The sequence below is a fragment of the Musa acuminata genome, chromosome BXJ2-8 (assembly GCF_036884655.1).
Source record: "Musa acuminata AAA Group cultivar baxijiao chromosome BXJ2-8, Cavendish_Baxijiao_AAA, whole genome shotgun sequence".
NCBI lineage: Eukaryota > Viridiplantae > Streptophyta > Magnoliopsida > Zingiberales > Musaceae > Musa > Musa acuminata.
In genome coordinates this window covers 49,710,247-49,941,814 of record NC_088345.1, presented here as the reverse complement: position 1 = coordinate 49,941,814, position 231,568 = coordinate 49,710,247, and the positions used below count along the sequence as shown (strand labels likewise).

The following is a 231,568-nucleotide window of genomic DNA, read 5'->3' as shown; positions in this document are numbered from 1 at the left end:
CCAACTCATTTGAACGATTCAGAGACAAGTAGCAGTTTTGCTTCAAATAAGAAAATTTGTGTAAAAGCAGATCCAGTTGTTGTGCCAGATCACCCACCAACCGTGCTGCAAACAGTGAAAAGCCCAGTTGTCTGCACTTCCGGAGTTACACATTCACGACACCACAATAGTAGCATAAAAAACTGTCAGTTCCAAGGTTGTGTAAAAAGAGCAAGAGGCGCTTCTGGTCTATGCATAGCCCATGGTGGGGGAAGGAGGTGCCAGAAACCTGGATGTCAAAAGGGTGCTGAAGGAAGGACAATCTTTTGCAAAGCGCATGGAGGCGGTCGTCGGTGTGAACATCTTGGCTGCACAAAGAGTGCAGAAGGGCGCACTGATTACTGCATTGCCCATGGTGGTGGCAAACGTTGCAGCCATGAATGTTGCGGCCGTGCTGCAAGAGGTAAATCAGGTTTATGCATCAAGCATGGAGGTGGTAAGAGGTGCCGGAGAGAGAATTGCACAAAAAGTGCAGAAGGTCATTCTGGATTTTGTATCTCTCATGGTGGTGGACGACGCTGTCAATTTCCAGCATGCTCAAAGGGTGCACAGGGTAGCACAATGTTTTGCAAGGCACATGGTGGGGGGAAAAGATGTACATTTTTGGGGTGCACCAAGGGAGCTGAAGGGAGCACTCCTTACTGCAAGGGTCATGGAGGAGGGAAGCGCTGCTTGTTTCAGGGGGGAGGTGTTTGCCCAAAGAGTGTGCATGGTGGGACCTTATTCTGTGTAGCTCATGGTGGTGGGAAGAGGTGTGCTGTTCCTGGGTGCACTAAGAGTGCTAGAGGTCGGACTAATTACTGTGTGCGCCATGGTGGAGGCAAACGATGCAAATCTGTGGGTTGTGGGAAAAGCGCTCAAGGGAGTACTGATTTTTGCAAGGCACATGGTGGAGGCAACCGGTGTGCCTGGGGTCATGTGGGGTCAAAGTTTGGCACAGGCGATCCACCTTGTGAGAGGTTTGCCAGGACCAAAGCTGGTCTTTGTGCTGCACATGATGCCTTGGTGCAAGATCACTGTGTTCGTGGTGGGGGTACCCTTGCAATATCCACTACCCTGTTTCCAACATCAATTAAGTCTGGGAAGATGAAAGAGGTTGCTATTGGAGGGAAGGGCATGTCATACTGGAGTGGATCTGATACGAAAGCACATCCTCAGGTTACTCAGTGTGGGTTGGTTTCGCTTCCAGAAGGGAGGGTTCATGGAGGAAGTCTAATGACGATGCTTGCCACCAGTTCAGGCACGGGGAACAATGCATAAGTCAAGGTATGCTGGTATTCTTGAGCAGGGTTCTTCCTATGATACGATGCAGTAGTGTGTGCAAAGGCTGGACGTGCCTTTCTTAACTATCATTTGTGCGCTTTCTGACTTGGTATATGTATTTTCCATGTGTGTTTGCGAGTTGCTAGTTCCAATTGTTGAAAAAGGTATCTGATTTACCACATATATTTGCTAGATCGTGTTTGTCACCTACATAAATGGGATTTAGGTGGGCAGAATTATAGTATTGTTTGGTGGTGTTTCTTTCTTTTTATCTCAAGACTCTAAACTTGCCTCTATGTATACATGGTTAGTATCAGGTAACTGATTGCTGTTAAGAAATTTCTGTTTTGTTTATTATATTTGATAAATCCCATAATAATCTTTCTATATGGGATGGAGGTTCCTGCAATTATCTCTTCTCTTTTTTTGTCTGATATAAATGTTCTTGTTTAGTTTACACGCTGTTACATGTGGTGCCTAGTCACCTATTAACTAACGGGTATGCGGCTTTAAGCATGTCTTGCAACTTATGATGCTGTAAGTGTAATACAGCAGAGTTATGCTACCTTGATATCATGATCATATGACATATCTTCTTTGGTGGCTTTTTTTATTTATTAGATCGCAAAGTGCAGTGCTCTCATCATGAGACACAAATCAACCAATATAGCTTGTTTTTGTGCGTTATATTATTTTTTTGTGGTAATCTTCTACCGAAAACAGATCTTCTATTTGTGAGATTCATATCCATCCAATGATGTTCTTTTATTGGTTATTACTGTTGCATCCTCTCTCTGCTCATTCTACTGAAAACATTTAGTATACCCAGTGTTCTTTCCTTGGTTGTTACTGTTGTTTCTTTGTCTGTAGTCATTCTACTGAAAACAGATGGTATTACCACTTTTTGCTTGTGAGCTGTTTGACTGTGATCGAACACTACAGCTTCGAAGCATTTGGGCCGATTGTAATAGAAGCGGTGTAGTTTATTTGAAAGAAACGACAGCTTGTGATTTATGCATCAGAGTGAGGATGATGATGAAATCATAAAAATGGAGTTGTTGACTCGATTTCTGTTTCAAAAGATTTCCTGTCTGAAGTCATGCTGCAACACCAGAAGATAAAAAAAAAAAAAAAAAACACACACACACACACACACACATATATATATATATATATATATATATATATATATATATATATATATATATATATATATATTGTTTTAGTTTCAGAATAATTATATGTTGTGAGTTCACTAAATAATTGAAGGGTAATCCTAAGAAGAAGTTACTTGCAAGCTTATGAGTGCACAAAATAAGCTTGTACATGAGTTTACGAGTTTGTTTGCCACTCTTAACTGATTAGTTTTGAGAATTTGATTCAAACATAGCTCATTAATTCAACCCTGCATCCATCCCCCCAACCGTAGGTAGCATCGCAGCACACCACACCACACCATTTGTGCGAGGATGATAAGTTAGCATCGCGTCCGGTAAGTGTCAAAAATAGATGGGTTCTCGCTGGACCAACCCATTATGTTATAGATCGATAACATAATGCGTTGGTTGTCATGTCAATCGCCCCCCACCTGTAAAGCATACTTATTCACCCGTTTGGTTTCATGCCACCGCTTTTGTTTTATTCCTTGGTAAAAGCCTCGGTGACAAGAGGGTGGGGGGGATTGGGGGGTGCGGTACAGTGGCGTCTAAGCCTAGCAGATACAGCAACCATTACGACGAGTCTTCCAGGGATGTTACTCAGAAGAAAAGGAGGAGCAATAGCAGCACCACCACCAACATCAATCTTCCTTATAAAGCATGTCAACCTAGTGGAAAGATTTAAGAGAAGACCAGTCGATGACTTGTATGACTGCAGCTCCTGCTTAAACCATCCATCAGAGCAGCTTGGCCCACCACATAAGCCAAATGCTATTACTGACATGCAAAAATGGAGGTTTACATGCAGAACCCCAGCATGGGAGCTTGATGATGCACCTCCTCCACCTAATTTCCTAGTTTTTGCTATAATAATACTCTTAAGGTACAAAGAAGAGTCAAGAGAAACTTGAATATGTAGTAGTTCAGAAACCATCTCATTCTTTTTCTTTCTGGTATTCTGTAATCAATATATGCAGTCAGCTAAATCTGCACTGATTGATGAGGAAAAGTAGAATACTCAGGAAAAAAAAATTCATGAACTATATATAGCCATGATGAAACAAACCATTGGTCTAAATGTGCAACTTCAAGTTAACGACATAATTTAATCAAAAGTAAGCAAGAAAACTATAACTCTGGGTTCTAAAATCATCTCTAGTCAATGTTATAAAACAAGTGGTCAGTTGGATATTTCAAATACATGACTATGAGATGTTGGAGAGGGGAAAGATCAAGATCTGACAATATGATTGACAAAAATACTCTTAAGATGTGGACCGAGCTCCATCAATGGTTTCTGAAGCAACCCACAAGCTCAGATGTGATGCCTCAAGTGCAGCATGACAAATTGGTGAGAGGTCTTGTCTTGATCTAGCCACAGAGACCAATAGCATGAAAAATCTAATGTGTCTGACGAAAGATTGCCAGTTGAAAATTCAGATCAGTGCCTGAGAGATTCAGCAAATACTGATTTTGAGATGCAAAATTTAATAGATCAATGGACTGATTGCTGAGGAAAATAGAAATTGATTCCACTGTGAATGTACTTAGGAGGGAGCTGATAGACTAGCCTGAGGGATGATACTAAAGAAATCAGATTATTCACAAGGAACTCATGAAATATGTCCTGCTTGTACAAAAGAAAAAGAAAACCACCTACTGCCTCAAAGGTGACAGCAAGCTGCTTTCCTCTGCAGAGCTGTCTGCCATGTTCATGCATAGCAGTGAAGCAGCATATGACAGGGTGCTCCTAGATGTTTGTTGGCATGCACAAGGCTTCGAGTGGAGGAAACATGGTTATGGCATTTCATCAAAACAAGGCATGCATGGATTGAGACAGGGAACAACTCTGCAAGGAAGAGGAACACTACTGGCATTCATTATCTAGAGCAGGAAATATATATATAATCAAACAGGTAGACAAACATCAGCTAGGAAGAATTATGACAAAGCAAAAATGCTTGCTCATAATGCCTCATGAAATCCAGTCCCCTTGCAGAACTATTGCTACTTCTTCCTAAGTGGACATGTTGCTGGCTATTCATCATAACCAAAACTTCTTTACTAGAACAAAGGTTTGCAGGTGCCATAATTAAAGGAAAGAACACGACCAACACTAATATGCAAGAGAAAATAGGAAGATTTAGACCTCGACTGCCAGCAACCAGCTCATACCATCAGTCATGAAGATTGATGCCCGTAGTGGGAACTGTAGCAGAGGGAGTCCAGAACTAGTAAGCTTTCAGCCATGGGTGTTGACAGCCTCCCACACCAAATTCTTCGGAACTGGGTTCTCAAAGTCCCGAGCTCGCAATGCAGCAGCTCTAAGAGTCCGAATGGTCATCGCATTGGCCTCCCAGAACGTGGCGATGTTGTAGGGCAGCTTATGCTTCTTGCAGAGCTCCCTCACGAAAGGAGAGACCTTTCTGAGATGGCACCGCGGCAATCGGGGGAACAGATGGTGCGCCACCTGGAACTGCAACCCGCCATGGAACCAATCCATCCACGGGGAGCAAGAGATGTCAAGGGTCCCCATGGTCTGCTTCTCGAACCAGTCATTCCCCTGAGGCGGCCCGACGTAAACGCTCGAAGAGAAGTGGTTCAAGCAGAACTGGACGTGCTGAATCCCGGTGACCGCGAAGCTGGCGACGACGAACATAACCCTTTCTCCCCAATTCGGCAAACAGGAGACGAGCAAAGGGTACCAGATCCAGAAGACGGCAACCCCGAGGATCTCCTGCCATCTATTGGGCACCTTCTTCGCTGAGAGAAGAAGCAAAATGGATTGGGCGAACAGGTTGATCCTCGCGAAGCACATCACGGGGTAGAACGTCCAATGCTGGTAGCTGACGAGGAACCTCGCGACGGCGTCGAAGTTCATCTTCCTCTCGTAGAAATACGATTTCATCGAGGCGAAGAGCTTCGATGACACCGCGAAGAAGGGCATGTGCTGGAGGTCCGGGTCGAAGTCGAGGCTGTTGCAGGCTATGTGGTGGGCGTTGTGATTCCGCTTCCACCACGCGATGCTGACGCCGGCGAGGCAATTCCCAGCGACGATCTGCGCCAGCCGGTTGAGGCGCGGATGCCCGACGATCCGGTAGTGTCCGGAGTCGTGCCCCATCCAGCCGGTCTGGATCCAGAGGAAGCCCATCATGCCGCCGCAGAGGGCGTGGACGAGAGCACTCTCCGAGAGGAGGACGCCGGAGACGGCGGCGACGAGTAGGACGAGAATGGAGCAGATGGTGAGCGGGGCGACGAGGCCCTTCTGGTCGAAGAGCCCGGACTTGGAGAACTCGGCGACGAGGCGGCGGTAGTCGCTGGAGGCGGCGGAGACGCGGTAGTCAGCGAGATGGCCGACGAAGAAGCGGCCAAGGTGGGCCCAGGCGGAGGCGGGGTGGTAGGCGACGAAGGCATTGGTGGCGTCCTGGCCGGCGAGGCTGAGGAGGGGGAGGTCGCCGCCTGGGTGGTCCTCGACCCAGGAGGTGACGTCGTACACCTTTCCCTGGATGCAGATCCAGAGATCGGAAGCGGTATTGCGCTTGCGGAGCTCTTCCGCCGTGATGTACCTCTTCGCCTCCTCGCCTTGCACGGCCATTGCGCCCTTTGTTGGTGACGCCTCTCTCGGCCTCGCTACTTCCCTGACACAGTCCGTGCGCGTAACTGAAGCGACAGAACTCAGAGACGAGGATAGGAATAGAGACCCTAAATGAAGCGCTCTTCTACAAAGAAGCTTAAATCACAGATGAAGTAATATATATATATATATATATATATATATATATATATATATATATATATATATATTTATGGATTTTTTGTTATATATATTCCTCTAAAAATCGTCTCTTAAGAATTTGATAATGAAAATATGAATGATATTTTTATTGTTTCTGAATTGAATTAAAACTATTGATAAGTAATCTAAGTATCTTTGGACAAATTATCACACACACACACACACACACACACACACACACACACACACACACACACATATATATATATATATATATATATATATATATATATATAAGATGTACATTAAAATTTATAAGGGGCAAATCCTACTTTATCATTAAAATTTTGGATAATGGATTTGAGGAAATCCCACTTAATTTTTTTTAGATTTTTCGTATTTATTGGAAGAAAGAATTTTATTTGGAGATAAGGAAAGGTTTTGTGATGGAATAAGCATATCCTTCTAACTTTTTTCCTTGCCATATTTTCGTTTTTTATTTTTAGATGTCATTTATTTTGTGGCAGGATTTTTTTTTTTGATTTACCAGTGGGGATCGCTCCACCGTTGATTTCGAAGCACAAAACGCCAAAGAGACCAGCTGTCACGAAACACTACCACTGCACTCATTTCCATTGACCGACGTACGACGCTGCCCGCTTCATGATTGGATGGCGTCATGGTCCGGCATGCGGGTCCCGCTAGGGGCTTCGCTCTCATCTCGAGTAAGGTGGCTGGTGGCGGTAGCAGATGGTCCAGAGAAGGTGGGTTCCACATCAGCTCCACTGTCCTCACCAACTACGTGGCGGGTAAGCGGACCGTCTTTTATTCCAACACTGCGAGGGAACCGCGGGCGGGGTAGGCGACGCTCGATGGCAGCTGGATGATCCAAGTGGAAGGAGCACGAGAGCCAGCTTGGCATTGCAGAGACTTGTCTACTCCGAACTGAGAGGGGAGTGCAAGACTCAAAACAGAGCCCACCCGATTCAAACGACACATCATCATGCCCAATGACACGCGTCACATATGTGGTAGGCCCGTGAGAGATCCATGTGACAAATGGACCGTCTATAAGTCCTTCGCAGGCCGGGCTGGATTACAAGTCAAGATTGGATTTGGACGTCCCTCCTTTTTCTCGGGCATTGCAGAGCTGGAACAGTCGTGAATTTAGACCATGAATTCGATGGCATGCATCATCGTTGATGGATGGATGGATGGATGTTTTATGATCGAATTCGATTGTAGTTCAGATCTGCAAAGCATTGCAGCGGATGATCCACTTGTCTAATGATCCAACCTACCACCTCCAAATATGATATTGGGAACGCTGTTCTTTTATCGATCACCTGCAAAAATGATCCACTTGTACTTTGCGGTCAGCACAGATTACACGTAAATGCATCTGTTTGCTTAGCGAGCCTTTTTATCCAGTGGTTAAGGCATTAGCATCGAGTACAGTGCCAAAACAGTCAGCCAGGCTGCTTAGTTTAAGCATATACACATCGAAGAATCATGTGATGATACATTCAGAATTCTCTTCTTTGTCTGCTTGGTTGAATCCAGATATGCATATCAAGGCAACTATTATATGAATCTTCTACCAAAGAAAGAAAAGCTTAAAGAATTATAAAGATCCATTGGATTTTTCCCATGAACTGCTTCGAGTGGCTGCTCCCAAAGATTAATAGCTAAGCAATTTGCATGTCATAAATAATCTCTTGTTGATGTTTGCTTTAATGAATGATGATTTGGATCTTTTCAGACATTATTTGATGTCATCGTCTTTAACAACCATTCAATTCGATGCATCCTCTCCTTCTTGACAATATAGAGAGATCAGAAAAGATGACCAAAAGAATAGTTTTGCATTGATAAAATCAACAAGTTTGAAGTTTTTGGGTTGAATCAGTGATATGTCAAACTCATCCCCAATGGATTTTTAACCATCTGAATTATCCGAAGAATTCTTGATGTCATCAGGAGATTCCCGATCTAGTTGATGGAGGCACTTTGTAGGTATTCATCAGACCATGCTATTTCTTCATGTCTTCCCCCACTCGCATGTCATCTCCAACCCTGAAGCTAAAAGCCTTGGAGCTATAGAGATTCCATGGAGATCCCACAGCACTCCACCAATGACAGCTTCTCTTATAGCTGGTTGATGAACGTCGTCAAGTCCCCCCTCGACTCCGCCCAGGAGGACGGCAGCTCCTTCATCGAAGTGGATCCCAAAGTGTTCTCCAGGCGTTGGAAGACCGACTCCCTCGATTTCGACTTCCATCTCCCTACACCTCAGTCTTCTGCGCTGGTTCATGCAGATCAGATCATCTCCGACGGCCTACTTCTGCCGCTCCACCTCGTCCACCCACCCACGGCCGCAGCCATCTCCGAGTCTCCTGTGGACCCGGTTCTACTGAGATCACTCTCGGTGGACTCATCCAAAACGTTGCTCTCCCGAAGCAACCGGTTCCGGTCATGCTACGACTGTGCAGCACCGAGACGGCCTATGTCGTCCACTTCTTCGCCACTCTGCGGGCCACTGCAAAGCCTTCCTGCTTCTTCGAGCTCCGGCTCATCGAAGAGCGAGTTCTCGACGAGCACCAAGCGGAATTTACCTCTCTTTGGTGCCTCTGCAGGGTCTTCCAAGAGGTTCCTCGGGAAGTACTTACCCTTCCTGCTGCCTTTCTGTCGGAAGGTCAAGGGATTGGTATCGATCAGGAAGACAAGGCGCTCCAGGTTGAGCTCGGCAGCAAGTTGCATGGAGTCGATCGGATCATCTTCGAGGCACAGTGATGCGTTCTCGAGCTGTGAGTCGTATCGCGGCAAGACGACGGTTGATGCGGGCACTGAAACAGCTATACACGACGCCGTCCTCCATTGCAAGAATTCTTTCAACTTGTCACGGTGAAGAAGGTTTAGTGAGTATAGTTGTCTGTGCAACGCTTCTGTATATTACCAGACTCTCTATATGTTGGTGAAGGATGGGAAGAGAAGAACAGCCGAGGAGGGCATCTTGTTCCTGTGATTTTTGTGCTTCCTGTCGTTTGTCAGATGATGATCATCTACTGATGGAGATGAATGGCATATCTGATGCAAGACTCAGCAACCTCTCCACCTCACTCCTGCAGGAAGACTAATTCCATCAGAAAAAACCCGGAGGTTCAACAGTGATCAAAAGCACTCCTTTTACACGACTTCCAGGACACAAACCGCGGTCTGCAGAATCTAACATGAAGCATAAGGCACAACAACAAGAAGCAATGTGGATCTCAACAAGAAGCAGGACCTATTGTTATTAATATTGTAGCTTAAAATAGGATCAAGTAGTAAAGGTTTGCCAAACACAGAATTCATGTTAATCACTACTTGATCATTCGGGCATCAGACTGAAGCGTGCAGATGCATTGTCTATGGTCCCAAGAATTTGGAATGTTCCTCAAGCTCACAACATCCTCACCGACCTGAGAAAAGAAAGTTATAGACAACAGCCGTTTTCCCTTCTTCTTCTTCTTCTTCTTCGGATGTAAAGAACAAGATCAGCATTACACACGTCATCGGCTTTATATGCTCCAAAGAAAAGATCATTGGCCGTAAAGAAATCATACGGTAGGACATCAATTCTGTCAGCCCCAGGTGGCTTTACAGCTACCAAACGAGCAGGAAAGTGACGGGCAACCAAAGCTAGGTGTGCAAGTAAGCTCACATGTCTGGGGGACAAAACTGAGAAGCTTTCATCCATTCTATATGCGAAAGCGAGCTATGTCCTGTAGAATATCCGTTCGAGTTATCGAAGTAAAGACATGAAAGTGATGGGGAATAAACCCCAAAATTTCCATGAGTCAGATCAGTATCATCTCTTGGAGCCAATAGGATTAGCTCTCATTTCTTTTTCTTCTACTAAGGAATCGTACCATATATATGATACACCTGAGTGGTTCTTCCTTGAGTTCTATCTCTAGATTTCTCTTCTTCGAACAGTGTGGGGATGGGGTCATCACCCTGATATTAATGGGGTGGATGAACTTGCGTCTGATACGCAGTATGTGTTCTACTCGAGACAATAAAGTGGTCCTTGTAAATGTGAGGCCAGAAGCAGCATGATTTGATACAATAGACCAAAAGCTAGGAAAAGGAGGAGAAAAGAACGACTCACAGAGTGCCATGGGTGGGTCAGATGGCATGAATGATTTGCGTGTCGTCAAGGCTCAGCGCATTCACTGTCACGGACTCCATCATGCAGGGTGGGAGTCCGAGGACCAGCTGCTTGTCCTCGGAAAACTATGGGAACATCCCTTTGCAGCATCTGCGTCAACCCCTCCAAAAACCAGAGGCTGGAAGAACGAGTGCAGCGGCAAGTGGGTCACATGGGAGGTGATGGCGGAAGGGATGTGCTGTTTCCATGCTCCACTCTGCTTCCTCCTGTTGCTCCGTCGTCGTTGGCTCCTCCTTATCTTCGCCAACGCGCGTCGCACAAATTTCCATCAGGTAATCTACCTTCCACTTTGAGAACGAGTGGCTTGCTGCTGTCGTGTGGACCAGAAGAGCCTCGTTACGCGCTGCCGGTCGGGAGCTGCCTCGCTGTGGTCGGACTTGGAACCAACAGTGAAGAACACACAAATGCTCGATGTAGAGATGTCGGATTTTGGACCGCGCCGCCGCCTCGAAGCCGAAAGGGTTGGTTTTCACGTAAACCTTATCAGCCTAAAGATACGATGACGATAGATTGAAGTTAGAGAGGTTTATCCATCCTGCGATGAGACCTTTAAAACCCAAACAGCTGAATCATTATTCATATACTTGATATATATTTTTTAATACATGTTTGTAGATTTTGATCTGATGATGACATGATAAATGAGTTTATTGAGCAGAGACAGATTTGCCTGACATTTATTTCATGACTCTACAAAAAATCAACGTTCTTTTGAAGATAATCTTACCTCAAGCAAATCTAAATAAAAAGATACAATTGACATGTGGAGTAATTGTTCAAAAACAAACTTGCAAAAAACCCAACCTCTCAGGTAAGATTTTAATTACAGATTTTGTGCAAGAGCAAATCCATGCAACTCCAAACTTGATGACTTCACCGAGAAGTTGAAGGTTTTGAGCAATGGCCCAATTTTCAAATTCAGGAACCAACAAATTGCATCAGAACTCACGTAATATACAAAGCTTACAAATGGTTTCCCATCTAGCAATAATCAAATTACATGGAAGAATAATTAGCTACAAGATTGTTACCTGTTTGATACTCCATACAAAATATGATGGAAGGGGGAACCTTAAAGAATAAAAAATTAATGGATCATGTCTCATTTTCGGTTTAAGATCGTACAAGAAATGTTAGATTGATGGATTAGCAGAGGGGTGCGTATCTGTAGACAGATTGATTCATCTTCCTTGCAAAGAGGGCTGCAGAGTTCACAGCATCTGGTGAGTGACCAAAAACCCAGAGTTGCTTGTGCAGCATAACACACCAGGGGATTGAATAGAGTCCTCAGAGTGCAAATGCTGGGCCATTGTTGCAACAGCAATTACAAGCATCTGGAAACATTCAACCAGTAGGTTCACATAAGCATATTCCAAAAGCCAACAAGGAAAATGAAAATGCAAAGAAAAGAACTTGTTAAACATCAGTAATAACACATGACCATAATAAACATAATCTATGATAAGGTCCCACAAGTGGTCTGATTACAGGTTTTGCTCTTCATGATGCCTGATATGCTGCAGAACATGAAAGGCTTTGACATTCGAAATCTCTACATTAGGGAATTGTCATGTCAAATTCTACACACTTGCCACCGAAATCTCTACATAAGGAGGCATTAGCAAGGGGTTATCCAGGAAATATGGGAAGAACTTGTTGCAGGGCACTGTAAACTTAAAAGAACTAGTTTACTTCCTAAGAGAAGGGACAAAGCAATAAATGATGTACACCTAGTTTACTTCCTAAGAGAAACATGAAGATGCTTGATGGTGAATCATATGATTGCTGCATAGATGGAAACTTTAAGTGAAGGTACAGTAAGGTTGACAATAATCTTTCCCTAAACCAAATGCCATTCAAGATTAGTTAAGCAAAAAAAAATTGTTCAAGCTTTAGTACGAGGAAATCATAGAAGTTCGATTCTACATAAATGGACAGGAAATGGATTCTTTACCTGCTAAGTCAAGCACCACTCTTCAGCAAATTAAATTTTTGAAGCCACTTCTATAATGTACAGTGACAAAATCTAATACACGTTAGATCCACCAATCAAACTAAACTGCATGAAGATACCATGAAGCTCATTTTATATTTTAGAGGAAGCACAGAAATCTCGATATGGCTTATAATTTTCCTGCCATTTGGAGAACTGTTTCTTCAAACACTTGAAAATTTTCTGCTCTGCTGGCTGAAGTGCCACTTGGGTTATATCAAAATCCAGCCTGACTGGGCTTATATCAAACAATTCATCCACAAATTGGTCAGTTTTAGAATCTGGCTTGGATGCTTTGTCTGCAGCTCCACAAATAAATGTAGTAAAAGTTTCATCTTTATAAGACGCAGAGCAGGCTTGCATCATTTGTTGCATCCCTATTGGTTCTTGTTTTACCTTGGAAGCAGCATCAATGTTGGTTCGTTCGCTTGCAGAACTAGTATGGGCTTGTGTAGGTTCATAAAGAAAGTAAGATTTCTCAGCTTGCAGCTCATCTGTGGCACCCCATCCATTGCAGTTTCTAGTGTCTGTGATAGAAATTTCTGGTAAAACATCTTTGAGAACAGTTCTGCACTGATAATCCAGTAAGTCATCATCTGGATTGTCTTTGAAGGTGAAAGACCCATCCTTTTTATCATTCTGTTGCAATGCAAGAAGAACAGGAACAGGAAGTACTGGACCAACAAGAGCATCTCCAAACAATGTTTTGCTCGACCATTTCTCGCTTCTTCTTGAAGGTTTCCCAGCAAAGAAAGGTAATGATCTTTTCTGAGACAATGACCAAGGGATTTCTAAGAATTCAAAAGTGGAGGCCCAATCAAGTCGGAACAGATCTGAGTATTTTGAAAAAGCCAATGGCAAAATATCCGATCGAAGACAATTTAGTGTCCTCCTGCATGCGACTTCAAAGATGCTGGTCGGGATGCTAACTTCATTCGCAAAAGCTGACAGAGAGAGATTCGAAGACTTCAGGATGTGGCTAATAAGTTCATTCATATCATGACCCAAAGAAATTTGGCAAGTTTCTTTGTAATTAGCTTGGGGGCCACGCATGGCCAAAGCATTGGAAAGATTGCCATTCATATATTCAGAAAGATACCACAGCCTATAAAATTCACATCTGCTGGACAGTCTACATTCACGTCCCTCAGAATTGATAACTGAATCATCGACCTCCTTTAATTGGTCTGCTTCTGTAAAGTTAGTCTCCTGACAATATAATTTTGATGATGCATGGTATCTCTGCATTTCCAACTTTCCAGACAAGGTAAGTCTAATTAGGGAAAATCCACCACCCGACTCTGAATCAACAGGGAAGATATCATTTGGGACAATGCACAGACCCGCAACCTTCTTTTCCCTTTGTCGCCACACCGAACCATATGCAGGGTTCTCTGCTGAAAAAATCTCTCTCACAAAGCTGTCACCAGATTCACATCCGTTATCAGACAAAGGCAGACTCGAAGGAAGCTCCCAGGCAAAAAGTGAAGAATTTCCTAAGCATCCAGCCTTTCGAGGCCCATAGCAAAACAAAGTGAACTCATTATTCCAAAAGGAACCAATCAAGATGACATAACCAGATTCCGAGGCCCATTTGAACTCATTTGATGGCCTCAACTCCGACAATCTAAGCATGGAAATAAAATGTGGGGAATCCATTCTGTGGTTCCATGTCAATAGAGGAGCCAACGGTTTCCTCACATCGAACAGAAGCAATCGATGTTCTGTCACCAATGCAATGTGGAAATCATTGTAGCTCGCCTTACCAAAAGCAATGAACCGATCGTTCATTTCTATCAAAGGAGAAACATATAGAGAACTTGACATCTTGATGTGAGCCAAAACCTTGTGTTCAGTGCCTTTTGTGGATCTCAGATCAACCAAGACAACAGCTTTAGAACAGGCAACAATCACAGTCCATGGCTGCCCGCCAAACTCGCAGCTCAACCATTCTCCGGGATTGACCTCACCAGGCAAAGCAACCCTCATGGTGCCCCCGCGCTTGGTCTGCAGATTAAACCAGCAAAGGTCACCGCTTTCCAGCAAAGCGGCACTCTCCTCGACAAAATGTGGACTCCAGCAAGCGTGCACCACAGCGCTTTCAAACCCCTGCTTCGCCATCGGAACCAAGAACGGCCTCTCCTGACCCGTACCTGTAACCCTGGTCTCAATGCCAAACCAATTCACGGAATACAAAGTGGTGGCGATCAAGAACCCCTCGATGAGGGGATTGCCTGGGGACGCCGAAGCCACCTCCGGCGCCCAGGATGACTGGGTCGCGGCCACCGCCGACATCATCACTATCCGATGAAATGGGTGTTTATACCCTTCCCTCAGCTTGAATACGTGACCGTCCCGATCGAGACCTAGCTCCGGCGGCGCCAACCCACGGAAGGAGAGACCGACGTACCCGATCAAGTTGGCGTTTGAGCCAGTGGGAAAGAAAAGGACCATGGAAGAGCCGTTGCGGCAGCGGAGGGCGGCGAGGTTGTTGCAGGGGAGGGGGTCGGAGGCGGAGGCGGAGGCGGACGGGCCAGGGACGGAGACCGCGGCTTCGATGGCCAGGGCGTCGACGGCGGCAGAGGGGAGGAAGGCTTCGTTGGCGGGGCAGTGGAAGAAGGAGCGCAGGCCTTCGACGAAGGAGGAGGCAGGGAGCGGGGCGGGGATGTCGAGGGCGAGAGAAGGGGAGGAGAGAAGAGGGAGAGGGGGGAGCGGAGAGGGGGAAAAGAGGAGCGGACCGACGGGATCAGCGGCGGCGGCGGCCGAGGGGCGGAGGATGGGGGCAGCGAAGACGGAGGAGACCGGCCATAGGGACCGCCACTCGTCGGAGAACTCCATGGTTAGGGTCCGCGGGGGTGGGTGGGTTTTGGGGTTTAAGTAGTTTACGGCACGCGTCCTCCGTCTACGGGCTTTAATGAGCCAACCCATTCTGCATATATGGGCTTATAATGAGCCATAAATGGATTTGGGCTTGAACTAACCGACGAATTATGCATATATGGGCTTATAATGGGCCTTAACTAGACTACTTGACTATTTCTTAAATATGGGCCGAGAAACTGCATTCGAATCCCCATAGAGACACGAATCGATTCCCGTTTCTACGCGGTAACAAAACCCTTTTCCCTTTTCCCTCCTCGTTGCTTTCCGATCCACCCAAGTTTGTTCGATCGAAACCCTCTTTCGAGTTCCCTCGATCGCAGTTCTGCGGACGTCCTTGGATCCAAGAAGGAGCGGGTGAAACCGGGTACGATCGCCACCGCGGATCCACTGGTCATGCCGCGCAAGGGGGGGCGGGGGATGTCGGTTCTCTCGCAGGCAGATGTCTCGGGTTTCTCCCCCCACCATGCGGCTCCCCGTCGCCAATGGGTCGATCCGGACACCTGGACGAGGTACGCCCAATCTTCCATGCTATGTGGTCATATTCTTGATTCTTGTTATTTCTTGGAGTTTATTCTCTTCTGCCATGACGATGTATTCCCAGTTTATAAATCTGTACGACGCTTTTTTTTTTTAATCGATTCGTGTAGTTTCTTGATTCTTCTGTGCCAATCTGATCAAGGAATATGGGTCTAACCATATGCTATGTCATGATCTTGAGAAATGCGGAAATCTATCGTTGAATGCGATTCAAGAACTATAGATCCAGGAGTTTAGGCCGGTGCTGAACATTTGACAGAAGAACCTAAGGATCTTGTGAACGATGGACCACCTTGAGTCTTTTCTCTGTTACGACTTGGCTTTTCTGGTTGGGTAAATTGATCATTTAGTTAAGATGCAACTACATATCTATTGTTAACAAATTTGAGCCTCCGAAAGTCAATGGTTGGAACTATTCTCCCAGTTTGTGAATCTGTATAACGTTGTTTGTTTCTTTGAATCTTGTGTCCAATCTGGTGAAAAGAATAAGGGCCTAAGTATATGTTACGTCATGATCTTGAGAGCCGGGGAAATCTATTACTAGTTGGGGTTCAAGAACTATAGATCTAAGATTTTAAGCTGGTGCTGAACACTTACTGAGAAGAACCTAAGGATCTTAAAATTAGGCTAATATTTGCACCATCCACCATATTTATTTCATGTTTTCCCAATGCCTTAAAATTAAATACAGTGTGTAGATAATTACCCAGATCAACGTTCACACTTCGTCATTCATATATACTGTATTCAGGAGGGGTTTTGAGGGGGAGATTTATGCGGTGCAACTAGGTTGATGCTAAGATTGTACTAGTTATTATATTGCAGACAATTGGTCTTGGCTAAGGTAGACTAGGATTTTTAATGTGGTCCGAGGAAGAATTAGATTGAGAAGATCAGAGTCATGATTGATTTTGTTCCTAACAACATGCATGAATGCTAAATTTCTGGTGTCACTCTTCCATGTTACAGTGGAGTTTAACAGTAGAGTGTGGTTTTGCTGTAATCTGAGTTGCATCTTCTATTTTAAATTCTGAGGTTGTTGCTTGATGTCTTAAGTGTCAAAATGTGTTATTGATAGTATGGTGGTGCATGGAAAGAGAGACCACCCACATTGTTGGGTAAATGTCAGATTCCTAAATGGTTTACATACCTAAACGCGGTAGTACCGAGAATTGATACCTAAGTTGTTGGCTGAAGCAATATTTTGTGAAAATACAAAATTTTGTAAGAAACAAGTGTATGCATCTCTCTCTTCTGCTCTGTTATTAGTTGTGTTCTTCCGTTAAGTTGGCCTATATTGTGGTCAGGTATGGATTTTTGTATGAGTAGGCTGCAGGCTGGGTTTGATTACAGGACAATCTGAGGCTGAGCAAGTGCATGAGGCAAGCACCTTCCTCTTTTTCAGGATTAGGACTAGTGAATCACTTCTTAAAGTTTTAGGGTTGGGAGTTGTCTGGAGATACTTCTATTTGAGAGGATATAATTTGTTGTAAGGAGAAATAATTTGTCTGTGTTTTAGCTAAGCTTATATTGTCATGTTAGTAGGCTATGGGCTAGGTAGTTGTGAGCCGAAACGTGGGACAAAACCGGTTCAAAGGACATTGTTTGAATAATGCTGGAAACAATGACATTAGCTATGCTTCACCAATTAGAATCTTCTACAGGCAGATGATTGAAACATCATTGGCTTCTTATTGTAGTCTTTTGTCTTATTATGATCTGTCTGTTAAGGTGCATCTTCAAAATATGTCAAATTAGAAGGTACGATTAAGTGACTTCAAGAATGCCAATTATGAAAATTTAAAACTTCAACGAAAAGGTGAATGATTAGTGATTTAGATTCTTTGTTTGAACAAAAAATGATTGAGAATTCCACTGATTGAAAGCCAATGTTGACTGGAAAAAAAAATGGAAGTTATGACCTGAAGAACCTTTAAGAAAGCTGAAAATGTAGGATGCAACACTGATCCATTGTGAGAATGCCAAGCATGCACTGGATGAGAGAAATTTATCTTGCATATTTTTCTTAATGGAGGACAAAAAGTGAAACCGTATTTGCTAAAGATGGGCTAAACCACCTAAAAATGGGGTATGAAACTTGTGGTATATTATCTTTTTCGAAATGAATGAAACATGTGCATCATTAAACTGGTTTCGGTGTGACCAGGAATCAAAGAAAACATGTTTGGATGATTGACACCAAAATGACATTTTGGTAAGTGATGTCAAGATCTGGATTTCGTTGAGACCAATGCATCAGTTATTTCAGTAGTGTATAACTAGAGCTGCTTTATGTTGGACAAGGGTGCCGTGATCTTCTTCCTTACAGAAGAACCTCTCATGGCTTAAATACTATGACAAGTTTGTCTTTTTGGCTTATAATTTGTGTGTTGGAGTCCGACATAATTGATGGATGGCATTTTTTTCTTTTGTTTATACTAACATTATCCTCTTTAGGTAAAATTGCTAGTCATTCAACTTCCTAGCTTAGTTCTTGCATGTCATAGTTAGATCCACTGTTCCAAATATATAAAAATTCCTCAAACTCTCTTATCTCACCTTGATTCACAGGCTTGGCTTAAGAATAAGGTGTGTTGGCTCTTGAGAAGAGCGTTTATGGTTTTCTGTGCCCTCACATGCCATGTACACACAGGACAAGGTGTGATTCTGTTAATACTAATGGAATACTTCTCTGAGGGCAAATAATAGTAGACTCTTAAGGTATTATGCATCTGGTATAGGAGGAGGGTATGTGTATGAGACAATGGTTTCATCCACTTTTCGTCTAGGTTTCTCCATTGTTATTCCTTTTTCTTTTGCAAAATAAGTGAAAAAGGAAAGAAGAAGAGCCAGTAATCAATCATCATAAAGAGGAGGGGACAAAAAAGAAAAAAAAAGAAGAGAAAGCTTCAAGTTGTCTGCGACATCACCACATGGGCACCCGCCTTGCTTCCTAGGCTCTTTATCGGATGCTCTTTTAGACATCTTGAGAAGTTTGTGACCCTCTGTGACCATCGCCAGCTATGGCAATGACTCATCCTCCATGGAATTGTCCCACTCATGGTCATGTTTGATCAAGGAGCTATCGACAAGGAAATGAACTCAGGGAAAGGGTAGGAAATGAATGCTTAAGGTGCTACTTGATGGACAATGATCGTGGACAAGGAAGGACCTATAGTTGAGCAAGGCCTGATTGAGATAACCTTGGAATTAGGGGTGACTTTATTTCTGCTCTGGGTTGATTTGAGTCAAGCTCAGCGAACATATTCTGAACTCATATTTAGTAGTTACCCCGCCCAAAAGACTCAAACCAGGCTCTGACCCATAAGTGGCCTAGCTCAATGGGCCCAGGGAGACTTTGATTCATTCCGTGCACCACTCTTTATATTATCATCGGCTATAAATTGACCTGCTTGATTGATTATGCATGCTTTCTCCATCACAAATTGCCCTGATTCCACATCTTCGGAATTTTTTTATTCCCCTCTCTACATGAGTGTGCTCGTTTTCTGAATATCTGTTTGGCATATGGATCCTTGTCTATTTTATAAAACATTAATTATAGAAATAATAGAGAAGGAAGATGATTTTATTTATTTGCTTTGTTACTTTTTTTTGTGTTCTATTCTTGTGGGAGCTGTGGGAGGGGGAAAACAATGCAATCATCAAGATGGATGGATGGTGTGCATGTTCTATTCAATGAATAAGGTGAAGGAAATAAAAGGAGGGAAGAAATGAACGATAACAGTGGATCTTTTTTTTTTCTTTTTTTTTTTCCTTCAAAGAATTAAGTTACAAAACTGTTATAATGCCTTTTCTTTATAAATTTTATTGCTTAAATTTGGAAGAAGCGGCTTTTGGTAGGATTATTTTTTTATCTTTTGTTGTGCATATGTTTTTCTGATAGAGATTTTTTTTCTCTTGCATTACTCCCTCTGGTGAGTGGTTTTGTCTTTCCGTGGGCTCTATTTAGAAGGGTATTTTTTACGTATCAATGGTCATTCGATTCCACATCGACAGAAGCCCACTGGGGTCCCAAGGCTTGAAGCACCTTGTCAATAGCAAGAGAGGCACTGCACCGAAGTCACTGTTTCTACTTGCGCCCGAAACTAACTAACAGGATTGTTTCTTTCAACTTATTGTTCCGTTGCTTGTTCAATACAATAAGAATACTTGTTTGCCCATGTTAGCACAACGGTAAACTCATAACTTATTGCCTGGTCTACTTAACCTAACAGGGTAAAGTGCAGAAAAGGGACAAATATGTATTATGAAAATTTTAAAAGTATTTTTGCTACAAGTGTTGGTTGGGATTTTATTTTTATTTTTATTATTTTCCAGAGAATTCTGATCGGTTACTTAGCAGACTACAAATATATATATCTCAATATAAAGAGATGAAATATGTAAATTATTTTGGTAATGAAAGGAAAACTAGCCAACCAAAAGGCTTGTCTTTTAATGTTTGTTGTCTTCCCGGTCGAATATACAAATGGTTCTCTCAGTGAAAGGTTTTCGTTCTCAACGAACCAAAAGTCTTTTCTTCTAATGTTCCCCCGTAGAGTTACGACGAGCTTGTCAAATTTGTTTTCCGTCTTCACAAAGTTGCAGAACAGATATAGCACTTTCTATTCATATGCAACACATTTTTCTAGGCACTTTTGATATTACAAGGCATAAGGACGGACACTCTTAGACTGAATAACAGAAATCAGTAAAAATTTAATTCTTGGGGCTCCCATCCATGTTCATAGAAACTTCACAACTTCAAATGATATTTTTGACTATAAAAGTCAGGTTATCATCCTAAAACTATCTAAACCTTTATTTGTTTACTGAACAAACAATGTGGTACAGTAAATCAAACTTGCATGGACAATAAATATTTTGCTAAAGAGGACAAGAACTATGCGCGAGATTAAAATACCATAGAAATCAAGCATGGAGTAGACCAGAAAATCATCAAGTTACTATAATTTCTATGTTTACGCAGAACTTGCTCAAATACACAAGCAAATTCAAATACAACAGTAACATTCACTTCAGGCTGCTAGAAAGGACCATCTAAAGTTACCGCAACAGAAATTGAACCAATCACATAAATCTTCATCTTTGAACAATATGAAGAATGATTATACATTTGAAATCATCACTCCAAAAAGGCAAACAGATCATGCAATTAGCCAAAAGTCCTCTCATCAGGATTCCAAATGTGACAAAAAATGCAACCCTACTAAGAATCCAGTATCATCTAATGATCAGTGCATCATAACTTTTAAGTCATTAATGAAGAACAAGACTATCATACTTATTTGTTGATAAAATGTTTTCTTGTTCTTGCTAAGTAAATATATTAGTCAAATGGCATCTAGCTTTTCTAGAAGATGCACAAATATTTTCATTACACAGAGTAACCATTGTTCATGAAAAAAAATTCTAATTCTCATTGAAGATTATTCTAACTGTCAGAAGTAGATCAGGAAATTCGCAGTCCATAAAAGGAATTAACAATGAAAATATTTGAACTGCAAAGACATGCACAGTAATGTTTGACCAACCTTCAAGCTTGGACCAATTCTTGTGACATCTGGTTGGTTACAGAATCCTCCAAGAAGGCATGCAAAACATGATTAACAAACCAATGAAAATCCTTATACTAACAAACCCACACATTACAAATATTACATGTATAACATAGATTCCACAGAATCAAATCATTAGTAGACATGAGATACAATGCAATGATCATGCTTGGTCAAATTATGCCCAACACAAGTATGACCCACTTTAGAAAACCCGGAATCGCTCCCATGTACCACACCAGAAACTGTCACAGATCAGACAAATTCAGGGCTAAGGAGACGAGAGTTTTTCAACGAAAAATAAAATGGTAAAACCACGGAACTCAAATAACTTTCAGGATCAACAAAATACCTTATTTGCCTACTGGACCTTTTTGTCTTTCAGTGGCCCTCTGGGAATCTTGCTTAAATACTTGGCATGAATAACTGCATAGTGCTTCTTGAATTCCACTGTTGCCTTCTCCGCAAACGAGTCAACTTGGTCTTCATACTTATCATATAGAAATGGTACGGTATGCAGGGTAACAAATGCTTCACACAGAAATCAAATAAAATTTTTTTAGACACAATATAAAGCCAATGGCAAGTCTAGAAGGATTTTGATGATCGCATTACCTATATAAAACAAGGTCAAAAAGTTGCAGCAGTTCCCAATGACCGAAAGAACCCACAATCCAACAATAACCTGTACCCGAAACACTATATCAATTATCAATACCAAGTCAAAGATATTCATAGTTTCAAAATCTCATTTAGGAGCATTCGGTTGCATGCAAATGGAAATACAGACAAATAGCAGTAGTTTTTGGCAAAAGCAAGTAGCAGTTGCAGGAGCAATTGTTTGCATGCCCACATGTATATTTGCTAATTGCAACTATAACTAAGGTAGAACAGGCAACTCCAAGAGGAAGGAGGCAGAGGTGGTAATGTGGACTAATATAAAGGAGGAGAGGGACACAATGTAGATGGAGAAGGCATCAAAATCCAATTCTGAATTGCAACCTAGCTTGCAAGTGCGACATGTGAAATTTTAAATCGCAAGTCCAGTTGCGGCATGTAAGAGTCCAATGTACGTATGATGCAATGCAAACAAGCAAACACTTGCAATTCGGTTATTTTCTGCAAAATTGATTTAGGGACAGTCCACATGAAGGCGACCAAACACCCCCTTAAAGAAAATGTCAAGTGTCATACGGCGAGGAACTTCTTCACATCACGTCCAGCTGCAATTTCCCTCAAAACAGCAAAACCCCTATTGATCTCGTATCTGAGAGAAAGCGCAATGTTCACTGACAAATCTTCAGGAATAATCACCTCAGGTATGTGAGGTGGAGACCTGCCATAGAAAACATAAGGTAAGCAATCAGACGGTTGCATCCTATTCAAAGACATACCAGAGGACACAAATCTTGCAGTGACGATCTTACTTGTTAATGAAGGTGGTGGCATTGGACCAGAGGAAAAGGATCGCAAGGGACAATATGAGGCAGTGGCAGACCAGAGTAAGTAAATGGTATTCCATCAGCTCAAACAAGACCCAGATGGCGGTAGCTCCACCAAGTACAATGGCCGAGGCTTTCTTGTTCTTCCACAGGAAAACATCAGCAGCTGCGCAAAACAATCAGCAGAGTTTCTTTAATTCATATTAACAGCACGATCCTGGATACATAGATCATTCAACCATTATTACAAACTAAGCAGTATCGTATAAACCCTTAATGAGACCCACTTTATACGGAGGTTGCATATCTAATTACCCAAGACGAAAAAGGAACTACAATCTTCCTAAATAAATAGTTTAAGAATTCAGATGAACTCATCTGATGAAATCTTCCAGAACGATCAACCAGTGTTCCCGATCTGGACCTTCACTGGTATGAAAAACACAGATGAGGGCTCTACGTTCCATCAAAACATTTGCTACTAGCCCGGACCTGAATCGTCAGTGACATCAAGAAACCTAGTTAGGGCTTCATGTTCCTTCAAACCAGTACCAAGACAAAAAGATCGGATTGGGGTTGCCCGTTCTTGATAACCATTTAATTTTAAAGGCGAAAGTTGACCATCGATTTCTTTTCCTCTTCAAGAAAATAGACGCAAACCCTAAGTAAACCACAGCCGGAGTAGGCAACATAGCGAGAGATCCGACAGATCACATTAGAGCCCCGCAAACCTCTAAGAACTCCATGATCTCGGGTAGTATCAACTCATCGATCAAACCACCCAAGACCCGGTTCAAACCGATACAAAGAAACCACAAAGGAAAGACGGGAAAAGAAAATTTAAAGGCGTTAAGAGGTGGGGAAGGAAGGCAGAAAGAGATGATACGCTTTCCGCCACCCAAGATCCGGTGGACGGGCTTCTCCCGGCCGAAGAGGCGGAAGATCTTGGACTTGACAGCCTCCGCCACCTCCGACGCCTTCGACTTCTCGTCATCGGAGTCCGAGGAGGAGGAATCCCCGCCGTGGATCTTCTCCTTTATCTTCTCGATGAGCGTCTCCCCCGGCTGCTCCGTCGCCATGGCCAGAATCGCCTCCTCAAAACCCCTTTTCTCTCTCCGGATTCTTCCGCGAGGTGTGGGAATCACGAAAGGTGCGTGGGCGAATGAGAGCGGTCTTTATCACCGGAAGATGCTATCAGGACCGTCTGATCAATCAAGGGCAAAGTCGTCCGAAAGAGAAAAGATCTCTAACGTCCAGCCGACGGCGCTTCCTTTGTAACGTCCACCGTTACTCTCCCTGGTCGAACAACCATTCAATTTATCTCGTGGCACTTAACGATTGGTCATATTACGAGTTCCACTTAGTGGCTACACGACTGACGACAAACTCCAAATGCGATGCGGACACGTAAACACAAGGTGGTGGCTGAAACTGACTACAAACCTGCAATGCCGTGTGGACACGTAACATAAGATAGAGGAAAGGAGAGGAGACACGTAGACGATAGAAGATTTTGGAAACCTTGGGGGTGGGTCCCAGCCTCCCGCACCTGAGAGGTTTGAAAGCTACCAAGTCGCCACCAATTTGACGATCCCCAGGTGACCACCCGTCTGGTGATTGGCTAGGAAGAAGGGCCCCGCAACCGATTGAGAGACAATAAGTGAGACCCTGAGATCAATTGGCGAGCCGAAGGCACGTGCACCGCACGTTGGACAGTCGTATGGAATTCCAAACACACATCGATCGGCTTAGGAACAGTATAATTAAATGATAATTTCTAAGTCCCACAGGCCATTGGAATTGGAACGCTTCTAATGTTGCGAAATAGGCAAAAAGGTTTGTCGGCAAGATATCGACATTGCAACAGAAGCTATCAGCAATCGAAGGGGGGGGCTTTCATTTTTGGTTGAGCCGATTAAAATAAGAAGTGGACATGAGAAATCCATGCTTCACTGTCCAGCTTTCAATTTCAAGCCACGACACAGTGAGTTGCTAATAGTTAATGGCTATGCATACAAACAATGCAATGGACCATGTTTACGTATATCTAACTCGGAGATCACCGATGCTGGATTGGTAGGCCACATTGATGTCATCTCTCGGGCCGGTCAAACTGTTTAAGCCTTCATGGTGATGCGTTGGTTGCTGATAGGGAGCTCTGCTGTCCTGTGCTATCTACAGAATACTTGGGCACCAAGTCATGCACCGAGCAGCACAGTGCTCCCAGGACATGATGATGATGATGATGATGATAGGGTAGCATATTTCAACAGGTTGTTTGCAATGCTCTTGGGGGTAATAATGGGTTGGTCTTCATCCCCTCTCTCTCTCTCTCTCTCTATCTCTCTCAGATGCCAGTCAGTAAAAATGGTCTGTAAAACCTTCATCCCGATCCTGAGCAGAAGTTACAAGTTTCAAGTAGCTATATAAGTAGGATGGAAGCAGACAAGCAATGGGTTGAGCTCCATATCCATTGGCTTCATCTTCTTTTTCCTTCGAGTCAGCAACAGCCAAGGATTCATGTGATGATAGCATCACCGGAGATCGGAACCTTAGAGATTGGAACCTTAGAGATCGGAACGAATGTTACGGATTCATGTACACTTCCATCGAATCCTTATGAGTAGAGTACATGAGAGCTATCGTTTCCGGCCTCCCTTAGATCATGAGGCCAAGCCAGCTCTCGTTACTATAGATTATGAGGAAACTAATGTTACTCAAAGCTTAAGTTAGTAACATAGGAATCATATTCAACATATATCAACTTTTTCAAAAACAATACCTGATTTTTTTTAATCTTTCTCTCATAATTTTTCAATAATTTGTAAGTTTGACCTATGCATTAAATTTATTAGAACTAACTCACATATATGAGATAAATCACCATTTAGACCCAAAATAATAAGCTATTAATTAATATATGTCATTCCATTTTTTTTTAATGTTTAGTAATATCAATTTTCTTTTTGTCCTTTCTCAAAACATACATATTTTTCTAACAGTTTTAAAGAATACCAGTCCATAACTTGTTCATGGACCCACCCTAATCAAGCCTTTATTCATAATCAAATAGTAAAATTATCACTATATATATTTTTTCTTAAAAATAATTATTTTTTTTGCACCCTCGCTCTATGAAATATTTTGATCTGATAGTCGCTTATAAGGTGAATCGATCTAATTATAATATTTTTACGATGCTTTAGTAATAATACGTGTTAAAATTAATACAGTGTTTTTGTATAATTTAATAAAAATATTTTAAAAGGATAGGTAGCTGAGGATATTCAGATATTAGGGAAAAAAAAAAAGAATGCCGTAAAGAATAAAATATAAAAAGTGAATTTTTTGGTGGGACCAGTACAATCCGACTGATGTTATGGAGATGGATTTGAGTCATGACCTTATGAGAGGGGAACTGTTCCTTGTCTCATGCGAGACAGGTGAATTCTATCTACCCTTGATATCCATGGAGAACATAAAGAGGAGCAGTTGGTTCTCCATCGACGACAGAGAGACTCTAAACTGCCCCTCTTCCCCACCAGTCCGGCAATCAACAGTGATTGGGCTTTTCATGGCTTTTAAGTAAGCAAGCATAGCCCAGAGAGAGAGAGAGAGAGAGAGAGAGAGAGAGAGGAGGAGAAGGTCTGAGAGTCTACAGATTGAAATCATAGAGTAGATTAGGATGGAAGAGAAGAGCAGAGCTTGCACTGGAAGCCAAGAACAAGTAGCGCCATTCGTAGCAAAGACGTATGAGATGGTGGAGGATCCAAGCTCCGACTTCTTGATCCGGTGGGGGAAGAAGAACAACAGCTTTGTTGTGGTCGACCCCAACGACTTCTCGTGCTTCCTCCTCCCCTCCTTCTTCAAGCACCGCAACTTCTCCAGCTTCATCCGCCAGCTGAACACCTACGTCGCGTCGGCCGCCCTAATCTTTCCTTCGCCGCAACGCTTCCGACGTCGTCTCACGTCAAACTGATGCGTGCGTGTTTCAACGTTTGCTTTGTGTACAGGGGTTTCGGAAGGTGGAACCCGATCGATGGGAGTTCGCGCACGAGTCGTTCCTCAAAGGGCAGACTCACCTCCTCCCTCTCGTCACGAGGAGGGGGAAAAGCGAAGGCGGGTTGCATGGGAGCAGCAGCAAGGACGGCGTGGAGGGGGAGGAAGAGCGGGTGTTACTGCAAGAGCTTCATAGGCTGCGGCAGGAGCAGAAGGCACTGGATGAGGAGGTCACGGTGATGAGCAGGCGACTGCAGGCCACCGAGAGGAGGCCGCAGCAACTGATGTCCTTCCTCGTTAAAGCAGCCCAGGATCCCAACCTCCTGCAAAGACTCGTGCAATCCAAGCAGCAGCAGGCGTCCATGAAGAAGAAGAAGATGCGTCTATCAGCTGCTCTTCCTCTTCCGAAAGATCATGGAATCTTGCTGCCCTTCGGTGAGGTTTCAGCGATGGAACCAACGACGTTTGACCCTTTAGGGATTAGCAGTTTTGATTACGGTGGTCTTTCTGTGAGATCCCAACCCGAGTGTAATCTGAGGGGGACGACGAGCTCAGGGGCAGCATCATCACTTGCCTTCCCGTACTCCTCGCTCGACCGAGGATTTCTCTAGCTAAAAAATCTATGGTTAGATCTTCCTCCTGTGCCTGAGGAAGATTTGCTTTTTTCCTATATCTCCCATTAAATTATATTAGTGTACCACTACATCGATCTTTGCTGATCTTATAGAAGATGCCGTGAATCTATCTATGTAATGCGAGTCCCACAGTGTCTGATGGCGTCATTTGATCTTTCCATGGGAATGCAGAGCTCGAACCCACTAAACGAAATTTCACATTTAGCCGCGGTGACTGATGGGAGGAGCGGACGCAGAGCGACGGCAGGGCTTGAAAGAGACGAAGAAGAGGAACAGGAGGATTCCGGGGCTTCGCTTGGCGGGCGGAAGAAAAGGGTGGCACGGGACGCGCGGCAGTCTGAGAGAGGCCGGGAGGAAGACTGGGAGCACGGGACCGTTGACCGAAGAGTAATAATAATACTTCACTTACCCGTTCACACCACACCCTACATTGAACCTTCGACTTCTTGCCGGTCCGCTCACGCCGTTGTTGCTATTGCTGCTGGAGAGAAGGAAAAGGGCCGGTCTTGTGCTGTGGGGCCCTGTGAGAGTAAGAGTGTGTATAGTGTTTATTAATTACTCCGATCATAAAATAGAGAGTTTTTTTTTTTCATTTTTTTATTCAAAGATAAGTAAAGAAAATAAGATTTTAACTTAAAAAAAAATAAAAAACATGTATTACATCTGTCTTCACTCAAACCCTGAGATCTGAGACCTATCACTTATGTAATATTATACTAATCAAAAGCTTATTATCACAGCAGAATCCGATTAGATTAAGTCTAATTCATGTATACAAAATACTTAAATTTAAACTAATAAGAATTTAATTCATTTTATTGAGATTGATGAGTGGATAATTAATAATATAACATCATTATTTCTTAAACAGACTGAACAACTGCAAAAGAATACTTCATTTAATAATAATAATAATAATAATAATAATAATAATTCATAGGAGAAATACCTGACGGTCTTTGATGGCTCACGAAGCGGCGGCCGCCTCTCCCGTGCAGCCTCCCCAAAACCATGTGTGGCATCCACGGGATCCGCAATTCCGCCGTGACTCCCGTTGCCAATCTTCCCGCACTAGCAGCTGTTTTCTCCCATGCCATGCCATGCCATGCCATGCGAGTCCAAAACACTCTTGACGCCATCCCACCAGCCCACAAGAAATAACAACTCCCACAGCAGCACGAGGACGATGCGCCTTGCATGTCCAGCCAAGCAAGAGAGAGAGAGAGAGAGGGGTATCTTCTGGTTGCTCAATGCCATTGTTTCAGCAGATAAGAGCAGATCCAACCACGTCTGATGTGTCGATGTCTTATTAACGTTTAGCTGACTTGGGTGTGTGTTGATTAGCATATGGAGTTTGATGGATCTCTTCATTTCTTTGGATATTTCTCGTACCATAAGAACATAGATGTGATTGCTACGCCAACTCTTTCGAACAGAACCGTAACAAAAAATTTCAATAACAGACATCGAAGAACAATGGCAGAGATGTTTATCGATCGATCTGCAGCCTTGCCGGAACATCACCAACATTACATGCATTGCTCAGCCAACATCGCTTCCCATACGTCGACAAACGCCTCTAGGATCACAGGGTGGTGGAGAGGTGAATTCAAGGAAAGGTAGGAGTGGAGGAGGTCCTCCATGTCGCTTGCGCCGCTCATCCCCCGCTCCACGATCATCTCCACCATCGAGCTCCGGAAGTCCATGTATGGATCTCTGGAGTTCTTCACGACGGCAAATCCGGCCTTCTTCTCCGTCGAGGAACTGCGGGCCGCTAATGGCCATGGCTTACTGCTTCCGCGGTCGCCTCTTCTTGGTGGGCGTCGGGTGGACTTGAAGCTCTTGCTCCTTCTCTTCTTCTTTTTCGTCGTCGTCGTCGTCGCCTTGTTCCTCGTCCCCCTGTTGCTGCAGTAGAATTCGGATGAGTCCGAGGAGAAGCTCTTCGACGACAACAGAGTGCCTGACCCTTCCTCTTCTTCGTCATCATCGCTGAAGAGACCAAGCTCGTCGTTGCAATCCAACGAAGAAGAGCTACTAAATCCATCACCAGTCGGCAGCAGCTTCCTCGTTTCGGTTCGTCTACTGCTTCCCTTCGTCCCATGAGCTTTCTGCTTCCCGTCTTTGTCGCGAGAGCAGTAATACCAGTTCCTCATGGGAGAAGACGGCGACGCGGGAGGGCACTTCCTCCCCTCTCTTGCTCCGGTATCGTAAAGATCTCCGTTCTCGGTCACTCTCCTCTCCTTCTTCTTGGCCTTCATCTCCATGGATACCTGCACGACGGGAGCGATGCGATGCGTGCAGCGGCGGCTGTAGGAGCGGCACCGGGCGCAGGACTCTGGCTCTTGGCGTGGAGGAGCGTCGGTTGAGAGCTTGATTAGATCGGAAGCAGTTGTGGTCGCCGTGGTGGTGCAAGAGGAACGGAGAAGAGCCCGAGCGAAGCGATGCTTCAGACCTGGATTGCCTGCCTTGCTCATCGCTCGGCTCTTCGTGTCACTTCCCGCCGCTCTCCTCCTTCCTGCCACTTCGATGGAATAGAAAGGAAGAGGGGGGAAAGGCCGGTATATAGCTGAATCTTTGGAGGTGGACTGTGTCACTCGTGACTCGGTCCCTCATTGGCTCACGAACTCTTTCACAGGTCATAGACTTTTTGTTGGGAGTAATATTGGTTTGTAATGACACTGAAGTCATCATGAGTCCCATGTACTTCGACAACTGAGCCACATCAACAACTATTTCGCCACCAATCTTATAACTTGCATTGCAGCAAAAATGTATATAAAGATTTTAATGTGTATTTATCTCATTGACCTCCAGAAAAAAGTAGGTTAATCATAATTAGTTAAAGTTAATATCTGAATGTTTTTATTATCATAATAAGGTTTCGAAGAATATTAATGTTATTTAGAGAAATAACTAATGATCAAATGATAAGCAACCAGCGAATAATTAACCACAACGATATACATTAATTAAAAATAAGAAAATACAATAAATATTTTACAATTTTATCTTAAAAAGCAAATAAAGCATTGGCACAGTATCCTCAACCTCTGTTTTCAATTTATGTGGGTCTCCACCAAGAGATTGAAGACAAATCACAGAGATCTGCCTTTCTGTCGTCTTTATCGCGATGGTACGAAGCAAGTAGCAGTGCCTTTGTCTTGCCCCATGGCCCGTAGCCCTGTTAAGAGAGCAAAACAAAGCTAAAGGTGAGTCACTGCATGCCTGTGTAGTCACACTCTGTTCGATTCTCATAACAGGTTAACGCCCCAAAAGAGATCAAGCTGGAGCACGGGAAAGAAATGCCAAATCTTCCTCTCCATTACATGACGAAATGATTCGATGTTACACGAGGAAGCAATCACATTGTTTGACTGAAGGGGTGGAGAAAAGCTTGGGGAGACGGGGGTGGGGGAAGCTGCCTCTGCTGTTGGCTTGTGATATGGCTACTTGTGTCACAGGCACATTGGTTCGCTTGTGAGCAACTCTGGTGTGTGTCGTTGTCATCTCAGGTGGTCCATCCCCATTGGTACGGAGCTGACAGGCGGGCATGGGTGACTGGATGCTGAGGTCACACACAATAAGGCGCGTCTCCCGGAAAAGCATTTGCCACGAAGACCTGCAGTCTAAGAGTAAGAAGCTTTTGTTATATGAGGAGTCATCTGAACCCGATTGGGTGTTGAGCCCATCAACCCTTGAAGCACTGGATTACTAATGAAGTTACTGGATCAACTTATTGGATCATAAGTTCAAGCACAAATAATTTTAAACATATATATATATATATATATATATATATATCATAAATCATTCTAACTTAAAACAAATATGTTTGAAAATAATTTAATTTTATGGCAAAAAATAATCATAAAAAATATGTATTTATTAAGATAATTAATGAAAATATATAAGAAGAAAAAAAATTTAAACATAGCTTTAATTGACTTAGAGAAAATCTATAATAAGATTCCTAGAGATTTATTATGATGAAATTTAGAAAAGAAATATGTATTCACTAATTATATTGATATTATTAAAGATATGTATGATAATATAACTATTAGTGTTATAAGAATGTATATAGTGAATTTTCTATTAGCATAAGATTATATCAAAGATCCATATTAAGTTCCTATGTTTTCATATTGATAATAGATAAATTTATTAGTCAATTCGTGTATATTATTTACTAATGACATTATCTTATTTGATAAAAGTTTAAATGAAATTAATTATAAACTTAATTATAGAGGCTATCATTAGAAATTAAGATTTTTAGATTAAGTATGATTAAAACTCTTAGAATAATATATAAAATATAATTTTAGTAATTATAGAACTAGACATGAGAATATAATTAGTTAGATGGATAAGAACTCCATTTAAGTAAAAGTTTTAAGTATCTTGGATCAACTATTCAACAAGATTGAAAGATTAATGAGGATATTAGTTATAGAATAAAAATAGAATAGTTAAAATAACGAAGGATATAGTCTTGTATAATCATCAAAGGTAATTAAAAAAATTATAAAATAATTGTAAGACCAATAATACTTAATGAATCTAAGTGTTGGACAATTAACAAACAACATATACAAAAGGTTTGTATTGTTGAGATAACAATGTTGAGATGAATGTGTAGAGTTACCATGAAAGATAAAAAAAGATATTTTCACTTGTGAACAACTAAGATCTTCATGGTGTCATTTTGGTTAAAACAATCGTACTATGTATATCAAACAAAAAAAAAGGCAAGTTCATCGGCCCTAATTGTGACCATAGATGTATTTCATACTATTGTGTTTTTCCTTGTCCAACACCTGCTAAGGGATCAATAATACCTTTAAAAAGTTCCTTTCACTGGGTTTAGGTGTGCAGCAAACCACTAAATTTATCCTTTTATTCAGCTTTCATGTAAGCACACAAATGAGAGTTCATAAATAAAAATTCAAATATACTTTTATGCATATTCTATATTTACAAGTAAACCATCGACTAACAGTGTTATGTTTAAGCTTAAAAATGCTTACTCTTCGAGGGTTGCAGCAGACAAAGCGCACGCGATCGAGGGCGGGAGAAGACAAGCTGCGGTCGAAGAAATGAACGTGTCATACTCGTCGGTGAAATGGATTAGCCGGGGAAATTTAGGGTCTGAAAGGGAAGAGAAAGGGTATTAGACTTAAACATGTACATCTACATTTGAGTTCAAGCTCGACAAAAGAAGCATGCATCTCTATTGAAATAGTTACAAGAACAATTATATGATCACCAAAATCTAAAAAAAAGGGTACTCATATGAATCATTAACTGCGCCAACATACCTCCAGAGAGCTAATATTAGAACAAGTGACAAGCACACATGGATTCTTCACCATAAGTATGATTAAAATTCACTCACAACAATGCAAATTTAGAAAGAGGTCTTTATTCTCTAAACCTTACAACCCGAATGGATTCACGATACCACCAGAAGATAAATGCAATGTCTAGTATGATCCTCCACGTCCATCGGAAACCATCAATTGCAAAAGTTCAAACGGAGTGGGAGATCAATACACTATAATTCATTAGAATCAAGTTTTATTCTCTGCCTTTCAACAGAGTACTTCCAAGATCCGGCCAAAGCTCAGGATTCGATGGAGATCAACACCTCAACAGTATATACAAACCTAAATGCACTACTATACCATCCAAGAGAGAGAAATGGAGCGAATCATACCATGATTACGGGGCCGAGGAACTGGTAGAGTTGGGGTTTGGGCTCGGAGTTCACGCCGATGAGGATGAGGAGGGATGAAGCCGTAGTGGGTGATCGCCAAGGCCTTCTGCATCGTCGAGGTGCTCCACTCATTGAGGCACTTGGCCATCGACGCTCCTCCGGCCCCTCTGAGACCTTCCCTCTTTCTTGTTGAGAGAAACCCTGGGAGCCATCGATCTCTCCTCGACCGACCCGCTTTTTCTTTCGCCCATCACTCAAACCCCTGCAGGGTCTATCAAGGAACGACTCGCGCGTGCGATCACCGCACCAGCACGAGACGGCCCAATAATGGCCCATACAATTACCAGGTATACTTCCTTTATTTTATATTTTATTTATTTGTTTGATTCAACAATATTTTTTACTTCGTTCCTCTCTTCCTCTCGATTCAGCCTGTTCAGGAAAGTATACTTCATTACTTTATATTTCTTCCTCTTCCTCATATGGAGGAGGGCCAAAAGATTGCTAAACCTTCGAACTTTTCTTTAACCCGTCAGGAAAAAAATAATGCAATGGCCGAAGAAGAATCAAAGATAGATGACTAACTAAAGAAAATAGGATTATACCAAAAATACTTGTACGATCCATAATGCGGGAACTATATATTACCTAACAATTACAACACGATGAGGAACTTAAAAGAGTAAAATATGGAACATCATCATGTAGAATACTACCAAATTTCTTATAACCTATTTACAAGACAGATATATAGACCGAGTCAAAAGGAGGACGCTAAGAGGCATCCAAAGTTGCCAGCCCACTCAGAAAAATGGGAGAAAAGTCTTCCACAGCCTAAAGCCAAGAGAAATTATACCCTGCATGTATCTGATATCTCAAACTAAGGGTAGGTTCTGGTTCTCTCAGGTACTGTATGCGGATCCAGTGTTGAGAGAATCTGAGGCATTGACATACCCCCAGAAACAACAATCTCTGCAATTAAAGACAAACTCAAGATTCATAAAAAAGCATATACTGAAAATTAATTGACTAATATTGTAGTTTTCTTTCAGGATAGTTGACATAGGCAAAGTGCATCAAACAACATGAGGATAGCAACCTACCGATTCCTTCCCGAACAGAGAGATTTGGTCTAATAACATCATTTGAGTTGACCAGAAAGATGTCACCGATGTAAAGATGGTTGGTTGGAACGTAGACGCAGAAGAGTTCATCCTCACCAGAATAACTCTGTTATAAAATCAAGTGACATACTAGACATGAGACCATAGACAAGTAACAATAGCAGAATTTCAAAATATAGAAAGCACAACATGATCACAAATAGTGTCTAGTTAGTCCTAGACACTAGGCCGAAAAATATGTGCAAATGGATGCTTGATGCTTGTGTGAAGACATAAGAATTATTTACTTTTTTTTAATTCCTTGATCTCCATTGATAGTATAGATTGTGATCTCATATAGCAGTCAGCGTTTGGCATGTAGTGCCGCCATATTACCAAACATCGACTTCATAATCTTCTGCATTTGGATCCATCCCCCAAAAAAGAACTTATCTAAATTATATTATTTCAAGAACACAAAAGAGGCTCATGGAACCAATCAGATCACAGAAATTGCAGCTACCTAGAGTTGAAGACTTGAATCTTCAGTGTGTCCAAAAACATTTTTGCAGCTTCCAGGTTTTCCTTAGCTTTTTAAGGATGAACTGAAAGTGCATGTAACAAGCAATATTTCCTCTAAAGTGTAACATGGCAGAGACCAGTGCATGAACAAAATGCTTAAGCACATAAACATGAATTTGTGCTACAAAAACAAGCATGAATTATTATGCAACACATAATACCACCAACAGTTAATTATAATAGATGATTAGGACCTGAAGAATGACAGTGGAAGTGATGAATCCAAATGCATATTCGCCAACCCGAGGGTGCCTAATAATCACAACTTCCTTGAAGGCTTGTTTATTCTGGTCTGTATTGAAAAGAGAAAAAAAATCAGTGATGTATAAATAGGTTAAAAGATAAAGCAATTAGAGAACATTTACCAGGTGACACAGCAGAGCTAATTTGCTTGGAGGCATTGTAGATGTGACGTACAAATGGCATCCGCTTGATAAACCATTCACCAAGATTGAGGACAGATGTCCCAAGCCAGGATGACATGAACACTCCAACCAAGAAGATGAACAATATGGAAGTTACAAAGCCGAGTCCTGTGAAAGCAAGGATTCAACTATTCAACATACAAGCATGGAAGAAATGGCAAACAAATTAAAAGGATCAACTGCAAAACCTTTTCTTTTGACTTGGGTATCTTACACCATGTTTGCTCCAAAATCAGTAAAAACCACGTGCTACTAAAATGATAATATCTCAAGCAGAAGAAATGACGAATCAAGAAATGATCACATATGGACTAGGGTGCATGTGCATTTCTTGAGTGCACACGATTAGTGAAGAATGTGTGCCTGCCAAGGCATGCAGATGAACATACAGATGGACACCTAAATACATCTGATGCAAGCATAAAAAATAAAGACAAAAGTGAGCCATGAAAGAAGCAAAAAAACTGATATATTGCTCTGTCTCGCCAAAATAAGACGAATGACCCAGCAGCCGGATTAAAAATCATGCCAATCTACATAAAAACAGAACTAGAATAATAGCTCCTATTCTTTTCAGATGTATTAATTATGTAATATAAATCTTCAAACTTGTACATCTGTGATCAATCAGAGAGCAAACCCAAAGCCTTGTAATACAGTTTCCATATACAAGCCTTTGGATACAATTAAATGTGCGATCAGCATAGGAACATAAAGATAGCTTGAGCAATTAAAAGTTGACTACCTTAGTCATCAGATTTTCCAATGAAAAATAGTGAATTGCAATTAAACGTGAACAACAATGTTAGCCGTTGGTTTTGCAGCATAACGGATGAAGCTAAACAAAGGCTTTAACATGGAAGGTCCAAAAATGCTCTAATAATATTGCTATTATGAAAAAATGAAATAGATACAGCTTAAAAAGAAAGCCAATAAAGGAAAAATCAACAATGACAGTGTGGAAACATATACTTTCAAACAGAAACTAGTTACAGAAAAATCAACTATAATAGTCAAGAAAGCATAGCCAACACTTACCTTTTGAAGAAAACACTTCTATGTAATAAATCTAATGCATTTTTAGAATGTCTCTTGAACTACAAAGGAAAATTAAAAAGAAAAATGTGCATACCAAATATGTTTATCCCAAGCTGAGCAAAGATTGGAGAAAAGAATCCATCAACAAAACGAATAAACCACCAGGTGATATAGAAGGTGATCGCAATTGGAAAAAGAATCACACTGCAAAATGCAGAAAAAGGAACATACACCAGTAGTTAATAAGATTAGACCTACATACAGCTGACAGCTCATGGTGACTTATTAAAAGTACCCAAAAAACAAAGAAATGTGATGCCTTACGTAGACCAGAAACAAATAAGAAATGTGATGCTGTCTAACCAAGGCTATTAGAACATGCTGATATCGAGGAATCGCCAAAGACAACTCTACAACATATGTACGTTGTTTCTGTCAACTGCTTGAATAGTCATCAAATTGTATGAATCAGAAGAAAACTAAAAATGACTGGAAGTTCAAACTTATTTTGTTCTTCTGATTCTCCAAGAACAGTAGAGCAATCCCTGAGCTAAGCAACCATAAAGTTTTATTCCAGTCATCCCTAGTCTGGCATATTGACAAACAACAAAGCAGTTGTGGATATCTAAAAGCAGAACTCAAGGACCTGAATTGACACTTCCAGCAAACACAAAACCGTTTGCTTGGTATCTTTCAACATCAAATTTTATTCTTAGTAACCTTGTAAAAGTCATTAAAACTCTTGTGTGGTCTCATATTTTTCACTCATATCAGTCGGTACAGGGTGTTTATGATTTGCAATATTGGTTGATTCTGATACCACATTGCTGATCCATACTGGCTTCATCTAAGGCCAAATTAATTTTTTAATTTCTCAATTTCTAAAGTTAGAAATTGCAAGCATTGATCAAACTATATCCAAGTGGATTGATTATAGGAGCATAGATACCTAAAAAGAGTGGAGACAAGTTCACTCATACGCTAAAGGAAAAAAGTGCCTTCCCGATAAGATATAGATGATGGGAAATCCAGTTTCTGTTGCCATTTGACCAATTATATCTGATAATAGCCTTAAACTGAAAAAAGGAAAGAATAGAAGCATAACAAAGAAAATAAGAAGTGAAATGTTAAGTCAAAGGAGACACAATGCCTTTGACTGAGAGTGAAACTGAGGAGACGCTACCACTATTGTGTTTGTTATTTGTTGCAACTATTGAATTTATCATCTACCAACATCATTGCACTATATAACAGCAGTCAACACCAATGTTGCAAGGCCATAAAGAGATGAAGGAAAAGGCTAAAAAGAAGCTTCCATTCTCTTACATTATATAATATTAACAAAAGGAACAAGTGAAACCAAAAGAGAAATTAATTGATTGCTGCCCTTGTGACTGGGTTACAGTGACCATTGGGGGTCCATAGTACCATGAGTAATGGCTATTAGAAACGTTAACAGGCCGTTCCCTAGGTTCTTCATATAAGTTTGTCAATATTTTTGAACTGAAACCACATTGGACAAGGAAAAATGGCTAATCAAGGAACTCCAAAGCACAATGCCCTAGCAAGATGCCTGGAAATTAAAATTAAAGAAAAGGTAAAATATAAATCATGCTGAACACTGATGAGAGAAGCTTACCACCCAGTCATGAACTTTTTTGAAACCCAACTACGGATGACTTTATAGCATGCCTGCAATCAAAGTAGCGGATAATTTATCGAGACCACTTCTTCACAAAAGCAGCATCAATAAGCATAAAATCTTACACACATCAATGCAACCTTTGACAAGATTTTCAATATAACAGAAGCAAGCGCGTTAAAGTAAAGCCACATATCCTCTTTCCAGCATTTAACTAAAGTATCATGCTTTGCAAAACATAGGCAAATGCGTCCATATATACAGACATAGGGAGTCATGATCTCTACATTGAAGACTTTGATTGTGAGTGCACGAATGTGGCGTAAGGATGAAGACTATATGTCATAGTGACATAGCATGGGAAAGAATACCAAGGGATTTAGGCACATCAATGTACAAGGTATCTCAATCAATTAAATGGCCCAAACTAATTAAAGAAGCTAGCTACATGCTGCACCTAAACTTGAGTTGCCGTAGCAAACAAGATGTATAATCAACATATTTCTTTGCAGATAAATGGCCACGGCAAGCAAATAGCAGAAGAAAAAGAATTTTTCTGCAATGGTGAGTCCTTGGTGCGCAATAACACCAAATTTGAGAAGGAGCTGCGAATATCCATTTGAAGTTCAAGCCTAATTAGGTCAAATAAACAGCATCACTTTCCAGGAGACTGGTCGACTCACGAACGAACCCTGGCGACCAGGAAGCCAAACCCAGGCTTAAATCCATCAACATCAACATGGGAGAAGCTAAATTGCTTCCAATCACCACAGAAATGAAGGGGGAGGAAACATGAAACTAAATCGAAAAGGGAGAAGAACAAATCGAAGAGAAACGCGACGAGGGACGAAGAGATCGCGGTGGGTAGGTCACCTCTCGACCGGAGTGGGAGGTGGGATGGGGATGGTGGTGGTGGTGGTGGGCAGGGGAGGCAGAGGAGGAGGAGGCCCTGGAATCGGGGTCGTCGGCGGCGGTGGCGACGGGGATGAGCAGCTCGCGATCCCTTTCCCTGTTCCCCATCGGGCTCGACGACTTCACGTCGCCCATCATCGGCTCTCTTATTTCGGGAAGGGAAATAGAAATCCGTTTACTTTCCGAAGACGCTCGACGAAGCGCTCGAGCATACCAAATGGGAAGGGGAAAGGGCTGGCAGGAGGAGTCACGAAGGTGGGGAGGAAATATACTGGACGCCACCCACAAACGGCACCCTCGACGGCACCACTGTCGGTGGGCTCACGGTTGTGGTGTAGATTGATTCGATGGACGGTCGTCTTATGCCAGATGAACGGCTAGATTTAGACTGGCCTCTTGATCTTGATGAGGTATCGAGATCACGAAGTTGGGCCCATTGGATGGCTGAGATGAAGTAGGGAATAAAAATCATCGTCTGATGACACACAAAATAGTTCCCTTTCTTTTTCTTTTTCTTTCGTTTTTTTCTCGGAAAATAAGATAAAGTCGTTCTAATGTTGGTCACCAAAAATTACAAGAGTGAGGTAGAAATTAACGTCTGTACTGTTCATAAAAGTGATCATAAAGCTGATGAATTCACTTCTCTTTGCCTCGTAGAAAAGGATTTGAAGGAGAGATTAAACCATGTGTTAAGATAAAAATGAATATTTATAAATATTTTAAATAAGATATTTTAATTTTAATTTTTAATGAATAAAGAAATCTATTATCATTGTCTGAAATAACTGAACTAAGAATATATCGAATCTTGCGATATCGTGTTATGAATCTTGCGATATCGTGTTGTATCGAATATTTATAAACTTTGATGCTTAAATTAGTTTAAAAATTATAGTGTCGATGAAATATAAAAAAATAAAATCTTAGGAGTGCTTTTATAGTGTTGGCTTGGGGCTATGATGATTGCATAGTTGCATTGATATCAATGCCATATTTCTCATCTAAAATAGAATTGTGTTATGTTAAATATAAACATGTGATAGTCATAATATGGTCAGTAACATTTAAGATATGATTTGATGTTAGATGCAGAAGATGATGATGATGATGATGATGATGATGATGATGATGATAAAAATGTTAGGGTGTGATACTAAAGTATTGATCACCTAACATTGTGACATTAATCATCTAAAATTAAGCTATTAGTTACTTCGTATTGAAGTATAGATTATGTAATATTGAAGTGTTGGATAGTTAACTTGAGTTTATTGTGTGATAGCAAAAGATGCTTAAATTTTTTTAATATTTAAATAAATATATTTATGGATTTTTTTTAGAAAATATTTAAGGATTTCACACTCCCTTTTCCAAACAGTACATTTAATTAAAAAAAACTAAACTATCTCTTAAATTTTTTTTTAACTTATTATAATACTTTGATTTGTTACTATCTTCGCTACCACAATAAAGTCTATTTAAAAGCATTATAAATGATCTTAATCTCAATTAAATTAATTAAAAATTTAAAAAAATATAATATTGCAATGTTCTACGATGACAATCAAAGAGGTATGATATGATATCGTTTATAGTATTTTTAGTATATCAATAAAATATCCTAAATATTATTAAAAATATAAATAAGCTAAAAGAAACAATGAAAAAGAGCGAAAATTTTTTTTGAGGGTTATTTTAGATATTTTTAAATTAAGAGTATTATTTTGTAAAAAATAAGAGAGTATTCGTTTTGAGAAATATTTTATATATATATATATATATATATATTATACAATTGAAAAATAATTTTGGAGTGGATATTTACGTGACATTAAAATGGTTGCTTGTGATGCTGGAGTTTGTACGTCGAACGCGTGGGTCCCATTGCCACCGTGTCGCCACCATGCGTGGATGCGATGCTTTGGTCCCGTTGATCTCACCACCGTTGATGTGATGGGATGGGTCCATCGCCAGCCCTACGAAGCCCGGCGTTTGGACCAACGTAGCGTGCCTATCTAGAAAGCCCGAGGGCCGCGGTGGATGCCGCGTGCCGATGCCGTTGACTTTTGCTTCCTCTCGTCAAAGGACCGCCGGCTTGCGAGGGCAAATCCACCGTCCTCGTTAAGCAAACCACGTGAAGTCATCAACGTAGATCAATATAATTTTCGAATATATGATAAATGACGTGATCGGAAAGAAAACTCTTCGATTATTAGATCCAAAATATTAAAACATGATAATTTACAGACCGATCTTGAAATAACGTAATCACCACATGGGGGTCCCATTCATCCAAATCTCATTAATTATAATTACAAGTAAGCAAATTGGTGTTAGGTCATGAGGCTAATGTTGGTTCTCATATTTATCTACTATAAACTTTCACATCTTATACTCGACCAAATATCAAACATATTCGATGAAATAATGTCGAATCACAAAGCCCAATAAATTAATATTCGATGAAATAATGTCGAATCACAAAGCCTAATAAATTATGTGAATATATCTTGATTAGGTTCGATGGACTCCTATCAATTTCGTTTGATCTAAACTACTCATCAAAAAGCTTAAGTTGAAATTGATAATAGTACATTTATTAGATCTTTATAAGTCAATCTTAATCTTATCCACGTGGGACTAATCAGAGTTGTTATAATATAATTTTTTTATGTCTCATATATATATAATTCTTAAAATTATTATTTTAAAATTTTATCATCAAAATAAGTTTCTTAAAGTAATGATTAATTAACAAAACGTATATAAATTCATAAGGGGGGAAGAGAGAGAGAGAGAGAGCGAGAGACGCTTTAAGATAAAAACCATGTACACTTGGTCGATAAAACTTATTAGAATATATCGAAGTCTTTAGCTATGATCGTAAGACATTAAAATCAAAATCTAATTTCGTGGCTTATCATTAATTAAAAACAAAAATAAATAAATAAATAAAATAAATAATAAGAAAAGCCATGAAATGATCCGTTAATTTGGGTAGGAAGGCCAGCCGAATGCCTTGGATGATTGACGTTGGAGATGCTGCATCATCGACTTCCCGGCCATGAATCGAGCCACCTCCGTATGAGCACGCAGCATCGTTCCCACCAATTCACCGCGTTTATCGACAGCTCGTGCCACATCACTGGTTGACCGTCGCAATTAAAAGATCTTATAACTCGTTGACTCTTCCTCGACGGAGGACGCGTTCATATGCCTCTGGCTGTGACGGCGATTCTTCCGCTGGCTGCTTCCCAAAAATTAAATAGGGATTAAAGAAGAGATCCAACTCGAACAAGTCGTTTGACCAAACCGCATTACAGCGAGCTGTGATCCCATTAATATATTGCAAACGTAGATAGATACACGAATAGTCTAATTGAAATTATTGGTTGATCCGTTCCTTTTTCCTAACTAAACAGCCAGCAAGAGCTGTTCAATTATGATATATATGTTTATAAGGTTGGGCATGTTAGTCTATGGAAACATTATGGGCTAAATTATCCTTTCAAGGATAAACCTTGCCACCACAGGAAGATTATTTCTTAATGGTTATTGGCTCTCCAATATCAATAGTATTTTGAAATCAATAGTTCAAGCTCATCGAATGAAATCATGATTAATGATCTCAGTACTCTCATGCATCAAATGAACTCCCTCCTTGTTCTCATGAATACTACTGCAAATCTGGTTAGCGAAAGGAAACTAAATTAACATACTTCAAGTATTCATGATGGAGTTTGCTCGGAGGGCTTGGAAATGAAGGAGAGAATTTGACTTGCTCGTATATGGATTGAAAGAGAGAGAGAGAGTGTGTGTGTGTGTGTGTGTGTGACTTCCAATGAAGGTAAGACAATTGGCTTTGGATGTCAGATTCAGGCGGATCCGAAGAATGGAGAGAAGGTGACACTTCCTGTCACGGAAGAACCAGCAAGCATTCACATCCTTCTTGATAGTTTATTTGTGCTACTTGCCCTCGCATTGCTTCGTTCCTTTTGGATAGAGACATGGAGAGCAGCTTCGTATAATATAAATAAGAACCCACACAACCGGCAGCAGTTTTATACTCTCCCAGCATGCAAATGGAAACCATGGAGATATCGTCTTGAGCTCCTCGCTTCATCTTATCTGCTCTATTCAATCAAACAAGCTCGTGAGACCTTAACATGGATGCATGGGAAGCGGAGGAGACGTCGAGACATGGCGGAGGTGACCGTGACCTGAAACCCAACCACCCCTTGGTTGCTCCTCCTTGCACGAAGAGAAGGTAGGCTTGCGGTTCGTCGTTGGGATATAGACAGATCGAGGTTCATATGTTCTCCTTTGGTGTTGTGGTCGGGCAGCCGGCGGTCGATCCAGAAGCGAGTGGTGTCGATCCCCATCGGCGACGCCGAGGGAGTCGGGTCGAGGAACGGCGGTGGCGAGGCGTTCCCACCGTCGGATTCATGGGCGTGGAGGAAGTACGGCCAGAAGCCCATCAAAGGCTCCCCTCATCCCAGGTGCGTAGAGAGAGAGAGAGAGAGAGAGAGAGAGAGAGCGAGCTTGGTTCTGATACGTACATGGACATGCAGGGGTTACTACAGGTGCAGTAGCTGGAAGGGTTGCCCGGCGAGGAAGCAGGTGGAGCGCAGCCGGCTGGACCCCGCCACGCTCGTCGTCAGCTACTCTTTCGAGCACAACCACCCCTGGCCGCTCCCCAAGAACGGCCGACACCACCAGAATCGCCCGACTCCGGCAGCGGAGCTCCCAGTGGAGGAGCCAGCGCCGTCGCCTCCGCCGTCGACCCAACCCTGCCCCCCCGAGCCGGAGGAGAAGTGCCCCGTGGTGATCGGTGAGGACGAGCCGCTGCTGTTGATCGACGACGGCGGCTTCCGGTGGTTCTCAGACGTGGCTTCCCCATGCTCCACCTCCGCGGGCTCCGACGAGCTGCTCTACGGCTCGGTCCACTTCGGCGGCGCCGACGCGGCAGTGGTGCCGATGCTGGAGGAAAGGGAGGCAGCAACGGCGGCGGGAGAGGAGGACTCGCTGTTCGCGGGGCTGGAGGAGCTGCCGGAGTCCTCGGTGGTACTACGCCGGGGGCTGGCGTCGGCGATGGGGACCAACGGATGATCGACGGCCGTCGATTAGACCGCGGGAGTGTCTTACGGCGTGTGATGGGCTAATCTGTCGTGGTTTCTGACGCGTACATGGCTTTTTACTTTGACTTTCTTATTAGTTTTTGGTTGACTTCTTCAATAATGACTTCACACACACATACATATACACACCCACTAGTTTGCAAAGTCATACACACGACAAAGCAGATTAAATCCAAAATAGACTCAATTCTTCGTAGCAGTTGGTAAATGTCTCTCTCACAAACCCATCTTCTATCTTGCCATTACTGAAGGCTAGCCACTTTCTCATCACTGATCTCGTAACGTAGAAGCAGAAATATATGAGCTATGTTACGTGCAGGCAAAACACAAATCAGTTCGTTCCATAGCAACATGGATAACAAGCAAAAGCAACAGGAGAATGAAGACAATGTAGGATTAGCTGAAGGCCAGATTTGTGGGTGAAGAAGTTCTAGAGAAACGTAAAAGGCGTACTAGTTCTTTCTCAGCCAATGCATTGTTGGTAGTGTGAAAAAACCATGTTTTGATGATGGTTAGCAAAAACATCCGTAAAATAGTTGGAGTGGGCATAAGTAATATTTTTGTGCCCTATGTCCCATCTTCGAGGTAATAGTATATTTTTTCTCAACCCATTCTATAGAGGACAACAGTCTCAAATACTGATGAGCAATATCAAACACAGACATACGTATCCCAGTAAGACTTTTATCATTCTCATACTAAGATTCCCAACTAAAATAAATCATGTACAGCGGCAAAGATAGATAGCATTTAAATTTATGCATGGACTTTTTATATTATAAAGATGTGGTAAGAACATGAGAGGCAGCCTTGTCGCTTGTAATCAGAATCAGATTGTTCTTATCCTGATTTTGGTCAAAGAGTACACTGCTCCCTACAATGGCTATCACAAGAGATTTTGAAGCACTGTATAGAGTTTCTTGAATATCTTTAGAAAAGGCAGGCATAAGAAACCATCATCTATCATGTAAAAAAAGATAATAAAAAGTTTGACATTAGTACATCTATCAGATTCATATAAATCAATCTTAATCTTAAGATATTATCATTAATCAGGATGTTAAAAAAAAAATTATTCTGTGTCAAGGCGTAAGCCACCTCAAGACGTATCGAAGAAGTCAAAGACGACAAACTAGTTAGACACAAATCTGGCAACAATCTTTGGGAGATTACCAAAACCCTAGATTTGCGCTTCAACATCTTATTGGCTACTTCTTCCCTTTCAAATGCATATTGCCCTTTCATAGTCAAGCCAACAACTTTCAGTCTACCTATTCCTAATTGATTTCACCTCGATATTGTAGTCTCATGCTTGTTGCAAATTGTGAAATCTGCACACGTCTGAACTTATCGAAGTTGAGCTTCATTTTTTTTCCTAAAAAGAAAAATATTTCCAAGAATAAGGAATATAGCTTCTTACAGAATAATTCCTTGTAAAATGTAACTTCCATTGGTGTTACCATACTCAAGGCTTGACCATTTTAATGCTTCTACCAGTTAACCGACAGATAAGAAAAATATAATTGTCAAGAAGTTCTCAGTCCCATCAGTTAATGGCACTTTTAAATTTATCATGTGTATAAACAACCAAGAACTAGCTGTGGAGAAATTTTTAATTCCATGACTTACAGATATTTCAAAATTTATCATGCATACGTAAACCAGGAATTCGGTGCAAGACCGAAAAAGAGGAATTCCACTATCAAAAATAGTGGTTACATATAAATCCCATCCCTACGATAAAACACATGTATGCATGTTTGGTGAATTCTAATTTTCACCACAGCAAATCCCGGTCTCAGCAATCGGAATATTTAAGTACGAAGATTTTCAGGTACAAACATTAAGATAACAAAATCTCAGTCTATTCACGTTCAAATGAATTGTCAATTTCAAAAGAAAAGAAGACAACTCAAATAATATAAAAAATAGGACATGCATCACAAAGAGAAAGCAAGCATTGAGCAACATCAATGTTACCTAACTTGAACAGCAGCCAAGTTTCTTCAGCGTAGAAGCATCATCCTTCACGTTTATTCTTTCACCTTTACTTGGTACAGTAGGCACCGCATCATCAGCTGCTTCAACTGCCTTCTTGCTGACAATGCGGTAAATATGAGTCAGGACCTCTTGAAATGCATTGTCCACATTTGTTGCTTCTAGTGCAGATGTTTCCATAAAATATAAAGATTCCTTCTCAGCAAAAGCTTTGCAATCTTCAGTAGGAACAGCAACAAGGTGTCGGAGGTCTAATTTATTCCCAATGAGCATGACAACAATGTTAGGATCTGTGTGGTTCCTCAACTCCTTCAACCAACGTGCAGCATTCTCAAATGTAGCATGTCTCGTAACATCATACACGAGCAATGCACCAACTGCTCCCCGATAGTAAGCACTAGTTATGGCACGATACCTACATTAGTGGGTCAAAGCAATCTATTAGAACTTGAAAAGATTTCAGCTTATGCAAGATCTGACAATTTTAAGTTCTATTGTATTATTCACAAATTATACTATAACATCCTTCTAGAGCATTTCTGCATGTTTTCTCTACCCCAGTTGTGACAAGTGGTAGTTTATTTGTTTCCAGCTGCATGTTATCTGTGCAAATTTTAGACTATAAAGAAGAAACTACAGAACAATTACTTAGTCTCCACAAGAATGATGATCTTGTCAAATTATCATGTAAGAATATTCAGATTAGGTTCACAGTGAACTCAGATGCATCTAACTGTTTCTGTATCAAATATCTACCAAAGAGACCACTCGTAGGAGTAGCTAAACAACAGGATAGTTAAATGACCAACAGATATCAGAACGGTGTAAAGCATGGCCTTGACCTCCCAGGCTGATGCGATGATTCAAAGGCAATTCCTCCCAGGAGGTGTAAAAATACAGTCGATAAAGAGAAGCTGATGTGATGAATAAAAGGAACTTGCTCGAGGACTGCAAGTTTGCAACATCCTGACAAAGGGCTGTAATGCAGAAGTATACAACTGCATGCCATACGAGTAAATTATAGAGAGCTTATGATGAGAAAATATACCCTTCTAGGCAAAGTCCATGAATTTAGATGATGGTAGACTTAATTTAGCATATTCTGAGATCCTGACATAATATTTTCAGATACACTACCAACACATTTAGATCTAACCTGAGACTTAAGGCTTCGAGCACTAGAAAAAAGGCAGCTCAATGTTCAAAACCAAAGACAAAGGTTGAAGCAACTTGCTTAAAACCAGAACCTTGATGTCCTTGAAGTAAACCAATCATATAATAAATATCATATTAAGGATCAGCAACTTTATGATGCCACACACTGGAAATCGACCATGGAGATTTCCACTGAAGTGAACATGGAGCTCAATATGACCAGGCACACTCATCCGGATTTTACAGATAAACATGTTCCCACCCTTATTACATTAAGGGTTGAGGACATAAGTAACTGGCAGAGTGTATAACTAATTTTATGAAAATTGTGTAAAAGGTTTAATAGGTGCAGGTCTAACTTGATGACCTACTGTAACTTAGCCACAATGCAATCCAACAATAAGGAAGTAACATAAAAGGCTAAGCGTAGAATGTCCACTGATAGGAAATCGACCATGGAGATTTCCACTGAAGTGAACATGGAGCTCAATATGACCAGGCACACTCATCCGGATTTTACAGATAAACATGTTCCCACCCTTATTACATTAAGGGTTGAGGACATAAGCAACTGGCAGAGTGTATAAATAATTTTATGAAAATTGTGTAAAAGGTTTAATAGGTGCAGGTCTAACTTGATGACCTACTGTAACTTAGCCACAATGCAATCCAACAATAAGAAAGTAACATAAAAGGCGAAGCGTAGAATGTCCACGGATAGGAACCCACGCAATCACATCTGAAATTTACTTTGAATGTACCCAATGATAGCACGGTAACAACGCAAGTGAATGGATTTGGAACAAGATTGCCCTTTTGAAACCAAAACGATCAGGATTGGGTCACGGGCGCAGTTTCCTTGCGAGCAGGAATTAGAATGAGCACATTGGAACTCCCGGACCCATATTGGAGGGAGCCTTGTGCTAGGCAGCCCTTTGTAATCGGCTCTATATGATGTGATGGTTAATTGAGTGAGATATCTTTGGGGTTGAACTGTCAAATAACAAACATGTTAAGATATCAGTTCATTTAATTTGACTCCAAATAGGCTAATCTGCGACTAACTTCAACTAAATTCTGTTCTTATCAGATGAAATCTTCATCTACAAACTGTGGGTTCACTGATTCTACTCCAGAATCAGAGATCTTAGATCTCTAGAGGCCCTTCCACAACCGAAGAGTAGATCGGCATTTGAAGCATGATCAAGTTCAAGAAAGGGGAACCGAGGTTCAAGAAAAGAAAGCGGGACCTCTCTTGGCCGGCAGTGTCCCAGATCTGGGCCTTGAGCACCTTGGCGTCGACGGTGATGCTGCGGGTAGCGAATTCCACGCCGATGGTGGACTTGGACTCGAGGTTGAACTCGTTGCGGGTGAACCGGGAGAGGAGGTTGGACTTGCCTACCCCAGAGTCCCCGATCAGCACCAGCTTGAACAAGTAGTCGTAGTCGTCCTCCGCCCGGTACCCCGCCATCTCTCTCTCTCTCTCTCTCTCTCTGATCTAGGTTTTTGGCAGATGGATTCGATGAATGAGCTCGGCGGAGAGCAATATGGCGAGAGAGAGAGAGAGAGAGAGAGACGAGAGAGCGAGAGAGAGAAAGAGAGACAGACGAGCGGGTTTCGAACAGGGTTCGTCGTAAACGAAGCAAATTCTTCTTACTATTTACCGATTACCCGAAAATTACCTGCTGTCTAATTGGACAGAGGGCGTGCCTACGCTAGTGATACAACAGGTCGGGTTCGTTGGCAATCGCATCCACCCGAACCGCTATAACTGGATTCGGGTAAAAAAGTTGGTAATCGGGTCGGATTTCAAATGTTGGAGACCCTACCCGTCGCTATTATGTCGTTAAATAATACTAGGATTGTTATTTTATGGTATCTCGTTGATGTTAGACTTGTTAATTGATTCGGATCCAAGTGAAATTAACGGGTACCGACCCGGTTGTGGGCGGAGAGCGAGTGGGACGACTGTCGCTTTTGATGCGTTGTTACGGAGATTTGGGGATTCCTCGTGTCGTTTTGTCGGTAGCGTGTCGCCATGCGTCGGCCGGCTGTTGTCCCCTGCGTGTTGGTCATGGACATGGATGGAACCAAAACCTGGGAAAGCTCTGGGCCAATGCTTCATCAAGAATCAAGCAGCGGTTCTTTGGATGATCCATCAACCTACGATGATCCCTACATGCAAACAGTAGATTAGTTTCTAGCATTGGGATGAGCAAAATTGATAGGATCGATCTGATCGGTGAAAGGATCAAGTTTGAGTTCAGGTACTCAAACTTGAGATTGCTACATTCGTTCCTCCGCAAGGCCAACCAGTGCCTGCCATCATCACCATTCAAGACGGAGCATATGAGAAGGTTGTCATCTGATCAAACATCAAATTCACAAGCAGAGACACAATTTCATGGCTGTTCTTCACAATCCCCAAAAACTAAGAAATCGCATGGGCATGGCACGAACACAAAAGGGCTGGCATCAGTTCTTCTCAAGTGAGAACAACTCTTGATCATCTCATCCAAGCAGCAGCCTGCTTGGGGAGCTTCCATTTTTCCTTTTAGTTTTCATTCCCTTTCCATTGCTTCACCACAGTAGAGAACATCAATGACAAAGACTCATACATACGCAAATAGCAACTGATGTACATGAATAAGAGAAGATAGAAAAAAAAAATCTATGTTATCAGTAATAGTCACATCGGGTTAACATGTCAAATCATCAGAAAAATTCGGATCTTCTACAGCAAGGGTTCGATGTCAAAAAAATGAGACAAATAGTAAACACCTAACTTCCTAAACAGCTTTCCAATCAATCCAGTAAAAGAACACCCCTGGGGAGTTGAATGGCCTCCCTCGTCACCTTACTTCATGTTTGAATATGCCTTTTTCTCCCAGTAAATCTCTCAAATGGTCGGGGGATTGCCCATCAAGCAGTCTGATCAAATGCAATACGCAATTTGTCCTTGATCAGATCTACCTCAGATTCGATACCAATCAGAAGATTTTACTTTTACCCTGCCGATGGAATATGAGGAAGTCGATCACAAGCACACTTATCATTTGTGAATGGTCATTTTTAATCTAAGTGGACAAGGGTGGTTCAAATCTCTCCTCGAAAGAGGACTCCTCAGAGGCATCTGCAAGTGCTCCAAGCATGTTTCTGACCTCAGCTGTGTCATCCAGATAATACCTGGCCTTGCTCGGTTTCTGTCCGACGGTGCAGCCAAATATTGATGTGTCTGGAGCCACTAGGTTCCTCGTCACTATGCCAGCAATGTCTTCAAACATTTCCTCATCTGACCTATCATCACCGATACACAACACAAAATCCGCTTGTCTTCCATTCTCTGCCATCGCAGAGAGAATCTTCTCAGCCACTAGACCTTTGCTAACTCCCTGTAAAAGCAATTATTGAATAATGAGATACATAAAATTAAACACACTTGCTAACCAGGCAGGGTTTGCAAAATGGTAAATTTGCAGTTTCCCCAGTGCTGGATGTATGTTATACAGAAAATAGTAAGCCAGGCATGATCGGTAGTTTATCCACTACAACCACAGATGACAATAGATATGATTTTGCGACTGTGTGATTGAGAAGCAGTTGCCAGAGAATTCTAAATCCAACTGCCACTCGAGGTGCAAGCTGTTCATCCAAGGTAACATGGCATAGAGAATGATGCATTGTGAGATTGGTGATGATTAGGAAGACGGTACAATTAACAAATGCATACCTGAGGCTTGACTTCAACGATAAACTTCCCACTCTTCACTGAGACCGGTTCATTCGCAAGTACACTTTCTAGATGATCAAGCATTTCCTTTGCCTGAGAAGAACCGAAGCCAGGGTCAGCATCACGATGATGCCAAACTAAAGCACTTTCTTTGGGCTCAATGGAAGATCCATCAGTAGACTCTGTATATAGTTTCATCACTGGCTCCGCAATCTGCATCCACCCGAAATCAGTGCTCTGGCTATAGGTTTCCCATTCTTCATCCTGAGACCACCTGCAAATATTGAGGACCAAACAACAGCATATTATCATCCCCAATTCAATTTTTTCCTTCTTCTACTTATTCAACGGTCCACCTTGAAAGTGTGTGCACCGTGTCAACTTCTGATAATGAGAATAATTTTTAGCTATAACTAATGGCATATCAGCCAAAATTCTTCTCTGTCTTTCTCTTCCATCATCTTTGATGAATTATGATTGATGCTTGCTACCATACATGAGTAAGCAAGCAAAGTTAACCAAATTGCCTCATCTATAATCCAAATAGCTCAAGCAATAAACATTATGAATTAATGACATGACCAAATCCGTTCAATTGTTTATGCTACTGATTCCAAGCATGTCCCCTACATTCAGAGCAAATTTATGCAATTTGTTTTATCTCCATACTACTGAAAATAAACAAGAAAAATAAACATACCTAACAAAGTATCCATGCTCAGCAGCAATTCCAAGCTTCTCGCATGGCAAAAACCAGTCCCCTAAATGATTCCGACCTCTTCCACTAACAATAAAAACTACATTCTTCTTATCTGCACAAAGAGTATTAATTATCCTAATAATTTCTGCAGTGGGCTGCTTGTTAATGGATGCGAGTGGGACCAATGTTCCATCGTAATCCATCAAGATAGCCCTGCTCTTAGCCTTCATGTAAGCCGAAACAATTCCATCAACATGAAGCTTCCGGAAATTAGGTTCGACAGCCACCACCCTGAAACCGAATCCCAGACCAATTCCCCAGCAATTCCTCCTAAAATGGTCCTTGCAAGTCCTCTCCATGTCCTGCTGGAAGCTCTTTGACCAATAAGCAACGTCATGTGTGCTGACGTACCGATAGTGTTTCTCATGCCGCAGCTGTTTCTCCCCATCAGCAAGAGAGATGGCCTCATTCATCGCCTCCCCTGTGGTCTCTATGTTCCATGGATTGATCCTAATCGCACCGCTGAGAGAGGGAGAGCATCCGATGAACTCCGAGACCACCAGCATGCTCTTCTTCTGGCCATCGGCCTCAGAATCTTTGGAATCAGAGATTCCCTGTCTGCAGACGATATACTCATACGGCGTGAGGTTCATCCCATCCCTGACCGCTGTGACAACCACGCACTCTGCAATGGTATAGTAAGCGATCTTCTCCACGGCCGAAATGGTGCGGTCGATGAGAACCACCGGGCTGTAACCCGCATGCCCAAACGCTTTGTTGATCCGCTCGCAGCTCTCCTCTATCTCGTTCTGGATCTCTTTCAGGTCCTTCCCCTGGGCCCTCGCTGGATTGGCGATCTGCACGAGGACCGCCCTCCCCTGCCACTTGGGGTGCAGCTTCAACATATGCTCGAAGGCGAGAAGCTTAAGATTGATCCCCTTGAAGATGTCCATGTCGTCGACGCCGAGGAGCACGGTCTTGCCCTCGAACTGCTGGCGCAGCTCGTTGACCCGCCACTCCTTGTCCGGCAGGCGGAGCACGGACTGGAGCTGGCCCATGTGGATGCCGACAGGCAGGATCTTGATTCCGATGGTTCGGCCGAAGTAGTCGAGGCCGATGTAGCCGCGCTTGGACTGGTACTCGATGCCGAGCATCCGGCTACAGCAGGAGAGGAAGTGGCGGGCGTAATCAAAGGTGTGGAAGCCGATAAGGTCGCAGTTGAGGAGGGCCTTGAGGATCTCCTCGCGGAAAGGGAGGGTGCGGTAGATCTCGGAGGAGGGGAAGGGGACGTGAAGGAAGAAGCCCATACGGAGGCGGTTGAAGCGGCGGCGGAGGAAGGTGGGGAGGGCCATCAGGTGGTAGTCGTGGATCCAGACGTAGTCGTCCTCTGGGTTGATCACCTCGATGACCTTCTGGGAGAAGAGCTTGTTAGCGAGGACGTAGGCCTCCCACAAGGAGCGGTCGTAGCGGCCGCCTGAGCCTCGGGCGGCGCCGGCGCCGCCACTGCTGCCGTGGTCGGAAGTCGAGGAGGCAGAGAAGGGGAGCATGTAGTGGAAGAGGGGCCACAGCCGGCGCTTGCAGAAGCCGTGGTAGAAGCGTTCGTGGAGGTCCGGGGAGAGAAAGGCCGGGACGCACTTGAACCGCTCGAGGAGGGCCTGAGCGACGTCGTCCTGCTCGTGGGGCTCGACGTCAACGTTGAGGGATCCGACGTAGAGGACCTCCATGTCGTCGGGGAGGCCATCCTTGAGCTGCAGGAGCAGCGAGTCCTCATCCCAGGCGAAGGTCCACCCGCGTCCGTCGGGTCGGCGCCGGGCTCTCACCGGCAGCTGGTTGGCCACGATGATGATACGGTCCTGCGCCTGCGACGACTGCACGTCCGACGCCACGCTGTTGGCGCGCTCCTCCTCCTCCTGCAGGTCCGCCAGCGTGCCCGGCACAGTCATCACCCGAGGCATCCGCCGGAGCCCCCGTCCCCCGCCGCCGCCTGCCCCCAGGCTAAGCGCCGCGAAGTTCCCGGAGGCCAGATCGAGCAGGTTGGTATACGATCTGGACATCATCTTGCCTTTACTTTCTTTCTGCTTTTTGGACAACCTCGATCCAATCAGAAAGAAAACCCTAGAAGATGTGGAATAGGATAAGGAGTGATTACGGCAAGGATGGAAAGAAATGAATAAGGCGGGAGGAGAGAGAGATCACTAGATCCGGGGAGCAATCAATGTAGGAAGGAGAAGAAGGGGGCAAAAAGATCTCGAAGCTGTTCTTTTCCTCTCCCTTCGCTCGCTCCGTAGCAGCTTAGCTGTAATAGGCGGTGATACAGGGAGGAAAATAGAAAATAAAGGAAGCATGCAAAGGAAGGAGAGAGGACAGCGGTGGGTGTAGTGGAGGTATATACTTTAGAATTTGGTAATGTAGTAATGGCGTGGGGAGAGGGAGAGGGAAGGAGGTGGATAAGGTCGGCCAGCCGACTCGCCCGCGTCGTGCCAGATGGAGTCGACCCGTCCTCACCCGTCGAGCCCCACCACGTGTTGACCAACAAACCGCGCTCGATCCCACCGCCCCCGCGGGCCCAGCGGGGTCCCGACTCGATTGCATCCATCAATCCAAGTGTTCTATCCGTTAAAAGCACGGCCTCGCCGGCTTCTGATTGGAGAAGCCGCGGTGGACCCCACACTGCCCGCTGCATGCCCTAACCGGGGAGCGGAAGACGGGCCAACGGATCGGGTTCTGTCGGATCCATTTGCCTCTCCCGATTAGAATACTCGATCAAATTTGGACGACCAATCGAGTCAAAATTTGGGAACGGGTTTGAATAACGGGATGGAATTTTTGGACCCCCAACAGTAGTTTTCATTACTGCGGGGAGGTTTTTTCTTTTGATGATTCATCCTTATCTGGTTAACAAGATCAAGACATTTTTCTTCATTCGATTTGAGTAACAACTTCGCGTGATAATAACATCACAAACTCATGAGGAATAAATATGATCATGTCATCGTCGGCATCGGAGTGATGATCCACGTCTCTTAATAGAAAATTAATATATTATCCAATAAATAGATCCATCAACAAATATAATTGATGTAATTATTTTTGTACTCGTTCTCTTTCGAACTAATTAAAAATATAATAATAATAATAATAATAATAATAATAATAATAATAATAATAATAATAATAATAATAATAATAAACGAAGGGACGGAGTGAGTGCCGGCGGGGACCACCGCTTCCACCACCAACGAGACGGCAGTCTCCTCCGCCTCATCTTTGACGGGTAGCCCCTCCAGCCGTGGACCACGTGGCCACGTCACCCGTGACGGTGTCTCGTCCACCTCGTCCCCACCCCCTCGTTCCGGCCGAGTTGAGTCCAACTCGGCGGCCGGCTCCCACCTAATGCCCGACTCGTTCCCTGCCCTACACCCCGGCCCAGCCCGTGGCCACTTAGTACGTTCGGTCATTGGATTTGACTCCGCACACCTCCGTAAGCCGCCTCGTAACAGTAATACCAGTGGATTCGTCTCGGCGTCCGTTGACCAGCTTACGCCGCGTCGGTTTACCCACTAATCCAACGGTGATTAGTATAGCACTCGGGAAACATCAGTGCCTTTTCTGAGATCAGTACCGACCGGTTGACTTTATGGTCGGTTGACTCAGTCGACCCTTCCCATACTCGCAGCTCATGAGATGTTAATCTCGAACCGAATCTTAAATTAATCCACGTTGGATCCGGCAACCTAATCGCTATCAGCGTAGAATTCCATGTAGGTTAGGAAGAAATCTTTTAGTGTGTTAAGACACGAGCAATCCAATTGAGATGCCGGTTGGATCGGATGATGGGGACTGCTTTTGGGTGTGGTGTACTCCGACCTGTGCGTATGCGTCATCTCGACCGGCGACAACCACCTCACAGCGCATACCATCAAACTCGACCGAACTCGATAGACTAAATAATAAGCCGCAATGGCGTCAAGATTTCACAGGCGGAGGACATACCTGCAGGAATCGGTGCGGCTCTCGTTGGCTTATCCGATGGATGGAGACGCCGTTTGGGTATATCCCTTTGATTGGACCTCGATTCGGAGAGTTTGACCCAAACGAACGACTCGATGGACCCTCGCGGCGGCTTCCCCGCACCTACTGATGTCATCTCCGCCGTCCGTATAAAATAGATTAATTAGGTTTTTAGTCCATTCAAGCGGCGTTGAGTCGGGTGATACGATGAATGATTCCATGTGTTATCATCCATCATAGAGATGATTTGGAGTCCAATGGCGTTTGAGGGGAGAGGGATCGGAAGAAGATGATTCCTAAAACGTGTGGGATGGAAGGAGGATATAATAAATTGGCGATAATATTTAGAAATAGAGAGGGAGGTGGATGTCACATCGGTCGGATAAGAAGGAATCGTACTTTTATATGATGTACAACACATGCTGCGTTTGCAGCCTCCACTATTTTGCAGGTAAAAGAAAAGAAGAATACTATTCTAAGCCACGAATCTTAATCGGATTGTAATTATCTTAAGTAGATTGCCAAGCCGTATCTAATATTACTGGACCCGACCTACCTGTAGACGGAGACCATCATCCTATTTCATCTTAATGAATTGTAGTAGTGAAATTGAATTATAGGAGTGATGCATCTATATCTACATAGTCATCGATGGAGGTGGAGATAGTGCTTAGATGGGGTTTCCTACTTACGACTTCTCAGAGGCAATCAAGCAAACACCTTGATGGCGTCCAGAATTTGGGTTCTGAAATCGTGCTTGCTCTCGTGATGTAGACGTGACTGGGGGAGGGCAGGGCAGGGCATCAGTCGGTGTAAGTCTTCAGCCCATCCCCATCCTTCAAAAGGTGGGAAGAAGAAATGAGAGAGGAGTGCATCGCGTTGCTCGGGATAAGAGGTCTGACTCCGACATATTCCAAGGATGCCCTACGGGAACACCGTGAAGGCGAGAGATGGAGGCAGCATCCGCAGGTCTTGTTCACGCATGTGGAGACACTTCGACATGGATGATAACATGATTTCTTTGTGATTCGGACGTCAGGATTGTGATTGCTCTAATGAATGGCATACTATGAGTACTAATAAGCCCAATTTAGCCCAATACTGTGAGAAATGTTGACAGGATTGGCGGATCTGCTGACGGACAGCCCAAGCTTCTTGAGCTATCCATGGATGGATTCTGCTGCCATTTGGTTGCTAGTTTGCTGCGTACTTTTCGTGCATGTCGATTTGAGTATTGCGGAAGCCAATCTGAAGAGTAAAGTTGACTTATTTTGGAATTCAAGTCGACCAAAGTCAACTTGAGAGCTGGTTTTCACTTCCGTCATGGCCATGGCAAGACGAAGAACCCCATGATTGAAAGGCGAAGCAATACCCTGTCACTCTTATCTGTAGGACACTCCTCGCTGAGGCCTCCCGCCGTTGACGTTGCCGTGCGGGTCGTACTCGCAAGCGACGTAGGTGTCGCCGCCTGCTGCAGCAGGTCTTGCCGCAGCCGACGCGCTGCGTCGTCCTCCACACCAGCCGGGTGTAGTGGTAGCACTCGGTGTTGCTTCCGTAGTCGTAGTCGCGCTGCTCCGCTACCCAGGCGGCGACGGCGTCCCCGGTCTTCCAGCTCTTCCCCTGCTCCCCCATAAGATGTTCTCGCCGTAGCTCAAGGTGGAGTGGACCAGCGCGCAGTCCCGCTTCCTCTGGTTGGCGTACCACAGCGCCACGTCCGCCGACTGGGAGAGGAGCTCCGTAGCAGAGGTGGGAGCCCCATGCGTTGCCTCGGAGCGTTGCGGGGATTCAAGATCTCCGCACCGAACCGAAGCGAGCTCGGCGATGGCTGCAAGCATAAGATTGCAGGGCACAGATGCTCCCATGCGCAAGCATGAGGATTTCAACTGTGTCTCTCGCAACCATTGTTGGTCTGCTTACAACAGCAGCAATAAATCATAATATTCCAACTATTTTGGATCGATTAAATCATCCATAAATCTCGTTATTCACACCAACTTAAATTGAGTATCTTTTATTCTATCTCTGTTGCGATTATATCTAATTCTTAAAAAAAAAAATCATAATTTAATGAATCTCTTCCAAAAGCAACACATATACGATCCGAGAGACCACAAAAACATACGATCGAACTGGATGAGACGACCCGGAAAACAGAGGAGCTATGAAGCATCACAAACACAAAGCTGATCTAAACATGTATCAGACCTGTTTACAAGATCGAACACAGTGTGTGTCGAATTGGATCTTCGAACAACATGCATCGGAGAAGTGAGTCGATCCGCTAGATCAGTAAAATCAAGTCAAGAAACTGAGGGGGCATATTAACTTATCATACATGACTACCATGAACTATACTGCACTAGCAAATCAGATATTAACATACCAAACAGAGGCAATCAGGTTTTCCCTACCGCAAGGTGATCGACATTTTTCCTATTCAACCATGTGTTCCCCCACTTGCTTTTCTTTTTGCGTTTGCCATCTGAATATTTTCTTTTGAACTGGACTTTTTGCACATCATCAGAACCTGGCGTCTCTGTAAAGAACTGTTCCCAGAACACATCATTTACTCCTTCAAGCATAGTAGATGCTGTGCCAGTAGTTAGATCTCTTGATGAATCGACACGGGTAGCAGTGGGTTCTGCATTCATATCTATCTCAGAAACCTTGCTACGTGAATCTGTCGGATGAATTGCGACATGACCTGTGCGCTCAGCTGTGTCTAGAGATGTATAGATTTCTCCGGGACAAGGTGAAGAAGGTTGTAGTTTTGCGTCGGTATCCTCCGACGATGCATTCATCTCGGAAAGATATAAATCAAAGGAGGGGCAGGACACGATACTGTCATAGAACATGCCACCACCGGACGCTTGACCGAAACCTCTGAAGAAATTCTCCAATGAATTCAAGGATGATTCCAGCGTCTCAAAAGGCTCCGTGTCAAGTGCTTGCACGGAAGGAATGTCTGGCTGGAAAATTGCAATTTGATTGTCATCGATGTTAGCATCCTCATCGAAGCAATCAAAATGAGGCAACCTCCTCTTCCTTGTGCTGTGAAGATCAAAGTGTTGCACGAGGTTAGATAGTCCCCGAGGTTCCTTTACGATTCGCTTCAAGAAGGCTATCAAACCTCTGAGTCGGTTCCCCAGAGCCTGTAATCTTCCTTCCAAGGACCGCATTTGGTGCTGCACCTGCGTGTGCTGCTTCTGAAGCTCATTCACAAGCACAACCTTTTCTTGCTTAAGCCTCTCGATCTCCTCTTCGAGCTCCTGCTTTTCAGCGTCCGATAATGGCGCTGAAGAGTTGAGTTGGCCGTGCAGCGAATGGCTGTGTACCGGCTTGCGTCTGTGTATGTTGTTCAAGAGGTGCCTTTGTCCCCGTTTGAAACCCTCATTTGCGAACTCCCATTGATCCGGTTCTATCTTCCTGAAACCCTGCAAGGAACAACATGAACGCTTAAGAATTCTTGGAACCGCTTATGGAGAAACAGGTGAAGTTCAAGCCACTGCAAGAAGAAGAATCGAGGAAGGGAAACACGGGAAGAACTCCTCGAAAGTCCATCGAACCTATGGTAAATCAACAGATATGCCGCTTGAATCTTGGAATAGTGCAAAACAGTTCACCAGCTCAATCATTTGATTTCTAACCAAGAATTCAGTGAAGAACAGTAGGTTGTTTAGCAGAAGCAATTAAGACAAACAGGAGGCCCAAAAACTTGTTGATTTCTGTCAGAAAAGGAGACCTTTGAGTGGAATAGCTCTACTTACGTAAGTATTGAGCTGCCTCACGAAGCTGGAGAAGTTGTTGTGCTTGAAGTACCTGGGGAGCAAATCCCTAGCAAACTCCAGCTGGTTCCACACCACGAAGCTCGCGTTGGTGGGGCTCCACGACACAATGGAGTTGGTCGTCGGGTCGTCCACCATCTCGTACGTCTTGGTGAGGAACGGGGGAGGCGAATTGGTACTCGCCAGAGAGCTCTCCATTCCTACGAATCAATCTAACACCGCCGGAGAATTAGGGCAAACCGCATCCGCTCACGGAAGCACCAATCGATCGGGCAGCGAAGGTCTGCGCATCTGACGAAAGAATCGACAGAGACCGCGTCGTGCCAAGATCAGAACACCAAAAGAATAATCTTTTCCCGGCTCTGATCTCCAGGAAGGCGACACCGGCGGGAATACTGCGGAAAGGTCCGGCCTTTACGATGAGGAGGAACACGGAGAAGCAACGAAGAGCAAGATCGCTCTTCCTTCCTTCGCCCTTTTCCTTTGATGGTGGAACCCAATGGATATGCATAATATATAGAGGGCGATTTTTTGGAAAATATTCTTTAATTTTGAATTTTTTTCAGAAAGCGTCTTAATTTTTTAATTATAAAAATAATATTTTTATAAATAATTATTTTACTCTTAGCTCTCGTCCCGTTGGTGAGTTGAAGATAATAATGTCTCTTGTACCATCTTTTTTTCCTTATATAATAGTTAAGATGAAGAAGTGTAACACCACACGGGTTTAGGATTGCAAGCGATAATAAATCGTCGCTCCGATGGATATGAGTGATGATGATAATTTTGGAGTCTCTTCTTCTTCGTATAAAAGTCTAGGTTAAGAGTACAAAGTCATCAGGGTCAACTAATGTCATGACGGGTTTAATAGAGATAGGGCCAAAATGATCTTTTAAAATAATAAGAGGTTCTCTGACCATGACACATGGTTTTTTTTTCAAAAATCATCAAAATTATATATTTTTTTAAAGTATATATATATATATATATATATATATATATATATATATAATCTCTATTATTTTATTATTTTGGAAAAAAAAATCTTTGAGAATTTTCTCTAGCATTTTGGTTTTGAAAAATTTTAATTCTTACATAATATTTTTTTAATAAATAATTATTTTATTCTTGAGCCTCACTATTGCTTTCATCACGTGCTTAAAAGGTCATAGCGATCCACGTCCTCTCTCTAACAAGGATTGACGCATGAGATGAAGGGGGTATCCTTATATAAGATTAGGATTGCGAGCAACGATAAACCCTCGTTCGATAGTTGCTAGCGACGATGACTATTATTACTTCTCCTTATTCCTCACGTGAGGGTCACTGACAAAGCATATAAGGGTACGATCAATAAAGTAGCAGAGACGACGACGACGAGTTAGAGAAATGTAAGAGTAGAATGTTCTTTTTCCGCGTAGTAAAAGATTCTTTGTTGAAATTTTTAAAGTTGAGATGCTCTAGAAAAAAAACATCAAATCAAACTCGAGATTTTATTTTTTCAAGAATTCACCTCTATCTCTATATATAAAACTATATATTTGGGTAAAATTCTTACTCTTATCCATCCTGTCGACTGCTGCGATGGCCATGTCAGGTGATGAGGTGTTACGGTAATCTGTGGCCCTGCGGAGGATATGTCCGAGTATCGGCAAAAGTTGGAAAGAGGAGAAGTTCCAATAACATATAGAATTGATGTGGGGGTGAACTCAATTACCACGAAATAATTGGCCATAATTTTAGAGGATTTAAAGTTGACTTTGGGTGTGTGTCTTTATGGTACTACAAATGGTGAACCGTCACATCCTAATGCATGGGATATATGCTTTTCTTACTTTGGGATCGGCCGGAGTCAACAGTAAAGATCGTAGCATCGATGCTCTTCCACCTCCCCCCCTAACCAAATCTAGATTGCTACTACATTATTCTTCTTCTTCTTTTTCTTTATTATATGTTGGCTTAGAAATCTTTTGCTCTACCCGTATGTCATGTTTATCGCTTCTCTAAATGTATGTTGTTGTTGATGTCGATGTCGATTCTAATCGTATATGGTAAGGAAAATATCTAATCTCGGTTGAAATTCGATGCTTATACGAATATTTCAATCAAATCTCCTATCATATCCAATTTATCTATCTTTTAAGAATCGAATTTGTAATACGGTTGTGGTGTCTTATGATAAAGTGTTTCGACTTCAATAAAATAATAATAATAATAATAATAATAATAATCTATCTATCTATCTACTTATCACTCCATAGCCAAATTCTACATACTAGTCGAAGCTCGGGTGAGAAATGTCATTACGAGGCCATCCGACCGATCTAGAGATGTTGGGGTGGGAGTGGACAAGACCCCCTCGCCGATCACATGTGACCTCTCATTGCCCACTTTAATTTAGGCGACATCATTGGTATGTCGATGTCTCGCTAGTCGTCCCCGAGCTATGGAACCCATCATGGCTTTCTTTTGTGAGAAGTGGGAGTTGGTGATGTGCCTTGTTGGAGTGCACCACACAAAAAGGAAGCATCGCGACCTTTCTCCACTGGCCTTTTGTGTCTCGGGATGTTCAAACAATGCGAAGATAAAAAGGGAGATGACAAGTAGTGATGTGCATGCAACCCTTCCTTTATTTGCTTCTTTCGATTGTTCTTACAGTGATTTAACCATTTTTAACACCAACGTACTATTCTCATGGTTTTTATCTAAAACAAGTAACATCAACTAAATTTTACGCGTAAATGTCACTCTATATCTTCACCTCCTATAATCCATCAAGATGTTGATAATATATCATGAAGAGTATGTTGTAAATTTTGACAGTATATTATAAGAACTTCACTTTGAATTTACTATTTAAGCACACATAAAAGAAGGTATGAAAAATAGGTATAGACCTAATGTTCATTTAATATTTTCGTCGAAAAAAAACAACCAGAAGATATCATACTATGATGATTTAAAATTATGAGTAATTATAAATATATAAAATAAACGTTTGAGTAATGATAATATATCATATATAAAGTTCTCGAATTGAATTTCATTTTCGTTACTTACTATTTGGGTGCGGATAATTTTTTTTTTAAAAAAAATAGGTGTAGACCCAAAATTTATTTAATATTTTTGTTGAAAAAAAAAAAAACAAACACACTGAAGATATCATACATATTATTATGATGATATAAAAATATGAATAATTATAAATATATAAAATAAATATTCAAGTAAGTAATGATCCCTAAATCTTTGTGTAGTTCGTCATTCACGAAAGCGACTAGATAGTTTGTTTGTATATTCAGTATTACCTATACAAAATCAATAAAATTCATGACGAATGAGAAGATAAAATAGAATCTTAGGTCTTCTTCCACCCCTTTTTTTTTTTTTGGTTCTTGGAAGAAGCTTCCTCCTGGATTTAGTTCTGGTTTCTTGGGTGTTTTCCTTTCTTCCTTTCCTCTCTAAGGCTGCGTTGACTTCTTCTCTCCGGACTACGTCATCAGGGTCGTCATGTTCTAGAACTCAGCTATTCTTCCCTCGTCGTTAAGGTCGTCAGTTGAGATCGACTGAGCTTGACGATTAGATGCGACGTAGCAAATTAGAGGCCACCAGGTGACGAAGTTATCATCGGAGGAAGACATCACCATACAGCAATAGATGGGCTGAGTCCATGGTGTTCTAGAACTAAGACTTTTGCTCCTTTTTTTTACTTGATTATGGAGTCGTCGAGGTCAATAAATATAAACGATCAGTTTGAATTGGGCTGGATTGGATTATGCTATTTATGTTAGGCAACATTTTTTGAAGCATGATGGATCGTCGGACATTCAAGCTAAAGTTAGCTTCGCTATCGATTTTCTATTCAATCGAATTGATCTTCTACGATTCGATTTTAATTTTTAATTTTAAAAAATCAAAACCTATAATTTTAATTCCAAACAATAATAAGATTTATGGAGTAGTGGTTAAATTATTATGTTTAAAGCCAATTATTGATTTAGTTTGATTAAAAATTTCATAATTTTATAATTATTTATTTATATTAAAAAAATTAGGTCATTACACTCATTATGGTTATACTTATATTTGTTTTTTTTTTAAATTTAAAAATAAATTTATATATTTATTATATTATATTATGAAATTTAAATTAAAAAGAAAAAAAATATATAATTGCGATGAGGGCTACAATTCTCCACATTTCATTTGCTAATCAATAGAGAGATGCAATCGTGGATTGATTAGTCTCGCAAGCCTCGAGTCTCCTTCAGCTCTTCTCCGCCTATTTTGCAGAGGAAGAAGACACACAACGCTCGTTGACGTGCCACAATAATTGGGAGTCCGCGTGCGGAGGGAAGCCGCGTAACTTTTGTCCTGCAATTGGGCTCTGCATGCACGTGGGGACTCACCGCGGCGTTTCAACTCGCCACGCGCCACCAAAAAGGAGACCATCGAGCCCATGCCGAGTGTAATCGACAGGCTAATATATATATATATATATATATATATATATATATATATATATAATGCGGCAATTTAATATGACGAGAGAGAGAGAGAGAGGAGGGAACGAATGCGTGAGCACCCCGCGAATCATGCCGCGTACTGACACGGACGTGCGTGGTCCCACACACACTTTTCTAATGCAGCCTGATGTCGGCCGCCAGGGTCCCACCCCCCACGTGCGTCGAGTGGGTTTCGCGTAAGGGAACCCTTCGTCACGTGGAATCGGTCCGCTTGCCTCCTCGCTGCTATCTTTTCTAATCTGAAATGCTTTTACCTTTCTGTCCTTGCAAACTCCGAAAATTATCATATTTACTCCTACTACTTATATATGTATATATATATATATATATATATATATATAATTCAGAATAATCATGATTAGTCATGATCGCCGATAAATAAATACACATCAATTAAGATCGCTATTCTGCGTCGAAATCTAATCGCATGTGATGATACATATACACGCTGATCAAGTCAGGAATCGAGTCACCCGATTCGGTGGAGCGCTCATCTTAAAGCACATCCCAAGTGTCACGGCATCGTACGAGACGCCCCACGCTTTCCCTCCCTCGGTTCACGCGCGTCGCGCGCGGTGGCATCGCCGTAGTTATCTCATCTCTCACGGGCGGTTTAGTAAGGCTCCACATCGCCTCCCCTCTAATTTATTCTAGCCTTGTTCCTCAGAGTCCAAGCAACCCCCTCTCTCTCTCTCTCCGATCGCTCTCGGCCAATTCGTTTCCTTCGGGCGATTCTTGCCCTGGAGATCCGGGCAGGTGTACGCGTTCCATTGGAGTGATTTAGTCTCCGGCGTTTTGGTACGGGGGAAGGGATTGATCTGGTGGTGCTGCGGTGGGGAGCAGGGCGAAGGGAAGGGGAGGTGGCGGAGATGACGTCGGGAACGAGGACGCCGACGTGGAGAGAACGGGAGAACAACAAGCGGCGGGAGCGGCGGCGGCGGGCCATCGCCGCGAAGATGTACTCCGGCCTCCGGTTGTACGGCAACTACAAGCTCCCCAAGCACTGCGACAACAACGCCGTCCTCAGGGCCCTCTGCGAGGAGGCCGGATGGACCGTCGAAGAGGACGGCACCACCTACCGCAAGGTATAATCCTCGCCACCGCTATCCTCCTCTCCATCGTTTGGTTCCAAGCCCAGCTACAGCGTCCGGTAGTTCCCGTGGGCCTGTTAGGCGCCAACCGCCGGTTCGGTGGCGCACTGGAGCGACTTGCTCCTGGAGCAGCTAACATGGGCTTTCCATGTGACGTTGCAGGCGGTGGTGTTTCTTTTTGTTCCTTTTCGCAATCGACGGTTGAGATCGATTGAATCGGTCTCGGGACGTGGTCGGCGCACGATTGATCTGAATGCGCCCTCATCTATCGGGCGGCGGATTTTGGGGGGTTGAATAATTTTCGGACGACAATGCCCTCATTCATTAGCTTAAATTCCCCATGCGAGCCTTTTTAATGCATTGGCGCTGAGGGCATAATGGTCCTCTCGGTTCGAAATTTCCCGTCCTGACCTTTATCCGGTTCCGTTCACGCGGCCCGCGTGCGCACGTTATCTGATCTGGCGAAAACGCCCCGCGGCGGTGGCGGAACGGGGTGCGTTTTCCGGCTGGTCAAAGTCAAAGCCTCCATTGGATTCCCCTGCGCCCGCGTTTCTAGGCGCAACAGTCGGGGAAGTGCGCCGAAAGAGAGGTATGCGCGTCGTGGAGGGAACTTTAGGACCTTTGAGATCTGTCTTGCAGCAGGACTCCTTTTTCCCGTCCCACACCCATTCAAACACTAATGGGAAGGACGACGGGTCGTGAGCGCCATTAAGGAAGATGAGAGCTTTTGTTAAGTCATGAGAAGAGGAGACACAGAGACAACGGGAGCTTTCCTTCTCTGTTTAATGAGTTGTGTTGCTTTGAAGAATCGTAGCGTACTGGAACATCGGAAGGACGGGTGGCCGGTGGGTTCAAATGTGGAAGAGCAGGTGGTGCTCACTGTAACTGAGGTCACCACTCTGGTCCACGTAGTTGTCATCTGGGAGAACCTGGCAAACAACTCTTTGTTTTGCCATCAAGTTGGGCGGCCTATATAGGAAACAAAAATTAAGTGCAGCCAGAAAATTCTAAGAACAGATGGATGGATAAGAATTTTCAATTATGTTAGGTGACCAATGATCACAGTTTGTCTAAGAAGAGAGTACTGACATCTGTATGGTGAGATGTCCATTGTTTGTTTAAGCATCAAATATTTAATAGCCGCATGATAAGTTTCTACTCTGCTTAGTCATCTAGTCATTGGAAACATGTATGGACTAATATTTTTCTGTAAGTTGGAAATGACAATGAAGTTTGCTGCATTAATGAGGTAAAACATGGTTAGCATAGTAATGAAAACTCATATTAGGCATGATTTGACATATTTAACTGCAAAGAAAGCTATGAAAGCAAGTGCTGGACTCCTAAGAAAACTAGTTGATTTAAAAGACATCTCGATGGCACTAGACTTCTTTAAGTTGCCATCTAGTCAAGTTCAGTGGCTGTGTCCAAAAATTTCAGGATTGCAACCTTAGAAGAATTCTGACTGGTATTTTGTCCACTAATTGACAAATGAAAGTTGAAGTCTCAGTCAAAGTTGTGTAAATGTCAGAGAATTGTTAAAGAAACTAAAAAAATGTGCTGTGTCACTCTCATCTGCGATCAATGCAATAATACATCCAAGATTATTGCTTCGATCATTTATTTTTTAGTCAGCCTCTGGTTGTTAATAGACTTAAAAGTTTTTTGCTATCTTATTTGTATATGCAGTACATTCAGCCTAATAGGCAGGAGATGGCCCATTTTGGTGGCAATGAATCATGGACGATTTATTAGGAAAACCTAAGTTATCACTTTTTACTATGAAGCAACCATATATTTTTTCCTTAAAGGTATTAGCTAACTTAAATAGGAAATAGTTCAATAGTATATCGTAAGGTTCTGGCTCGAATCCCATCTTCGTCACTTACCCTTTGCCTATATATATATATATATATATATATATATATATCATGGAGCATCCCACGTTTTCTAAAGGATAATTTTGCCCTTGAAAAAAAAATCCTTGATCGATTCGTGCTTTGCTGGCATTGATGCTCACATTCAGGTGTGAATTTAACTGCCTCTGTGGCATGTTCTGATAATTGGGGTTCTCTAGGACAAAAAATTGAAAATTTGAGGTTTCCTTCAGCATATCTCCCATTAAGTGTTACTACTTTATGGTGTAAAATGTGAGCTAGTCCACCAAATAGTTCTTTCCTTGTACTGACTGCCAAAGTATATAACTAGGTTGATGCTTAGATCAACATCCTCTCTCTTAAGTCCTTTTGCAGACAATTCAAATGGCAATTGTACTGAAACATCTGCCTTCCATCTGTGAACGTGCAGGGATGCAAGCCAGCAGAAGGCAGAGATGTTGTTGGACCCTCAGCTTCGCCAAGCCCTCGTTCATCATCCCACCAGCCAAGTCCTTGTATCTCATACAACCCAAGCCCGGCCTCGTCGACCTTGGCAAGTCCTGAGTCCTCGACCTTGGTCACAAACACCAAGAATACAGCTAGCGGCACCGAAGGCAATTCTCTTGTTCCATGGTTAAAGAGCCTCTCACCGGCCTCATCCTCCACCTCTTCCAAAATACCGAACATCCACCATCTCTACATTCATGGAGGATCGATAAGTGCCCCGGTAACGCCTCCACTGAGCTCCCCCACTGCTCGTTCCCCACGTATCAAGACTGTTTGGGATGATCCAAACTTCCAGCCACCTTGGGCTGGCTCCAACCACAATTTCTTCCCTTCTTCCATGCCACCAAGCCCTGGTCGTCAGGTGACTCCTGATGCTGCATGGCTTGCTGGCTTACGGCTTCCATCTGGTGGTCCTTCATCACCCACCTTCAGCCTTGTATCACCAAATCCTTTTGGCTTGTACAAGGAAGCCAGTGGCTCCAGAATGTGGACTACAGGGCAGAGCGGGACATGCTCTCCTGTGCCCGGTGGCCACAGCCATGGTAATGTTCAGATGTCTGATGTTGGTTCAGATGAATTTGCATTTGGCAGCAGCAGTAACCACATTCCTACAACAGTTGGGTTGGTGAAGCCATGGGAGGGGGAGAGGATTCATGAGGAATGTGTATCGGATGAGCTGGAGCTCACTCTTGGAAGTTCAAACACCAGATCTGTTGCCTGATGGATGGCTCAATGAATCACCACCACTCTACTTCCTGTTTTTGTTTTTGTTTTATTAATCTGATCGGGGTTCTTATGTTGGTTCGAGGAGTTAGGTTTTAATTTCTAGTTTTCAGCCTTAAGCCTCTCTTAAGAAACCAGCACATTTGATCTTTCTTTCAAGTTGTGTCTTGGTCATGTTATATAGAGTTTGTGCAGGAAGCAAAAAAAAAGGAAAAAAAGGGCTAAACATATATGTAATAGAACTGATTAGTAAAATGCTCATCATTTGTTTCTTCAAAATGTGTATTAGATGATATATCTCTTGCTTAGTTTGAATCAGTGGTACTGTATTTATAACTTTATATGAGCTTCTGCTGATTATTTTTTGGCTATCTGCAAATGAATACCGGAAATTGTTGAGATGAATGTACCCGGTATTTTCATTATAAAATGAGTTGAAATTATTTAAGATTATATGAATATGTTTTAGGATATATATATATATATATATATAACTATTATAGTTAGAAAATATGAAATAATTATTCTTAGTGGCATATATAGAGAGAAAATTATAAATATAAATATAAGTATTTTTAATTGATTGGCTCTAAATAGTTGGATCCAGTAAAGAAAAAAAGAACTAAATACCTAATGTCGGTAAACTCATGCGTCATGGTCGAGGAGTCGGCACGACTTGGTCCGTAGGTCGATGTCCGAAGTCGTTGACGTTCGAGAGCGTGTTTCTCGATCGATTGGAGGCGATATTGAGGTTGGGGTGGCTGCTGCTCCAATGCGGGGATTGAGCTGGCTCGGGAGTTGTCATATCCCTGCATACAGATTCGGGTCGGGGAATTCCCGACTTGGAACCATCGTAGATCAAGTCAATAGTTTTTCCATTGTTTTTTCCTCCTTTAGCTAGATGTCGGTCAGGGGCTTTTATACCGGTGTCCGAGGGTCGGTCGTACGCGGATTTGGCGTGGCGGTCGCTTCCCCCTAGAGTGGCGAGTATGTACCTTTGTACAACCGTCGCCCGATATGCGTGGAACGGCGCCATGTGGTGCCATCCCGAGTTTTCCGGAACGGGACTTGTCGAGAGGATGCCTCCCTATACAGGCTTCGGCTCAGCGTGAGAGGAAGGCGGCCCTTATGCTGAATCTGCAGGAGTGTATCTATCGTGACGCTTGGTCCATATCCCAAGGGCCCGTGTTCGTGTTGACGTTGGAGGTGGATCGTGACGTGGATCATGACGCGACCGATATGTGAAATATACCTTATCACCTAAGTAAACTATGAATCTCTCCTTTTCTAAATAGTTTAATACATGGTTAACTAGAGGGGTGCTTTAAACAAATTAAAAATTAAAATAAATGATTTCGATTCAAAATCGAAATCGAAATTGTTGATTTCTGAATCAGAACCGAATCTATCTAAAATCTATGCAGCAGATCCGATTTCAAATTTGATAGAATCAAATTGTGCGTTTTAAAATCAAGACCTTATGATTGTAGTATTAAATAAGGCCACCTGTTTTATATCCGAACAGCGGGCTTCAAACACTCGACATTTTTGCGTCGTCAACATCTGATCGAATTAAATGCCTTTCTCCTGTGCGATGATCGAGTCTTGCGTCTCTCTCAAGGCGGTGAGATGTCTCTTTTCGCATGAGACATTTCTTGATCATTTCTTTTCTCCTTTTTTTAGACGAACGGAGGGCGACGGCCCACCAAATTGTCATAAATAAAGAAGAAGAAGAAGAAGAAGGAATCAGGAGCGCAGGGAAAATGGCAGACAGAGTGTTACGTGCATGAATCCACCAAACAATGCACGTCAGGCTGGATTTGAAGTTATCAATCACCGTTGTTCCATCTAAAAGCTTGATAAGCCACCATCTGCTGAGATTTATATTCTCAACAATCTTGGAATTGAGATTAAATATCCATGAAAACTCTTAAGGTTTGTATTATATAAGAAAGTCCACATGGAATTTGTATTACCCAATCCATACTTTATTCAGTATAATACAGATCAATTTCAATTATCCAGAATGCCAGGACTAGGTGAAGAAAAATATGGCCATCTATCATACATTTCCATCTCGAGTTACCTGGAAATTGTAGTGAAAGTGTCAGTGGCCATGTCTTGTATGATCTAATAATGTTCATGGCTGGCTTCCCTTGACCTCTCCCAACTTATATACATTAGAGCTTGCTGAGCTATAAGGAGAAATCAACTAGCACGCGGAGATAGCCGGAGCAGGGACTGAAGGCTGCACCTACTTCTCTCTGCTCAAGCATCCTACCTCTGCTTACCAGAAATAATATGAACTTATCTATGTTCTATGTAATCTACTGAAGTAAAGACCGGCATTGTATGTTTACCAGCCTGTCTCTCTCTCTCTCTCTCTCTCTATCTCTTTCTGTGTCATCACTCACACAACCATACAGCTGCTTATGAGTTCATCGTTGTGGTTTAAGTGGCTTCGCCAAATTTTTCGTAGTTCTGGATGCCCGGTCTCAAGCCATGGCTTCCCCGGTCCGCTAAAATGAATGACCGCAGCAGAGTGTAGCAGTTCGGGATCGGGCATTGGCCAACCTAGCCCTGACAAAAGCCATGAACGATTGAGTGGCAGCACTTGTCCATGGAACGCTAGTAGCGCAGGCGGCAATGACCCCATGGGCCACAATGCAAATCCAGATTCTCGATTCTGCATAACAAGAAATATGTTTTTGGTTAAGACTGTTCTCAGCTTAGCGCCTTGCGGTTGCAAAAGAAGAACAAGTTTTGGGTTTGGAAGAGCTTGCCAGTTTAAGCCAGAGCTGGTATTTCCTGGTGATGTTGTGCTCTCTCCATGCTTGCAGATCAAATATGTTGATGCCCTCCAACCATGCACATTGATCTCTCTGTAATACATATGATGATGGTGATGCTGTCAGCATAGGATTTGAGAAATTTATGTAGTCCCCAAATGTCTTCCCGATACAAAGGCCATCACCCGATCCTTCATCATCACTTTCTTGTGCACTAACTGCGCCCATGACGAGCCCATGCAGATCTAAGTACCATAGTGATGTCAAGTCTCTCTGCACCACCACGTCGTCATGCATAAAAATCACTCTTTCCAGCTTTGGAAACAGCTGCACAGGCAAAACCGCTGGTTAGGCTTCTAATTTCACAACTTCTCCTTTGGAAAATATAGGCACATATATCATTTGAAATCTGGCTCACCTCTGGAAGATGTATCCTCATATAATTCAAGAGCGAAAATGTGCTTGGTTTTAAAGCTAAAAGTCTTCTGGAGTCTTCATCTGCTCCCCTGTAGTAGCGATAAGCAGATGAGCTTCGATGGAGTTCCTCTACGGTGTCCATGATCACAGCATTCACATCAGGAGGAAAGTCGAACTGGTGAAGTCCCCTTACCTCCAGAATGGCAGGAAAGACAGGGTGGATAGCAAACCAAGCATGCATCGAGGTGTAAGTTTTCTTGTCAGTGATAATGTGGAACACTACCTTCTCAGGATCAGCAGCACTTGTCATGGTGGACGACACCATGACAGCAGCAGCAAGTATGTTGTCAGTTATCAGGGCAACGTGAACGTAAGAGTTATCTGTCAGGCACGAGGCATATTCAGGTGGTGGCAAAGAAGATCGAGCAGCAGCATTCACTAGGTACTGCTCCGCCAACCTCAAGCTGAGGCAATGCATGCTTTTAGGAATTCCAGTTGAAGCCAAGTGCTGAAAGATTAATGCTCGAAGCTTGGCAGACTGGACTTTCTGGTCCATCTTCAGGAGCTGATAAGAGATTATGACTCAGATAGTATGAAATTAATGATAGTTGGAAGTGTAAATGATCTATCAGATCCAATGAATTTTATGATAGTAGAACACATTAATGATTCGTCATCATATTATAATAAACGAAAACGACAAAAGGGCAAAAAAGAAAAAGAAAAAAAGAAAGACATAATTTGAACTCACTCTAATTACTCACTCCAGATGCATCTCATGCCTGAATGCTGAAATTACATCATCGAAACAAAAAATGAAGATGACCTCACAGCATTCATCCATATTATTTAGAACGACAAAATATATTTATTCAATTAATTTGGTTAAAAATCTTTTCCCTCTTATATAAATCCTTTTTGTGACTCCCCAAGATGCTAAAACTCATGAGCTAAGGTAATTATGCGTGGTTGGAGACTGAACATCCAGTCTGTACTTTTCAGACAACATCTGATGATGCACAACAGTCGGCTGTACACCATCAACCAACCGAGGCCCATTCAACTAGCAACATATCACATGCAAATAATACCATCAACCTAACGAGTTGCCACTCTTGTGTCTTCAGATCATATGTGACATTGTTCTGTTTCAAACCCAAGTTGCCAAAATGAACAGCTCATAGACACGATAAATACTGGACCATGCTTTCTGCACCTCTACTTTTATGGCTAAAGTATGGTCCTTCATTCTTTGCCATGAAGCCCATGTTTAGTTCACACAATGGGTTTGCAGCAGCCGGTTAATAACAGAATGGCACGATCTAATTCTCACTGTTGCAACTCTGCAATTTTTTGCCATCGACAATGACATGGTACCACCTTCATGCAACTCATGATCCTAACCATGCATCCCAATTTAGGTGGACCCATCAGAAGCTACAAGTTACTGCAACATTTATGAAACCCCATCCTTGAAACAAGGTTAATAGTCTCCTCCCTCCCTCTAAGGTGCTTTGGCAGTTGATTCACTCCTGATGGCAATTTCAGTTGAATTTTTGTTGACTGCATGAAACCAATGAATAAATTCAAATACACAATGGTATGGGGTGAGAGTTTTATCTTCTAATGTGCAACTCAGCCTTTACCACAGCTTTAAAGTGACCTGTGACCCAGGACATGTATCATCATCATCATGATGGTCCCCCATGTGCCACCAGGCGACCTGTGTCCAAGTTGCCTCAGTTCTTGGCACATCCTAATTGTTCTTTTGCAAGGTTAAATGCCCCAAGCTCATAATGAGTTTGGATGCTCTCACACTACCACCACTCTATGAACATATGCAGATCAGAAATAAAGCCCAGGAAGAGGATTCATGGGGGAGGGGGGAGGGGCAAACCTACCATGGCTTTGGTCTTCAACAAGAGTGTTCTGAGGTCAAGGTGTTGATAGGAAGAGGGAGAGCTCATTTCCGACATCAGATCATCCAAAGAATCCGGCGCGGCATTCACCGACCGTGGATCTAAATTGGTGTGTCCCCCTTCCTCCGCCTCCTCCAAGTAAACTCTCCTCAACTCCTTCCCGAAATCCTGCAAACAAATATAACCAGCTTAACGAGAGCTAATCACGATAACCACAGAGTTGTTCTTTTACAGCCTTACACAAGCATTGAAAAGACGACATGTTTCTGAATCCCATCAGCGCACGATCAGGGAACAGAATTGCACATGCATTGTGGGATGCTGCATATGCTGTTGCATCGTTCTGACACCACAGCGCTCCATACCACAAAGATTAAACCCAAAGAAAAAGCCATTTCACGTGCACTGTGGAATACTGCATTTGTTATTGCATCATTCTGACACTTTCATACTCCAAAAAAAAAAGCTCTTTTTTTGGGTTTGTGCGTCTGAGAGAGAACTAGTGGAAGGCTGCCCAGAAACCGCGTGGCTGCAGCAATTTTGGGCTGGATTCCAGTAAATCTAAATCTATCCACATGGTGGATTGCATTCTACGACATTTTTGTTCCCCAAATCAGACATATTCTGAGAAATTAGAAGCAAACTGACCAAAATGCCCTGCACCGGAGCATCACGTGCCAACACAGTCGGCTCGCGGAGCAGTAAAAGAAGAGAAACAGAGCGGAGGAAAGAAGCAGAATGTGGCGAGGGAGCGATTACCCACCTGAGATGAATCGAGCAACAACCGAGGCCTAAGCGTCCACCCTAAGCAACCTGAATCCAATCCACTCATCACCGTGAGCATTTGCAACAATCCGATCGGTACCGGCGACCGAAGAAGGGAGAGAAAACAGGGGGTGAGAGAAGAGTACTGATGGAAGGGCAGATGGAGGCAGCGCGGGCGTCGAGCGCAAGGAAGGCGGCCCTGATGAAGACGAAGGGGAGGAGCAGCCCGGCGACGAGGACGGCGGGAACAACCAAGCGGTGAGAGAACCGCCGATTCGGTCCCTTCGGCTTCATAACCTCCCGCCGCGATACGGTCCGTCGCCTCGCGTCTGAGCTCGGGCCAGCACCAGTCTTACCACTGCCACCTCCGCATCATTCTCTTCGGCATTGATTCGAACGCCTTCGAACGGATAGGGAGCCGAACGAGATCCGAGTTGGAGACCCGGGGGAAGCGAGGGAAGGCGGAAGAGGAAGAGGCGAATGCCGCGTTCCAAGCGGCACGGGTAGAGGGCGGAGAGAGAGAGAGAGAGAGAGAGAGAGAGGGAGAGGGGGGTTGTATAAGCGAGGGGGAGAGGCTCGCACGCACACAGAGGAGAGGAAGGATGAGATTCCCAAATTACCCCTCGGGAAGTCTTGAAATCGAGGGCGAGTCCACCGACACAATATTTTTTATCCCGCTTTCTTTGTTATTAATATTACTAATAATTTTCCCATCTGAATTTTAATTTAAAAATGAAAATTTTAATTAAAAAACTCAGTAATTATTTTTTTATCAGCTACATTAATCATCCAATATCAAAAACACCAATTTTTTTTTAGCTAATAAGGATTGCCTACATTTGTTAATAACCTAATGTAATTCATCATCATTGTGTATCTGTGTTAGATTTTATATGAAAATATTAAAGTGAAAATATGGGATTAATAGAAAAATAATTTGATACATAAATATTTAGGTACAACTTTTAATATAAGAAAAATTCACTTAATATGATATAAATATATACTAAAAATATTTGTAAATAATGTAGGTACAAGGAATAAGATAATTATCATACTCTTATTGGTAAAAAATACATCATGACTTAAGCTACCAAGAAATACTCAAAAATAATTTTTTTTTAATCTTTTTAATTTGTTGCCTATGGCAACTTGTCAACTTAGCTACAAATCCAGCATCATCTTTTTCTTCATGAAAGGACATGGGAGTGGCTACTAAATTGCTATGATCGTGATGCTTTACCTACATGGAAATGCTTTCAAATCCACCCACTCATCCTGGGGCCCCATCTCAGGGGACGGTTGGATGAGGGATTCGAAGAGATCCACTTGCAAGCCTCATTGGAAGGGATCCTTCATGAACTTTGGTGATGGTGATCCAAAGCTACAATCATGTCTGTCTTGGCATGAATGAAGCAAAGAAGGGGAGGAAGACAAGCTTTTATGGCAGAGGAAGACTGCTCATTTTTGAGTCCATCAAAACATGAGATGAGTTTGGTTCCTCAGACAAACAAATCATGTACAGTTTTTTTTTCCAATATATTCTTTGAAAGGGTTCAGCATAAATGAACAATCCAAATGTGTTTCTTTTTGACATATCTCACAACACTCTTTGGCAATCTAAATGCATTATGACATGCAACATTCAGCATCTTCTTTGATTCAGAATCTTCTATAGTGAGATCTTCAACCTAAGAGTAGATGATAGATAAATGCAGGCTACTGTCAGTGTGATGCTGACTTCTGGATAAGCATCTACCGAATGGCTCCATTGGCTCATCTCTATGTGCTCTGTGATGGCTGATCAAGCAGTGCATCTGAAACAGGCAAAAGAAATGGAAGGGTTTCTGTTTCCCGAGCAATTCCAAGCAGCCATAGAATACAGCTTTATGCCGAGCAAGTCCAAGAAATAGTGTTCGATCTTGGGAAGGAAAAATTGGCACATATGATGGATGAGCAGAGATAAATGGCTGACATGACTTGATCTCAATCTCCATTCTTTTCAGATCGAGTTCTCAGACTGCCAGCTGCGGATGAATAAGACCGCCATTCAAGTCCTCAACACAATCATCAGAAAGCTAATTGGAACAGAGGATTCAAACTAGTGGAGTCCAACTAAGGAGGGAGATAAGATGATGATGTGCCCCCAGGAGTCATATGATTGAAGAAAGAGCCAGTGGTCCTATCTGTAATTCTTTTTATTTTTTTTAAAATATTATTATTTAAAACTATAGCATATTCTATTTCATGCTCCTCGAAAAACAAAAATCCTAAATTCATCGATCCGTCAATCATCCGACGATGAAGAAAGATTTTAAAAGAAACTATAAAACATACAAGTCTAAAGAAATTTTATAACCATCAGATTCAATCTTTGTTCCTATAGCCTTTGCACTAACCCTTCATGGATTCATAATTTTGATTTATTTTTATCGAATCAAAATTGAGTAATTTTGATGAAGAACACTAGTATATTTTTCGAAAAACTGATCGGGTTTGAGCATCTGCTTTAAAGCTTGTCTTTCTTTGCTTGTTAAAACAGCATATGAGTAGTGTTCTTTCTATTATTCTTACTAATATCATTAATTTCTGTATTAATATCATTAAATTCTCATAAAAATAATTAATTCGATGATGTATCAGACTGACCGAATCTGCGTTGGATTCGATCACTCCATCCTGTAAGAAGTTGGGCAGAGGATGTTGGGCCCATTTATAGGAGGTTGGGCAGAGGCCCAATCCGCTGGTTTTGGTTGTCACCCGTAAGCGAGTGGACTCGAGTCGGCCTTCTTCTCGGCAACTTCTCTCGATCTTGCTCTCTAGGCAACTCCGTTGGAGCAAAAGGATTCAGTTTCCCTGCTCTTCCTGTGGGATTTCTCGTCCTTGGTGACTTCTTTTGGGTTAGGTATCTCTCGCTTGCTCTGTGCGTTGGATGGCAATGGGGTCGGTCTCCTTGTTTTCTTGATCGATCGGCATCAAATCCTGTTCGCGTGATGCTGTCTTCGAGGCCCTTCGATTCGGTCCCGTTCGAATTGCTCTTCTTCTCGCATGCAGATTCTGTAGCGTGGCGGAAAGCTTCGATCTTGCGCTGAATCATGCCGCCTCTCCTACCAAGTCGCGTACTAAGAGCGAAGAAACCACCACCTGTGCCGCACAGACATGGGAGGATTCTTCTCGCTTTGCTACTTGTTCTTCTCCTCGGCATGATCATTCTAGAAATCACGACAAATGGTAAAAGGTTCGGTATACCAATTCCCCGTTCTGATCCATCGACGCTCAAAAGGAATGATTTTGTTGGAACATCAGCTCCGTCACAGGTCACCGTGGACTTCACGAATGGGACGGATGTGATATGGCAAATCCCCGAGTCGCCGAAGGCCGTCCTCTTCGTAGCTCACGGCTGCAGCTGCCGGGCTGCCAACTTCTGGGACCGATCCGCCGCGTGCCCGCACTGTGTCGGGCTGCCCGAGGACAGGCTCATCGTCCTCGGTGCCCTCGACCGCAAATTCGCTGTCCTCACCATCTCCAGCTCCGGGAGATGCTGGTCGAAGGAGAAGGACACTGGCATTGTTAAATGGGTAATCGAATGGTGGATCGAGAAGAACAAGCTACAAGAGCTTCCGCTCGTGGCTTTAGGAGCTTCCTCGGGTGGCTATTTCACTTCTGCGCTGGCAAAGGAGATGAGGTTTAGTAGCGTAGCGCTTATGATTGCAGAAGGGGTGTTTGGTTCTATGGGTGTACCAGTTGGCTATCCTCCCACCCTCTTTGTCCATATGCCTAAAGACCAGCACAGGATGAGGCTGATAGAGAGGAATATGATAGCGCTGCAGAAGAGGGGTGTTCATGTTAAGGAGGTCAGGTGCATGGAGTTCCCGTTGACTCCTACTCTTTTGTCGGATAGGATACCAGGTCTGGATCAGGCATTCTCTGTTAAGCTATTTGAGCTGTTTCAGGAGAAGGGATTCATTGATGAGCGTGGGTATTTGAGGAATGATGGGCGGGCAACTCCCTGGAAGCAAGCTCTCAGGGAAAGGGAACCTTCACTGGATAAATTTGAATGGATCGATCATATTCGGGAGGAGTTAAATCTTGCATTTGGATACCATGAGATGACCAGTCTACAGATAGATGATATCCTTGACTGGTTTGAATCTCACATGGGCTCATCGTCTGTCTCATAAACTGAAAAATATATGCTTCACTAGCTATCCACAATGCCCGATTTGATTGCCTAGTGGCATGGTACAAGATGACTATCATCTGGAAGTTTTATCGATAAAACCAGAATATTTTTGGAATGGACTGGTGACCTGAGATATTGAGAATTGCAGAATTCTTTTTGAGGATCTTTGCTAATTTCATCTGCAGTAAACAAGTCTCCAGACTTTTTCTTTATGCATGACAAGTCGGCCCATAAAGCTCAGGGATCTAACATATCCACTGTTGTGAAATCGTTGTCTGACTTTGTGTTACTGCCAGAGATCACCTTTTAATGCTATTCTTCTTTTCTGCAATTAAAATGAGAGGCAATGATCCGATCTGCAGGCTAGTCTTCAATTTAATTATGTGCATGTTTATCTTTGGTTTCTTCATACAAAGAGGCTGTATATAAGGGAAGAACTCTTCATTCAGTGTTTGTTGCATAAATTTATCTATCTGTTACTGCTCAGAATTAAGTCAATCTCTTGTGATATGGTCTGTGTTTGTAATATCATACTCGTGGCATACATAAGCAGTTGTTTAAACTAATCCTTAGTGGTTCTGGAACATTTCATTTTGCAGAATCTTGTACTTTTAAATTGTGTATGACTATCTTGATGAACAGTATTAAGGTTAAAATTTTCAGTAAAATAATATCCCACGTATAATTCTGAAATACACAATGATGAATTGCAATGACCATATTCATGTGTAGAGTGGACTGTGGAGAATAAAGGGGCTTCTGTCAGAATCAATTATTCCAACTTCTGTAGCCTCTCATCTAGTTGTTTATCTCTTTGCTGGTTCAGACACTAATAGCTATACCAATCACCGTAGCTTCCAAGATCATCAAGCCAGTCATTTTTTCCCAAATTACCTGTCTGTGATGGACTGACAATGTTCAGATGGCAGAGATCGTAAGGGGCAACAAGCTCAATGAGGATGGCTTTCGTTGGCTCTTGAGATCTTTGCACCCATCAACGTCAGTTGGTTTACTGCTTTTCTAATTATATAACATCTGTTATGTATAAATTTTTGTTACTTTCCTTCTCATCAGCCCTTTTGAGTTCTTATGCATACATTGAGATACCCACTAATGCCTACATTAAGGGCATTGCAAAGAGAAATAGATATATGTTTTCTTTTTTCCAAGATATGTTTTCTCTGGAGGTCAGCACACAAAAAACTGTAAAAAGTGGGGCCATAGTTCCCCTCCAAACAAAAGAAGAACAATTGGACCTAGCATGAGCAGCTAGCCAATTTGCATATTTGTTACCCTCCCTAAACAGATGGGAGATTCTAAAAAGAGAAAATTCAGTCAATAACTGCAAAAATATCATCTACAAGATTTTTTACGTGCCATGGATGGCTTGCTCTGAAATAGAGATATGCTTGAGAAATTACGTTTCCTATCAAACAAGAGCAATTTTGTGCAAATTAAGTTGCTATATTGTTAGTGACTTTTTCATTTGTGCTATCATTACTCTTTTCTGGACTCTGGAGTACGTCCATTGTTTTTCTACCCATTTATGGAGACCATACTACATGAATTTAAATAACTTGGTCCAAGGGAGCTTGCCTTATAAGCTGTGTGTCACTTCCCTTGTTATATTAGTGCCAAAGCTGCAAAATGACTTGTTGATTGCAGCGATTTGTTGATCAATTCTGCAGGGGAGGCTGTATAATTAGTTCAACTTTGTAGATATTTGATGTTTCCTATTGCAGCGATGATCTTTCATTTTCCCTCAAAATTCACAATCAAGTTGTGTTTTTTATAATTCTCTTCCTAAAATTCATGATGAGATTATACTTCCGTACATAGTTTGATTCTCAGCTTCTAGTCAAACTGCATTCACTTTTCTTAAGTTGCCGTAAGTTGCAGAACTAGTCTTAATGCTCTCTTTTCCACATTCATGTAATCAACTTCGACTATTTTCCCCCTTCTGTAGCCATAATCTACATTGATGGCTTATTTGGATTGGAGCATATTGCTCTTTGCCAAATGTTCATCATTTTTGGGTATTCTTTCCTATGCCAAGATTCTTATATACTCGTGTTTTTATTACATTCATTTCATTCTTTGAGTACAAAAGAATTTCTTGTTTGCTATAGGATCTTCTTCCTCTTAATATTTCTTTCACCTTCTTCTCTTTGGTACACTGTTTCACATCTTGATCACTAAATAAATATACAACTCTTTGCAGAATATACATGTATTTACCCTCATATACTGTTGAACATGCCAAAATCATGTTGTCACTTCTCTAAGATGTTCCTTGATATTGACCTTTACATGATCTAACCATGAGACTGTAGAAGGTCTATAGGTTCTCGTTTTGATTTTGGTTTGGTCGAAGAATTCGGAATCATGGTTGACCTAGATCAGCTGACTTGGATAAATAGGATTATATATTAGTGACTGAATATACTGGGATTAGCAGTGCTCTATCAACCAGTAGGTAATTAGCTAGACTTCCAGGATATGCCTGGCAATCCCTTGAAAAATCAAGGGTTTCAGGATTCTGATTGAATCAATCTAATTGTTCTTTAGTATTTCTTGCTCGAGTTGCTGATCAAGTGATTGTAGAGAACTGCCATTATACCACAATGTGAATCTGTCACATAATTGCATTAAATTTTATATATTTGCTTGAGTTACTCTTATATGGAACATGCAAAAGATATGAAGTTTGAATTTTTTTTAGTGATAACCATGAACCTGATAATGCATATGAAAAATGTTTTTAGGTGGTCGACAATCCTTTACTAAGCATGTTATAAACATGTTTACCATTTATCCTACTCTGCACACTCTATATATGATATCCATTTAACAGTCAGTTATTCTTGGAAGGCTCTTGAGAATATTAATTGTTCTTTTTGCAAATACTTGGTCGAATTTTTTGGTGAGGCACATTTTCCTTGAAACTGAATTTCTGAAAAAAATTGATGTTTGATCTTTAACTTTTTAAGCAAACTTTTTTGTGGCACCTTCTCTAACCTGTTTTACTTTTATTGACTTTCACAAACTAGGACTGTTCCGATATTCTTGTTTCCTTGAAGGCACCCTCTTAAATCTTACTGGCAAATTTAACTGTCCTTCGACAACTTTGGGTTCTTTCCCATCAACACCTATTTGCTTAGTCCTCATCAATTCTCTCTCTTTTATGACTGAAACTCTTTTACAAGCTGGGTGTTTTTTACCTTAAATTTTATGATTGGTTTATTCTGAAGAATCTTTTTCTATCTGATGTAAATATGGAAGATGACTGTGTTTGACCTATGTCTTTTACAGATAGAATCTTTTTCTATCTGAATCCTGTCAACAACACCGTCCTATGTTTCAGTCATTTATTGAGCTCTTAAATCCATACCTGCCATGTTGTAGGAGTTCCCCTTAAATAGTAATTTCAAATTCGTATTTTGATCTCACGATAACATTCCTTTTTACACATAGAGGTAGACAAGAAATCCTTTTTCTCCTGAAACATATTGGTGAGTAATTCACTAGTAAAAGTTCATCTTTGCAACTCTATCTAAATCGAGTTTTCTGCTTCCTGAAAGCTAAATCTTTGTATTCTCAAAATGAACTTTCAGATACTATTTGGAAGATAATGAGCCTGTAAAGACGCTCTTTGAACACTAACTCTGTCTCAAAAGATTGTGCATCACTTTGGACAATAACTTATTTCTTTTTTTCCTCCAGTCCAGTTTTTATATGTCATGGAGGCATACGTGAGAATTTTGGTCTTGTCTATCCTTGGGGATAGAAAGATTTAACAGAAATCACTTGATAGCAGGACTGTTGATGTGACTGACTCTTTTCCTCACACTAGTTCTTCAACAAATTAAGTTTGAGTTCTCCTGCCAAATTTGATTGGCAAAAGAATGTTTTTTTATATGGTTAGATATGCTTCCTTGTTGAGCTTCTTTATTGCTAAAACCTGTTGGAATAACACAGTTGTTGGTCTGATTAGATTGAAGAGGTGATGATCCTGGAGAAGATTCCTGAAGCCAAGACCAAGAGTATTCATTGTGTTTTTTGCAACTTTGAGACTCCACTGACTTCACTTATTTTTCACTCGCTGTCTATTGAAAATAGAAACAGGTTCATGAATCGAATTAATGGTATGATATCAATCTATTCTGGAGTTGAATTCAAGACTTGTACTGATCCGTGATGGAGTAACATTATTATGGAGCTGTGACTCAAACCAGGACAACTCATTATTACTTTGATCTTGTTATTAATGTTCAGCTTTGGTCCTGATTCAATTTTAATTATTTCAGGCAAATGTTGCAGGCTATGTTCTTCAACGAGACAATGTGCATTACCGATAAGCTAGCTCAAAGTAGAGTTCCTACATCACCAGGTGGGAAGCACAAACATGACACAGAAACCTGAAGAACATGAGCAACAACAAAAAGCAAAGGGACTCTGCAGAAAGACAAAGGAGAGAAGCACATTGATACAACCTAATGGTGCTTGAGGTGGCCCTCATTGGCCTTCTTGAAGAGCTGTGCTTGGGTTGCAGCTGCCTTATCGGAGATAACCGCAGCATTGAACTCTTCCCTGACTTTCTGGGTGGTCAAGGCAAAGTTCCTGTTCACCAATGAGTTGAGGAGCGACGCCGTCCCTTCCCGGTACAGAGCTCCAATCCCGTCAGAGCGGGTGTTCGACAATGCCTCCAACAAACTGGGGTCCCTCCCGAAAGCTGAAACCGCAGGCAAACCGAAGAATTCGCCCAAGGTGCACCAGTACCCCAACAAAGCCAATATTGCTTCAGGGTGTGCTCTCCAGTAGCTGAAGAGGGGGAAACCAAAGCATGAACAGGGCCCGAAAACAATATGTTGAGATTGAGATGTGCTTACTCGCAGCTGAACGGTGAGGAGTTGGGATTTGTTGGAGCAGGCGGGACGAGTGTAGGAGATGGAGGGTTGGTGATCACTGGAGCAGAAGGTGGTGTCAATGGTGCACTCTGAGACGGCACACCACTACCGCTTCTGCCTCCATGCGATGGCGTCGTGTGTGGGGTGCCATGTGAAGCTGCACCATGCAAGACATACATGTGTTACAACTTTTTGCAAGTCCTCCATCAATATCAATGGCATAGGAGACATTTTTCAATGGGGATTACCTTCAGGTGATTCCGTAGTGGAGTAGTTCTCCTCAGCTAAACCACTATCAACGCTCCTACTCATGGCTGGAGTGACTGTCACCTGCTGAGAAACCAACCATATCAGTAGAGAACACATGAGAACAGACTTCCCATTCTTGCGACTCCCCATGCTCTACAGAAACAAGCTCAGAGAAACACAGATGGAATGAGGGCGTGAAGGGTGAATGCCCATTTATACACATGAAAATGAAGGGAGCAGCTTGGATTAATGGCACTGTACATGAACATAAATACAGTCAGACAGAGATAGTAAATGGTTAGGATGCAGCAGCAGAGTGCATTTAAATGTCTTAATACCTTGTTGCACATAGCTTTGGAGCAACATTTTCTGGTGGAGCTTCCATCATCTGAGATGAACATCATACAGTTAAGTGCACAGAATCCTGTCTCCTTTTGATTTAGATGTATCTATATATCCCATCAACTAAGAATAGCAGTACTAATTGATTCAGAGAAATGTTTGATTCTAGTGCTTGCAGACAGTGGACGATGATGCGTTTGGAGAGATGAAACAGGCTCCAACCGAACCATCTTGAAGTGGCCGACTAATCGAGCCCGATCCATTGGTGCAGAATAAGATCCAATAAGGTCCATGGATCAAGCTTTTATAATCTCTAGCCAGCAAAAGGTGTCAAAGGTCAGGAGTGTCATCTGTGTACTCAGTAAATGGCTTCCTTGAGAATCTGTGCACATGAGGATGGAATGGATGTTGCAAAGCCTTAAAATAACATATTTATGCTTACAAATATTAGTATAATGTATATATGTATACAAATATTAAAATCCTTCGCTTGTGTGTATCCTCTACACCTTTGGTCACTGTAATGTTTGTGTGTAATCAAGTGGAGAATTACCAGCTGTTGTCTTTAATGATCAAGGACTTTTGGGAAGAGTAGTGAAGAAAAGCAGATGTAAGGTGGCTCAGCAGTAGCTCAGATGGAGGAATTTTTTTCTTCTGTTAATAATGTCTTCTATTATCTTCCTATGTTTTTATGTTTCTGGTGAGGTTTATGATTGGCCAGAACTGTATGTTTTCATTTGATCTAAAATGATACTATTGGATCTTTGTTATATAGAATGAATCTATTTGTCACTATCAGCATCAACTTCCAAAATGGAGAACCTCATTCTCCACTTCTTAGTAGCCTGCAATGATGGATTGGTGAGGCAGCAAGTTGAATTATACTCGAGGAAAAGGAAAAGATCTATCTACACTGCAGAAAGTAATATAGTATTAAGAGTATATAACTCATCTCATTCTTTCTTCATTGGTGCATTGAATTGGAAAGGAATAATGCTGAAGCTATCTTAAGAAAAACCAAAACCCTTAATCATCATGGTTGTAGGACATACATTCTATGAAAACAATACATCTGCATCTGAAATAAATACAATTGAATCTGCTCATGCTGGGCTGGAAAGAGCTCTGGACTCCATTATTGCCACATAATTATCAAGGAAGTGAATTTTCACCCTCTTTTTTCCTCTTTTCATTGTTGTGATTTGGGCAAAAAAACAGTTTTGCCTATTGGAAGAAAGCTTTCTCTAGGGAGGAGATCACAATGTCTGTATGTGAGAGAAAGAAAGAGATGTAATGTTCAAGTAGGATTGAAAACAAAAAAGAAAAAAATCGGGATATTGACGTGTAATCGGTAAGGATTAAAATACATATTGATTAAATTTTAAACGAATATGGATATAAAAAAAATTAGTAGATAAACAGATCATAATATGAATTTAGATAGATTCCAAAATGACTAGATGAGTCTTTATTGAATGACAATAAACAAACAGATGGGTCCAACCAAGTAGGACTTAGGGCAACCCCACAGTGGTGGGTGGCTGCTTGTTTGACCCATTCCTTAAGCTTCCACAGGAACCCCACATTTCATTGACCACATGAGCCATTGCCCTTCAATGTTGAATCTGAATCAGAAAGAGATGAAGAAAGGAATCACTACCTAATTGACCCATTTATTTGTCCCCACTTACAGATGGGCAACTATTCTGAGCCCAGCTGACAAGAAAGGACTATTTATAGGTCTCCATCACCTCATTGTGCTTGCTGTGTCTGCTTAATCTCATCAGTTTCATCCCACAACTTCTTTAACTCTCAACTTTTCTGTGTCAAACAGAATCATTTGGCTTGATCTAAATGTTATATAGTTATATTCTTTTTTTTGTTTTGGTCTAAATTCTTCATGTGCATCTCTTGGTAGGGAGGTTGGCTATTCTGATTCAAGATTTCAAGAGAAGAAGTAATTTCTCATGCACTACCTTCTCAAACCAATTCCTCTTGTCCTCAAACTTGAATTACCAGTTGATCATATATATATATATATATGTACAGAAATGCAACTCAAGTGCACAGTGACTCTGCTATTGAGTGGACTGAATCATTTGTTCTTCCTGCACTGGTATCTCATATATGGATTCTTCCACTGGTAAAAAAGGGAACCAGTGGTGGCAACAAGGATGTAAGGAAAGGGACAGCACCATTTTACTGCAAGAAACATGAGTCAAATGTCTGCCAACTCCAGCTTGTCCACATCTCATCTAGAACCAGGAGGACCACAGCCACCTCACAACACTTTTCCTTGCTCGATGAATTGTGACAACCATTGGGATAGTGGAAAGAAGGTTTTACTTCCTTCTCTTCTTCCATATTTGCTTCATGTTTCTAGAGAGAGAAGCATGGAGGAGACAGAGAGGAGTGCAAGGTCAGGAGAGGGACTCCTATTGACCCAAGTACTGCACCTCCCAGATTCTGTCAACGCACCCATGATGATGAAGCTAAGACTCTACTTGATTTGGCATCCCAACACAGTGTCTCCAAACACTGTTCCTGCCATTGTCACATAGCGTCGAGCCTGTAGTCTTTCCTTGTCCTTTTCTGCTTCATCTTCCCTTCTCTGTAACACCTCATTGCTTGGTCAAGAGAAACGAAGATGAATCAATGCATTTATGCGTCGATGGAGGCTGCTCCAGCAATCATCCATTCTCCACTCGCACTTCCACAGGTGTCCATGGATGTGGTTGACGAGTATCTTTCTATTGCCACTGTCAGGCCTTGCACGGTGGTCCCTCTGCTTAGGCTTGATGTAATGAGCATTGGATGCTCTTAAGCTGTTCTTCTTCCTCCCTTGTTGGCACTGATTCTCAAGTCTTTCCCAAGAAACAGTGCTGCAGTTACTGTGACACTCCAGCGGCTAATCCACCACCCACCATTGTTGTCACCTCAAGACCCACCTGATCATTCTCACGAGGGAGAAGGCCGACGCCACTGTGTTACTTCAAAGCAGGTCCAGCGATCAGCTCTGAAGTCAATGTGGCTCAACTCTTTTTCTGGATGGGCCATCATGTGTGGCACGGAATTTGTGGCATGCCAATTTACCTCCAAGCCCTTTGTTCACCACAACATAACGGAGCTTTTAGTGTGTGTGTGCGTGTGTGTGTGTGTGAGAGAGAGAGAGAGAGAGAGAGAGAGAGAGAGATTTCCGTTCAACATATCATCTATATCATCACCCTTCTTCACACCCTCCTCCCTCCCAAATCCAACTACAGCCCCAACACAATCTCTCCTTTCAGATCCACCTCTTCCTCCATCTGTGTCATCACTGCAGCTGTCCACGAAATAAGAGATTTTTCTTCCTCTCTCTTCAGGCACATCCGTCAGATGGAAAACTGCCACCATGGGCACCAGGAGAAGGAAGTCCAGTCTCCCAATCCCACCTCCCCCAACTCCACCTCCAGCAGCAGTAGCAGCAGCAGCAGCAGCAACGGGGTGGCCGCAGCGGCAGCCCCTTCGTCCGCGGCCCTCGCTCCCGCGTCCATGCCCAGATCCATCGACACCAATCCTTACCCCACCACCTTCATCCAGGCCGACGCTGGTTCCTTCAAGCAGGTAGTCCAGATGCTGACGGGCTCCGCCGAGACGGTCGCCAAGCACGCGACCGGCGCCGCGGCGCCGACGACCAAGAACGCGATCCCACCCTCCGCGAGGGCCACCGGCCCCAAGAAGCCGGCTTTCAAGCTCTACGAGCGCCGCGGCAGCCTCAAGAACCTGAAGATGATAAGTCCACTGATCCCCGCCTTCGTCGGTTCCAACCCCAACTCCCCGATGGGCACGGCGGCCTTCTCCCCGCGGAGGCAGCCGGAGATCCTCTCCCCCAGCATGCTGGACCTGCCGTCGTTGACCCTTAGCCCGGTCACGCCGTTGATCCCAGATCCCTTCAACCGGTCGCCGCAGCCAAATTCGGCGGCGGCGGCGGCCACCGCGCCGATGTCGGCCGAGGACCGGGCGATCGCCGAGAGGGGGTTCTACCTGCATCCTTCCCCGAGGAGCACGCCAAGGGACGCGGAGCCGCCAAGGCTTCTGCCGCTCTTCCCGGTGACATCCCCAAGAGTGCCATCTGCTTCTGCGGCCGGCTCTTCTTCCTGAGAGGCATAACCGGTGGTACGACCATGGTTCAACTGTACAATTCGAGCTCTTCTTTCCGATGGCTTTCTGCCTTCTAATCCTTCCTAGCTAGTATGCATCTCTGCAACTCCCCCCATGTTTTTCCTCCATGTATTGTCTTTTTCATCACGATCTTTCTCTTGTTCTCTCTCCATTTCTCGGCCATCTGATGCTGCTAATCGTGGACCGAGTGAAAATTTGCTCTCCTCATGCATGCTGAGTGGTTGATTTGTATCAGATTTTATGTTAGCAGATCAGTGTTTGTGCACAAGCCACATCAAATTCATTCTGTGATCAAGAGAAGAGAAAGAAATGAATGCTTGCTGCTTTAGATTCCCACTTGCTCACAGGCAATAAACAACACACAAAAAGTGTGCTTTCCAACCTGTTTCTTCAACCCCCACTGGTTGCTTTCTTTGATTGACAACCTGTTTCACCTATGTGCAGACTCTAAATGAAGAATACTATGCTGTGCTTTGGAGTAAAACATGAGAATCACACGACATATGTCTTCCCCTCTTCTTGAAAAGATTAGAAACAGCTGTTGAGAGTCGATTGGTTTGAGTGCAAAAATAATACTACTAATAACAACAAACTGATCATGAGACATGGGATGGAGGCTGGGATTCAGAGTGAGCAATGGAGTGCAGCAAATATGCTTTCAGGAACAGCTAGGGATGGATGGTGTTTATTGGTAGGATGGTAAAGATGGAGTGTGCCTTGGTGACCATGTCGAATAACATTGCTTCACTTCAGTTTCATCCACATAAGGTTACATCAAAAGAGTTATTGCAGGAAGGAGACCAGTAAATGGAACCATGTCAGCCAGCCAAGCCTGCAAAATTAGCTTCAGTTCTTCACTTGACCTCTTGATTGCCTCCTTAGAGTCTTCAACATGCCATCCATCATGTGGCTTTCACAGGGCATTCATCTATTAGTTTCAGATCATATCAGACACAGCTGAGGAGGCTCTTGTTTCTGCAATTCAAGTTCTTGCTTGTTACACCAAGGGAAGAACAAGTACCTTCTATCTATGAGTGGAGATGGAGCAGCCAATCCCTTTCAATTGATGCTTGCAAACAAACCAGTTGTAGTGGTCCATAGTCGACAGAGTTGGAGCTTTAAGACATCAGGGAATAAAATTTTTGGGACAAAGTCATACGCAATGGTGACTGAATAGACCAGGCTAGGAAACAACCACACCAATCAACAACTGGTTAAGAACTCCATTAAGAAGCAGAGAGAAGAAAACAATCCATGGTCAACATATGTCCAGCTTCTTCAGTCAGCTGATGTAAATATTAAGACTGACTATTATGTCAGTTTTATGTTCTATTAATTAGGGGGAAAAAAATTCCTTAGAAAGCTGACACTTTTTGTGCATTGAATGATGGCTTTTTATTGGTGTAATAGATGACTAATAATGCATTTTCATTATTTTTGTTACATGTAAATAAAATGACTCTGAGGTGAACTGTATCTAACCACAAGGCTAAAAATGCTTGCACTGGGGAGGGAGTATGCTGTGCCCACTGGGAAGCAAAGTGTCAACATAGGACATGTCAAATATGAAATGATGGGCAGGAAGATACCAAGCACAGCCTGGTCTTCTCTTCCACCAATGAGACCCTCATCTTCCAAGCTGTCCACCCAAATCAAAGGCAGAGAAAGGCCAGGTTGTGCCTCCATGTACCCATGTGATTCCTGCCACGCTAAGATACTGCATTTTGGGAGCTTGTGGAGAACTCAGTATGGTGGTCGCTTTGACTAAAGCCACAAGCAACAAGGAGAGCTTTTGACAAAATGTCCCAAACCAAGAAAAGGGAGAAAGCAAGAGGAAGAAGAATGAATCAAGCTTAATTGACTTGAGAGATGACAGACAGGCTTTGCATCAGGCAACCCACTTCTAATGTACACAATCTGAAGGAAGTCAGCATCTGGTGCAGTTTCCTCTTCAGTTCCAAAACCCCACATGCAGTGAGTGACATGTTGCTTGCTCTATGAGAGAAGAAAAATGAGTCAGAATGCTAACTTATTTTGATTTCTTACACAAATCCACTTTGCCAAACTCTCCTTGCGTTTCTGAGTCCCATCACTCGAACACTATGTTCTAGTCCATGTTGAAATAATGTTCTTTTTGATCTGAGAAGGAACCAAGCAATGTTTCAGAGCTATTAGTGTCATCACCCTCTACCTAAACTTGCTGAGATTCCAAGTCAGAGAAACCCCACTCCAACTGGAAGATGAAGGTTCAGTCTTCAAGTTCCAAGTGTAGTCCTGCCCATTTATCCTACAAAGTCATATCAACTCTACCTGTCTTCTGTGACAATCAACTCCATCTGCATTTGTGGGGTTCTATAAATCTGGTCCTCCTCTCCATATCCAGATCAAGACATCCTTAACAACAGTGCAAGCTAACAAGAAGACAACCTTGAGACACCTCAAAAGTATTCTAACCAACCATCTTGATTGCCACCCATCTCCCAGTAGTTTGCCTTACGGTCAAAGCAAGATGAAGGAGGGGCAACATACATCATATGTACTGCAGAGTACCGGAGAAGATTGTTTTGGTTTCTGCATTAGTTGAACTGATCACTTCAGTAACAATGAGCCACAAGAAACACATCTTTCAGAACTGTCAAAGAAGGTCATTTGCATTTATTCAGTTCCATAGAGTACAGAAATTAATAGTTTTCACACCATCAAGAGAACTAAATCTTTGCCACTATTTCCTCACTTATTTTCATATGGAATTTGTAGGCATGACAGAGAACACCAATTAACTACAAGTGGTAGAATTCATCCGTGGACTGTTTATCAAATATAAATGAGGTCATTAATTGAACTGTTTTGCTATTCATCTGACGATATCGTTTCTTATCAGTCCTTTAACAAGCAAATGTAAGTTGACACTCTCTGATTTCATTCATAAATCACCGCTGATAGTTCTCTACAAACCATCTGTTCTATGATGTATGTCAGTCGTAAACTACAAGACTAAACACTCCTTATTATCCCCTCGTGGATTCATAGCCATAGCAGCTGCTGCCATCTGCATGGCTTTGGGCGGAGGAGAAGACCACACCTGCGAAAGGAACAACTCACATGGACGAGATGCGGATTGCTTCCATCTGCATCCAAATCCATGTGCACACTGTGGCTCCCTCTCTGTGCCGAGTTCAGGTGCCTTCAGATTGCAAGTACTACTCATCCAGTATTCAGATTGCAGAAAAGGGAATAGAATAGGACGTCGATCCACATCCAGTTAGCACCGTACGTAAACAACTATCACCGACACACGACATATTCCCGAGAATCTAGCAAGTGACCTCTATAAACTGGCATCGTGTCTCAAGTTGGTCGATGAAACCTGAGGAATTGCTTTGGAGATGGCATTGACGAAGACACTCGTGCTACTAGCCCTTCAGCCCATCCTGCTGGTTGTCTCTTTCCCTCCTTCTGCCACTGCACTCTCGCTTCCGCCGAGGTACGGCGTCGCCGTCGAAGGGGCGATCTACTGCAAGTGCGAGCTCCCCGGCTACGTCGGCTCGCTGGGAGCTTCTCCTCTTCCTGGTTTGTCGACGCACAGTCTTTCTCTTCCTGCTAATCTTTTCCTCCATCGGCATCGCTGATGACTCACCGTCCTCCTGCGTTCAGGTGCGGTCGCGATGCTACGGTGCAACAGCAGCCGGCCGGGGGCGTCGGCGAGCGCGGTAACGGATGTCAGAGGACGGTTCCTGATCCAGACGACGAAGGTGACGAACTACGCGATCCACAAATGCAAGCTCTTCCTGGTGTCGTCGCCGCTGCCAGGGTGCGATGTGCCGCCCGGCCATTATGGTGGCTTCCCCCTCAAGTTCGTGAGGAACACGGTCGCCGGAGCGACGAAACGAGCACTCTACACGGTCGGCCCCTTCAAGCTCGCTCCGGCGGATCCGTCTCTGTGTCCTCACCACCCATGATCATATATGTCTTCTTCGCCACGCAGGTGTTGACGGAAGGAACAGGAGACCTGTTGGTTGACCAATAAACATGTTTCATCATGTCGATTGCATGGACTCGATCAACATGTCCATGAACTCTCACTACTTTCTTGTTGCATTTTTGAGCAATGAAAGAGCCGCCTCGATTTCCAGTGGGCTTAATTCTAATATCCAAATTTCTAATATATATATATATACATATATACATATATATATATATATATACATATATATATAACTCAAAAAGTCTTCCAAATTTATTGATTTGGAAAGCACAATCTGTTGGGAACAGTCGTAAGTGTTTCCCGGGTGACGTGGTCTTTTGACAAGATGAAATGGTGGGACCCGTGTGAATCACCCGGATGGCTTTCCAGTTGTGATTCGGTCGGCCAGCTGATGGGGTGACGCAGTTATTTCGGCAAGCTGATGTCGCGGGACCCGTGCGAATCACCCTGATGGTTTTTCAGGTGTGAGTCGGTCAGTCGTCGGCTGTGGTGATCTCCTAGTTCTCGGGGGTGCTATATATTAAGATTCAAGAAAGGGCTTAACCGCCGATTCCCATTCGAGAAGGAGAAGCAGAAGAGGAGGCCCAATGGTTCGCTCCCCTCGGTTTGTTCGCCGCTAGACCTTCTTGATCTGAACCAATCTTCGTACGGTGCTACTGTAGGGTTTCGATCTCTCTGTTTCCAAGGCGCGAGAACGCGGGAGATGGATCTTGGGTCGAAGAAGGTTCTCTTCTTCCCTATCCTTTTAATTGTCGGTTATATTTCTTTTGTGTTTCTGGTAGTGATGACAAGGGTTTCTTGGGCTCCGGAACGACGAAGGATTTCGAAATGGCTTTGCCGCTTTCTTCGGATTGTCGAAATGCCTTTGAACTACTCCCTGATTTGTGCACGCTCACGAATTTGTCGTTTGATTTCGATCTGCAGCGTCTTGGCTCGTTCTTTACCAGTTCCTCTTTGGTTGTCATCAGATGATTTTTTATTTCGATCTGCGGCGTCTTGGCTCGTTCTTTATCAGTTCCTCTTTGGTTGTCAACAGAGGATTTTACAAGAGGGAGAGCAGACGGTACAGTGGAAGGGGAAAGAAGCCGTGGGTTTCTGTAGCAATGGATATTGCCTTTGACCCATCATGAATCCCATCTGACAACATAACAATCCGCATTTCAATCTTTATTTATCAGCACTAACCAGTGCTTCTCATTTGCAGTCAACCCAAGAGCATGCAGCTCCGCACTTTGCACTTGCCGTCATGCTCGGCAGTCGCTGGGGCATCGACCACGTCGTCAAAATAGCTGATGAAATGACAGCAAGAAAAGGTCAGGAGTTAAATCTGCTTTAGACCTTATTTTAATTAGCACTGACTGCAAACGAAGACATAAACCCAAAGTATGATGAAATTTCTCATTTCTTGGCTTACAAGAGCAAGAAGAGGATTCATCAAAAGGTTTTATGTGCCATACATCGTCGTCTCCTGCTGGTTATCCTTGGCAATCTTGAAATAGATTAATATTCATCTAAATAATGGAATTCATGCACTCCTGAAAGCTTTCAGGTAGATATTCTGATTATCACACAGGTCAAACGATTTAATCTTAAAATTGGTGTATTTTGTTTGTTAGGTTTGAAAATTATCCCAAATTACCGCAAGGAGTTAATGCTTGAACATTCGCTAGGGATTTGTTTGCCGACGTTGTTTTTTCTGTTCCAAAAATAAGAATCACAAGCACTTACCCTTAACCCTTTTAATTATGTTTTATGTTTACAAAAATATTCAGTGGTCATGACTAATTGCCGTTTGGAAATTGATGAAAGTGAAGTTGTCCTAACCATCAGCCCCACTACCGAAACCTCTGAACCAAATGGCCTCCTCGAGTCCTATTGATTCTTGCTCTACCAGAACCCGTTGCTAGCAAAAAGGTCTTCCTGGCCACCTTCATGGCATATATTTGTTGCCTGAATGCTTGCTTCACACAAATAAAAGTCGATCGATCCTTTTTGATCTTTTTTTATGTGAATAACAATCATCCTTTGGGTGTCGGTGATCTTGACGTTAAGGTCTTCCTACCTCCTCCTAGGGCGGGCGTACATTTCTGCTCGAACGAGTCACTCAAACAAAGTTGATTGTCTTTGTTGGCTAGTCCTTCTCGATCTTTTGTGTGTAAATAATAACCACCCAAAGATTTTCTTACGAACGAAAACCGTGTGCCCATCACATCTGGGCACACATTTTTGTCTGAATGTGTCACGCAAATAAAGTTGATCGGCTTTTTTTGGTGACCCTTCTTGATCCTTTTTGTGTAAATAATAATCACCCCTTGAGTTTCTTGTTGGGCTCACGGAAACTTGTTGGCGAAACGGTCTTCCTGCCACCTTCTTTAATTTTTTGTCGGTGAATGCGTCACACAAAGTTAAATCATTTTTGTCAGTGAATCCTTCTTTAATTGTTTACAAATAATAACCATCCATTGGGTTTGTGGTTGCTGTTGTCGTCGGTGAGAATGTCTTCAAACTAGCTTTGTGGGCATACATTTCAACCTGAACATGTCACACAACTAAAGTTGATTGCTCTGTCTGTCGCCCCTTCCTATCTCCTTTGTGTGGTACACACACGTCTACTCGAACGCATCGCACCAATATGAACACATTTTTTTTTAATGTAAATAATAACCACCATGGTAGGGGCTCGAAGCTTTGTCTTCCCACCACCTTTGTTTTGTTTTGTGTTTTTTTTTTGGCACACATTTCTACGGAACGCGCTGCACCTGTGAGTTTACTTTTGTTGGGGGGGTTCGAAATCTGTTATTGGCGAAAATACGTCTGCCTGCTACATTTAGTAGGTGCACATTTCTGCCTGAGAATATGTCGCACAAATAAAGTTGATGATTTTTTTTTTTTTTTTTGTAAAAACCCCGGGTTTCTTGTGTCGGCTGACTCTTTTTTTTTCCTTTAAATAATATGGAACCTTTGAGTTACTACTGCGGCTCTGAAAGTCACCACTAACTCTTCTGGTCGAATGTATCTGCAATTAATCAACTCATTCTGATCACTATAAGTTCTTTCTTATTTCTAAATAATAACCACCTCTTCTTCTGGAAGAGTTCAGTTCGTAGTAACATTTTGATCAACCTGATTATTCATTTGTATAGCTTGTGAGGAACTAGTGAAGTTTCAGCTCTGTACAGAATGTCACTACGAACTCTTCGACCTGCACATGCGGACCCAAACTACACAAATCTGCAATATAACGTTCATGCCCAACCACTAGAAGCAAAATAAAATCTAGAATCCAAAGCTCCAGTTTAGATTGCAGCCATCTCATTACGCCTCAAGAAATATGCCACGCCGGCGATGGCACCAAAAGCAAAACCGAAAAAAATGACCACTATAACTGACCATGAAAAAGCTCCATCCATCATGGAAAAATAAATAAAGGGGCAAAATAAAGATGGAAAACTCACGTAGGAAAACCAAACATGAATATTTTTGTTAGTGCGTCTGTGATCCGGTTCAACTCAATAGTTGTCTGAAGAAATGTCCCGCAAGATATCAAAGAAATGATTAAGATCAATCTTCTCTTTTCCGGAACGAATAGCCTCTGCACTTTTTCCATAGGGGCCTTGTGCAGCCATCTCCACGAGCATGTACAACTTCTTGATTGAAATCTGAAACAGTAACACATGTACAACAAAGATCAATAATTCCAATTATGAGCAGGCAAAATGTTACCATAGGGATCGCTAATCTAACAATATAATTCAGTATAACCATTGGACAGAGAAACTGGAGAGAGGATGCAGAGAGAATTTTTCATTTCTATAATGGTTACTTACATCATTCAGTTCTTTAACTGCAAAGTCAAGATCATGTTCAGCAAATACATTGAGCCCTTGCAGCACCTGCAGAAAGGTTAATACAGGTTAAATATTCACAGTTCTCACTCGTAGTAGAAAGGGCAATTAGTGAGCCATCATTGGCACATTTAGAAAGTCATGGTAGAAATCAAGTACTTTGGCACATTTAGAAGACAACTATATATACCTTAAAGGAAAGACACTAGTGTAGCAATGATAACCATACATATTCAACAAAGCACAAAATCATATGTTGTAAGTTTCTCAAAGAGATTGGATTCTGAAGCCGCTAGGCAAGAGGCGCATTTATCCTACTACTACTCAATCCTCAATTAAGTATGTAACTGGTGCATCTGTTAATTTTTTAACTTCAGAATCATTATTGTAACAAATGATCGAGAGGAATTCAAAACCTCGCCTTTGGCACACCAGAAGTTTAACTATATACCAACAAGAAACAAATAATCTGACTGCACGATGCCTACCTTCTTTGCGTCTTCCCTGTTCAGTTTAGGAACATGATATGTGACAGAGAATGCATCACATATACCGAGCGACTCCAGAAAGCCCACCTCGCTTGTTGTTCCAATAACCAGCATGCTCTTACCCTGAAGATTAATTAGACATCATAAGATGTAAAACAATCAACATTTTTCAGCATGTGATTTCTAAATGGATATCTTGTGTGAACAACCAACAAAAGAGATACATAAAGGAGACAACATATAGGTCACTAAAGAGATACATAACACATGGAGCAAGAACAATGAGCAATTCTGTGAAAAAAACTAAAGGAGATAACATATAGGTCACTAATATTTATACAATTATGTGTCATCTAACATACACATCATAGGTTTCTTTCTTCCTCATCATTATTTTTGCTACTAAGTGAGTTTAAGGAGCAATTTAGACAGAGTAACAGAAGAGAACCTTCGGAGGAAGCCGCTTCAGAAGGACCAATAATGTCTGTGATATCAAATTTGAAAACCGTGGTCCGATAGCTACATACTCTAATAACCTGAAGCATTGCACAATAAAAAAGTGACAAGCCACAATAGATTAACCAGAACATGGATGCAAACCAAGAGAACAAGCCTTTTAGACAAGGGTACTTTCCATAATGTGAATAGAGGTTAGTCAAGAATCAGTTATTATATAAAACACTCCTTTTAGGAGCGATGACCGGTGTGTTCAAATGCTATGAGAAATCTAGAGCAAAGAGAAATTAGAATGAGTTAGCAGTTACCTCTCGATATCATCAAGAATTATGATGCTTAGTTGTGATTTATAAGCATCCTCAAAAACCTGCATAAGTAGTTTAGTAAAGAAAAAATTATTAAGTCTCAGGCGGCAGCTGCTAATGAATAGGCTTGAAAGACAAGTTCTCAAAGACTCAGCATGATGGTAACTTATTAAGTCTCAGTGATGTCCACCAAAGATATAATTTGAGCAAATTTAGAAGAACATACAGATCAAATGTTAGATAAGAATTTGATTACTTGAAAACTAAGCTAAGCCTAACAAACCTTAACAATTTGTGCGCATTTGCTTCCTTCACTGAGACCAATCATTGTTTCTGCGGATATCTATATCACAACAGTTGTTGATCATTAGAATGAAGAATCCACCAAGGTTCTGTCATCATCAGAAATATAAGAACTTACAATTTTGACAAATGGGAAGTCGCTTTCAATACCAATAGTGGCTGCCATTGCAGTTTTGCCACTGAAATCAAAGAGTTATCATAAATATAATTTACTAAGCAGTCAGATTTATTGTTTTAGGAAACACGTTTTGTAAACTTACCTGCCACTTGGACCTTCCAAAAGGCATGTAACAAGTGGGCTACCCTGGCTTACTTTGACTTGCTCCACAAGAAGCATAGCTCTTTCACGGATGAGCATGTGTCTCTTACCACAGTCAACAATTTTATTAAGCCTGCATGTCATTTACATACTGAATTAATATTCCATTAGCAAGAGAAAATGGAGATCCAATTGATGTCTAACAGATGAACAAAAAGCAAAAATAAGCCAGGAAAAATACATGAATAGTCATCCTTTAAAAAGTATCAGAAACATCATTTCGTATGAATCAATTCTTCAAAGTAGTCAAGAAACATCACAATAGTCTTTAACAGCTAAGGAAGCTCTTGCAATTTTGTTTCTGAAGTGATGTTGTTTTCATATTTATCAGTGACATAACTGAGAACTGACTCAGGAGCAAAAGAAGATTTCAATCTATCATCCGGTAAAGCAAAATAGCACTAGTGAGAAAGAAACAAAAGAAGAAGCTTAGCATCTAGAAAGTAATAATTCTCATTTTGAGGGGCTGATCCCCACCATTAAATCAGGTGCAGTATCCAATTAAAGATTCAGGTTTACACAGCCAGACAAAAAGATATGGTACACAACCACAAAAGGATATGGTACACAACCAACACAAAAAGAAAAGCCAAGACAACCAGAAAGTAAAACAGATAAGGTACACAACCACAATGTTTTTAAGATATAGTCACGGAAGATAAAGAGAACTTGAGAATTTGATTTGACAATGGTCATTGACATAATTATCCAATACGTTCTTTTGGAATGTATGCTAGAGTTGTCGAGAATATACTCCTTTTAACATAACTACTTTGACGGACCTATTATTAAATTAAGTATGCACTTAGGTACAGGGCAACTAGCACATGGTACACTTCAAAGAACAAAGTCAGATTTCTAGGAGTCGTCACTACTTAAAATCATTAGAGACGACTTATCAACACATACAGTAGCATTCACTGGTAGTTTCTACTCTGTTTTTAAGCCCTGAGTACTTCCACTCTTTCTGAAGTTCTAGACCATTATCTGACATGCAAAAAAATCTACCATATACATTCTAGATTAAAACCATGAGTAGGCAACACAAATTCCCCACTAAAAATGGAAACTACTTGAAAATCAAAATAGTTTGATGGATGTATGCTTTCTGACACCATGAAGTAATATTAAGATAGAAATAACTTTATTGTAAGGATTGTGTGTCAGTTTAATGAAAATACAATGCGAACTTGACCATACCTGCATCGTTCAAGATCATCTGTGGATGCTCCAAATGCAGGGATAATCTCTTGAAGAGCATGCAGGAAATCATCCATGGTAACTTTTATGCTCTCCTCATCCAAAGGTTTAGTTAAATCATCCATGCTTATTTGTCGATTCAAGGCAAATGAGACTGCACTTTTAACGACACCTTCCAGTTCAGCTCCACTGAAGTTTTTTGTACGTGCGGCTGCATTTAGACATGAAAAATTCCATTAGCAACAAAATATTTGCTGTAACAATAACATCATTCATTCATTCAGAAGATCTGCCAGTTTATGCTTATTTATCAATCATCAAAATTATCCTATTTGATGAAAAAGACAAAGGAAAAGAAGGGTGCAATTTCAGAGTATCTAAATCTAAAAAATGTGTATACAGAGGTTTGCCTCCAATTAATTATATACCTATAACTATGCAATTTACTAAGCATAAAATTAAGAAAAATTTCATTTCACACCCTATGTTTTCTTGATCCTATGATACACATGCTCCCTTATCAATAATTACATTCTGAATCATATATTTTCCGATCTAATTACATCTGCACCCTGCCAGTAACACTTCCCACTCCAATAATTAGAGTGCCATGGTTAAGCACTATAAGAAACACAGCACAAGTGTTTCAGCATGCTGTTCCATTTATTTAGGTTACACGCATCACAGAAAACATACTCACCAACTTAAAGGCCCTCATAAACCTTAATCACCATGAATACTGTTAGCATGAAGGATTACACAACATATTAAGCAATGACACCCTTTTTCTACTGCATCTCATCTTAAAATCTAATATTGATTTATTTTCATGTCTTGTTAAAACATGTTGGTGAAGGGCCAGCAAGTTTCATTTTGGATGTAGAGTGACAGCAAAAATGGCTGAACAGTGGAAGGAGTATCAACAATGGCAGAACGCTTGTAGGAAGCAGGCAAAGGGGTTCAAAGAAAGCATTCTGAAATGTAAGAGGAAGCAGCTCAGGTGGTATAAGATGGTGGTTTGCACAGCCAAAGAGAGGAATGAAGAAAAGATGTCCCAGGACTACGAAGTCGTGAAAGTTGTTTGGGATGGATGGAGACAACTGCTAGGTCAATGTGGTGCTGAGGAAGATCAGCTTTGGAGGGGGATGGCTGTGTCCAGATTGGAAGGTTATATGATAGATAAAATAAGACCCCAGAAGTGAGAGTTGTGAGAGATTTGCAGATGACAAATTGGACTACTTTTTAACCACAGTACACTAAATATACTCTTGTACTCTAGAACTTCTAGATGAATGACCACTGGTATACATTTCCAATGTGCTGAAAAATTACCATAGTGAAGCCTATAACAGCAATTTAACCCTCATTCAAGCTACGCCTAATCTTGTAGATAAAAGGTAGAATATAAATAAGGATCCAACTTGTAGGCTAAATTTCTAAAAAAATAATAAGCAGTTGTCTCTTCCCAATGAGACAATCTCTGATCCAAGGATCTCTGTGGATCTCCTCGACTGATACATATGAATCTGTATGATCGTTGTGAAGGACTCAATTTTTCTAGCAACCAACTTATCCTTATTCCATAAAAGGAAAACTTTTAAATGTTAGAAAAGGACATTGTAATGTCAACAATATTATCATACTATTATTAGTTAAATAACAATTTTCTAAAATCCAATTCTTTAAAAAAAATTGAAATGTTCATGAATAATCCAAAAACAACTTATTTCATACTGTTTTAAAGAAGTAAAATTCAGGTAGTAAGGACTGACTCCAAGCATATAGAAACCAAAAAGCAATGGGAGAAGTACATACCAAGCTCTTGAAGGCTAACATCAGGTGCAAGAAAAGAATTTTCTTTCATTTTATTAGTATGTATTTGAAGAATTTGGAAACGACCATTCTCATCAGGGAGATTGATTTCAACATGAACCTCCAAGCGTCCAGGTCTACAAAGAGGGAACATCAAATGATGAGTATAGAATCTGATTATCATATACCAAAATAAACTGCACAGGGGTGCCAGCAAGTAAAGGCGATAAAATTTAAAAAATATTCCAAAAATCAAGCAACTGCAAGCTGAAGAACAGACCTTAGCAGGGCTTCATCCAGTAAATCCTTCCTATTGGTCATTCCAATAAGCAATACATTGTTTAATGACTCAACGCCGTCTATCTAAAATGAAAAAACATTCGGTTAGCATTCAGTCCTGAGCTGTTAGATATTACATAACCCTTGGAAAATTTTACCTTTGTGAGGAGCTGGTTGACAATGCTATCATGAACTCCAGTACCATCCCTAGTGGACCCTCTTGACTGCATTTACAATATTTGAAAAATAAGTAACAAAATATACTTTAAAAAAAAATGTTCTGATTCAATTTTATATAAAGCAAGTTTATCAAAAAGGTTCAAGCCACATTGAGGTCTTCTCTAGGAGCTAGTTATATCAACTCCTATGGTTAGCATTTCCAATTATTTATATCAGATGGACTACACTGGGAGAGGTTCCCCTGAGTCACAACTACATAGTTAATTACACCTTAGTTTTCCCTGAATAAGACATAGCCACAGGCCCACAAGAAGCTCCAACAAGTTGATGTGATGTAGATAGTTTTTTACCACAATCAGATACATTAAGCATGTTACTGGAACATTATATGAATTAAAAGTTCATTTGATTGGTTTTAAACATCAACAACAGCACTAGATGAGTCAGATTGTGGCAAAGATCTCTAACAAGAAGCTGCTAAAGAAGATAACAACTGAAATTGCAAAAATTCAGTAATATAAATTTTGATCATGTCAGATATGAAGCTTTGCAAGTGATCAAGAAGTTGTATTTTTCGATAAGACAATTACTAGAATGTATCTACCTTACAGATGGCATCAATTTCATCAAATATGATGACATGTAAATCACTCTGATCACCTGGAAACAATCAAATACAGTAAGTACTGGAGGGACATCAAACCACATCATAGATATGACACTCAATCAAATTAGTGAAAGTTGTATACCTTGAGTTCTCTGGTCATTCTCAGCATCAGCAAATAGGTCTCTCACATTTTTCTCTGTTTCTCCAACATATTTGCTTAAGACTTCAGGGCCATTAACAATCTGAATTTTAAAGAAAATTTTCAGCCTTAAGAAGCTGAAGTTTAACAGTAAGAGATCACCGACTAAAATAAGTTACAGATTGTTTGAGGATGAACTTGTAATTGCGATAAAACTAGAGAACCATATGCTGATGATTGTTTTCTTAATGAGAATGTTGGATGTAAAGAAACTTGATTGAACAACACCAAACAACAATATTTGAAAATGGATCTGTTAATCTTTTGATTATCAAGTTATACTTCTCACTTAAACTCATCTGAGTTTGGATCAAACTTTTTATCCTTAGCTATCATTTTCGTGTTTATTAGATAATGAAAATCACATCCAGACTTCCTAAGGGGAAGATCTTCTAACTGATGTTTAGATCTGAAGGATTTCAAGCAGCATGTGGCTCACCCTTAATGAGAATTTTAGCTTCATTGCTTACTTTGGTGTTTATATGATGTGAAAGACACATAAGTCTAATAAGCAATTTAATCTTTTCCTCTTGTGCAGATTTATGAAATTTCAAGCCTCAGTACCCATTCTTACAAATTTAGTTCATGCTTGGTCAATTTTTTTTGCTTAATTGGATTTTCTCTCTATGTATAATAAATTGATTATAGATCTGAACTTCATGAGTAAAGTCATTATACTACAAATGCTAGACTTCACGACTCAAACAATGATATATAATCCATAAATCATGCACAAAGAATGTATTGAACATTTTATTTGAAACAACATACATTTGCCACAATACTATTGAAAACATGAAAACCAAAAAGATCATAAGAACCAAACTGAAACAGAAACCACAAACCTTAACGCTTACTGGTAACTTAACAGTCAGTTTCAATTAAAACAAGAACAACAAGAAAACTAACCATGAAATATGACACCTAGGTCCCTTTTTATATCCATAAGCAATACTAAATAGTTTTCTTGCCTTATATAAATGTGGGACCCTTAGTTTCATTACCACTTCTAGCCATTCCCATTATTAACATGGGGAGTTCAAAATACAAATCAAAGTGAGGCCTGAATTCAATTTTAAATGTGTATATATCACATATCCATACTCATATTTAAAAATCATTATAAAAGACAATTTGGGGATAAGAACTAAGATAAGTTGAACTCTATCCATCTCTTAGTATCTAAATATCTGAGAATACTTCAAATTTAAGAGATTTTTTTTTCTTTTGTAAAGGGTAAGTGATGAAGATGGAATTTGAGCCCAAGACCTTGCAATAAAATATCAAAGTGTTTACTAGCCAAGCTATCTGACACCTTCAATTCAAAGAAGAAATGCTTACTTTATCAGCTTTTTTGGGGGAGAATATCTGTTTTGCAAGATTTTGTTATCAAGCCTGTACATTCAGGTTTGAGGACACCACTATGCAAACTACCCTATTTGACTGAAATTACATGTTTTAATCAAACTAGTAAAAAATTGTTTCTTGACACTTCGGCCATGTGAGATTTGGAGAGAAGTGTCTAGGGTTCCACACGAAGGTTTAAGCATGCCCAGAACACCAGCAAGCATTCTTTTCCTCTAGTTCCTTTTCTTGCTTCTCCTCACATCCACCTGTGTTGGCACACAAACTCTCAACCCATAGCTGGTGTGCCATGCTCGTCCATTGACTGGTAAGAACTTGGTGTAAGCTGAAAAAGAAATCCTTGTTTCTAGGTTCAACTTTTGTTCTCTCTCCTCATTCTTCTTTTCCTTACTCATCTGCTATCTGGTCCCTATACTAGCCATGTCATTGATAAACTTACAAAGTGACTTTAAACAAACAATTTATGCTATCTTTGTGATTATATGTATAATTTCTGCAAATGCTTGTACTCATATTCAAGGATTGACATATTCAAGAAAAGAACCCTACATGACCTGAAAAACGTACTAAAGAATAGATTTAGCAATGACAGATTTTCGATGGATGTACATCCAGAATGACAAATATTATGGCCTGAAACAAGAATCCATAATAAGACACAAGTTGTTCTGCATAATCTTGGGAATTATTCATAGAGAATTGCCAGGTACTCACTGTCCCATCAGGTTTGATCTATAACTGACTCTGTTATATCAATGTTCTTCTTTGGATGCAATTGATAAGAGTAACTCACCACATATCTGTACCACAATCAGTATATAAAAAGATGGACTGCACTTAATTTGAATCTATACACTATCCAGTATATTCAACACAACAAATCGAATTTAGTACCACTATTTTCTAATACACCTCATTAGACAATCATTATTGATTATTGGCAGATGAAGGTACACAGTTTTCATATATCACTCAATATGTATAAAAAAGAATTCATAGAATAAAAAGGTACCTTTAACTAATTATAACACTGTATCTAATTAAGCATGAGAAGTCAGAACTTCCACTAATTATGTCAACAGAATCAGAAAGAGATGCACAAATTTGTTCTAAGCATATAAATAATTAACTTGAAATATAGTTTAACAACAAAATCTAACTGTAACTAATTAAGCAATAGAAGTCATAAGAGTTTTGCTAATTATGTCGACAGAATCAGAGAGGTGTATCATATGTTCTAAACATACAAAGAAATTAACCCAAAAATATAATTAGATCGTTCAAACCTTTGGCTCCTTTCCATTCAACAGCTTCCCGATCTGACGAGCCATAAGTGTCTTGCCAGTACCAGGGGGGCCATAAAGCAGCATCCCTTTTACATGTTTAATACCCAATCTGCAAGGCACAACGGTCAGGAAGGATTCCAGAGTTGACGAGTTCTCCATAGCTAACTCAAGAATCTATGAGGAAAATTTAGGTTGAAATTACTTATTAACAACATGAGGAGGGAAAACTCGAGAAGCAAATGCTCTTCGAAATATTTCTGTGAACTCAGCACTTAATCCTCCAATTCCCAGCTTCTGAAGGTTGAACTCCTTGTGACGGAAGATTTTGCTACTAGCAGCTTCACGCTGATTAATTATCTGTATCAAGACACAGAGTCATATAGCTTAATTTCCATAGCAAATTGTTGATAACAGATATACAGAAGAATAGGTGTTAACTATTTCTAGAACAAAATTGCTAAAAGATTGGAGATAAAGATGATATAAAAAAGAACCTTAATGCCCGAGTTTGGAGAAGCTTCAAATACAAAATATGTCTCCATGGATATCATTCCTCTGGCCAGGCCTTTGGAATCATCTTGACCCTCTAACAGAGCTTGAATCACCGTAAAAATATAGTTTGTTCCACAAAATTCAAATGATACTCTTTGACCAGTTGTCATGGCCTGTGTTCCAATTATCAGATAGCTCCAAGTTAAAACCACATATACCAAATCCCACAAATAACTTTAGGCATAAGCAAGGTAGCTATTATATAGACCAAAGGCTATTGTATGAATTAGAATAAGTTTGATGAGGAGTCATCATGTACACAATTCATAATTTCACCAGTCCTCAAGTCTAAGGAATTAGATCCACTAAACCATGAGTTATATATCTTATAGTATCAACAGTTCCATAAGTAAATCTTAATTTTCTTACTGAAATCAACGGTTTTGGTAAGCATAACCACCATAAACTTACAAAAAAAAAAAAGATCTGCCGAAAAACTGAATAACAAAACCATTTGGGTAATCAAATATACAGATGTTAAAAGTCACAAATTGATTTCAGTTTGGATTCATACAAGTATTTGGTTTTGATTTTTTATGCAAAGAAGTTCCACGTAGTTGCTATAATTTTGTCATAGAAGCATATCCAGCAGGTTACCTCTTGCTCAGTCTACATTTGTATTATCAAGAAATAAGCAAGAGACGCAGATTAGAGAAGTAAGATATACTGGAAGAAGAAGAGGACTTAGGTCTGGCAGCATATCCTCTTAGGACTCCAATTAGATAATAAAAGAAGTCACTAGTTATTATTCTCCCAAATATAACCAACCACATGATACCTTTTCTAAAGAAATTTGACATCCACTCAAACTAACCCAGTAGGGTCCTATCTGAACTATAAGTCCCAAATACAATATATCTGGATAATTTGTTATTCAAACAAAAAATGACAAAAACAGTTGCAAAATATATCAGAATAGAAAAAAAATTAAGGACATGGAGTCAATGAAACTTGACAGACCTACAGAAGTACTCATTTGAATCAAATCTACTTTAGGTAGACCCCCTTGCAAGATCCAATCATTCATGTTACGAAAGCATAAGAAATTAAGTTTTGTCTAAACAACCTAATTCAAGGAGAATTAGTATATGCACCGCAACACCCCGATTAGTCCCACAAGTGGACAAAACTAAGATTGACTTATAAGGGTCTGATGAGTGTACTACTATTAACTTCAGCTTAAATATTTTACCAATGGTTTAGGTCAAACAAAGTTGATATGTCAATTAGCCTATCAGACCCAGGTTGTGACATTTGATATCAAAGTTGATCAAGTATTTAAGCATGGTGAGGGAGCTCAAGTAGGAAAATGCTACCCGTGGATAGAATAAAAGGACTCGTCACTATGTGAAGCCACCACTAAGCTACGCTTCATATGCATCATGCTAAGGTTTCATTTGGACAATGTTGGGTCTTGATGAGGACGTCAAGTCCTTGAGTGGAAGAGATTATAGCAACCCGATTAATCCTACATTAGAAGTGGGTAAGATTAAGATTGGCTTATGAGGGTTTGATGAGTGTACTTTTATCAATTTCAACCTAAGTATTTTGACCAATAGTTTAGATCAAATGAAATTGATGAGCCACTTAGCCTATGAGGCCTGGGTCATGACATGCATACTCAAGCCTGTTTTAAGTTGTCTGTCCACACACATATGTATGCATATGCATAAACATATACATGTACACCAATCTATTTTAGGTAAAGTTTTGGTCAAAAACAATTTAACCATGGGAATTTTATTTCCTTCGTTAAGATTGCATGGGTCCAGCATTTGCACAATATTCTACAATTGGTTTCTGTACAAAAAGTCCTAACAAGCGTGACAGTATAGATGCAACAGAAGAGATTAATGTTTTTCCATTTATTCTAATTAAATTTCAATGAGCATCTTGCTTCTTTGTATCCTGGGAGAGGTCTACCATATGGTGGAGTTGCATGAAAAAACGAAGTAAGAGTGACTTTTAGAAGGTCACTCACTATCATATTCTTGGCTTTCATGTTGATTTAAAAGAAAGAAGTAGGCATAGTCTGTTTCTTTCAACATATTTTAAGACTTCCTTTCTCTAGGCCTTCAAGAAAGAAATAATGAACTTGCAGTTTCATGCCTTTCAACTCCTTTTGATTTTTAATTCATAGACCTCACCAGTGAACCTAGATTAACCCTCTCCAAACCAATGCATTAGTGGAAGCCTTATGCATATCCTGCTCACTTCCAGAAGGATTATGACTTACAACTTGATTTTAGTTATACTCACATACATACCTAGCTAACAGAGATCTACAACTCTAAGTTAAACTTGGTCCAAAAAATTATTATGTCCTTAATAAAATTCTAAAACTAATTTAATCTTCTTTAGATTTCTGTTCCCTAGTTGAAGCCATTAACAAGCCTTAAGTTCTTTACTATGCAACTAAAATTAGACCAAAATTACCACTTCCAGCAAGCAATCTACTCGGTCCTAAGCATCGACAAGGAGAGATCTTGACAAAAATGGCCTGTTACACAAGGCTCCTGGCAAAAAATAAATTAATGAGCTCAATGTACACAGGTTACCTATACAAGCAAAGAGACTTTTCCCTAACTTGAACCTTGATTGCCAAAGGAGAAGCCATACATGTGACACCAAGGCCCACCTGCCATGGAGAGCTCTTAACCAAAATAAAATCTATTGTTTATGCAACTCTCTGAATTAGATGAAGACCACCACTGTCAATGTAACAGTGATCTGATCAGTTCTAGGCATCTACATGAAGAGCCTCTAAACCAAGATAGAATTTATTGTATACACAAGTCTTTAAATCTTTACATAACCTCAGAAAAGAAAACAGTACTGGATTTCTGCGCAAGTAGAGCACAAAAATTAAGAAGAAAAAAAAAGAAAAAGAGAAGAAACAATCAGTATGCAGAATCATTCAATTTAAAAATGCACCTAAAGCACAATAAACAAAGAAAGATGAGGAGAAACAATCATTTTGCAGAATTATAAATTTTATAAAATTGGTGGAACATTGTGATTCATGCAAAAAGAGATATAATCATAGAAGATGATAGTCAGTAATTATAGGCCAAATTAAAAGATAAGCATAGATGTTTTACCTGGTCAATAAATTTTTTTTGAAGTTGTTGGGCAAGAAGTACAGCATCCAACTACAGGATAGACAAAGTTTGCAGATGATAATAGCAGCACTGGAGCATGAAATATGATTAACAAAAAATATTTAATGACAAGCTCACTTGCTCAGTCTTATTAGTCCTTCCTTTTACAAAATCCAACTCCAGTGTGAGCATTGCTAGCTTAAAATTATCCGGAGGTAAAAATCTGAAGGCATATTTAACAGGGCAAATGAATGGTAACACAACATATTAAACCATGACATAACTGTTGGATGATAAAACACAAACCTGCTAACCGAGATTTGATCACCAGATGAAACTTTTGTATGCCGACGCTGGATGGCATTCAGAGCAATATGGTTGCTCGGAATGTTCTGATGAGCAGTATGTCTTCGTTAAGGTTCATGTTGAAATGATCTTTGTCTTATAGAAAACAAAAGAACGCTACAATGTTTATTACTCGAATAAGATTAATCTTTAACCCTAAAACAGATAAGAAGAAGGAAAAAAGAAACATAATCAGAATTGGCATCTTCACACCGTCGGCCCTAATGTTGATTCAAGATTCTAATGCTAATTCAAGAAACATTTGATGACAAGAATCAACGCTATGATACCAAGGAACCAAAATCTTGAAACTTAAAGAACGATCATCTACATTCTCGAGCTTTCTTGATCAAGAATCAAACAAACTCGTGAGCACCTCAAACAGAACACAGTCTTTCCGAAGTCAATCCATATTTCCGGCATCAAGATCGTGAAGACGAACGGACGATCAGATCAAGAGGGGAAAGGATATCATAGAGTGAGGACGACGGAGTCTCCGACCAGGACGAGGGCGTGTTTGGATCCAGGCGAGGCGAACTTGCCCAGATCCGCGGGGGCGCAGTAGGCGAAGTTGGTTAGGGCGAGCTCCTGGCTCGGCGTGTTCACCACGGTCATGGAGTCGGCCACCGACGAGGGGCCGTATCCGAACCTCCCCGCCATGGGAGATCCAAGGTGATGAACGAGATAGGGTTCTTCGAGGAAGAACGCGAGGGAGAGGGGGGCGAGAGTGAGAGAGGAGGGGGAAATGGTCACGGAGGATCAGATCGAGATGTGGGGAGGGAGACGACGTCCGATGCTCTGAAGAAACGGTAAACGCACGTGATCCGCGTCCATCCAGCTTTAATTGTCGTGCAGAAACTTCCTTTAAGATCCGCGCTCACGCATAAATGCCAGCGGACTAAGACATATTATATGGCTGGTAATTATAATTTTAATTAACTCGGAACCCAAACGCTATTAACTATAAGCAATCAACTATAGATTGGTGCAGTGTATCAACTTCGATCGAGCCAAAAGAACTAAAATTCCATTTATTTCTCCGCGTCAAACTACTCTTCGTACATGGACGTCCGCCGCCGCCTCCACCGGCTTCATTTTCTTCACAGCCCGCGCGGCATCACGATCGACGGCAGCGTTGGGGATCTCGATAAGGATATCTGACTGTGCCCGGGGGCAGCATTGACGAGCCCTCCATTCCTCTCCGCCCTGCAAGACACCTCCTCCTTCCCTTGGGCTGCATCAATGTACACGGTGGTGTTCTCGTCGGTCTCACCCTGTATCAGCAGCTTGGACAGCTGGGTCACCACCTTCTTCTCCAGCCATCTCCTGATTGGTCTTGCACCACATATCCGGAACCTCAAAAATACGAATCAGTCTTCAATCCTATCAACGAACACCTTCGGCACGGTAATTTAAGCGACGGGATGCCGCCGCGGCTGTCGGAGCAGTCCTCCACAGAGTCGCATGCTCACGAGGCCTCGCTTCTCCCAGCAAGTGCTTCGATTAATCCAACAGTGTTGCATCTTCGTTGCGAACGAGGAGAACTGGCCGAGTGTTTCATGGCTGTTCCGACACACATGCTCGTCGCCGCTGGGGTGACATCGATCAATGTTCTACTGTGAACAGAGTTATTATGTTGTAGTATGATGCCATTCTTCTTGGTTTCTTCCTCGTGATCGGGGTCTTTTCGCAATGGATCCGCGAAGTTTCAAGGGATGAAAGATCTAACAGGAACCGAGGGAAGGGGCGAGGCAGAACGGGGAGGAGCAGAGGACGCAAAACGGCGAGCTCCATGGTCGACATGGAAGGAGAGGAATTGGATGGCAGCGATAGTGTTTCCCTCCTCACAAAGGCGGTGACTAAACCTCGGGCTGGCCCATAGTTTCGTGGGCCAGGTCAAGGCCCAGGCCTACATAAAGGAAGAACCACACTGCCCTTATCGCATCGCCTCTCTCCGCGGTTCTCCTCCCTTGAATCGTCCCTCGACCCGTCCCCGCAGCCCTAATCCCTTCCTCCGCCGCCGGCGCCGCCGGTTGCAACGAGGAGTTTAGGGCCATCCATAGGCGTCGCCCCCGGCGTCTTCGACGCCCGCCCCCTAGCTTCCCTCCTCCGCTGGTACCACCCCTGTTCCTCCTTCGTGGGCTCTCTCCCCTGCTTGAATCCCGCCTGGTCCTTGCCCTCGAGGTCCTCCCCCACTTTTCGTCTCTTAGGATCTTAAACACACACACACACACTCTCTCTCTCTCCTCGCCTCATTACATAGACACAGTTGGAGAAGGAAGCAGGACGTCGCCGACCAGTCCCAGGTGCTCAGTTCGGGAGCTTGACCGCTCTCGAGCAATACGGGAGGGAGATGACGACCACCGGTATGTTTTACCTTTTATCAGTTTACTTGTACACAGATCAAAATAGAAGTGTTTTGTCCCTTTTAACTCGATAGATATAAGTAAAACAATGTTGGAAATTTCTTGTACCACCAGCGCAAAACAACATATACTGAGCACATAGTATAACGCTAGTTTCCAGAAGTACATGTGCAATTTAGTAAATGCAAGGGAACAACAAGCTGATTCTATTCATTTTGGCAAGTAATAAATCTCACTGCAGTTTCCATGAAAGCTTTCTTAGTCATAATGTGTTACTTACTATTATCATTATTATTATTTGTCATGTGACTTGTTAACTTGGGTTTTTTATTTTTTATTTTTAACATGTAGGTGCCTTGATTTCTTTGCTTTTCAACTTACTTGCTCTAAAGACAAGTTTATGTAGTTTAGAACATTTTTCGATTCAATGGTTGACAGAATTGACATAATTCTCACCTAATGCAAAATGCAGGGCAGACACAATGTAAAAAAGTAAATATAATATTTTGCGTGTGTGTCAACACACATGCATTAACCTTTAATGTTCTAATTTAATAGTTGATCGAAAATGGAATAGAATAGGAGAATGTGAACAGAAAAGGAGAGAGAGAGAGAGAGTGGAGTTCTCTTTAGAGTTTTTTTAGTGAGGAATAAATGTGAGTTAGAAGAGAAACCACTTCTTTTATTCCTCTCCCCTTGTTCCAATAGGAGAATTTAACTGTCTACTAGTAGTTTTCACATGCTAAGCCTTCATTCTCACCACTGCCACAAGATGGTGACACCTGAGATCATTTTAGTTTGGGATAAGATTGGATAGTATTCTTGAATGTTCTCATCAATGATCAAAATTTCCTTGATACACTATAGCTGAACAAGTTATTCAAAAGCACTGGAGGTTCATGCATGCTCGCTGGAGATGCCCAGTCTGCGTCCACTGAAACCACATGAACTTTTTATTATTAGACTTTATGGTATTTTTAGCTGCACTCTAGATGTCTTAAATATGCAATATCTGGGAGCTATCGTCTTGAATCCAAAGCTCGCTTCTTCTATACTTCACATTTGTATTGGCATCCAGGCACAACTGAAGCTTAATTCATCCCATTTTAAAACTAAATCACTGACGCTTATAAGAAAGGATCCTTTGTTTGCAGGGTACATGAGTCTATTTCCATCTCCAACTGAGTTCTTGTATCTAGGAAGGACTTTTTTTACCATCATGTTATGATCAAGAAAGCATGGGTGTGACTGTTAATAAAACACTCGGTGCAGGCCTCTTATTTGAAAAATGTAGGCCACTTGTTGCATACTCTTGATTTTTGAGTCTGCTATACAGGCAATTAGGCTATGTTTCACTAATATTCTTGAGCTTAGACTGCATGTGAATATGCCTTAGTACCCGATTTGCAGTTTAATCACTTCCCTTCAAAGTCGTCTTAGTGTGAAAAGAATTTGAATCCTACTCTTTAAGTAAGAAACTGCACATGATATGGCATGTATGTTGTCCGATGGTTTGCAGTAAAAACTACCACATGCTGACTTGCTTCTAGATAACCTAAGAGTATGGAGATAACAAATCTTTTGTTGTAACCTTGGCATGTTACAGCCTGATTATTTTTCTATTATTTTGTTGAAGACCTATTAAATCATATGGGATCAGAGATGTCAAGGATTACTTAACCTGCAGGTTTTGTGCCACATGGCGGAAAATGCCTTCCTCTCCCAGGGCTATCCAGAGGAGCTATTTTGACATCATATTCATATAATAGAGGCCAGAGACTATTCTGTGGTAGCAAAGGTCTACTGAAAAGCTTCACTTCTCACAATTCAGGGAGGATGTCTGTGTCTTGCAACGCTAGTCCTAATAACTATAAGAGGAATCCTGATTTCTCTAGACAACAGAAAGGGTCTTCCAGGGGAAAGAGCAGGAAACACCAAGAGCCTGAGCAACCTGAGAACACTGAAGAAATCGATTTTATGTCTTCAAAAAATGGGTCATTGCCTAACCTATCTAGTAACCCCAGGTATCAGGCTACTGCAGCTCCAGGACAGAGAGAGAAGGAAATAGTTGAGCTGTTTAGAAAAGTTCAAGCACAACTACGGGAGCGGTCTGCGATTAAGGAAGAGAAGAAGATTGAATCTGCACAACAAGGGCCAAGTGAGAGGGGAACCGTTGATTCGCTTCTCAAATTATTAAGAAAACATTCAGTAAATCAGAAGAAGAAGGGCGCTCCGGAAGAGGATTCCAGTGTTGACCAACGAGAAAAGAACAACATATTCGAGGATGAGCAGAATTTTAATCTTTTTGACCCTGGTGATATCAAGTCAGAGGAGTCTCATGAGCCAGGCCCTCCTCCTTCCACTAGACCTGCATCAAATTTCAGGCGAAAATCTCCTGTTCCTAGAATGAAGTTCCAACCTGTGTTTTCAGTAGAGGATAACAACATTACTCCCTCAAAGTCCCGAGGGAGAAGGAAGAAGAATGACAAAATTGAGTCCAAGCCAGTGGCACAAGCAGAACCGCTGATTCCGGATAGTCCGGACGAACCATCGTTAGATAATGAGTTGGTCCTTTCTAATTCTGATGAAACTGCCGAAGAAGAGACTACAGAATCATCTGCTGCAGAAGTCTCCCCTGATTTAGGTTCCTTAAAACTTTCTGAATTGAGGGAGCTCGCGAAGTCTCGAGGCATTAAAGGCTATTCGAAGCTCAGGAAGGGAGACCTGGTTGAATTATTAAGTGCTTGACGGTTCATACAAATGGTAAGATGGTGTTGTGTCTGAATACTATCTTTATAGATGGTTTTATCCATTTTCTTGTCTGAATACTTTTTGTTTGTAGGATTGAACTGGAAGTTTCTATTTTTCACTAGTAAGCAGTTTTGATATCTTCTTGCTAGTGTCATTCAAAGTATTTTGCATGACCTGATTAAAACTGGGATAATTAGATTTAACCTTTTACTATGAAACAGATTGCTTGCCTGGTTCCATCGGCCTGAGCTGTGGCTCATACCTCCAACCCTTGAGGTATTATTCTTGGAGGTTTATGATCTCTTTTTTTTTTGTTTTTTGTTTTTTTTTTGGTTGCATGTTTCGATTTTTACCTGTCAGTCTAAAACCCTTCAGGAGTATATTATATATTAGAATTTCTTCTATAGTTTTTTAAGGAATTAGATCGAAATATATGGTAATCAAATTTTGGATCTCTCTAGCTGAGACACAGACGGAGCGTTAGTGGAGCTCACCAAGATGATTGTCCACCATCAATCTTAGTGTAAGGCGATATCATATCGCGCAGACACCGAGTTTTCAATTCAAGCGCAAGTTGGGTCCGATCTATTGGCCGATACGTCAAATCTGTCACCGAAATCATCCCGTTAACACTAAACAATTGACCCGAACCGTAGACTTGGACCTTAGTCCCCATTATAACCTTGACCCTAAACAATTGATTACTTTTTGCATGCGCGAAGCTTTTTGGTTTTTTGTTTTTTGTTTTTTGTTTTTTCTTGGCTAACTCGTGATTATGTATGCCAAATGGGTCTTTAAAACGTCAACCGCTTCCACCAGCCTGCCTGCCTGCGTCTTTAAAACGTTCATTTCACATCATTAATGTGGACTTATTGGATGCATAGAAAAACTTCCGTTGACTTTGCATGGACTCGACAGTCCACACGAAGGAAGCTTCACCACAAAAAGCTCTGCGTTCATCCACTGTGTTGTCCCGCTTCAAGTCTACATGAATGTATGCTATTCCCACCCTGCAGCTCGCTTTTCCACAGAGAAGATAGCACCAAATCATACAAGGACGAAGGATGTGGGATCGACGACGACGACGACGACGACCATCCCAACCAATGCACGCATTTGCCACGACGAATCGAGTGGGAACGATTAGCGCCGAGTAGGTGGTGCGCGTCCGCCGCGTTAAACACGGCATCTCTCTTCGTGCCTGCAAGCGTACTCGTGCCCCACGGCTTCGAAAACATTTTTTTTTTCTTAGAAGGTCAAAGTCTTTGGTCTTCACTTTGATCGTTAGATTCACGCAACTCAGTCAACCGATAATTCCGACCGATCGTTAGATTCTGGACCACGATTTCCACGACCAAATGTTCGATGGAATTTAACCTTTTTCTCACGGCTGATTATATATTATCCCACCCCCTTATAATTAGACGTTTTAAACATTTAATTTTTTAGATTTAAAAAATTTATATTAACGTATTTAAAATTATGAAAGTAAAATATATAATTTATTTATCAAAATATCATCGAGATGGAAGACATAATAAAAAATTATCGATTTTGATTATGACAAAATGATCATTTCATTTCATGTATTAATGAAAGGTGAAGAAAGCGTTGGCTTAGGCAGTTGAATGATTAATTTCTTCTCCAAATTGATCTCTTTAGGTTAAGGGCAAAGCGCATCTATAACATGATAATGTTGATTTTGATAAGCAGATAAGATTTCCTCAAGACAGTTGAGGAAATCTCTCAGTAGTTGAGAAAAATCCTCTATGCTGAATGTGTATAAATGACTGTCAAGAATTCATTATCAAAATGTATTAGGCAATTATATCTTATACATTTCATAGTTTCTTCTACAATTTCTATCTTTCTATCTTCTTCGCTTAATTTCTATCATGGTATCAGAGCAGTTTGCCTAGAGCAAGCCCTCTTCTCCGGAGTCCAACCATCCCTCTCGTGGCGACGCCTCCGCCCCTCAGCAGTAGCCATTCGCTGCAGCCTACTGCAGCACTTACGGCTGCTAATATCAGATCCTAAAGGAAGCACAGTCACGGCCTTTGTTTCTACCGCCGGCTGCTGCTCCCTTGCCAACCGAAGTCTTCCGCTGAAAACTCCGCTACTCTTCCGGCCACCAAACTCCAATACTGCATTACTGCAACTATCTCCAACCTTGCAGATTTCTCCAGCATCGCTGCAGATATCGCTGCAAGCTGCAGAGATTTCTTCCACCTCGCTGCAACAATCTCTCCTGCACTCTGAATCGCTGCAGCCTACTAGTGCCTCTGGAAGAAGCAGCAGCCCTCTTCGGCATTGCATACAGCTACTCTTCTACATCTGACGTCTTCATCATCTACCTCCCGCCACAGCCATCGCTGCCTTTCTTGCTGCAGATTGCTCGCCCATCACTGCAGTTCATCACGCTGCAGCCTTCTCTGCAGTTCATCGCGCTGCAGCCTACTCTGCAGCGCATCGATCTGTTTTTCTCCTCCTCCCTTCCTCCTATATCTTTACATCTTCTATAAAGATCACTTGACCCGCCACAAAATATCTGGGATGTCTTCATTTTCCTCTTCCGATATTCCTGTCCCTATTTCTGCAGGGACTCTGAGCACTTCTCAAAGTCTTATCACCATCAATGCTGCAGCACTCATTCCCTTCAAATTATCCAAAGGCGGCAACTACGCATCTTGGCGGGCACAACTTTCTAATCTTTTATTTGGCTATGATCTCTTAGGTTACGTTGATGGCTCTCTCCAGTGTCCACCTGAAATGATCAACATCCCAGGCGAACCCAATCCAGTGCCAAATCCAGCCCACCAACTATGGTTACGTCAAGATCGCCTCATCCTCCAAGCTATTCAAGCTTCCGTTGCTGGATCCATTGCCCCGCTGATATCCTCATGTACGACTGCTGCAGAAGCATGGTGCAAATTACAAACAACTTTGGCAAATCGCTCGCGTACTCGCATGCTCGGACTTCTCTCCAATCTGATGAAAATGAAACAAGAGGGAAGTACTATTGCTGATTATCTACAAAATATCAAAGTTATCATCGATGATTTAGCTTTGATAGGTCATTCTCTCAGCGATGAAGAAGTCCTAATCCATACCCTCAATGGCTTAGGAGGCGAGTACAAAGAACTGACAGCAGCACTTCGGGCACGTGACTCACCAATATCATTCGAAGAACTTTATGATAAGTTGATCGATTATGAGACGTACTTGAAGCATGATGATAAGTTGCCCGGACCACCTATTACAGCTCAGGTCAATCAAAAATCCAAGAGGAAGAGCAACCAGTACAATAAGCACGTCAACAACGATTTGGCTAAGCTGCCTCCTAGCCTTATGGGGCCCAGACCAAACCCTCCTTACCCATATCAAGGTGGTAACTTTCATAATACTCAGCCGTCGCGTCCTGACTTCACAGGCCGCTAACTAGTTGTTTGCCAACTATGTGATAAAGTTGGACACTCCGCGAAAGTCTGTCGGTCTCGTCCTAGACTCCCTACTCCATCACAGTGGCCTCAGGCGAATTTCATGGCTACTCCAACTCCTACTCAACCTAATTGGATTGTGGATTCGGGCGCCTCTCATCACATCACCTCTGATCTTCAAAACTTGTCCATCCACAACAACTATGATGGAAATGAAGATATCATCATCGGTGATGGTAAAAGAATTCCTATTACTCATTCTGGTTCCTCAACGCTTAGTTCACTTACCACAACCTTTACACTCAGATGATGTTTTGTGTGCACCTAACATTAAAAGAAACCTCATTTCCGTTTCTCAATTCTGTAAACAAAACAATACATCAATTGAATTCTTTCCTAACTTTTTTCTTGTCAAGGATTTGAGCACGGGGGCATCCTTGGTCCAGGGCCAGAACAAAGACAACATTTATGAGTGGCCATCCACTTCACAAATTACCCTTCCTACTGCTCACTCCTCAATCGCAGCTCCGGTTGATGTATGGCATCGTCGTCTTGGTCATCCCTCCCCTTTTATTCAGCAAAAATTACTTTCTCGTTATTCTCTTCCTACCTTGAAAATCAATAGCACTATTAATCATTGTGATGCTTGTCTTTGCAATAAAAGTCATAAACTGCCTTTTGGGACAACCTCCATTTCTTGCTCTAAACCATTTGAAATCATTTATACCGACGTGTGGGGCCCTGCCCCAATTCCTTCTTTTGATAAGTTTCGTTTTTATGTCATTTTTGTAGATTATTTTACTAAGTACACATGGTTATATCCTCTCCATCATAAGTCTGATGTTTCTACTGTATTTACCAACTTTCGAAAGTTGGTCGAGAATTTTTTTCAATCTTCCATTAAAACAGTTTACTTGGAGGCGAATATCAAGCCCTCACATCCTGTCTCTCTGCTTGTGGTATACAACACCTCAAGTCACCCCCACATACTCCCCAATTGGTTGGTTCTGCCGAACGCAAACATCGGCATATCGTTGAACCTGGTCTCTCCCTTCTACATCAAGCATCCATGCCACCATCTTTTTGGTCAGTAGCTTTTCAAACTGCAGTTTATCTCATTAATTGTATGCTCACTCCAGTCTTACAATACCAGTCACCATTTGAAAAATTATTCCACAAACTTCCAAACCTTTATAAACTCAGAGTTTTTGGCTGTTTATGTTATCCATGGCTCCGTCCCTATGCGTCACATAAGCTAACACCACGATCTAAGCCTTGCACTTTTATAGGCTACTCTCTTGAACATAATGCTTTTCGATGCTATGAACCCCAAACTAAAAAGGTCTTTATATCACGTCATGTTATCTTTGAGGAGTCTGTCTTTCCTTTTCAAAATAATCCTACCATGCAACTACTCCGATAAACATACATCACTGGAATATCCCTCCGATCTCATCACACGAACCTCCAATGACACCGTCCAGTCCTTACTCTCAAGATTCACATACTACTATTACTCCAGTTCAACAGCTTCTCACTCCCTCTATTCCTCTACTCCCTTCCTCACAAGTTTCCCCTATTAATGAAGTCATACCCTCGGCAACATTGCCACTGGTTTTACCTTCTCCTAGATCTAGTGACATTGTTGTGCCGACGGTTGACCCGGTCCATGACAGTGACTCGCCCTCGGCTATACCACCAACACAATCTACCACTTCCACCCCCCCTAGACATCCAATGACAACACGCTCCAAAAGTGGTATTTTCAAACCACGTCAAGTCCTTGACTTACATGCTATAACAAATTCCTCCACTGAGGCCAGTGAACCCACTACAATCACTCAAGCTCAAAAATCTTCTCACTGGCGTAAAGCCATGTGTGACGAATATGATGCTCTCCTCCATAACTCTACATGGACCTTAGTACCCTTTCATCACACACAAAATATCATCGGGTGTAAATGGGTCTTTCGAATTAAGCGGAACCTAGACGGATCCGTTGCCAGATACAAAGCACGTCTAGTCGCCAAAGGGTTTCATCAACGACCTGGTGTCGACTTGACAGAGACATTTAGTCCCGTTGTTAAACCCACAACAATCCGTCTTATCCTGAGTTTGGCTATCTCAAAGGGCTGGCACATACGACAATTGGATGTTAACAATGCCTTTTTACAGGGGTCACTTACTGAAGATGTCTTTATGCAACAACCTCCTGGTTTCGTTCATCCTCAATATCCGAGGCATGTCTACAAACTTCAAAAAGCTATTTATGGACTTCGTCAAGCTCCAAGGGCTTGGTATAACGAGCTTGGCTCATTTTTGACCTCAATTGGCTTCATCAATTCAAAGTCTGATACCTCGTTATTCATTTGCCAGCACAATGGAAGCATAATATATCTTTTAGTATATGTGGATGATATTATTGTCATAGGAAATGATCCTTTGAAGACTCAGGCATTTCTAAAGCACTTGGCCGATCGATTCTCCCTCAAAGATCTAGGAACTTTAAGCTACTTTCTGGGAGTGGAAGCAACATTTACATCTTCAGGTCTCTTCCTATCACAAAGAAAGTATATTCAAGATTTATTATCAAAGGCAAACATGCAGGATGCGAAAGAGGTTACAACTCCTCTCTCTACCAGTGAATCACTTAAATTATGTGATGGAAGTCCTGCTACAGATTCGACTCAGTATCGACAAGTCCTTGGCTCCTTACAGTACTTGGCTCTCACCCGTCCAGATATTTCATTTGCCGTCAATAAGTTATCGCAATTCATGCATCGACCATCTACTACACATTGGTCTGCGGTCAAACGAATTTTGCGGTATCTTAAAGGGACTCTTAATCATGGCATTTTTCTTCGCAAAAATACTTCACTCCATCTCCATGCCTTTGCTGATGCTGATTGGGCAGGGAACTTTGATGATAGAACATCTACGTCCGGATATATTGTCTTCCTTGGAGCTACTCCAATCAGTTGGAGTTCTAAAAAACAAAAGATGGTTGCACGATCTACAACTGAAGCTGAATACCGTGCCGTCGCCACCGCCGCTGCTGAACTCAATTGGGTCACAAATTTGCTCAAGGAACTCAACGTCAACTCCACGGTTATTCCTACAATATATTGTGATAATATTGGAGCTACTTATTTATGTGCCAATCCAGTGTTCCATTCCCGCATGAAACACATAGCCATCGACTTCCATTTTGTGCGAGATCAAGTTGCCAGACATCAACTCCGAGTTTCTCATGTACATACAGCAGATCAACTAGCCGACTCACTCACAAAGCCTTTTGCCCGTAAACTATTTTCATCTCATCGGTCCAAGATCGGCATCCTTGATGGAAGCTCAATCTTGCGGGGGCATGATAAGCAGATAAGATTTCCTCAAGGCAGTTAAGGAAATCTCTCAGTAGTTGAGAAAAATCCTCCATGCTGAATGTGTATAAATGGCTGTCAAGAATTCACTATCAAAATGTATTAGGCAATTATATCTTATACATTTCATAGTTTCTTCTACAATTTCTATATTTCTATCTTCTTCGCTTAATTTCTATCCGATTTTAATCCTAAACCCTAAGAGATCGATTTGGGTGAAGAAACCCTAAGAGATCAGAAGAAACTAATTTTATGATTACCCAAGAAAATGATTCCTTTCTTCCAACTTTTATCTAAAAAATTATTTTGTCATTGGTATATAAACACCAACCCGAACTTAAACAGAGGTTTAAGCTAAGAAATGACGGGTGAAATCCGAGGCCCTTCCTCTCTCTTCCTCTTCTACCTCTTCCTCTGCCTCGCTTCCGTGGTTGCATCCCAGACACTGCCGAACAATGACCAGAAGCAGATCCTCCTGCGGATCAAGCGGGAGTGGGGGGGCGAACCCGCTCTGGATTCGTGGAACGTCGACACCTCCACCACCTACTGCCAGTGGCAGGGCGTGGGCTGCGCTGCTGACGGGTCCGTCGTCAACATCACGCTGTCCGACCAGAACTGGACAAGGATCACCCGGCCGATCCCCGCCTCCCTCTGCGACCTCAAGAACCTCACCCACCTCGACCTCAGCTACCAACGCATCCATACCCGCTTCCCCACCTCCCTCTACGACTGTTCCAGCCTCCGGTACCTCGACCTCAAGCAGAACGGCTTCGTTGGAACGATCCCCGCTGACATCGACCGACTCTCGCCGCGGCTCACGCTCCTCGACCTCTCCGGCAACAACTTCACGGGCGACATCCCTCCCTCCATCGGCCGGCTCCCGGCCATCCAAACACTGTGGCTATATGCCAATCTCTTCGATGGAAGCTTCCCCGCCGAGATCGGCAACCTGTCGCGCCTCCAACAGCTTGGGCTGGCATACAACTCCTTTGCTCCGATGAGGATTCCATCGGAGTTCGCCAACTTGACTAAGCTGACCTTCCTGTGGATGACCAAAGCCAATCTCCGAGGCGAGATACCGGCCTCGTTCGCACACCTCACAGGGTTGACTCAGTTGGACTTGACGCAAAACTCGCTCACCGGAGCGATTCCCGCTGGAATCTGGGGCCTACCGAATCTGCAATACTTGTACCTATACAAGAACAACTTATACGGTTCCATCGTCATCGACGGGACGATCGGAGCTCTGGGCCTGGTAGATATAGATCTTTCGATGAATCAGCTCACTGGATCGATCCCACACGACTTCGGCAAGCTCAAGAACCTCTCTCTTCTCTACTTGTACTACAACAGGTTATCCGGCGAGATACCGACGAGCATCGGCAAGCTTCCGTCTTTGTCCACTCTCCGACTATTTAGCAACGGCTTAACCGGCGTCTTACCGCCAGAATTGGGCAAGAACTCTCCTTTGATAGACATTGAGGTCGACGACAACATGATCTCCGGCGAGTTACCGGACGGGCTATGCGACCGTGGCGCCTTCAATTCCATCGTGGTCTTCAACAACAACCTCACGGGAACGATACCGCCGTCGCTCGGAAAGTGTTCGAAGCTCAACAATTTCCAGATCTACAACAACCGGTTCTCCGGTGAGCTTCCCGATGGAATTTGGACCGCCGTGAATTTGACGACCGTGATGGTGAGTAACAACACCCTCTCCGGCACGCTTCCGGAAAAGCTCCCGTGGAATCTGACACGATTGGAAATCGAAAACAATCGTTTCACCGGAAGCATTCCGTCCTCAGCTGATCGCTTACAAGTGTTATTGGGGAGCAACAACATGTTCTCCGGCGAGCTCCCATCGAGCCTAGCCGGACTCTTACGCCTCCAGACTCTGGTTCTGGGAGGCAATATGATCACCGGAAAAATTCCGGATGATATATCGTTGCTGAAGTCGCTAGGTGATCTCGATCTGCGGCATAACCGGCTGACCGGCGAGATTCCGGCGTCGATCGGGTCGCTGCCAGTGCTGACCTCTCTCGACCTGTCGGCGAACCATCTCTCCGGTCCAATCCCGTCGGAGATGGGAAACTTGAAGATCAACTATTTAAACCTTTCGTTCAACCAGCTCACCGGCGAGATACCGGCAGCGCTGCAGAGTCGGGCTTACGACCAAACCTTCGTATCGAACCCCGGCCTTTGCGCCTCCAAGTCGTACGTCAACGTCAGCACCTGCCGGCCTGGATCGGGTGGACTCGCTCGTGGCCTCCGCATCCTCTTCTTCGTCCTCGGCGCGGTCGTGTTCTTGATGGCGTTGGCGTTCGCTACCTTTGTATACGGGGACCTCAAGAAGAAAAGGAACGGTGGAGATCTCGCCGCGTGGAAGCTGACCTCTTTCCAGTCGTTGGATATTTCGGAGTCCAGCATCCTACGTGGCATCAGGGATGACAACGTGGTCGGCGGCGGTGGGGCCGGCAAGGTCTTCAAGATCGACCTCGGCGACCGTGGCGTCGTCGCCGTCAAAAAGATTTGGAACGGTAGGAATCTCGACAGCAGGCTGGAGAAGCAATTCCAGTCGGAGGTGCAGATCCTGGGATCCATCAGGCACAAGAACATCGTCAAGCTGCTCTGCTGCATCTCCGGCGCCGACACCAAGCTTCTGGTGTACGAGTATATGGAGAACGGGAGCCTCGACCGGTGGCTGCACAGGAAGCGGGCATGGTTCGGCGGCGAAGACCGATCGCGGGACGAGCAGCTCGATTGGCCCACGAGGCTGGAGATCGCTGTGGGGGCGGCCCGGGGGTTGTGCTACATGCACCACGACTGCTCGCCGCCGATCATACACCGGGACGTGAAGTCCAGCAACATCCTGCTGGATTCCGAGTTCAACGCTCGGGTCGCCGACTTCGGCCTGGCTCGGATGCTGGTCAAGCCCGGCGAACCCGACACGGTGTCCGTCATTGCCGGGTCCTTCGGCTACATCGCTCCAGGTGAGGATGGCATCACGATTTACCACCATTACTGTGCGAGACTGCTGATCGCTGGGTTTTCCGTACACAGAGTGTGGGTATTCCAGAAGGCTGAACGAGAAGGTGGATGTGTACAGCTTCGGGGTGGTTCTTCTGGAGCTGACCACCGGAAGAGAGGCAAACAATGACGGCGAGCAATGCAACCTGGCAGAGTGGGCGTGGCAACAGCTTCGAGAGGAGGCAGAGCTGAGCGATGCTATAGACACGGCCATAAGGGACTCCCCCTACATGGACGACATGACGACGGTGTTTAAGTTGGGTCTCCTCTGCACGGAGACGTTGCCTTCGAGGAGGCCTTCCATGAAGGAGGTGCTGCATATCTTGCTGCGGTGCCATCGGCCTCCTGGAGTCGGTTACAGTCCCATTGCGGAACAAGACGTGGCGGCGCCGCTCGTACGAGCAAACACGGGCAGTCGACGACAGAAGGCATCTCATGGCGGCGACCACGACGACCACATCATGGCATGCAATGTTTGAGGGGAGAGAGCAGAGTAGAAGAAGGTCGATGGTCAGAAGGGAACGTACGTTGGAGCATCAAATCGTATCCAATATATAATTTATTTAGGGATGAATAAGAATTAAAAATACTCACCAATTGCAACAATGAGCCATAAGGTCTCCATCTTTAGTGATGAAAGCTTCTGAGTAAGGTAACAACAACACAATGACTTTTCTTAGGTATCCTTTTTCTCTCCAGTCTCATGCACGAGGCGAGGTTGGTCAAATTGGGGGTGCGGCAAATAAATGAGGCCGTGACAAGTGAGAGTCCTTGAAGCGAAGTCCACAGTCTTCTTGTGTATCGACTTGCGTCATGTCAGCCACATGTGTAGCCACCCATGTAGACCAAGTCATAATGTTTTAGCTATATATCCTCGCTTATGCTCCAATGATTCGCATGGAACAACGCGGTCCACGCTAGCCAACCTTCGGCTATTGACTTTTATGCCTACGTCTCTGGATATGTAGGATTTCGATTTCAAGTCACAATCGTTAACTAGTTCACCTTATGCTTCTTGAGCTCTCGGTCAGTTGGCTATTCCCCCCACATCTATTATTGATCGGAAAATATTTTGGAAACTTTCATACTATTTTCTATGTTCTTTGCTTTTGCTGGAAGCTATTGCTTTATCATCTACCCGTTTTAAACTTTCTCTCCTCTCGTGCTAGTATTGGGGCTTTTCATGTGTATTTTTTTTTTTATAGAAGATATGATTTTCTCAATTATATTTGTATAAATAGGAGAGTGATAGCTTACTGTATTTAAGCTAAAGTTATAAAACTTCTTCAATAAAACTTCTTCAATAATTATTCATATCTTCTATTATTTTCATCATGGTATCTTTCGACTAGCGATTAACGTCGCTAAGAAAAGTAAAACACAATGCCACTGTAGTCAAATTCCTAAGAGGCTTCACGACCAATCCTCATATTTTTTTACCACGATAGTCTTTGTTGATCTATCAATAGTCGACGGACTTAAGAAGAACGAAAGACAGATTTAAGGGGAACGAAAGGAACGCCTATGCCCTCACAACAACAGCAATCGTAACAACAGCAACGATCTGCTCTTGCTCTATTTACGAAGCCTCTCGTTCGTAAACCAAGCATCGCGGGGGTAGACATGATAGAAGATAAGATTTCCTCAACTATATTAGAAAATCTCTAATTCTTATCTTCTATTATTTTTATCACTTTTGTTAAAGAGGTCTGATCCTTATTTGAATCTAACTTTTATGGATTCTTTGATGTAGGGGGACTGACTTAGGGAAGATGTTGGCGTCAACCAATGTGTTCTGAGAGCTATTGTTGATTACATATGTGTTCTGGTTAAGCTGGAAGGCCAGAAATGAGGTTGTGTTTCAGTTTAATTTAAGTTCTCATCTTTTGGGAAAACACATAAAGAGGGGGATGGGAGCCAAAGTCCGGTATGGGGCCTCTCTCACCCTCGTATCTCTATTCCTCTACTTCGCTCCCGTGGTTGCATCGCAAACACCATGGAACAACGAACAGCAGCAGATCCTCCTGCGGATCAAGCGAGAGTGGGGAGGCGAACCCGCTCTGGACTCGTGGAACGTCGACACCACCAACACCTCCTCCTCCTTCTCCTACTGCGACTGGCCGGGCGTGGGCTGCGCCGACGATGGCTCCGTCGTCAACATCACGCTCTCCGGGCAGGACGCGCCAATGATCTCCCGGCCGATCCCCGCCTCACTCTGCGGCCTCAAGAACCTCACCCGCCTCGATGTCAGCTACAACAGCATCCCCGGCCCCTTCCCCACCTCCCTCTACAACTGCTCCAGCCTCCGGTACCTCGACCTCTCCCAGAACCGCTTCGTCGGCGCGATTCCCACCGACGTCGACCGCCTCTCCCCGCTGATCACGCATCTCGACCTCTCCTCCAACAACTTCTCCGGAGACATCCCTCCCTCCATCGGCCGGATCACCGCGGTCCAGGAACTGGTGCTCAACAGCAATCTTTTCTATGGAAGCTTCCCCGCCGAGATCGGCAACCTGTCCCGCCTCCAACAGCTTGTGCTGGCATACAACTCCTTTGCTCCAATGAGGATTCCATCGGAGTTCGGCAACTTGACTAAGCTGACCTTCCTGTGGATGACCAGTGCCAATCTCCAAGGCGAGATACCGGCCTCGTTCGCGCAGCTCAAAGGGTTGACTCAGTTGGACTTGTCGCAAAACTCGCTCACCGGAGCGATTTCCACCGGAATCTGGGGCCTACCGAATCTGCAATACTTGTACCTGTACAGAAACAACTTATCCGGTTCCGTCGTCATCGATGGGCCGATCGGAGCTCTGGGCCTGTTAGAGATAGATCTTTCGATGAATCAGCTCACTGGATCGATCCCAGACGACTTCGGCAAGCTCAAGAGCCTCTCTCTTCTCTACTTGTACTACAACAGTTTATCCGGCGAGATACCGGCGAGCATCGGCAAGCTTCCGTCTTTGTCCACCCTCCGACTATTTAACAATGGCTTAACCGGCGTCTTACCGCCAGAATTGGGCAAGAACTCTCCTTTGTTAGACATTGAGGTCAATGACAACATGATCTCCGGCGAGTTACCGGACGGGCTATGCGACCGTGGCGCCTTTAATTCCATCGTGGTTTCCAACAACAACCTCACGGGAAGGATACCGCCGTCGCTCGGAAAGTGTTCTCCATTGACAACTCTTTTCATGAACGGCAACCAATTCTCCGGCGAGGTACCTGATGGGATATGGGCGGCCGTGAATTTGACAATTCTTATCATGAACAATAACGCCTTCTCTGGCACGCTTCCCCACAAATTCCCACCGAAGCTTTCGTGGTTAGAAATCGTAGGCAATCGATTCACCGGCAAAATTCCCTCCTCCGCTCCCAGCTTGGTGGTGTTCTTGGCCAGCAACAACATGTTCTCCGGCGAGCTCCCCTCCGACCTAGCTGGACTTTCAACACTCCAACTCTTCTATCTGGGAAACAATATGATCTCCGGAAGAATTCCGGAGGATATCTCATTGCTGAAGTCACTCGCCGAGCTCAATCTACGCCATAACCAGCTAACAGGAGAGATTCCGACGTCGATCGGGTCGCTGAAGCAACTGATATCGATGGATCTATCGGGCAACGAGCTCTCCGGCTCAATCCCATCAGAGATGGGTAATCTGAAGCTCAGTTATGTCAACCTCTCGTCCAACCACCTCTCCGGCGAGATTCCGGTGGCGCTACAGGCCGAGGCATACGACCAAAGCTTCCTCTCCAACCCAGGACTTTGCGCCTCCAATTCTCTTCTCAGCGTCCCCACCTGCGCAACCAGGGATCACAACTTACTCTCTCGCCTTGGCCTTCGCATCCTCTTGCTCGCTCTGGGCGCGCTTGTGTTCTTGACCGCGGCAACGCTGTTCTCCATCTGCGTGATCGGGAAGTACAGGAAGAGGAGGCATCTCACCGCATGGACGCTGACCCCTTTCCACTCGTTGGATTTCACGAAATCTGACATCGTAAATGGAATCAAGGAGGAGAATCTCATCGGCGTGGGCGGCGCTGGTAAGGTCTACAGGGTCACTCTGGGAAACCGGGCCAGCGAGATCGTGGCCGCCAAGAAGATTTGGAACGGCGGGAATCTGGACGGCAGGTTAGAGAAGCAATTCCAGGCAGAGCTGCAGATATTGGGATCCATCAGGCACAAGAACATCATCAAGCTGCTCTGCTGCTGCTCCAGCCTCAACTCCAAGCTGCTGGTGTACGAGTACATGGAGAACGGGAGCTTGCACAAGTGGCTGCACAGGAAACACATGGCGGCCGGCGGATCACCGCAAGAGACACCACTGGATTGGCCAAGGAGGCTGGAGATCGCCATCGGGTCGGCCCGAGGGTTGTGCTACATGCACCACGATTGCTCGCCGCCCATCATACATCGAGACGTGAAGTCGAGCAACATCTTGTTGGACTCGGAATTGAACGTTAAGATCGCCGACTTCGGGTTGGCGCGGACGGTGGCTAAGCCCGGTGAGCCCGATACGGCATCCGTCGTCGCCGGGTCGCATGGCTACATTGCTCCAGGTGAGAAAGATCCGGTGATTGATTCCCCTGTTCTCGCAACAAAAAGACTAGAATAAATGTGATGAGGGTTCAATCTCCACGCAGAGTGCGGGTACAGCAGAAGGTTGAACGAGAAAGTGGACGTGTACAGCTTCGGGGTGGTTCTTCTGGAGCTGACAACGGGAAGGGAGGCATACGACGGCGGTGACGATCAGTGTAACCTGGCAGAATGGTCCCGGCGACACCTTCAAGAAGGTGGAGAACCAGGCGATGCCATCGACCCGGAGCTACGAGGCTCATCGCACGTAGACGACATGGCGACGGTGTTCGAGTTGGGCGTCCTCTGCACGGAGACTTCGCCTTCGCAAAGGCCTTCGATGAAGGAAGTGTCTCGATTCCTGATGCGATGCAAGAGGGCCTGAAACGAAGCCCTGTGGAGTGGCTCAACTTCCCCAAGCGAAGGAAGGTGGCTTTCCAAACATTTGAGCAGTGACTGATGTCCACCGCAGCTACATGATTGATTGACAACCAAATGACATAGAACATGATTTTTCTCATCATCGTCGCAAGAAGCAGTTCTATTTGTTAGAAGATCAAATTAGGAAACAGAACAAAGCCAAGCATGCATCAAAGTGTAGAAGAAAACCACTGTTACAGATAAATACTGGCACAGCATCAGCTGCAGACAGGAGACCAATCCATAAGATTTGTGAAGGGATCAGATCTCCTCCTCTTATTTGCCAATAGTGAAGAGACGATAGCAAAAAGGATAAAAAAAAGGATACAAACATACGGCGGCAGCGGTGGAAACAGCAACCTCTGTAAATAAATTCTCGCTTTTTCTTTCCTTCTGCGAGATTGACTACCATCTTGTTTCCGCAACATTAAATTAACAAGTCCTTCATAAAAACAATAGCGGACATAAGGTTCATAGTGTTTTGCATAAAAGTCTCTGCTGAGAAGATACCTTTAGGACAGTACAGGCTGTAGATACTGAGAGTGAGAAGCTGCGAGGAGAGCTGCACCGATGCCTGATCCATCGCTTGCCAGCTTGACGACAACAGAAGATGAGGCCTCTTCTCCGAGCATCTCCTTGAGGGTGCATTGCAAGCACTCGCTGAAGATGGTGTAGTGTTCGTAGAGTCCACCGTCCATGGCGATAACTGTCCTGCCTCCATCCTTCACCGCATTGTCGCGCCCGATCTTCTTCAGGATACCAACTATGCCAGCAGCTGCCAAGCGAGCCCCACGCTTGGCAATGATGTCACAGATCTGGATTACCACTTTTCTTGTTTTGAGAGAGGTGTCGGGGATCTGGAATTCAAAGAGAATCAGATATTATGAGGAATAGCCAAAAGCACCTTCGTCAGGAATGATCAAAATCATACCCCTAAAACTTCATTCAGCTTTTTCCCAACAACTTTCAGATCGGCTGACGTGTCATGGTGCATAGCTGACATAACGGGGGTCCTGCACATCTCAAATTGATAATTTGTTCAGACTAAACGTTAAGCTGTAAGACATAGAAGAAAAACCGATATTCTAAAGCATAAAATGATAACTAATTATAGAAGGAATGTAGAGACCACCAGTTCAATTGAGACTGAACTGCATATGAGCATATTACAAAAACAATGCAATCAAGCTCAATCATCGCACTGCAGATTATCACAAGTTCAACTCAGAACAAGCATCAAGTAAAAAACAAAGTACAATAGTGCCAAGTCCGTAACTCAGCCAATGAAAAAACACAGGATTATTTGTCTGTCCAATACATCAGTTTGAAGAAAAAAAGAGTTATCGGATCAACAGGGAGGGTTAGAAGATCAATTTTCTAAAGTGCATGATGACATCATATGGCGACGCATCACCAAGCATCAATATCACGAATCCATGATTGGTAACTACATGATATAACTTTTCTGCTCCTATGAAAGAAAAGGAAACGGTATATTCCTTAAAAAAAAAACCATTTCATACTTCCACCCCAATGTACAAGATACATGGCTTGAAGTCTTAGTTTCAGTTTCCATTTCAGTCACTGATCAGGTCAAAACATTTCTGCTTTTTTTGGCAACTTCTAACTTCTATCGTGTTAAGATACAACCAGAAAAAAGAATGAAAAAAAATACTTGAAATTGCTTTTTGATAATCCCAAAGCTAGAAAAAATGGGGAGAATGTCACTGCAATTATGAAGTTGGAGAACAGGTTCTAAAACAAGATATTTCTTAGTATGAAGAGTGGTTGGATATTGTCATTGGTCTGGCAAAGAGACAAAAAAACAGAGAGTAGCAGGATAGGTAAATATGATAAATAGTAGGAAAGCTTACTGACATGATATTATGAAAAGAAGGTTACATGAATTAGGTCAAGCCATCAAGGTAATAAATTTCAACTTTTTGTATTATACAAACTACAAAGGCACTATAATCAACAGGATTCCAGCAACACATCAAAATGACCTATTCTTCAGAACTGGCCCAGGAATCGGTAAAAATTTTTCAGAATCACTCACTTAGGCAATGTTCATTGGACCAGGCATATAAATCTGTGGAAGGATATGAAGCACTAGTTTCTATTCTAGCAAGGAAGCCAATTATCTGAATATATCGAATTATTACCACCTAATTAGCTGAATCTGTATGCAAAATGTGCAGTATTTACCAATAGCAAGTATGACAACGTACCGTAATATGAATGGAACTTCAAGCTTTGGTGGAACACAGTCTCCAAAAAAGGAAGCTTCCTTAGACAATCTCAGGAGGACTCTTCGTAAAATTTCTCCCAGGTACATTCCAGAGATTAACTTTTCAAAAATCTGTCATGACAACACAATATAGAGACATTGCATTCCAACATATTCCCGCAATAGAAAGATGTTCGACAAAACAATGTGAATATCGTGCATCACCTGTTCACCAGGGTTTAAACTCTCGTTATCTAATGCTTGATCATAGTCCGTTGTAGGAAGATGAGATGACCTAAAATTTCCCCACTCCATGTTGATAACCTGAATATCAATGCAATTCAGGAACAATTTAGACGATGTCAACAGGCCTTGGCAATGGCTATAAACCAGGAAACTTATTTTACTATACGTTTTAATTATCTTAACAACGGCAAACAAAAATAATTTAAAATCAGATAAACAAGTTTGCTTACCATCTCTCCTGATTTGGGTAAGAGACCATGCCACTTAGGTATTGCATGAGCACGCTCTACATAGGCTGCATTTGTACCGGTGCCCAATATCACAGCAGCAACTACATCATTATCGTAATATCTCCCACCAGCTAATGTCCCAATTGTGTCATTAACCTACGTCGATGAACATTAACTCACTTCATCTCATCTAGATAAGGAAATCCGTAGCAACAAGAAAATAATCAATTATATAGCCAAAGTGCTACATCTTACCATATCAATGAAAAAAATTACCATCTTGAACTGAAAGATGGGAAATGTAAAGAGGAGCATACCAGTGCTGATACTCGCATATCAAGACCTTGTCTTTCCATGGCCCTAGTCAATTCAGCCACCACATCTTCCCCAACCTACTTTCAACAACAAACGGAACCACAAGCTATTAGGTCTCATTACTTAAGATATGATATCTAAATTCAAACTACATAATGCCCAAATGAACTATCAGAAGAAATAACCATGCCTTAATCGTTTATAATGCCATCGAACATCAACATGACTTAAGAAACTTACAAAAACAATTTCACGATCTAACACAGTTTGTCTAGTTAAACAAATATTAAAAATTTTGAATGGCAATGCATCGAGCTCTTTTAAGTTACCACTGGACATAAACATCTTACTAGCAATTCTAATAAAGCGAAGTAAAAGAAAATAAGTAAAAAATCCTAAAAAGAAATCTGAAAGGTTAAGGACATGCAAAATTATTAATTTCAAGAAAAAAATAGAAAATGCAAAACCTAAATAAGCATGGAAACATTGGACTCCATTATTGAGGGAGCTTCTTTTGCTTTGTTGTCAAAAGCTGAGATGCTCAACAACCTAGTAGAGTATTTTCTTTTTAATCTTGTCCAGTATTAATTAAATCTGAAAGGTTAAGGACATGCAAAATTATTAATTTCAAGAAAAAAATAGAAAATGCAAAACCTAAATAATCATGGAAACATTGGACTCCATTATTGAGGGAGCTTCTTTTGCTTTGTTGTCAAAAGCTGAGATGCTCAACAACCTAGTAGAGTATTTTCTTTTTAATCTTGTCCAGTATTAATTAAAATGCAAGTTAAGATTACACATTAACCACAGACAACAAACTCTGGAATTTGAGAAGCACCTACTTGACAGAAACTACGACGAAAAGAATGGATGAAACTTGGCTTGTCGTTGTTCAAAATTATAGCCCATAGGTGAAGATTGAGTAAATAATGTTTTTACTTTTTAGAACCAAAGAAGAACTTAATCATCTGTCGGGATGAGATACAAATTTTTCTAAAGCTGACCTAAAAAATATAGCAAGATTAGTTATTCCATCATCTAACATCAAATGCAGATAACACAATAGAAAATAACAAAACTACCACTACATTTGCCCACTACAACTGCTAATCAGCACGAAGCAAAATTAAATATAACTTCTCAAGAAAAATAATAATCTGCTGAGAAGTTACCGTGCCATCGATATTGAAACCTTTTGTCCATTTAATAAGGGTGCCCGACGCTATAGAAATTTGCCTCACTGGAAATGAAAAGGTAAAACCGAGTTCCCTCTGCCTACCAACAGGAAGGTGAAAATCTTCACCTTCGGAAGCAACAAACTTTGCTAAAGCCGAAGCAATGAAATCAAAAAGTTCCTAAAAATATAGAGGTAAACACATATTAGATGCCCCACCCACATAATCTTGATAAAGAACACCACAATCAAGCATTTCACTTACATCTGAGCCTCCAACCATTAGATGTGGTGGAATGGAAACCTCCTCAAATTCTTGCTTTGCAACACGCCCCTCCTTTCCCCCCAGTTGTACACGTAGGACACGGAAGTTGGTTCCTCCAAGATCTAAAGCATAAAACAGACCTGTCTCATCCCTGTGAAAGCAGTATTTCAGTCAGAGATGCCACTTTAGGATATAGATGCAGATTCAAAGCTGTTTATCCAATAAAACACAGCAACAATTCAACTTTCAAATCTAACTAGCATGTTTTCTGTAGGCTGGTAATCATATGCAAATAATCTTACAGAGAACTACATAAACCACAAAATATCACACACATGCCAAATGGCCAATTTGACATATGCTTATTTGCCAACAAAAGATATTTCTCATTTAACATATTCCAAAATGTTTTTGCTACCATTAACAACTACCTTGCATATGCATATGCACAAATATATACACACACATCTCAGAGGTCCTCATATATATGCTAACTGAAATCTATTATGTGTCTTCCCCAACATAAAGTTGAACCTTATTTTCCTTTTTGACGCAAAACAAACTCTTCTCGAATGCACTGCACATGTTGCTCTTAAGGCAGATATCATTTCAATAGACCTATTTCAATGCTAGTGATCTAATTCATAATGCATGCTAACAAATCATAATGCATGACTTGATTAACAATTTAACAATCCATCTGCTTGAACTTAATCCAGCTGCTGTGTAAACAATGCTTAGTGATCTAATGCAAGGATAAAATAAATGTTTGGAAGAGTATTCCTGCTACTTATGTCTCCAAAAGAGATGAAGGCTGTGAAAGTTAAAGCGGTTTTAAATCCTATAAAGGTTTGATGAAGCTGATTTCTAAGGCCAAGTCAGCTAATACAAAATAAAATAAGGTAGCAATTATGACACCAGTTCTGCAGATATGGTGCAACCTCTGACCCTGACATCAGCCTTCGCTGTGACGCAGCCATGAATTCCACAGTTTTGGCGCACGCTCTTCCCCTGACATCAACCTTCATTATGGCATGGTCATTAGTCATTCTTGCTGCCCGCAGCAACCCAAGGCTGCGAACAGTTTTGGACCATGGTGACAGTGCAATCAAGGTCTATGTCAGGGCCAAGAGGTACATCGTAGCAACCACTGGAGATATTTGCACGAATAACCATTACATTTCAATGAAACTTCAAGAGATTCTCCTTCTCACCACAATTTTTTTAAAAAAGAAGAAGTAAACAACTGAGTGGTTGCAAGAACATGAATCAAATCAGAAATCAGATCAGGACATTTCTTGTCGTTCTCTGATGTTGTGTTGACAATTTATGACCCTAACACAAACTAAAGAGGGGTATCATATTTAAAGTAGTCATAGATGCATTTTCATTACCGTAAACACCAACAGATTAAAAGTAAAAACACAAAAGAAAAAAACTAAGACGAAAAAAATGTATAAAGTAATATCTTTCAGGCCCCTGCAGAATTTTAGAAAAAAGAATCTTCTTTTCACCCGATGGAACGTAAACCGGCTATAGAAAGAATTCTAGTAGTCACTAAAGTTTAACCACAAGCTCTTAGCAAAGGGAACCCACAGATAACTCATATTAGAGGAGATTGCAGGACGAAGAAGAGATGTCAAGAAAATGATGCTATAATCAAAACCAAAATTTTCAATAAAATCATTGAATTAACAAAGAAAGCACAGAATCTATTAATAAACATAATAGAATAAGGAACACCGCCCCCACACCAAGGGAAAAAAAAATAATTATATATAGTTAAATTAAGGCGAAGAAAAATCTTTGACCAAATATCATGCCAATATTTCAAGGAGACGCAACTGATCTCGTATCAACAAATACGCAATAACATCAAAGAGGCTTTTTTTGTCCTTTGCCCAAGGGAAAGACGGCCCATACCCAGTCGGGAGGTTGTCAACGTAGCTGATCAGCATCTTGAGCTTGCTCCCGCCCTCGGAGGCGAGCCCAGCGTGCATCTCCACCGTCATCGCGTCGGCCACCTGCCGCAGCTTCCCGACGGGCGTCGCGCACCGCCCCTCGAGCTCCTTCACCACCGCAGCGACCGGCGCCCACTTTCCGGAGCTCCGCATCCGGTTACGCACGACAAGCGCCGTCACGGCACACGCCGCCGCCGCCGCGCACACAACAGCCGTCGTCACTCCCACCTTCCCCATTTCCCCGACACCTAGCACCGACCCAAGCAGCTCCGACGAGAAGACCGCGATCCAATCCTTTCCCGATCGATCCAAGAATCTAGGGTTCCGAGCCCCGTCTTCCAAAAATCCCTCCCTCGGATGTCCAAATCGATCAAGCTCACAAGAACAAGTCGGGATTTTGGACAGATCGGCAGCTCCTCCGCACCTGGTCGGGATCAACGAGTTGGGCAACGGTAAGATCTTGCAGGCCGATGCGGTACGTCGCAAGGATTTTGGTATTTATTTAGCCGGAAGAGAGAAAGCCGCCATTTAAGAAACACTAATGGCGTATTATTATTATTATTATTATTAGTATTATTATTAAGAGAGACAGTGCATTTGATGCAAGTTACATATATTACATATTATATATATATATATGTATATTCAACGGTCAACAAATTGACTGGATCGGTAATTTTCTGGGTGGAATTTTCAATCTCCAATGTTGCAAATTAGATATGATTGACATTATTAATTGACTTTGACTTGAATCCAAACGAGATGAGCTCGAGGGAAAAGTCAACGATCATTTTGAATCGTAAAATTTGACTTGAAGAAAACAAGTTCTCCACAAAAACAGTAGGAATCAAACGGATGATTTCAAGAAAACCATTTATTATAACCTTCCTCCTATACGGAGTTCCCCTACATATCCTCCGCAAGTGCAAGATAGATTCATTGATGGGTTACGATGTATGTAATCTTATCATGTCAATTTGGCTTGTCAAATAAAAAAACATATTTCATTTATTAAAACAACTTAATATTTTGGAACTCGTGATCGTTATCATTTTTATATTCATATGATGATGATGTCACATTTTAGAATCCAAATCGAGGAATAAATCATAGGCTATCACAATCCAAAGCATTTGGCTTTATGCTCTGAAATAAAGCCATTCGACAACGGCACGCATTGCGGTGAGAGAGAGACGCGTACGTCTGTGGGTTTCTATCTTGTCTCATCAACTTCCATCGTTTGGGCATCATTTCATCTCCCCAAGCGATGAAGCATCTAATTGTATTCTTTTACCATTAAGTGAAGTCACGCATAGAAAAAGCTTCCTAAAAGTTCAAAATGAGTTGAAGTGACCCCAACATGCCTTTTTTAATATTTTATATATATATTGAGAATTATCTCGAATCATTCTTTTAACATTTTATATTAAAAAATTTAACATTTATTTATTTTTACAATGTCACTAGTAAAATATTTTATATTGAATTAATATTTATATAGATCATTTATTAATCATAGTTTATTATATATATATATATTAATTATACTATCACATATTGATTATATGTAAAGAGAAGAATTGGAATAAAAACGTCATGCCTAATTATAATTAGTTATGATATTTATATTTTTAAAAGTTACATTAGATCCTTATATTTATGAAAGTAAAATATTTTGGTGATAAAAATATGATAAGATTTATCATTGAGTATATATTAACTCCGTCTTACTTTGATTTATCCATATATAATATTTTCACTAGTAGAATCGTCGATATGAAAAAAATAAAATTAAATATTTTAATTTCATAAACATAAAGATCTCAATATAATTTTTAAAATTATAAGGATCAGAATATTAAAAATAATTAATTATCAGATAATTAGTCCAAAACATCATCAATTGTAACAACTCAACAATGGTAAGCCCGAAGAAGATGATCGGAACAGAGCACCAAATGCAAGTGCGGTGAAGAACAGTAGTAATTCCTACTACAGTGTGATGACAGTGGCCAACCACTGAAATGGAATGGTGAGGCAGGCAGGTGTTTGTTGTAATTCCTGTTCGAACCGCAGAACCAAGAACTCAAAAAATGGGGTTGTGTCACTGGTCACGATTGGTTTGCAGATCTCCAGGTTCAGAATCCCCAAACGCCACTGACCAATCCCAAGCAATGGGTACTCTCTCTGGTTTGCCGCTCTCCCACTCAAAACACTTGCAGGAGCTACCAAATGGCGTGCCATTCCTCTACCCATTTGCCCATTTCCTTCAGCTTCGAGCAACTATAAACAATACATAACTCAAAAACACTCGCCATAGCTACTCCAGCGTGCCATGCCTCTATCCTTTTGCCCATATCTTTTAGCTTCGTCTCTTGGACACTCACAATAGCACCTAAATAAATATGCTTTTGTTTTGTCTGGAGATGGCTACCTAAGTGTGCCATTCCTCTAGCTTTGTATGCCATATCTTTTGACTAGTGATAAGAACATCCAAATGTGCTTTTGTTTGTGCTATCTTAGTGTGTCAAACAAAACCTTTCTCATACACTTGTTTACAAGAAAAATAAAAGAAGGGCTCACTAGACTCTGCCTACAACACCTCAGGCTCTTTGAATAGTGTCATCACTGCCCATCATTTCACCATTTAAAGTAATCTGCTTGGGTTTCTGGCACAAGAACCAAAACACCATCAATGATAAGCTCCTTTTTCAGTGAGTAATCATCCTCAACTGAGACATCATATATAATTTATTCTCAAGAATCCATCCATTGGATCCCTTGTTCCTGACATGTCTACAAGCTTTTTACAGCCTCAAAGTAAGTTTTCTTTGGGGGTGTAATTAGTGAAGACAAATGAGATCATTGTGATCGCATCATAAAGTCATAGTCATGCTATACAAGAGAGATTGTTGGATCAACATCATAAAGTCTTCATCTGTACACAGCCATTAATCTAATACATTGTGCTGAGAGACTGCTGTTTCTTTATGCACGAACAGGCGACGTAAGAGACAAAGTCTATGCTAAGATTCTCCCGCAAGAGGCTAAAGTCCTACCCCGAGTCTTGGATTTCTCGCTGCTCTTTTTGGTGCTCACCACGTTACTTCCTCGTCATCGCGATGTCCAAAGCTACACGATCCATTTGTAGCAATAGAAAATGTTTCCTTGAAATCTCAATCCGCCAGCGAGCACATCATCACGTCGTCGCTGCCGCAGAGGCGAGGTGGGAACTTGCGGCCTACCTCACCTTGCAAAGAGTCAAAATCTACCCCACCTTGAGGCCATTACTGCTGTCCTCCCCTTGCGCAGATCTATCTCTGAGAACCCTGTTGTGGTCTCAGAAAGAGACACAGAGAGATCCCCTGCGGGGAAGACGGCCGTGACGACGAACAGAGCAAGATGCGGTTCACCAAACCCAGGATCTCTCCTTTTCCTTTCTTCTACGGCCTCCGCCGTAGCAGTGCGTAGCTCCTTTTGGCTTCGGTTCTACGAGTAGGAGCAGCTCACGAGATTGGAAGCGGGTGGAAGAAGTCATATGCTGTGTATGTATCTTTCCCGAGGAGATAACGCCAGAAAGAAGAGAGAGAGAGAGAGGGGAGGAGATCGTACGAAGAGTTAGTCCGGTAGCTAGGCTGCCTAAAGCTAGGACATTGTTGTAAGCATTGAGCTCGATTTTATTACTTGCTGTCTCTGATTTCTGTCATTTTATGAAGCTTTTGCCTGCTAAGAAGAGGGGAAAGATCCGATTTTTTCCGGTCTTTGAGGTGTGTTTCATACTGCCCTTGCACTGCGTCATGTTTTCTAGCGGAACAGAGTGTTGTTTTTGTAGCCGGGCGTCGTCAATGATAAAGGCTACTGTGAGAAAGGATGACAGAGGTAAGAGAGAGAGAAAGAACGAGAAAAGAATACCTTAACAAGCTTGAGGAGGAGGAGGAGGAGGGGGGTTCATCTTCTCTCTCTCCGTGTCCTGTCTTTTCTGCTGATGATTTATCCGAGTAAGTGGAGAATATTGGGGGACACGAGAAGCTCACAGTGTGACACGGCTTTTACTGTTCTAAGTGGAACAGTCACGCATTTTTGCCTGCCATCTTTCTTCAATTATTTTGATTCTTGCGCTGAGCTGATGACTCCCTTCCTTCTCCCGCTTCTATATCCTCTTTAAATACCTCTGTTATCCTCTCACACTTTTTAGCTGTTCACCACCTCGATGCTTCTCATCTTTTGATTCACTGCTTCCCCTCCCGTCCCTGTAGGAGACCCCCGCCAATGGGCCGGGCAACGAGGTGGCTGAGGAGCCTCCTGGGAAGGAAGAAGGACGCCAAGGTTCAAAAGGAGGATGCCGGTTCCGATGGCTACCCAACGAGAGACAAGAAGAGGTGGAGCTTCGCGGAGCCACGGCAGCCTTCTGACGGGAGCGTGGCTCGTAGTCCGGCGTCGGCACTGGAGACGGCGTGGTTGAGGTCCTTCTACGACGACGGCGAGGTGGATGGCAAGCGTGCCATGGCCGTGGCGGTAGCCACCGCGGCCGCAGCCAATGCGGCGGTGACGGCAGCTCAGGTCGCGATGGTGCGGCTGAAGAGTCTAGGGAGAGGAAGAACGACCACACATGGCAGGCACGAGTGGCGGGCGGCTGTTAAGATTCAGACGGCCTTCAGGTGCTACTTGGTGAGGCTGAATCCATCATACTTCGTGAAAAGATCCCATTTTTACGTGTCCTTCCCGTTCAACTTCTATGGCATCTCTCGGTTTTCTGGCTTTGCATTAACTAGTTACTATGGATCTTCTTGGCCATTTAACAGGCGAAGAAAGCTCTTCGAGCTCTCAAAGCTCTGGTCAAGCTGCAGGCTCTTGTCAGAGGTCAACTTGTGAGGAAGCAAGCAGCCGCAACCCTCCGCGGATTGCAAGCTCTGATGCGAGCCCAGTCGGTCGCCAGGCCGGGAGAACCTCGTGTTCTGCCCCAGCAAGGCCGACGATTCAACGCAGAGTTCTGCCGTCGGAGATCCTTCGTATGATTCGACTCCTCGGAAGCCTTATCGTTTCATCTTCCATCAACAACCACCCGCACTGATTCAAGATTCTCTTCTTCTTCTTCTTCTTCGTCTTCTTGTGCAGGAAAGGCTTAATGCCAGGGACGCCAGTTGCAAGCATAAGGGATCAAAACAGAGCGATGGGTTCGACAGGAGTCCGAAGACCAAATCCAGGTCATTCCGGAGAACATCCCCTTCCAACATCAATGCGCTTGAAGAACCAGCGGTGCCGATCTCCTCTCCGCTTCTATACCAGGTTCCGCGACGCCTCTCCATCCCCACCTGCCGGAGCTCCGAAGACTACCATGTCTGCCGAAACCCCGACAAGTCGCCCTACTCCATGACAACACAAAGTACTCCTCGCTTCACCCCGGGAACTCCGAGCCCCTCCGACCTCCCAAACTATATGGCAAGCACGACGTCGTTCGTGGCGAAGGCGAGGGCGCAGAGCGCACCGAAGCAGAGGCCGGAGAAGACCAGCCCGAGGAAGAAGGCGTCGGCAATTGAGGTGGCGGCCGGTGCAGGTGGAAGGTGGGCTGTGGGGAGGCTGGAGAGGTCTCCTAAGGTGGTGGCGAGGGATTACTTCTCGGGTAGTCTGTGGTGAAGAGGCAGAGTTAGCTGCTTAGAGTTATGAGTGATGTGCAGTTATCCTACTCTGGTTTGAATGAATGCGTTGCACTCTTCAACCTTTTACTCTTTGGTGAACTTATTATAATGCATTCCGCGTTTCAAGTGATTAGTACTTAAGAGTTTAAAGTCTGACAGTCCGCACTCGATTGGGAGTCCATAAACAGAGCTCATTAATCATGAAAATGAGGATGTTAGATGATGCGGGGGGCATCTGTTTAAGCCGTGGCCTCGGGCCGTCGCGGCTCGGTTTGGGGGTCCGGATGTCGGGGTTCTCGGGCGGCGTCCCTCGGGGTCTTCCGGCGGCCGAGCACGGTGGTTCGGGTCGGGAGGAAGCTCCGCCGCAACGCCGGGAAGGGACGACACCGTCTCGCACCTGCACAGAGGTCGGGCCGGGAGCTCGGCCCGACCCCTCCGACGATCAAATTAGCGATGTGGAGAGGGTTTTGGAGGAAGAGATGCCTCCGGGTGCGTTATGCTTGTGTCCCCCTCCCCTTGTTCGTTTAGAACTCTGAGGTATTTATAGATAAGTTTGATGTTACCTGATGTGGCTGCTTGCAGGAGGCAGGCTGATAGCGTCTGACATGGGATTGGCGTGGCGTGAAGAACCAAGCCTGAGTTAGGTATTAATGTCGACTTCCTCGGGCAGTGTGTTGTCCAAGCATGACTGATGGCATGTCACATCGCCATTTTTACCCTTATCATTAGATATCCTATATAACATAATATTTAGATGGATAAATATGAACTGAGGGAGAGATTTAAATTTCTCCAACTAGAAATGCACTTATATGATGTCCACAGTAATTAATTCGATGCATGGATAATCTCGAATATTAGAAATGTCAACGTAGGATTATTCTCATTATTTTGTTCCATTACGTGTTCTCACGTCTTTCCAATATGAAACTCTACCATCATGCGAGTGCCAATAATATTATTGCCTTACTCCATTGATCGACTACTATTAATCATAGTTTACGGAATGCCATAAATGAGACACTAATTCTTCTTATTCTGCGTTCTCGCCTGTTAATTTAATCCAATTTAGGGCTCTCCAACACGGTTGGTGATGTGGTTTGACTTCCAGAGAACCAGTAAGGCAGACCAGTTGACTTTTCTCCAGCGGTCACTTCTTGGCGCAGGCGTTGACTCGGTTTAGTCTACATGCAAAGCTTGTGGTTGGCAGTGATAATGAACAGTCTAGATTGCACGTTTGGGGTGACCCCTAATTGCACCATCATGCAGCTCTGGGTAACGTTGAAGGATTCATGAAGAGAGAGTTTATAGGGAAGCCATGGGAGTCGAGAAGCACGTTTTAGCAGTGCGTTGACATGCGTGCATCCTATGAGGATGAAGAGAAGAAGATGGCGGCGCCGAAGGCCGTGGGATGTGTTAGCTCCATCATAATGCTGTCATGGCGCTTTCTTCTTCTGGGTTTCTGGTTACCACACAGTACTACTGTTCATGGCCAAGGCAACGGTAAGCCCTTATCTGTCTTTATGCCATCGTTCACTGCTAACTCTCGTGTTGCAGGCTTCATCGGCATCGACTGCGACATGGCCGATGGGAACGACTGCGACGACAGTCAAACACAGATGACTACGATCTCCATCTTGAAGTCAATCCATGGAGATCTATCAGCATCTCGACTGCGTCCTCGTACTATTTGGCCGAGGCCACTTCAGTGTCTTCGGCTGACTTCCATCTTGAGGACCACTCTGTCTCCTGCTGTGAATTCCTCTGTTTTCTTCTCTTTTTGTGATCGGCGTAACATGGGATCTTCTGAAACGCTTAGGTGAGGATTTGTGGCGAACAGGTACCCTGTGGACGTATGTTATGTTCGCAGAAGGAATACGAGTGACCGAAGTAATCACAATCATGTGCAGATAACTTGTGCTTGTCAAATGTTAATTCTTTTCGTTGTCACTGGTTAACTGTGTGGTGACACAGTTAACCGAGACCTTGCAGCTGGAGATCATCACTCACAACCATGACTTCTGATGTGAGTCAATGACTGTGTGCTGCCGTGTTCCTCCCGAGTGATTTTGAACCACGAACATTGTGTTTCCTTGTAACTTAACATCATGTACGATGATGAAGTGAAGGAACGCAGTAGTTTCTCATCGATCGTCGTCTCAAATGAGTAGATGACATGATGCCCCCACAGCAACTATTGCAGTCTTCATAAACGTCGATGCTACGAGAAACTGCTGAGTGGAAAAATCGCGGTATTAGTGACTCTATATGGAAAAGAGAGGTGTGAATGCGAAGGCACCGACAACGCGGTATTGAGTGGTACGACCACTGGGACCAGTCAAAGAACGATGGGTCTCCTTAGTCAACGTCAATCGTCACAGGACAAAGTCAACCTGACATCGTACGCAGTCCGAGATGGTGTAGCCTCAGCGGTGATCGCGACCTTAGTCTTCAACCTCAGTGACACAGTTGAAAGAGCCATGCCACCTACCCACCGAATTCACGGGCAGGTAATCGAGTGAGCAGAAACAAGAATTATTTTCGTCCGGGTAGTCCGCACGATCATGTCCTGTGGTGGATGATGTTCTTGACCTGTGTGCGATCCACATCTTGGTTTTAATTTCTTTCAAGTTTCCATCATTCGTATAAATTCTTTGAAGAAACATTAATCTTAATCGAACATTTTATGCTGATATATATACATTTTATCCATCCAAAGTTTAGTGTATCATTGCAAATATTTAAATTTTGTTTATATATATATATATATATATATATATATCGGCCACTAAAAACAGGTTTGCTTCCTTGTCGTGTAAGGCGACCCCAATCTGTCCAAATCTATAATGGTGGAGAGGGTGCCCAGGTTAGGACACACAAGTCCAAGATTCGCAGCAACAAAGATGAGAAGCAGCACTAGCAGATAGAAAAGGAGGACGATCCATGTACGATCTCTATTTGACCCGTAAGGAGCAGGGATCTGAGTCGGGTTGATGTTATATCGACTCTCGACCAGCCTCTTTCGTTGGGGAAGAGAGGGGGAAATGGCCGCAGGAATGAGATGTTTCAGCTCTCCCAAGATATGGAGATTAGCTCTGCTGCTACACTTGGCTTTAGCTGCTGCCGGTGTCGAAGGACAGTCCACAGGAAGCTTGGGTGAGTTATTCTTGATGGGAATGGGATCAAAGTTCTCTTCCAAGGGGAAGATTATAAGTTAGATTAGGGGTTGGTAGTGAATGGCATGTGATCTTCTTCTTCCGTTGAGTCGATTTAGCTGTGCAGGTTTCATCTACATAGACTGCGGGATCCCGGAGAACACTTCCTATGTCGACGCAGTCACGGGCATAACCTACGTCTCCGACGACCAATTCGTCGACGCCGGCATAAACTACAAGGTGTGGTCGGCGTACGTGCCGAGCACTCTCGCTCGACGGTACGAGACTGTGCGAAGCTTCCCGGTGGGAGCTCGCAACTGCTACACGTTCGAGTCCACGACGCCGGGGCTCAAGTATCTTGTCCGAGCAACCTTCTTGTACGGGAACTACGACCTCAAGGACAAGCCGGTGCAGTTCGACCTCTACCTCGGCGTCAACCTGTGGAAGACGATCAATATCACCAACCCAACGGCTTACTTCTTCACCGAGGCCGTGGCCGAGGCCGCGGCGGGTCCGATGTCGGTGTGTCTGGTGAACACGGGCCTCGGAACTCCGTTCATATCGGGGTTGGACTTGAGGCCGATGGGGACCTTTCTGTACCCGATGGTCGGCGCCGCTCGTAGTCTGGTCCTCTTGAAACGGCTCAACATGGCGAGTAGCGCCGACATCAGGTGAGCACGATGGGTGCAGGTTTGGTAGATTTGGTAGCAGCCGACGACGTTTTTCGATTTCCGTCACTTGCAGGTTTCCTTTGGATCGTTACGATCGCTACTGGTTCCCCTTCAACGAACCTGAGTGGAAGAACATGAGCACCACGTCCACCGTCCAGAATCCTGCAGATGATCATTTCCAGGTGCCTTCCGCCATCATGCAGACTGCAGTCTACCCTGCCGACTCCACCAAGCTCGAAATCAGTCTCACAACAGACCCGGGAGACGTCGATGAACTCTATGCCGTCATGTACTTCTCCGAGCTGCAGCCACCGCCATTGCAGAATGCTACGACGCGGCGGTTCTTTGTCTACCTCAACGGAGCCCCGTTGAATGATGCCCAACCTCTCGCTCCGGAGTATCTCCGTTCTCACACTCTGTACAACACCGATCCTGCAGGTGGAAATGGTCAGTACAACATCTCTCTCGTTGAAGCGAGCGATTCCAAGCTGCCACCCATCCTCAATGCCCTGGAAGTCTTATCGGCAATGCGAAACACTAACATGGCATCAGATAGCAGAGATGGTAACGACGGTCTTCCTTCTCCCTGTTGATCTCTGTTCATTGTCATAGTTTCCGTGACACAATGGCAATCTCAGTCGGTGCCATGATGGCGATCAAGGAGTTGTATCAGGTGAAGAGGAACTGGGCGGGCGATCCATGTGCTCCTAAAGCTTATACATGGGATGGATTGAACTGTACTTTCAGTTCATCTGGTATTCCAAGGATCACTGCAGTGTAAGTTTCTACAGCACAACTAAGAACTAATTGCATGCAGAGACGCTACAACTACTGGAAGTATCATTGGGTTGCATCTTATGAATCTTTGCAGCAATCTATCATACAGTGGATTGACTGGTGAAATGATCACTTCTTTTGCCAACCTCAGTGCACTTCGTATCTTGTAAGTGCCACAGATTTCAAGCTAATGAAATCTTACTGGTTTTACTGCTAGTTTGAAGCAGATAGAATAGACACCACCTAACAGAGTCTTTAAGCATGAACTCATCATCTTCACAGATAAACTAATAACACAATTTTACAGGGATTTATCTCACAACAATTTGACAGGATCAATACCTGATGCTCTAGCATTTCTGCCATCCCTCAAGCTCTTGTAAGTATTTTCTATGTTTCATTTGCAAAACAACTAGTAGGACCAAGACACAACATCATTTGGCTACTTGCAGAGATTTGACAAACAACCAACTTGAAGGATCAGTTCCTTCTGCTCTTCTTGCCAAATCGCAAAATGGGTCGATTGCTTTAAGGTTTATTCTGATCTTGACAACTGAGAGTCATATCAGTTATACATGTACTTCAGTTTTGACTGTCAACAGATGCAGGATACAGAAGAAAATGCAGTTGAATGGAAAATTGATTCCTGGTTTTCCACTTTAAGCATGTTAACAAAGTCCATAAAAGAAGGATTAGTGTAAAGTTTCAACTAGTTTTTGGGAAAGTTTTGCAATGAACAACAGAAAGTAACAACACAAGTCTCAAACTATGCGGTTTAAATCCCTAAGAAAGAATATCCATAATTTGAGGCAAAGCTGGAATGTTTATCAAACTATTTCCTGTCTGAAATTGTTTCCTCTCCTTTCTTTTTTGACATCGAGGAAGTGCATGAGATCCATCACCTCGTTTTCTAAGAGATTTAAATCCTTGTGATGCTAGAATCGAAGGCAACCCAAATATTTGTATCGATACCACTTCATGCAAGGCAAAGCCGAAGTCAAGCCGGAAGAGAAAGATTGCAGTACTTACGATCATTATTTCTTGCATAGTTCCTGTCATCATACCCCTCTTGGTGGTAGTCATCCTGTGCATAGTGAGAAAGCAGCAAGGTTAGTCTTATTGGAACACAAACATAGTTCATGTAAGATTCACTGCTCAATTTCGGCTCAGGTTTATTAATCAAGCACTAAATATTTGTGAATTCCATGTGATGATACCATGACATACATTGAAGCATCAAAAAGAGGTACCACTGAGAAGCTGCAGAATGAAGGCACATTACAACTAGAGAATCGAAAATTCACATACATTCAGCTGCAGAAGATCACTAACAACTTTGAGAGAACCCTTGGAAAAGGAGGATTTGGAACGGTTTATTATGGCCGTTTGGAAGATGGGACTGAAGTTGCTGTGAAAATGCTATCTCAAACATCATCACAAGGGACGAAAGAGTTCCTCGCTGAGGTAATGTTCACATCGACTCAAAGTTCTTTTCTACTTGAACGCTTTTATAGGTTATATCCTTGATTTTTCAGAAATCAGAGAACATCATAATTAGAATTGATATTCCTCTACCTTCGGAGGTCAGTTCAGTTATCTTCTTTATGGTCGGTGTTCTATGATTTGATTGATTGCAGGTTCAGCACTTGACAAGGGTGCATCACAAGAATCTAGTTTCTATGGTTGGCTATTGCAAGGATGGAGGAGATCATCTAGCTCTTGTCTACGAGTATATGTCACAGGGAACCCTGAAAGATCATCTTAGAGGTTTCTATTCATGTACTTTGCTGCTATCTAATATTTTTCTAGAACTAGCTGCTACTGTTTCTCTTTAGAAAGAAGAAATTTTATTCTTATCTACCCATATTGATCAGTATGAATAAAATTGCACTCTCTTATGTGACCCTTGCAAAGCATAAATTTTGCCAGGCTTTCTTCTGTATTCTCAAATGAAGTATTTCCTACAGCAGATACGATCTTGCTGTAGTAATTTTTATAGTGACTCCTGAACAAGAAATACTTCATAGATGCATGTTTCCTATGATTGTTTGGTCCAAGCTACTGACAGGTTATTACCATGAATTCCAACAGGTACTTGCAGTGCTATGCTTTTGAGTTGGAGACAGCGTCTCCAGATTGCTCTTGAAGCCGCACTAGGTTTGGCAATAATACCTAATGATCCATTCTCGAGTTACTGAGTCACTCCTTAAGGCTGCTTTCGTTTGCCTTCATCACACACTCATGAATTTTTCATGTGATGCAGGGCTTGAGTATCTGCACACCGGGTGCAAACCTCCACTGATTCATAGAGATGTAAAGAGTGCAAACATCCTCTTGAATGAGAGGCTAGAAGCCAAGATATCAGATTTTGGGCTGTCCAAGGCTTTCCTAAGTGATGACCACACTCATATTTCCACAAAGGTTGTTGGCACCCTGGGATACCTTGATCCAGAGTATGTCATAACTTATGCTCCTTTACTCTTCTTCTTATGCTTAACCAAAGATAAAAAATGGAGCACAAACAATAAGAACTAACTACCCAACCATTCATATGAAGTTATAGAATGTCTTGTGCCATCTCCCTACTTTACTGAGTTTCTTATAGTAAGGGAAGATTGTGGCTTCAGCTCATCTGCTTCATTAGTGAGGAAGTGAAAGAAACAAGCATAGGGAGAAAGGGACGATGGAAGAAGAGAAATTTTGCAGATACTAAATAAAAGAGAGGAAGTATGATACAGCAGACATACAAAGAAGTGAGACAACAGCACAAGAAAAATGAATTCCATAAAACAGAAACAGCCTTAAAGATGATTACACTATCAAACAAATGGAATTTATTGCCCTCTACTGCTAGGGTGTGCAAGTAAATAATGACACTTCTATGATTATCTTAAGTGGGATACTACCAGCTTTGCAGCTACCACTACTTTTGTTGTATGATGTGATAAACTAAATGAGGCTCCAGGCACCAAAGCTCCACTTTATCTCTATGTATCTTTAGATAAGATATTTTTCACAGTGATTCAGGGAAGTGGTGACTTTGAGAACAATACAGATGATGAAGTGGTAGGCTGGAAAATCTTCACTGAAGTAGTGCAGCCAAGAGCATCAAGTGTTTTGGAAAGTTTTGCACTGCTAAGAACTAGACAAACCTAAGCACCTATCTGGTCTTTCACTTGTGATCATCAAACTATACCCTCTCTTGTTTCCTTCAACAGGTTTATTTTGTTATAGAGCTAATATGGAACATGCTTCTATGCCACTTTAGGTACTACATAAAGAACCAACTCAGCCAGAAGAGTGATGTGTACAGCTTCGGGGTGGTTCTCTTGGAACTCATCACAGGTCAACCTCCTGTGCTAAGCGATCCAGAGAGCAGTCACCTGGTTGAATGGGTTCGCCGGAAGCTTGCGAAAGGCAACATTGAGGAGGTCGTGGATGCGAGACTGCAGCAGGAGTACTGCCTCAACTCTTCTTGGAAGGTCGCCAACATCGCACTGGAGTGCGTCGCACATTCCTCCGTCAGGAGGCCGACGATGACAGAGGTGGTCCTGCAGCTCAAGGAGAGTTTGGCACTGTGCGATGCTGGTGAGGAGAACCAGTACCAGAACACGAGCAGCGACATCTTGTACACGGAATCCAGTGGGATTAGTAAGGTTGGTACACTCCGACTACAAGAAACAGACAGTGATGGACCTTCAGCAAGATGACATTGATGATACCATGTCTGTTGTCTTTGTTCATCTTGGTCTTTATCAGAGTTTGCTTCTTCTATAGCAGGAAGGCCTTCCAAATGATCGGCACTGGTGAAATCTTAGGCCGGTTTGGAATTGTGTGAACCTTGAGAGAATGACTGGATTTCTGGTACAGCATAAATAATCACACAATTTACCCGGTCAACCAGAATAATATGCAAGTTTGCCTTCAATAAAGGGTTTCCTCATGGTGTATTAGTTCCTACACATTTTAATATAATATATCTATCCCCTCAATCCTCCACATATATCCCTCCCCTTAATATTCATCCAAAAATTTCCCTTAGTAATTCCCCTTAATAATTCAAAGGCTATAAATAAAGTACTAACAAACTAAATATTAAAAATGTGAAAATATCAAAAGGCATAGAATTAAGGCTACCAGATAAAGTTGGATTGTAATTATCAAGCAAAGTCAGATAAACAAGTCTTCATGTGTATCAGCCATATAGACTTACATTCAGAAAGACATACCAAAAGAAAAACAGCTCACTGCCACGATTCTTCAGGAGGCACTCCAATTCCTGAACTTGCATATTCCACGACGATTTTGCTGAAATGATTCACGTATGGATTGCACCATAAAAGACACAGCAGAAAAGTGAGCTACTTCTTTGTCTTGCTCCTGTCAGGTCAAATGATATTTGTTAGTTCATGGCATAAACAGAACATGAAGATAATGACATAAACACAAGTCTTCCGTACCACTTCTGCGAGCCTGTCATCCAAGCCCCCAGAGTTTGATTCATTGGGCATAAATATCTTTTGGTAAGCTCTCCTCAGACCTCGAATCTTGCAAAAATTGAAGAGAAAACCACAAGTGAATTAACACTCAATCAAGTTCGTACAAATAAAGTCACAACAGCAGAGTAGACAGTGCAGTTTAGCACTTCAATTAAATCTCACCATGGATATTGCTTATCATGGTGTTGCTTAAAGTTTGTCTTCATTGAAAATATAGAGCTAGAAAAAATACAAATCAGAATTAGCTAATAACAATTGGTATTAACAGGCAAGGTTCTTCTCTTGGCACAACATACAACGACATCTATAACTGCAAGAAATTGCTGTGATTTCTAACTATTTGGGGTCAGCCTAAGGGTTCCTAGCTGACAGTTACGAATGTCATTTGAGTCAGCTGACAACATAGCTGATAGTTAGCAAACTTCTTGACAGATTAGCCATCTCATTTGACAACTATCTCATATCTGGAATGACATTTGAGAAGCAAAAAATTACCAAATGTTTTACAAGGATGGCATTTATGCATCAAAACCTGAGCTCTCACTTAAATAAGTCCTGCTCAAAGTCAGGACTTGCAGGCGACCTTGGTTTTCTGATGGACCCGTGGGTTCATACAAGGCCAACGTATGCTAAATGCAACATATGGATTCGAGCAAAGCAGACAAGGAAAATAGGAATATGAAACTGCTTTTTAGTTCTTTTACATCTTTTACTAAAGAAGTAATATCTCAAGATGAAATATTGCTTCACAAGATAAAATAAGGAATCTAACTCAGAAAGGTCGTATTTTTACATAATACTACCTCGGTATTTGAGAATCCATGCCGCCGAAGGCCCTCTAAGTTTAAACCATGAAGCTCTGCTCTATCGCCGGAAACCAACATGAATTTTGGTACATCCTGTGTAACCTGCATAAGTGAAATTGAAAGAAGATGAAACAATTAATGCAAATGTGAACATCACAGTAGCAGTGTGCATAATTTAAAAGCACAAGGAAACTGGCATTCAAACAAATAATTGAAGGAATAATGCATATGCAACAGCAATATAAGTTTCATCCCTTTGGTCATGTATATTGACCTGTCACCTGTACTCAAAGGCCTTCCAGCATTCGACACACGTTTCATACCTTGGAGGGAACTAATCCCTTTTTTTAGCCAAAAGTACTGATTATTAAAGCATGGTCCAATTTTATCCCATTTTCATGGTCCAATATACCAAACATACAAATATATACAATAATATTTCAGACAATATAAGTATTATATGCTAAAAGACTGGTTTACTTTCCTATTCCATTATATATCTAACTTTAAAGAAGGAAAGCAAGATGATGATAATGAAAAACAACAACAAAGTTAATTAAAAAGGGTTATTATATATATATTTCTATTCATATCATACAAAAAATATTAATTTAGTAGACAAATACTATATATGCCATGCCAAAAAGATCAAGAACTTATTTACCTACAGTTAAAAAAAATGGTTTCTATAATGTGGCCTAGATGATTCTTTGATCACCATGCACAGGAAATGTTTGGCAATGAAAGACAAATAAAACTTTATCTTTAGGGAGTTTCCAAGAAGTTTGGGATTAATCCAAAATCATGTCATCTCCTTTCACCACATTGGCTTCTGTATTTCCTTGAGAGTTTATGAGCTACTCGAAATTTTCCCCTTTTCATTTCCCTATATACTTTTCTTCTATCTTGTGCAGTAACAGATGAAAAACATTACAACAATGTGTGCAGATGGCAAGTGTATCGTTGCAGTGAACAATAAACTTTCACAATCATATTATAGTTTTCTTTCTGCATTCCTCGATCTCAGAACTTTCCATCCTTGCTCCTACTCGCTTCTTTTTCTCTTTTGAAGCTACAAAACTGCCTAGAGTTGGCTGACGGCAAAGATTTGCAAGGTGACTCGCAATGCCAACAGAAAATTAGGAACAATCTAAATGACATCTTGGATAACAATATTGGAATGATATGAGCAAGTTAGGAGTTATAGACATACTATGGCTAAAAGACTTCTTATAAATTGAGTTAAAGCACATTAGTTGTCCATAGCATCAATAAATTTGTAGATCAATATGCTGTTAATCATCACTGGCTAATTGTTCCACATACGTGGTTATTTAATAACACAAATCATAAATTAGAAAAAGAAACATATACGATTCATGAATTGATAATTCTTGATTAAAATAAAAAACAAATTATTCAAATTGTTCGAAGAGTGAAATAAGACAATAAAATAACTTACCACAGACCCCCCACCAATGAAAGAGTGTGATCCAATGTGACAAAATTGGTGAACAGTAATAGCCCCTGCAGTATGAGCATAATCCTGCAGTGGAAATGCTTCTGACATCAACAAGATACTCTTCAACCAACTTCTTAAATAACAATAGAAAAATGACTCACTTCTACCACAACATGGCCTGCAAGGAGAGTGTTATTAGCAAATATGTTCTTGTTACCAACTTTGCAGTCATGAGCAATATGACATGCTCCCATGATTAAGTTGTTATCACCAATAACCTAAGAATTAAGTACTGATCAGTAATAATTTTTAACGAAAGAGGAGAAAAGGAAGAAATTGATATACCGTTCTGTCACTAGATTTAGATGAACGATGAATGGAACAATACTCTCTGATGTCATTCTGATCACCAACATGCAGGAAACATTCATCCCCTTGCTAAATGAAATAGGGAACATATTAGATGCCTGGTTTAAAATATAAATTCGTGGTTTCTGAAAGCATCCAAGAAAAATTGCTAAACTGCAGATTTAACCTTGAAAAATTATAATAGAACAATATATATGCTCTTTTCAGGGGTGTGAAGATCTGAAGCTTAATGTCCACATATATACCTAAAAAGCATCATAGACTAACCAAAATTATCTTAACCTGCAACTTAAGAAGAAGAAGGTAGGCACTGTACAAAGCAAAATAGCATTTGCATGCTCCATAGAATGCATGATAATCCTACAACTAACCTTATATTTCAAGTCTTGGCACTTTGCACCAACTACCGCATGATGTCCGATAACATTATGACTTCCAATGATTGTTCGACCTGCTAGATCTGCTCCAACAATAGCACCACTGCCTGCGGATTTGTTTACCATTACATCAACAATGATTTTGTTGCTGATGAACACAAAATCTTGAGAACAAAACTATCATCCAGTGTTTCCAAGTGGCTATGCTTAAAAAGTTCAGACAGTTGTTCTGTAGTGCTAGGGTAATGACTATACACAAATCCATATGATTGCCCCTGATCCAACCAAAAGTTAATCTTTTCTTTAATACACCATGAAAACTGAAGAACAAATAAAAAACTTTGCATGACACTGCAATCCAACAGTTGGAGCAGCCACTTCTAAGCCCTTTTTTACAGCTATTGTTTCTGATGTATGTTATACTTTACCAATACTGATACTCCGGAGACTATTGCTATACTTCAAAGTAATTTTTCATGCTACGTGTTGGAATTAGACCATTCCAAAACTGAATCCTTCACACTGAGATTTAGTCGTGCATAGCTTTCACATGAACTATCCATCTTGATTTCCACAGTCGCTAGTTACTTGGATCAGCAGAATTTGCAATTTAAGTTTCAGTTGCTTCATTAAGGATTCCAATATGATTGCCGCTATTTGCTATCTCAGTGCCTAATCTACTGGAAATCAATCAAACAACAACCTGGAACTCACGTTTGAATGATGCAAGAATCCCCTATCTCGGTCTCCCCCATGATATGACTCCCTGCTTGCAATTGGCATGCATTACCAATCTTGACGGCGAAGTCAACGGTACAGAAAGGACCAATCGACACACCCTGTGGACATCAAGAAACTAATAGCTTCATAATACACACATTGTTCGTAATGATTCCAAAGCAAGCCATGCCAAGCATGCATACAGACTTCAGGTAACAGCAGAACAGCAAGTGAAAGGAAGGTCGACGAGAGGAGACCTGTCCAATGACCGCATCCGGATGAATGATAGCGGTCGGGTGAATGAAACCGGACTCCTGCGTTCTCCGATCCATCGACGACTCTGGACCAAGAACAAGAGAAACACGAGCTTAACCACATACACAAAGAGAGGAAGGAAAGAGAGAGCGAGTATGGTCTTATTTGTCGGCGGAGAGGATAGAGTTGAAGACCTCGGTGGAGTCGGCGGGCCGAGAAATGTTGCCGGGGGGAGAGAGGCCGGCGGAGGCCGGCGGAGTCGAAAAGGGCGCGGAGAGATCTGAAGCCAACCATGGGTCGCGGAGTCAACATAGGAAGACCGAGATCCAACGAGGGCTTGTTTCCCGACAATAAATCGACCATTATGGATCCACAGGCCATATTAGATTTCATGAAGAATATTAATTATCATTTCTAGGACTCCTCCATCACAATTATTATTACATTTATAATATGATCGTTTTCTTTTATGAATCTAATAATAATGAGATTATTGTGGGATATATTTCGGCCATCACAGAACAATCTCCTTCGCACGATCTTACTGTCAAGGCTCAGATTTGGGCCACGTTGGTATTCCCCATCCGAAGGGCACGATAAGCATCAACTCAGAGGACATGAACACCCAACACTGCATACTTTAGGCTGTAAATAAACATTCGTTTTGTGACTAATAATGTCATTTCTTATCCTGAAAGAATACTTTAGACATGAACACCCACACCCGCGGCGCCGGCCAAACCCTAGCTTTCTGCTCTCCCGAGGGGCGTCTGGCCCCTGATTCATTTAGGATCTCCCGAGGGGCGTCTGGCCCCTGTTCCGGTTATAGGCTTCGCTGCAGCCGCTCTGTGGCCGGAGATTGAGGCGGCCCTTCGCGGAGATGGCCACCGCGAACCCCTTCGACCTCCTCGGCAGTAGCGAAGCTTCCCACAAGAACTTTACCCCACCTTGTTCAATCCGGTTAGTCCCAATCGCATTTGGTTTGGTTCAGCGCGGTGCTTTTCGAAACGTCGACCTTTGTGATGTTTCCTATCGAATTTTGGGTCTTGTGTGGTCTCCGTTGAAATTTGATATTTTTTCAATGACCTAATGTCCTAAGCGAAGCTTCGGAGTGTGTTTGGCATATAGTGAGGGAGGCGAGAAATGCTGCACCATCACGCGGTGGTGCTGGCCGTGGCGAAACAAGGGATGGAAGAGGTGGTCGAAGTGGCGGGACGTGCCCAAATCGTTACTTTGGAAATGGCAACGCCAATGGGATCTCTAAGGGATATGGTGGTGGTGGTGGTGGGGGTGGCGATAGGCTTCTGGAGAGGGAACGCCCGCCGTGTCAGCCATTTGGTGGTGGCCACGTGGTAGATATGGGGGCAGTGGTGGCAGTGGGGTTGAGCACTCTGGAGGTGACTCTGAACGGTCCTCACGTAGGTTGTATCAGTGGCGCAGTGGCACAGGCTGAGGTTATGAGACTAAACGCCATGGGGCAGGACTTGGTAACTGTGGCACAGTTAAGATTTCCTCTTCGTTTGTGATTCATGATATACTCAGAAGAATTTTGGTGAAGGTATGTTTGCAGTTGCCATCACTGATCTTGTTACGTTTGTGGAACTGTATTAGAAGACAGTGAGAAGGATGATGTTTCTAATGCCGATAAGACTCTTGCAACCGAAAAGCAGCTAGAACACAAAAAAACCACCAACAGATATGAGCAAGGGCAATAAGTAGGGTGTGCCTCCTGAGACAGAAGAAAAGGAGGATAAGGTAGCTTCTTTCTTTACATACATTATTGTGATATAATGCTCTAACGATTGAATGGCTCAAAAAAAACCTTTTATAATTTATTGAGTACAAGTTTTTTCAAAGAACAAAATGTTCATTTCAATCAGTTACTTCTTCATGGTTGTTTGTTGTGTTATATAGTACACTGTAACATGGGAAATTTATCATAAACTTTGATTGATGAGTTTTGGTGCAATTTTGCAGGAGTTGGGATATATTAGAACGAACATTTATTCTGCCTAGTTTCCTACTCATTCAAATGTTTCTTTAGTATGTGTGGCATCTCTTTACCAACAGGATCCATGTATATGGAGACACATAATGTTTCTTTTTCCTTCTTTTGCTAATTTGAACGTAGTGGTTCATTTACCACCATACTGAGGTTGCAAATTGTTATTGTTGTTTCTCCTAGTTTTTGTCTGTATACAACAACTACCATAATGTCTAGCTTCTCAAAATTCATCTTAACATTGAGCTCTATGTAAGTGACCATCAGTAGTCACACCAAGAGCAAACAAATATTTTTTTTATCTGCAGTAAAATTTCTTTGGTCTCCCTCAATCTCTCCTCATGTTACTAATCTCAGTCAACTCATCTTATTTATTGAGACAACCAAGATCTCCTTTGGATTGTTTGTTCAATTTGAAATCTTCTTTCTCATATTATGGTGGGTTTTATTAAAGAAAGGTATATCCATAAATTATATTGATATTAAATATATGTATGATAATGTAATTATTAGTGTTAGAACTATAGGAAGTGTGTCTATTGAATTTTCTATTAGCATAATATTGCATCAATAATTCACATAAAGTCTCTACCTTTTCACATTGATAAGGACGAACTTACTGATCACTTATATGATAGAACTTCCTGGTGTATGTTGTTACGGTAAGTAACTTTTTTAGCTGTGGCCTCGGGGCCGTCGCAGCTTGGTTCGGGTCCGGAAGGCGGTGATCTCCGTGGGGGCGCTCCTCGAGGTCTCCCGGCGGCCGAGTTCGGTGGTTCGGGTCGGGAGGTTGGTTCGGCAGGTCGGGTCGGCGGTTCGGGTCGGCGGCTCGGGTCGGGAGGCAGCTCCGCCGCAGCTTCGGGAAGAGGCGACACCATCTCGCACCTACACACAGGTCGGGCCGGGAGCTCGGCCCGACCCCTCCGACGATTAAGTTAGAGAAGGATGTGGAGGGGATTGTGGATGAGGCAGAAGAAGAGCCTCTGAGTGTTTTGTGTCTGAGTGAGTTCCCCCCCCCTTTGCTTAGGACTCAGGGGTATTTATGGAGGAGGTTTGATGTTACCTGACGTAGCTGTCTGCAAGGCGTCTAACATCACCACTGGGGTTGCGTGGGAGGCCGAGCTGCTGCAGGGTATGGAGAGCCTCGGGCAGTGTGTCGCTCAGGGGGTTGCTGCCATGGCGTGTCACATCGCCATTTTTACCCCTATCATATGCCCCCCCGAAAGGAGCTATGCGTCGGTTCTTGCATGCAAGGGGTCCGATGCATGGCTTCTTACTTCAGGTGGGCTGGTCATGCGGATTCGAGGCGTACGACGCAGGCGGGCTAGCCGCGCGGACGCGTCTCGTGCAACATGGGGCCGAGGTGCGCAACTCAGTCAGGAAGCCGAGCAGGGTTGGACTCGGGGTCGATGGAGCCGATGAGGGCCGAGGAGCACAGCGTAGGCGGGGTGACCGCGCAGGTGTGGTCCCGGGATGGCGTAGAGCCGAGGGTCGAGGAGCACAACGCAGGCGGGTTGGCCGCGCAGGTGTGGTCTCGGGTGGCGTAAAGCCGAGGGCCGAGGAGCACGACGCAGGCGGACTGGCCGCGCAGGTGTGTCCCGGGTGGCGTAAAGCCGAGGGCCGAAGAGCACAACGCAGGCGGGGTGACCGCGCAGGTGTGGTCCCGGGATGGCGTAAAGTCGAAGAGCCGAGGAGCACGACGCAGGCGGGCTGGCCACGCAGGCGTGGTCTCGGGTGGCGTAAAGCCGAAGAGCCGAGGAGCACGACGCAGGCGGGCTGGCCGCGCAAGCGTGGTCTCGGGATGGCATAGAGCCGAGGGCCGAGGAGCACAACGCAGGCGGGGTGATCGCGTAGGTGTGGTCTCGGGACGGCGTAGAGCCGAGGGCTGAGGAGCACAACGCAGGTGGGGTGACCGCGCAGGTGTGATCTCGGGAGGCGTAAAGCCGAGGAGGCCTCGGGCATTATGCGACCGAGGTGGCGGCCTCGGGCATTACGCGACCGAGGTGGTGGCCTCGGAAAGCATGGAGCCGAGGCACTCGGCGCAGGCAGGCTGCGGCCGAGGGATGTAACCCAGGTGGGCAAGGTAGTGGATATGGCCGAGGAGTTCGGCGCGGGCAGGCTGGCCGTGCAGACGTGTCTCGGGGTTTATGGAGCCGAGGGGCACGACGCGGGCGTACTGGCGGCACTGGTCTGTCTCGGGAACATGGAGCCAAGGAGCACGACGCAGGCGGCTGGCGGCGCAGGTGTGGTCTCGGGCATTACGCGACCGAGGAGCACGACGCAGGCGGGCAGACCGCGCAGGCGTGGTCGCAAGGGCCATGCGACCGAGTAGCACGACGCAGGCGGGCAGGACGGGAGGACGTGGACTCGGGCACCATGCGGCCGAGGTACACGATAGAGGCGGACAGGCCGCGCCGAGGTAGATCTCGGCAGTGATTGGCCGAGGTGCTCGGTGCAGGCAGGCTGCGACCGAGGGACACCGCTCAGGCGGGCAGGCCGCGCTGAGGTGGGATTTCGGCAGAGAGTTGCCGAGGTGCTCGGTGCAGGCAGGCTGCGACCGAGGTGGTGGGCTCGGCAAGCAGGGAGCCGAGGCGTTCGGCGCAGGCAAGCCGCGGCCAAGGGGCGTGGACCAGGTGGATAGGGCCGTGCAGACGTGTCTCGGGGTTTATGGAGCCGAGGGGCACAACGCGGGCGTATTGGCGGCACTGGTCTGTCTCGGGAACATGGAGCCAAGGAGCACGACGCAGGCGGCTGGCGGCGCAGGTGTGGTCTCGGGCATTACGCGACCTAGGAGCACGACGCAGGCGGGCAGACCGCGCAGGAGTGGTCGCAAGGGCCATGCGACCGAGTAGCACGACGCAGGCGGGCAGGACGCGAGGACGTGGAGGCGGGCAGGACGCGAGGACGTGGACTCGGGCACCATGCAGCCGAGGTACACGATAGAGGCGGACAAGCCGCGCCGAGGTAGATCTCGGCAGTGATTGGCCGAGGTGCTCGATGCAGGCGGGCTGCGACCGAGGGACACCGCTCAGGCGGGCAGGCCGCGCTGAGGTGGGATTTCGACAGAGAGTTGCCGAGGTGCTCGGTGCAGGCAGGTTGCGACCGAGGTACACCGCTCAGGGGGGCAGGCCGCGTTGAGGTGGGATTTCGGCAGAGAGTTGCCGAGGTGCTCGGTGTAGGCAGGCTGCGACCGAGGTGGTGGGCTCGGCAAGCATAGAGCCGAGGCGTTCGGCGCAGGCAAGCCGCGGCCGAGGGGCGTGGACCAGGTGGATAGGGCCGTGGAGTTCGGCGCGGGCAGGCTGGCCGTGCAGACGTGTCTCGGGGTTTATGGAGCCAAGGGGCACGACGCGGGCGTACCGGCGGCACTGGTTTGTCTCGGGAACATGGAGCCAAGGAGCACGATGCAGGCGGGGTGACCGCGCAGGCGTGGTCGCGAGGGTCATGCGACCGAGTAGCACGATCAGGCGGGCAGGACGCGAGGACGTGGCCTCGGGCACCACGCGGCCGAGGAACACGACAGGCGGTCGGGCCGCGCCGAGGTGGTTCGGCGCAGGCAGGCTGCGGGCGCTGCTCAGGCGGGCAGACCGCGCTGAGGTAGGCTCGACGCAGGCAAGCTGCGACCGAGGGGCGAGACCCTGGTCGGTAAGCCGCCCTGAGACAGACTCGGCAGTGAATATGGCCGAGTAGCTCGGCGCAGGCAGGCTGGCCGCGCATGGGGTCGAGGAGCCGAGGCAGCGGGCTGCTTGCTGCGCATGAGGCCGAGTGGCCGAGGCATCGTGCTGGCTGCAGCGTGTTGGCTGCGCATGAGGCCGAGAAGCCGAGGCAGCGTGCTGCTCGCTGCGTAAGGGGCCGAGGAGCCGAGGCAGCGGGCTGCTTCGTCAGCCGAGCAGCTGAGGCGGGCGGCCACGCATGGGACCGAGGGGTCGATGCAGCGTGCTGGCTGCAGCGTGTTGGCTGCGCATGAGGCCGAGGGGCCGAGGCAGCGGGCTGCTTGCTGCGCATGGGGCCGAGGGGCCGAGGCAGCGTGCTAGCTGCAGCGTATTGGCTGCGCATGAGGCCGAGGCAGCGGGCTGCACCGTCAGCCGAGCAGCTGAGGCGGGTGGCCACGCATAGGACCGAGGGGTCGACGCAGCGTGCTGGCTGCAGCGTGTTGGCTGCGCATGAGGCCGAGGAGCCGAGGCAGCGGGCTGCTTCGTCAGCCGAGCAGCTGAGGCGGGCGGCCACGCATGGGACCGAGGGGTCGATGCAGCGTGCTGGCTGCAGCGTGTTGGCTGCGCATGAGGCCGAGGAGTCGAGGCAGTGGGCTGCTTCGTCAGCCGAGCAGCTGAGGCGGGCGGCCACGCATGGGACCGAGGGGTCGACGCAGCGGGCTGGCTGCAGCGTATTGGCTGCGCATGAGGCCGAGGGGCCGAGGCAGCAGGCTGCACCGTCAGCCGAGCAGCTGAGGCGGGAGGCCACGCATGGGACCGAGGGGTCGATGCAGCGTGCTGGCTGCAGCGTGTTGGCTGCACATGAGGCCGAGAAGCCGAGGCAGCGTGCTGCTCGCTGCGCAAGGGGCCGAGGAGCCGAGGCAACGTGCAGCGTGTTAGCTGCGCATGAGACCGAGGAGCCGAGGCAGCGAGCTGCTTCGTCATCCGAGCAACTGAGGCGGGCGGCCACGCATGGGACCGAGGGGTCGATGCAGCGTGCTGGCTGCAGCGTGTTGGCTGCGCATGAGGCCGAGGGGCCGAGGCAACGGGCTGCTTCGTCAACCGAGCAGCTGAGGCGGGCGGCCACGCATGGGACCGAGGGGTCGACGCAGCGTGCTGGCTGCAGCGTGTTGGCTGCGCATGAGGCCGAGGGGCCGAAGCAGCGAGCTGCTTGCTGCGCATGGGGCCGAGGAGCCGAGGCAGCGGGCTGCTTCGTCAGCCGAGCAGCTGAGGCGGGCGGCCACGCATGGGACCGAGGGGTCGATGCAGCGTGCTGGCTGCACACGGGGCCAAGGGGCCGAGGCAGCGTGTTGGCTGCAGCGTGTTGGCTGCGCATGAGGCCGAGGAGCCGAAGCAGCGCGCTGCTCGCTGCGCAAGGGGCCGAGGGGCCGAGGCAGCGTGCTAGCTGCAGCGTATTGGTTGCGCATGAGGCCGAGGGGCCGAGGCAGCGGGCTGCTTGCTGCGCATGGGGCCGAGGAGCCGAGGCAGCGTGTTGGCTGCACACGGGGCCGAGGGGCCGAGGCAGCACGCTGGCTGCAGCGTGTTGGCTGCGCATGAGGCCGAGGAGCCGAAGCAGCGCGCTGCTCGCTGCGCAAGGGGCCGAGGCAGCGTGCTAGCTGCAGCATATTGGCTGCGCATGAGGCCGAGGGGCCGAGGCAGCGGGCTGCACCGTCAGCCGAGCAGCTGAGGCGGGCGGCCACGCATGGGACCGAGGGGTCGACGCAGCGTGCTGGCTGCGCATGAGGCCGAGGAGCCGAGGCAGCGGGCTGCTTCGTCAGCCGAGCAGCTGAGGCGAGCGGCCACGCATGGGACCGAGGGGTCGATGCAGCGGGCTGCACCGTCATGGGGCCGAGGAGCAGCCGAGGCATCAGGCTGCTTGCTGCGCGTGGGGCCGAGGAGCCGTGGCGCGCGGGCTGGCCGCGTGCGTGGGGCCGAGGGGCCGAGACGCGTGGTCTGGCCGCGCGCGTGGTGCCGACGCGGGCGGATTGGCCGCGCGCGTGGGGCCGACGCGAGGGAGGCGCGCGCGCGGGGTCGACGCGGGCGGATGGCCGTGCGCATGGGGTCGAGCCGCGCGCGTGGCCGAGGGGTCGAGACGCGCGGCCTGGCCGCGCGCGTGGGGTCGACGCGGGCGAGACCAGCCCCAGAAGTCGTTGCTGCTGGTGCAGGTCGGCTACAGCGGAGCAACCAAGGAGAAAGCTAACGTACCGTCATTTCGGGCCCTCCTTCTAGCGCCATTCTGTTACGGTAAGTAACTTTTTTAGCCGTGGCCTCGGGGCCGTCGCGGCTTGGTTCGGGTCCGGAAGGCGGTGATCTCCGTGGGGGCGCTCCTCGAGGTCTCCCGGCGACCGAGTTCGGTGGTTCGAGTCGGGAGGTCGGTTCGGCAGGTCGGGTCGGCGGTTCGGGTCGGCGGCTCGGGTCGGGAGGCAGCTCCGCCGCAGCTTCGGGAAGAGGCGACACCATCTCGCACCTGCACACAGGTCGGGCCGGGAGCTCGGCCCGACCCCTCCGACGATTAAGTTAGAGAAGGATGTGGAGGGGATTGTGGATGAGGCAGAAGAAGAGCCTCTGAGTGTTTTGTGTCTGAGTGAGTTCCCCCCCCCCTTTGCTTAGGACTCGGGGGTATTTATGGAGGAGGTTTGATGTTACTTGACGTAGCTGTCTGCAAGGCGTCTAACATCACCACTGGGGTTGCGTGGGAGGCCGAGCTGCTGCAGGGTATGGAGAGCCTCGGGCAGTGTGTCGCTCAGGGGGTTGCTGCCATGGCGTGTCACATCGCCATTTTTACCCCTATCATATGTTATTTGTTGATGATATTGTCTTAGTTGATGAAAGCCTAAGTGTAATTAATTATATATGTGAGCTATGGAGACAATCATTAGAAATTAAAGATTTTAGATTTAATTGGACCAAAGCTGAATATATGAGATATAATTTTAGTAATCTTAAAATTAGACAGAATAATGTAGATAAGTTGGATGAACAATAAGTTCCTTTAAGTAAAACCCTTAGGTATCTTGGATCAATTATTCAACAAGATGGAGAGACCGATAAATATATTATTTATAAAGTAAAAACATGATGATTAAAATGGCAATGGACATTAGGAGTCTTATTTGATTATCAGATACTTTTGAGATTAAAGAAAAATTTTATAAAATCATTGTAAAACCAATAATACTTTATGGATCTGAGTGTTGGATAGTTAAGAAATAACATATACAAAAAATTTGTGTTGCCGAGATGAGAACGTTAAGATGGATGTGTGGAGTTATTAGGAAAGATAGAAAAAGAAATATTGTTATTTGTGAACAACTAAGTAACGCAATAGAGGACAATCATTTAAGATGATATATACATGTGTTTAGGAGACTTCCATATATGATAGTCAGAAGAGGTAAAATGATTAATGTTAATGATACGAAAGAAATAGAGGAAGACTTAAAGACTTTAATAGAAACTATAAATAAAGATTTAAGTACTCTGAACTTAACTAAACATATGACTTTTTACAGATCTCAATGATGATAAAAGATCCATGTAGTCGACCTCAAATAATTGGGCTTACGGTCTTGTTGTTATTGTTGTATGCTTTGTTGTGACTAAAAGTAATAATTCATGAATTTGAGCACTTCTTATTCCACTTTTTGCTTCAATTTATTTCAGTTATATTTTTTTATGTTTTTGATTGCTCAAATAATATGTTTGGATAACTGATCATCTTTCTGTAGTTGTAGTTTCCAGGTTGAAGTCTTTGTGCTGTAATTTAATGCTTTTGTACATCTATGTTGTAATTTGGCTTGATATTAATTGTTTATTTCTTTCCTTCAAGTTTTCCATTGTTTAAGCTAAGTAGCTAATAGTTATAGTTGCATGGTAACTGGAACAGAAACTGTTTAGTATTTAATTCTTCGAAAACTTGCTCTTGTGCTATGCTTACTAGAAAATGAACGAAGTTATGAATGTAACTTCGAATGGCACATATACACATTAAACTGTCTATTAATGTATTACCCTTTTAAAATGTTGTTATTTGCACACTTTTGCATGTATGCCACTTTCGTGACTTTGACAAATAACTTCACCATGTCTTGGTTTATTTCATGACATAAAAGATTGAAATAGGATTTTTATTAAGGGGTATTTGGCAATTCCATGCAGGACTTTTATTAGTACAGAAGGTTTCATGTATTAATTACACTAAAGGTTTATTATCATAGTTGTTTTAGCTAGTTGACTGAAAAATCAACATCTAGGGGTGACAAGTGAACTTATTTGTAGAGCATCCGCGCGAACATGACATTTTGAGTAGTAAATAATGCACCTCAGGTTATCTGAAGAAATCTTTTCAAGGTATCCTTGATGTTTGTTCTTCTCTGGTTTGGCTTGTACTACTGTTTGATGTCGTGCTAATGCACCTCAGTACTACTGCTTGGTGTGTACATTGTGTCTATCTATTTTGCTTCTGCCACCTGGGAAACGATGATATAGTGTGTGTATTATTTGATTCGTTCAACGTGATCCCGTAGGGGATGACTATGGAAGAGTACGAGAAGACAAGGGAGGAGAAAAGAAAGTCTTTACTTGCAATAAAAGTCAGAAAGGAAGGTTGAAATTGACAAAGATTTGCGGTCTATGCAGTAAACCTTCAACCAAGAAAGGAAAGCCATGCTGTGTTCGTATATGCTATGTTTTGTTTGTCGTATTGCTACTAAGGTACATTACTAATTTTATGATTTATTTTTTTTTGCAAAGGATAAATCTTGATCCTATATCATAGGATGATTTGATAAAGTTTTTATTAATCAAACTAGCTAGCATGTTCATTTTTATGAATTCTCACTAAAGTACTTGATAGACTCTCTTGTCATAGAGTCTCTCATCTTTGGCTGATTAGGTCTAGCTCTGTGACGGCTGGCTCATCGACGGAAGATCGTTGATTCTGAGAAATGTATCTGACAAGAATCAGAGCACCAGAAAGAACATCGCCGCATGTCATATGCAATCAAAAACGCGCACACAGTTTCTCAAAGCAAATAAGATGTTTGACCATATTCCTACGAGAAAAGCTCACCTAGTCGACTTATGACCATTCGAATCCAGCCGGATGCTTTATTCATCACCCTGTGGCAGAAGCATCCGCAATCATCATCTAACCAATGAGGTTAGATGATGTAGTCGGACCACTCCTGGATGAAGGATGTGTGATCCATCGATTCGCTAGGCAGGTCGTCGTGCGTGAAGTGCTTGTCCTTGCCCCCGATGAGCCGGGCAGGGCTCCCGACGGCGGTGGACCTGGGGGGCACGTCGATGAGCACGACGGATCCGGCCCCGATCTTGGCCCCCTCGCCGATCCGGATGTTGCCGAGGATGGTGGCGCCGGCGCCGATGAGGACGCCGTCGCCGATCTTGGGGTGGCGGTCCCCGACGGCCTTGCCGGTGCCGCCGAGGGTGACGTGGTGGAGGATGGAGACGTTGTTGCCGATGACCGCGGTCTCGCCGACGACGACGCCGGTGGCGTGGTCGAGGAGGACGCCCTTGCCGACGCGGGCGGCGGGGTGGATGTCGACGGCGAAGACGTCGGCGATGCGGGACTGGAGCGCGAGGGCGAGGGGGCGGCGGTTTTGACCCCAAAGGAGGTGGGACACGCGGTGGGCCTGGATGGCGAGGAAGCCCTTGTAGTTTAGTAGGCAATGGGAGAAGTTGGCGCAGGCGGGGTCGCGATGGCGGGCCGCGAGGAGGTCGGCGACGACGGCGGAGATGAGGGTGGGAGAGGAGGAGAAGGACTGGAGGAAGAGGTCGTAGAGCAGGGTGGAGAGGAGGGTGGAGGAGCAGAGCTTGTTGGCGAGGTGGAAGGCGAGGGAGCGTGCGAGGGACGGGTGCGACAGCACCGTCGCGTAGAGGAAGCTCGCCAGCGCCGGCTCCGACTCCGCGTCGCGGTACGCCTCCGCCTTGATCTGCCCCCACACCCACGCCTCCTCCGTCTCGGACTCCGGCGGCGGGTACGTCGGCACCATCGCCGCCGTCGCCGACATGCGGTTCACCTGCCCCGCCGGCATCTCTCTCCCTACTCGATCTCTCTCTTCTCTACTGAGTCGATGAATTATAGAGCCGGAAAAGAAATCAAGCGAGAGAAGGCAGGTAGGCAGGGCGTGAATGATGACGAGGGAAGTGCAGAGAAGGCTCTATATATACACAGCTCGAGTTAAGTTAACAGTAGAGCCAGTGATGGAGGTTGAAGAAAGTAGCATTCTGTGGTCACCAAAGGCCAAGCCGTTTGGTGGGGCTCTCTAGAAGAATGATTACTATATTAATATATATATATATATATATATATATATATATATTAATATATACAAAGAGAGGATAATTTGAGAAATACATGTTTGAGATGAAACCAAACCGAACCAAATTAGAAGAATTTGGCAGTTGGTTTCTTTAACAATTGGGGTCTAAATATGGATTAATTTTGGTTGCATTCGACCTATTAGTGACTTCCAACTATTGTATCGTTTGATGTGAACCTAATAAACATAAGGTGTCCCACAATGCCATTAGTTCTCTTCTGAACAGTGAGTCTTCTTTTTCTTCCTTCCTCTCTAGCCGCCATCTCATTGTCAATTCCTTAGTAGTTGTAGATAATTCAAACTTAAGCTTATACAGTGATGACATGTTTCACAATAAATTTTGTACTCCTGTCTCCCTCTATCCTGTCATACCGAGCTCGAATTTGTAATCGATTATTAGCAAATAAATTGGTTGTTTTCGATCGACATGCAATTATTTTCAGGTCAATAGTCCCCCATTCCTGTTTTGTAATGCCAGTCGTTTTTGGTGAGTTTTGACTCCAACTCGTGGTTCAGACGTAGCAATCAGCTGATGGAGAACGTCGACGGGGAAATCGGTCAAAGTCCATTCCCAGCAGGAGTCTCGAGTTCCATCGACATCATCCATGATAGATTTCCTATGGGCTCCTTAATGACCATATACAACAATAAAATAGTAACATTCCATGTATATAGAAGCTGTAGTGGATTCACATGACTTGTATATATATTTATATGTATAATGTGCCACAAGCTTGTGCTGGCCATACACTGCAAGTAGTATAATATTGGAGGAGTTGGGAGTATTGCTTGTGGATATGCAATCTTCTTTGGACTGCACAAGTGTCTTTTGTTGTTGTGTTCTATGTTTTGCAAGTTTTCATCAGTTTATTGTGACCTTTAGAGGTGGAGTCTCTTTTGTCTTGGTCAAATGCTACGTCTTTTGTCGTCACTGAGAAACTCTGGCTTCTCCCCCAATTGGTAGCTTTCAGTGAAGTTGATAGGCTGCCCATGGTTTCCTGACAGAAAAGGAGAAGGTTTAGACAAACTCTGCTGCTGGCAGATAGCCATGACACCCAACCCGATTCAATCTTATATCGGGTATAGAAAGATAATTGAATTGGTCTTTTAAGTATTTTGTATTGATAGTTGAATCAATCAGACTGTGTAGTGAGCCAAGAAAACAATTATTGTTTATGTAACTTAAATTTTAAATTAAAAAGTATTTTTTTATATTAGATTAATCGACGAGAGATTTGATGGATCGAATATATGTTTGATCCGACAGAGAGCCCGTGGGCTTGTTGGGTCGAATCCAAATTCCAAAGAATTCGACCGTCGCACTTCGAGAAGGAAGCGCCCCACCCTCGCCCCGGTGGGAACGGTGTCATTGCCGCCTGTCGTCCCCACCTCGTGATTCGAACACGCTGTCTGTCGTCCCTTCTCTCTCCATCCTATTCTGACGGTCCAGATTCTTCGATCTCCGATCAACGCAGTAACCGTCCGGAAATGTGCATCCGATCGACGGTCCTGATCGATAAGTAAAGCAACGAGATGACTTCCCGAGTAAACGGAAGCTCGAGCCGAGCGGTTGCTTGAATTGGAGAAGCCGAAGGTGCCGTCGCTTCTCTCTTCTCATCGTTTCTTCTTGTGGCGATCGTAGCCGAAGAACCCTAACTTCTGTCCTCCTCCTGGTGCTGTTTTCCTTCGAGCTCCCCTCGCATGGCGTCGGTGGCGTGTTCCCTGGTTCTCGGCCGCGGCTTCAGCTGCGCCAAGACCCCCACCCGGTCCCCGATCGCGTGTCTCCGCCTCTCGCGCGCGGTCTCTTGCAAGATGCGGAACAGGCATTTGAGGTCCGTCCTCTTCTTTCTTCTTATTCGCATACGTAGCTTTCCTGTTGCTTTGTGGCACCATCGGCGGTTATCTGATGCTTTCCTGATTCGATCCGGTCGGTTGGCGATCGGTTGCCTTTCATGAAATCGTTGGTTTGGTGTCTTAAGCTTGGGTTCTTGGTTGGATTCACCTTCTTGCTTCTTCTTGTGCCATGATCGCTGGGACAAGATCGATGAAATTTGTTATAATCTTGGAATCAGTGCATCATTTGCAAGTCTGAAGAAAATCCAAGTATATGGCATTTTATTAGCCGACACTTGACGAAGGAAGGAGAGTATTAAAGAAGACTGGTTCTCAGTAATATAATCTGACAGCACAGCCAGCTAAAGCTTTTAGAATTATGATGGAATAAGCCCATTTGGAGAGAGATGGCACACAAAATACGTGATGCCACAACTAGTTCCCCATCGGATGTGGGGTTTGGGTTTTATGGTATTGAGCCACATGGTCCTAGCCTCCTAGGCTCATTATATTCAACTAATTGGATTAGTACTTTAGCAGGCCTAGCGGGCAGGTCATGATTAAATGCAAGCCACAACCTATTTTGAAGAAATCTCAGGAATTCACAAACTAATTATTGAACTCGATATGGAAAGATGGAACACATTCTGGTTTGGTTCTAGTCCAAATTGAGTTTAATTAGTGTTTGATTAAATAGAAAAAGCTAGGTTGGTCAAGTTATGGTTGATTTTATGTTAAGTTCTGCTTGACCAAGTCATGAATCCTTGTTCGCTCTTCTAGAATCTTCTCCTTATTTTATTAATATTTTAAGAAGGACAATTATATATAGATTGGGTCTATTTTAGGATTACGATTTTGCTTTTTTTGGTAGGTATTAGGAGTAAAATTTTTGCTATGTAATAGTTTAATTGAAAGAACAGGATAAATATGGCAATAATACAATATAACACGATATTAAAATTTACAATTGGAGAAGAAGGGAGAAGACAAAAAAAAAGAACTGATTGTAATTTTTTTATCTTTCTTTTCTGTTATTTTAGATTATCATTGTTAGTAGGAATAGAAGTCTACTTAAGTGCCTGTGATGTATTGACTTGTGACAACCATACTTGAGATGGTTGTTTTAAGACTATACAGATTTGGAAAATTCGAAAATTTTGGTTACTAGTATGATATCAAGTAAATCGATTGCTTTGGTTAATTTAAACCTGACAATTATATTCGCTAGCCACAGGTTGGAGCGTTCTCTGATAACTCATAGGTTGGTACCAAAACAATATGAAGAAGTTTTGAATGGTTTGGCTATTTTGTTTTGTATACAAAAACATGTGATTTAAACTTGCTAGGAAGCCATATCTTCTGCATTGCCAGTACAATAAAAATTGATTAAATATGAAAATAATAATATGTTCTCTAATTACTTATTATAGTGAATCCACTATAACTTTTTGTTTGTGAAGAACTGTTGTAATATATTATAACTGCTGTTTGGAAAAATGCTTGAACATATACAGTTCCCAGCAAAAGAGACAGCAATTTAAAAGGGCTCCTACAGAGCGGCTGTCACTAAATATGAATGCTCAATCCCATGACAATATCGGTTGTGAACCTGAAGAAGCTAGCTCTGCTGGTGTATCACATTCAAGCCAAATAACCATACCAAGCAATGATGCTGAGTCTGATAGTAACAGCGAGACGGATGTAGCAGTATCATCTTTTGAAGAAACTAATATGGTGGTATTGTACTCTTTTTTGTGGTTAATTTTGTGATTTTTTTTACTGTTGGTAATATAGATGGTTAATTGCAAAAGTTCATTTTTTTAATTGGATAGTTTTTTTTGACATCATGTCATTCACCTGACATGATGTATAATCTTAGATTATTTTTTTAACTATCATGGTTCATATCAGACTCTATTCTTTGACCACTGTCTTTTGAGTTTACTTATTATCTTTTATCTTATAGCAATAAAGGTTGTTAGGTTGTAATATTACTGTCAAGATAGTGCAGGATTGCAGATTTGTCATTGGGATTCTTGTCTGCCACAACCTAACTTGTAGAGTGTCAAATCATTTGCTAATCATTTTCACTGTTCTTTGTGGACATATGCTACATATTGTGACACCTTTTCATTCTGTGCTGGACTCTTTGATTAAATATTAACACTTCAAATGTGTTATTATCCAGCAAGACACTTTATTCTTCAAGAGAGAGTTACCATATGCTTTATTTCATCGTTCAGTGGTTGAACTCCTAAATGGCCATGCATATTGGGATCCTTTGGGAAGTCTATTTTGACCATCTTTTCGTTGTGTCAAGGCCTTGATTGCCATTCCAAGTATTTATAGTTGAGAAGGCTTCTTCATCAACAGATGCAAACATAATTCAGAAAAACATAGAATATAGCAATGGCAAGCAAGGTTCATCGTACCGCGTCATACCGCTTGGTACGGGCTGTCACGGACAAACTTCTAAACAAGGTGTTTGATGTAATGCTTATGTATGTCCGTGTCTTTTGGCATGTTCATGCCTTGTACAGAATGTAAAGGGGCGGCCGAAGGCTTAATAGTCCCATTTTAGTTGGGTTGGTGGCCTCTTTAGGCTTGTAAATAAAGGTTGTGTCATGTGGACACGCTCGAGAGCTTTTCGGTCTGTAATGGACCATTTTACCCTTTGTTGTGCCACTGTTCAGAGCTTGTAAAGTCTGTTTGTAATTTGCTTTGTCTATGAAGTGTTTTTCGGACATGTTTGCTTGTGGATCCCGTTTGAGGCGTTCTCTTTAACCCGTTCTCTCTTTTGTTGGTCCTAAGGGACAATGGGAGGCTTCGGGGAGGCTGACCTTTGCGGACGGACGCGCAAGGGTGCCGCACGACTTAGGCAAAACCAGCTAAGTCCGTGTCATATGGTATCAGAGCGGGACAAGCACTCATAGAAACACTTGACATACAAACGTGGGGGACCTAGCGGGGCTGCGTTGAGGGCAGTCAGCACATGCGCGACCGTTTGAGGGAAAACGGGCATGGAGATGTAGGGAAAAGAGTCGCTCAGAGGAGCGGGCATCTGAGATTGGCATTCAGAGGAATGGCCAACCCTTCGCGCAAGAGGCACCACGAGAACAGGCAAGTTTGGAAGAATCTGGAGCGCACAAAGGTTGGGATGGCTGAGTTTGAGCTACGGCTCAACGTTGACAACTTTACTTGATGGTGCTCAAGGCAAGCGAGGCGCTTGGCAAAAGGACGAGACCATGCAAAGTGGAATGAGTTGCTCAGCGACCGAAAGAGTTGTGCAAAGCTCACAGAGGTGAGGGGAATTGCTAACTCGAAGAATTCGGTACTCATGCATGGGCTTGTATGCGGACGATGGATTGTTCGTGGCCATCCCAAGGCGACCGAGACTCGGCGCCATGGAGCATTGAAACTTTCTCTTCGGCATGCGAAGGATACGTCCGGAGGAGGCTGAAGTGTGCAACGAGTTCAGCATGTTGCTAGGCCTGGAGGGGTGCAGCGGTGGTTGTATTGACGTGGAGGCGCAATCTAGCAAGTGCGTTTGCAAGAGGCAGAACAATGCACAGTTTGTTCAGCAGATCGGAGTAGTCCAAGGGGATGGTGGTCTCCGAAACGAAGAGAGATGTTGCTCAAATGGGATAGTTATCCAGGAGGGATAAGTCCCGGCTCTCCAGAGGGAGAATCATGTGCGACGGACTGCACATGTTGAGGAGGAGTACCTCAACAAAACAACAACTCCACGAAGCTCGATGGACTGAGCAAGCGGCGAGGAGTCGTCGCATGATCTCGCTTGAGAGAATGCATTGGTGGATGCATTGCGAGATCAAGTGGGGGAGCGACCCAAAGCAACTTAAATGAAGGCACACTTGGAGTCGATGTGGAGATCGGACTCAAGGGAGGGCTGACCCGTGGAATGGTGGGCACGAGGGCCACCATCGACTCAATGCAAAAACGAGGAGCGGAGCAACTTGGGTGTAACTTGGTGAAGTACCCAAGCCGCATGAAGGGAGCCAGCAGAGAAGTTGGAACATGGAGCAGACGCACAGTGCTTTCCTTAGACAGAGGTCAAAGACATGAACTCTTGCAGAGGCAAGAGTAGGATCATGTTGTTCCATGGGTCCTTCATTCTGACGGAGCGGACTCATCTTGCATGGTGCCAAAGACGAAGGGAGCTTCTAGGCACATGCACCTTATCTCGGAGGAGCATTTGATGGAGGAACTAAGGCGACTCAATTTGCGGAGGCGAAGTTGGGTTCAGAAGGCCTTAGCACGGGGCAAGAGGACGCAGAGGCGGGTACTCTTGAAGAATATGCCACAGTGTTGCCATTCAAGTTGCCATGAAGGAAGCAGTGCGCAGCGGAGATTGTGCTGGTAGGGGCAGAGGCCCAGGATCCAGGCAATGGTGCACAATTTACAGCGAAGTCGGTGGACTTCGGGAGCTTCTAGGCGACGGACTGTCCTAGAGCGGTGCTTCATCTAGGTGTGACCCAAGAGTGGGTGGATGAAGGTCGATTGCCAAAGGAGCGAACAAAATCGAAGGTGGAGGAGACCCTGCGATGTATTGGCAGAGGCCACACATGGAGGGTTCACAATTCGAGTTTATTCCACAAGGATCAGAATGCAATGGAGATGTCACCAGGAGGCGACATGGTGCAGCGGATCGTGGTGGAATAGTTCGTGGCAATGCGACACACACGACACAGTCCCGGGAGGGACTAGATCATATGGAGGTATGATCGGGAGCTATTGGGAGCTCCGCTTTGGTGAACAACACGACGGCAAGAAGGGCTATGGATTCAAGGAGTGAAGGCCATGGTACCGCAGAGGCGGGTCTTCCGGGCGTGCACCGAATTTTGCATCGGATGAAAACCTTAGTCATCAGCATATGGGGGCTGGGTTCCACCAAGGGAAAAGTTCGAATGCAAGTACCAGTGAGTCCCATGAGAGGGACTTGATCATGCAGAGGTATGATCGAAGCAGCTGGAGAGTTGGACTGCTCCAGAGCTCATATTCGCTTAAGGGAGCCCGACAAGTCAGAGGACAAGGTCGAGTAAGCGAACGTTGCTACCAAGGAAGCTAAGGAGAACAGAATCGGTGCAAACCCTACAATGTGATGGCAGAGGCCATACATGGGAGTTGTAGTCTGTATTTCCATCGACCAAACAGACTGCTTGGAGAACACGGAGGTGTTGAAGCAGGAGGTCGAAAAGGGCGAGGAAGCGACGACAAGTCCAGAGGGACTTAGCTACCCAAAATCAAGCAATCAGTGAGAATGGAGGTGGACTCAGAGGAGTGTCACGAAGGCATATCTACTGATTGTGAAGAAAAGGGATGTAGATGCGAGACGACGGATAGTAGGGCCATGGGCATGGCAGCGCCATGGTACCGCAGAGGCGGGACTTCCGTCAAAGTCATTGATCCCTTGCTCTCACGGAGGGAGAGCGCTTGGTCGTGAAAGGGGCCGAGGAGGTGGAGCATGCAGAGGCAATCTCCAAGTACCGAGACAAGGCTGAAGGGCAGAGGCCAAGAAACTTCGTAAGACCGGTGTCAACAAGTTTCTCATCAAGATAGCCGTAAGTGAAGGACTTCGGGTCATGCAAGAGTGCACAACCAAGGAACGAAGCAGGCAGTACGTGGTGCTGTACCTTTGCTACTCAGTGGAGTAGGCGGCAGGGTTGATGGAGAAGACGGTACAATCCCAGAGGCGACCTCATCTATCAGAGAATTACTCCAAGTTGGGGTGAAAACTTCCTGCATTCCAGAAGTTCAATGGCATTGAGAAGGTGAATCACAGTAGCTAACTCAATGCAAGGAGTGCAAACACTTCAAGTGCTTCAGAAGTGTGAGCAAAGAGCAGGCGAAGACCAGTAACCAGCTCGATGCATGAAGTACAACCTCGAGGAGGCGGGCGAAGTCAAGTAACCTTTGCCTTCTCAACTCTTAAGAGAATGGGCGAAACCGAGTACCCCAGTTCTTTTATCTATCTAGCAGAGGAGCTCTGCACAAGTTCAAAAGACCCTTCGAAGATAATGGAAGACAATAGTTGTCAAATCCTCACCAACGGTGATCAGTGCTACTGAGAGTAGATTGTCCGCTTCATTTCCCAACGAAATGCCAATCGAAAGCGGAAGTGATGCGAACCTACTTGGATGTGACAACTAACTGAAAGAAGAGTCAATGAGCAGATTTTGTGGAGGAAGGACCCAAAACTTCAGAAGTTTGCGAGGCGATGCTCGTTAAAGCTCCAACAAGCATCCACCCAGTTCAAGCAGCATGTGGAAATTTTGAGAGACTGGCGCAGTAAGGATGGTCTTTTTCCTTCATTTGGGGGATCCGTAAGAATCAACAATGATCAACACAACTCAGCCAACCCCACACCAGAGTCAAGAGTCATTGGTGAGTTGAAGCAGCATGGCGGATCAAAGGTTCGACTACTCAGAAACAGCAGCGGAGAGCAGCTGGGAGCCAGGAGGCGCATTGCAGCTAAAGCAGAAGATTGAAGACTCAGCAAAGGCGAAGAGTTGCAGTGTTCACAAAGGCTTCGACGAGGACGTCGAAGGGATAAGTGGGGGAGAATGTCACGGACAAACTTCTAAACAAGGTGTTTGATGTAATGCTTATGTATGTCCGTGTCTTTTGGCATGTTCATGCCTTGTACAGAATGTAAAGGGGCGGCCGAAGGCTTAATAGTCCCATTTTAGTTGGGTTGGTGGCCTCTTTAGGCTTGTAAATAAAGGTTGTGTCATGTGGACACGCTCGAGAGCTTTTCGGTCTGTAATGGACCATTTTACCCTTTGTTGTGCCACTGTTCAGAGCTTGTAAAGTCTGTTTGTAATTTGCTTTGTCTATGAAGTGTTTTTCGGACATGTTTGCTTGTGGATCCCGTTTGAGGCGTTCTCTTTAACCCGTTCTCTCTTTTGTTGGTCCTAAGGGACAATGGGAGGCTTCGGGGAGGCTGACCTTTGCGGACGGACGCGCAAGGGTGCCGCACGACTTAGGCAAAACCAGCTAAGTCCGTGTCAGGGCGGTACATATTGGTCTATCGGTATGTCCCACCGTACCATGTGTTGATATGTCAGTACCTATCAAACTGATGGCCGATTGGTACACCGGTACTGATCGGTAAGGTGAACTATGCTGGCAAGATCGTAGGGAGCACACTGGATTTGTGAGTTCCCCCACTATTCTTTCCAAAGCAGAATCTTTCCATTAATCAAGAACATCCAATTCCATTGCAGATATAAATCCCTTCCAAATAAAAAAGAATCTTATCTTCACCTTAGAGAGCTATCTTAGAAGTTGCAAAATTGTCCTCATTCCTCAATGACTTGCCAACAAAAGGAATGAATTATTGACTTGAAACAAGCAGAACAAGACAATAGCATTCACTTTAAAGAATTTCTTTTCCCACAGTTGATACGGAAATTATCATTGCAACAAACAACTTCTCTACTTTATTCTGCATAACTAAAATTTTCTTCAACCGAAGTTGGAACTATGGAAGAAAAATGGAATTTGCTTATAAATTTCAATTTTATCAGTCAAATGCATAAATTTTGTGTATTTTTTTCACTGCATATGGTCTCAGATGATCTCTAATAGCTTTCATTGCACCTTCTAACTCCTTTTTGAGATTGATGCTTATTTATTGTCTACAGATACATATAGAAGCAATTGATGCACACAACTAAATTGCTATGATCAATTTCTCTTCAAGGGAATAAAATTTCAGAGTAATAGGCTATTTTCTTTTGCAGATTGAGAATAATGATGAACAAGAGCATCCAAGCATTCATCTAGAGGACTTGATAGCCACGATCAGGAATGCTGAGAAAAGTAGGCATATTTATTTGTGTTTCCATAAAAATTTCTTGTCTTTATCCTTCATAATTTTTTCCCTCTCTTACAATTTTTTTAGATATTTTGCTTCTTAATCAAGCTCGAGTTTATGCAGTTGAAGAACTTGACAAAATTCTTTCTGAAAAGGAGGCTTTGCAAGCTGAAATAAACAATCTAGAGATGAAGTTGGCAGAAACAGATGCACGAATTAAAGTTGCAGCTCAAGAAAAGATAAATGCAGAACTCCTCGAAAATCAGCTTGAGAAATTGAAGACTGAAATATCTTCAAGGAATTCTATCGAGGAAGGAAAGCATGGTACACTGGATGATGAATCTCCCCTTGTTTTGGAGCTTAATGACCTGAGGAAAGAAAATGCGTTGCTAAAGGATGATATACAGATGCTTAAGTTGAAACTGGCTGATGTTAGTAAAACAGAGGAGCGTTTACCTTTGCTGGAGAAAAGACATTCCTTGTTGGAGGCTTCCCTTATGGAGTTGCAATCTCAACTGTCAAATGCTCAGGATGATGTTTCAAGACTTGCTTCTCTGCGATATGAATGCAAAGCTTTGTTGGACAAGGTAGAAAATTTGCAAGCATTGTTTAATGATGCAAGCAGAGTGATGGACCAGCCTACTTTAGGTTTACAACAATATCATGAGCTGCAGAAGAAGGTTGACAAGATAGAAGCATTAGTGACAGAAGCAACTGTGTCAAAGTTTCCATCTGAAAATTTTCACCATTATGATGAGACTTTGCGAGAGAAAATTGAACTGTTGGAGAAGCAATTGTGGGAGTCTGACCAAGAAATACATTCTCAAATTCAGTTGTTTCAAGAATCAGTTAGAGAATTTCATGATGCACTGGAAAGATTAAAAGAAGAAATCGAGAAAAGATCTCAAGAACTTTCTTTGGAAAATCTGCCCCAGGAATTCTGGAGCCGCTTGCTGCTTATAATTGATGGTTGGTTGCTTGAGAAGAAAATATCAGTCAATGATGCTAAGTTGTTGAGAGAAATGACATGGAAGAAGGATGCTCAGATTCGTGATGCATATTTAGCAAGCAGAAGCAAGAGTGAGCATGAAAAGTTGGCTACATTCCTTAAGTTGACTTACTCTCGTACAAGGTTGGGTTTCTGTTTCCATTATAGGTGGATGTGGACTGTACTACATTTTCCCATGAAACACGTCTACAAATAACCAATCTTTTCTTTTTACTGATTTACTAATGCAGTCCAGGAATGCACATAATCCATATTGCAGCAGAAATGGCCCCAGTTGCAAAGGTGAGCTGAACCCACAATTGAAGTAATGGGATACAAATTATGAGAATTTTTGCAACCTGGTATTCAAAAGTTTAACTTGTCTAATGTTTTTCTTTCAGCTTAAATTCATGATGAATTGGTTTTAAGATTCTCTTTAGATCTTTTCTTTAGCTTTTGGAGTACTTTGTTATTCACTTCAGTCTATACCTGATCATTTAATTTAGGATATATTTATCTAATTTGAACTTAGAAGTAATTCTGGGTCCACACTCAATACGTAATACTGATCTACAAGAGTTATCTCGAGTTATTTATTGTTGTTGCAAGTGAACAGTCAAGAAGAAAATATTGGTTAGTTACTAAAAAATGGCAGTAAGAACTAACTTGTTCAAGTACGTTGTGTATGTTACAACGTTCATCTGGTTTTCCATTTTATTATTGCACACTTGAACTGACTTCTGAAGCATTACTTTGAAGTTAGAGGAACATGAAACCATCTAAATGTGACCATTTTGAAAAGCTACGCTGCCGAAGTGTAACTTATTTAACCTAAAAATTTGCATTTCCACCATTACTAAACTCAAATGCTCCTTTCTATTATTTGACCATTTTCTAATCTAGCTATGTTCTTAGGTCGGTGGTTTAGGGGATGTTATATCAGGTCTTGGTAAAGCACTACAGAGGAAGGGACACCTGGTGGAAATTGTCCTGCCAAAATATGACTGCATGCAGTATGATCTTATCACTGATATGAAGGTATATCACTATCTTTTTGTATGTATCATCTCAAACTTCTGGGAAAGTGTGCTGGGTCATTTACTAAATTTCCAGTTTGGCTAATGTTACAGGCACTGGATGTTGTAGTAGAATCTTATTTTGATGGACAACTCTTCAGGAACAAAATTTGGGTTGGGATTATTGAAGGTCTAAAGCTTTGATTGACACTGATTTTTAACTTCTGCTGAAGAAGAACTAATATAATTTAACTAATTGAGGCTCATGGGAATGTGATTTACAGGTCTTCCTGTCTATTTTATAGAACCTCATCATCCAGCTAAGTTCTTTTGGAGAGGAAAATACTATGGAGAGTATGATGACTTCAAGCGTTTCTCATTCTTTAGCCGTGCAGCTGTTGAATTGCTCTATCAAGCTGGGAAAAAACCTGACATAATCCATTGTCATGATTGGCAGACAGCCTTTGTTGTAGGCATTCAGTACCATCTGCTGAAATCATGTTATTAGACCGGACACAACCATATTTAACATTTTCTAACGTTTCCCAGACTTTCTCTTTTTCCAGGCACCACTTTATTGGGATATATATGCTGCCAAGGGTTTTAATTCAGCTAGAATTTGTTTCACCTGCCACAACTTCGAGTATCAAGGAACAGTACCTGCTTCGGAATTGGCGTCCTGTGGACTTGATGTCCACCAGCTAAACAGACCTGACAGGATGCGGGACCACTCAGCAGATGACAAAGTCAATACTGTCAAGGTAATTTGATAGACCATTTTGCAAATATGCATGTAAAATATTATTTAAAGCATAAATTTGTTTTCCTGTATTGCAATGGTAAAGCAATGGATTGAAATTTCAGGGTGCAATTGTGTTCTCTAACATTGTTACCACTGTATCGCCAACTTATTCTCAAGAGGTCCGCACTGTAGAGGTACTGACACCGACCTTTCTAGTAACATTTGCAACTGGTGCTTTTCGTTTATGGTCAAGATACTTGCTTACCACAGAGATGCACCCTGTGCATGTTATATATTTATCTCGGTCATTAAGCCTCTGCTCCTATAACTAATAACCTCATTGGAGCAGCAAGTCTCCAAATATTTAAAAGTGCATTCAGATGAATGCAAATTTAGTTATTGAAGATATGTGGAGCGCCTGAAATCAGCCACCACTGAAAAACAGATATCTCGTTGGGCCACAACTAAGAATTTGTGTCTTATCTCTTTATAGTTGTTTCCTTAATTTAATTGTAGCGAGCATAGTCTATCTCAATGTGACTTGTGGTTTTCGTTTTTAATGGTTATCCTTGAATGTCTGATTCATTTCTGCAGTCATGAACTGCATCTATGTTCTTTAGTCAATACTGTTATGGTTCTGGTGTATGAGTTATTTAGTGTTTTGGACAAATATATATAGCTTCTTTTAACTTTTGTTTTTATATGTGTGGCTTCTTTTGACAGGGTGGTCGGGGCCTCCATGAAACATTAAAATCTCATTCTAAGAAATTTATTGGGATTCTTAATGGCATTGATACAGATGCATGGAATCCTTCCACAGATAACTATATCAGTGTCCAGTACAGTGCTGATGATCTTCAGGGAAAAGCAGAGAACAAAGATGCTATAAGGAAGTGTCTTAAGCTTTCCCGTTCTGAGGGTTCTCAACCACTGGTAAACTTCTTCACATAAAAAATATAGTTATGTTATCTGATTTCTATCTTATATGTCCTTGTTATAGAGTTATGTGAAGTTTAAAGCTTGATTGTCAAAAACCTATATGTTCTTTGTAGTTGCTCATGCTTTGCAGTGGTTTGTCATAGTGGTAATATGCCTCAGACTTCATAAGCAAGCTTTATTATGTTCACCACTGTTCATAATTGGTTGGCAGACTTTAACCTGTTTTGATTTTTTCGTTAAAAAGGAATCGAACATATCATTAAGTGAACAATCACACAGAAGTAGGCGTGGTTCCTTGGGCTACCTTTCCTATAAACTTGATTGCAACTTGGGAAGCACTTTTTATGGAGCTGGAATATTACTTATTACAGGCACCAAAAAAGACCAACACGCACTAACCAGTGTCATGTAGGGTTTTGTCATTAGTCATTTGAATGCTTTTGTTACTCAGGAAGCCCTTCCTAGGTTTATTGTTCTTACTAGCAGCTGCTGAGCCTCCAGATAACTACAGAAGCTATTTGTATTCTTCTTTCAGTCTCCATAGTTGTGCTGTCTTGTGGGTAATAAAATGTCACTAAGATCAACTCCTGTCTCCATATGTTTTTCCATAATTTTAACCAAAAGTTGAAAATAGATGCAGTTCTCCTTTAAGCAGCCATTTAATGTTTTTCTGAAATCTCATAGGTTAACTTATCAAACTACTGTTTTTACAACTGTCAATCTCTATTGATTATTGTTCTTTTAAAATAGTTCAAATTTGAGCTCATTGAAGTTTATAAATGAGTAGTGTTATTGCTTGACTCTTGGGGTGCAGTATCTACATTGCAAAAAAGTGTTCTCTCTTTTATCATTTATCAATATGGTGGAAACAAAGATGTTGCATTATAAATGGTTGCAGATTCACTGTTATCTTGATCTTGATCAACATGCCTTAATCAGCATTAATTATCAGGTTAATCCAGAGGTAACAAATAGACTAATGAATGATATTCTGATCTTGTGCAAAGCTAGTTGAGTGGGATAGAAGATGGCAATGAAAATGTATAGGTAGGTGTCCAGTTAATGAGTCCTAGAAAATAAGGATGTGGCCTCTAAAGCAGGAAACCTGTCCAATACTTGCAGTGTACATGTTGAACGCAGACGTCAATTGTTAGGCACTTCGTGACACATGTTGGGTGGTTAAAACACATGACTGTTGTACCATCTAAATTTATTTATATTGACATATTGTATGTATGTTGGACACTTTACTCATCCACAGATTACTTCAAGAAACAACTATGGGTAATGTGTATGCCATTTAGAATTTATACTCCATGACGTCATGTATGTATGTCTGTGTGAGCTTCAAGTACTTGTGTGAGTATTTGCTATGTGCACGAACAGTTATTGTGCTTGTTATCAAGGTTTTTATTTATGATGATCATATATTATCATTATTTTATTAAGTATAAAATTAGAATAGCATTTGACTATATACATGTAGTAAATATCATCTCTGTCATGTCTTGTAAATTTTTATGATTTTCCATGTCAGTGTAACCCATAATATCCATCTCCATGCTTTAAAGGATACAATTAAGGCTTCCACAAATGCAGGGTTTTTACAGGGTTAAATGGACGGCTATGTTACCTTTTGGAACTGGGGATTCATATCCCTGCAAGCAAAGGATATTTCTATGACTCTGGAACACTTGGCATCTAAGTCATAAATGGTCAAACATACTATGATGCCAATTCACCCTTTTGATAAGCCCAAGAAAATACAATATAACAATCAAAAGATAATTGTCAAGGAAGAAAATCCAAAGCACACCTTTATTTATGAGATACCAATTTTAGATTTTTTTGTAGCTTTGTGCCTATAGTCATTTTCCTCTTAATCCTTTTCTTCGAAGTGATATATCTTTATGCATAGAACATAGTAATTTGTTCTTTTAGTTAGTACTCTGCTGATACTTGGGTTAAAAATTGGAGATGTAGATCATTGCTCTGAAGTCGATATAAAATTCTTTTTAACCATGCTCCAAATTCGGTCAGCTCATAGTATTTGTCATCTCAAATCAAGTATCGAAATTTCATGAACAGGTTGGTTGTATTACACGGCTTGTACCACAGAAAGGTGTCCATCTTATCAGACATGCAATATACTGTGCGCTTGAGTTAGGAGGACAGTTTGTGCTTCTTGGTTCAAGTCCAGTGCCCCACATTCAAGTAATGTTTCTTTTATCAAAAAATAAACTGTCAGTTTTATGGACAGTTCTTAGTTTTATTTTAATGATATTTTTACTCTTTATGAGCGATGATCCTTGGGTCTTCCTAAACTATGGTATTAGTAATTAAACTTTATATGTTTTACTCAGACATGAAACATGTGTGTTATGTATCCAAATGATCTAGAGGAATCACACATGGGACTCCCTAAATCTGACAGGAGATATTCTTAATATATGAATGTTCTTGCAATTTATGGATAAATGATGTTTACAGTTTATAAAATAATAATATGTTAGCTTTGTATGAGAATCAGCAATTTATACAGGAATGCCAAAATTTAGGACTTCTATGAAATTATAATTACTGCATCATGGTTTATTGACTTGTTATCATGAATGGTTCAAGTGTCCTCTAGAACAAATAACACAATTCTGAACTTCTCTAATGAGGTATGTAGTGATAGCATATCTGCTGCTGATATAAGCTGCTACATTAAATCATTTTACAATCTATGCATGATTTTCTACAAAAGTAGGTACTTGGTTACATTGCATAAATATTGCAAAAGTCCACAATTACATATTTATTTATAGTCCTCACAAATGACTTTGCTTTATCCCTTAGAAGGTTGGAATCTAGCTATTAAATGGTTATATTTATTATGCCTTACTCACGGTTATATTTCATACTATTGATGGTAAATTTACTTCCTTATGCATCATCTCTCTGTCAATGTCCCCTCTTCTGTTGATACTTGGGAAGCTTGTCTAGCTTTCTCCATAGAACATTCATGAGGAGTAATGAAAACAAATAAGACCTAGAATTCTGTCTTTTGGCAAAAAGGAAGATACACAATCCTTGCGGTTGTCTGAGGCCAGGTTTTCTAGCTTCTTTGACCAAACCTGGTCCAGTTGAGAAATTTTGTAATTATCAGAAGTCTGGTCCCTAATCTCTTCGACCAGTTGAGAAATTTTCACTTATATCGTGATTTCTTCAAATCTCAGAAGTTGAATTGCATTTTTCATTTTTTTTAGGGAAATGACAAAAATTATATTTTATGAACCTCCAAGATACTTGGTCATCTTCTCTGGTTAAACAACCAACAATACTTGTAGGCCTACAAAATTTGAGCATAGAAAAAAAAAGATGATCCGGCATGCAAGGCTCCCACTAATACAGGTTGGGTAGAGTTAGTGTATGCAAAACTGAAGATAAACAAATATGTAATTTTAAATTGATTCTGCTTGTATTTTTGTTTGCAAATGCTTTCCAAGCAATATGAGGCCTGTTTTTCATGGACAAATAGTGTGTCTAAGATTACTTAATCTTGCAGCGGGAGTTTGAGGACATTGCAAACCATTTCCAGAGCCACTCTCACGTCCGGTTGCTTTTGAAATATGATGATGCTCTTTCACACTTGATTTATGCAGCATCTGACATGTTTATTATTCCATCAATGTTTGAGCCTTGTGGCCTTACTCAGGTATGAACTTTTTGTTATATTTCTGCTGCTTCTGATATTTATCTGGACTTATTTTAAGGTTGTTATGGAGAAAAGCTTCTCTCCTGTACCATTTCTAAGGCCACTAATCTGTTACACATGGAAGGATGATTTTTGTTATTCAATAGTACTTGCATGATAATAAAAATACCTGAGACTGCCATTTTCAATATTTTATGGGTTCTGTTTTTGCATTGATTTTGAAACTATTATTTCATAATTTTTTATGATACAGATGATTGCTATGAGATATGGTTCTGTTCCAATTGTAAGAAAAACTGGCGGGCTGAATGATAGGTAGGTATTCGATCTGAATGTTTCTTATTTCTATCACCATGTACAAATATTTATTTTCAAATTGATTAACTTGTTACATTCTTCTTCCTGCAGTGTTTTTGATGTTGATGATAATACGATACCAGAACAATACCAAAATGGATTCACATTTGTCGCACCTGATGAGCAGGTAAACGTCATTGTTGCTTCGTTGGAGCAGTGTTCAAACACTTAATTTTAGTATGTGTGATTTCATATGTTAATTTCTCATCATCCTTGAGAGTTTCCTGTATTTGATTCAAAACCAAAGTTCCATCAAGTCAAAGTGACAAGAACATGTCTGTAGGGCCTAAGCAGTGCCATGGAACGGGCATTTCAGCACTACATCAGAAGCCCTGAGAGCTGGCAACAACTTGTTCAGAAGGACATGAGACTGGATTTCAGTTGGGATTCTTCAGCATCACAATACGAAGAGTTATACGAAAGATCTGTGGCTAGAGCAAGGGCAGCAGCTCGAGTGTAAAAGTTTTATTTCATCAACACATTCGTTATTCTGTTCCAATTCTTGAGGCAGGGCCTCTTTTCTGGGAACTGATACGCTGTGGAAGTATTTATCTTTGGGATGCACTGGGGCATTCATTTCTTTGATCCTTTGCTCCAAGTCTGGCCACTAATCATAATGGGAGATGGACAATTTTGAAATTTTCATTACTAATCGAAAGGTTGAAGTTGTGAGATATATTGCACCTGCAAGTTGAACCATTTGGATAGTTACAAGTGAAGACAGACCTATCATCATGTAACGGTCACAATGCTTCTCTAGAATGCAGTAGTGATGGATCATCTATTGACACTCCATCGTCCAAAGAACTTTTAGGTTTGCTCTTTCCCGTTTTTATTCTGCATATAGTCGATACAAGTTTCTTTTGTGACAGACAGATCGTACACTGTTAACATGATCACACGCATATTCTTGTGTGTTCTTTTCGGGGGGTGTTTCACCTTCCATTCATTCCATTCAACTATTATTGCATGACATCTTGTAGGAGTCGGAACTGTTGATCTTATGACTTCACACACTGTCTTATTCAGGAAATCACTGAACCGTCGCACAAAGCCCTTGAGTTTCCTTAGGGTAAAGATTTTGTCACATCGTTCATAAGTTGGCCGTGATATTGTGGCATTATTGTCAACTCAAAATGATCCTAATCTCTACGCATAGAGTCGTCCGAGATGGAAAGCACCTCTTCCGAGATGGAAATATCGTACTCCCGAAATGTTACCTACAACAAAGACCGAAGTCAAAAGAGGCTTCCAGAGTCAGTCCCGAGGTCAACTTTTGTGGATCTATGTTCTCGATTTTCATGCCTCATACATAGAATTGAGGGTATATTTTTATACTTAACCTTGGAGAGATAGAATATTCCTATGAGTATTTCGTATAGGAGGCAACTTGTAACCGTCTCGAGTTGCCCCTTGGACTCCCGCGAAATATTTTCATGAATATTCCATAGGGGAGGCATCTTGTAATCTTCCCAAATTACCATGTGGATTCCTATCCACGCGGAAGTAGGACTCGAGCCTTTTCCTCCCACGAACCTTATGTGGTGCTTGCATGGTGATAGTTGGCTTATTATGTATTCCTTATTATTTGTCCCTCCCCCTTAGGGGACACGATATGATCTCTCTCCTCCACTACTAAGGCGTCAATCGAGAAAGATTTGAAGAAGATACGTTCTTTCTCCCACTTCATATGTCGTTCGAGGAAAGCGAACTCTCCCCTCTTGCGATGGAGCCATCCTTCGCAATTGAATCAAGTGTCTCTTTGGGACTACTTTGAAAAGGAGCGTGAGTTGAGTAAACTTGACTCGTACTATAAGACTCGCTACAACGGAGGCTCAAGTCGAATTGTGCCCTAGGAACGCGAGTCGAAAAAATTCGACTCATGCTAGAATACCTGCTACGGCGGAGTGTCAAGACGAATGATGCTCGAGACACGTGAGTCGGGAAAATCCAACATATGCCAAGATAAATTCGTTACGATAGAGGCACAAGGCCAAATACACCTAAGACGTGTGAGTCAAGAAAACTTGTCTTGCACTAAGATTAATCCACTATGGAAGAGGTACAAGGCCAAATGCGCTCGAGACGTGTGAGTCGGGAAAACCCGACCCATGTTACGATAAATCCATTATGTCGGAAGTGCAAGGCCAAATGCGCCTGAGACACATGAGTCAAAAAAATCCATCCTGCACTAAGATAAATCCACTATAGTAGAGGCAAAAGACTAAATGCTCCTAAGATGTGAGGCGGGAAAACCCGTCTAGTGCCAAGATAAATTTGCTATAGAGGCGCAAGTACAAGTGTGCCCAAGACATATGAGTTGGGAAAAGCCATCTCGCACCAAGATAAATCCGCTATAGCGAAGACGCAAGGCCAAATGCACCCAAGATGTGTGAGTCAAGAAAACCTAACCCATACTAAGATAAAATCGTTACAACGAAAGCGTAAGGCCAAATGCACCTAAGACGCATGAGTCGGGAAAACCCAACTCGCGCCAAGAGAAATCTGCTACGATAGAAACACAGGCCCAATGTGCTCGAAACACTTGAATCGGGAAAACCCGATCCGCAAGATGAGATCTCGAATGCTCTCATGTCATATGAACTAAATGACACGCTTTGAAACCCTCTCGTAAGAGCCCTAAAACACACTTTAGGAGAGAGAGACAAATGATAGGAAATACACAATCAGCCAACCATCGCTCGCCACGCAAGCACCACATAAGGTTCGTAGGAGGAAAAGGCCCAAATAGTCTGCCACTCGCTTGCCCGCACATATAGAAGTCTGTAGGAGTCTAACGGGCAACTCATGACAGTTACAAATCGATTCCCCTACGAAATCTTCATAGGAATTTTCTCTCTCCAATGTTAGATATAAAAACACACCCTCGACTCTAGATAAGGGATATGGAAAACGAGAAAATAGACCCACAAAAGTTGATCTCCAGGATAATTTGAGCATCAGAGAGATTGGCTCGAGAAGTCTCTCCCTACTTTGGTCTTTATGCAGGTAACACCTTGGGAGCACGATATTTCCATCTCGAGAGGAGGTGCTTTTTACCTCAGACAACTCTACGCATACAAACCAGAGTCGCATCGGGCTGACAAAGACACCAACGTTGTTTTTTTGAAGTATTAAGAACACTGATTCATTGATTCTCTCTGCCAGCGGACCATTGCACAATTGTAGGTCTCGTCCTCGTAACTTCTTTGCACCGAATGAAAAGTACAGATTGACTGAAACCCCCTCGAGGAGCAAACAGTAGATGGCAACTCGATCTTGAAGTAGGATTTGATTACACTAACAAGAAGTTGGCTACAAGAATTATATACATCCGAAACATGTGGAGTTTTTGTAAAAATTTCCTGATGATTAAGCTGATCTGATGCTGCAAGAAGTGAAACGCACTGCTCGGCAGAAATGAGATCAGCCATATAATAAGGTTATGAGAATTGTTAAGCTGCTGCTCACAAATACTAGGAGCCATTCCCTCTTGTTCCTGTTTCTCATGTCAGATTCACAAGTCTTGAACAACGTCAGAACTCGGGCAAACACCAACTTAAAGAATGCGAAGCATGCCAAAAATAGGCTAATGGAAATTACGGTAAGCTCCTTGCTCTCTAGTAAATCTTGGCTGCTCTGTATCTTCTCAATATTTGCTCTGCAATCAAATAGAAAAGATGGTAAGATGCTTGCAGCTTCACTGAGTGAATAATTAAGCGCAGAGGTTTGAGTTCCTAATGTTTATAGAAGATGCCAACGTGGAGAAGCCCCTTGGATTTATGGCAGCTTCATGTAAAATTCAAACCCCCGAGTAATAGAGACAACTCTTAGGATAGTAGTAAGTCTAGCAGCTTCATGGTAGATTAAAAACTGATATATATATATATACCTGTGTAGTTCTAACAATTGTTTTTGTGTCACCTTTTCTATGATTTATTAAGCGATCTTGTATCAGGGACACAAAGTTGAAGCCAAAAAGAAAGTGCTTCCTAACCTGAACAAGGCATTGTCTTTGACCAAAGCATCTAGTTCAGCTGAGACAGAGGCTTTCCAGTTCTCAAGGTCAGTAAGTTCCTTCTCCTGCATGATGTCATACGTAAGAGAACCAGAAAGAAAGCCTTATGCATTGATGAACGAGAGAAGTAGAACACATACCTTACACTCCTTCCATTCCATCATTTCCTTGATCTCTGAACTCATTTTCTGTAGTACCAGAGCACTCTCCGAGCACTGCTTCTGTAGATCTGGGAGAGCTTCACCGTATCTTCGATTGAGTTCTTTTATGTACTCCTCCAAAATGGACTGACTGAGCTCCATTGATCTCATCTTCTGCATCAAAATCTTCAGAATTCCATCACTCGGTACTCTACCAGTTAATTGCTGCCTGCCTTCTTTCACAGGATGAAGCGTGCTCGACTTGTTAGGGTCTGCTTTGCTATGAACATCATCCCCACCATGAACCTGGGCAGCCTCAACCTTGTCACCAGACTTGGGATCTGCTTCCACGGACATTTGATTGGTTGCAGGTTCCACCGGAACCACAATAAGATCTTCCAGCATCCGCTCTATGGCATCTACACCGTAGACTTCTACATAGCTCAACGTGCAGTAGAACTCTGAGCCGTAATGGCTGACCAAGCTTAACCTCATGTACCTCGTCCACTTCGGTTCCGGAAGCATGAACCGCTGGGCGTGCTTCACGTTCTCCGCGGAGAAGACGCCGAGCGGCGTCCATGTCTCTGTTGGGTAGCTCAAGCTCCCCAACAGCTCGAAACCCTTGAAGTTGGATGAGTAGTGCTCCAAATTTGCGATCTCGATGGCATCGACCAGCGTCTCCTCGGAGAGCTCTATGACGACGAACTTGTCGACCGCAGAACACGGGTTCCGAAGGTACTTGTCTTTGTCCCTGCACAGTATATTTCCTGCCCCTTTTGCCTCCTTGTTGTGGGCCAACACTTTTGCGCCCTTGGCGGAGGAGGCGTAGTTATACTCCAAGCCACCAGGCTCCAGTCTGTGGGTGATTTTGCCATGCAGCTTATCTGCATCGCTTTCCTTTCTTCGCAGAGTCTGGTTCCGGAACTCATCCAGCCCGATGTAGCCAGATTGCGTGGGCGGATCGGCCTTTTCTTTCGCCCGACTACAGTTTCTTCCCTTCTCTTCTTCCGAAGCTTTCCCATTCGCGATGGCTTCTTCAACTCCAATCAATTCTCTCATTGGGTTTTCGGGTTCTTTCAATCCGCAGCAACTGAAGGTATTGTTCTGCATAAAAGGAAAATACGATTCTAACTGTGTGCTTCTGCAGAGGTTGCCGCTGCCATCGCCATCGGACGACAAATCTACAAAAGATCGCGCATCAGCATCAATGAAGGCAGCTGCTTTTACGTAGAATCCAACAACAGAATGGAGGGACGGAGGTGGCAAGCAACCTCGACGACGGTCGCCGTGCCCCAAGCGGGAGTGGAGGACGAAGAGGAGGCACCAGAGGGGGAGGGCCACGGTGAGAGACAGCTCGTAGAGGCTCTTCCTCCTCCTGCCTCCATGCGTGGCGACATCTATCTTCTTCTTCATGTGCGGCGAGCGAGCGAGCGAGCGAGAGAGAGAGAGAGAGACGGTAACAGCAGGAGCCGGTGGAATTTGGAGAAGCGGTTCGCTTCGTCACGGAGCGAAGCGAGGAAATAGGAGCGGGAATCGGATCGGTAGTGGACTTCTACTGGCCCATAAGATATCACGGATCACACGGCCCAACATTTTCTCACCTTCATTATTATTAATGCTATTATCGTTATTATGACATGCAGATTTCTACATAAACAAATGCTATTATCAAGAATTACGGACCGGACCGGTGGGGTTGATCGATCGACCACGAGTCGATTTAAGGTTCGGTTCCATTTCTCACGAGAAAACAAATGATTGCTTTGATGAATGAGAGTTACCAAGAATTAATTACTCACGACAAATCTTTTCATGGTCGGTGTGAAGGCCCACGTCAAGCGGCTCCCGTGGCGCGTGCAGGCCTTGTTTCCACCGCATCCTCCCCCGCAACTGCCTCCACCAAAGCTGGAGTTCCGTCGCCCCCCGCTCTATAACAACCAACCCCTCGATGACATCTGCACGCAGATGGTGTACAGGAGAAGAGCTCTCGTCTCGTTGCCCTAGTTCTTGTTTCCAAGAAGAAGCGAAGTAGAGGAATAGCAGATCGAGGCCGGTGCTCGATCGCTACCAACCCAGATGGTGTTTCCGTGTTGCTCTCTCTCGGCCTGTAGGAGAAGAGCTCTGGTCTCGTCCCCCACCCCGAATTCTTGTTTCTGAGAAGACGCGAAGCAGAGGAATGGCAGATCGAGGCGGTTTCTCGATCGTCGCCCCGTAGGTACCAACTCTCATCCCGATGTCCATAGGAGAAGTGCTCTCGTCTCGTTCCCCGAATTCTTGTTTCCGATAAAAAGCGAAGCATAGGAATGACCGATCGAGGGCGGAGCTCGATCGCCACCCTACAACGACCAACCCTCCATGGCATCTCCACTTCAGGTGGTGTTTCTTTGTTGCTCATCTCTCGGTCTATAGCACTAGAGCTCTCGTCCCGTCGCGCAAAATCTTGTTTCCGGGAAGAAGCGAAGCAGAGGAATGGCAGATCGAGGCCGGAGCTCGATCGCCACCCACCCTGTAAATAGCAACCCTCCATGGCATCTCCACTCACACGGTGTATCTTTTGCTGCTCTTCTCTCGGTCCGAAGGAGCAGAACCCTCGTCTCGTCCCCCAAATTCTTGTTTCCGATGCGAAGGCCGCAGCTCGATCGCCACCCTGTAAATTAGCAACCTGTGGCATCTGTACTCGGATGGTGTCTCTTTGTTGCTCATCTGGAATGGCAAACCGGGTGCGTGCAAAAGCTTAGCTCTGTTTCCATCACAAACCACTGAACGCTTTGATTGATGCAAACATGGTCCTCGGTGATGTGCGGGCGAGGAAGGATGAGATGATGAACAGAGCAAGGATCAGACCCCAGGAATACTCCAAACAGGTACAAATACACGAACACCCATATGTTTTCCTGCTATAATGCTTGCTTTGTTCTACCGAGTTCGCTTTAAACATATGGTTTAGGGTTCTTTTTTCTCGATTGTTTCTGCATTTTGTTGCCATGTTCTTCATTCAGCTGAGACCTGACATCATGGAAACCAAAAAGAAGGTAAGTTTCATTAATATATCCAGTGAATCACAAGCATTTAGAACTTTTATGCCTGTAAACTGCTCAACAGTATTGCATTAGTTCAAACAAAGAAAGGGTAAGACTACTACACACTGAACAGCTGAGCTGCATTGCACTTGAAAAAACTTGCTTCAAAGTTCAATTCAAGCAGTAACAGAAATATAGAGAAAGCATACAAATGAAACAAAAAAGAACATTCTTGTCACACGCACACAGCCTTTTACATAAACTTCCTGATGGACATTTCTGCAGGTAATTACCATAAAATTATGGTTAGAACTCGAGAATTTATAATCGGTAATTACCACAAAAGACTCATTCATTTCCCAAGGAGAGCACATCATATTATGCTCGGTAAGGAATCATGTATTATACATTCTATATCATGGGTAAAAGGAAACGCCCCTGATTAATCATCCAACATAAAGTGGTAACAAACTGAAAATTAAATCCTCATGCTCCAGACATAGTCACACAAGATATGCATATAGCGAGAAACAGAGAGAGAGTGATTGAGAGAGAGAGAGAGAGAGAGAGACTTGTAGATGAATCTATTTGTAGAGTGAAAATTATAAGAGAGGAACAATGTGATCCCCTGCATCTCCCTACTTAGCCCATGCTACTGCATCAATCTCAGCTTGGGCACCTCTGTATAGCTCTAGTCTCTTTGCAAGGGCAGTTCTACGCTCCATAATTGCTGGGTCCTCATCCAACAATGACCCTAACTGCTTCGTCTGCAGAGTCAAGTTCAAAGAACTATTAGATGATATGCTGACCAAAAGATGTTGAAACAGAATTATGACATCCTTATAGCCCAAGACCTAGATGTCTCATTTTAATGTGAAAAACACAATTATGACAAAGTCGAAGAACAACATACACAAGTTCCAACTGTTGCTTTGCATCAGTTGCGATTGAGATCAACCAGTCCAAACCAATCTAGATTAACCAATCAAGGAATCAATCAATCATAATATGTCATTTTTCTTTATCTGATCTGAAGATCTGAGTTAGAATAGCCAGTTTCTCAATGAAACTGTGCTCGAAAACCTGATATAACTAACAGACTATGATCTTCCTAAATTTCCTAGATCCTTGTAGGTTGGGATCTAAGGAGTGTGTCCACCAGACCCCCACCTCTCCTGCCAACACCTCCTGTGAGTAATTGTAATTAGACAGAAACAGGTCAATTTGTGCTCCAGGCTTTATGATGGATGACTAGCTTTCAATCTAATACTATTGGATTATAATCTCCAACAGAAATAATGAAACTCAGCAGGACACAAGAAATATCTTGAACAATAATAGCAGAACATATATCAGATATATAGGGAAACAAGCAGATAAGCATTGATAGCAGCACTTCTTAATTAAAACTTTATTGAAATTTACTATACAATCTCACCTCCTTTTTCCCCAACTCAGTAAAGAAATGATCAAGCAAGGAGCGTTTAGCCTCTCGCACTTGACAGTAAACAATAGACTTTGGGATGGAGTTCCGCAAGCTTGAACATACCATGTTGACATATGCCAGAACAGTTGTTCCTGTTACAAGTAGAATGCCATCCAGTATGCTGTCAATATTGGGACATTGCTTTTCAAAGCTAAAGGATTACAAGGATGCAATTAGATCAGTTATCTTCATAGGATCCAGCCATATCAAAACAGATGGAAAATGCATGTACTTGAAACTGAAAAGGATCCACAATTATGAATCATATTAAACATTCTAAACAATCAGATGCCATATAGAATAACTCACCTATACGTCTGAGATAAGAGTCATTGTATCTATCAAAAATAGAAAGTGTTGGATTTCCGCCTTTCTCGATATCCTGAGGAAGCTTCCGGAAGAAATCTACAGTCAGATAACTACATTCCATATCAACTAGCTTAAGAGTTGCTTTTCTGCTTTCTTCCCTCATTCTCTCCAATGATTCAAAAGCTGCATTGCCAACTTCTACTCGTAAAGTAGGATATTGTTTCAGCTCCTGCAAAAGATCAATCAGAATAAAATCAGTTTGTTTCTCACAAGGAGACCTGAGAAATTCTTAAATAAAAAAGAATAAAGAAGGTTACATAGTTACACTGAAATAACCTTTTGTCTCATTTCATAATTTTTCGATGTTGGAAAAGAATTCAAAATTAAGTGGCATGCCAATGTTACAACATACATACATCTGAGTTCTGATATTCCAACTCCAATTGATCAAAACTAGTGAAGTGCTGGAGAAAGGAAGGACAAATGTAGCGGAGAAGCTGTTTACACCATCCAGGACTTTTGGGTCTCTTTAAATTTTTAAACTTGTTTCCAGTATTAGTCACAGCATAACAAAATCTTGTCATCTATTGTTACTTGTCACATGATCACATCAACAAGCAAAAGGGGAAAAACATGTATATCCTTTATCTTTTCAGATTATCAAACATTGGCAGATCATCTTCTCTAAGACCCAAATGAACATTATATAAGGAAACATCGATTACATGTGTTAACTTGACCAGAGGCACTTACTTTTCCATTTAATGATCAAGACATTGCAGGTCAAAGTGTAATATCACTACCAATCCGCATTAGGGACAATGCAATGCATCCACAATATATGGATTGGCTGTGCCAGCAAAGGTACCAGATGGGCAAGGGCATGTGTCGATAGAAACTACAAGATATAACTAAGACACAGCATGGGAATCTGTGCCTTGGCATATGCCTGTACCAGTAAGATACCTCCCAATATATTGCTTTACTCAAAACATCAGCAAACACCACAATACCCCACTGAAAATTCAACAGCTAGTCATCAGTAACAAGAGTGCTAGTTGCAGTTAACAACTAGAAGACTTATCACCTGGCTATAAAATTAATGATCATATGCACATCCAAATTTTCACTATCAAGCATCATATGCACGTCACAAAATGTTAAAATGGCCAAGACTTGAGCAAGCTCACAAATCAATTCAGCTAAGACATACAGATCGAGAACAGTTCACCAAAAATTATGCATGACAGGTTAAATGCAATAAATAACTAAACTTGCAGAGTAACAAAAAGATTTAAATGTAGAATTGCTTAAATATAATACAAACAACAATAGGTATGGCTTGCTTTTTATTTTGTTACAGATATTACAACAACAAATTCTACCACTAGCAGACATGTTTTTCAAGAAAATTAACCAGAGAAAAGATGACTAAAGCATCATGGAAAGAAAAAATATGTATTAGGAAAAAAGAAAGAAGTAATCATAACATAAATTGCAACAGCTGAGCAAGTATAAAATACCAGAGTCTCATTAATAGCCTTGTGAACCAACTCCTTCAATATAGCATGAACCTGAAAACAAGTAGTACGAATGAACGAATAAAATATACTACCATAGACACCAAATGCCATAGAAACAATGGTTAGCAGATAAATGAAAAGAAATAAAGTTGTTACTTGTGATAATCAATGAAGCAAATAATTCAATTTTATACCTTTCATACTAATATGAATTCATGATGCAGTACTCTGCAGAGCAGTAAACATAAAAGAATATATTCATAAGCCTTCTCTATGCTGTAAGAAAACACCGATGATCACTTCGCTTGAGCTATTTGTTACTGCTTTGGGGTGATTATAACAAAATTATTTGAAGGGTCTGATGTTGCAGTTGCCAGAAAAAGAAATTCAGTTAGTCAAAGGAGCATAACAAACTGCTGGGGTTACAATAGTTGATATTGCTCATTAAGGAATTAACACCTTTCTGCTTGATGCAGAAAGATACATCAAGATCTAGATTTGGAAAAAGATTTGATTAAAAGAATAGTTCCTTTACCTTGTTATGTAAGGGCATCAGGAAAAGAAAAAAAAAGTTCTGACAAATTTGAGATAGGGCACTGGAATCAACACCTCAATAAGTTAGCTAAAGATGCAACAATAAGAAAGGAGCATCAGCATTATTCTTAAAGAGAACTAGTTAAATCGGTTATAGTCATTGAAGCCTCCCAATGGTTCTTCATCTTAACTCCATATTACTTCAGGATAATAACAACCACTACCACTAGCTCATTTACTATTTCCAAGCTCCTTGCAATCTACTTTGATTAGCACAAGTATTACTACGTTCTTGGATGTACAGTGACTTCTCTTTGGCGTCCAAGGTGCAACCAAAATAGCAAATAAGATGGTCATTGCCTCTAATCAATACCAAGAATAAACAAGATGAAGAAAAAACTTAACCTAAATGAAGATGAAAAACTTAACAAAATAGCATATAGCCCACAGGAACAATTGTGTTTTCAGCATGGCACAAAAGAACAATAAACCAAAGAAATTATGAGTTCGGTAAATTGCATACTGTATCAACAGCTGCTTCGGCAGGACCTCTTATAGAGACCAATGAAGATTCAATGAGACGACGGTAACCTTGCTCAGGAGCTATTAAGTGAGGCTGGTACCCATCAGCTTCAGTGATAAGTTTTCTCACATTCTCCATTGAGAGCTGCTTGTCAAATTGCAATCTTTTCAGAGCAGCAGGGAGTTGTGCATCGAAAACATTGTAAACTTTTTCACCACCAGGTCGCCTGCAGAGTAATAGCACAATTTATGCCAAACAATAACACTACAATCGCATGCTAATGCAATAACACTGGTAAAATTAACAGAACAGGTGTCACCTTTTATGACTTCACATTGCCATAAATCGTAGACCATAACTACCATGAAGAGTTAAAGAGGTTTGTGATGTACAAGAGCACCTATTCCTGATATCAAGCTAATATCCATCCATCTACGATAATAAGCAATGGCGTTCCGCCTAAACCAGTAAAAATGGGTGGTACATTCCGGTCCGAGCATCAACTGGTACACGGATCGCCACTGGTCTGGTCCACCATATAAAAGGGAAACTTCTAAACCTAATCACTTCCACTTCTCAAGCACATCACCTCCGCTGCTCACCATGATTGACACCTCCACTTCTCATGCAGTTGTGACCTCTCACCGTGACCAACCTCCACTTCTCACACTGGCCACTACCTTGCCGCACATGGTGACCTTTGCCCTAATCGCTTCTTGAGTATGCTTCTTCTCCTCTTTCTCCTTCTACTTCTTCCATCTCTTCCTCTACTTTCTCCTCTTCTTCCTCCCTCCTCTTCCTCCACCTGCACTTCCTCTTCTCCTTTATCTTCCCCTTCGAAACACTAGTATATACTGGTTTGATACCCGAAACGGCGATCCTTGGTAGTAAGAACATATGTCTTTGCTAAGGGTGTTACAAGTTACACTATGTAATCATTTCTGCATGTCATGATGCTATCATTTCTGACTATCATCATTCTCAGAGATAAATTTTCATAATTGTTTGAACTTTGAAGATGGACTTGGACCATGAGAATACAAAAAAAGAAGAAACAATTTTGCTGGAAGACAGAAGTTACCGTTTGACACTTCAACCACAAAAGTGTGTGATAATGAATAACTATCTCTTAAAGCAAATTGTAGGATACTTACACGCCATCAAGGTGTTCCTTGTATATTTGATCAAAAATACGGCAAATTTCCATAATTGCATATAACTTGCCCTGAAATGGTAAGATAACTATCTTAGTCGTCTACAAAAACAAATTAGACACAACCATGTAGGAAGGAAGATATTATATGTTTGCCATATCTCCAGCTTGAACTCTACAACTATGAAGAAAATTTGATTAAGAAAAGAAAAGATAGGGTAAATTTCTTACTTACTGAGAGGATCAACATAGAAGGACAAGAAAACTTAGCTTAGTAAAGCGAAGATGCAGAACATGGAGTGCATCAAGGTTAATGATTTAAGTTTCAAACTTAACATAAGTGGCTCAACAAGCTATGAAAATGGTTGAGAACGGTGAATTACTATAATCAGCTAAGGGCCCAACTTTATGAGAATCTTTAAGCACAATATAAGAATCACACCATTTTGTAGTTTAAGAATGTCTCGATGTTCATCAGTGCATCTCCAGCAGCTAGCAAAACAATGATGTAAAAGATTCTTTAATGTCAGATATACAGGGACTCTCGACAACTCTCAAGCAACAGTATATGAATTATCCTTTTAGAAAATCATGTGTGATATTGTGGTAGGAGCCTAGGATAGCTCAAGATGATGAAAAGAAAAAAATAACACTATTCAAGGAACTTTATAATATTACCAATACAAAGAGCAGAGTTTTTGTATTTCAGTTTAACTGTCAGACGACTTACTCCTGCATCTGCAGCAATAGGTTTCCCAAGACGACTTAGTTCACCATCAAGTTCAGCAATGGTCTTACTTATGAGAGACTGGATGCCTGGAATCCGTGATTTGATTACTTGTTCCAAATGCTGCAAACAGCAATATATAAGTAATTCTCTTACTCAAAACTACCAACTCAAAACCCAAATGTCACCAGTACAATACTGTTCTCTTCCCAATCAAATCAAACAATGCATGAACATGCAGAAACTGTTATACCTTGGAGAGAACCTTCCCCAAATGCTCTGATCCCATCCTGTGAGCTAGATGCTTGTATTCTGGTGTACTTGCAAAATAATCTCTCTCTCTCCTCCTCGCAGCAATCATGTCTACATTTTTGTTGATATCAGCTTGGGAGCGATTAACAACACCAATCCAAGGGTACTGTAGCCTATACGATTTTCCTTCTAATATCTAGGAAAACAAAATTAATTAATCAAATTCTGAAAAATGCATTAAGTAACAAACAAAAAACAACTGGCATGTAGTGATTCAGAGCATCAAAAGCAGTCATTTGCAATAATCTATCAAAGTCTGGACTCAAATCCATATTAGCAGTTATCTTTAATTGAATAGAAATAAAATTCCATCCTAAATTGGCAAAGATTAAAGGAAAATTTGCTAAATTACCAGAGCCACAACTACCACAGATGCACAAGAAATATACAACAGCACGCTGCAAATTATTGACACCAGAAGCAACCAAATTCAGCAAGTCAACAAGAATAAGGGACTCAACCAACATGTGATATAACACCCTTAAATGATCACATTAAGAAACGAGAAAAAACAATAACTGCTGGAACAAAGCATTAGAAGGTCAAAAATAATGCCCTGCCATGCAACTATTACATTCTAGCTAACCTAAAACTTGGACCAGAACAAGCAGCTAACTCATTGACTAAGAAAAAAACAAAAATATTGAAGATTGAGCTATCTGTGACTGAAGGAAACATAAATGTTCTGACAGACCTGTCGGATGCCACAATGTTGATTATAGAGTGAGAAGACAAAGATGATATAAAAATTAATAAATATAAACATATGATTTTGCATCATAAGAATGCAGTTGTTTGTGAATTTTAAGAAAATAATAATGATCATGCAGCAGCATTTGGATATTGTACCCAGAATGTTCTTGTTCGGCATTGAATTTGTAGTTGAGTTTATGATTTTGTGGTTAAAATCAAAACTGTTGTCTCCAATAAGAAAGATACATCAGATGAACATAAGTGAATTACTATTTGGACATTCTATAAGAGGACCACATCAGTATAATCTTAAAAATTCATTCTTGGTTAAGAGCATAATTTTATAGGAAAATAAAGAAATTCAATAATACAGAAGATAATGAAGAGAACAATTGGATTGTATGCTACCAACAATGTTTCATTGAACAAAAAATAATGAAGATGTTTATGGAAACAGAAAAAAGAAAGAGAATACTATTACTGAAAGCAAAATCAGTAGCAAACTAGCAGTTAAGTCAAAAGTGGCAAAAAATAATGAAAGGAATAAACTTACATCCACAGCATCAGTACCCTTGTCCATAAGATCAATCTTAGTAAGGACACCAAATGTCCTCTCACCTAGACCAAAAACATGGAGACAAAAAAATTAATCACAAGATTGATCTCTATAATCACTAAATGAAGGAAAAATCACCAAAACATGTTTTTCTATTTGCCATTTGGGTTTTTGGGATACCATATTTGCTATCATGTTTTTTAATGTATATGAGCCATCAGAAATTCCATATACAATTAAAGGTGTCATTTTGTTGGATTTCATCTACGTAGATGTATTTAATATAATTGAAATCCTTTTTCACTATCTTTTGTACTTTTCTAAATTCCCAATTCTTAACCCAATTTGAACATGTAATTATAATATAAACTATGCCTTCATGAAATACTTCAATTGGAATGAACAATCATTTCCAACCCAATCTGATCTATATCATATGTGATCACTAACACAGGACTTGACAAATATTATTTGCAAATATGTTACAAAAGGCATATATGCCCATACATTAATATTTTAGTGGCATACATACACGTAAAGATTATAATATTCAGCATTTTCAATGTAGAGATGCTAAGATTTTTCAGACACATCAAAAGTGATTAAATAACTACTTATAGAGTTCTAAATATATAGGCAAACAAGTTTTACAACAATACATCATAAAAGTAAAGTTCTGCCAAAGTTGATATTGGATGCAATGAGAACATATATGGAGCAAGGGAGATGTTTTTACTTCTTCCACTAGTGCCAATTGATAAAGGAAAAACACAACATATATAGATTCAAACAACCCAAATTCAAGGGATATTCATCAGAATTTATTTTTTGGTTTTCTTGATGAATGAGAGAATAATGTTCTACTATTTTTACCGGGAGTATACTTGTAGTTGTATTAGTTCCTCATGGAAAATGCCAAAAAGTTATATTGTCAATGGAGCACATTCCTGTTTTCTAAAAAGATAAGACTCGTCACAGTTACAGAAAAATTTCACACAGAGATCCTAAAGCCCAAAAAAAAGTGCACGTCAGCACATTGACAGTTATCCTATCCATAAAATATATCACATCGACTACATTTCAGCATATAAGTTCGTTACCTTCTTTTTAATATCCCTTTCAAACTACACATGTTCATGTTGCCTTCCACTGACACAGACATCAGACAAAAAATAAATGGTTACACAAGCACCTGACTTGGAAAAAGGAAAAAAGGACTGCATATATACACACGTATATATATGCATGTAACAGACAAGTCTCAAATTCAAAATTGCCTTCAAAGTACAAGTTCAGGAATTACAAATAAATTATAGTTCATGTCTACTGTGTTCTCTCGGTGGAGTCTCATTTGTAGGTTAACATGACTGATTCTTGAATTTTAGTAACTCCTTCCAACAGGAACACCAATTTAATCAAAAAGTATGATTATTAGGAATTTTTTTAAAAGAAACTTCAAGAAAATAAATAGATAACACAAACATGATAGCTGATCACTACTTTTATGTACAATCAACAAAGCATACCCTTAGGGTCTACTTCACGGGATATTTTAATTGCATCAGATGTAGCAAGGTCCTGATTGGCTGGTGAAATGGCAAGAATTATACAATTGGGCTGTCAACAAAAGGAAAAAAAGGATCAAACTTTGATCTAGATGGTCACATCAAAGAAGAGAATATACATCTAAAACAGAGTACATAAAAAGCCAAATTGAAAATTAGATTTGACCAAATAAAATCAGACAAATCTGTAGCATAACATATTCTATAAGCATCACCTTCTCAATAAATGAGCGAACCATATTCTCAATATCAGCCACAATACTATCAGGTTGGCCCTCTGCAAAAGGCATAATGAAGTTAAATAATAATATTATTATTAACTTTTACAACAACAGAAGGAAAATGCAATCTTTAACAAACATGGCAGGCAACATACCAACAGCCACCTTTGTCAGTCCAGGAAGATCAATGAGTGTCAAGTTCACAACTGCAAAACTTGAGAGCATTAGTATTGGAGCAGCAAGGTTTCAGCTCTACGTTCAGATATGTATCCGATTATGTTGCAGCAAAACATACACTTTACAGGATAGCCAGGTGTATGACAGAAAAACTTAAATGAAATGGAAAAATGAGGAACACACTAACAAGAGTTCACTCTCCTACAAAAACATCAATAATAATAAGTAACAAAAGTATAGATCCTGAGGAGATCAATACCTTCAAGTGGCCAAAGTGAACATACAGGAAAATCATTCCCAATTATTTACTGCGGAAACAAAAAAAAAGGTATGGTTCCATATTAAACAAGGATGGTAATTATCTTCTAGTATTACTGGGACCCACAAAGATAGCCACCTTTCAGTTCACATGACTCCAAAAGGCACAGCACAACCAGTACAGCTCCCAACATGCACTAGCTTAATCTAGGTCCACGCTTGTTCAGCATACCGCAGGGTAGTCCTTTATAGATCTAAACTTGAAGCACCAAAAAATTTTGGTACTTTCTACCACAGTTCATATTACCAGTCCATACCGATGTACCGACCAACTGTCGGTGCAATATTAGTCCGATCCTTTGTAGGAACTACCCGTAATAACGAACTTGCAAAATGGATCTGTTTATCATAAAGAGATTCGTTGTTCCTGACCCTGCTTCACTTTAATTGTTATTTGAACAAAAAGATCACAATAAACTTTTGGTAAAAGTTATGTCTTGGTCCGAGTGGGGATAGCATTTCTCTTCTGCATGTCTATGGAGTTTTGAAAAATCCAAACATCTCAGAGATAGATATAGAGGTAGGAATTTGTTGACATACCGAGCTGTACCAAGCTATATGGAGTGTATTGATGTACCGCATATACCAGTCCTTTATCGGACCAGTACATACCGCCCGTACCGAGTGTTATGCTTCGGTACATCAAACCTTATTTTCTACCATCCACACACAATTATGGTGCCTCTCCTTGTATGACTCGAAAAGATTTCATACAAAAAGTTCATCCTCTAACCAGTGAAATCTCTTCAGCAGATAATGTGCTGTTGACAATATAAAATACCAATTCAGAAATGTTGAACGAAGTTAGAAAAATAACGAACATCGATTTATAGCTTAGCCATAAGTCTTAAGTTGTCACCGACAAGGTTTATCTCACCAGTTAAAAAATGAAATCAATGACGAACCCAGAACCTAGAGATGGCCCGGTGGTCTTGGTTCCAGTGGCCAAGATATTTAATAATAACAATAATAATAATGTGTGGGAGATCAGGCTTCCTGCAACACAGTTACTCTCATGCTTTTTCTAACCCAACCCAAATTTCTATTGAACTTCAAATAAATCAAGAAATTTGTTTCAAAATCTCTTTAGTTTCTGTAGCTTCAATCTGGCCCTGCCAAAATCTTTAAAACAAAAGAGATTACAATGCCCTAATTAATTGTCCAATGGGCTTGAGCAACTTAAATAATTTTCTGGGACCCATCTCTTTCATCTTTAATGCATCCTCCAATATGGAAGCAAAATAGTTATCATGAATTCAAGACATCATAACGCTTATTTGTTTTCGTAAAGCCACAAGAAGATAGTTTGCTGTGCCCTAAAGAAATATTCATATTTTCTGCTGCTTCATGTTTTTGTCATTCACTAATAATTTCTAAAATCATAAGCACAAACAATCCAAAATTTGCATCCTTACTCCGATACGCCTCAATTTCCTAACTATTTTCTTCAGTTTCCTTCTGAAATTTTCCTTTTTCCCCCTTTTTGTGAAACTCTTGAACATATCAAAAGAAAACAGATGAAGCATGATTCAATACTTCCAAAAAAATGTAGAAGCTTACTTCGATTATAAACTGAAAGCCGAAACAGGACAAATTGTAGGCCTCACTTGCTGTAATAAAAGATGAGAAAGAAACACGATGTCCTTTCTCAATACATACTAATTCCTTTCTCAATTGTAATTTAATATTTCATGAATTTAAAGGCACATTATTATCCTTATCCCTAGCCATAGCAAGTCCAATCTAGTAGAACCCATGGCTCAATTACCAGAGTTTTAGATTGTAAAATTATTATACAGAAGGTCAACTTCAACAATTGGAAATCCCACCAAGGTTATGTAAGCCTTAATACCTTTAAAGCATAGTAATATGTAGCTCTAATCAATTAAGCATGTAGAAGACAGATTGATGGATTCTCATAGAACACCTGAAAACATATAGTTCATATGTCAAACCAGAAGAACTAAGTAATCCAATATAAATTGTCCTCTAAAGTAACCAACAAGGGACTAGATACAAGGTCAGAGAGACATCCATTAAAGACGACACCATTCATCTATACTAGAAGAAACAAAATCAAAGTAACAATGGACAGAAGAGTTAAATTGGGTCATATAGTGCAGAATGCACAAGTGTCCTCACATGCCTATTCTACTCTTAGATAGACATGAAAACATGCACATACAATTACCTAAGGGACCTATATTCATTAAATATTTGCATACAGCATAGTTTAAACAGGTTCATAAAAATTCTCTAGTCATCAGCCTCATTCTTACCATAAGGAGAGTAAATGCTCAGATGAATCGGAACAGGTGAGATTTGCTTTGAACGACCAGTCTCTCTATCTGTTTCATCTGAAATCTCCTTCCTAACAAGAGCTGCATTAAGACGGTCGATCCATGAATTTTAGTGTCAAAAGAATCATTCAGAAGATAACTTGTAATTTTTTATGCAGAACAAAATATTTACAACCAAATAACAAAAAATAAAATAAAACAGTGAGGATGTGACATTGTCATGCACAAGTTCCTCAAGGACAATTATTTGGCAAAGTCAAGTTTCATCAAATTAACTTTTTCAACATATTTATGTGCATTGTGTCAAACAAGAGTCCACCAGAGTCTGGCACAAACTTGAAGGCAACCAGTCACTATTCCAGCCACATGTAGAGAGGCACATAAAGATTGAAACCGTGCTGACACAGTAAGATGCATGTGCAACTAGTGCATAAAGGCAAGTACCAAAACAATTTGATGCCCATGATACATGGTTATTAACTCGTAACAGAGTATTTCCATGGCAGTGCATGAAGGTGTCCGAAAACAAGATCATGGCCTCAAAAGAGGGGAATCAAATAAGTGATTTTGTTATATGACAACTGAATGCATACCAGGTCCACAAACAGCATCATATTCAGATCCACAATCATAAAATTTATATTCTAGGACTTAAAATGTAAAACATCAACTTAAACATCAAAAAGAGAAAATACATCACATACAATTGAACTTTTAACATAAAAATAACATCCTTTTTCTATAAACTACCGGTTCTATACTACCATCACAGTGACAATATCCTATAAAACAAAAACAACATCTTAAAGTTACTCTATCAACAAATGAGATTACCAAAATCTGTGAACCTCTTCCTCGGAAGGTGCATGAACTCTGCATATTCTCTCTCTCCATCAATCTTATGTAGTTGAAGGACAAGGGGACGTCTAGTAACAATTCCTATAAAATTGAACAACACCATTTAACTACCAACTGACCACCAAAATCAAAGCACTAAGAAAATATCCAGTATAATAAAATTGGAGTTGCAAATGTTACCTGAACCCCTTGGTAGAAAGTCCTTCCCAACTATGCTCTCCAGTACTGAAGACTTGCCAGAGCTCTAGCATATATAATCACAGCATGAAAGAAAATATACTCACAGTTCAGTGCAGAAGTTAACAAAGTTGCATTTTGTCTTAGCTTTTGAGTATATATGAAACACATACAATAACTAGATTAACATAAAGGGAAAATTTCATCCATGCTTCTTCTGCTGACAGGAAATGAACATCACAATAAACCAATTCAATAGTTAAATCTCAAAATATTCTAACATTAGTACAGGACTATCCAAAACAATATTAGCTATTTTATTATTCTTTTTGAAGGATCATTGAACTCAAGAGACTTGGTTTTCTCGTGTCAATTTTATTAACAGAGAGAAAAGGATGTGACATACCTTCGATTACAATATTTTAGGCCATTAGAGATGCCAATAACTAGAGACTGCTACTTTGTTTCTTTTAGGAAAAGTTTTGGAATTTCAATGTGCCGCCAAATATTTCAACACGCGGCCAAAAATAAAAATCAGAGTAACCACGATAAATGCATAGAACAGAAAAGATAATGTCAGATTAGTACAAGCAAACGGACAAATAACAATACCTTTAGCACAGTAAATATAGAATGTGCACCTATAAAGGAGCTTCAATTATGTCAAAACGTCTGGGTCCGATGTCCAATCATCCAAAGGAAAAGACATCAGAGGACCCCAGATCAAGCACCAAGGCTAGATCTTCCCACTCAAACCTAGCATTCCCCTCTTGAACAACAAGGATCTACCACCAGAACACGAAACCCTATGACCCGTAAGGAGAACACCCTGATTCGAAGTAAGGGAGAGGGAAAGGGGCAAGATCTTAAACAAGAAGCAAAAGACAGTAGCAACGGGCGGAGAGATCCGAGAGGTGATTACCTGCCCACCGACGACCGCAATCGCCGGAAGCGAGTCCCACAGGGTCGGGAGGGCGTTCTCCTCCCCATGGTCGCCTAGAGCAGTGCAAGCTCTCTGGAGCTTGTTAACCAGCGAGATCAGGCTCTCCATGGCCTCCCCCGACCAAGCTTTTCCTTCACGGAGAAAGAGCAAGCCTCTTCGGCGGCAAGATCACCCCGATCCCGACTAAATCAAGCCGGGAATCGGGAAAGGAGGGGGGACGAAGCAGTAGATCGGAGGGAGGCAGGCGTGCAACTGCGAGAGGAGCCGATCGGGGTGGGGGGGGAGGGGGGTGGGGGAATCATGGAGTGGTAGTAAGGTAGTAGTAACGGTGACTTCGAGAAGATCTGGGCCGTCCGATGAAGCAGCGGCGCGGCTTCTTCTCATGGTTGGCCGTTGATCACTGTGGGGGCCGCGGAGGAATCGGGTTTGATGTCGCTTGTCTAGTCCACCCGCCGTCGATTAGCCGTCGGATTCGAATCGTCCGTCCACTTTGATTTGAATATTTTTGAATCATGATCGAGCACGATTTTCGACATGGATCGTGGTCGAAGCATATTTGACCCAATGAAAATTGCAATCAGTTAAAATATGTCTGAATTTGTGTTCGCGTCGTTAAGAAACTCGTTTTAGTAATATTTTAAGTGCTTGCAAAAGCTTCCATGTCTGAGATTTCATAGAAAAAATATGTGATCGTAGCATGCGGGGACAAACCTTACGGGGGTAAGAAGGCGAGATGATGGCTTTTCCTCGATACACCATCCCGAGTGTTCTAATTCTGCATCACCAAGTTGACCTTTGCATCGGTCGACGACTTCATAGATGACCTTGGTCAGAGCACAACAGAGAAGTAGCAAACACGTCGGTGGATATAGATAGAATATCAGACAAAGTTGGTCAAATTTACGCAAAGAATATATCATGTACATCGTATGACCAAGTTTGACAATGTCATATACATCAGATGATCACACACACGCTGAAACAATCTACATAATAGCAACACGTAAGGCTCATCCAAGGCCACATCGAATGCTTGCCAAGGCAAGGAAGCTACTTCTGCTCAACCATGGATAAAAGAATCAACAGACATATACTACGTGTTGTGTTTAAATACCAGATCTTGTGCTGCTATAGTCGATAGCTGATGTGTGCCAGCAAGGGCAAAAAAGAATGGAACCTAAAGAGGGGGAAAAAGAAAGCAGAGCAACCTTCCACAGAATGCCTCTCTGATGACGACAGAAGCATGTTTATTCACAAATAATCTAATTAAGGAATCATATCAGCTGGACATATGCCACATCTATATATCAAATTATCAATTAGGAATCCTTCTCCATCCCTGCTGAAGAACTGATGTTATTTGGATGTAGGGCACTTTCCATTTCCGTTAGCAGCGGTCTCGGGCAATTTATATCCCCAAGGGTTCTTGCTGGTCCAGTTCCACTGATCTCGGCACATCTCTTCGATGCCATACTTTGCCCTGCACAAAACCCATCATTGCAGGCATTTTTCAGGTCACTCGAGCATATGCTAGAAGAGCGTATTTTGGATCAACTTAGGCAAATAATGGTGACGGCATGCTACTACATACTTCCAGTGTAGCTCCTTCTCCGCTTTGGCAGTGGATGCATATACAATTTCGGCATCCCCAGGACGCCTTCCAGCCATGACCAGAGGGATTTTCTGAAATGATTTTAGAGGTCAGAAACTATGGAATACACAAAGAGAAGGTGAAAGCTGAGCAAATCTTAGATAGTTAAACAAAGATTACAAAAAAAAGTAACAGCACCTTCCCAGAAGCCTTCTCAAACGCTGCCACTATTTCCAAGACAGATGTTCCCCTTCCAGTTGCGAGATTATAGACATCACATCCTGTATCTTGCAGGAAAGCTTACAATTACATCACAGAAAATGAGGCCTTCACTATTGACTATAATTATATCTCCTTGAAAAAGAAAAATTAAGGAACAAAACTTTTTCTAAATCATGTCAAATCTATTGTTTAATTAGTTTAACAGATTTCAGTTAGTTCATTGTTCATATGTTTCCTATCACCATTATCCTATTTTATCCTCTCCTATGCACCTTCAGTTTATTGACCAACTCGGCATGCCGTTGTCAACTCTGGTGTTTCCACGTGGACACTTTTCCAACCTGGATGATGTGCGGCCGTCCTCTTCCCTTTTGCTACTCCCACCATTTCATCCCAAAAGTAAACAGATTGGCCTTTCATATTTTGTTATTTTATCATGCATATCTAATATCAGAGTTGAAAACTGTCAGTTTCGCCTTTGTTCCAACCAAAGTCGATTCATAGTCATGATAAACTAGATAATTTAATTTCATGTTGCATGTGAACATTGTACAGCATCTTAGATGGTCCCAAAGCCATCTAATTTAAACACAAAATTAGTGCCATTTTATACACACCTATGTGAGAGCCGCCCTCAAAGAGCTTCTGCAGGGCTGCAATATGTCCATCTGCCAAGTCAACAACATGAATATAATCCCTTACCTGAAATCATAAAAATGAAGTCCATTAGAACAGAAATTGTGAATCATAAAGAAAACCTAAATAGAAAAAACATTCTGCGTATAAAATCCAGCAGATTGCTGGAAGGTGGAAGCCTGAACAAGATAAAGATAGATATAGTTAAGTTACATGAAGTCATGTACTATTCTGGTAAAAATAGTACACTATGGAATAGCAAAACCAACAAATTTCACGTGGTTATTTGATACACTTTGTCATATATCCCTCATAATACATGAAAGAGCTGAAAACCATGACTGGAAATTGCAAAAATTATTAGCATACTATGGGCAAAAGACAGACAAAACAGATATCAGAATTGATATTGTTATGGAAACACAAAAGTCAAAAAAATTTCTTGATTGTGTTTCTAACCTTCTAAATTAACTTCCCACTGAAAATGTGAAAAACTTAAGCTTGTTTTAGTGTCAGAAAAAAAGTGTAACCCATAACAACTTTATTATGACTGCATCACTTTCTGCATTCAGACACTGCAAATTCATATGACAGATATCAAAACCCAGCTAAAATCTATAGCTTCCAAACAATGTAGTGGTTTCACAGAAATACTGCATTCAAATCATAGTCATATCCTCCTCAAAGTGCTGATACCCTCAAGCATTTAAATACTGCATTCAAATCATAGTCATATCTTCCTCAAAGTGCTAATACCCTCAAGCATTTGCTTAAGACTAGGTATGCCAAAATCATTTCCAAGCACTAGACTAATATTTCTAGAAAAAAATTATTAAATGGATGTAAAAAAGCAAAAAAAAAAAAAGTTTACATGTCAAAGAACAGTACCGCTGTGCCATCCTTGGTTGAATAGTCATTTCCAAATACTGTAAGGGCAGCTCTCCTTCCGACAGCAACTTGCTGTACAAAGGGCATGAGGTTATTGGGAATTCCACGGGGATCTTCACCAATGTAGCCACTGGGATGAGCTCCAACAGGATTGAAGTATCTTAATAAAATAATATCCCACTCATTGTCACCTTGACAGATATCACGACACATATCTTCAGTCATAAGCTGCAATGATATGTATACAAGGATATTAGCTCAGGCAGTGGGTGCATTAAAAAGAAAGACAGGCAGAGAATGAAAGAAACCTTAGTACGTCCATATGGGTTTATTGCGCACAAGGGATATTCTTCTGTACAAGGCACTTCCTTGGGTGATCCATAAACTGTGGCTGATGATGAGAATACCAGCTGAAAAGTTTAAGATATCAGGCACCCAAATGGTTCATGTTCAAAATGGTCAAGAATAAGACATAAAAGTGACATTCAGGATGAAATCCACACATGTAAGATAGATAAAATAATTATAATACATGAGCTGAGGAAATAAACATACTGGAAAGTCAAAACATCCAATTCAACAATGATTAATATTTATAGAGAACAACAGGCAAAGAAGCCACCGACAAATGGCCCACAGCAAACTTTGATGTTTCCACAAGTAATCATCAATACATCCAAGCGAGGGACACCACCTAGCAACTGGCTTTTCAAAGGTCCAAGCCAAGTGGCTGCTCAAGAACCTAGATGGGGCCTAGGACCCTAGTTCCTACCCTTCTCTTCTTAGGTGACTGCTTAAGTAATACAAGTAATTATTAAAAAAGATCACAAATTACACATATAACAGTTCTACAAACTCATGTGACAAATAACAACAGCAAATGCATTCTTAAAAATATTTATGCATGTTTTCAGCCATCACAGACAACATTCTATCTTGTTTGTTATAATTAGTACTGATGTTTCCATTTATTTCTGTTAGTATCTCAAGTGCATACTCCAACAAAGCACCTGATGCAGATGCATAGAAAGGGTAACCTATTAACTCTAACAGAGAATTTCTAGTTGGGAGTTTAAAATTTCATTATATGTTTAACTAGAATAGTTACTGCAACAGGAATACATATCATCTTATGTTTTTAAAAAACTTTTCATCGAACATATTAGTACTATAAAATAATAAAAAAATTTCAAATCCATACTATCTTGAGGTATCATAATTTAGTCGTATGCATGTGTGTCTAGGCCTTCCACTAGGCTTTTTTAAGGGCTTATCATCGAGAACAATGACCTTATACAAGGTACACAAAGAGAGAAGGGAGAAGAAGAATAGAATGTCTTACAAATGGCAAATTATTCAAAAAACTTAATTTGAAAGATCGATGAAAAAGGAATGAGATTACTTTGAACACTCTTGTTTGTGGGAAAATTATGAGATGGAAATTGGCATCAGAGAAGAAAAATACTTGTTATTAACTTCCAGAATGAAACACCTAGTGGGCTTAAATTTCTCCTCATGAAGATGACTGGACATATAGTCCCCAGACATTATTACTCACATTTGCTTCAAAAAATTATACACTCACATTGTCACACAAGGAATATTCATTTATCTCCGTAATCAGATAGAAGTTTCTTAGTTTTGTAAAATTTTTTGTAATGTCCATACGAGAGGCGCATGTGAAATAAATGTGCCATATTACCTTTTTGCATCCATAAGCAGCCATTACTTCGAAGAGAATTATCGTACCAACAAGGTTGTTGTTGTAATAAAGCAAAGGTTTTCTAACACTTTCACCAACAGCCTTTATTCCAGCAAAGTGTATAACAGCATCAAACCTGCAGAGTCACAGCGGAACTTGAGCTTAAAAGAGAGCACAAACCTTCGTACAAGATTATGTGAAAAAATATAATTCCAAGTGACAACAAAGCTCTATCTTGCATCACTTACCAATTCCCACCGTTGAAAACCTAACAGCACAGCATGTGCAGGTCATACAGATTGACCAACTACACAGCCATCACCATTGCTTTTACACTAAGTTATACTAACATCCACTAGAGAATGCACTAAATAAAAGTATCAATCTTTCATAAAGGATGCATTTCGTAAAAATATTTGTTCGCATGCACAATTTTGCGAAACCAATAATAAGGAATAAAACCTTTATGTAGGCATTCAGAAAAAGAATAAAAATTTAGTTCATGTTTGGAGATAATTGCTTCATACAGATCTACAATAAATCCTAGACAAGAATGCACTCTTAGGACATCCTTATCCCAAGAGGATTAATAAAGAAGTCTCTGCCATGCTCGACGGTTAATCAAACTTCCCCATATTTCATTTTAGTGTCATATAGGGTGAATGACACATGAAAGAACAATCTGATAACATGCTTAAAGAACTTAATTCCATCTGTAGCACAAGACAACCTCTAAGGCTCTAACTAGTCTTAGAATCTAGGTGCCGGTAAAGCTTTTAACTTCAGAGAATACCATTCAACTATTTGTGCCATTGTCTAAATGCAACATACAAAAGCAACGCACTGAATGGTCATGACATATTGATATCATCTCTCTCTCTCTCTCTCTCTCTCTCTCTCTCTCTCTCTCTCACACACACACACACACACACCCTCTCCCCCCATCCACATCATTCTATGATAATAGCAATATTGAATTGCATCAGTCTACCATATTAACAAACAAGTTGTGCCTTATTGCTTAAAATCTCTTCAATGTTGCTTATGTGTACTTTGTTCCCAACTTCTTTACTCATATCCATTTCCATCTCAACAGTAATCTCATTAAAGCTATTTGCTATGCCATCTCTCCAAGAATGAGCAAAGGTTGTATTTCTGCTTCTTCTCCTCCACGTCCCACCAGCAATTAGCTGATCCCATCCCCCTCAGTTCTCTTTGCAGTCACCCATGCTCACCTCTTTCTTTCTATTGCCACTTTTAGTCTGACCGCTATTTATCACGGTCCTCTAATCCTTCAGCCTCCACAACCACACTATTGCAGCTACCAATCCCCTTCCCCTTTGCCTCCTCTTCATGATCCACTGAATATCATCATTAATTGGTAGTCCTCAAGGAACAAATATGTTATTTTCTTATGGAATAAACCTCCATTATTTTATCATTCATTGTATAATTGTTCTCTAAAGAACCATAAGTATCTTAGTAGGCACATGTTGGCACCCTAGTTTAAGCTATACCAATCAATATTATGAAGAAAATTTAGTTTTAACATTTGCTTTAGTATTGACTCATTTTAGAAAGTTCTATCACATGTTATTTCAAATACTTTCAATTGCGCTCCGTGCCATATATCAGCACTGGTTGCACAATGCTATTTAATAACTTTGATAAAGATGATGAAACTAGTGACATGGGAAAAGATAGCTAACTATATTAAAACAGCCAACTTTAGCTATCGTCAACTAGATGATGAACCTATGTTATGTTTACCCCCCAGATAGCTAATGCAATTCAGTTCGCAACCTATACACGGTAAATGTACCAATTCGCCTAGAAGCCATCCTCGTTATCAAGGAAAAGAATGTGACCTTGTCATGGTTTTAATCAAATCAATTTGTTTGACTCTCTAGAAGATGCAACCATTGACCTCTTCCACAACCATTATACAGTGGAATCCTCGAAAAGACAATCTAAAATTCAACATAATAAAGAAGAAACAAAAGGGGAAAAAGTCTTTAGTGTTATCAAGATATCTCAATAACCATCAATTCGAGATCATGGGACGAAAAAGTGAGAACTTTCTAAATGATGACAGAGTGCGCTAGTGTAGTCTTACTTTTCGTAGAGTCCCAAAGTAATAATAATAGAATTGAACAGTTCAATGACCTTTGTATATTATTCCTAGTGAGAAAATGATAATAATAATCATGAAAAACAAAGTAATAATAATAGAAATCAACAGTTTAATAACATAGGTATGATATTTCTAAGGAGAAAATGATACGAAAAATCATTATGAAGAGACTTACTTCGTGGAAGAAAAAACTTTTTCCAATGCTTCTCTGTCTCGAAGATCAATCTGCAGCATACACATACTTCAGAAAACCGATCTATAAATCTTGTAGCTCTTATTGTCAATCATCAGATGACTTGAATTTGACAAAATAACTAATCATGTGTGCCAGTTGAAGCAAATTCTTAACATAGTCTTGGCTCTCATCTAGTTCCTTGTTACTTCAATTTCCACTGGTACTTCAAACTTCAAAGAGGATCAAACAATTCATTTGTGTAGACTACATAATTTAAACAAGGCCGGCTACGAATAAGAATGCAGCATGGACTCAGCATTGTGATGTGAGCATCAAATGGTTTCAATAACTTCTTTGGAGAAAAAAATCATATTGTCAAGTGTAGAAACAACTAAGCACATATGATAATTGTGGTCAACCTCCAATCATGGAACTACACCTTAATGTAAAAACTCCAAATCCTAATTGGATTAGAAGTTTCTAACCACTAGGAACTATGTTTATGGAAAAAAGGCTTATTTGTGGTGCTCTGTACAATGAAATGTACACCATGTAGTTTTTGAGTTACAAATTGCAACTAGGATGACAAGAATGACCAATGTCAATATACACATAAAAAGTTTTGCCTACGTCCTGCAGCAGCAAGATTGAAGTACCTAAAGAAAGGCTTAAAGGGGGGAAGATGTACATGCCTTTGTTGAGAAAGTTGTCCGTTCTAATTAAGTTAAATCAAAATTTCTTCAAGAAGTTAAAGAAAAGCTACCCATTTGAACACATCAGGTTATGATTCTCGTACGATTTGGTAGCAATTACCCTGGGCAGTTGACTCCAGACGGTGTCAAAGAAGCCTGAACTCGCATCTAGAATTTGACATTTTACCTAATTTGTTGAAGACTCCAAAGAGGCGTTTAAGACGCATGATCTGGCATCTAAAACTTGACGGCTCCCCTAGTGTGGCATCTAGAGCTGGCTCGTTTCCCTCGTTTGACGAAAGAGATGTCATGACCACAGAGATCCTAAATTGCAACACTATTAGGAGCTACAACCCACCGCAAATCTACCGATTCATAATGCCTGGAAAATACTACAAACCCAAGATGAAATTCACGAGAAGAAACCCAAGAACCACAATCATTTCACAACGGAAACGGCGCAGACGGGAACAAGAATAATCTCGATCGAGAAGTAAATCTTGCCAATCAAGAAGCCACTCGCATCTCACAGATTTCAAGACGAACCATCGCAACACATCCAAGAACCCTAAATCTCATAACCGATTCCGCAGGCGTGGAAGCAGAGGGATCAAATCGGTACCCGATGGAAGTCAAGGTTCTTGCCGAACTCCCCGGCGAGCTCCCTGACCCGCTCGAGGGCGACCTCCGACGAGTTGTCGAGGTTGTCCACCACGACGGCGCGGTAGCCCCCCTTGAGGAGCTGCAGCACCGTGTGGCTGCCGATGTACCCGGCGCCGCCCGTCACCAGAATGTTCCGCGCCGCGGCCGGCGGAGAAGGCATCGGATCGGCGGCGGCAGCGGCGCGGCGAAGGTAAACGGAGGAACCGTCGAGATCTGGCGAGGGGAGGGCGGGGCGAGTGGGGGAACGCGAGGAATTTGGATCCGGGGCCGAGTGAGGAAGGTATATGTACCCGCCATGGTCATAGACCGTGCGCTGTCCGTGAACACCCCCTCATTTTTTTATTTCTTTTTCTTCTGCTAAAAAGATTATTCCATGTTGATTGTAGAAGTGCAGACTGCATACGTGGCGCGAGGCGATTGGAAGGCGCTGAAACTTACAGCTCAGTCCTCGTCCGTGGTCGGAGGATGGGGGACGCGGCGTGGCTCAGCTGTTCGGACCCCTGCAGGAAACAGCTTCCTCAACGGCATACGGTGACGCGAGTGGAAGTTTATTTGGATGCCTAGTAAATGCAAAATTGGAATTTGAGAAGGGAATTGTGCAAGTTATTTTAAATGTTAATTGTCAAATATACGGAATATTTCACATCATAATGTAACTCCGAATATTTCCAGTCAGATCGATCGATGTAATCATAACAATAAATCTTAACACGAATATTCCTTCAACAACAACGGTATAAAATACATTCCTCTCTGTATGAAACAAACATCGACACTCTCTTGCTATACTATAATATTATCGAAAACGCGCATTAATTTTGTTACAAAACATTGGCATATCGGAATCATCAACTGTTAGATGCATAGCATTAGGATATCGGTGCAATCTGTATTTTATTTTATGAAATACATATTTATATATATATATATATATATATATATATATATATATATATATGAATAAAAGAAAAGATCACCATGATGAGGCACCGACCAGTATAAAGAAGTAGGTAGATCAGTTAAAACCGGAGGGACGAGGCTCCATGCGGCCATGCCTCGACCCAGCGACTAAACAATTTCGCAGGCCCCACGGAGTTAAACCATAGCGGGCCCACGGCCGACAACCAATGGAAGGGCGGCACGGGAATACAGTGGAGGATGCGAGGAGGACGCGTGGCGTCATACTCTGTTGCAGGCCACTTGTTCGATCGAATGGTTCTGAGGGGACGGTGGATTTGTGAAGGACGTGGTGTGAGAGGAAGCTGCCTGTTGTTGCTGCAATATATAATGTCAAACAACAGAACTTAGATTTGTCACGTATAAGAGAAAAGAACTGCTCAACCGAATCTAGAAAATAAATGATTGACTTGGCTCATTCATACATACACTTCGAGGAAACAACGCTCATGTCTTTTATACGTGCAGAAGAAAACACAAAGGATAGATGGATCCAAAACTTCCCCACTATAAAAGAGAGGGACAGAGAAAAAGAAAGTTTATTGTCATGACAAGGGATGTTAGGATGGGTTAAAAGATACTGATCATTATGATTCGTTTTTGCTTTCTATACACAGTGGAAAAATATTGTCTACTTGTCAATCTAAACATGTTCTAAACCGGATCAAAGGACACTTGAAAGGTATTTAACCCATCCTAACATTCGACTTGCTACGACTGCAGTGAACATTTAGTTGGAAGGTCGAGTCAAAAGAAAAACCCAAAAGAACTCTCTCCGCAAGCTTACAGCTTTGCTTTTGTCCTAGCTGTAATCCAAACATTAAATGCATGTGCACCTACTTCAAAGGTCTCATTCTTCGGTTGAAGCCGCCACCAACCATCAAGTCAAGAGAGACAAAGCCAAGCCAGTCTGCTGTTTTTATGCTGCACGTCCTTATGGTCTTTGATTTAACATTTGGTTTAAATTATTATTGGAAGCTTCAGAATATTTGGATGCAAGGTTTGGTTAGTCATTATTGCACCTATTAAATGCTGTGAATGCCTCTATTCAGAAGTTATCGTATTCTAATGGCTCCTGATACTTTAATAGGCCATTAACTCTCTCATCGGCTGAACTTGTCCAACTCCTATAATCTTAGTGAAATTGCCTTCCACTAGGAGATGCTTGACCATTACATATATCCAAGTCAGAATTTTTTTCTACTCTCGACTCAGAATTATACTATAAAATGACCCAGAATTTTATATTGGTTGCCTTTTCTTGTTTGTCATTTGACTTGATTGTCCAACCATAAGACTCTTTCCCTCAAAGGTTCAGGATTGTTCTTCTCCTCACACTAGGAAACCATCCATCGAAAGGAGGTCCAACCATTGTTGTTGAGCATGCAGTCTCTGTGGCTGGATGAGGTGATGAAAGGTTGTTGTCATGCCTTGTCTACTCGTAAGGTACAACTTACAAGCTGATCTTCAAGTTTAGCTGTTAACTAATGAGTTCTTCATGTGCACCAGGTGAATACATAGGATAAAGGATGGATGAGCCTAGCAAACATAGGATAAAGGATCCTAATTAGGGAGGGCAACTTGATAAGGTTGGGAGAAGATGACATTTGGTGGGAGGGTAAAATTACCCTGTTACGACATGGTCGATCAGTGTTCAAGTCATGCAAATAACCTTTTTACTTGGAAGGTTGGAGATGTTATTGAAATAGTTGTTACCTTAATGAGGTGGGCATCCTCTTGGACAGCTTCATCAGGCATGAAAACACTGGCCATCCAAAAGACCAAGACATAATTGCTAAATGGGATATGGCTTATGAGACTTGAGATTAGAAATAATGAAATGAAATTCTATAGGCATGGTGTGGATTCTTCACAACTTTGTTGAGAATCATAACTATTTTAATTAAAGTGGTATCGATAATTAGCTTTAAACTATGTGGAATGACAAACGTGCATGCATGTTTCAGAAGCAGAGGGTTTTCCAGTAGAATTTTTAGTTAAACTGGTAAACTATGACTCAAAACTATCTAAGAAAAGTCCCTTTGGATGAAGAACAGATTTGTCCACCTCCCACTTTTCCCTTCCTCACTTTCATTGAACACTAAAGCAGTGAATTTTCTCAAGAAAAGAAAGTAATGCATTCTACTTTTACCTAAAAAAAAATGCACCAAGGAAGTGAAAATCGAGTAAATAAACTAATCCCTGCTATTTGATAGATTCTGTCATAGAGATGCAAAAAGAACATAAAAGGTTTGGGGTGCAATGGCAAATCTAGAAGAATGTGCCTTAACTAAGATCATAGTTCAAGGAACAAACTCACCAGAGCTGTGTCATATCTACATTGTTCAGCAACATTGAGATTTGAGATGCAATTTTCCCACAGAACATTCTCTTGAAGAATATTGCTTAAGAACTAGCACTTGGGTGCCTTTGTTCTCCAGTTGCTGACAGTCCTGCGATTGAAGCACAAGACACCAAGTCATACACTCATGCATCATGATCTTCCATAGGGCAACATGCCAGAACGGCACATTTACCTCTTCCACGGAAGAAAGGAACATATGAATGGAAACATACTCACACGCGGCGGCCAAATCAAGATGCTCGGTTAACATCGGGAGGAAACTGGATCGTTAAAGAAAAGAGGAATCATTTCGATAAAGCCTACACGCATGGCGGGGCACACGGACACGAAGATCGAATGACACTCCACCCCCCGTCTTTCCACGACCTTCGCGATCATCTCTACCGTCATCGTTGCTCGCGGCATCGTCTCCCTCGTCGTAAAGGGCTCTTGCGGCGGCGGAGTAATTGGCGTTGGAGGAGGAGGAGGAGGAGGGAGGACGCCGAGGGACATCGGTCATCGTCGCTCTCAGGAGCACGCGAGCGAGCAGCTGATGGGCGCGAGGATGAGGAAGGAGAGGTGCGGCGGTTAGAACGAGAGGGCAAGAGCGTTCGCCTTGCGTGAAGACGACGGGGGGCTGTACGCTGGCAACGGATCCGTTCCTCCCCGCGTCACTCAGACGGTTACGTACCGGCCAAGTCACTGTTCTCAAACTCATTCAGGAGAGTATAATGTAACAGAACGCTATGATTCATCGTAACGGTCCATCGTTTTCATCGTAACAAATGATATATAATAATAATATTATTATTATTATTATGTGAATTATAATAGGCTGTTTATGGAAACCAAGAGACACCAGTCTTGACCGGCATATGATCGTTGACATCGAACCATTTTTAGTTGGTTTGAAACCGTAAGACAACTTCCACCACCACTCGTTCCCGATTAAAACAGCTGCCTCCTCCTCCTTCTCCTCCTCCTCCTCCACCTCCTCCACCTTCTCCTCCTCCTCCACCTCCTCCTCTCTGTTGCTCTCCGCATCACCCACGGATGGCGGGTCCGATGTCTGTTGTCCTCCTCGTCCTCCTCTTCATTACTCCTCTCTCCTCCCAGCAACAGGAGTTTCCGTCCGTCGAAGTGCCGCAGGCCTCGCCGGCTCCAAGCGCCGATAGCATGAACGTCAGCGTCAGCCATGACAGCAGCGCCGACGCCGCAAGTCCACCGCCCGTTCCGAAGCGCAGGTACCGCGGAAAGAACGGGCGGAAGAACATGGTGCGGGAGTTCCTGCATGCGCATAACCAGGTGCGGGCCTTGGCCGGCGAGAAGCCGTTCGAGTGGGACGACAATCTGGCACGGTACGCGCAGCGCTGGTCGGAGAAGCGGCGGTCCGACTGCGCCATCGTGCACTCGATGGGGCCCTACGGCGAGAACATGTTCTGGGGGTCGGGGTGGGACTGGAGGGTGGCGGACGCGGTGGGGAACTGGGCCAGGGAGCACATGTACTATAACCCGAGCGACAACTCGTGCATGTCGGGGAAGATGTGCGGCCACTTCACGCAGATCGTGTGGAACAGCTCCGAGGCGGTGGGTTGCGCCCGGGTTGAGTGCTTCTCCGGCGGCGTGATCATCACCTGCAACTACGATCCCCCGGGCAACTGGGTCGGCGAGAGCCCCTTCGGAAGCTTGGAATGAATGAAAGCTGCGGAGGCTCCTTTACATGGCAACTACTGTATAGCTATCTATATTTATTATATGCTGTTCATATATATAAAGCCAAGGTGGAATGAATATGATGGAATTGTTGTGGCCGTTTGATCCTTAAACTTGCAACCAAGTTCATGATCATATATATATATATATATATATATATATATATATATATATATATATGTTAAGTTTTAGGTGAAGGAAAAATGATTGAATATTTTACGGTGCAAGTTTTCTTCCAATTGATTTGAACGGTTGGAAATGAGGAATTAAACTTCAGTTTTAGGATTTGAGTGGATCCATCTATGATATTTATGTATGATTTGAGCATCGCCATGAGCACAACACATATGATACGTTACTTATTCCGATCATTTTATTAATACTTATTGAGTTTAAATCATTCATTAAAATATTTAACATCAAATTAGTAAAAATATAAATTAATTTAAATCTAAGACTAAATTGAAATGTTATTATCTCTTACACATAAAAACTTACACGTTGTTCTTAAGATTCAATATATTTTTGATTCGATATCAACTAAATATAAAAGTTTATCTTCAACCCAACGAGAGAGGAGAGAGAGGAGGACTTACTACTTTAAATTAAATTACTTATGCAAGTGGCACCTCGACTATTTATAAAGTTGCAAAGGGTAAAGGCTTGCGCTTACATAAGTCGTATATCGACCTTTGCCTCTCCTTTCTTTTTCTCAAAAAGGAGTTGAAACTTTGAAGACCCTCTGAAGGTATTGGTGCTGTGAAGGTAAGAGGCACTTCGTTTGGTTTTCTCTTTGGAAGCAGCTCTTTGGTTTCTCATCCTTTTGGGGGTGGAGCACCTTCACAATGATCTTCTACTTCTTCAGCTTGTTGATGTTAGCATGATGGCTAGACTGAGTTGGTGTTAATACCTCAAGCAATGACTCATGAACAGTGGCCAAAGATAAAGAGGCCATTGTCGTACTCAAAGAGGAGCAAGACCATTTTTTCTTCAATGAGTGTAGATTCATACCTGTAGAGGATCAAAATCATAAAAACGTAGAGAATAGAAAAGATAGGTGATGTAAAGTGATCGGGTGTTTCAATCATTCCCTAAAGAGCCAAGTTGAGACCCATGTCAATCAGTCAGTCCTTATCCATTTTTTGAACGGCCTCAAAGAAAGAGAGTTTGTCCTTCAATTACCACTTGACTTGCCTCCTTGTCCGACAAAAGAGGAGGTGCTATCTATGTAGTGTACCGACCAAGCAAGATTGAACCCCCGATCTCAACTTAAACCTATGAGAAAGAAGCACTCATTCCAACCTTTATAGTTAGAAGGGACATCGCTAACTTTGAATCACCCTCAAGCAGCTAAGTAGTAGCCACTCCTTGTCTCAATTGAAAACAAACAACAAAAATTTTATAGATCAGAGTAATATCGACATGCTAGCGTTCTCTTATGAATACTATTAAATAGCGCACGAGTTAGGCATCGTTTGAGAGGGTGATATCTTCCACTAATGAAGGCAAGATACTATTAAGTGAAGGGAAAGATGAAATCCAATCTCAAGGGTATCACAAGACAAGCCAAAGGACCCAAGTGTGGGATCAAATGGATGCTAACCGAGTCAAGGGATATGCAAATCAAACTCAACTATGATGGAATACCTAGTTCACAAGTGATCCATGAGTGGTGCACTCACCACTGAATTATAATCAAACGAGCTTTTTATAGACCGTAAATCTTAAAGAATCTTTGGGTTCACATGAACTACCTCCCCTTATGAAAGGGAGGTCAGGACCTCCTCTATCCTTAGGCTGTCCAAAAACGAAGTGCGAACTTTGACCGTCCGATGGGTAAGAGATCGGGAGAAACTTGTCTGAGAAAGGAAAGATATCATGACCTGAGGAAGCGAAAGAGTAGGATGGTGGAAGATCGATTTATTGCAAAACCGATATTAGGACTATGAGGGACTCGAGAACCAAGTCACCCTACAAGGAACCAGAGCGAAGTAGAGAAAGCTTCTAAAAAGGCCCTAAAGGCAAGGTAGAAGGCTTTTGAGGATGCTCCATTAGTTCAAATTAAAGAATAAATCTAACCCCAAATGGTAAAGAAAGATTTATAAAGAGGGAGTCGATCTCTCTCCTCCCACGATTGAGACAAGTGTTCCTTCGTGACAATTCCAAAGGGTCATCAATAGATGAAGGACTCAAAAAAGCACCCAAATATGCCAAGGCAGAGATAAAAACAAAATATACTAGAGGCACATGAGTTGGGAAAACTCGACCTGTGTGAGGAGAAATCCGCCAAGCGCAAAGGCACAAGGCAAAATATATTTGAGGTATGTGAGTTGAAAAAACATAACTCATGTGAAGAGAAATCCGCCCTAATAAAGACACCAGACAAAATATACCTGAGGTGCGAGTCAGGAAAACTCCACCGACATGAAGAGAAATTTGCTATAGCGGAACCATAAGGTAAAATGTGCCTGAGGCACCGCGAGTTGGGAAAACCCGATCCGCATAAGCAGAAAGCTACCATGGCAGAGGTAGAAAGCAAAATATGTCCAAGTTGTGAGTCAGAAAAACCCAGCTCACGTGAGGAGAAATTTGTTACAACGAAGGCACAAGATAAAATGTGTCCAAGTGCGTCGAGAAAATTTGACCCATGTGAGGAGAAATATGCTACGGCAGAGGCATAAGGCAAAATATGCCGAAGATATATGAGTTAAAAAAACTTGACTCGTATGAGAAGAAATCTTCCATAACGAAGGCATAAGGTAAAATGTGTCTAAGGCGCGTGAGTCAAAAAAACTTATGCATAAAAAAAATCTACTACAATGAAGGCACAAGGTAGAATGTGCTTAAGGCACATAAGTCCAGAAAACTTAATCCATGTAAAGAAAAATCTGTCACGATGGAGGCATAAGGCAAAATATGCCCGAGGCATGTGAGTTGAAAAAGTCCGACTCACGTGATGAGAAATATGTTATGGCAAAGGCACAAGGCAAAATATGCGCAAGGTGTGAAGATCGAGAGGGTTGACCCTCACCTCCATCCGAGGTGTGGTGGTCAAGAAGGCCAACCCCCTCCTCCATCCGAGGTGTGAAGGTTGCAAAGAGACAGAGAGGTTAGAAAATTCGACCCCGCCCGACAAACGTGCACCTTTTGACGCCACCAGGGATAAGTCAGCAATGGATCGCTACTAACTACGCTGATGAGGTGATCTTGAATGCACTCGTGTCGGATGAACTAAATGCCTCAATTCAAATCCCTCTCGCAAGAGCCTCAAAGCATGCCTTAGGGGATGGGATAAATGATTTGGAGTATACTATCAGCTAATCATTATCTGACATATAACTATCATGTGAAGTCCTCGATGGAGGGAAAGGATCCAAGTCACCTTTCACCCGTCTACCAACATGGATAAGAGTCCAAAGTAGGTCCAAAGCAGATAGTTCGGGGTTGTCCCCCTCTTATCGCTCACGTCGATAAGAGGCTAAGAGGAGATCATTGGGGACGGTTAGAGATTACCTCCTCGTAGAATATTCACGAATATTCTATCCCTTTGTGACCAGGTATAAAAACTTATTTTTAATACGAAGAGAGAGGGGGGCTTACTTCTTTTGATTATTCATGTCCGCACTCATATACCTCGAGGTACTAACTTGGGCATCAGAAAGATCGGGTCTCTCGACCTCGCTCTTCATGTAAGTGACACATTGGGAGCTTGACGTTTCTAACTCAAAGACACATCAGACAATCTTACACATGTGGGTCCAAATCATGTTAGAACTGAGCAAAACGTCAATGACATTTTTGCTCATCAAATACCAAGTTAGCTCTAATGTCGATTGTTACATACTGACATAATATAATAACTAGCTAAGGTTATAGCTTTGATGTTAATTGTTATAGCATGAAGTTATAAGATAATTAGGTCATTAGCCAATATGTTTAAGCTTAAATTAATAGTAATATGTAAAATTTACACCCTTAAGATTAAATTGGAGTGTTTGATTCTTAATCAATTTTGTTGATAAAAAACATTTTTTATCAACAAAAGCTTTGAGTGTAAAAGTTTTCATGGAGAAGCTAATTCGTTGTGTACATTATTCTTATTAATTCATCTCAAAGTTTGTTAATCTAACGACATTTGGAAGTCTATCTGGCATCTTGATTAATATTTTATTTTCATGCTTCGAGGAGCAAAGCCTTCGGACACATTGATATAAGTTAAAATAATCCATGAGTTTTCTTGTCTTATAAAGCAAAAAAAAAAAATGATGTGGACTTGTCGACACATGTCGATACAATAAATCCTTGGGCCCACGGCAGCTGTCATCATCCGATGGTGACGACACCTGTAATTTTCGAGCAATAATTATCTTCACACGAAGACAATAATCTCTTAGCTTTTAGCATTGCAGCCGAGTACGTTTTCCCCGCCATTCTTCCAAACAATCTCCCATGGATGGATGGATGGATGGATGGATGGATCACATCGGAATTCATAATCGAGTCAAATGTCACTGTTGATTCCTTGTACTTTGGGAGATTAATCTTTCATATAAATATACTCCATAAAGTTGCATGCGATTGTTTTCTTCTCCATTCAGGGATAAGTTTTTCTCGTCTTCTTTCACATCAGAGTTGGTCATATCTAACCCCTCTGACATAAATTAATTCGCTGCCAAGTTAGTCACGATAAGATCACTTAATCTTCTTATAAACAGATTCATCAAAATCCAAATTCATCACGATAAGAAGAATAGCCCCAGTCGAAGGTGGTGAGATTGTACCTGATGTGGCCGAGGGCACCGAGTCTCAACCTTCCCAAAGTCCCTCCACACCGGTGGGGGCTTCAAGCTGTGATACATTGAATGCTTCAGCAATAATGCAGCAAAGGCCCATCAGATTGCTTGATGTTGGGAAAAAATTCCACACAAGGAGATAAAAAACAAGAGTTGCTATGGACCCACCCATACAGCTAGCTGTTTTCTAGCCATGGAGAAGGTGACTCAAAGCTCTTCAATCATTGTTAGGGTGGTGGGGGCACAGAACAGCCGAGCTCTCCTCAGCAGCTGTGCCCATCGATGTTCTCAGAGAACACCAACAGAGCCGTCACTGGTTTCCTCCAAGATAGTGATGGAGTAGACTCATGGACTATATGAATATATATATATATATATATATATATATATATATATATATATATATATATATATATATATATATATATATATATATATATACATAAATATGGTGAAGAGGCATGTTTGAATTACACCTGTGACAGAAACAGAGAGAGACATGGACAAATTATTATGCTGTTGTATCTTTGTGACTGGGCCAGGGAGTCCACCAAAAACCAACAAAGCCTTCTAATTAAGTGACTCAGGCAACATGAACTTGGTGCTCCTTTTCCTTAATGCCTACAGTTAGACCTCCTCCATCATCACTTGTACTGCATATTTAAACATCTCTCATCATCCTTCTCGACAACATGATTGATCCCTTTGGAAAAGTTTTGTTTTCACATATAACCACAGATATAATGCGCAACCACATGATCTTCGAGGAGGAAGAAAAAGTAATGGCAGGGAAAACTTGCGCAGAGAGCAGCTGTGGCATCATTCATTCATTCAATTCATGTGCTCTCATTACGACCCACACCTTCCAACCATCTTAAAGTGGCTTGCTTGCCCTCTTCGATGCCGGCTGCTGTCCTCCTCTCTTTACCCTGACCTTCGCACTCCTCCTTTTCCATCTCACCGACCCTTCCTTCCTTCCAATCTCCAGCTTCTATTTTCAACTGGTTTTTTCGCAGTAGGCTTACTGTAACTCATCCACCATTTTAGTTGGGGCACTGGACTGCATGAGGCCATCGGCCTCACTCGATCATGTTGGCAAAAGAATCTGAATCTTTTGGATGAGAGAATATGCCTGGCTTTACATATTATGTTCTGCTTTCTGGTGTCGCAAATCTGTTGGCTTGGAACTTTCCATGCCCAAGCTCTTCTTTCAGCCATTATATTTATTGGCTTAGCCATCAGTTCTTTTCTGTGGCTATTATTTTAGTTTAGTTTATCATCGTATAACATTTTGGATAGTGTTTAAAATCTAATGTGAGCTCAGATAAGATAATTATGCTGATTCTAGCATAAACAATCCACACGGAGATTACCTGGATTGTGCCATAAATGATCCTTCAGCAGCTATCTTATCCTTCCTGCAAAAGAAAAAAGAGATCCGGTGATCATGAGATATGACCAGTGTTCACTAGCGACAACTTGCATCTAATTCTATAGTGAAATCACCTCTTTCCTGGCAAGTTGGTATTAGAGCTTCCATGTTTGGCCTTCCTCCTCATCTGACAGAAGAAAGAAAAAGAATACAAATAAAATAAAAAGGGTTATGATGTGTGTATACTGATCAACAACAGGAACATGCACTTGTTTAGTCGAATATCAAGAGTAAATGAAAGCATTAAACTTGATATGCATCACCATCTCTGGGTTTCTGTCCTCGCTCCATGATTGAACCCTACACCAACCATCAACACCTCATCACAGTTGCAGGCTGTACAGGTAGAAAATACTAGGAGAGAAGGTAGTGCTCGAGCCACTTCTGGTGCATCAAACTCTGATGTAACAGCTGCAAATGTCAACACAACATTCAGTAGACCTTCTTGTCTTATTTCCGGAACTTGAAGAAAAGCATCTAATCACATCTGTGAGGAATAAAGTCATCACCCATCTTCATGTCGGCATCCTTTTGCTGGGAATAATACTGTTTTCTAATTTTTGCACTCCAAACACGTCTGATTGAATCAAAGAAGGGAAGAATGATTCAGTGCTCTCACATGTGTTAGTGTGCCCAAATATTCCTGTCATTTACCACTCTGCTCATCTCCATTATTGACAAAGCAAAGCTAGTGGACACTTTTCTTCTGTTCCTTTCTCACTCTCATGCTAAAAGACAAGAATATACGTAATTTCTTTGGCCTAGTGAATTGGCTCTCTCCGTCGTTTAGCTTCTGAGCTCGTCTCTATATATCAGGCACTTCCCCTCACCTTTTCTTGTTTGTTTCTGCTCTCCCTCCTCCTCCTTCTTCTTCTGCTTCGTCTTCCCAACTCTCTTCACTCTTTTTCCGCTGCTGCAACTATAAAAAAGAAAAAAGGAATCGCTGCTCCTGTTCAAGAGAAATATAGCATAAGTAGGAGGAGATGTACGCTGAGGCTGGGCTTCACCTGCCGGTCTTCTCACAGGGCTTCTTCCAAGACCACCATGGCCACTACTCCCACCTGCCATTCTCCCAAGAGGACTTCCTCTCCCGCTTCCATGTCTGCTTCCCGGATGGTGCGCCGAGCATGGTAATTCTGCACCCTGGTTAAATCTTTTACCCCCTGTTGATTTGCTCCCCTAGAAGGAATTATCAAGCTGTGAAGGGATTAAGATCAAAGTGTGATCGATACATGGACATGGATGATGTGGTGAAAAAGGACGTCAGGAAGTAACTGCTGATGAAAACTGCAAGCCTGGACTTAGCATGATTCATTGGGACACAGCTGCTAACTCACTTTCCATTTAACAGACATGAACAGGCAAACCTTTGTAGCTAATTGGCATCTTAAAAAGATAAGAAATTATTGCTATCTTTTTAACTTTGGATGAGTTATTTCAAAGAAAAATGAAGAGATTAAAAGACAACAAGTTTATGTCATTGTGGGTGACATTCCTAGAAGACTCACTACCTCCTAATTGGAGAAATATCAATTTACTATGATTTTATTTGATTTCAAACATTTTTCCCTGAAAAAAAAGAGCTGACTGTTCTGATTAATTCCCGTGGATGATCTCATCATGTGAATTGATGGACCTTTAAAGCATTTGATCAAAGAGGCTTGATGAGGAAAGGATATGAACAATGATGGAGTTGAACGCAATCAATAGATGACAATTGAATTCAACACCTACATACCATTCTTTTGTTGATATTCTTTGCCTAGTGTCCAAGCCCACTAATTGCAATAGAAAACAAGAACCGCTTTTTTCCCCTTCTGCTGGTATGCTATGCCAAGAACTTTGAAGTCTGTTACTGCAAATAGTGAGTACTTGTCATCTAATCCCTTAAGAGACACCTATGTGTTAGCCAATTTTGATCTCAACAATCTCAGGAAATATAGTATGTCTAATTATCATTGGTTTTGATCACTAGTAAATATGTATATCCTGCATGAAAGAGTGCTTATAAACTTGAAGCAGTCGAAATCAGCATGAGCATTAAAATGATGACAAGATCCATATGAAAATTGATAATTCCAATGCATTGTACAATTTCTCTTTGAAAATACCTGTCGAAAAGTGCAGCAGAAAGCTACTTATATTTGTAAAACGAGCATGTATTTCATTGAGGTTAGCATATCTTTATTCTAACTTGGTTTCTGTTGTAGGGCAACATGGCACAAGCTCCTACTGTATCAGAATATGATATGGGAGGAGAAGGAGATCTATTCAAAGCTCCAGAACCCATCTTAGAAGGGCCAGCATTGGATCCTATGGCAGCTGCCATGTCCATTATAACAGGTGGAGCTGATATCATCGCAGAAACAATTAAAGTTGCAGATGTAGAGGCAATACAAAATGATCAACTGAATGACATATATTATGAGTGCAAGAAGGACCTCCTGGAGAAGTCAGAGATTGCAGATTCAGTTTCTGAACTCTTAGATGTAAAGATTCCTGCTGTCCAAATGGATGGAGTCCCAATTTTGGAAAAACTAAGCTATGCAGAAAGAGCAATGCAGAAAAGTGTGAGTTCTGGGTGTTTAAATTCAGTGGAGTGGGTCCCAAGTTGCACTATGAGACCAGACTTGCTTAATTTTCAGGAATTGGATTTTGAAGCTGCACTAGGACTGAGGAGAGCATATAGTGAGGCAGACATTCAGGTTTTAATGAACTTTTAGCTTCTTTGTTGCTTTCCTTTCTATTCTGCAATTTGTCATTTTGATATTAGTAAAATTACGACTAAGACAGTAAACAACCTTAAACTACTGTCTATCAAAACTTCATAAGTCACTCATAGCATTCGGACAGTGTTCATGTTATACAATACCATCCATGTATTTTCAGATTGACTCGTAAAGGCATGTCTTATGAAAGAAGAAATTTGTCAAGGAAACTATAATAGCAGATTGGAATAAAACTATAAAAGTGTGAGTTTGAGTTTTGCCATAATATTGGAATAAAAGCCTATGCCGAAGCCATACGTGCCAGAAATGAAGGTGCTTAGTTTCTATCAACTTTAAATTTACCAGCTTCTCTTTTCCTAAATAATCTTTACTTGAACTTTCATTACTGTTGCTTGTCTCCCTTGAAGTAGAAGGTACCAACATGATCTTAGTCCGTATAGAGTGTGTCATGCTGAAAAAGGTTGCATCATTCCTTTCTTTTTTCTTGGTCATATGGGTTCACAAATGAACACCGAAAAATTAAGCAATATCAACTAGTGTTTGTGATAAATGACCATCACAAACATAGATTTAAGAAATATGAACCTAGAGTAACCTTATTTCAAACGTTATTGTAAGAGTTTGTGGAACCACAAACAGAATATCAAAGAATCAGAACTTCCATACCTTTTCAGAACTTCTCTGAGAATACTGTGGGTCCATCAAGGCACATCACTTGTGTGCAAGCTTCCACTGCACCTGTATTTCCACAGGATGAACAAGATAAATGATTTGGAGTTTTTGTGGCAGAATCTTGGCAATAAAAACACAAGCACTGGAAATGCAACGGCCATAACTTCCTCTGTCAAGCAGCTCCCAAGCATCAGTGATCTTAAGACGGAACAGCGGAAGCAAAAGCTTTCCAGGTACAGGGAGAAGAAGAGTAAGAGAAACTTTGGAAGAAAGATCAAGGTATGCACTTGAGTTTTTATTTATTTATCCATTTTTTTTCATAAGTAAAACATTAAGAACAATAACAGTGAATTACTCGTACTTACAAAATAGCAAGTGATAATCTGTTTCCTTCCCATCAGACATTCTGGATGTTGGCAAAGCACTACACTCTACAAAAGGTGAAAAGAGACTGGAATCAGTATACAAATCTCAACTGACAATGAACTATAGGATTTTTGTCATAATCAGTATAAAGCATGGGAAACATAGCCTCTGAAAAACCTAAATACAAATATTAGCAATAAAGTCCTCTAGTTCTGCTGCACCTGTTGTAGTGAACTATATTATTAATCATCCACACAATTGAGTCATTGTTGTGGCTCAGAGAACTGCCTAGAAATGACCCTTCTAATTTTCACCAAGCTTCAAATTCTTCTCATCTCTGAAGACTTTTGGGTAGATCCACTAGAAAAAGTAGTTTTCTTTACATCATTGAGTAGTAATATGCTACATATAGACTACAGTGTTACCTCAAGAAAGGGAATGCCAAGAACATGATGAATGCATAAGACGCTCCTCTATCTACATTTTACAGCTTTCAAACAAAACTACAAGTTAAAGGAAGTGATTACATTTTGGTGTGCGTGCAGTATGCTTGCAGGAAAGCTCTTGCAGAGAGTCAGCCCAGAGTACGGGGAAGGTTTGCAAAGACTGAAGAACCAAACATGTCCATCCAAATCTTGAACTAGGTCAGAAGTTGAAGCTGGCAGAAGCTTAGAGAGCTCCTTCGTCTAAAGAGAATCATGAGAACACACGCCACCAAACAGACATGATCATTAACAATATATTGATGTAATAACCTCCTCTCTCAAAGATAGAAAAGAAGCTGTAGTTCTGTGCAGTAGTTTGAATAAGAGGAAATCGTTGTCCTGCTTGCTTTCTTATGCATTCAATTCCCTGATACATATATGGCACATCAAACTCTATATTACCTGTGTGCATTAAGCATCCCATTTGAGTGTTCTACTTTAGTCTGACCTATTTCGTTCTTTGTTGCATGGGTTCCAGTGACCAGTTCAGAGGTCCCAATGGTCCTGTTCAAGCATTGTGTTTCCCAGCCACCAAGAAGGATTCTGATAACTTGTCCTGCATCACATGCACATGCACACACATGACTGAACCATCAGTGTTCCTCTTTTTATTTCTAATTGAAGTTAGAAAATACTAAACATATCAATAAACAAATTTAAGAGTGGGGGAGAATGTCTAAACGAAGAGCAATTATGAGAGAACTAGAATGTTGTCCACCAGAAATCTTGCTTCTAGCACCAACAGATCAGTTGCATGCACAGTGCTCCAAACAACAAGTTGTGGGCACTTCATCAGGAGACGATCCTTGGTGATATTGACTAGATGATACCAGCTGATACAATCGCAGACTTCCACTATCCAATCTGCGGACAAGAAAGCTGACCCACTATAAATTATCAACCTTGGGACAATCCAATTGGGATAGACAACATTAAAACACAGTCCGTCCACATCCCAGCAAGTTCAAGCAGCTAATAATCACTCAAATAAAAAAAAACAAAACCAATCACCAATAAAAGAGGATATGAAGTTGGGATTAGAACAAAATGGATCAAGAATAGGGGCATCCTCAAATCGCAGAGGGGTAACGAGGGTTTTCCTCCCCAATATTTGTACACAACCATTGTTACCAAATTGCTTGCTAAGACATCATCATCATTGTCACGACTCGTGCTTGATAGGCTAACTGGCCTATCAACTTCGTTTGACCTAAACGACTGGTCAAAATACTTAAGTTGAAGTTGATAGTAGTACACGCACCAGTGGTGGCTCTATGCTGTGACAAATCCTCTAACTTCATCCATGGGTAATCCTTTCCTACTCGAGCCCCCTCACCATGCCCAAATACTAGGTCGACTTTGATAACAAATGTCACAACCCGAGCCTGATAAGCTAATTGTCCCATTAACTTTACCATGGTGCATGATAGTAGTATTAACTGGTCCATCAATTTCGTTTGACCTAAGTGATTAGTCAAAATGCTTAAGCTGAACTTGATAGTAGTATACTCATCAGACCCATATAAGTCATTTTTAGTCTTATCCACTTTCGATGTGGGCCTAATCGAGGTGTTAGAATCAAGGCCCAGCATAACCCAGATCAAACCTTAGCATGGTGCATATGAGGCATAGCTCAGTGGTGGCTCTACACCATGATGAGTCCTATAACTCCATCCACGGATAATCCTTTCCTACTCGAGCTCCCTCACTATGCTTAAATACTAAATCGGCTCTGATACCAAATATCACAACTCGGGCCTAATAAGCTAACTGGCCCATCAGTTTTGGTTGATCTAAGCTACTAGTCAAAATAATTAAGTTGAAATTGATAATAGTACACTCATCAAACCCTTATACTCATCCTCTACTCCATATTTGCAAAAAGTGCAACCAAGGTCCGTGGCCTCTTATTAGCTACCACTTATGTTGGATGTATCATTTGAAGATTCATCAAGACGAAGCAAAACAATCCAAGAAAAAGATGATCAGCATGACTAATGTAACATATATTAAGTTGTCTATGTGAAAGCACAATCATACTAGATCGAAACCAGTACTCGTACACATTAACAATTACCAATTTACGTGTCAGGGAACATATGATCACATAAGAAAAGGACGGTAAATACCACACCAAACATTGTCCTGATTTGCTATATTATGCATTTAAACTACTTGTCTGATAATTTGTGTGGCTAGCCAGAGGTAAGAAAGTTTTTATTAGTAACCTTTACTGTAATGCTACCATCAGCAAACTTACGTTGAATTAAAGTAGCAACCCTGCATAAGCAGCCATCAATCAGCAGACAATAAAAACCCTCTATAACAGAATGAGCTGCCATAACCATAGGAAATGAGCTTGTTTTGGTAAAATAAGAAGTTGGTTCTTCCCCAAAGCATTCTATGATATTCAATTCAATAATTCCCTAAAGGAAAATAAGTGACTTTGATTCTTCCCAAAAGCAGTTCGTGGTACCCATATCAGATTGAACTAATCCACAGGCAATATTCAAAGAGAGCAAAAGTCAAAATCCCTAAGGATGTGATGGTCATCTTCATGTCTCTAGACTCGATATGTCATCCCACCAAACAGCTCAATAACCCGCTAAAACTGCAGTGCATAATAGCATGCATGTGAAACACATTCCACAGGAACAGTGACGATACATTTTTGTTATCTTAGGGGAAAGCGATGTTTCTAAGAAGCATAAAGAAATGCATATAAAAAGGAAAGCTCCTTGGCTGGCTCGATGCACTGCCATGTTGCGAAGAATG

The 231,568-nt window shown here is 42.2% G+C and overlaps 34 protein-coding genes and 5 long non-coding RNA genes across 54 annotated transcripts in view; 19 read left to right on the top strand and 20 right to left on the bottom strand.

The window, feature by feature from the left end:
- LOC103996074 (uncharacterized) overlaps positions 1–1,711 on the top strand; it is a 5,094-nt gene extending 3,383 nt beyond the window's left edge. For all 3 annotated transcript variants that reach the window (XM_065122596.1, XM_009416890.3, XM_009416891.3), the window contains exon 2: positions 1–1,711. This exon is cut by the window's left edge and continues 863 nt beyond it. In XM_065122596.1, coding sequence (XP_064978668.1) covers positions 1–1,299 — 1,299 coding nt within the window. In that variant the 3' untranslated portion in view covers positions 1,300–1,711.
- A 2,604-nt stretch (positions 1,712–4,315) lies between these two features.
- On the bottom strand, positions 4,316–6,187 carry LOC135620020 (acyl-lipid (9-3)-desaturase-like). The gene has a single exon (XM_065122597.1). It carries the CDS (start codon positions 6,052–6,054, stop codon positions 4,702–4,704), a length of 1,353 nt encoding a protein of 450 aa, XP_064978669.1. The 5' UTR covers positions 6,055–6,187; the 3' UTR covers positions 4,316–4,701.
- Positions 6,188–8,084: 1,897 nt separating this feature from the next.
- Positions 8,085–11,065, top strand: LOC135620021 (probable membrane-associated kinase regulator 6). Its single transcript, XM_065122598.1, has one exon. It carries the CDS (start codon positions 8,306–8,308, stop codon positions 9,101–9,103), a length of 798 nt encoding a protein of 265 aa, XP_064978670.1. The 5' UTR covers positions 8,085–8,305; the 3' UTR covers positions 9,104–11,065.
- A 252-nt stretch (positions 11,066–11,317) lies between these two features.
- Positions 11,318–15,246, bottom strand: LOC103996479 (uncharacterized). Its single transcript, XM_009417401.3, has 2 exons — positions 12,363–15,246; positions 11,318–11,742 (listed from the first exon to the last, which is right to left on the bottom strand). The coding sequence occupies exon 1, from the start codon at positions 15,237–15,239 to the stop codon at positions 12,495–12,497; it is 2,745 nt and encodes a 914-aa protein (XP_009415676.2). The 5' UTR covers positions 15,240–15,246; the 3' UTR covers positions 11,318–11,742; positions 12,363–12,494.
- A 126-nt stretch (positions 15,247–15,372) lies between these two features.
- On the top strand, positions 15,373–20,121 carry LOC135620019 (uncharacterized). The gene is made up of 2 exons (XR_010489594.1): positions 15,373–15,793; positions 19,795–20,121. It is a non-coding gene; the product is annotated as an uncharacterized LOC135620019 (long non-coding RNA).
- Positions 20,122–21,316: 1,195 nt separating this feature from the next.
- Positions 21,317–24,004, bottom strand: LOC103996078 (reticulon-like protein B2). Of its 2 annotated transcripts, none has more exons than XM_009416894.3 (6): positions 23,732–24,004; positions 22,831–23,011; positions 22,598–22,739; positions 22,019–22,088; positions 21,756–21,934; positions 21,317–21,648 (listed from the first exon to the last, which is right to left on the bottom strand). In XM_009416894.3, exons 1-5 carry the CDS (start codon positions 23,922–23,924, stop codon positions 21,765–21,767), a joined length of 756 nt encoding a protein of 251 aa, XP_009415169.1. In that variant the 5' UTR covers positions 23,925–24,004; the 3' UTR covers positions 21,317–21,648; positions 21,756–21,764. The 2 variants fall into 2 exon arrangements, with proteins under 2 accessions (XP_009415169.1, XP_018685868.1); XM_018830323.2 differs by having other exon boundaries at positions 21,317–21,674; positions 23,732–23,999.
- A 2,334-nt stretch (positions 24,005–26,338) lies between these two features.
- LOC103996079 (heat stress transcription factor C-1b) lies at positions 26,339–28,071 on the top strand. Of its 2 annotated transcripts, XM_018830322.2 has the most exons (3): positions 26,339–26,758; positions 26,859–27,469; positions 27,651–28,071. In XM_018830322.2, the coding sequence occupies exons 1-2, from the start codon at positions 26,531–26,533 to the stop codon at positions 27,453–27,455; spliced, it is 825 nt and encodes a 274-aa protein (XP_018685867.2). In that variant the 5' UTR covers positions 26,339–26,530; the 3' UTR covers positions 27,456–27,469; positions 27,651–28,071. The 2 variants fall into 2 exon arrangements, with proteins under 2 accessions (XP_018685867.2, XP_064978665.1); XM_065122593.1 differs by lacking the exon at positions 27,651–28,071 and having other exon boundaries at positions 26,859–27,592.
- An 834-nt stretch (positions 28,072–28,905) lies between these two features.
- Positions 28,906–30,089, bottom strand: LOC103996080 (transcription repressor OFP1-like). Its single transcript, XM_009416897.3, has one exon. The coding sequence runs from the start codon at positions 29,951–29,953 to the stop codon at positions 29,009–29,011; it is 945 nt and encodes a 314-aa protein (XP_009415172.2). The 5' UTR covers positions 29,954–30,089; the 3' UTR covers positions 28,906–29,008.
- A 689-nt stretch (positions 30,090–30,778) lies between these two features.
- LOC103996081 (uncharacterized) lies at positions 30,779–33,626 on the bottom strand. Its single transcript, XM_065122594.1, has 3 exons — positions 33,199–33,626; positions 32,510–32,630; positions 30,779–31,098 (listed from the first exon to the last, which is right to left on the bottom strand). Exons 1-3 carry the CDS (start codon positions 33,344–33,346, stop codon positions 30,825–30,827), a joined length of 543 nt encoding a protein of 180 aa, XP_064978666.1. The 5' UTR covers positions 33,347–33,626; the 3' UTR covers positions 30,779–30,824.
- Positions 33,627–33,771: 145 nt separating this feature from the next.
- On the bottom strand, positions 33,772–39,204 carry LOC103996082 (protein LIKE COV 1). Its single transcript, XM_009416900.2, has 7 exons — positions 38,862–39,204; positions 37,986–38,038; positions 36,441–36,550; positions 35,249–35,416; positions 35,078–35,175; positions 34,302–34,428; positions 33,772–34,170 (listed from the first exon to the last, which is right to left on the bottom strand). Exons 1-7 carry the CDS (start codon positions 39,036–39,038, stop codon positions 34,079–34,081), a joined length of 825 nt encoding a protein of 274 aa, XP_009415175.1. The 5' UTR covers positions 39,039–39,204; the 3' UTR covers positions 33,772–34,078.
- A 3,752-nt stretch (positions 39,205–42,956) lies between these two features.
- On the top strand, positions 42,957–44,150 carry LOC135620018 (probable WRKY transcription factor 65). The gene is made up of 3 exons (XM_065122591.1): positions 42,957–43,167; positions 43,244–43,399; positions 43,472–44,150. The coding sequence occupies exons 1-3, from the start codon at positions 43,067–43,069 to the stop codon at positions 44,007–44,009; spliced, it is 795 nt and encodes a 264-aa protein (XP_064978663.1). The 5' UTR covers positions 42,957–43,066; the 3' UTR covers positions 44,010–44,150.
- Positions 44,151–44,708: 558 nt separating this feature from the next.
- LOC103996084 (ras-related protein Rab11D) lies at positions 44,709–48,800 on the bottom strand. 2 transcript variants are annotated; one of them, XM_009416902.3, is made up of 3 exons: positions 48,442–48,800; positions 46,019–46,451; positions 44,709–44,998 (listed from the first exon to the last, which is right to left on the bottom strand). In XM_009416902.3, exons 1-2 carry the CDS (start codon positions 48,660–48,662, stop codon positions 46,019–46,021), a joined length of 654 nt encoding a protein of 217 aa, XP_009415177.2. In that variant the 5' UTR covers positions 48,663–48,800; the 3' UTR covers positions 44,709–44,998. The 2 variants fall into 2 exon arrangements, with proteins under 2 accessions (XP_009415177.2, XP_018686464.2); XM_018830919.2 differs by lacking the exon at positions 44,709–44,998 and adding an exon at positions 45,067–45,413.
- A 1,048-nt stretch (positions 48,801–49,848) lies between these two features.
- LOC103996085 (probable alpha,alpha-trehalose-phosphate synthase [UDP-forming] 7) lies at positions 49,849–54,016 on the bottom strand. The gene is made up of 3 exons (XM_009416903.3): positions 51,622–54,016; positions 50,922–51,195; positions 49,849–50,583 (listed from the first exon to the last, which is right to left on the bottom strand). The coding sequence occupies exons 1-3, from the start codon at positions 53,676–53,678 to the stop codon at positions 50,269–50,271; spliced, it is 2,646 nt and encodes an 881-aa protein (XP_009415178.2). The 5' UTR covers positions 53,679–54,016; the 3' UTR covers positions 49,849–50,268.
- A 3,769-nt stretch (positions 54,017–57,785) lies between these two features.
- LOC103996086 (heat stress transcription factor A-4b) lies at positions 57,786–59,889 on the bottom strand. Its single transcript, XM_009416904.3, has 2 exons — positions 59,400–59,889; positions 57,786–59,066 (listed from the first exon to the last, which is right to left on the bottom strand). Exons 1-2 carry the CDS (start codon positions 59,613–59,615, stop codon positions 58,029–58,031), a joined length of 1,254 nt encoding a protein of 417 aa, XP_009415179.2. The 5' UTR covers positions 59,616–59,889; the 3' UTR covers positions 57,786–58,028.
- Positions 59,890–64,616: 4,727 nt separating this feature from the next.
- LOC135620017 (protein BZR1 homolog 3-like) lies at positions 64,617–68,420 on the top strand. The gene is made up of 2 exons (XM_065122589.1): positions 64,617–65,028; positions 67,342–68,420. Exons 1-2 carry the CDS (start codon positions 64,813–64,815, stop codon positions 68,137–68,139), a joined length of 1,014 nt encoding a protein of 337 aa, XP_064978661.1. The 5' UTR covers positions 64,617–64,812; the 3' UTR covers positions 68,140–68,420.
- A 1,687-nt stretch (positions 68,421–70,107) lies between these two features.
- On the bottom strand, positions 70,108–74,570 carry LOC103996089 (probable galacturonosyltransferase 15). The gene is made up of 6 exons (XM_009416906.3): positions 74,178–74,570; positions 74,030–74,079; positions 73,249–73,434; positions 71,349–71,912; positions 70,925–71,257; positions 70,108–70,827 (listed from the first exon to the last, which is right to left on the bottom strand). Exons 1-6 carry the CDS (start codon positions 74,323–74,325, stop codon positions 70,552–70,554), a joined length of 1,557 nt encoding a protein of 518 aa, XP_009415181.2. The 5' UTR covers positions 74,326–74,570; the 3' UTR covers positions 70,108–70,551.
- A 2,272-nt stretch (positions 74,571–76,842) lies between these two features.
- Positions 76,843–78,742, top strand: LOC135620015 (uncharacterized). 2 transcript variants are annotated; one of them, XM_065122585.1, is made up of 2 exons: positions 76,843–77,262; positions 77,338–78,742. In XM_065122585.1, the coding sequence occupies exons 1-2, from the start codon at positions 77,127–77,129 to the stop codon at positions 78,210–78,212; spliced, it is 1,011 nt and encodes a 336-aa protein (XP_064978657.1). In that variant the 5' UTR covers positions 76,843–77,126; the 3' UTR covers positions 78,213–78,742. The 2 variants fall into 2 exon arrangements, with proteins under 2 accessions (XP_064978657.1, XP_064978658.1); XM_065122586.1 differs by having other exon boundaries at positions 77,131–77,269.
- A 3,900-nt stretch (positions 78,743–82,642) lies between these two features.
- Positions 82,643–83,535, bottom strand: LOC135620016 (protodermal factor 1-like). The gene is made up of 3 exons (XM_065122587.1): positions 83,370–83,535; positions 83,104–83,278; positions 82,643–83,035 (listed from the first exon to the last, which is right to left on the bottom strand). Exons 1-3 carry the CDS (start codon positions 83,518–83,520, stop codon positions 82,708–82,710), a joined length of 654 nt encoding a protein of 217 aa, XP_064978659.1. The 5' UTR covers positions 83,521–83,535; the 3' UTR covers positions 82,643–82,707.
- A 3,328-nt stretch (positions 83,536–86,863) lies between these two features.
- Positions 86,864–88,206, top strand: LOC135620014 (VQ motif-containing protein 4-like). Its single transcript, XM_065122584.1, has one exon. It carries the CDS (start codon positions 87,088–87,090, stop codon positions 87,850–87,852), a length of 765 nt encoding a protein of 254 aa, XP_064978656.1. The 5' UTR covers positions 86,864–87,087; the 3' UTR covers positions 87,853–88,206.
- A 3,042-nt stretch (positions 88,207–91,248) lies between these two features.
- Positions 91,249–92,015, top strand: LOC135618350 (non-classical arabinogalactan protein 30-like). Its single transcript, XM_065119235.1, has 2 exons — positions 91,249–91,443; positions 91,528–92,015. Exons 1-2 carry the CDS (start codon positions 91,260–91,262, stop codon positions 91,830–91,832), a joined length of 489 nt encoding a protein of 162 aa, XP_064975307.1. The 5' UTR covers positions 91,249–91,259; the 3' UTR covers positions 91,833–92,015.
- Positions 92,016–92,409: 394 nt separating this feature from the next.
- Positions 92,410–93,473, top strand: LOC135620013 (uncharacterized). Its single transcript, XR_010489593.1, has 2 exons — positions 92,410–92,582; positions 92,895–93,473. It is a non-coding gene; the product is annotated as an uncharacterized LOC135620013 (long non-coding RNA).
- A 1,662-nt stretch (positions 93,474–95,135) lies between these two features.
- Positions 95,136–109,279, bottom strand: LOC135620012 (vesicle-fusing ATPase-like). Its single transcript, XM_065122583.1, has 21 exons — positions 108,973–109,279; positions 108,462–108,557; positions 108,294–108,378; positions 108,156–108,206; positions 104,997–105,167; positions 104,705–104,859; positions 104,503–104,611; positions 101,795–101,894; positions 101,650–101,705; positions 101,024–101,089; positions 100,867–100,949; positions 100,590–100,723; positions 98,775–98,985; positions 97,516–97,647; positions 97,374–97,434; positions 97,236–97,295; positions 96,956–97,014; positions 96,640–96,727; positions 96,192–96,314; positions 95,686–95,751; positions 95,136–95,517 (listed from the first exon to the last, which is right to left on the bottom strand). Exons 1-21 carry the CDS (start codon positions 109,158–109,160, stop codon positions 95,368–95,370), a joined length of 2,244 nt encoding a protein of 747 aa, XP_064978655.1. The 5' UTR covers positions 109,161–109,279; the 3' UTR covers positions 95,136–95,367.
- A 1,164-nt stretch (positions 109,280–110,443) lies between these two features.
- On the top strand, positions 110,444–113,754 carry LOC103996095 (SAP-like protein BP-73). The gene is made up of 2 exons (XM_009416914.3): positions 110,444–110,866; positions 112,554–113,754. The coding sequence occupies exons 1-2, from the start codon at positions 110,854–110,856 to the stop codon at positions 113,612–113,614; spliced, it is 1,074 nt and encodes a 357-aa protein (XP_009415189.2). The 5' UTR covers positions 110,444–110,853; the 3' UTR covers positions 113,615–113,754.
- A 7,026-nt stretch (positions 113,755–120,780) lies between these two features.
- LOC135620009 (receptor-like protein kinase HSL1) lies at positions 120,781–124,465 on the top strand. The gene is made up of 2 exons (XM_065122579.1): positions 120,781–123,424; positions 123,495–124,465. The coding sequence occupies exons 1-2, from the start codon at positions 120,796–120,798 to the stop codon at positions 123,938–123,940; spliced, it is 3,075 nt and encodes a 1,024-aa protein (XP_064978651.1). The 5' UTR covers positions 120,781–120,795; the 3' UTR covers positions 123,941–124,465.
- Positions 124,466–125,192: 727 nt separating this feature from the next.
- Positions 125,193–128,551, top strand: LOC135620010 (receptor-like protein kinase HSL1). The gene is made up of 2 exons (XM_065122580.1): positions 125,193–128,015; positions 128,100–128,551. Exons 1-2 carry the CDS (start codon positions 125,372–125,374, stop codon positions 128,414–128,416), a joined length of 2,961 nt encoding a protein of 986 aa, XP_064978652.1. The 5' UTR covers positions 125,193–125,371; the 3' UTR covers positions 128,417–128,551.
- Positions 128,552–128,592: 41 nt separating this feature from the next.
- LOC135620011 (hexokinase-2-like) lies at positions 128,593–135,444 on the bottom strand. Its single transcript, XM_065122582.1, has 10 exons — positions 134,835–135,444; positions 132,912–133,062; positions 132,645–132,827; positions 131,475–131,549; positions 131,158–131,313; positions 130,907–131,005; positions 130,683–130,813; positions 129,383–129,464; positions 128,962–129,308; positions 128,593–128,893 (listed from the first exon to the last, which is right to left on the bottom strand). The coding sequence occupies exons 1-9, from the start codon at positions 135,107–135,109 to the stop codon at positions 128,964–128,966; spliced, it is 1,497 nt and encodes a 498-aa protein (XP_064978654.1). The 5' UTR covers positions 135,110–135,444; the 3' UTR covers positions 128,593–128,893; positions 128,962–128,963.
- A 2,338-nt stretch (positions 135,445–137,782) lies between these two features.
- LOC135620008 (protein IQ-DOMAIN 25-like) lies at positions 137,783–140,641 on the top strand. Of its 2 annotated transcripts, XM_065122577.1 has the most exons (4): positions 137,783–138,530; positions 139,129–139,540; positions 139,675–139,881; positions 139,988–140,641. In XM_065122577.1, exons 2-4 carry the CDS (start codon positions 139,142–139,144, stop codon positions 140,504–140,506), a joined length of 1,125 nt encoding a protein of 374 aa, XP_064978649.1. In that variant the 5' UTR covers positions 137,783–138,530; positions 139,129–139,141; the 3' UTR covers positions 140,507–140,641. The 2 variants fall into 2 exon arrangements, with proteins under 2 accessions (XP_064978649.1, XP_064978650.1); XM_065122578.1 differs by having other exon boundaries at positions 137,783–139,540.
- A 2,446-nt stretch (positions 140,642–143,087) lies between these two features.
- Positions 143,088–148,821, top strand: LOC135620004 (putative leucine-rich repeat receptor-like serine/threonine-protein kinase At2g19230). The gene is made up of 14 exons (XM_065122570.1): positions 143,088–143,102; positions 143,329–143,664; positions 143,791–144,334; positions 144,408–144,898; positions 144,973–145,111; positions 145,206–145,277; positions 145,419–145,490; positions 145,564–145,644; positions 146,051–146,220; positions 146,346–146,575; positions 146,749–146,878; positions 147,203–147,268; positions 147,375–147,564; positions 148,380–148,821. Exons 2-14 carry the CDS (start codon positions 143,502–143,504, stop codon positions 148,819–148,821), a joined length of 2,790 nt encoding a protein of 929 aa, XP_064978642.1. The 5' UTR covers positions 143,088–143,102; positions 143,329–143,501.
- LOC135580972 (probable acyl-[acyl-carrier-protein]--UDP-N-acetylglucosamine O-acyltransferase, mitochondrial) lies at positions 145,739–153,981 on the bottom strand. Of its 5 annotated transcripts, XR_010489590.1 has the most exons (12): positions 153,794–153,979; positions 153,602–153,684; positions 153,339–153,463; positions 152,619–152,727; positions 152,224–152,316; positions 152,040–152,156; positions 151,879–151,962; positions 150,414–150,518; positions 149,572–149,658; positions 149,341–149,491; positions 148,495–148,972; positions 145,739–146,195 (listed from the first exon to the last, which is right to left on the bottom strand). XR_010489590.1 is itself a non-coding variant. In XM_065122572.1 (11 exons), exons 1-10 carry the CDS (start codon positions 153,960–153,962, stop codon positions 149,372–149,374), a joined length of 1,092 nt encoding a protein of 363 aa, XP_064978644.1. In that variant the 5' UTR covers positions 153,963–153,979; the 3' UTR covers positions 145,739–146,195; positions 149,325–149,371. The 5 variants fall into 5 exon arrangements, 3 of the variants coding, with proteins under 3 accessions (XP_064978644.1, XP_064978643.1, XP_064978645.1); XM_065122572.1 differs by lacking the exon at positions 148,495–148,972 and having other exon boundaries at positions 149,325–149,491; XM_065122571.1 differs by lacking the exon at positions 148,495–148,972 and having other exon boundaries at positions 153,794–153,978.
- Positions 153,982–155,216: 1,235 nt separating this feature from the next.
- On the top strand, positions 155,217–164,119 carry LOC135620006 (uncharacterized). The gene is made up of 2 exons (XR_010489592.1): positions 155,217–155,354; positions 163,817–164,119. It is a non-coding gene; the product is annotated as an uncharacterized LOC135620006 (long non-coding RNA).
- Positions 164,120–164,257: 138 nt separating this feature from the next.
- Positions 164,258–165,456, bottom strand: LOC135620005 (probable serine acetyltransferase 1). Its single transcript, XM_065122575.1, has one exon. It carries the CDS (start codon positions 165,344–165,346, stop codon positions 164,453–164,455), a length of 894 nt encoding a protein of 297 aa, XP_064978647.1. The 5' UTR covers positions 165,347–165,456; the 3' UTR covers positions 164,258–164,452.
- A 1,618-nt stretch (positions 165,457–167,074) lies between these two features.
- Positions 167,075–183,722, top strand: LOC135620003 (probable starch synthase 4, chloroplastic/amyloplastic). Of its 4 annotated transcripts, none has more exons than XM_065122567.1 (16): positions 167,075–167,466; positions 168,982–169,201; positions 175,231–175,309; positions 175,392–176,436; positions 176,544–176,595; positions 177,208–177,330; positions 177,423–177,498; positions 177,593–177,777; positions 177,875–178,069; positions 178,173–178,244; positions 178,774–178,983; positions 181,078–181,203; positions 182,540–182,689; positions 182,943–183,004; positions 183,098–183,173; positions 183,330–183,722. In XM_065122567.1, the coding sequence occupies exons 1-16, from the start codon at positions 167,336–167,338 to the stop codon at positions 183,504–183,506; spliced, it is 2,979 nt and encodes a 992-aa protein (XP_064978639.1). In that variant the 5' UTR covers positions 167,075–167,335; the 3' UTR covers positions 183,507–183,722. The 4 variants fall into 4 exon arrangements, with proteins under 4 accessions (XP_064978639.1, XP_064978638.1, XP_064978641.1 ...); XM_065122566.1 differs by having other exon boundaries at positions 168,982–169,204; XM_065122569.1 differs by having other exon boundaries at positions 167,076–167,466; positions 175,428–176,436.
- Positions 183,723–186,244: 2,522 nt separating this feature from the next.
- On the bottom strand, positions 186,245–190,411 carry LOC135620001 (SUN domain-containing protein 5-like). The gene is made up of 4 exons (XM_065122563.1): positions 188,476–190,411; positions 187,205–188,385; positions 187,044–187,129; positions 186,245–186,707 (listed from the first exon to the last, which is right to left on the bottom strand). Exons 1-4 carry the CDS (start codon positions 188,615–188,617, stop codon positions 186,473–186,475), a joined length of 1,644 nt encoding a protein of 547 aa, XP_064978635.1. The 5' UTR covers positions 188,618–190,411; the 3' UTR covers positions 186,245–186,472.
- A 147-nt stretch (positions 190,412–190,558) lies between these two features.
- On the bottom strand, positions 190,559–204,890 carry LOC135620000 (dynamin-related protein 5A). Its single transcript, XM_065122562.1, has 16 exons — positions 204,579–204,890; positions 203,660–203,723; positions 203,456–203,560; positions 202,601–202,702; positions 199,982–200,032; positions 199,821–199,882; positions 199,567–199,657; positions 198,038–198,102; positions 196,733–196,927; positions 196,483–196,602; positions 195,754–195,824; positions 194,600–194,825; positions 193,543–193,593; positions 192,020–192,248; positions 191,663–191,802; positions 190,559–190,991 (listed from the first exon to the last, which is right to left on the bottom strand). The coding sequence occupies exons 1-16, from the start codon at positions 204,705–204,707 to the stop codon at positions 190,863–190,865; spliced, it is 1,830 nt and encodes a 609-aa protein (XP_064978634.1). The 5' UTR covers positions 204,708–204,890; the 3' UTR covers positions 190,559–190,862.
- A 589-nt stretch (positions 204,891–205,479) lies between these two features.
- Positions 205,480–213,621, bottom strand: LOC135620002 (UDP-glucose 4-epimerase GEPI48-like). Its single transcript, XM_065122564.1, has 9 exons — positions 213,262–213,621; positions 211,948–211,997; positions 209,639–209,774; positions 208,245–208,346; positions 207,937–208,164; positions 207,030–207,114; positions 206,389–206,471; positions 206,191–206,282; positions 205,480–206,079 (listed from the first exon to the last, which is right to left on the bottom strand). Exons 1-9 carry the CDS (start codon positions 213,460–213,462, stop codon positions 205,956–205,958), a joined length of 1,101 nt encoding a protein of 366 aa, XP_064978636.1. The 5' UTR covers positions 213,463–213,621; the 3' UTR covers positions 205,480–205,955.
- A 678-nt stretch (positions 213,622–214,299) lies between these two features.
- LOC135618343 (uncharacterized) lies at positions 214,300–217,320 on the bottom strand. The gene is made up of 3 exons (XR_010488980.1): positions 216,841–217,320; positions 216,580–216,712; positions 214,300–214,577 (listed from the first exon to the last, which is right to left on the bottom strand). It is a non-coding gene; the product is annotated as an uncharacterized LOC135618343 (long non-coding RNA).
- A 211-nt stretch (positions 217,321–217,531) lies between these two features.
- LOC135618378 (pathogenesis-related protein 1C-like) lies at positions 217,532–218,421 on the top strand. The gene has a single exon (XM_065119259.1). The coding sequence runs from the start codon at positions 217,657–217,659 to the stop codon at positions 218,296–218,298; it is 642 nt and encodes a 213-aa protein (XP_064975331.1). The 5' UTR covers positions 217,532–217,656; the 3' UTR covers positions 218,299–218,421.
- Positions 218,422–222,519: 4,098 nt separating this feature from the next.
- On the bottom strand, positions 222,520–225,208 carry LOC108953514 (uncharacterized). Its single transcript, XR_001979222.2, has 6 exons — positions 225,051–225,208; positions 224,805–224,952; positions 224,616–224,668; positions 224,483–224,527; positions 223,098–223,164; positions 222,520–222,985 (listed from the first exon to the last, which is right to left on the bottom strand). It is a non-coding gene; the product is annotated as an uncharacterized LOC108953514 (long non-coding RNA).
- Positions 225,209–225,385: 177 nt separating this feature from the next.
- Positions 225,386–229,147, top strand: LOC135619999 (GATA transcription factor 20-like). Of its 2 annotated transcripts, XM_065122561.1 has the most exons (5): positions 225,386–225,671; positions 226,752–227,111; positions 227,187–227,246; positions 228,060–228,221; positions 228,854–229,147. In XM_065122561.1, exons 1-5 carry the CDS (start codon positions 225,525–225,527, stop codon positions 228,950–228,952), a joined length of 828 nt encoding a protein of 275 aa, XP_064978633.1. In that variant the 5' UTR covers positions 225,386–225,524; the 3' UTR covers positions 228,953–229,147. The 2 variants fall into 2 exon arrangements, with proteins under 2 accessions (XP_064978633.1, XP_064978632.1); XM_065122560.1 differs by having other exon boundaries at positions 226,752–227,246.
- The last annotated feature ends 2,421 nt before the right edge of the window (positions 229,148–231,568 follow it).

Bases quoted from the DNA above. Each gene is read 5' to 3' on its own strand.
- LOC135620002 (XM_065122564.1), bottom strand. From the start codon at position 213,462: ATGCCTTCTCCGCCGGCCGCGGCGCGGAACATTCTGGTGACGGGCGGC. The intron at 208,165-208,244 runs GTTTCTTTCATT...ATATCATTGCAG, and splicing joins ACCCATATGGACGTACTAAG to CTTATGACTGAAGATATGTG. The intron at 206,080-206,190 runs GTATGTAGTAGC...GGTTTTGTGCAG, and splicing joins GAGAAGGAGCTACACTGGAA to GGCAAAGTATGGCATCGAAG.
- LOC135620008 (XM_065122577.1), top strand. From the start codon at position 139,142: ATGGGCCGGGCAACGAGGTGGCTGAGGAGCCTCCTGGGAAGGAAGAAG. The intron at 139,541-139,674 runs GTGAGGCTGAAT...GCCATTTAACAG, and splicing joins CGGCCTTCAGGTGCTACTTG to GCGAAGAAAGCTCTTCGAGC. The intron at 139,882-139,987 runs GTATGATTCGAC...CTTCTTGTGCAG, and splicing joins TCTGCCGTCGGAGATCCTTC to GAAAGGCTTAATGCCAGGGA.
- LOC103996085 (XM_009416903.3), bottom strand. From the start codon at position 53,678: ATGATGTCCAGATCGTATACCAACCTGCTCGATCTGGCCTCCGGGAAC. The intron at 51,196-51,621 runs GTATGTTTATTT...CAATATTTGCAG, and splicing joins GAGCATGGATACTTTGTTAG to GTGGTCTCAGGATGAAGAAT. The intron at 50,584-50,921 runs GTATGCATTTGT...TTGCTTTTACAG, and splicing joins TCGTTGAAGTCAAGCCTCAG to GGAGTTAGCAAAGGTCTAGT.
- LOC103996082 (XM_009416900.2), bottom strand. From the start codon at position 39,038: ATGATGGGCGACGTGAAGTCGTCGAGCCCGATGGGGAACAGGGAAAGG. The intron at 36,551-37,985 runs GTAAGCTTCTCT...TGCATTTTGCAG, and splicing joins AAAAAGTTCATGACTGGGTG to TGTGATTCTTTTTCCAATTG. The intron at 34,429-35,077 runs GTCCTAATCATC...ATTTTATAACAG, and splicing joins CTTCCACTGTCATTCTTCAG to AGTTATTCTGGTGAGGATGA.
- LOC103996089 (XM_009416906.3), bottom strand. From the start codon at position 74,325: ATGAAGCCGAAGGGACCGAATCGGCGGTTCTCTCACCGCTTGGTTGTT. The intron at 73,435-74,029 runs GTGGGTAATCGC...ATTTGTTTGCAG, and splicing joins TGTTGCTCGATTCATCTCAG to GATTTCGGGAAGGAGTTGAG. The intron at 71,258-71,348 runs GTGAGCCAGATT...TTGCCTGTGCAG, and splicing joins TGAGGATACATCTTCCAGAG to CTGTTTCCAAAGCTGGAAAG.
- LOC135580972 (XM_065122572.1), bottom strand. From the start codon at position 153,962: ATGGTCGATTTATTGTCGGGAAACAAGCCCTCGTTGGATCTCGGTCTT. The intron at 149,659-150,413 runs GTAGTATTATGT...AATTTTTGCAAG, and splicing joins ATGGATTCTCAAATACCGAG to ATTCGAGGTCTGAGGAGAGC. The intron at 149,492-149,571 runs GTACGGAAGACT...TTGACCTGACAG, and splicing joins ATGACAGGCTCGCAGAAGTG to GAGCAAGACAAAGAAGTAGC.
- LOC135620000 (XM_065122562.1), bottom strand. From the start codon at position 204,707: ATGGAGAGCCTGATCTCGCTGGTTAACAAGCTCCAGAGAGCTTGCACT. The intron at 198,103-199,566 runs GTATGCTTTGTT...TTTTTGGTCTAG, and splicing joins CCGTGAAGTAGACCCTAAGG to GTGAGAGGACATTTGGTGTC. The intron at 196,928-198,037 runs GTAAGTTTATTC...TTGTTTTCCTAG, and splicing joins AGGGTACTGATGCTGTGGAT to ATATTAGAAGGAAAATCGTA.
- LOC103996084 (XM_009416902.3), bottom strand. From the start codon at position 48,662: ATGGCGGGGTACCGGGCGGAGGACGACTACGACTACTTGTTCAAGCTG. The intron at 46,452-48,441 runs GTCCCGCTTTCT...CCACTAATGTAG, and splicing joins GACACTGCCGGCCAAGAGAG to GTATCGTGCCATAACTAGTG.
- LOC135620014 (XM_065122584.1), top strand. From the start codon at position 87,088: ATGGAAAACTGCCACCATGGGCACCAGGAGAAGGAAGTCCAGTCTCCC.
- LOC103996079 (XM_018830322.2), top strand. From the start codon at position 26,531: ATGGAAGAGAAGAGCAGAGCTTGCACTGGAAGCCAAGAACAAGTAGCG. The intron at 26,759-26,858 runs GTCGCGTCGGCC...CTTTGTGTACAG, and splicing joins TCCGCCAGCTGAACACCTAC to GGGTTTCGGAAGGTGGAACC.
- LOC135620016 (XM_065122587.1), bottom strand. From the start codon at position 83,520: ATGGGGAGTCGCAAGAATGGGAAGTCTGTTCTCATGTGTTCTCTACTG. The intron at 83,279-83,369 runs GTAATCCCCATT...TGCATGGTGCAG, and splicing joins CACTACGGAATCACCTGAAG to CTTCACATGGCACCCCACAC. The intron at 83,036-83,103 runs GTAAGCACATCT...CCCCCTCTTCAG, and splicing joins TCCTCACCGTTCAGCTGCGA to CTACTGGAGAGCACACCCTG.
- LOC135618378 (XM_065119259.1), top strand. From the start codon at position 217,657: ATGGCGGGTCCGATGTCTGTTGTCCTCCTCGTCCTCCTCTTCATTACT.
- LOC135620003 (XM_065122566.1), top strand. From the start codon at position 167,336: ATGGCGTCGGTGGCGTGTTCCCTGGTTCTCGGCCGCGGCTTCAGCTGC. The intron at 178,984-181,077 runs GTAAACTTCTTC...TTTCATGAACAG, and splicing joins CTGAGGGTTCTCAACCACTG to GTTGGTTGTATTACACGGCT. The intron at 183,005-183,097 runs GTAGGTATTCGA...TTCTTCCTGCAG, and splicing joins ACTGGCGGGCTGAATGATAG to TGTTTTTGATGTTGATGATA.
- LOC135620021 (XM_065122598.1), top strand. From the start codon at position 8,306: ATGGAGATCCCACAGCACTCCACCAATGACAGCTTCTCTTATAGCTGG.
- LOC135620011 (XM_065122582.1), bottom strand. From the start codon at position 135,109: ATGGGGAAGGTGGGAGTGACGACGGCTGTTGTGTGCGCGGCGGCGGCG. The intron at 133,063-134,834 runs GTATGGGCCGTC...CTGCTTTCACAG, and splicing joins GTTGACAACCTCCCGACTGG to GGATGAGACAGGTCTGTTTT. The intron at 130,814-130,906 runs GTGATGCACGAT...TTGTCATGACAG, and splicing joins GTTTAAACCCTGGTGAACAG to ATTTTTGAAAAGTTAATCTC.
- LOC103996080 (XM_009416897.3), bottom strand. From the start codon at position 29,953: ATGAGCAAGGCAGGCAATCCAGGTCTGAAGCATCGCTTCGCTCGGGCT.
- LOC103996081 (XM_065122594.1), bottom strand. From the start codon at position 33,346: ATGGCCAAGTGCCTCAATGAGTGGAGCACCTCGACGATGCAGAAGGCC. The intron at 32,631-33,198 runs GTATGATTCGCT...CTTCCCTTTCAG, and splicing joins TCCTCGGCCCCGTAATCATG to ACCCTAAATTTCCCCGGCTA. The intron at 31,099-32,509 runs GTAAGCATTTTT...CTTAGACTGCAG, and splicing joins TCTGCTGCAACCCTCGAAGA to GTCTTCGTGGCAAATGCTTT.
- LOC135620010 (XM_065122580.1), top strand. From the start codon at position 125,372: ATGGGAGCCAAAGTCCGGTATGGGGCCTCTCTCACCCTCGTATCTCTA. The intron at 128,016-128,099 runs GTGAGAAAGATC...ATCTCCACGCAG, and splicing joins GCATGGCTACATTGCTCCAG to AGTGCGGGTACAGCAGAAGG.
- LOC135620017 (XM_065122589.1), top strand. From the start codon at position 64,813: ATGACGTCGGGAACGAGGACGCCGACGTGGAGAGAACGGGAGAACAAC. The intron at 65,029-67,341 runs GTATAATCCTCG...GTGAACGTGCAG, and splicing joins ACGGCACCACCTACCGCAAG to GGATGCAAGCCAGCAGAAGG.
- LOC135620005 (XM_065122575.1), bottom strand. From the start codon at position 165,346: ATGCCGGCGGGGCAGGTGAACCGCATGTCGGCGACGGCGGCGATGGTG.
- LOC135620020 (XM_065122597.1), bottom strand. From the start codon at position 6,054: ATGGCCGTGCAAGGCGAGGAGGCGAAGAGGTACATCACGGCGGAAGAG.
- LOC135620012 (XM_065122583.1), bottom strand. From the start codon at position 109,160: ATGGCGGGGAGGTTCGGATACGGCCCCTCGTCGGTGGCCGACTCCATG. The intron at 101,895-104,502 runs GTTTGAACGATC...TTTAAAATTCAG, and splicing joins TGAATGGAAAGGAGCCAAAG to ATTGTTAATGGCCCTGAAGT. The intron at 101,090-101,649 runs GTAGATACATTC...TTGTAAATGCAG, and splicing joins AAATTGATGCCATCTGTAAG to TCAAGAGGGTCCACTAGGGA.
- LOC135618350 (XM_065119235.1), top strand. From the start codon at position 91,260: ATGGCATTGACGAAGACACTCGTGCTACTAGCCCTTCAGCCCATCCTG. The intron at 91,444-91,527 runs GTTTGTCGACGC...TCCTGCGTTCAG, and splicing joins GGGAGCTTCTCCTCTTCCTG to GTGCGGTCGCGATGCTACGG.
- LOC135619999 (XM_065122560.1), top strand. From the start codon at position 225,525: ATGTACGCTGAGGCTGGGCTTCACCTGCCGGTCTTCTCACAGGGCTTC. The intron at 227,247-228,059 runs GTTTTAATGAAC...TTTTTGTGGCAG, and splicing joins ATAGTGAGGCAGACATTCAG to AATCTTGGCAATAAAAACAC. The intron at 228,222-228,853 runs GTATGCACTTGA...GTGTGCGTGCAG, and splicing joins ACTTTGGAAGAAAGATCAAG to TATGCTTGCAGGAAAGCTCT.
- LOC135620004 (XM_065122570.1), top strand. From the start codon at position 143,502: ATGTTATATCGACTCTCGACCAGCCTCTTTCGTTGGGGAAGAGAGGGG. The intron at 145,278-145,418 runs GTAAGTGCCACA...ACAATTTTACAG, and splicing joins CTCAGTGCACTTCGTATCTT to GGATTTATCTCACAACAATT. The intron at 147,269-147,374 runs GTTTGGCAATAA...CATGTGATGCAG, and splicing joins TGCTCTTGAAGCCGCACTAG to GGCTTGAGTATCTGCACACC.
- LOC135620001 (XM_065122563.1), bottom strand. From the start codon at position 188,617: ATGAAGAAGAAGATAGATGTCGCCACGCATGGAGGCAGGAGGAGGAAG. The intron at 187,130-187,204 runs GTATGTGTTCTA...GACATCATGCAG, and splicing joins TGGAATGGAAGGAGTGTAAG to GAGAAGGAACTTACTGACCT. The intron at 186,708-187,043 runs GTTAGGAAGCAC...ATTTGATTGCAG, and splicing joins AAAGACAATGCCTTGTTCAG to AGCAAATATTGAGAAGATAC.
- LOC135620015 (XM_065122585.1), top strand. From the start codon at position 77,127: ATGCCGCCTCTCCTACCAAGTCGCGTACTAAGAGCGAAGAAACCACCA. The intron at 77,263-77,337 runs GTAAAAGGTTCG...TTGGAACATCAG, and splicing joins TCTAGAAATCACGACAAATG to CTCCGTCACAGGTCACCGTG.
- LOC103996086 (XM_009416904.3), bottom strand. From the start codon at position 59,615: ATGGAGAGCTCTCTGGCGAGTACCAATTCGCCTCCCCCGTTCCTCACC. The intron at 59,067-59,399 runs GTAAGTAGAGCT...TGTTCCTTGCAG, and splicing joins TGAGGCAGCTCAATACTTAC to GGTTTCAGGAAGATAGAACC.
- LOC135620009 (XM_065122579.1), top strand. From the start codon at position 120,796: ATGACGGGTGAAATCCGAGGCCCTTCCTCTCTCTTCCTCTTCTACCTC. The intron at 123,425-123,494 runs GTGAGGATGGCA...TTCCGTACACAG, and splicing joins CTTCGGCTACATCGCTCCAG to AGTGTGGGTATTCCAGAAGG.
- LOC135620018 (XM_065122591.1), top strand. From the start codon at position 43,067: ATGGATGCATGGGAAGCGGAGGAGACGTCGAGACATGGCGGAGGTGAC. The intron at 43,168-43,243 runs GTAGGCTTGCGG...GTGGTCGGGCAG, and splicing joins CCTCCTTGCACGAAGAGAAG to CCGGCGGTCGATCCAGAAGC. The intron at 43,400-43,471 runs GTGCGTAGAGAG...ATGGACATGCAG, and splicing joins AAAGGCTCCCCTCATCCCAG to GGGTTACTACAGGTGCAGTA.
- LOC103996479 (XM_009417401.3), bottom strand. From the start codon at position 15,239: ATGGAGTTCTCCGACGAGTGGCGGTCCCTATGGCCGGTCTCCTCCGTC.
- LOC103996078 (XM_009416894.3), bottom strand. From the start codon at position 23,924: ATGGCGACGGAGCAGCCGGGGGAGACGCTCATCGAGAAGATAAAGGAG. The intron at 22,740-22,830 runs GTAAGATCGTCA...TTTCTATGGCAG, and splicing joins GCCACCACCTTCATTAACAA to GTCTCCACCTCACATACCTG. The intron at 22,089-22,597 runs GTATGACACTTG...TTTCGGGTACAG, and splicing joins ATGTGAAGAAGTTCCTCGCC to GTTATTGTTGGATTGTGGGT.